Raw genomic sequence first — 268279 nt, 5'->3', positions numbered from 1 at the left:
CGTGTGGAGTACAGTTCGTGTCTCGAATACCTACCGATACGGTATTCCACGGTATATGTATGTATACATATATGTAATACCTACGTAGCCGGTGAAGAGAACTCAGCGAGTGCTTACCACCCGTTTCATTTCATAAAAGCGCACCGTTTCAGCCCTCCCTCTTAATCAGGCATCGTCGGTGCACCAACTCTAGCCAACCGATTATCGGCTATCATCTCATTCCATTTCGACTAATTGTTATTATAATAATTATGGCGCCTGGCGCAGAGGACGTCATCGCGTAGCGGAGTTCACCGCGAAGCGATAAATATCGGCGAAGAGTATCGCGATTCGAGTGAAAATGTGTAGCGTAGAAAATTTCGTAGATCCGCGGTAGGAATTACTTTGAGGTATTTTGATTGTTGAAGAAAATAACGCGCAATTGCTGGGTCGTTGCGCGGGTATTATTAAGTAAGTTGCGGTAAACGCGACCGCTGTTCAATGGTCCGTGGAAAACTGCTGCCGAACAATCCGACGTCCGTTACGATTGTCGCGACTCTGGGATTTGATTTGTCGCACGCTGTGCTGGCGTGGCGTTTGAGCCACGGTAATGGCTCTGGGCTTTTTCCGGGGAGAACGACCGTCCCTCTCTCCCTCGCCCTCCTTCCCTCTTCGCGTTTCTTCTCTCGCTCACCGCCGTCTCCAGGACCGGCCAGAGCGGTACGGGAATATTTGCACCCTCGAACACGGAGCTTTTCCTTATCCGGAAGTTGAACGCGGTAGAGCCTCGCTCGCCCATATAGGTATACGTCCAGGATAGAAATGTGGATATGAAATTTGCGTAAAAGTGTAGTTTTTCCTCACATCGATATAAGCGCGAATATAGCGTGGAATTGAGACGTTGCCCGCAAATGGTATTCGCGGGTGGATCCGGTTACGTATAGTTGCCGCATGTCAGAAGATAAGTAAAGTGTTCCGCTGGTCGATTAGGGAAAAAAAAATTAATTCATAAACTAGAAAGCGAGTGATCATTTATTCCCAAATCGAGGACTCTCGAGTTGATGATAATTGATCGTTACGTTGTTTCCTGTTTCACCGTGTAGCGGTGAACGCGGAAATAAATCTCTACGGATATACGACAATCGGTTACAATTCGGCTTCACTCGAGTAAATTCACAACACCGTCGAATATCACATCTGATTCCCCCTCTCTCACCCGAATTCCGATCCACTACATTCAATTCCGGAAATCCTGCCCGCACGCGGTGCGTGTGAACGAGTATAATCGCTGCAACGTTATTTTCACGCGTTATTTTCGAGGCTGTCGTTGACGATGTCAAAACAATTTTCCCAGATAAAGACGAGCGAATTTTTTAAGAGCGTACGCTCACCTGTGCGTCGAGAGGAGAACGGAGCAACAATTAGCAATGGCAGTTGTGCGTGACAGTTCGTCCGCGCTTCTGCAGCGGGGGGGAAGGTAGAAAAGTCGCTCGTTAGCGGTTGATGCCCGCTAAAGAAATAGCGAAGCCCGCCGGCCGGTGACGGAATTAAACAATTTCCTTTTGTTCGCCAGCTCGTCTATCCGACTGACAACAACTTCGAATCTTGGCGACACTAATCTACGCTTAGAAACTACTTGATATATTTCTCTCGAACAAAAATCACGTTTCGCTGGCTGCTCCACCGCTCGACGAATTTTCACGCCCAGGGGCCCCCGCCGCGTGTCACGGCAACCTCTGGTAATTTCGATACCCGAACGTGAGCGATGATCACATTTCATCCCGCTCGATTATCGATCAGTCCTGGAATTTTTTTCGAAATTCTGGTGAAAAAGAGAGAATCGATTTTCATCCGCCGTTTTAACAGCTCCGGGTATTCCGAGATTTTCTTCAATTTATCAATCACCGTGAAACGAATTACGTTGCATTACCCTGTCTGATGCGTGACTGGCGAGGTTGCACGTAATACAGCAGAGTCTGTTTACCTGACCACACGGTATATTATTATACTCTAATATCTACTTGCGTATGTAATCTCTCGGCATAATTTCATCTGTTGTGTGCCTCGATTTCTATAGTATAGTAAACCCTAGCCGTTGAACTACGGGCCGTTTCTCACATAGTCTTATTCCTATTTCTTCATATTATCTTACTCGGCTTCTTCCTTTTTCCAACCAACCTCCCCGTCCCATTCAACGTTGTTCATCCTGTTCGCGAACTTGGCCCTAGGGCTCTTTCGCACTTTTCTTTCTCCTTATCGCCGGTATAAATGCGAGAGACCTGAACACGTGACGTGCTTAAAAGCGATCGGAGTGGATCTTTCCATCTATAATTAGAGACGCCAGGGCTTACGAGGCGTGGATACGAGAATTACTCGAGCTGGCTGGAACAACTGGCTTACCTGATTATTATATTTCTCCAGTGCTTACATAGACGTGTTTTTTTCATAGCTCGTGCGAAGCGACACAGAAAACAGTCAAACTACCGTCGCGATGTGTGATCACGTTATATTTTTTGAAACATCGTCCGTATGATCAACGATCGGATATCGAATTCGACGTTCGCTCGTATCCGCGGAATACGATTATTACAACCGTTTCGACGACCTTTTTTTTTCTATCACCCGCCATTAGTTTTTTTTATCATTCATTTATTATTTTTTTTTTGGCTGTTCGTTTTTTTTTTGTTTTTTTTCTCGTTTTTGTTAAACTCACGGCCTTCCGGCTTCTATAAATTACTCGCAGTTATACACAGTTCGCTTTGATCTGTGGGAAATGTCTCTTGAATCCGTCTGGGAAGAAACGCCTTCTCGGGCGTTTTTACTCCACTTCCTTATTTGATATCTCTCCTTAATCGAGCGCACGAGCATTAGCCATTCACCAGGGCGATCTCGGTGGCATCATGGGACTTTGGCTACCTTGTAGTTCGTACGATCATTATTTATCTCAAAATAAATCACCGTTATTACATTTATGACGATCACCGTTCTGTATTATAATACAGGTGTACGCGTTACGGTTAAATTCGACTTGAATTTCTTGTCGCAAAAAAAACGTATCGTTGAGATTTCCTTCTTATAGAGATCCATTACTCGTTATGTGGATATCCGAAGTTCATCGTGCGATACAATAAGAATCTCATCGATTCGCGATTGGCCAATATTTTCAGCATTTCTCGCAAAGCTTTCTTCGACCATACGTGCGTTATTGATTTCTATATTTCATTCTCCACTTCCCGTATCTCCTGTTTTTTCATTTTTTTTTCTTGTTTTTATCGACTTTTGGAGCAGTCTCGAAGTGTAATTGTCAGAGTGTTTCATCTCGATCGTATGGATATGGAGTATAGACCGTATCCCCCGGACCTCTGCCGGGGAAATACCGTCGGGTATAATAAAAAATAAGATCCACGCGATTATTATAAGATAAACGTGTGTGCGGTTGAATTAAAATAATCGATAAGGAGCCGGCGTATAACGAGACCGAGCTGAAACTGCAGTCGTACTGGTATTATATAAAAAAAATGAAAATAAAAATAAAATAAAATAAAAAAAACATACACCGACTTGCGCCGCAGGGCTGAAGATTCGCAATCGCTCACCTGCACGTGCGTGCGATCGCTGACGCATGTCCACACGCACGTATTATACGTACCTGCGGATAATACTTTATGTGCGAATGATTATCGCCTCACGGACCAGATGATATTGTTGCCGCCATATTGAAAACGCTAGGCCGAAACCCTTTTTTGTCTCAACTACCGACTTTTCATCTTCGCAACATGATCGTCACGCGAAACGTTCCACGAACGTTGCGGCGAAGACTTCGGTGCTTTTAACTTTCCGGTCTATTAGCCGAAAAATTCTCTGGACATGCACGTGTGCCCGACTGCCCTTCGTATAATAAAACTGGGAATGATAATACGGTGGAAAAAAAAAATTTCACCTTTGTAATCTTCCGTAGCGTCATTACCGTATTAATCCAAAGTAAAAAGCGGTAAAAAGAGAGCAACCTTGTGAATTTCGCGGTTCGTTCGTATATTTTTATACGACTGTAAGCGCGTATAGAAATGAAATTGGGGGGGGGGGGGGCGGAACGGGGCAGGGACAGGGCGCAGGGCACGGCGAGGCTAACACTTATGAGTTCGCGCCTTGAACTGCATCGCGAGCGAGGAGACCGCATACCATATCTAATAGTAAAATAACTGAAATAATTCACCAGAAGTTATGTGAATACCTTATCGTTTTGACAGTTTGAATTGCCCCGCGTTGCAGCGGCCGCAGCGGCCGCAGCTACCACCGCACCCCTACTCCCGCCGCGACGCTTATTCTTAGAATGACGTATTTCTCTGTTTGATTTCGAAGATTGCGCACATCGGTGCTGACGGGATCGGGTTACAAAACTCCCTTCGTTCTCCGAGATTCCGTTAACAACGCCCCATTAAATCTCCGCCTTTTACCCGGCCGAGGGTAGAGTCTGGAGTGGACTTGGTTTTTTTATTTTTCTTTTTTTTCTTTATTTTTTTAATACACATTTTTTTCCAACTTTTCAACATACCGCGTATCGGTATATATAGCGATGAATAACGACGACGCGATGCTACATGAATTTTTTTCCGAGATTCTCGATCGGATTTCGAAAAAAAAAAAAAAACTATCAATATTCGCCGTCTAGAAATATGTCAGTCTTGATCACGGAGGGCTACTATCGGCGAATCGCAGTTCGTTTTCGAATTCTCGTTTCTTTAATGTCCATCATCTCGAGGGATAATCAGTGCGTACTGGTCTCGATGCTTTGGGGAAAGCGTCGCGACGTCGCGTAGCAGCGGCGGTTCCGCTTATGACAACTTGTGTACGTCATTCCTCGGGCCGGTGCAAGTGTTGACGATGGGCAACGGTAGTGGATATAGCCGCAGCAGCTGGAGCATGATCGTTGTTGGATTTGGTACGCCTGTTCCGCTGATGACTCGGATTCTTCCGCGATGTCTGCAACGAGATAACGAATACCGAGTTAACTTTATACGCTTAGGCAAGTCCTAACATTCGTCGTTTCTCAGTCGTCGGCGTTACCCACTTACAGCTTTCGCGTAATTACAAGTCGGCGCGAACAATGAGAGCTATAACTTTTATTTCGCTTATCCGCGACGTACATCTAAGTCCCTACCTCATCCCTCTGCCTATATATTCCCTTTTTTCCTATTAAAAAATAACAGAAACAAAAAGAAAAAAAAAAAAAAAAAACCAAACTAATCTTCTTCAAGTCACCTCACATACGTATAATTATTATTCACACTACTCGCGATTACCTCCTTTTCCTGCTCAAAGTGATCTACACCAACTGATTGCCTCTGCGAAATTAGGTTGCATTCAAAACCGGATCTTCGTCGTTAATTATCCGACACAATTACCGGACAAGTTCAAAGAGTAGAGCCCGTATACCTTTGTGCTCTTGAGAATTCGGGCGTGCGTCGAGTCTCGATTTTTTTTTCGCTCCGATATCGATCGAACACGTTTCTTCTACCGTAGAGCTGGAATGCGATTTTTCGAACGAAAGAAAAGTGGAGAAAAAGAAGAAGAAAAAGAAGAACGAGACACGTCGAAACAGCGAAATGAGAGGCGAAGAAAAATTAAAAAATCGTTTCATGATCGGTGGGCCGAGTCGACCCCCTCCCCCACCGGTATTCCTCGAAAGGAACGCGCTGGCTCGAGACGCCTCTAATCGTAATGATCGCCGAGCGTTATTGTTCCCGTTAACTTGACTGAGGTGTTTAACCTTGTTAACTAGCGTTCGTACCGAGGGAGTATTTTGGGGGGGCACGCATGCGTTGTAATTCCGTAGGAGGTAATCGGAAAGTGGCGGTGCCGCGGGTCCTGTCTAACGACGACGAGTCGTAGACTCGACCGTTCACGGAGACGATTTAACGTCGAGTTACCTCGCGAGTCCGACGAGTCACACCTGAAGGAGGAGGCGGCGGATCTTTGGCCCCCTGACCACGGTGGAAATTGCCACGTGTTTATTAACTTTTAACACGTCAGACCGGTGCTCTGAAATCGAATGGGTACCACGCTGCGTACCGCACGCACGGTACAGGGATATTTCGTGCATTGATAATGCGCGTGTATATATATATATATAAATAAGCGACCATTATCATACATTGATTTACAAAGGATGTTATCGTGTTGCGGAAGTCTCCGCGCACTTCGGAACCCCCTTCCTTAATTTAAATTCTATTACGCCCGATCTCTATTCCCTCTTTCCTATGAATATTCAAGCCGTCGGTAGATCCCACCCTACACCTTCTATCGGGTATCCTGCAAAGAATTAAATTAATATCTCGGTCGCAAAACAGCACCACCACCCCCCCGATCTCCGGCCGCTCGGCGTAGTAGACAACGGGCAAGTTTGCGCGTATACCGGAGAGCGACGCGGGGCGGAGCGGATCGCGCTTCGAGAAAAGAGGAGAGAGGAGAGAAGAGAAGAGGAGAACGTTGCAAAACCTTGTCTTGCTACCATTAGCGTTATTTTAATCAGGAAATATAACGATTATCCATGGTACGTTGTAGAGACTGTGTTGGGTACTGTGCAACGGGAAATGGGTAAAACAGGCCCTGCGTTTGTTACGCCCCGATAGCGAATTGTTTCCCCCGTATCTGCTAGTTCCACTGCGACACTACCTAGTAGTAGCTAGCTAGCTAGCTACTGCATGCGACGCAATACCTACTATATGTGTTACGTTTGTCTCTCCGGCAAAGTAGTAGCGAGTGCTCCGCGTTTGTGAACGTGAGCTCTTCCACCATCGTCTCTGTGTATAGATTCAGCTATCCTATTGGTACATATGCGCGAGCTGTAATACGCCGGCATTGGTACAGCCAGTATTGAAAATAATCAAAAACTATTTCCTCTCCCCGTATCCGGCGCACGACAGATGATGAATTTCAAAAAATCACTTGGATTCGCTTTCCTCTGAACGAAGCGTCGGTTTGGTCGGTAGAGAATCGGAAGCCGTATACGCCTTTCTGAAAATCTGACGGGATCGAAATTGGTTTTTTTATCTCTAATCGTCCGGTCCGGGAACTGCGAAAGTTCGAACGATGAGTTCGAGTTCGTGTAATGTAGTTTGAAAGCGAAAGAAGATTTTTTTATTTCGGGAAAAAAAAAAAAAAAAAAAACTACTCTGACCTACGCGGATGTAGTTTGATACGGTGAAATTAAGATTGTATGGAATATTATAATAAGGTAAAGTTGATTCATCTCGAAATGTTTGTACCGACTATCCTATTCGCGTGTATATAGTCGACGGGAGTAGATGGGTACATAGAATTCTATATACATCGTGTATCTATTTGCAGACACAGATGAACACAGATATATATATATATATATGTATAAACACAGATGGAACTCACACCGACATTGGCGACACAGCGAGTGTTCTTATAGTGGAACTTATTGATCCAACAAAACTCATTTCAAGATACAGTGCGAAGTCTCCAAGATACTGCTCCTACTTCTCTCTTCCCCCTCACGCCCTTTCCCGCTCGCTGTCTCTCTCTTTCTCTCTTTCTCTTCTCTCTTTCATTCTCTCTCCCGCTCACTCGAATCCCTCCGCCTCCTCCTCCCTGTCCTCCTCCTCCTCCTCCCTGTCCTCCTCCTCCTCCTCCCTGTCCTCCTCCTCCTCCTCCTCCTCCTCCTCCTCCCTGTCCTCCTCCTCCTCCTCCTCCTCCTCCTGTCTTCCGCCTCCCGCCACCCCTGAGCCCGCTGTAATTCTGGTATCGTATCCAAGAGTAGCTGCTCTGTCTGCTATAGGTATATGGGTATCCCGATACACTCGCACACACCCACGTGTCGCGAAATTACAGAGGTAAATACCTTCGTAAATCTATAGATACAGACAACATCCACTACCGACTATATTTTCCTGCAAGTATACCGCTCGCGCTTTACCAACTTAGCCGAGATCCCGGCGTCGTTTCACCCCGTGTAAACATAAAAACACCAAAGCAAAAGACCCGGCGATTCTCTCGGAGGGAAATGGCGATTCGAAGATCGAAGTAACCGAGGTCGAGAGGTCCAGATGGAAGCGACCGGTCGCGCTGGAACCTGAAAAGATCTCGTTGCTTTCCGCGTATGAGAGCTGAATTCAACTCTGCCGTAAAAACTCACATACGAAGGGGTTGAGTACGAAGGAAGAAAGTAGGTACCGGCGATGGAGGTGAAATGCGTTAATTAAAAGGTTTTGTCTTATTATTATGCGATGGGTATAATACGCTGGGAAATGTGTACAGCGAAGTTTGATATGTGTGTCAGAACGGACGTGATAAGGTATACTGCAGTCGTGCGAGACGGAAATATTATTCAAGAGACGCAACGTCTGATAAATTGAGAGAACCCGTGACCCCTATAGGTAGTGGGTGAAAACCGCGGCGCTAATAACAAAATATCATACAACGTCGGATGAAAAAGAGAACAGAGACGGTGGTGTAACCGGGAACGAAATGATTCGTAAATTTTTTTCCAAGAGTCTCGGAAACTGGAGGCGACTCGCCATCGGGATGTACGTACGCGGTGGCGATGGCAACGGAGGTAGAGAGAGCAAAAAAAAAAAAAAAAATCGTCAAAATGTTACATCGGAAGCGGGACGGTCGTGGGACTGACTTTTCGACCTCCCGTGCCCGTAATTGCGATTCGGAGGTAGCCGGGCGAAGGAAGCCGGCTCGTTTGCTCTCGAAGCAATTTCGCCGTAGCCACCCCCGAAACAAACGAAAGTGCGTAAAACTGTAAAGTGTCTGTGGTCCGTTTGGCGGTAAGAACGTTTCGCGGCAAAGGCCTACGCTACCTACCAGCTAGACTCTCCGTCCTCTCTCTCCGTCGCCGCGGCGATGCACGGAGGGTCGGATGGAGTGTAGCGGAGGCCGGAGCGCGGGACGCCGGGACGCCGGGGAGGAGGCGGTGCCGGGGAGAGGGGGTTACCGAAGGGAGGAAAAGAGGGAAAGAGGAAAGAGAGGAAAGGGGTGGCAGCGACGGCGGCGGCAAAGGCGGAGGAATCGGGGGCCAGGGGAGCCGGAGGAGATAGATGTATGTGAGAGGGCCGCTCGATACAGCTCCAGCAACCCCCACCGCCTTCTCGATGCCAAGCATCGCATCGCGAGGTTAAAGTGAGAAAAGTCAACCCAGTCACTCCGCGGTCCGAAGAGACGACCTTACCCTGCATCTATAGGCGAACGGCGTACACCTCGAACCGATTGAATGAGGAGACCGTGCCCAAAGACGCCGATAGACCGCGCGCCGACTAACTAACTACATCATTCGCCAAGTTCTTAATTGCGACTCCCAATTCCGAGCGTTCACTTTGTTAAGACCCACTCCGCATTCAAGAGGCAAACAATAAGCGACACTTGTCGTCGCGGAGGAACGAGAAGAAGAAGAAGAAGAAGAAGAAGAAGAAGAAGAAGAAGGAGCGAAAGGAGGACTCGAGTTTAGAAAAAAGGTGGAATCCGCACACCCGATTTCCCCTAAAATAACCTTCGTATATATATGTATATCCGCACCGCAAATTATTCGCCGTGGTACGGGGTAACGATAATGAGATAAGATTGAACGTCGGTAAAGGGGTGCGGGAACGAAGGTTACGTTGTTACGAGTCGCGAGCTAGTTTCTGGCCGCCCTTTGAACAATGAGATGTACGAGAATTCTGTCGCAGCAGCAGCAGCAGCAGCAGCAGCCCGCGGCACCGGTAGATCGGCGTTTGCATCAGAGTCCCTATCAACAGACTTTTAAGCCCACTTTCTCGAGTTGGCTGGCTTTCAAAATTTCTGCCCCACACGTATACGTTACTCGCCGACTTGTCACTTGGCTGGTTATCCGGGCACTTCTACCCCCCCGCGCGCCCGTTTCCCCTTTCCCCCCGACGCCCGGTGCATAAACATGCGAGCTGCATCCTAGCTAAAGAGAACCTTTATCTCCCAATCCCCCGACGACCCGGGCGAACGTATGTAGGGAACTCCTTTCTGTCTGCAGAGGATATTGTGATTTTAGCGTCTGTGTAATTATGGAAATTAGCGACATGGAAAGCCTAGGATAAAAGGGTTGATTATAATCCGAGCTCTAAAGCATGTAGGAGGACCAGTCGCGTTGCGCTCTGCAGCCATAGATTAAAACTAAAACGTACATTATATTCGCCCATGCTTACGCCGTATCATCACCTCCGAAACGATCGATCCTTCCGTCTTCTTTATTCGCTTCACTTACAATCTCTCACATGGCTCAAAAGTCAATCGCAAAAATGATTCCATTTCATAAATCAAATTCAAAAAATTTCACCTACGAAAATAATTATTCATGATTCTGTACAGTTTCCGGTTCTTTGGGAACTACATCTATAGCGTGTCTTTCGATTTCAAAGAACCTTAAGGGCGCGAGTCCATGCGATCTGGAGCCATCTGATCGCGAAGGTGTATCGACGCCCAGGTAAATCGTCGCCACGGTAGCTCGCCCAACTCGAGCTCGCTGCAAGGGTCGCGAAAGATTTCGCCGGAATACGACTCGACTGATACCAGCCTCCGCGATATCCGCGACACCGCCACTGGGCGGGTCCGCACCTGTTTCGCCTGCGTCGGAACGCCGGCCTTTCCTGTGTGTCGGATAGACCGACAACACACACAGTTTCGGCGGTTATCGCCCGATAGCCGATGGCGTATCGGAAAATGTTTCGTCGACGGCGAGCCGTACGTCCGTAGGCTATACGTCGAGGTCGTCGTTGCTCCGGGTGTGTGGTTGGCTGGGTGTACCCTCTCCTATCTTTTCTCCCTCTCCCTCTCCCTCCCCGGTGCACCCTCTTTTTCTCCCTCTTGCATCGAATCGTCCTCTGCCCTCTCTCGCGGGTGTCTCTCCACTTCGACTGGCCGTTTTTCCTATCTGGCTATTGGACTGGCGCGTTCGCGCCGCGCTCTTAACCTATCGTACGATCGGATATCGACTATCGGCTCGTGTTCCCATTGGCCGAGCCACCCGCTACGCTTTGCCACCGCGCACAGTCGCCCGCGCGCAGTTACGACTGATTTGTTCCGTAAAAACGTCGATAGCTTTCTATACCGCCGGGGCCCTCCTCTTTGCGGCCTCCGCCACCCCCGCCACCTTCCCGGCAATCTCACCCCCGCGACATCGACCTCCCACTCCCTCGAGCCTCGCTCTCCCTCTCCCTCTCCCTCTCGTCGTACCCTCGAACCTCCTCGTTTTTATTTTATTTTCTTTTCTTTTCCTTTCTTTTCTTTTCTTTTCTTTTTTTATTCCCGTACCTCTTTTTATCGCCGTCGCGCGCCGCTACCCTTGAGCTCCTGGACGTGGGCGAGTGTCACTTTGTGTCAAAGAAACGGTCGAGATACAGGACAATACCCGACCGTTTCCAAAGGACTCTGACGGAGGAGTGCGAAACGCTATGAGAAATAAAAAGTTTCGAAACTGGAGAAAATTTTTTTCAAAGACAATGCACATATTATTTTGGTATCGAAAATTTTCACCCGCGGCGTGCGACGGACGTATATTCCGACTATACGTTGGGAGAAATTTGTAACGGCTCGCCAGCACGCTAACCCTGATATTATACCATGACCGTGAAAGTTTCCTCGAATATGACGAAGCCAGCTGGTGGCGTATCGCAGTTTATCAAAATCCGGTTGCGGTCTCGCCCGAACTGCGCTGTATCGCGGGGGCAATGAATTCGTACGTGGCTCGTGTGCGCACACGATGCCCGTTTCAGCATTCTCAATATCGCCGTGACAAGGACGCAGATCGGGTGAGGGACGAAGAGGGAACACGGAGAGGATAACGTGGGAGAGGACACCTCCGAAGAGTACGAGAGAGGACAGGACGAAGAGAAAATCGCTCCGAAGCGCAGACTCAATACCTCCGAACCAAACCCTCCGATAGGCGGGCGTTCGACTCCGAGGGAGGGAATAGATTTTCAATCAGACGAGGGTGAACCCGATGCCAACCCTCTATACGCCCACAGTTCGGCTACCGAGCCACCGGTGGAAGAGGTGCAGACTGCGATGCTCTTCGCGCGGTGGTTGGTACTTGTAGGAAAGGTGTATACGTACGCTCACGTACGCCTATATACATATACACACTTGCAAGGTGTACGTTCCGGAAGAGTGGCAGACCGTGATATTGACCAGGCATCGATGCGCGCATCTGGGCGTAACCCGTGCGACCGTTCGTCCGGCAGTCGCTCCTCGCCGTTCGTCCTCCCGCTACTACTCTTTCATCCCCGACGTAGAAGGCGACGAAGACGACGACTGCGCGTGCGAATAGCAGTTGACAACGAATGCGACGACGACGCGACACGAGAAAAATCGAACTCAAATAAAGCGAAACCTTTCTCGCTTTTTACCATTTATTTTTCTTCGCCACTTCTCGTACTCCTTGGCCGCGCCGCGCCGCGGGACGAACCTCGACGAACGCCAAGAGTGTTGAAACTCGCGGCGGAGTTTCGTACCCCCGGCTCCTTCGACCTCAAAGAGGTCAGGGCCTTGCTGTTGGATATTTTTCCGCATTGTGCGGTCTCGTACTACGGAAGAACGTATAGTATCGCCGTTCATATCGCCGTTGTATACATGTATAATGTTTTTTCATTTTCACGAATCGTACGGTATAAAATACTCATCGATGTTATCGTTATCATTTCGATATTCCGAACATACATAGAGCGGCGCGTGTCTGAAACGGTCTTTGAAAATTCGCGAATTTCGGTGTAAAATTTCATCCCTCGTTATACACGGTTTGCTTGGTGGTAAATTTAGGGGTTGGAGTTTGCGATACGTACCACCTATACGTCGACTGAAAGAAAAAGCCATGGTATCCTTCTCGCGTAATAACTCACTAGTAATCTAATCCATAAGAGGATCCGCGCGGACGGCAAGCAGCGGGACTGTCAGCGATTTATAAAAGTGTTCGCGCAAAATACAACAGGGTGATGGTATAAAATGTCGTCGCCCGCGTCGTCGTCGTCGTCGTCGTCGTCGTCCGCACACAGCAGTAAACCGTCGCGACGCCGGGCCGGAACATCCCGAACATCCACGCCGCGGAGCAACATATAATCTCAGATAGCGAAGAGCCACCGTTCCCGTAGAACTGTAGCTGCTAACTTAGTTTGTGAAGTGCACAATCCTCGCGCCGCCACCCACCAAGGCACACGAATAATAATTCTTTGTTTCGCCGAGCTGAGACGTGTAAATACCGGTGGGGGTGCGGCGGCGGCATTGGGGTATCAGGACGGCGAAGAGTCGGAGGGCGGTGGGGAGGAGGGAGGAGGGGAGGAGGGGAGGAGGACGGAGGAAAACGGCACTCCTGCCATACTCGGGCCCCGCGTCCCCCTTGTTTCGGTGTCGCCGCTCTCGGCATCGCGACGCAATGCCTAAATCGCCCTAACAATTCATCCGCTGAAAGTTGGGACACCCGTGAGATCTACGAGCGCGTCGCGTCTTCCGAAATGCTACCGAAACGAAGCGCGCTCTCTTCGAAGCCTCGCATCTCTTCTTTGTTTCTTTTCCCTTAGGAGTCGACGAGTACTCGCCGCAAAACAAACGCTTCGATTCGATAGGTGAAATTTTCTCATCGGAAAAGATCCACAAAATTTGAATGAAGAATAGAATCGCCGGCACTCGCTCGGAAGGGACAAAAGAAAAACGAAATCAAAGGCTGTCTTCGTTCGATTCTTTGTATATTAATTTTCAAACTGTTGTAACACTGATGTGATTGCTGAACGAGGCGCGCGATATTTCGGACGCCCCTCTCCCCTGCCCTTCAGATATCCTCTATTTTTCAGACGAAGCGAAGTAAATTGAGCAGCTCCGGTTGGCGACTCGGAGTAGTCCGGATCTGTGGAGAGCCACCTCGCCACCCATTCTTGCCACCTTACCGCCTCCACCTCCTCGCCACCTTCGTTTCGCTATACCGGTCGAGGGGTGGCGATGGGGCGAGGTGAAGGTATTGATCTCAACTCTTGCTTTTTTCAACTTTTTATACGACCGTAGAACCCCCACCCCCACCCCCACCCCTACCACCTCCACCATCCACCACCTTCGCGGTAGTAGTTTGCTTCAATTCCTCATTCCTGCGCCAGTTCTTCGGTTGAACTTATGACCAAGTCAGCCGCGCTCTCCGTTCTCGAATTCCCTGAATTCCGTACCGTCGGTGTTTTCATAATGCAGATCGTACTTTTCCGGACGATATTTGGCTCCCGTTTCATTTCATTCCACACACGGACCGCCCCCCGCCCCCGGAAAATCAATTTTTCATTTATGTTCGCGTTTGAGTCGATCTCAAGGACGTCGAACTAGGGTCAAAGTAGGGGTTTGCGCGGAGCGGAGGGGTGGGGTGAAAGCAACCCCTCCCTCTTCTCCCTTCGCCCCCGTATGGAAGTTCACGAGGCAAGTATTAAAATTTAGCTTCACTGAGTACCAACCGCAACGGACTCATTTCCCATCTGGAGAGATATCGCGTATTTATTTGTCTGCATCCTCTACCCCCCCCATTCCCCTCCCATTCCCCTCTCCATCTCCGCCCCTTCCGTTACCTCTTTTGGATACAGAAGCTGGCGGTCTAGCTTCCTATCTACCTTTCCACCGTTTTCGTGAAATTAATATTTCTCTCATATACTTTGCATATTATTGCAATATTCCGTAGCTATTACTTGCCTCACGTTACCTCTCCCGCTCTTCCGCGCTCTTACTCTCCTCTCTTTTTCTCCGTCTCTCCGTCTCTTTCGCTTCCCCGCGTCTCCTCGTATTTTCTCTCCGCGCCTCGACCTTCTTTCTCGCACTCTTTAGCGCCCTTCCGCACCGGAAGCTACTCTTCTCCGGTTCAAAGTAGCATCGAGATATCTGAGAAATTAAAACGATTACGACGCGGACCTCGCTGTCTGGCCGGAGTATCCGAAAGCGAGATACGGTGTGCGGATATATCTGCCGCAGTCGTAATTAGGGTCAACTTCGGTGGTTCGCAAAAAAACCACGATATGATTCCACGATCCGCGAGCTACTCATCAAATTCGAAGACGTTACGTACCGGGGAAAAAAAACGTCATTCACCGTTCGACCGATCAATTGTCGCTATGCACTTCGGCGAACAATACAGAAGAACCTCGATGTGTTCGCAATCGAGGTTCGGAGTTCAATTGATTAATGGTGGACGGATAAAAAACTGAAAGAAAAAAAAAAGGAAAAGCAATCGATGGCGACAATTCGTAATGCTTCTCGTAATTCAGGCATTAAAATGCGCGAGGGCCGCTATTACTCTATTAGCTGGTACCGTAGGGGGCGTACGGCGAGTAGTGACGCCATCCGACGCAATTATGTTTTATGCCTCCTGCCGCGTTTGTCGTCGTGAGCTGTACATGTTCGCTCATACACGTACATATATCGTACATGTATACGTGTATACAAACAGGTCGGGTTTGGTTGGGTTACTATAGATTTATAACTACTTAAACTTTCGCGATTTATTCCCGCTTATCGCGCACACCGCTGCGGATATCTACGGCTTTACTTATCACTTAGCGAATGCAAATCCAAGTCTTAGGACTTAAATTAGACTAGCATTGATTTGTCACCCTCCGAATTGTATTTATTTATTTCACTTTCCCCTCCCCCCTACAGCTTCTCTCACGTCTCTTTCAATAAGTCGTTACGTTCGTCTTCGCCGTGGTAATAAGGTGGTGCAAATTAGAGTCGCCCGAAGTGAGGGGTAACTTTTGGACGGACAATTTTGGGGAATCAACCGTCAATCAGCCGTTTGTCGTTAACCGATATACTTGACGCGCAGTCTCCAGAATTCAACCCCCGCAATCTACAACCGAATTATTGCTTCGGTGTCGAAAAACTTCGATCGGTCGGTCTCGCGCTTGTATCCCGAAGGATCGCTAAATATAGCGAAGACTTTGTTCGGTCACGTTTATCGCCAAAACCGCATCACGACTGTACGGGCATTAAGAACTTCCGGTGCGGGGTGGGCGGCCCTCGACTCCCACATCTCCTACTCAAAGATGAGAGTCTCATCGGGGCGTGAGGGATCGAGCTGGATCTTGAACTTGTTAAATATAGAAACGTTGGGGAGACGATGACGCGTCCCGATGTTCGATGTTCGACGCCGGTTCCTCCGGCGATGAAGCACCCCCCGACAGCGACGCGGTGCCAAACTAAGTTCAAAGGGCCAATGGGCATCCGTGACCGGTGCCCCCCCCGTCTCGGTCCTCGGTTGATTCGCACCGTGATCTACGGGGGCATTTGTTTAATTAACTGGTAGGTACCAGAGAGACGGGTAATAGGCTCCGCCGCCGACTCGAAATGGCTTTCGAGATTTATGCTAACACGCCACGTTTGTTCGTCGATGGTTAAGTTTGTACTCTTATACCGAACGACAGACGGACCCGTCGCACCGCTGAGGCTCGGTGTCGCGCTTACATAGTTGTACACATCGGATAGGTACACTCGCTCTTTTCTGTAGCCCCGTCTCTTTTCAATCTACCATTTACTGCCCCGTACCGAATCTTTATTCTACCACGTCTGGAGATCTACCGTGCAGCTCTAATTATTGCCCGCCCCGCCCACTTCGTCTGTGCATCGTAGGCAGCAGACCTGCGAAGCTGTTGCTCCTGTTTCTAGCTTATTCTATACATCGACGACGTTGCGTTAACTCAGACGCGAACGATTTGCTACCGGGCGTAATCGCTCGACGCTGTATTTGACGTCGCTATTACACGGTGTAGGTATATATGTATATATAAAGTACAAATACGCTGGTCGAACGTCGCCTCTCCAACTAAATCATGGAAGAAAATGACGGAATTTTGAATAACGCCAACGGAGCGAAACACTTTGATCTTTGTACTAGAGACAACTTCTAAAACAACGAGTAGACCGTGCAGTTTGGTACTCGCACCGCGCGTCTTATTCTGCGCTTCGAAAACCCCGCACGGTTGAATTCGGAGTTGATTTTTGTTTTTCTTTCGCACGTTTCATCATTTGTGTACGAAAAAATTTATCCGGACGTCGGGGTTTTTCCAAACGTATGAAATTCGTCCCGATAGATGTGTGACGCGTGTACGTATGTACATAGGTATATCATTGTGTACCGTATAATGCAGGTATATACCTACCCATGATTATACTTTCGCCGGTACACACGAGAGAGAATCTGATTTTTCCAGCGCAACGACGTGAAACGATCATTTGAAATATCACATGCGTCCGAACACCGGGGTTACAAAAGACCGGACGAGGGATATTTTATAAATATGACACGGGTTTCGTTTGTGCGGGGGGGCGGGGGGCGAGGGGGGGGGGGGGGGGCCGAAGGCGGGGGAGGAAGGTGCGAAAGGCCGGAGAAGAGATTAATTTACGGCAGAAGATAACGAAGAACACCCCAACCCTTCCTATAGTCCGCTGTCACGGTTTGATTGTGTCTCGTCGCGGTAATAAATGTATTTCTACTCCTCACACCGTCGCGCTTACACCCCCCCCCCCCCCCCCCCCCGCGGCCTCCGCCCTCAGACGTCCCCCGAGCACCCCGTCCCCGGTTGACCCATACGCCAGCGTCATCTCCTCTTCCGAGCGGTAAAATATATATATTGTTGTTTTTGTAATTAGTCATTCGACGGAGCGCGTCTCGTAAAGAACTAAAATATATGTTCCCGATCCACCGAAAGTGTTATTTCGGTCCCCGGGCGCATGTAGAAGGAGATATCTTCGAACAACTTCCCCCGCATTGACGTACAACGCGCTTTGAAACCCGCTAATTCGAAAGACAAGAGAGAAACGCGCGCTCTCTAGCCGCTGTCGCAATGAGACGACGTCGAGGCACCTCGCAACATCTGACTTTACGCTACAATTATACTTAAACGATTCGCGACACGCGTAACACCCATTGTCCCCGGAGTCGTTGCCCCCGTTTTTTTCGTATCATTTACGAAAACATCCGGCGATGCCACCGTCCGATCGATTTTTTTCCCGCTACACTCGTGCGAAATATACGATTTCACTTTCCCGCAAATTCGACGGAAAATTTCGCAGCCGCACGAACGTGTATTCGGGAAATCGTTCGTTATTTTCGGATCGGAATTATCGGGATTACCGCGTTCAGGCGGATCGGTGCGACGTGGCGTCGCGACGCTACTCGCAAAGCGGGTGGCCTCAATGCACTGCCAACGCCACAAGTAGCAACCAGACGTGGACAGGTGGTGGCTAACGGCTCAAGAGCGAATAATCGTTCCACCAGTACGTACGTACCCCCTACCTACCCACCTACCTACCTACCTACCCGCAATAGCGAAGTTAGCGCGTTCCTTTTGATCCCCACTATTCTAGCACCAATAATAAACCAACTTGAGGAGCGGCTCTCGCAAACCGAAATCGCCAGCCTAAAGCAGCCCACAGCTGTCAATCCAATTAACGCGATAGCGCAGCGGAAATTTTAAGCAGCCCTTTCCGCAATTGAAACTTGGAATACACCGATGTTGGAAAAAACGGATTTCGCAGCCTACGATTAATGCGTTTCGAACCGAGATCAGGAACATGTATCTTTGGACGGAGTCACGTTTCAACCAGCGAGAGGATTCTGGACGCTAATCGTAACTCAGTCGGTGGACAACGAAACCCGGAAGTTATTTAACCAAAAGATAGAACGGTGATCCATTATAATTCATCGTTAATGCCCTGAGCGCGCGGTTACAGCGATCTTAACGATTTCGCTTTTACACTGTTGTAACGCGCGGTGTAGCCCACTCTTTACACGCACCTTTAACTTTTGCCGCAGTATAAGCGCGTTTCAGATATACTGTAACACCCTGCGGAAACCGCGTGTACATTAGAATTATTTACGAGTGTGTATATAACACGAAACTGTCACGATGTTGCAATTACTAGTCGCGTACCGAGGATTCGTCAGTCATCTAATTATCACCCTGAAACTCTCCGAGCGGATACGCACACGCTGACTAAATACTGGCGTGTCTAGCGATGGCTAAGAACATTATCAAGGTTTGAATGAGGATGACGTTTCGGAATCGAAAACGAAAACGATCTGAAAATCAGAAGATCCTGGAAGATCCTACCGTGCTAAGGGAACGAATCGAACTGGCCGACGAGGTGAAGAAAAAAAGAAACTTCGACGAAAACGTGTCGAATCTACACGCCGCGGAACCATCCGATGGCTCAGCGGCGGATCCGTTCCGTATCGAGTTTGTGCGAAATTTCTATTCTTCGCTATATTTCTTGAGAGCGCAGGGGCATTCCAGGAATAGGTTGTCACAACCAGTGCCAATGCAGCCACTAACCTATAACTTATTTCACGTATCGTTTGATGTGATGTATTCGATCCAATAATATCTACCTACGTTCCAAGACGGTGGATACAAGATTCACGCGTGTGCTCGGAATCGTCTTACCCGGATCGGCCGCTCCAGGATGGATATAAACCGCGAAATGTTCCGGCCTATGTTTTTCTCCCCTCCCCCTCTTGCCTCGAGTTTTCTTTTTTTTTTTCTCTCGAGTATCCCGCTTATTATAAGCTTAACGCCCTCGGTTCAAAATCCAAGGTGGTATTCAATTCGAAGGCGGGTGCAGGTTAAACCGCGAATGGTATTTTGGCACGCGAATACGTCCCATATTTCTTACAGGGTATCTTCTGCATTCTAGTTTGCAGCAGCGCCTCTCGCGAATCGATCATCCGTCCCATAGCTCGTTTTATTCACCCAACGCCCCCGTCGTCGTTGTCGCTTGTCGTATTATGTCTACGACAACCCGTCGCGCCTACACCGTCTCAGCTCTTTGTCATGGATAACCATTCGTGCCAAGTGCATAAGATATCCGACTGCAACGAGCCTTGATCCAACGCTTACCATCCCCTCGCAAAAATGTTAACCGTCCTTCGCATTGTCCGTATATTTCATCGCATTCCGCGACGCTGTACATCTGCGTTGAAAGTTGCTCTTTACGACGGGGAATAACCCGGACGGGGTGGGCTCGGATCCTATCGAGATATCGAGATGCGACGACTCGCCGATATCGTACCGATAAAGTTCACGGCGCGCGCGCGCGCGCGACGCACGAGGTTCTTAAAAAGAATTCGAGAGACTCGCACGTTTTCCTACAGCACTCGGGAGGGCGAAACGCCGCCTGAGTCATCTTCAACTGTCACCAGTATCTACGGAACACAACACGGGGTGGGGGGGGGGGGAGGGGGAACTAGTTTCGAGTTGGAACACCGCCAAAACAATTGGTAATTTATTTTTCGGTCAATTTTCTCGGAATAATACCAACCGAGCGTATCGCGCGACATCCGAACCTGAACTATCAAAGTTTCGATGCTTCAATGGCCCTTGTTCGGGGAAGAAAAAAATAAATCGCGCAGACGCTGATCTCGGATCTAGGATAGACAATCTCTGGGATCGCCTGAGCGGACGAACGAGTTAACGAAGCGTGCGGTTCGAACCTTCGGCGAAAGAAGGGGTTTGTCGTCCGACCGATTGCGATGAGTAAAAAAAAAATGACGCGCAATTGTAAGATGATGGAAGTCGAGAGCGTTTTTAACGTGATCCGGGTCTCTCTGTTCGTGATTCTATATTTAGCCGTTGGAAGGCGATCGAAATAAGCTTAGAGGTTCGAGCGTAGCGGACACAAAGCCAGATCGCTTTGGCATAAGTCAAAACTTTTTGGTATGCACGCACATGGCGCACGTCGCCTCGCTTACCGTAGCGTCTCTTACACGCTATACGGTGCGGTTGCATCGCGTTCGGTTCACCCGCGCCCGTTAGCTGCCGTTTATTTCTGAGTCAATTAGGTTCCTCTATTTGCCCGGCAATCTTCACAAGTAATTACGCGTCTGTTAATAGTTAACGACACCTACTAGACAGGTGGCCGAGCGTGGATAGTGCCGACCGACGACGACTCGAAAGTATAATAGGAAACCCGCGCCCGGATGCGTTTCCGCACTTCATAACAAGACCAACTTCGAGTAGACTTCGAGTGCCGCAGCTCCGTACCGATGACTTTACTTTTTTTCTTCTTCTTCTTCTTTTTTTTTTCTTCTTGGTTTTCTCTCATCTTTCACGCCGTCTGCTGTTATAACCGCGTTACACTATCGTACCGCGTATACCTCGTAACACCGATTCCCCGTACACAGCCGTACCAGAATTTAGTTAAAATCTAATCGCAATTTTAGACCGCAGTGTCCCGGTATTGAAATTAAAACCCGCGGCGGAAGTTCACCGGTGTTGATAAATAATTCGCAAACAGAATTCATCCGTAACAAAGTGGATTCCGCGCATAGTGGCGTTAATCGCGAACGTTCCGTCACTGGCTACAGAAATGCGGCAGGGGTACGCGGATCGCTCATTCGACTTCCTCACCTTAGGATATCAAACCTACAATTGGGAGAGAGATGGTCGTCTTTCGATCGATGAGCGTCTGCGGTGATTTCCGGTTCGAGGAAAAAAGAAAATCATAAATAATATTTCCACTGCCGGAACGTCGCGAGTGGGCGGTGATAATTCTTAGGGCGTTAAAGAATCCCGCACGATAATTTTCACCGGGCGTGGAAATTCTCTACAGCGAAGTAAATTAATGGACGGCAGTAATTTTTGCGGTATAAACAGTCGACGGGTACCCCGCGCCCTCGATAGAATCCGTAGCTACAAAGAGTTCCCGTTTCGAGTCGTTCGATGTCAGCGACCGTATAAAAAATACTTTTCAACGACACAAACAAATGCTTCGATGAATAACCGAGTCATTTTATTTCTAGAACCGATCCATCTTTCTGCACCAGAAAATCTCGCGTGTATACGATATTTTTATTATCATCACGGATACGTTGGCACTGTATAGAACGCGCTACAGGGTGTGCGGTATAGTGCGGCAAACTACACTGAAAATAACTCGAAAATCTTTGGGCTTTTTGAGGAGACCGAGACCGAGGCAAAGACCCTCCCCTCCCCCCCCCCTCGACCCCCTCGACCCCCTCGACTCGTACCCTCTTTCGCTCCAGCTGGTTCGCTCCGCGAGAAGTAGGTACTAGAATGCGTCCAATTAATGCGCTTCTTTGATTTAGACGCGGACGATTGATAGAGGGAGATAGATTTCGGCGGCCATTTTTCAGATGCTCCACCATCCGAGGTATTTGAACGCATAATTTGAGACGGGACGAAAAAAGAACGCGACTTTTGGCAGAGCTTTGGATACCATTGAACTGTCGCTAGCTATACGGTGAACGGTGATTATATTTAAACTGCATTTACCCACCGCCGTATAGCATAAGATGTCGCCCTGGAGCGCGCGGCGTCCCTCCCTACGACGTTCGGCGCGGCTCGCATTGGTAGAAAAATAATCGAAATAAAACGGAATAAAAAACTTGGAGAAAAGGAGAAACTCGAACTCCGGAGAGCGGCGTTCGCTTGATGATTTTCTCGTTGCTATGAAAACCCGCGTTCGAGTAGCCGCTTCAATTCAAACGGGCCGTTGAAGTGATCGAAGCTTTGATAAACGCTGCGTGGGTATCAGTTGTTAGCCATTGGGGTGTAAGGCTATAGCCGCAACGTAGACGACGCGGCAATAACGCGTCCCACCGGCGTCTTTTCGGTCCTCTCGATCCGATAACCGGGCGCGGGTGAGTTGTCGTAAGTTTAGAACTGCTTACAGTAAAAAATTAAACATCAGAAACCTTCAGAAGCAAATATAAATGGTCGTTCTTCCAAGAGGGGAATAAATAGACGTTCCATCATATGGCAGCTGTCTACACCCGGGCACGCTAAATCAAAGAGATGGGTTAAAACTAATAAGTAACGCGCTACCAGCGGGTTGCCGTACCGGCACAGTTTCGCTCTTACACCGTCCACACGGATTATTTTCCTCGATATCCCCTACGAACGTCCACCGCGAAACACCGTGGAACGCGGAGCCTTTTCCGAGGAGTCTGATCGATACTTTGCCCCCGCTGTACAGGTGGACCGCCGAAAGATGAAATCGAGGGTAGGGATTGCCAAGGAGAGGAAAAAAATTTCCTCTCCCATTGTCCATCGGCGAGAGATACTGACGGAACAGCTGGCGTTGCAACGCCTCTGCGGCGCGTCCCCGCTGGTGTACGCACGTGTCACCGAGTGACGTGTACTCGGACAGAGAAAACCCTGGCAGCAGTCCCCGTTTTGGCACCATGACCATCGATTTTTACCAACGGCGCAGCTGAACTCCGAAGCATCAAAATGACTGATCGCTGAGATGAGGAGCGCATAGCGCCGCCGGTCACACCCACCTCATCTACCTCCACTGCGGCGTAAGTATCACCCGCGTTTACTAAATATACACCATTGTAAATATAGAAATAAGTATCCACAAATGTTACCGCGGAGGTATTCGCCTCTAATGTCTGACTAATTGCCTTTGCGAACGTCGGTCGTAAACGGGACATGTCCGAGGCACCCGAATCGCCGCGAAATTTTCGTTGCCACCGCAATATGCGTGGGAGCGATGGTGAGAAAAAAAATCGGCGCTTCCCCCGGTTTCCAAATACGCTGGAACCGCCACGTATCTCCGTGTCTCTGTTTACGTTCACCTGAGTTACAAGACGCGGCGGCGTCGGGGCAAAGTTGATCGCGGGAAATATTTCATTTCTTACACGTCCCCGTTGAAAGCCTCCGGGAAACCGAAGTTTATAAGCAAATCTTAGCGGGAAATATGCCGACTTTACTCGCCCGCGGTGTAACGACGCGCGCCGCGGATGTTTTGCTGATGATATTTCCCGTACCGCGCGGATATCCGATGCGAAATATTCCGAACGATTATACGTCGAACGAGTTCGGAATAGGCCCCGAGCTCGTTTTACGAACCGGTCTAATCGCTCGCGCCGAGGTTCGGGTGACCGAGGGGTGGGAAGTGATCATCCGTTGTGTCACCGACTCCTCGGATTCCGGAAGAGTCGAGGAGTGCCAGAATTTTTCGCGCGACACAGAAAATAGGAAATAGAGCGCGGTAAAAGTGGGTAGAACCGAACGACTCGTATAGAGTGTACAACATCGAAGGTCGCAACGATAGATATTTCGAATCGACAGAGTGATTCAGCGGGTCGTAAACCTATTTTAAGATGAGGCTACGGAATACCGATTTCCCGGAATCGTCTTTTGATCTGGTAAAACAAATCGAATCGCACCGCGTTGCCGTACGGTCGGTGTGTCTCTTGCTACTCGTGTCGCTCCGCGACGTCCGACGATATACTTTCTTAACGTAGGGCGCGTCCGGGAGTTTAACCCGCCCGTGAAATGCCCACATATGATAGTCCGCTAATTGAATGTCCTCTTCTCCGAATGTATGCAGCACATGACAGCGGCGAAGCAGTATGTAGTACGTGTAGCTATAGGGACATGCATTCGGTACAAGCCGCTCGGAGTTAAGTACAAAGGGCTCCTCGCACATCACTCGTCGCGAAAGTCTCTTTGTCCGTTCGTTATTTTTTTTTTTTTTTCTCTTTTTTTTTTTTTTTCAATTTATCTCGATTGCTCCAACTTTCTTTCCGTTGACATATTAAATACCCCGACGTTCGCTACAACCGCGCGACCTTAAGACTCTACGTCGGTCTCGTAAAACGTTGGAAGCTCCACCGACGTCGAGGTTCGACGGTGTTAGATCCGCCATTGGCGGTAGTAGTTGTACGGTATCCGCGCTGGAAGTCTACAACGTAAATGCAGAAATGTACTCCCTCGCGTTATTGGCGCCTTCCAGGGTTTCGAATTGCATCCGCGACTCGGGTCGCCCCCCCCCCCCCCCGCACCGGTGTCTTACTCGAGTCCAAATATAGCCGGGCGGCAAGTGAATAATCGGAAATTTGTTTGTCAGTGGACCGACATTAATCTGGACTTATACCGCACGCCGTGGAAATACTGGCCGCTGCAACGCCTGACCAAGAGGGCCTCTAAATTAACTTAATGCGATTCATTTGATTAGATCGCGTCTTCGCCCGGTGCTCGCGTAGCCTTCGTGCGTGGTGAAGTACCCTCTCTCGCTTTCCCTCCTTTCTCTCTCTCTTTTACTCTCCTCCCTCCCCTCCCTCCCTCTCCTCCCCCCCCCCCCCCCCTCCCTTCATATTTCCATCCTGGTACACCCGCGCCGCTAGAGAGGCTGCGGCACTCGTTTCACGGAATTGATTAGATTCAGTTATTAATATTCCTCTATCCCAAACTTCATTTCCGCCCCGATTAATTCAACGCCGCGAGCATGACGAGTGTGCCGCGATCGGTGTGTGCGAGAAACATGAGAGCGCCGGAGTATTCCGCCGCTCCCGGGCGAGAGATGAGCCTGGACCATAGCGGAAAGATCAGTTCCATTCCAGCCAGAAGCGTAACTCGTACCCTTACACTTTGCTAAAATACGTAATATTACGTAAAGTTGACGTATATCGTTAAGCCTATAGGTGAGTTGAGCGCGCGTGGCTTACGGAAGGACAACGGGATGTTTCGAGGCGATGAAAAAAATTCAGGCCGCGATTTAGGCGCGTCATCGATTTTTTACGATGTAACGCGAATCCTACGAAATGATGAGAGGAGTCGACGATTTTTTTTTTTTTTTTTTTTTTTTCAACGCGCTATTCACAGCTCTGATTCACGGTTCCTGATCGCCGATTTACCGCCGTCATCGTTCGCGACATGTAACGTCGAGCTGATTATCAAAGAAGCGTGAGTAATAATTGGTAATCGGTCCAGTGACGCCGTCACATCCTGCACTCGTAATTCAATTCCGTCGGGTCTCGCGACTCGTCTCTCGGGCATCTCTGCGCGTGCTTTTGTTACCCGCGCGGACGACGATCGCTACGATGACGAAGATGACGATCGCGCGTTAAATTAATCGATGACAGTGCTTCGTAGGACAAAAATCCGGTGGAGCCGCGAAGCTCCGAACAAAAGCTTAAAATTTTGCCCAACAGAAGCACGCGTCGTGGAAACTCGCGGACCGCTATGTATACCGCGTGTTCCAAAAGTGTTTGGCTCGCGACGACACGGAGGGATCGAGTGCAGACTGACAAAAAATAGAGGACTACCGGTGTGTATCGTATAAATGCGAAAGAATATGTGCGCAGCATATGCTGTGTGTCTGCCGCATCCCATCGACACGTTGATCTTTTATAACACATGCGTGGGGTATGGGGCTATAAGGAACCGAATCTCTTCTTCTGTTTCTCCGCCGACCGTTGGGGGCCGACGCAACGATTCAATTTACTGCCGATTGTATAAATAAACGTACTTTTTATTCGATCTCAGAAGAGGCGTACACGGACACGTTAAGGAATCAGATATACGGGGTAGTCCGTTTCAACATTCCAGAAAAAATATTTCGCGAAACCGGAACAATTTTTGTTGCACGCTGTCGAGGCGGACCAATGAAAGCCCGAATCACTGTTGCGCACGAGTCAGCAATTTCGGAAATTTCACTAAAAAAATGGCTGAAGTCAGACGAATGGAAGTGAAGATCAACTTTTGGAAAAAGGGGACTTTGTGTCCCCCGATAGCGTGCACAACTTTTGTTCCAACATTTTTCACTTGGGTTATTACGTCGAGTATGTTTTACTTGATAGTTCAAAACGAGTCACCCTGTATAAGTAAATGTATACGAATATACATGGGTTATCAACATCTCGCACGTGTTCCTAATCGTCGCGCCGCGCGGTCCGGTCGATTCAGACCCGATTCGAATAATCTAATAACTCGAGTCGATTTTTTTTTTGTGTTTTTTTTGTGTTTTTTGTTTTCGTTTTCCTGGGATCCCGACTCGTCGGAAAGACGGAGATCGAGATCTTAAAGTTCTCCTTGGATCCGAGCCGACGGAATGAAACTCCGTGTTCTATCCTACGTGGATAAATTCTTGAAGGAAAGTATATAAACGTCACCTCGTTTTCCGTGGCTATAATAGCTTGCCTTTGGTTAAACCGCGTAATACACAAAGCAAACTTCTTCAACTTTCTACAAGTTAACTTATAACGTTTATCTCATTATGAAATAACGCCGTGTACACCGCGGCGTGTACAAAGTTCTATTGGTTACACGATAATTCCGTCGAGTCCGAGCTTCTCGCTAGCGCTGAAAAATTTTTTTGCCAATTTCTCAGGTCTTCGAAAAATCAACCGAAATCCACGGCCCGCCAACGGACTCGCTCCGTTTCCCCAGCGATCGCACGTATCTTCGAACCATCGAAGGGATTGTTTCGGGGTTTGCGGAACACGAGGGGAGGCTCGATCCCGCTGGTCCGTTCGTCGTTTCGTTGCCTCTCGTACGTACGTACGTTCGTTCGTTCGTTCATGGGGTATTTATAGTTTAATTTGTGGCTTAGGGCCTCGTTGAGGGTCGCGGGTATATTTACTTGGCGCTTCGAGTTTGAGAGGACCACCGATGCTATTTCTCTTCCGACGTGACGATGCCCCGGGATTGCTCGGGTTCGGAAATTTTACGAGCGTTACACGGGGCACCCCGAAACGCAGATACAACACGCCGTTTCCACGTTATTATGTTATCTTAATTGGCCCACCGTCATAATCGCTTCGCGATATTTCATCCGTTCGTTTATTCGTCCATCAACGGTTACAGGTAACCCCCGCGTACGCCTGCGGTATCGAAAAATTTTTTCAACGCTCGTGAAACGGGAGACGTTATACGAGCCGGTGGAAAATCTACATCCGAAGATGAAACTGCCGCGGTCAAAACAAAACCCAGCGTCCTAGTCGCTCGGATGTGAATGTGTAAATTCCTACACGAACTCGAGTGTCCCGCGCGATACCAGAAATACGTGTACGTACAAGAAACCTTTTCCACCAGTGTATAAATCAGGAGTTTACGGTCCGAGTGACGGCAACGGGGATCAGAAGATCTTCTCAGCTGTCACACATTTTACCCAAATTGGTGTCTCCCCTCCACGTTTCGTTTCTCTCAGTCTTAACGCGACGTCTGACGAAGAAACCTTACAACCCAACCGCCCAGGACATGCGGAAAATTTTACAAGTTGTCCCACAACTAACGCTTAAAATTAATCTTCGAACGGAGTGACGTCCGTCCGTTCGTTTGATTTATAAGGGATGGCGGTAATTGTATCGGAGGAACCGCAGCGCGTGACCGGAGATCGGCCGGCCGATGATTTCTCGCGGTAGAAAATGTCCTTCCGCAGAGTTATGTACCGGATTTATCGGTAGAAATTTTAACGGCGGGTTCATGCGGTACAACGTAATTGAAAATTCGAAAATTCTACGATCGGTGCGAGAGCGAGTAGGAAGGGCGATTGATGAATTCGCCATTCTTCACGGCGGCACGCGATACTGCCGCGGGTCCGGCGTCGGAGGTAGGTACGAGCGACAGAATTTATCGGCTTCTCGCTAGACTGCCGCTAGACGATGGAAAGTAGCACGTCTGTTATTAATTCCGGCGAACGCGGGAGAGCCAATAAGAGACGGTCGGGCGCCCGACTCCGTCTACTTTTCTTCTTTCCACCGCTTCTTTCTCCTTGCCCCTCTCTTCATCCACGTATTCTCATTCCTTTACTCTTTTCCTCGCCGCTTGCCGCGAAACCCCCTGCAGTCGTGCAACGTTTTTAAGAAGTTATACGAGACACATTAAGCACGCCATCTTGCGATAGGCGTAAAACAAAAGACCCTTCCCCCGTGCAGCTGTGGCGCCTATATACACCTTTTTCTCCCCTGCCCTAGGAGTCGAAGAGATCGTTCCCCGAAAAATAGGAACAACCACCGAACGATCGTCGATATATTGATAGAATGCCGGGTTCGAATGTTGGCGAAAAAAAGCTCGATTCCACCCGAACATGTGGGCAACGAAAGAGCTCGGGAAGAGGAATTAGGGTAAATGGGAATGGGAATGAGTCGTTAACAAATTATAACAATAAGCTAGATCCTGCCGTGTTGCCAGATATTTTTATTGTTATTACAATGCGATGTGCTTTAACGGCGGTATACGTAGGGCTATCGAGGCGACGACGTCGAGGAAAAGGTACTACGGTGTGCGTGCGTGTGTGTGTGAGTTTCTTGTGCGGCGGGTGTATAACACAGCTAACACCCGGTCTACGTCTCTTGCCTTAGTTTCACGTGGGGCGAACTCTACTAGGACTAACTACTTGCTAAGTCCTCGAGGTTTGCTCACGGGGTGTAAGAGGGCGGGTAGGGTGGGGGGAGAGATTACGACCTTGTTGATTGCTGTAGTTTGCCGGCGCGGTGACGATCGAGTATTCCATCGAGAACGATCGTTCCGACCGAAGCCAAAAAAAAAAAAAAAAGAATCGCCGCTCGATCGGGTAATCGGGAGAGCAATTACGGAACAACGAGCGGCCGATTAGAATGCGGAATCCGCGCTAACGATACGACGACGTTCGGGGAATAAGGTGGCGAAATTGAAAGAACGGCTTTCGATGTCCGAATAATATAGCTCGTTCGCGAGCTTTTCGAGGGGGAAAATGTTGCCGATGACGTCAGCCGTCGAGTGGATTGTGCCGACGATCCTTCTCTAGCTGGGGGCCCCTGGAGCGGAGAGCGTCGAAGCGGGAACTTCTTTATTGCGATATTTAATTTCTGAGGGACGTGTTTCCATTACAAAATATTTCTGTATTTGTCTGCAAAGTTTCATAAGAGTTTATGAGCAGACTCCGACAACTCCGACAACTCTTACCGTTGGCGCTGGTTACCGCCGCGTTGCATTGGTCGCAACCCTCTTTCAGCTAAGAGCTTCGACGGTAGCTGCTGCGGCAACCGGCACCAGGAGACGGCGTCTGTATGAGCGAGCGACATAAGCAACAGCCACGATACTTCGAGTCGGAATGTTGGTTGGTAGGTGAACGTGTTGAGGTGTTTTAGGTGGAACGTATACATACTCGACTCACCGGCTACCCACCCAACACTTCCTTCCATTCCATTCCCCGTGTCGTACGCTCGGAGTCAGCCAACGCAGTCGCAAAGATGCCGCGTCGTCGTCGTCGTCGTCGTCGTCGTCGTTTCACCGTAGTAACAGCCTCCGCGTACTCCACGCTCGACGAAAACTTACATAATACATTTTAATTTATAGTAATATTAATTTACAACTCGACGCCGCTACACCGCGTTCTTCGGGGTGCACAAATCTGTCGCCGCGCTATTCCGTTGCAGCTACGATGACGTGAATTACGCTTAATTGTAATTTCTAATTCGAGTTCACTCACCTCCCCAACCGACTAACCACCTCGTGCCTCACCTTTCATTACGAATTTTATACGCCACTGGCATTCTCGCCACGTGCGAGTCCGACGCGCTTTTCAGCGAAATTATCGCCTTTTCCCGGCCAGACGACGCGATCGCCGTTTCCCCATCTTCGCTGCTGAGAATTATTCCCGATGATCGCGACGCGAACAAATATTTTGTATCGTCCGTATCGAGGCGGGGAGTAGGTTGAAATAGGTCGAACCTCCCTCGCACTTTAATCTTATTGCTCATTGTCGCCTGGGATTCTGGCATCGGGGCACGCAGTGAAAATGGTAACTGGCTACCTAGCCAAACGTTGGCTTAGCTCCAATAGACATCTTCGGTATAATCTAACGGATATCTGATCCTTCCCTCCGTTACCTATATCTCTCGTAAGTCACACGCCTGATATTTCTCCCTTGGTCCAAGTCCTGCACGAGCGGCGAAATTTCCTCGAGCCCCTTCTGATTTCAACTTGGTACCAACGTCCTCGCGTCGCATGTTAAAATGTGAAGAAACTCCCGTAAAGTAATCAGATCTTATCTTTGCTACTGAAATTCCGTTTCCATCCGACGTCACGTTGTACGCCCAACGAGAGTCAACCTCCGCACAAACTGACTCCGAGAATGAAAAGACGACGTAGTTTCAAAGATCAAAAGTTCCTCAAAGTCAACGGTTCACAACGCGTCCAAATATCGTCTCCCTGATTTCTTCCTCTCCCAAAGGTTCTACGTAACATCTATAGAATCTGCTCGAACTATCGCCACTCGTTTCTTCAAATTTACGTAGCGAGCGTATTTTGAGTCACAGAAATTATCGATCAGTCGATGTAGGATCACAGATTTTTTTTCAACTCAACAATCCACATCTATCGAAGAGTTGACGGGCTATGAAACATTCTGAGAAGAAAAATATTTCCAATGTAGCAAAAACCTAGATTATTCGTTTCATTTTTTTTTTTTTGTTCATCTTTTTGCTTCTGAATATAACTTTGAAATTTCCCCAGAAGTATACCCGGAATGATATTATAAGGATGAAAAAAAAAAAAAAAAAAACACCCAACGTATCTCGGTAAAAAAAAAAATGAATATCTCCGTTAATACGAAACGTAGTCGCCTGTATACATATGTGGGTCGTACGAGGAACGTTCGTGCCTCGGTATGTCGAAAAGTAAAATTGTAAAAATTGTAAAATTAAAAAGTAAAAAGGAACAAAAAACGAATACGCCGTTTCCGGCCTACACGCCCGTATTTTAGCAATATGTGAACAGACATACGGATGCAACGAACGTTCGTACGAATGAAAGTAGGTAGGTATGTTGTAATTAAACGGTAGATAAAGGAGCAGAGTTTTAGCGACGCGAGCTTGCCGCGCGGACGGGGGAACGGGGAAGAAAGGGGGAATAATTTAGGCCTCGGCGGACGAGAGATCCGAGAACGACTCGGGGGCGCTGTGGATTTCACGCGTATGAGTGCGCGGACACGGAGCACCGGCGTACCACCTACCTACACATAAACCTCCCTCACCGTACGCACTTGACCCATCCCGGAGCGTGTAAAGACCCACGCATCGTGGCACTCTTAAAATGTTATGACGTGGAACTTGTGATTTCATGCAACATTTAATCACCATATTGGTAAATAGCCGAGACAGGGGTGCTCACCGCTGTTCGGAATCCCCCCACCCCCTGCCCAGAAGCTTCCCCGACGCTCACCGATAACCCCCCTGTCTTCATTTGGACGTCTGGAGGGGTTTGCATTTTTTGCCGTAGAAAATTATCCAGATTATCCAATTTGTTGTTGAAAAACCACGTGCAGGGGGAACGAGAAACAGTTTTTTTTTTCGACGTACGATCGACTGCCATTGCAGGTTCGGATCGACCGAGGGGCAAAAAAAGGGTGAATCGCGTAAGAAGGTGAAATTGGAGTGTTCGCGTGAGGATTAAATTTGAGAACCGTCCGGAAGAGCGGGTGTGCCTAGGGGTGGGAAATAGTAAAGCCAGGATAGCTGGCAGCGGCCAAATAGATATACAGTCGACTGTATGCAGAGGGCATACTAATTATGCAGACAACTAGTGCGCGGGTTCTCATTAAACGACGCCAACAAATTCGATTACTCCCGGTTCCAAATTGTGCCTCGCGGTGAACCCGCCGCGTTGAGCCGCCTCGCCTACTCCCTTCGTCCCTCCCCCTCCCCCCCCCGGCGTTTTCCTCCCCGTCGAACCGTCGAGCCCGCAGGGACTCCGGGAAGACCATTTTCCGCCATGGACGGGGCGCGAGGGGGAGGGGGTGTGGGGGAGGGCCGAACTCGGGACTTGGCGAATTTATTTTACGACTAAACAGAAAATTAGTGAACGTTTGGGTTTGCGGTATTTAGGCTCGTACGGACATCGCGCCCGTCTTACGGCTGCGCGATTGCGATGTACCGGCACCTCTGCAAAGGTACTCTTGCCGATCCCGGGATTAATTGGGTCGAAACGGTTACGTACTACGATTAATGAAAAATTAGGTACACGCCGGAAACCGAGCGACCGCTTTAAGTCCGAAACGATCCCGTAGCGGGAACCGCAGGGAGCTCAAACTCCCCAAGAAACACGACAGGGCCCCACGGAAAATTATCCACCAATTAATTATACCCTTTACCGCGAATATATACAACGAAATCGTCGCGACACCGCCCTCCGCCGTGTTGCACGGTATCCCATTCGCGTATCCGCAAGTTCGTTTCACGTCGAATCGGAATCACGATGAATCGCGATCGTCGAAATTTATTTTCTTCGAGAGTTTATCTCGATTCGCAGGTGATGTTATACCGCTTCGTCCGTCCTCTCCGCCGTGCTCCGTGCTCTCCGAGGGTCCTGCACTTTACCGCGCATGAATTCATGCCAGATGCCGGAGCGCAGTACCTACCCTACAGGCTGGAAACGAATTCCCGAAGGAGCGTAAGTAGTTCTATACGGGCGTACCTTGTACCTTGCAACGGCCGAGTACGTACACCTAGACGCAGCTTTTAATAAATGTGTGTACCTTGTATCGCGTAGGTACGCGCGTGTGCCTATAATACACGGGAACCGTACACGGAACGAACGAATATTATCTGTACGGAGTGACGGGAAACTTTGCTTTGCCGTACAATTTATAATTTAATTTTCTAGACGAGTAATTTTTACCTCCATTAACGTGGCACGGCTCGTGGCTACGTGGCCAAAATGCCCCGCGTCCACGTACGTATGCACGTTCGCCGTCCACACGGACAGAAGTTCGTACCTGCGATCACACGAAATCCTCGACAATGTATTGTGTGTCCGTACACGTAACCATTCGCGTACACGTCGTACCACGTGTGTACGCACACGTAGGCAGATCCGCACGAATACTCGAACGCCTACCTATGGTATAGTTAGACTCGGTTGCAAACCTCACGCCGGCTATACTAACGGTTATGCCTGTCATTATTGCTCCGTTGTACAAGTCTCTGCTTTTGTAACGTGCGTTATAGTTTTCGGTTTTCTCCGTATAAAATAACAATTAAATTTCGACAGCGTAATGTATTTAATTGGCACGGTGAATGTCTCGAGTCTACGGGTACGTACGTACGTATGTACGCAAGTAGGACAAAGTATCCGGATGGAAAAATAACCCGATGGAGAAATAAAACAATTTCATTTCGTTCGGGAAAGGATCGGCACGAAGAGCAACGACCGATTGAGGATTTTGCTTTTTATTTTCCCCCGTTGAAAAAAGCGACAATTATCGAGCCTGGAAACCTGTAGCGCTTTTCCTTTATCCCGAAACGTGAAGCGTGTGAAGTGCGGGAGGTGGATGGTATCGCGGGCTCCATATGCAGGGAATTCCGTGCCAACATTGCAATGGGTAGGTACTGCAATTACAGCGGTGCCAACTAACCCTTTCCCCTTTCCCCTTTTCCCCCCTTTTCCCCCCTTTTCCGCCATCCCCCACTTCCCGTAAACGACACATAAATAAATCGATTCAATTTAGTTTCGACGAGGCGTTTCTCCACCCTTCTATAAAAATTTATCGTCTGGGAAATTGTTTCGTGTGCCACCGGTCCAACAGCGCGTAGGAGGAACGCGTGCATCGGTGCGTTTATATCTACGGCACGCGTGTATATTTCCCCGCCCCCGCGTGAACGCGAAACGATAGCCGTTGCCCCGTTGGAAGGTAAGCCCGAACAACTGACCGTACGAGCTTTGTGACCGTGGTGGAGGCGGCGTTAAGCCTGTTCAGGGCGTTAATTAACAAAAAGTCATTAAACTTTCTACGACACAGTACTGGATGCGAGGATTTACCTGAACGCTAACTTTCCACGTTCTGTCCTCTACAGATCTCTATAAAGGCGTCTCGCGCACGTGTTCCAATTTTTTTCGTCGACTTATACCTGCGCTGCTCTCGTAAACAAAGAAAAAAAATAAATAAATGAATAAATAAAAACGAAGAACCGGCGAAACGAAATAGCGGAGAAGTAGCCCGATTCAAGTACGTAGACACGGAAGGATAATTTTTTTCATTTTCACACTCGCCTGTACGGTCGGAGCTTTTTTCGGATGAAAATTTCCGTATCCTTAGCGTTCGGGGAGGGGTGGGAGGGGTGGATATAATTTTCGAATAAGTTACGCCTATAGGAGGTGAAATTAATGTGATTTTCTTCGGGAGCATACGGTTTATCAAAAAATCAATTACAATAAATTCCCGAGACGGACAAAGAGACAGACTAACATCGCGATGTTACTGTTCCTCGACACGAGAAGCATTAATCCTCCCGCGGATGTCAGAGTTGGATGGTGATAATGAAACGTTCTACTTTATCGGCCCCTGAGGTATAACAACCCGCCTAAAGTTCAATCCGTGTCTGATACAAAAGATCACCAAAGACCCCCCTTCCGCCCCCCCCGCCGCCCTCTCGTTCCTCTTTTACTCCCTTTTCGCCGATCCCGCGGCTCTGACAAACCCCTACGAATGCGGTCTCTAACATTACCACCCTCCGCCCCGGCCCGCTTCGGGGATCGCTCTGACATTTGAGAGTTGCGTCGTTCGTTTATGCCATTGGGAAAATTAATTTAGATTACGTGAAATATCGTCCGCATGAAAATTTCTCCAATGTTTTTAATCATACGTGTCAAGTTACGAACCGTACGAAAAGTTCAACCGGTTGGACAATATAAATGACGTACCGAAGACGGATGACTTCTCCCGCGATACACACTCCCGTCGATGCGTCTCTGTGTACGGTGAGGTGTGTACGTGATACCTGCGATCCCGTGGTGTACGCGGTGCACGCAGATATCACGGTGGCTAACCATGTACTCTCCTCGTGGGTACATAACGGCGTTTATCCGTGAAATAAAAAGGTAATAATTGCTAATTATACAGCGTGCGTATTGTTCGAGTTCGTAGAACTTAATGAGATACAGCACCTAATGGAGAAAAACAGTTTTCTTTCATGGGGAACGGGATTTTCTGGTTTTATTTCCCTCGCGTTCGTATTCTACACGTATATTATACATTCATTCGTACCCGATCGGCTTCGCGAGAAAATACATTCTCGATTCGTTCGTTGATTTTCTTCGTTTTTTTATTCACATTTCATTTCAACGCGAAACGGAGTCCAGAAATCGAGCGGATGCGATCGAAACGTACAAGTTTTCGTCCAAACTTGTTACTTATAATTTTTTTCCCCCACTTTTCCGAGCGGCCACTTTGCAGCAGCGTCGAATTCCATCCGAGAATCCATCCCTCGTGTTGGTTTTGTACTCGAAAAATTTTTCTCTTTTCTTTTAATGGGAAATAGGCAAGTTTCTCTTGTCTCGAAAGAGATGTCTGACTATTGTTCGTGCCTCAGATCCGCAGCCTGAAGCGTCTCACATACTCCAAAACTGTGCAGTGCACGTGTAGTGCAGTAGCTGGCAGGGCAACGCGAGAACAGGGGGTAGGAAGGTAGCGACGCTCAAGAATTGTAGATACCTACCAGGAGATCTTCTTCTTACACTGCACCAGGTACTTTACTTATACTCCTCTTGTTTGCTGCACCGAGTCTCATCTTCCGAGGGACCAATTAGCTGCATTTCCCTAAAGCCAGCCTATCATTTGTTATGCCCTTTGACGTACACGACGAAAATCTGATATCTCCCGTTGCGAGGGAGTTCCCCGCATCTTCCGGCAAAATCGCCAATTTCCATTCCCTTTATCGCGATGTTATTTCGGCGTTTCGCCGATAACGGATCGAAGCGATATTCGCTCTCGTACATATGCTGGCGACTCCGACGATGGCGGCATCGCGAGACCCCGTGTAGCGTCGGTGAAAAACGGTCAAGATCTGGATGGAGTAAAAATCGTTACGGCGGCGATTACGCATTCCTTCAGAATTAAGGTAACATCCCACATGTGTCGTTGAACGTTGAGAGACGACCGTGAGTCGTAGTTGGAGATCTCCGTGAGATTCCCCGTCCCAATTTGTAGACGTATAAACGGTGACTCTGTTTTTGTTTTGTTTTTTTTTTTCAAATTTTCTTTATATTCTCCTCGCGTACAGTGGTCAGGTAGTTTGGCATAGGTAGCGCGCGAGTAAACGTACTACGTTTATGAAAACAAAGCGAACTTTACGGCTATTTCTTAATTGCAATGGTATCGCTTTTGTGCTTTTCCGCCTTTGTATAATAACCCTCTTTCTCTCGGGGGGGGGGGGGGGGGGGGGGGGGGGGGGGAGGTAGCTAATGGTTGGCGACATGGGTGGTGCCGTCGCCGTTCCACCGGTGGCAAACGAACACCGGCACGCGTCTTTTCCTTATTTTTTTCCTCTCCTCTACTCCCTTCTCTTTCTCTCTCTTATCTCTATATCCATGCCATTTTCAACGCAGCATCTCCTCGCTACCGTGAGCCAGGTGCATCGCTATGCTCTTTTAGAGTGAGGAGCACTAGGTATAGAGCCATAGCGTTAGAGGGATTGCAGCACGAGGGCAAACACCGTCTGATTGTTTTCCCGGTGAACGTTTGTTTTTTTTTCAATTTTATTTCATTCCTTTTTTTTTTCTCTCGCTATTTTCGTTGTTATTTTTTTTTCATTTTTTTTCAAACCGACTAATGAGGAGCAAATCTCAAGATAACTGCGAGAGCACGTGCCGTTACGCTTCCCTGAATCCGGCTAAAGAAAAATGCAGTAATCATCTACGGAAACGATGCAAATATTATTCAACTAGCTACGATATAGAAAGACTACGCAAATATCTGCGTAACGAATTGTGAACTTTTCGGACGGTAAGCGCAGTCAGGTATATTCATTAAGTCTTAATCCTCCTGAAAATGCGTTCGTCTAGCCCGTTCCACGTCTGGAATCGTTCGAAATTCAACGCAAATTTTTTCTTACCACGGACGTTGACGCGACGTTGATTCCTCGTTCGAAAATACAACAATCGAAGGGGATGCGGCGTGGTATGGAGAAGCGCAATCGCTCGACGTTGATTGGGGTAGGAAGAGAGAAAGAAAGGCGTATGGGTGCGAAGTCGAGTGTGTGTGGAGGGAATTTTTTCTTCTGATATTGAAGAACCTCATTAGCAAGTGTTTTTCTTATTGTTCATAGAACAGGTCGGTGGCGTTTGTTAGTGTATAACACTGCAGTGGCATCAGCGGCATCGCCGTAGCGAGTAGTACTACTCGGGCGGTACGGAGGTAAGAGAGTCCCCCGAGGTGTCGGCGAGGAGAGACCGAAGTACAAGGAGGAAGACGAGCACCCGACACACCGCCGAATGATCCCGCTGATTCTCTCACCTCATCTCTTCCCGGCCGTATCAACCGCGCTATGCTGCGCAGCCACCACTGCAGTCCGCGGGCGCGACACTTGTCCTCATTTTTGGTTTCCTTTTAAGCATGCCCCCGCACAATACGTGGAAAGCTTGTTAAACAGAAGCACACTTCCACTGATACAAGGCGCGAGACAATACTGACAGTCGAGGACACTCGGAATAACTTGGCGAGTCATGGTATAAAGACACGCGATTGTTAGTAGCCCGCGACATCGCGACAAATGCAACCAACCCCGACCCAACTGCAACCCCATTGAAGCTAATGCAGTTCAACGACTAGATACACATCCGGATACCACCTCTGCCCCGAGCGATACTCCACTCGGCGCCTCGTCGAACGGATCCCTATGAAAATTCGCGGAATCGTCACCCTCCGGGGCCTCTCGTCGTTCGCTCGATTTCTTTGACGCGAGTAATCCGTCCCTGCGATCGATTAACGGTTTCTTACGCCATCGGCTCGTCGGCGACATTAAGTGGCCGGAGGTAAGGGCAGGGGTGCAACGGGGGGGGGGGGGGGGGGTAGCGTAGGGTATAGGGGGTGGTTGCGTTGAGTGGCGGTACTCACCCGTTGCAGCCGTGCAACTAATGAGACATCGCTAAAGGGCACAGCGGGTAGAGAGGAGACACACGAGCGTCGGGGATACACTTCACCTGAGACGGGCTGCAGACTGCATAGAGGCGATGGAGTGCAGGCAGCCAGGCACAATTAAAACTGACGCTACTAATGGCAAGTCAAACGCCAACAACCTCGAGATATATATTCTCTTGGCCTTGCCTCGATCCCCTTTTCGAGCCAAACGATCTCTCTCCTTGTATTTTTTATCATCTTTCGACCCTTCCCATATTCCAGAAGTTTCTTTCATCGGACGGCTCCTCCGGCGGTGGAGAGAGGCAAGAACGGACCTCGACGTATCAAACGCGGTACATTTCTATTTTCGAAATCGAGAAAAAAAAAAATCAGAGTCCTCGACGATACGAATAATTTTCGAACACCCGAAGCTTCAGATACGGAAAACAACATCTCGAACAATGGCCGTTCCAATCTGCGCCGGAAACGCGGTGGAAATCGACTATCGAAAAGCTGCGAGGGCCGGCTATGCGAGAAGGGCGTACGGCGTGAGCCAAACGAACGGGGGAAAAGGCCAACGCGACGCACCGTTACAGTTGAAATTCTTTCTATCCCGTGGCTCCGATAATACGGGAAACGGGTACGGAAGAGACGTACGACCCGGCGAACGAAAGCTAGATGTAGGGTTCGGTCGGGGTTACCGTCGTATACGCCGCGGCGTATTATACGATATGGTATGGTAGCTCGAGGCGGAGCGTGATTATTTTCTGTCGGCTCGTTCATTCAGGTAGAGAGTAGCGCGTGGCTCGTGGCTCGTGACTACGGTGGCTCGGAGGCTGTACCTACGCCGCTCTTGGCCCGGCGGGTTCAATTGGAAACAGCAATCACTGCTCGCTTGTATTTTGTTCTCATAGTACCGGGGCGGTGAACTCCGATAATAAGCTTTCTGTGATATTGCCTCTTCACCTCCGGCCCAGTCAATCCATTCCCGTGGAGCTTTACCCGCCTTTAGCGTCTTTCCCGAGCCCCTCCTCGCGCCGCCGCGCCGCGGCCCTCATTGTACGTTAAACATTCGCCGCAGCTTCCGCATGTATCGTCTCCCGGTCGCAGCTTTTACGGATGTGCGTGTAACTCGTTACACCGTAACTATGCGTTCCGGAGTTCGAAAACTTTTTTTCCCTCCTCCTTCGTGCAGCGTGGGATGTTCAATCGCGAGCTAATTATCCGCTGGATATTAGTGCGATGAAAAGCAGATCAATGTGTCTCCTTAACAACCTCCCAACATATATATATATGTATTTCTCAGGAAGTTCCAACTTCGGGGTAACAAAAAAAAAAAACAAAGTAAAGGAGAAAGAAAATCTTGAAAGAAAACAACCCTCGCGGCTGCCCGAAGGCGTAATTTTAGTGGCGCCTAGTAAAACTACATAAATCGTAGAGTGCAATGAGAACGTGTGTTAGTTACGTTCCGAGTGTATTTCGGATCTTGTTCCCGCGTCGGCGGGGGCAAAACGGAAGGGCTTCGAGCTCGAAGACACCGCGTGGAATCTCTCGCAGGCAGCCTTTCATCTGGATTATACTTTGCCTTACCTTCGGGAAATGCGGCGTAGATGTTCGAAAAATTGAGAAGACGCACGGCTCTCGCGTGCCGACGATGAGAGATATCTCTCGTCCCTCGAAGGTCGAGGGATTCGATCGAGGTAACGAGACGCGAGCGAATCGGAAACATTTCGTTGCGTTACTGCAGGTACGACTGTGAGATGAAAATAATTCGAGGATCCAGCAGCCGCGAAGTTATCCGAATCGCCTAGTCACCGTATAGGTATATAGGTACAGGTAACCAAAGATCGAGCGGAGCGCAGTCATTTCGAAGATTGAGCTACAATAGATCCGTGGAACATCGTCAACTGCAGCTGTGCACAGTGTTTATGTAGGTATAGGTCTATAGATATATTCTCGCGAAGCGAAGAGCTGACGCGTGATGCACGGAATAATCTCGTCCGTGCTTATCTGGAGGCACCGATCTGACAACCGGAATTTAAACCGGAGGGATTAACGGGAAAATAAGGGAGGAAAGGTACAGGTAAGTGGGAGTGAGCGGAGCAGACGTTGTTATACCTTGACTATAAAATTACATAAATTACTCCCAATCGACCGTACGGGGAACACGAATTTCTCGGGAATTCCAATCGAGCGAGATGTGAATAACGATTTGTGTAAATGATTCCGAGTAGCTGCCGTAGATGTTGATGCGATTGAACGGGAGCCGTCGTAACTCTGCCGTGTAGTGACAACAAATTCGTATATTACAGTGGCCCGCTAACGAAGTTCCGAACGAATAATCAAACAATCATTCGACTCGTAACGTTCGACTCGAGTCGTTCAAAATTCTAGTAAATATTTAGGCTCGGAAAATAACCATCCGAAACACACTCTACATCCGATGATCCCTCCGAGAGTAACAAAGTTTTAATTTAGTGGCGATGTATTTTTTAAACAATCGTCCGAAATTAACGTTTGTAAATCTCAGGCGGGGGTCTCGGGTCAGATTGGTTGAAATCCTCACGACTATGTCGATACTGACGATGAGCGAGCGTCTTGTAACGTCGAAAACGGACAGCGAGTCCAACGAAATTCTGCCCGAAGTAGCCGCCTATTTATTGCCACTTTTAAGAGCCGAAGATTTTACGTGCGCTCACCGGTATTTATGGTTGAGGAAAAACAGACCGGCCTCAGTCCGGGACACTACCCGCAACGAGACAAAGGTCTATTCTCGTTGCCTATTCCGAACAAGTTGATCAATTTTACGACTCCGAATATAACAAGTTTACGGGGGCAGACCTCGTGCGGCCGCAGGTAATAATGAGGGGATTCTCTTCGAATAGTCAGTTTTATACCTACCTGTTCTTCTGACGAATAATCAACGCCGTAATATAAAATTATAGCTTCATTTTATGGACACGTGTGAGTATACATGTATGTATGTATTTAAAAATTGCGGAGATAAGGGAAAGTCGATTGGTTGCGGGGGGGGGGGGGGGGGGGGTGGTGTGTTTTTTTCTATCGGTGTATCGCCGCGTTGCGAGTTCAACCCTTGAATCGGCGGTGGAATCGAGGTCACGGATGAAGACCTCCGTTGAATCGGAACGAAACACCTGCGCCGTATGCCCGTTATTCGCCCTAATCAATAAACAAAGCGGATATTCAACGTGATATAAAATTGATTAATGGGCGGTTAAGTAAGCGTGGAGGCGTTTAGTCAAAGTTCCGTAAGGTTCCCGTATTATGGCTGAGCTCTAGACCAACGTTAGCTGTTCTCTCCGCGATTTCGCCAAGGTTTGGTGTGTGCGGAGCGATCATCGAACTTCCTCTCGCCAACAATGAGGCCCTATTAGCTCCCTTTATGCGGAACAGAGCCCGATACACCGCCGCTTTTGTGCATTGTTAAGTCTATCCACCTTCAGCGACCCCGGGGAAACTTAGTCTTCGTGATAAATTGCGTTGATTCGTTTCACGGATCTCAAGGTTATAACACCCCAAGCCCCGGTTAACCGACGTCGCTCGCTTCTCCGCGGTACCAGCGCGGTGGCCGATGATGAGCCGAATTTCTAACGATCGAGTCCGCGTTTCTTTCGCGTCACTCGACCCGGGTGCCCCGAACGCGCGTCGCGTCGCGCGCTATTGCGTAGGAAAGGGTGTTGCGCAATCTTCGAGCCGTTAAACGCGAGCGTTAAGTTCGCGGAGTAAAGTTGGCGAAATAAGAATTCCGCTGCAGGTACAGAACCAGGAACCGAGAGGGAGAATCGGGACTTAATTAACCGCGTGACTTCTTCGTCTTCTTTATTTATTTGAAAACACGAGACGGCGGAGCGAAGTACTATTATCGTAGAAAGTATTAAAATGCAATCACGACTTCGAGCCGGGCCATAGCGCCACGGTTGCGGGGCCCCACCGTTCCATCTTTCTCTTTTTTCACTCGCTCTCCTTGTCTCTACTCTATAGTGCAGCTGGCGTAGACGCAAATTAAATATTGCTAAATTCAGGGCAATTACGAATAAATGCACAATTTCGTATTTAATTACGACTCTGGCAAAACAACACTGGCGTTAATGACAGTAATACACCCGCAGAGAAGCAATAATAAAATGTAAACGGTGGTTGGAGTATGACGTCAGCGTTTAGTTCGTGCACTATAACGCTCCCTGTTGTGCAAGCGGACCCCGGTACAACTCTGTTAGTTCTTCATTATATTTCGCGATTTTATTACACCTGCTTCATAGACGGCTATCGTGAGCAAACTTCGTTCGCGACCGTATTCGAAACCCTACGTTTGTCAAACGAAAAATAATTAATTCGCCGCAAAAAAATGACGCCTTCATTCAGCTCGCACCGAAATCGCACTTTTTCATTCGTTCCAATCGTCATTAAATTTCAAAAGGACTACCGATTACTCATTCTCCGAACGATGAGTTGCGTTCCTTTTTTCACTGACTTTTGCATAGCCTACGTGCAGTAAGTTAAAAATTTTCCCGAGGATTCAGACGTCTTCCATTTTTAAACTTGCAAGATAATTCAATTCTAAAAAACTTAGGGAATTCCAGATACAGGGCTTTTTTAGATTTTCAAATATTTTCTGCAACGCATTTGGAAATGAACATTCTTCAGGAGTGTAAATGTATCGATACTTCGTCTACGAGACGGCGCATCTGGTATTCTGCTGATCGAGAATTTTTTCGTATATCTCTTTCGTTTCGGCTAGGGCATGTATCATACCTGAGAAAAATACGAGTGTTGCAGCATTCGAGGTGTTTGCGGCGAGAGGAATAAGCTCGCTTGTCACAACCGACAACGAAAGGGACTAAAGTAAGACAAGCGCTGCAGGATGAAATTCTTTCTTTCCCAGGTTGGAGCTTGCGCTAGAAAATTAGCATCGATAAATTTTCCACTTCGGTGTTGGTGCAGCGCCCGGTATACCTCGGCGTGTATACGGTAGGCGGGTGAAATGACACAATGATGTATACGCGACTGTTTTAAGAATTATTTATTATTTATTGCGACGAAGGCTGAGCCGAGCGCTCAACGCGAAGATCTTCTCCGCCCGAAGTAGGGGATGAAGAAAAAATAAGAAGCCCTCGTTCCAAGTCTCCCCGCGGCCCGCCGTGCATTATATCTTCTTCCTTCGCGGTTCTCAACGTCTTTATCAAGGCGAACGAAAAATTCCGCACAAAAAGTTATCTGTGTATGATTTTTTTTTTGTTTTTTTCTTCCCGTTTTACCGTATTGTGTTATTATTTTTGCTTCGTTTTTATTTTTTCGGTTCCACCTCCCGCACCGCACCGGGCTCGTGGGTACGCGTCAACCGGCGACATCTGTTCCCGCGTGTTCTTGACGTGCCTATTAATCTGGATAATTTTCTCAGACATCGTTTTTTTGTTTTTTTTTCTTTTCTTTCTCGTTTCATACCTATATACCTGCCTACGTACGCGGAACTGACACAATGACGGATGTCACTTGTTTGTTTCGCAAATTTATTTCCCACGCTGCTGCAATCAACGTTTCAGTTATACCTACCTTATACCCTGGGCTCCTTCTGCCGTGCCATTCCGCCGGACTCGGATTGCACTCCGTTAAGTGTTGGCAGTAGTTTAACACCTAGAAAAACGGTACCCTGAAATGACCTACTCTCCCGTTCGGTTGTCGCACGCCTGCTTAAATACCAAATAAGAGAAGCAATTATCTATCATTGCTCGGTTGAAAACCTACCACACCGCGCGGACCCTGGAGCTCCACGCGACATTTTTGTCGTTGTTATCATTATCGTCGTTGCTGTTGTCATTGTTATTATTTATTATTATTTTTATTACGGCGATTATTCCGACGGCGACAATTATCGCCTAACTCGTGATTCTAATCTGCAGCAACCGTCTGGATGCTGTCTGCATTTCTCAACAATTTGTCTACCGCCAGCTCTTGGCAAACGTTCCGGATATACATGTACGTGCTGCCTGCTGCAGTCGCACCGTAGACTTGAAACCGTATAAATTGTGCAGCCCAGAAGGAGAGGAACAATGTTCTATACAAGGTACTTGGAAAACTGTCAAAAATTACACATACGACACCCACAAATCTTGAAATGACATATTTATATGTAGGTATTATAGGTACATACGTCCGACCGCTTCAACAAAATACTCGTCTCGTATGAGATTTCGTTGCTTAGAGAAACTTTCGTTGTTTGCTGAAAAGTATGAGCCGAGAAATAGTCGGTTATACATACTTTTACCTGGAAACGGTTGAATCAACCGAAAAAAAAAAAACGTGCTTCAGAGATTATCAAAATGATTGGATGCTGCGAAACTCTACGGTGCAGAGTTCATTATTTGCAATGTATATATATATATATAAGGTAGCGCATTCGAGTCTTTGCAAAACGTGACGAAGACGGCTTATTTTCATTATTTTTTTCCTTACGCCACCCCGTACGTACGTACAACGAGTAGCAAAAGTATTCCCGCAAATATTTATACGTAAATGTACATATTTACGCGCGTGTGTGTGTGTGTGTGTGTGCGCGAGTATCGCGTGATGTGAAGTGCGCGGATGTAGCGTGGAATACGGGATTAATTCGCAAGGTTTGGCAGCATGAGCCAAAACAAAAAGCAAATGAGAAACAAAAGAGGGCTCAAAGATAAGACGGGCGACAATGCGAACGTGGAAAAGCTCGCGGGGAAGGGCGGAACGGAGGCGACGCGGGCGACGCGGGCGTTTCAACGCACGAATATACGACTATACGAAAGAATGCATCCGTGTGCAGACTAATGCCGAAGTACACGGGGGTACCCGTAGAACCAACACTGCAGACAGAAGCGAACGAGTGGGTGGACCGGAGGTGTGTGCTGGGGAGCTGTTCAAAAATAATAAAAGAAAAATTTCAATCAGCAAAATGCATTACATATTCATATCCCCCGCTGAACGAGGCCATAAATAAGCAAAAATATAATGTACAAATTGTAGATATCTTCTACCTCCAGGTTTTAAGTTTGCTTTTATTTTAACCAGACAACACCCACGTACACAATGAGAGGTACCCAGCTTCTCTATTCCGTATTATTTGGCTTTTTTTCTCATTCAAATACGCGATTATCGTTCTCCCATGATTCGTCAAGTCGCGAGGCCGATGAGAATGACGGTTCCATGTCGAGCGGGGTGCACCGATGAAAAAATAATTAACACCCTTGGAGGATTGTTTCGAATACGTACGTAACGTACCGCGTCTCTTTGAAACTGACGGACGATCGTTCGTATTTCGCATCGACCGAACGATAAAAAAGAGAGTCGAAGAAGCAAAGATGAAAAATGAATTGAAATTTATTGCCACGATTAGCGTCGGATAACAAGCGATTAAAAACTTTCACCGATCGTAAAAGGACTTTTGGTTCTGCCGTTGGCGCTGCTTGGTATTTGCTATATAATTAGAAGCGAAACATCGGCAGTCACCTGGAAATACTTTAACGTTTTAGCTTCCCTCCTTCGACTCGTATTACGGATACGCACATACCTATATACTTGTACTTCAGTACACATACAGGTATGTATGTGGAGAGAGGCAGAAGCTGCGGCGTGCGGACTACAAAACGGTCTTTGGGAAGGGGGAACTGCTTCGCGGGGGGGCGGGGGAGGGGAGGGGGGGAGGAGGAACAAAAGGGGACTGGATACGGAGAACGCAACTCTTTGGCCCATAGATCAATGGCTGGCAATTATCGTAAGTTCATTAGAACCGGGCTCCCTCTCCTCTCGAGCGGAAGATGCCGGTGTCGCCCGTTCGCCCGTAGCCCTACGGCCTGCCCAACCCGACCTACGACCTCCCCCATTCCGCCACCCTAACTGTCGCGGGCGCGAGCTAGAATTGCGACATTCCACGTGGAACGCCGAAACTATTCGACTCTGTAATTTGTGATTGTAGTTTATTGCGTAAATCGCCGACATGCACGGCGGACCGCGGTCGTTGCCACATTCGGTTATCTGCAGTCGGGTATGGAATCGTTGTCAGGTGGACCCCGTTTCCCCCTCCCCCCCCCCTCAACCACCCCGAAAACAAAAGTGGATGTTACGCGTTAATCCGGACGTAATAAACTACCGATTAGGTTCAACATCGGCCGTAAGTTTTCCAAGGGGTGCAAAAACCTTGCGAAACGCGGAATTTTCCACGAGTTCATCGACTCTCTCCGAATTATGGGTTTACACCTCTAGCCAACAACAAGTATTCCTGATTACTCTACGCAATGTTCATTTCGAACAGAAGGGGCACCTAAGTATATTGGGCATGCCCTCACGGCTAACACCACCCCGCAAGCAATTCTCACTATCACAAAAACAATTAAGGCTCGTTAAAAGAAATCCCTGATTTACGGTTACTCGGGGTTCCACCGAGATAAGGGTTGCTCGGTCTGTTCGGTCGCCCGGTTCACCCCCGCCGCTGCTTCGTGCCCTCCGATGGAACTGCGCTATACCCACGTGTACCCCGAACCTGAGCTAAGTTTTCCGGCGAACTATCGCCGCGACCCACTACACGGTATGTATACAATAAGTAAACACGAGCGCACGTGTTTGTGTACACGTACACGTAGAGCGCGACCTTCGAGCGCGTTGCCGCAGCTTTGCTAGCCCATTTAATTGAGGAAAGATTTTCCTTTACAGTTTCCATTTTAATCGCAGAGACAGTGGGATACTATATCTCCACATATATATAAAGGGTGGCTTTATTCTAATACAAACTACCGTACGACTAATGGTAACAAATGCTTTACCGCCTCGCACACCCATTAACGGGTAATTAGAAACAGATGCTGAGCGAATCTTTTAACATAAAGCATAACCTTAATTTATAAAGTAGTGCGATTACTCAGAACATGAGAAAAGAGAGAGAGAGAGAGAGAGAGCGGCAGAAAGAGGGGGAGGGGGGTGGGGTAGCTCGGACCATGCGTCAAAACTTCCCTACCCGCTAAAAGTTTTAATTATTTATTAGGTGCGATGCCGGAAGTGGACCGTCCCGCCCCATGAGTTCGGATGACGGACCGATGTTGCCATTTTAAAAAATTAGTTGCCGAGGAGTTTTCGAGTTTCATTCCCGTGTATATGTATATGTATATATTCGCTCGTCTTCGGCGCGATAAGATCGTCGAATGAATTCCGGACCGGAAACCGACCGACTCGCCGTTGTGCGGGGCTCCTCGAAATTTTCGAGATACTCGGCCCACGCCTTCGGATATTCGCTCGCGGGTCGCGGTAATTCGCTCAAATATCTCGAGAGTATAGAGGGAAAAAAGAGAACAGGTAACGATAATAACGACGAGATTAATAGAAATAAATAAAAGAATGAAACGTATCGCCTGGAACTAATTGTGATCGTTAATTAGCGGGGTCTGGCGGAATCGCGCCAAAATATACATTATTGATGGGAACCTGTCCGATCCATCTAGGCGAGCGATCGTAAAACGCAGCCGACCACGAATTCTTTACCCGTTTCCTCAACCGGTGCTCCGGAAATTTGGTAACGCACCACTGTATTCGACTCCTCTGCTTTAAATCCGCGGCGCGTCCATACCACTCATGGAATTACGACGAAATCTGTTTATTGTTACACATGTACGCTTATCCAACCGAAGTTAACGCGGTTCCTCGTACGAGCGAACTCCGTTACTTCCAAATCGAAGAAAGAATCACAAAGAAACTTCGACTGGAAATATTTCTCAGAGTCCCGTCTGAGAATTGGGGAAATCTCGAGTCCTCGCTTATAATCCAATACGTTTTTCGGGGCTCGACGAAGACGAGATTCTTCGCGACTCGAAACTCGAAGTTTTTTCGACAGCCAACGAGTATCAACCGTGTAGGTTTGCGATCCGGTGCGAGCGGTGGGATGTATAGGTGCTGAAATTTTGCGAAGGTTTTTTTTGCGCGGGACGTATACGTATACGGGTGGGCGCAGACACATTACTTTCAATCAATCCTTCGAAAATTCCGTGCGACCGGGTCACAGTTCCGCGGTGTCTCCTAGCGTATTAATATGAGAAAATCGAGATTGATGCAGTCGGCCGAGCAGCGGGCCCCGCGGGTCAAAACTCTCGTCAGAGAACGAGCGAAATCTAACTTGAATAGTAAATTTCAATTTACGATCCCGATGGTACCCCGAGCTACACACCGGCGCGACCCGCCCCGCGTCGCTGACGATTTCCTTTTCATTTTCAAATTACCTATCCACCCCCGGGTCCTTCCGGTCGAAAATTCGTGTAAATTTGAATCTCGTCTATTATTCAGAAGCGCTGCGGCGACGCCCCGTTAAGAATGTTGCACAACACGTGCACGTGCAACGACGCCGCGCGTACGTACGCGGTGTACGGTTCTAGGGTTTCGAATGTTTAGAGGAACGCGAGCGAAGGGGATAAAGGGGTAAGTAAGCCAGAGCTCTTACGGCCACATAAACATAAATTATCAGCTGGTAATTACGAGATACAGCCTCTGGCGTAGTTTCGCCCGGAATAAGGCGCGTATAAGGAAAAGCCTAAGAGGGTGTATAAGAGAGCGGCGAGAAAGGGGGGGGGGCTGGGGGGGTTGGGGACTTCGGTCGGCGGGGTGACGGGGGGACGGGAGGGGCACCGGGATGAGATCGCGAACGGAACAGAACGACTCTTAATTGTTATATACATTCCATTAGGCTAATTGCTGAATTAAGACTTCTGCTAAGAGTAGTCTCGCGCGTGGCTACCTACCCGGATAATTATGGCGTTATGAATTATGATTAGCGATAGGTTGGTAAGCCGCGCGTTTTGACTTCGCGCGTAACAATATAATACCTTTCGTTACGTTGCGAGATATATACATATACACGACGCGGGGACGCTCAAGGTTCGTTGAATGCTCTCGATAATTCCGATCACGGACGCCGGGAGGTAAGTTACGCCGCGAGGAATCCGAGAGGGAAAATAAGAAAACCCTCTCGTTGTCATACGGAATCGCTCCGGCGGTCGACTCACGTGCGACCGATACGATTGTGTGGGATAACGCGGAGCCGCGGAAAAACTTCATATAATATAGTGCGTAAGTGAAATTTATGCTCGTGTGTTTTACTGCGTTCGTTTTCTTACGCGTACGATAGCTCAACGAAGTTCGTGTATGCGTGTGAGTAATTAAAGAGAGCGACTGTCACATCCGGTGGCCCACGCAAAGAGGGTGCGGCCCTGTCCGCCCTGCTGGGCTGCCCCGCGCCACGTCACTGTCTGCTTCGCTTTTCGATCCACGATATTTCATCTCCATGTTTTTCTTCGCTCGTTTTCTTACGTTCTCCCGCTATTTTCACCGCTCATCCTTCCGATCGTACGCTACACCGGCGTACATCCCGCAACAGATTTTCTCACTCCTTGAAATCGTTTCATTCGTATCTGATTACCATACATTTCAATTTATTTGTTCGTTAATTTACTTATTTTGAACATTTCATTGTTTATAATTTACCACTTAATATATGTGAATTACATTATTGCACAGACCATTAGCCCAGAGTATCTTCGTACCTTCGTACCGAGGAATATGCGTGTAATAATGTAGTTTCACCTGTGTTATGTACCTTCTTTCTTACGGTCAGAATTAACGAGCGGACGGAATAATGTATGTACTCTCGTACACGTTAACGAACTTCCGTTTTCGATTAACCGCTCAATTGGAGGTAATCAATAACTTCGTACCTGTCTAAAATTCAAATTATCTTTCCGTGAATATTTTAATGCAGACATCAATGCCCTCCTCCGTACCATCGGAATTATAAAAATTTGAGAATAAAAAAAAATAAAAAAAAAAAAAACACACACGCAGGGAGCACCGTCAGCTGCTCGTAGCGCAGATGAGGCCCGAAACGGCGGCGCCACGGGAAGTCCGGAAAATATGACAGAGCTATTGGTTCGGTGGTTTCGAAAGTAAAACTTTTTCCATCGACGACATTGGTTCGATCTGCGGAGATTGGAAGATTGACAATAAATCGTCCGAGATTTTCGAATCGAAGAACATCGTTTATGTATTTTTTTTTTATTTAATTCTTCGTAAGTTTCCCATCGAATGTGAACGAAGCGTCCCGCGGTGCGGAGGACGTAACGTTGCGAGCGATTTAATTAAAAGCTTATTGAAATTGAATTGGAAAAGAGGGGATTAGAAAACCGGAAACGCTTCACCCCCTGAAAACCATTTTAATACAGTCGTCATTGGAATCGTGTCGTGCGTGGATGTTTCAAGTGTCAGTCAGAGATGTCTGTTGCCCCGAATATATATATACATATATAGATGGGTACGTACGTACATACGTACGGGGATATAGGTGGATGGGATGGATATGTGCGTATTGTAAGCGATGGGTATACGATATATAACGTGGGCGCTGGACTGTCCCGCATTGTGTTCGTTCACCCTTGACTTCTGGCTTCAGTAACAGAGCACATAACAGTGTTCGTGTGGTTTGCCGGTATGTTGTTGCAGTAACTAAAGGAAACAGAGAAGCACAAACGACGGCATCGGGGACCAAGGAAACAGGTATACAACCGAGGTAGTTATACGTGTGTATATACGCGTCGAAAGCAACGCAACGCAACGCAACACGGCAAAGCGATCCGGAGGCACAGATGTTGGTGAAATTCGGTTTGAAAACTCACTCAACCGACGCCTGACGCATAAGTGGACAAGGCAAGCCACTCGAGGCGTCTTCCTCTATTATCGGACTCGCTTTATCCCTACGAATTCGTATCACATAACTTATACTGTTTCTCTTTGTACGCATCACCTGCGGTCGTCCGCCGCCTCTAATTGTCGGTATCACGACCGAACTGGTCTTTATAAAGTACCCGCTATAGCCGGTACCGTCAAACCTACATTTTCACAGCGATCCTAACTCGTTTCGTTTTATTCGAAAAGTTGCAGGCCACCGTTTTCTCATGTCACGTCGCGGTCGACATCGATCCTCGAAGTCGTTGACGACACGCCACGCGATATTTCGCGGCGTCGTTCCTGCAACGCGATCGCTCATGAGTAGAGAGAATCTACTCGCACCTTACATCGAACGAACGCACCCGATAATTCCCCACCCTATCAAGACGAGGAGGATAATCGACATGTTGGGTAAAAATCGCCAATCAGACCAGTTCGAAATGAAAGATCCTCGTTCAGCGAGGTAGGAAATTTTTCCACCGTTAAAACGTTGAATATCCTTATCCGTAAAGTAGGTACACCCAGTGCGGTTATTCCACGTTGTATCATCTACGGGTATATTCAACAACGTGGGTATACTTCGTTGCATAATTTAAAGGCGATCAGCGATTAGTATCGAACAGGAACACATGTGGCACACCTGACGTTTCCCCTTCCATCTCAGGGCCATATATAGGTATAGCCGTACAGCTACGCGTACTCTGCACCAGTCTCCCCTCTTTCGGATATATGGGGTTCGTGGATGTCTATAACGTTCGCTTTTTAATGACTGTTATTGAAATTTTACAACCTTTTAATTGGAAATTAATAGTAGGTTCCGACGTATCACTTGTCGAGTATCCGTGGGCAGCGTTAGTTATCGATATAAATATTAAATACTCGTTCGCAATGGCGGGTCCCGCAGATTCATTTGTAATAAATAAAGCACACACAGCCGACCGAAGATCTGGGCGACCGTCACTCGAAATTTATTACCCCACCGAAAATTGCGCAGCGAACTCAAAAATCAGAATAATCAAGTATCCCAAAAAGCATTCTGGAGAGTACAAATTCACCTTTATCTCGCTTCTTTGGAAATATTTCGACGATTTTTTCTAGAGACGCCGAATGTCAACCCCAAAGCTAAGGGAAAATCTTCTTCTCTTTTTTTTCTGTTTGCAAATCACCAAAGAACGGCTACTCTCAAAAATATGTACCGTGGTCAAAAAAAATCGTAGAAATATTTCCAAAGAAGCGAGATGAAGGTGAATTTTTCCTCCCCGGAATGTTTTCTGGGAAATTGGATCATCTTCATTTTTAAGTCCACCGTCCAACTTTTAATGCAGCAAGAAATTAAGGTACATAACACGCATGAAACACATGGAGCGTTCACCACACGAGTTTATTGGCTCGGGTTTCTTAATTAAAATTTTTTTTCCAACCGAATTCTATATGTCACCTCATTTTTATACCACATCATACCTACCTACGCCTATATAACGAAGCGGCACGATTATATACTCGCGCTCCGACATTTCTTATGTTAATTAGAGACGATATAAGTTTTTACAAATTATTATAAGCACATTCGGAATAATGTGTTGCTAATGTTTGAGAACGGCAATCGATAACATTAGACTAGTCTATAAATTTGTGAAATTTTATTATGATCTGCGATGATGTTGCGTGTTTTTCACGCTAAAATCAGACGGCCGGCTGTGGCTCCGACAATTTTATAGTGTTCTCAATTTTCATTTACGTCATAATTCTCAGGGCAAAAACGACGAAACCAGTTGATTTTTTATTCATCTTTTTCATCATGAATTATCTGAGCTATCTCAAAAACATCCGTCTTTCGGCGTAACGAATCACGCGTGATATTTGATGTATATCCGCGCATGAGTCGCTGTCGCAGAGTGGGATATTCGGAGCGACGTATAACACCGCAAAATTTCTTACTTCGCAATCAAAGACCAAGCGATATTAAGTGGTGTGTCGCTGGCGTGACGTTAGACGGGTTGTAGGTGGCGTATAACGAAACCGCGAGAAAACGCGAGGATCGTAAAACCGGTGGAAAAACTCGCGGTAATATCATTTTCGTTCGGCTTGGAAATTTTTAAGTGGTAACAGAATCACGTGGTCACACCGCAGCATTACGAAGGTAGCTTAATATTGAATGAATTAGAATTGAATATTATGTCGGACTAAGCAAACACCCGTCGCGAGAGAGAAAGAAATAGGAGAGAGAGAGAGAATGAGAGAGAGTGAGAGTGAGAGAGGGTAGGAATGAGAGATGAAGAAGACGGAGAAAAACAGAGAAAGAGAGAGAGAGCGAGATGGAGGGGGCGGGGGAGGGGGGAGGAGAGTCGGTATACCTCGTTACATCCACCGCTGGGCACTGGCCACTTGCTCGGAATTGTAATTATAACATTGGTAAGTAAATTATAATACAATACAGGGGCGCGTGTTTGGTATTCATAAGATAAACAGCGGTCCCAACCTCCAGCTTTCCTAACTGGGAGAACTCACTTCTCGACTATAATATCACGTCCTGCGCTTTGGTTACGTTTTGCACCCACATACATTCGGCGCAAGCCAAGGAATACGGACGGGGCAAAGGAGTCAACTCAACCTCTGACCTCTCGGCGTACCCTTCGTTCTCTGATTCCACCGACCGATACACCGCCCCGAACGGAGCCGCGGGGCAGGCTACGCTCCGGCTCGGGGAAAGAGAGTCCAAAAATTGGGTTTCCACCCCTAAAACGAAGCTAAAACAAAAAAGAAAAAAAAAAACACCCCATTCCGCGGACGTACCCCCTGCGCCGCCCAGTCGCTCCGCTCCTTCGCACTGCCGTATAAACTCGTAGCTGCAAATTACCACCTGCTGCTCTCTCTCCTCCGTCTCATCGTTTTTTTTTTTTTTGTTTTTTCCAATTATCGATAAGACGGAGACTGCGCGCATACTACGGGGCAAAGGCGTGCAGCCGATGCCCTTCTGACTTTTATCCCACTTTTTCTTTCACTCTCCCTCCCTCCCTCTCTCTCTCTCCCTCTCTCAGATTTACGCAGCGTCTCGCTCCCACGCCCGCGATAATATTGCCACGGTCTCGGTGCACGCTTCGCTGAGCTCGAGTCCAGAGCGGCGGAGGTTGCTGCTGCGAGCTCCGGATTCGAAATGATTGGCTGACCCGAGCCAGTCGGCGGCGCGCATTGGTTCCATTAGTTCCATCGGTTCTATTGGTTCCATCGGATTCATTGGTTTCATTGGTTTCATTGGTTTCTCGGGGCCGCGCTATCGCGAACACACGTGGCAGCCCGTCAATCGCTGCAGATCGTGACCGACAACGACCACTCACGGTCACCACGTACAGAAGTGTACGAGGGGGAGCAGCTGCGGCGTACGATGCATGGCTCGCGTATACCTGTGTATTATACACACCATCCACCTCGTACACGCTACACCCGAGCGAGACGATATTATAATATGCAACGCGAAGTTGTACCACGACCAAGACGCGACGCTGAAACCGATTCGCGAAAGGAGAATTGACCGGGGATCCGCGCGCCACCGAGAGCGGACCGCGCCGAACCCGCTACAGCGTCGGAACAAATTGCGTAGGTGCGAAAGATTGATGGTGAAAGGTTGGCGCGACTCGCGATAAAAATTCACCGAGTTCAAGTAAACGCCGAGTATCTCTCGGAGTACAGGAGACGTTCGATTCTCACTCGGTGCGAAATGCGAAAGGTTTCAATCCCTTAAGAATCGATGCTCGTTAAAAATGACGAAGATGAAGATGCAGAGGTCTCAGTGGCCAATCAAAGATCATCGGATGATGTATTTCTACTAATTTCTATTTATTTCGGCGTCTCGAACGAAGGAGTTGCGCGGAACGAAAGGGAAACTCCGAAGGGGTTGGTCTTGTTCGTGACAAATAACGACGCACGCCTCTTTCTATCCTTCGCTATTCGCGGACTCGGAGTTATTCAGCAGCTCGATTATGCGGATAGCGTTGGCGGAGTTGATGCTTGATTGTCGAGCGCCATGTTTGATTGCCGTTCGTCGTTCGCGGAGCGTTATCATGACTTATTGCTGAACTTCTTATTGTTAGAAGATAGCGTTGTGCAATCAAGAGCCATTTATAAATTATATCCAGTTGAATATATCGTTTCCATTGACCGGGCTCAATACACGGCGGAATTACACTTCGCACGAGCGGAAGGCGCGCGTCTACTCCTTGAAAAAAAAAAAGATATTCGCTTCCACGGGAAATAGAAATATATCAGCCCGAAATATACCGGATAAACAGCTAATTATTAAGCTGCTGAAAATTTCATGCGCACGCGTACTTCCGCACGTGTATTCACAGCTTCTGGTGAATTATTGATGATAAAACCCTGCAAAGAAAACTAGGTGTACATCAGCTATAACCGAAGACGACGCGGAACGAACCCTGTACTGGCAAGCCGGTCGCTTTCGACTCCTTGGTGCGCGCTCGGGAGCGATGTTTAATAATGGAATAAATTTGCGGACCTCAGACGAGATGAGAACCACTGGGAATAGTATAAGAGCTGCGGGGGAAGTCAACACTCCGCACGATTCACTGCTAGGCTGCTGCAGACGCCACGGTATGACGAGCACACGTCACACGGAACTTCCTTTTGCTCTTCTATTGTACCTCCGTATTGTTGGCCTGCCGATACAGGTATACGCGTTGTATTGTTTCCTGCACTCTTGGCGTATCTGTTTCCTCCATTTTTATTTACCTAGTTTTTATCTACGTTCGAATTACAGACGACCCGACCGTACGCGCATCCGCATTCTCCGACTGACAATGAGCCTCCCTTCGACGGCATTCGAACGTTACCGAAAAAATTAGGGAAAAACAGAAAATTCAAGGTCGTCGAATGATCCGAAACGCAGCTCGCGCGCGCACACGTGTTCCTCGGGAGGTTCCTCGTGGGTCCTCGGACTCTACATAATACATACAAGCGGTCACCCTCTCCTGACGTGGTCCAGACTCCAGACCGAATGCATGGGATGACAATGGGTAGAAAAAAAAACCGAGACCGGAGTTCAGCCTTATTTATTTGGGGTTTTGTTCTGGATCTATTTTTTAACATTTTCACTGTGCCCTAATACGAGTTTTCCAATCCATTATACGGCCCCCCATAAATTACGGGGTTTCTTCTACTGCTCCGAAAGACACCAGTTCGTAATAACCATGAGATGAACTTTACACAGAACCAACGAGGATGAGGAAACCGGGATAAAAGAACTTACCTTTCGGAATTAGGTGCGGAGAATAATAATTATCGCCATTCGTGCATAAATTATCCATCTCCCGTGTTATAGAAAAAAGAAAAAAGGAAAAAAAGACGAAGGAACGAATAAATTAATGATACCGACGAGTTAAGCAGGGTGATGAGGCCGAACAACAGGCCCTTAGTCAAGGTATTACCGAGGTACATGACCCGATGGCAAATTAATTGCATTATATTGGCCAATTACCGTATATGAAGCGTGGAGATACGGATCGCGGCTCGAGAATATTTTCAAGGAAGTACGAGGAGCGATCTGTCGGTGAAGTTTTTCACGTTAATGCACACCTACCTATATGCACAACACGTATCGGCGAGAAGAACAAAGTCCTCGCTCCATTTCGAATATATACATTTATTTAAATGAAACAATGTTCCCTCGACACTTTTCGTGCCAAATTCGATTCTATTTCCGTTCCATCTCTTAACTTCTGTTGCGTTTGGCACCGGAGGTATCTGCATCCGAGCGAGCCGATGCGCTAGATCATTATTGTACCGTACACGTCGCCGGTGGGGACATAATTTTGGAAATCGTCACGCTCGAGCGACGAATATCCGCCGTTACCGCGTTCGAGTTGATTATTGCGACTGAATTTTTGCAGCCGACATTCGAAGTCCTGAGGACGGAGTCCCGCGCGGGTTCGGCGGACGCGCGGGACGGACTAATGAAATAATAAGGTGCATTGTATATCCGTGGTCGGGATTAAAATACCTATAGATACCCGCGGTAGCCAGGGAATGCCGTAATGACAGGAAAGCGCAGAGATACTCGAGTGGATGTATATTGTATCGCATCAGCGATCCTCTTTATACGAGCTGCCAGTTTCGAGTGCGCGCGTGGGGTATAGGTATACCCGTCTTCCCCTTTGTGTACGAACGTCGTACATCAACCGGAGCTTCTACGATTTCATCTCGTCTGTATGCACCCGACAAACCCCCCCAAGATTTCCTACGAGATCGGCGCGGCCTAAGATCGAATGTGGCCGTAAATAATCGCGAAGACTTTTGCATCCACCTCTTCGATCCCTCGAACCCCCGAAACCAAAACTTGACCTTTGCATCCCCCGGTTCGCCGATCGACGCTCGTTTTCTCTAATTTAATTTTTCCATCCTCGCGGATATCGTCGAAACAAATTAGTTCCACCACTGGAAACACGCCCGCAAGGTTTCGGTCGTACCGTCACGTCGTGTTTCGCAGTATCGTGTGGTGGTAGGGCGTCGAATCGTACGTACACGCGTTTACGTTGGGTTCTCGTGGTGCGTGTACCTCGGGTATCGTACGGCGAACCGTCGTGTGCACTGCGACAACGACTCGCCATTCGAAACGGTTGGTCGGTGCGGAACTATGACGGAAACGCACTTCGTTAAGCGCCGGTATGCAGAACCAGCTAATTCGTTTACGGACCTTCTTCGTCCGCATATTTCGCACTCGCCAACCCCTCCGCGAACCGAGCTCGACTATTTTCGAAGGAAGTATAAATATGGCCGTACGACGTTGGACCGTTTCGCTATACGCGCTGCACGGTTTGTACCTAAGGATTTCGAATCGTGACGTTTTTTGTAGTTGTACAATTTTTAGCACCGCTAATTCCGACGATACGCTCTTGAGATATGTCTTCCCACAATATGGCCATCAATCCGCCGAATGAAATTTCGATGGCCCACGGAAATGAGGATCTCGAACGAACGTGGGTTACGTGTACTTGTAATTTTAACCTTTTCGTACGTATGTGTACGCACGAATTAAAACTATGAATAATTTTTATATCAACTAAAACACTAACCAGTGACATAACTATATAATACTGGAATTAGAGCCATGTGAATTCGAGGCATGACCGCCATCGGCATATATATGTATAGCTATGTAGACTCACTTCACGATTTGATGGCTATATATGTACATGTATAATACTAGTTTACTCTGATCCCGGAACTCGCCTTCTCGCGGACAAAAATATAAACGGGAATAATTTTACGAGGGGATCCGTAAGAAGTTAAGAACCTACCTCCTCACCTCGTGAGAAGTCTTCAGCGATAATTGAACGTGCTCAGAATGTCTATTATACATTCTCAAAGTACATTATACGTATTAACAAAAAAAAAAACAAAAAAAATCATAACGATAAAAAGTAAAAAACGTGAAGGAGAATATAATCAGAACTGGAACTATCAAACTATAAGGCCTAAGAATTCAGCCTCCGTCCTGGTGAAAACGTTATACTCGGATTTGCTATACAATACCGATGGCCCGAAATTATTTACAGTAACGAAATAATGGGGCCCATTCATATCTCCGTGGGTCGGTATAACGTATAGGTCTCATAGTTATACGTGCTATGACAATGGGAGAAATTTTATGAATTGACATTAACCGGGCAGCCTGTTTTTATCTCGGGGTTCGAAAAGGGCTGACTGTATAACGGAATTATTTGATTGATTCACAAGCCGTGTAATATAATAATAGGAGAGACGTAAGTTTCGGTTTCTCATTTTCTATTACAATGCTCGCATTAATTATCTTTCCTTATTATTTTATTTTATTTTTTTTTTGTTTCTAATTTATTTGATATTTTTATTCGGTTCTTCATTTTTTTTATTGCCATTGGTTCCGTCTTTTAGCCACATACGAGGTGGTCATGTTCCTGATACTGTTACACATGAAAACAATGGGATATAAAAATCCTCGTTTAATTGCTCAGTCGACTTAACACGACCGCTTCTAGATTCATTGCCTCGTAGGTACGTACCTACGTCCGTACATACCTTGTATACGAACAAGGGAATAGCAGCAGCAGCAGCAGCTATATACGCGCGTACACAATCGGCGTAAATTAAAATCGTATGAACTCATACGTGCCATAAAGGAAGTAAAATTATCACAAATAAGTAATTCCCCGAGCGCAGTGGGCATGAAGTAAACGTGTAAGATGGGATATCGTCCCCACCTTTCCGTACGGAGTTGCTTCTCTCTCTCCGATTACATCCACGCTAACGTCTGTACGTTCAGATCCCGCATTTAACGTACGTACGTACGTACATTCCAAATCCAACTTCCTCGTGACTTATTTTCATCCCTTGTTATCCACGGCGTCGTATTCTTTAATACATCGGCGAATAAATTCCGTCGCTCGATCCGTGGCAAGCTGCAGCTCATCTTCGCTGATGAAAGCCGGTAGGTGGTGTACCGGGCGTTACAGGGGTTGGATTTCAAAGTGCACAACTCGAACGGAACAAAACACTATTTACCGTACACATCCCACCTATACATATGTATACATATACCTACGTACGTATGCGTTCTTATACATTTATATACACGGGAATAAATCATCCGTGTATATTTCGCGGACTCGAGTGATTACGAATGCAAAATGCGAACGAAACGCGAGCGAAACGCCGAGGGAATCGCGGCCACTACATCCATCGCTACCTGCTACGAGGCATAGGTATAGGTGGTTACGTACCGCTACACACTACCGCGGCGTACAGTTCGCATATCTTCTGTAATTCAGCCATACCGACTCACGCGCTCATAGTTGTGTACACAAGAAATAAGTAAATGGATATACCCAGATACGCGGCTATACGTACGTATTGTATATAGTTGTAATACATTTCTAAATAAACACACTCATCGTTTATCCGTATATAAAAATTAATTCATCCGTGTATGAATATGGAGTAGACTCGGGGAAGAATAGAGAAAACTCGAAGTAAACTTGGAGTAAATTCAAGTTAAGTCACGAGGTAAAGTAATCCTGGAGTCAAGTTGCACCAGACACTCCTGATAAACTTGAACGAACTTGGAATAAACCAAGATCAGTCTTACGCTATGATAAACTTGAAGCGAACTTATCGCTAGATCGTAGAGTAGGTTCGCCGATTATCGGAGACAACTGGAAATAGATTCCGATCGGATCCGTAGCGAATTTGGAGCGTAGTACTTGGAGAAAGCTCAAAGTAAGCTTACTCGGGGTGAATTGAAGTAACCCGGTCCAACGGACTGAAAATTGACTCGAAGTGAACTTGAAGTGATCTTACATTGAATCGGAATCACCAACGATCGGATCGACTCACGAGCAGTTGATGAGAGTAATATTGCATTCGGATAACTCCGGGTAATCGTATATGTATATATACAAATACTGTGAAAAATGTATCCAAACATTCACATACTTACGATCCAAATACATATCTACTATATGGGTAAAGAGTACGTGGAGCTATAGACAGTCATATCCGGCGGGCAACGGCAATTAATATCTCGGGAGGGCTATTAATGCTATTGTTCAGAGACGCGTGACGAAGGTACACACGCACAGTCTCACAATATAACGCACGCACTCTCGCGGGAACTGCGTGTGCACCACACAGCTGAGTTTCTTTTAACGGACAGGTGCTATCCCCCCCGTCTTTCTACGCGACGCCGTCCAAGACATTCGTTTGGAACCTCGTGTTCGTTTCGCCGATTGAAAAAATTGAAAAATTACAGCCAATATCAAACATCGAGACGATCGCACCGAACATCGTCGAAATTGTGTGATTTTTTATTTTCGATTTTTCTCACGTACGTAAAATCGGTTTTCCTCAACGACGATTTGTTTCTCCGTTCAGGGTGAAAAGTTTGCCTCGCAGGAGACGCAAGGGGGAGGGGTGAGGTTACTACAAAGGAGCACTTGACCGGTGGTGGTCACCGAGTCGTGGAACATGGTTATTACATTGCACAATATTATGCGCAAACCGTACAACGTACGTACGTACGTAGGTACGTATGCCGCTCTACGTGGTACACATTCGGTGCGGAGTAGGAGGGAAGGTATAAGGTAGACACGACTAGGGGCGTGCGTCGGTCATCCATATGGCTATCAGAACGTCGGCCCGACGCGATCTATCAACCGGCGGAGAGCGTGGTAAAAATTCAAACGACCCCAGTCCAATAGGAGGCGATTAGAATCAGCGCGGGAATAATACAAACGTAATGAGGAGGGGGCGCGAGAGCCACCAGATCTATTCCACGGTGACTAGTCTGATATCATTATTATACCTGGCCACCTTCGCGCCGCAGTGGTTCCCAATTCGATTTTTTCTTCATCAACGCCGTCGGACGATTATTCGAGTATTTTTCGCGGTGACGCGGTGAATTTTTACGACGTGAATTAGAAACCTGAGATAGTTAATTTTTGAAATTTCAAACTTTCGAGGCTGCTGTAGCTTTCGACACCCTCCCTGTTCGACGTGCGATATCGCGCACGTACCCGTGTAACTTTTGTAATTCCTGTCCTCCTCGCGTGTTCGTGCTCTCGGAGTAACGCGGTGAATTCTGGAAGCGACACGCGTGTCGCTAATCGAGGTGTTCTCGGACGTTTCCCTGTTCCCCCCGGTCTTCAAAGCGGTACCGGGTTGACGCGTTATTTCGAACGTATTAATCTTCGCTTCGACAATCCGACGTCGGGAGTAACTGAAAGACTCGATTCTCGGGGCACCTGCGCGAACGGCGCACACCGTTTGTCTCGAACTCCGAGAACTCGCGGCCCGGAAAATCGCAACGTAGGTGCGTACCGTAAGCCACCGTTATACGCGTTTTCCAGGAATTTCATCCGTTCCTATTTATGGTTAAAGTTTCCGCAATTTTACCGTAGAAACCATTCGAAGCGTGAGATCGAATTTCGAATATCTCGAATCGCATTCATAATTCATAGAACCGCTGTGTGAGAAGTGTTCCCGAAAAATTTCCGCAATGCTAATCCGTCTCATCAATCTACCGCGAACTATGGATATGCAGATACGGACGGGCGATTTTACCACCCCTTTCGAATCATCGAAGATGACATGACGAGTTTCCATGGTTCTCCTTGAACCGCCGTACTACAACGCCGCGTACATTCACCTGGTCCGACAAAAGATTTCAACCCCCTCCTCCGACCTTCGTCCTTTCGTTTGCATGTGTCATTCGATCTACTTGCAGGTAGCATCGGAACTTCCGAGTGTACGAACCCGCGCGCTTACCTACGTGTACGCCGCTTACAATACAATCGAAAGGACCCCGTCCGTACGGTAGAAACTGGCGGGGTGTTATAGACCATCGATGTATCCAGACGCGTAACCCAGAAAAAAAACCCCCCCCCTCGAAATTTCCGCCTTCGGGCCTCTGTGGCATCGGGATACCATTTCTTTGCTCTTCACATGCATCGGCACGTTTCCTCGCTACCGGGATGCGAATATATCTACGGAGGATCGTCGCGCGTATGTAAATCAGTCGGATTTCACCGGTATCGTTGCGGGTTCGATGGGCATGACGTAAATACGTAGCGTAGGCTATACGGGGTATATTATACCGAACGTTATGGGAATGGGGGATGAGAAATACAGACTGCTGGTGGTGCTTAAGCGCCTTACTAGCCCCACGTACGTTTCAGTCAGTGGAGCCAGATTTATTGGCTCCTTCGTCAGATCAGAAGCAGTGTGAACGGAAGCCACGGATTTTACGATCTTGATTCAAAACTCTCGAGAGTTCTGGCCGACTATTAATCTCACCGTGATCCATAGTACGTGTAAGAAACTAACACGTACGCGTAACTAGTTACACGCTAACGGGGGGGACTCGCTCGATCCTCCTCGTCCATCCTGTCTGTCCCGCGTTCTACGGGCGGCCAGACGTGCTCTGTCAAGCGAGGCCTTTATAGGGTCTTAGAAGCCCCGGCGAAGACTGGACGCCTCGCTTTTTCGAACGGCCTGCCCACCGCCCCCTTTCAATCCTCTCGAATATGAATCTCGCAAAAAGTTGATTCGAATGCTCCTGCTCACCGTTCGAGGAGATATCGTCGCAGCTGCCCGGCGATTCGTACTCGGTAGACGCTATTTTTTCGATCAAGGTCAAGGGTTTGACGAGGCTTCGGCAGAAAAAAAAATAAAAGAAACAACGAGATCGTTTGAAGAAAAAAAATTTGGAGAAACAAAACGATCGGAGTTCGGTGCAACCGTGGGGATAAAATGTGGGTCAGGTTGATCAGACAAAGAGGTTGCAACACCTCGCGTCTATTGACGCGGATCAATAGGTCCTTGGAACGGGGAAAAGTCGTTGCAGGTAGGCTTTTCATCTTTTGTGTGAAACGGCGGTACGTAAGGAAAAAAAAAGCAATGAAAATAAAGATAAAAAATAAAGAAAAAACCTTCGGTGTGTGAAGGTGGAAAGCGATATATATCGGGATAGACCGAAGAGGCGAATACCTCTCGAAAACGTCATAGAATTCGAAACACGATACGTATATTATATACGAAATATGGTATGAAATATAACAATAAATGACAGGTAGCAACACTCCGTGAATCCCGCAGAGATCGAAAAAGGTTCTTCAGTTCGTTTCGTGGCTGCAGCGATTCTTGTACACACTCGCGTGGATGGATATACCTATACGCGGGACGTAAACAGCACGGCGCATACTGATTTTCGTATACGATTAGAAGATGTATCTGCTGTGAGAACGAACACCCTCTTCCCAAATGATTTAACGTGTATAATGTATTCATCCCCTATTCCATTTATGAAATCCTATATATATGTTTTAATTCATCTACCGCAGGGACATTTTTAGCGTAAAAATTGGTGAAATTATTCGGGACTGAACGAGGAAGCGGCTTAATTTCTGTCGAAGATCTCCGTTCTTTTTTTTGTCATGGGAGAATCGGAGGCTGTAAACGGCCGATGGTGGGTATATTGTAGAAATCGGTGAGGCTTGCGGTGCCGCGAACCTTCGAGGAAGAAGGAGATCACGTAACCCGAGGTATTCGATCGGTTGTATACGAAGGAAGGAAGTAGCTCTTTCACTCATTAGGTATTCACGATGGATCCTGGGAACACTCGACGCTATCTGTCATATCCGATTGGAATTGAAAAAGATTCGGATTAATGGGTTGCATCCTGTGATCAGAAATCACCCTCCCCAGAACCCGGACGGGAGCGGAGTACAATGGGTCCGATACAATGCAGAGGAAATATCCAAGATATGCAAATGACACATTCCGATCATCTTCGCCGTGCAGGGGGAACAACGACGACGCCGACGTAGCGGCGATGGAACCGAGAAAGGGGAAGTAGGAAAGGAGGAAAAGGGCGAGGAGCACGGAAAAGGAGAAAGGGGCGGCGAGGGGAGAGGGGGAGAAGGGGAGAAGGGGAGAAGGAACGACGACCGGTGGGGTAAGACGAACACATGTCCTACGCATTTGCATATATCGCGAGGATTTGCATACGAAGAAATTTGCATCGTCTCCAAGCATTGACGCAAAGACCGAACGTGTTACGAGGGTAGGCACATGTATGTATAGTTTAAGGAAGAAGGGGTGCGTCTGTATCTATTGAAAGGGTATAGGAATTAAAGGGGTGAGGCGCACCGAGTTTATGCCATCGCCGGGCCGGGCGAGGCGAGGTGAGGTTAGCCGAGGGTGCTCCAAAAGGAATAATATATTAGGTTGAAAATGCTACTAATGCTTTTACTCTAAGCTATGCGGAATATAATGCCATTTTTTACCATTGTCGGTATATGGTGTCTAATATATTTTTTTAGGATTATTTCCCTCAACCATAGCCTTATACGGCCGCATCTCGAGTGGCGGCTGTCGATGTTTGCACAGACCAGCTATAATTTTCGTTTGTTTTTTCTATTTTATCTTTCAAAGAAATACGAACAGAAAACATATTGAAACGACTCGGATGCCATACGTTTCTGGAGAATAAGAAGAAAAATAAAAAATGCTTCAGCTATCGATGACCGAGCGGAGCTGTATAGCTGCTTCTGGGATGTCTCAAAAGGCCCTTCCAATCCTGAAGAACCCCGAAAAATTCGGTTCGAGTGCGGAGCGGGCGAGTGGCCCGGAGCCGCAGGTCTCGGATTTTTCGAAAAATTGAAGACCTTGGAAAACTATCGAAAAGAAATAAACGAATATGTTACCAACGTCCGTCTCCACTCAGCCGGTGTCTTTCCAAAGTCGAACTTGGAAAAAGCTACAGGTTTTTCTGTTGCGTTCTGATACACTTTGATCCCAGTGATCCGAATTCAAAAGCCAAATCGATCCGTGTCACTAAAATTGCTCGAGTTATCGCAAAACTATATCGACCCAAAAAGCTAGAAACGAGGCCGAACGGGTCGTTTCTCGCGCCGGTTAATTTCACCGTTACATAATCTCTAGGTGATGATTTATTAATCCCATAAGCCCGAACACCTACACCGGTTTATCGTGTACGTGAAGTTATACAACAGTATACACGCATACGCGTACAAATTGTAACGGGGTATCCGCATCGATAACGCTTACGAAGATGAAAGTGGGATACGCGGGGTATGGATTGCTTCGTAGAAGATCATCGCCTATCAGCTGGACGTGAGAAAAAAATTTCACGAACGCTACACCCCGTGAGAGGCGGCAACGTGGATAGCCGACGTAATAAGTTGCGAACGAGGATCAACCGCCGTCACCTTGAGGAACCGGGCAGATCCGAGCCTAGCCCTGCATCGGGGATGTGCACGGTGCGAGCGTGTACACGCGGTGGTATACATATGCCGAGGAGTGCAACCGGTACGATCGGTTATTTAGCATATCAAAATTGCGAAATAATCGAGAGCATATCGAGCGAGTGTACTTATATTCCAGCGGGGCTATTGTCTGAAACCAGTTGGCGAGAATACCTATACGTATAAATATCTCCTTTGCATACCGGTCCCTTGCCAAATAATAATTATTAGTCCCGCATTGATTATTAAACGGTTCATTATTATGTGAAGGTTAAAATATATTTCTGGGGTTCGCCGTGCTTTGCATATATGCGGACCGAGAAACCCGTCTGAAGAAGGAAGAAAAAAAAGAAAATGAACCAATAAAAATACGCACGCGGTGTCAGATGCTGCGGCAGGTCCGCGTCAATCCAACTCTCCTCTCAAACGATGACCCCTCCGAGTCGCTAATTTCTGCTCTGTGTATAATTAATGCAACGGCTGGTAAAATTATTAAACACGTATCGGTTGTTAGTTTGAGACGTGCAAACGATACATCCAAGTTTTGCATATCCTTCCATTAGGGTGAGACTCCGGGTGACCCTTCTTTGCTAATTTTTCTACTCGCGTTGTTATACCCTCGTATAATTTATGCAAGAGAATCGAGTGCATCGGAATAAAAATTTCCGATTATCGGTCCTCTGCATAAATTTTTAATTGTTACAAGGTATATCACCGTCTGAGAAACAACTCGGTATGAAATAAGGGTAACTCTTAGAAACCCGCCACTGACCCTTGCTCCCTACTTTTCTTCTAATCTAGTCTAATATATACGGACAATATACATTAATAAACATTTATCGATTGTCGGTGCGTCTTATTCACACGGGTTGAATATTATTCGCGACATGCGCGCAGACGATTGCTTTGCGACCGGCATCACTAAAATTTTCTTAGCCTAATTTCCGGTTTAATATATGCAACGTACAGTCAAGGATCGGGGGGAGAAACGAAATTGATTATTAATCGTCCGTCGATTGTTATTTTAAAATTCGCGCAGCTGAGGTACAAAAATCTGGGCTTGGTACCGAAGCTCATGCCGCGGAACCGGCGATATTTTAATTAAATTTTCAAACCCCGAACACATGTACCCCGACGAGGAGTAACGATTCTCACAGATATTATTCATGCGATATTATTCAACGAAACTGTACGCTAGGGCGTATTTTAATTGTATCGATACATCGACAGAGTCCGGCGATCGATCGTCGCGTATTGAAACGGTGAAAAAAAGACAAAGATAAAATCTCCAATTATATCGCTGGAAACTATTAGAATGAAAGTCGGGATGCCAGACCCACATTCCATCTGAGATTAATTCGCAGTAAAGCGGAATTTAGCACCTATCTCACCAACCGTCACTATACAACCAGCGGCAGTAGTATATAGCAGTGGCAGCAAAAGGAGGAGGACGACGGGAGAAGTAGAAGTAGAAGTAGAAACAGAAATGGTCCGCGCACCAGTATAGGCTATTCGTTTCAAAGCAATTATTTCTGCAGTATTGCAAAACAATCGTCAGGCGACGGGAACTCGGCTACCGTAATGGGTAGATGGACCGACTGCGCGTCGACTGGATGACTGCGAGCAACGTTGAATTAAAGAAAATGTCTGCCGTATAGACGGATAACCGAGGAAAGTCGGAGTTCGGAGCATACCTACGTGCGAGCGGACGATGGAATTCAACCGATACGCCGCGTCGGTATCGAATAATTGAAAAGCATATTCGATGCGAATTCCGAAATAATTATTTAATAGCACTTGGCGACGTTGCTCACGCGGCCGTTCGCGTATTGACGGAAATGAAATCGCAAACGCAGCGGTATCGCTCGATCGAATTTTTTTTAAACTTGATTTTTGCATGTGCGCACAATTTACGTTTCCCGTGTTGCGAATGCGCGAGACGGCCGAACCCAACGGAGAAACGCACGTGCAGGCTTCGAATCGAGAATTAGAAACGTGTTGTATACACGGAGATCGAGTTCGTTTGGCATTTACCGATCGTCGCGGGTATGGAATTCGGATGGAAAAAATTGTTGCATCCGCGTATCACGTAATAGTCACTATAGGTGAGTAGGAATCGCGGCCAAGCATAATCCTCCGCATCGCCTCGAATTCCGGGAATGTCCGTCGCTATCGCGCTTAATCGCCTATTCTTTCTATGAGTAGAACCGCACGGTGTTGGATGTCGCTCGTGTGGCGAAATACGAGCGTCTGAACATCCTGGCCTACATGGTACGGAGACATTAGACCGTATAGCTGTCGTAGATCATCAGTTATAAATCGCTTATGCGATACGTAAAGACGACACTGGTCCTCCTTATACGCAGCCAGAAAGAAATTAAATCGCATGGAGAATTTGAAAAAAAATTATCACAACTACGCCACTCGCGAAGCAGTTCGTCGCGATCGCGGATCGGCTTAATTATACAAGGTGTCCTACGGTACAGTTCGTCGTTACCTTTCGCAACTTCGATAATTAAATGTATACGCTGTAGATGGTAACACAAAATGAAATATCATACAACACACAACATGTGCGACGATTCCAAGTAAACGCAAAAGTATAATTTCCTTATTTGTTTATTTGCATATATATGTTTCCGATTCAGTCATTACACAACATATGTTTTCGAACAATACGATACTTGGTGCGAAAATAAGTCATCGGTCATTGAAAAATATCCAAAAATATCCCGCGATATTTCGTCGATAATCTTTCCTCGGCCTCGGTTTTGAAAAACAACATCTGCACCGGGTTATCCTAGTCCATACGAATCCCGCGATAGATGCGCGTAGCGCGGTACTTCTACGGTTGAGTAAGGAACACGAACGTTAAGTACAAAATATTCCGTTCGTTATACACGGAGAATATACATGAACGTGAGCCGCCCGCGCCGTAGTTGTTGCAGCAGCATCAGAGGTCCAGAAAGCAAGCTTTCGAATGTTGCGGCATGAGTGAAGTTTAGTTTCGAAAAACGCAAAGTTATGCGCCCGTTCGGCACGAGACCGAGAACGCGAGGGGTGGGGGGTTATCCTTGAGGGGGGGTGGGGGCGGCTCCTGCGCCTGCGAACACCCCCGCCGAGCGCATGTCCACTACCCCTCTCCGGTTACCCGACGATCCGCGTCTCCTGCACCCCGCCGCGCCAACCCCGTCCTCGTGCTTATACCTACCGCGTTCCTGACGTGCATCGTATGGAGAAATGCAGCCACTAGTTATGCTACGTATATGTATACATACGCATGTATATACCTATAGCATACATAAGACGAGGCGAAAGCTATTTGTATTCCGAGAGAATCAAATTCAGATGCCTACGATATTTCTTCAGTTTTTTTTTCTTCCCTTTTTCCCTTCGGGTTTTGTTCAGGTGAGCCGAAGTACGAGTGTTTCAGTCGGGACTTGATCTTCTTCAGACTCTGAGGAAGTTGATTTTTGGATGCGATTGCTGGAAGTTCGATAACATTCAGACGTGGGAACGAAAATCTATCGTTCCGCTTTCCTGATCGCAAATTCGCGTTAACTGAAGATTCGTCGAAGATGAAAATTTCCGAAAAACCATCGAATGCGATCTACTCGCCGTTGAAGGGAGAATAAAAAATGTCAATTACAACCATCCAAAAGAGAAAACGAACTCAATTTCCGAAGGGTAAAAAAAGTGCTCGGTTTGATCTCGAACGAATTTTTGTTGAGTCTTTTTTTATTAAAAACTTGACAAAAGACAGGATCATTCGCTTTGTACAAAAAATGAAACAAAAAAATTTGGAAATAAAAATTGTAAAATTTTGCTTCAGATGAACGGGCTCTTTAAAGAAGTATAAGCTAAGCACCATAAGATCCAACAACAAGGCTCTCGAACCCCTTCCCCTAATTCCCCTTTACAATATCAGCGTTCTCCTCCCCTCCGTCGATCCCGAGCCAAACCCTCAACACGAGTGAAATCGCCCCTTCTTATTTTCGATCACCCGTTGAAGTCACCGATACTTCCAATATCTTGTTCAGCATCCCTACCGCCGTACACGGTCTCGCTCTCCGCCCTCCGCCGTATTCCCAACGTTCCGAAGAGAGATAGCCTCGTCCGTACGTTCGTTGGTTGGTGGGGGTAGCCACCCCCGCGATGAACTACGTCTGTTGACTCCCCCAACCGAGTGGAGGCGCCACTGAACAGAGGCCTTCCTACCGTCCCTTGTACCTGGCTGAAAATATTATGTCCAACTTCGTCCAACGGATTGGTACTTTCACATAATTATATCGACGATATCGTCGTACAATCGTCGGCGAACTTCGCGCCTCTCGTCGAAGTTCGGATAAACTAATCCCTTCGATGAATCGCCAACTCGTATCGTTCGGCTGATAGAAAGGAAGAGGCGGTTATCGGAGAGACAATTATTTTTCCTAGAGGCAAATGCGTATCGGAGGGATGACAGAGAGGGCTGCAGAAGTGTGCGGCTCAGTTTAGTCTTGGCCAGAACACAGGCCTAGCCGCATCACCGTACTATGAATTGGTACGTGCTGCGCCGTTTTACGTGTAAATCGAATTCGCATAGATAAATTACCGTGTGAATTTAAAAAAGTAAGAGAAAGAAAAAAAAAACCGACGAAAAAAAAATTAACAACAAAAGCAAAGAAAGAAAGAAAGAAAGAAAGAAGAGAAATAGACAAAAAACTTAACCAACGACAACAATAATAGTAATTATTGAATAATTGTAAAAATTAATTGAAATTTTTTTTTTGCTCTTCACGACGAGTTCATCGCGTAACGTTTCGCGTACTCCGCTCAATCGGTATATCGTAGATATCAACTTGTGCGCGACTTCGTTGACGCTCCTCCTGCTCCTTCCGCTTTTGCTGTTGTTGCACCTATTTGCACGCACATACGCAGGCACATGATATTCAACCAGTGAATATACAGGTGATTGTTAAAACAACAGCCCTACGTATTGTGATTGTGTTTGTGATTATACGTGTTGCTTCATTTTTATATGGGGGAAAAAATATCCATACCGCCTACCCCCTCGAGATGTCATGCGTATGGTTTTACAAATATCGTGAGCTTTAAATTCAATTGAATGAAAAAAAAAAAAAAAAAAATTCAATTTGTGACTTAGTTTCTACAGATATTCTATTGTACGACAAAAGTGCGCTAGGCGATTGACAGAAAAGGTTCGTCGAATTAATTTTGAAGTTCGAAAAATGATTAAAAAAAAAAAAAAGAGAATTTCTCCGACACCGGGGAGGAAGAACGAAAAAAAAAAAATACTTTTACATCTTCTCCGTTCAATATTTTAGATCCGTTCGAACGATAATTATCGAAGCAAAAATTAGGGGGTGATGTAAAATAAATTTAGAAAAACGAAACGAAGACAAAAAAAAAAACTGAGAAAAGAGAAGAACTCGTACAAGTTGATTGATAGGACCATTCGTTTCGATCAACGATTATATGTAATTATGCGAATTATTATTCGTTAGTTTGTCGAACGTACGGTATAATGTGAAATTGATTACGTTTTTTACTTTTCATCTCTTTTTCTTTTTCGTTTTTTTTTTTTCAATTTTTTTCGCTTTTTTTCTAATATTTGTTTCTGATGCGGCGGCGGAAGTTCCAAAGTTCGAATAATTATTAATCGATGAGAGAACGAACGAACGTTGGCGATGAGGCGCTGTAATTACAATATCAGCTAATACCTAAATTTACGAATTTCGCACACGTGTGTCGAATCATGGCTATTTGAAAGTTAAAACGCACTCTGATAAAAACGTGACATATAGACGGGAATCTCGCGTTAGCTCCTTACATGCAGTACGTATACGAGTTATCTTATACCAGTAGGTCATCAAACTTATATATATATATATATGCAAGTTGAATACGAGTGCACGGCATCTGCATATAAGCTGATACTTTATATTATTATATAAACTTCTTAGCTGTCTTCCCAGCGGTGCGGTGCGGCAGCTTCGATGAGATCTTCTCACAGAACATGAGAATTATTTCGATATCACAAAACCCGCGAACTGCACCGCAACCGCCGCGATGCAATGAACCGACTAGGAATTATATTTCAATGATTAATAAAATCGTGCGTGTGCGTTCACCGAAAAAGAACAAATTGTTTTTGGTTTCAATTTTGCGTGTGTGTGCGTGTGTGTCTGTTTGTTTTGTTTTTTTTCTTCAATTTTTATTTCGTCACAATTAGTTTTGATCTTTCGCGCATCAATTATGAGTGTATTGTACATCCGCGACGAACGATGGGGGTGTCGGAGGATAAATTTCATTGAATTTTGGCGAATACACCGCAGGTTAAATAGATCTATATTTTATAGATAATACATGTAATTGACGCGTCTAGACGTTGAGTAAAATAATTATATTAGCTGTAGGTTCGTCATCGTGGATAATGTAAATAATTTAGTGAGTGTATATCTGACGTGTAATGTGCCCCGCTTATCCCGACCAGGCGAAGATTAATTAACGTAATCGCGATGTTTATTAAAATTGGTCATATTTCCTAGAAATTCGCGAATGTATTACATAAATATTAATGGCACGCGTATATCGTGTGCGTACGTTACACGTCCGTACATATTCGTAATTGTTAAAAACTGAAACTGACAATTACTCCTCCGAACTTAATCGCTACGATCGGATCGCGTTATTGTAAATTAACCGAATAAATAAATTACACCGACAGTCGGAGCCTCCGGGGCGTTCTACAGCTGCAACGGGCTTCGAATATTGACGGACGTATATTTCGCGTTATAAATATTTCGAGTCGCAAGTTTGTGATATCGAACATTCGCCAATATCCACCTTACATCACGCGTGATTCGCCGATCCGAACGGTCCGCGGTTCCATTTTATTCTGAGAAACTTTTTTTTCGTCTCTTTTTTCGGAAAGAAAACCACGCCGGACTTTCGTGCGCTCCACATCGCGACGTCCATGTACATTACCTGCGATTGTATTTGCGATAAAAGATATCCGGTGTAAAAATTCGCTTACGACAAAGTACAGCGACTCGAGTCGCGCGAGCTCATGGCTCATGGCTCATCTCGAATCCCGATGGCCATGGGAGAGGCTCGTGAACTTCGCGTCCGTGTGTCCGTCCGTTCGTCCGTCCGTCCGTCCGTTCGTCCATCCTCCGTTTGTCCGTCTTTCTGCAGTCCGTCTCTTTGCCCGACAGTCCGTTCATCCGCTGGTTGGTTATATTCTTCTCTTTTACCTACGTACATCCAGCCCTCCCTCGAGTCGCGATATATGTCTACACGCGGTTACAATAGCATGCGAACGCTGGCCTCATAGAACGTAAGGCTGCTAGTCGCGATCTTATCACGATACGATATTGAGCATCGTGAGATGCGTCAGATATGAATAAATTTTGCGAAATTCTCGAAAAATTGGCTCCAAAGAGACGACAGACGTTTTCGTCCACATGAGCTTTCATTCGGAGATTCATTCACATTCACTTTTTTTATTTTTACTGCTATACCCGTGCGGATAAATTTTGTGAAGATTGATACAGTGATCGCCTGAGTTATATCGCTAGATTGGCCGGACATAAGTTTTGGGCAAACACTTCCCGTTGAAGTGCACACAACGATATACGCATACATGTATGACGTCTATTCAGAATTCGGTACATGAATGAAACTGCGAGACTAAGAAATCGCCAATGGCTGACTCGAAATGAAGTGTAGCCGAGCCGGAATATTGACCATTTTTAGAATTAGAAATCACAAGTAGAAAACGTGATTCAAAAAAGCGCAAATTGCATAAAAAAAAAATAAGTAGCAATCTCAAAAACGTGACCCTAGACAAGAAATTCAAAAATATGTAATACTGTAGACGGGAACGGAGACGTTGAACTTGAGATCGAGTTGAATTAGAAATAATAGTAATTAATCGCTGATAAAACTATAGACGAATAAATTCCAATAATACGAAAAAACTAAGAAATTAGACGCATGTTCTGACGTCATTAAAGTTAGCTGTATACATAGATATGTCGAGTCGGAAAAAAAATAAGAAGCTCCCGTATAATAAGGATTGAAGCTGTATACATATGTATATTTCGGAAGTCGTTACAGAAGTACCCAAACAGTTCAGCTGTCCAATCGCCGTCGTCTCCGCAGTACGTCTCGAAGGGTTCTTATACACAACCGTAAGAAAGTCAAAATAATTTGAAAAAAAATTTTAAATACCGATCGTAAGTTAAAACGAAAGTCAGCCGTGGACACTCCCTCGGAACATTTTCATAATTTTACTGTCCCGTAAATTGAAGAAATGACCAAACACGTTGAGTGGTCGAACGACTTCATACACACGCGGTATACGTACACGGTATACAAATATTTATACGTACATCACACGCACACATCTCGAAAATTACCCGCGGCAGCATTATTTTTCACCTATAAATATCGTCGTTTGCCAATTATTCGCAATAATTTTGCGAATCTGTAAAACTGATCGAACTCTCCCCGTACAACGGCTACGGGTCATTGGGTACCCATCGGAAATTTCGAAGGATCCGATTTTCGACTTACGTCATTCGTGAGGACGGTTTCGAACGTTACCTCGGTGGCTGATCACAACGGCAGGTGACAGCTCGTGTTTGTGGTCATTGATAAGATCGTGTACAGTACAGTGCCAACTGCCTACATGTTTGCCGCTGCTGCATCGAAATAAAGTGACAGAATTATTTTCGGTATGCGTATAACACGTACGCGTGTAATGGAATATAAATATCGAGAGATAATATAAATTCGGCGTATCAAGATCTTATCGACGTGTGCATAATACATGAGTTAGGTACATAGCATCCTTCGTTCGACGATCAAACGAACGTATTCCAGAGGAAATAATGAAATGAGAAAAAATAAAAGTTTTAAATTAAGAAAAGAATGATAACTCTTCGCGTAATCGCAAACCGGCCGTGGCGAACGTATGTGTATGTACGTTTCTCAAATACATGCAGGCGCGATTAATTAGAACAGATAGTAAACCCGCAGCCGGGAGTTTTTCCCAAATTTATATAGAAAGGACACAAATTTCGACGAATATGAAATTCGTTTGTTCAAGATTTCTTGTATTTCACTATCGTTATGAAAATTTTATTTTTTTCGTTTCCTCTTCTTTAATTGTACCGCACGTATATCGATATCAGAACTCAGACTGCATATCGCGCAAAAATGCGAGGCGAGCAGAAGAGAATAAAAATAATATTTTTCGTGTAAACTTCTCTGCAAAGTTACATCAAGTTCAGCCCACCCCTGACGCGAGTATGTGCAGGGGAGTGTTTACGCAACTCGAAAGTACCGCTCTGTTATTCAAATCGCGGGTATAGTAACGCCAGCCGTTGACCATAAGTGTTAAGTGCAAGTTACAATAGTTAGTATCAGCAAGGAGTCACAGAAACACCAGTTGAGGAAACTTTCCTCACGTAATTTCAACCTTTTCTGTCAATTGACCTGCCCCGTCATCAGCTGCACGCACGTTTGTCGTCACTTTTTTCCCCCATTTTTCACAAAAATCATATCACCTGCGATTTCAAATCATTTTTTAATTTTTCTCTTGTCACGATGTGAAAAATTGAAAAGTATCGAAGTTCTGGTTTTTTCACACCTGAATCCAACCAAGTTTGGATCGTAACAGACGCGACAGTTGCCTCCGTGGGGGATGATCGTAAAATTTCTGGGCAAAAATGTAAAATAAAAACTCGTGTATCGTGCAGTCGAGTATACAAGACTGATTAAATTAGGAGACAAGTGTCGCGTCTCTGTTCAAAGGCACACATGTACATGTAGATAAACGATCGTTCGTCCGATGCTTCCTGCGTTACGTTCTCAATCATTTAACACCCTTGAATGGTCGAGAGATCGAAGGAGGAAGGATCGGCGGTCGTCTGACACCCGGTGATCGGGACGATCGGGGTTTGTTTCGGAGTACGGTGGGGTGGCAAAGGGTGAACAAGGGCGGTCGGGATCGGAAAATATGAGAAATCTGCCGCGGGACCACCTAGCCAGCCTCTCGTTCCTTCCTGACCCCCCACTTATCGGCGCGTCTCCCCACTCCTCGGCGTAGCCGCGGTAAGAGGCGTTTCCCACCCCTAGTGGGGATGAATGGGCGCCTCGTATTGGCCGTTCGAGGGGCTGGCTAACCCCCACCATACCGAATAAGCCCCGCCCATCCCCACTTCGCTCGCCGTCACTCCTCCAAGCCTCACATCGGATTTTCAGTAGCTCTTAGTTTCAGGTTAGGAGCCTGCTAGGACGGGTCTCTCTTGAAATCCGCTCGAACGTTCGTGAGACGCAGCAAACGTAACTGCATGACCAATAAATATATTGGCAAGTGACAACCGTCGTATTGAATAATATCAAACAAACGATAAGAAAACAAACAAAAAAAAAAAACTATAACGAATGCAAAGGACTATATGTATATATCTATATGTGTGGACACGTCCTATGATATGTTCAATGTGTGTGTGTGCAACGACCGATAATAACGATCAACCGATATCCGATATCAATATTATGCCGGAACCGTGATTGAAGGACACCCGACACATACTCAAAAAAATTCTGGAACGTCGGTCGATTCCGAAACGATCTACGTGGAATAATCATTGTGAAAACTTGTAAGAATTCTACACTTGCAATCAATTTAATCAAAACAAACGATTTTTGGTATCGCACCGATACCGCGTAATTACATTAATCAGTGCAGCGATTTAATTGGATATTGGTACCTACCAGTGCAGGATTAAAATTCAACACCGAGTTTTCGTTTCATTTTTTCTTTTTCTATTATTCGAAGAATTTTTGGGATTGAAAACTCGAACTGAATAATTTTCCATTCACCACCGCATCCGAGAAGAGAACGAAATTGATCGAAATAAAAGTGTTGAAAAGTGTCGATCGCGGTATTTTTGACCCGATCCTCTTCGAGCACAGTGACATAAATGGTACCGGGACTTTTCTATATTCGAAAAGTTTGTTCCGGTAAAACAATCCGTTCATCGAGCGTCAGCTGCTGGATGGATTGATTCTGATAATAGTGACACACAAGTACCTGTCAAACCGATCCCGAGAGTGATCACGATGTCTTAGCCGACAATCATCATCGAGTATCTAGTGCGCCAAACTTGGAAATAAGCATAAAAAATCATTATCAAAAAAAATTGATAAGAAAGAAAAGTAAATGATAAAATTCAAAAAATTACAAAAGACTTTACTTTTGGTGAAAGTGTAATGACCGATAATATAATCAACGTGATAACATTGGCATAGCCAAATAAATATCGTGCAGGTGTATCGATGATAAGAAATCGTCCGAGGATCCCACGAGAGTGTGAGAAACGCAATAATAATTGTGGTGCAACGGATTTAGTTGATAAACGGATAGATCGTGATGTCCTCACGTCGTCGGGAGTTTATCTGCATTAGCGTTACACGTGAACTGTGACCTCGATGCCGAGGTGACCTGTGTAGCTAGCCGTAGTAGTTTGAGGCGAAAAATTGTAAAAAACAAAACCAAGATAGAATAAAATTGACTTTTCAAAGTGGACTTTGACCGTGCGAATTGAAGGGATGGTGGTGAAATTGTCGCGTAAAAAGTGTAGTTTACGGTATACCGATTACATCGACGTCTCGCGGCTTTTGAAAGCCGGTGATTTCAGCTGAGTATACGGCAATCGTGAGAAAAGAAAGATCGAAAATTGAAAAAACGGCTACCGTGGTTCACTGCGGCCGGAGGTGGATATCGAGGTATCACGGAGCCGCTGAACAGCGGCAAATTGATCGCTGTTGACAGACAAATCGAAGGTGAACGGGAACGACGAGGTATTTTGGGCCCTGACGATAAGCTGCAATCCGTCAAAGTGGCTTCGTCGTTGGGCCTCCAGGGGCCTTCTGCGCCAATCGGGGCCCAATTGTTGGCTTCTGCAGGGGCTGAAGATGCCGCGCCAGCGACTGTCTATCACGCCAACCTCGTAGCTGGCAGCAATTCATCGGTAGCAGCAGCACTTCAGCAACCCCTCAACTCCGCGGCAATTGTCAACATGCAGGCCTCCGCGGAGGCCAATTCACTCGACCTACAGGCCATGCAGTCCATGGACTGGCTATTCAAGAAGGAAAAAATTTACCTTCTCGCACAGTTCTGGCAGCAGGTAAGGATTTTTTTTCTTTGCGAACGCACATTCGTCCCTTACTCGTGAACCGAGAGACTTCAATTCGCTTCGATCGCCGATACAAGCGAACCGAGGTGCGCGCTGCGGACCACGTGACGAACTCGCCTTCATTAATTTCCGCCCCGTACGGAACAAAATGGCGCAGTTTTTTTTTTTTTTTGCTCATTTCGTTGATATAACGCACAAGACGCGATCGAAGCGATGAAATTACGAGTCGAGATTCAGCACGTTGCTGCATCTGCGTCGCAACGTAGTGCACATGGGTACTTTACGCCGGTTAAAATACGAAATGGTGATAAAGCTGCGTTGATGCTTACTTCGCCGAGACTACGCAAAGTTGAACACCTAATTGACAGCTAAGTTATTACTGCGGTAATTACGACGTTGATTTCTCACACATTTTGGATCGGTGTATAGCGCTTTAACTCCCGAGTATGTGGGTGGCGTACGTACGTACGTACGTACGGTATATTGGAAATACTTCCCAACAGTCGTGCGGTTATGGCAAAGTGATTGATGTAATTTTCATGAAATATTATCAGCTCGGTCCGACAGCCCACCACCTTACCCGACAGATTTTGCCAAAGATTCCGTAACCGCAAACGCAAACTGCAGCGTGGCACGGGTTGTGCCGCTATCTGCCCGTAGACTTCCTGTCAAATTTTCCTGCTATACTTCGGCAACGGTTTGAGCTAATCAAATGTTGGAGGAAAATCTCACAGCGCATTCCGGTAAAGTCGCGCAACCTGCGGCACGTGCTCGTTCGACACTACTTAATAAGGAGAGGAGAAAATAAAAAAACATGTACAAAATAGCGTTGTCTAGTTGGTACTTAGCAATTCGATAATGAGGTGCATAAAGGTTTACGGTATAAGCGATATAGAGTCGTTTACGTATTATTATGTACTCGAATGATTAACTCGAGACACGCGGCGAACATGTAGTTATAGGTAATAATAACACCGAGAGCATGTGTTTGCCGGCGTTTAGTTATGGTCACTTAATGATATTATCACCCAAGTGTTGCCCGCGCGCGCTCAACGTTGCACTATATAACCGCCGTATGTATACATATATATATTCTGCACAACTATCGTCGGCTGGTGCAGCATAACGCACTCGAATCGCCGCTACACTCCAACCAATTGTAAGAGACAAACGCGAGTCTTTCTTTTTCCGATTGAAGTAAAATAAAAATTGACGAAACGAGGAAACTTGCGCAGCCGGTGAAATTCAGCTGTTTTGCGTGGTTCGGGGAGTGAGCGTTGCGCGAGACGTCGTCTCCGCCGAATCTCAACCTGTAGAAACGGTAGCTGGCTGGTGCAGCGGGAGCGATCGTAGCGTGTACAAGCGAACGTGCGTCTGGTCTGGTTCGTCGTTCGGCAAACTGTCATCAAACAGTAAACGTTTCCCCTTTAACAAAGTAGTCCAATTAGTTTCTGGAATTAATTTATTCAACTCGCCCGGGTAACTCCCGAACAACTGGATGGAAGCTCTCGTAGCGAGCGAATTGTCGCCGTAGATATCGCTATGCGGTCCTCCTTCTCTTCTTCTTCTTCGTCCCGTTCTCCTGGACCTCCTCCACTTTCCTTTCACTTCTCATAGGCATCGGTACCGTATCGTGTAGTATATAGGCCCTTTGATGGTACCGCCGCGTTTCGACGTTGACGACGACGACGAGATTCTTTTATCGTAAACCGACATCTGCATATCCCCGACGAACCGCCCCCGCTCCCGTCGTTGTCGCCCGCTGCACCGTTTCGGTTCGTTTTACTTCTTCAACGACTTATAATACATATTGAACGAATCACGACTGTACTCGCGTCGAGTTCACCTCATGTGCGGAGCCACGGAAAAAAAAAAAAAACGAGGTACGGGTGTACGAGAGTTTATAAATATTGTGACACGGGGCCGAACGACGTATGCGAGATTCTTGGAAACGTTGAGATAAATAAAATACATCGGGGGAGAAAACGGAAAAATTGAAAAAAAAAAAAAAAAAACGAATCATCGCGACGAAAAGTCACGAGAGAACTAATTTACTATCTTTCTTAATTTTTGATTCTCTTTTTTTTTCTTTTCACATATTTTTGGCAGCGCATATATTTCTGCATACTCGAGTAACGTAGCGATGATGTGCACGCGCCGCGCGAAAGTGCAATGCTCTTTGTATCCCCTGACTAAAGCTCACGCGCATCTCGCTTATGTACTTTGGTATATTTATGTATGTGTATCCTGTATAAAATACCGTATATTATACCCGGCTCGATTCGTCAGTGAGAAAAACATCATAAGTCTGTCTGGGCTTTCGTTGCGACTTTTGCTTATCTACGCATTGATTTAAAGCCTCCCCTACCTCCCGCCCATTGTAAGATATCGTGATTTGTCAAAGCGAGGACATACGTCAGTACAACAATTACTCTGATAACCTACTTATATAATAATTCTACAATCGGTTTCGCTTGTGATTCTTACACAACTTTCATTAATCGTCGGCGGACCTGAAATTCCGAACTCTGACTCGGTTTTCCAACGTTGTTCGACGTGGCATCTTCGATACCACCTATGCGGTTCGGTTTATTTTTACGCTCGAAAATTAGCGAGCAATAACGTACGCGAGAAAGAAGATATCCCGTAAACAATTTCGAATGGACAAAACTTTCGCCACCCCGAAACGGGGGCGGGGGCGGGAACGGTTCCCGAAATTCCCGTACGGCGGCAGCATCGTCCACAAACCAAACTCTGACTCACGCGTCCCGCACGCAGCTAGAGCGCGCGCCGACTCTCGAAGCATTCACAAACTCCGAAACTCTCGTGCCCACGGATTTTCGTGATCATCCTAAGAATATCAACTATGCGGACAACCGTCTCCTAGGATCTCCCTCTCTCTCTTTCTCTTTCTCTGGCTTTTTCTCTCTTTGGCTTCCCGCTTTTTCTGCTAAATGAGCTTCATACGGGTCTCATCGGCGATCGGAGATATCCGAGCGCATCGATGTATCCCGTAGATATACGCGGTGGTTAGGCATGTTACAGTGGTCAGGAATAGCACGGGAGCTTATTTCAGTCGAACGTTTGATTTGGTTAGTCTAGCCCAGCCCGGTCTAGTCTATCTCTAGTCTGGTGGCGAGGTATGCCTGCGATGAGCTCAGCCTTTTCACGCGTACCTAAACAACGATTATGATTGTCGGGCGGGGGTGTTAGCGGAGATTTCGGTGCGTGAGTGCGACCGTGTGACCTTTGGGCCGCGTACGACTCTACTCGGAGGTCCTCGAGCGCTCTGAACTTTATCCGGGAGCAGCAGGAGCAGCAGCAGCGGCAGAAGCGGCAGAAGCGGCGGGCCAAGACTCGCAGGCAGACGATGATCGGATCGTGCTGCGGGCATCGGAGTCGCGACGTGTCCGACGGATGACTCGCCTCGTACTTCGTGGACCGCAGGTCTTTAGTTCTCCCGGTGCATCGGAGGATCCTCCTTCCTTTCTCTTTCTCTCGCCCAGATCTTTCCCTTTCTCGATCCATCCTTTCCCCGACTTCCTCCGCCCTTCTCTTCCTCCTTTCCATCGCCCCCCACCCTCCCCCCCGCCCTCTCTCTTTCGCTCAGCGCGGCGATTTGATTTACTGCTTTCCATTTTTTTTACGATCCTCATCCGCAACGGAGCTAGCTGCAGTTTACCCATATATCTATATACCTATATACCTATACGACCAGCTGCACATACCCGAGATATACGGACAGATGCTCGTCGCTTCTTCTGCGCAGAGTCTGTAAGCGCACGAGGTGGTTTTCAGGAATTTTTTTCGACAAACTTTCCTTCCTCGGTCTCCCTTTCGTTTGATTAGAATCCTGTGTGTTTACCTACGTATGTATAACCTTCTAATTTCAATACGTTATAAAAACCCCTATTAAGATTAGGCGAAAACGATCATCCGCCAGGATTAACGAACAAACTGGTATAACGTCCATTAATTTCCCCGCGCGTTATTTCTGAAGTAAGTGATTTGGCTGGTCGAACGACTCGCGACCTGCCGGTGCGGCTGCCGGGGCCAAACAGTGATTCACCCACACTCTAAAAATACCCTCTGTATAACTATATATACACCGCATACGTCGTTGTGACTGCCTAACGGACTCACGCGGTTACGAGTCACTCCATAGAATAAAGTATCGAAATCGACCGACCCTCCCTCGCACACACCCAAACGTGTAGCGTACCACCGCACGAGACTCGGTAATCGAAGCTACGGAATCGCATCTACGATTTCGAAAAGATCCGACCTTCGCTTCTCAAATCCCTGCCGTCGTTCGAATTCCTTTTCGACTCTCGTTGCTTTCCTTAACTTTTTTTGTTTGTTTTCCAACGCCTAAAGAAAAACGTCGCCGTCGCGGCGAAGCGCGGTCTCGTCGTTAAAGTCGTCGCGGTCGGATCTCGAGCAACAGATGCGTCAGGCACGCGAAGCACGCTTGGCCCGGTAGGCTGCCGCGGGTCATGACCCTCGACCCCCCCGAACCTGCCCTCTGGCACCGCTCGGGGATGCCTCCGATCTACTAATGACGATTTGCAGCGAAGCTCAACGGGCCGTAGGCTTATTTTGCACCGACGTCGCGTCCAACGTCGCTGCAGTACGGGATGTGTGCGTACCGGCTCTTGTATCCTTGTACGTCGCGTATCTTTTGATACGCGATAATTGCGCGCGACGTGAAAAACGCAACGCGTCAATTGATCGTTCCCATTCGACGACGACGCGTTGGGAGGCGACGTTTCCGCGGCCCCGTGGCCTGCGCATAATTCCCTAGCACCTCGAGCGAGTCACATCGATGCCTCTGCAATAAACGACGGAGTAGTTGAAAATGGGCTGTTAACCGTAGTTAAATAAACTTTTGGTTAACGTCGGGGAACACTATAGAGTTGTTTCGGAGCTCGCGAGTCGAAGATTTACGGGTACCGATCACTCTACCAGCGGCAAGAGCGCGTCCGTCCAACCGACTTACTGTACGAGGTTCAAGTGGCGCACGGGCCGATGGCAATACGCACACGTAGTAACGCGTACGGTGGTTTACGGTCACGTCGATTTATTCGCTCCGTACACCTCTAATAATAAACGACACTTTTATGACAAGTAGCCAGAAATCCGTTGGGTCGCTTTATTAGAAACTTGAAATATTTTTTCTCCTTTATATTTCTCGTATTTTTTTTTTTTCTTTCTTTCATTTCTTTCTTCAATAAACGCGTTTATAAATTATCTACGTCCTGCTCCACGGGGGAAAGTCTATAAGAGGGAATCGCGGTTTTGAGAACTTTGTATATACGTACGAGCGAGACACACTTCGAAACTCTGCAGTGTTTCTGATATCGCGCGTACAAGAGATAAATGAACAATATAATTATGTACTCGCGTGTACGGAAAAACGTACTGCACGGTGTGTAGAAGTGACGTTGCGGTACATATACAAAATCGTTTATATAGATCAATTCGAAGTCGTTGGTTAGCGAGTGGCGACGCAAGTGCTAATTCAAAATACCGGTATAGCTTACAGATACAACTACGCACCGCGTGTATATATATATATATATATGTAATGGTAGTAACATTTTATAAAATGCGGTAAATCTTTCGTTAGAATTAATGCAGAAGCGATTATACATATTGTTTTGTAGTTGAATGCCGTTAGCTCGTTAACCGCAATTAAAATCCGAAAACCGAAGAGGCCGCCGCAACGATTGATAAGTACAGGAAGTATACTGCCGCCATGAACACCCAGTCTCCTCTGATAATAGATTTCCTCGGCAATATATAGATGACTATATACGCACATTAACATGCGTGGTACACACATAAAATCATAGTGTACTCCGTAATCGAGTGTCTGACTTCGAATATGCCTGGCTGCAGCTTTATGAAATTTAATTATTCGAAGGACAGTCTCGACGGAAATTTTTACGTCAGAGGCGCCCGAAGTTTCTCTCGCGATTCGCCACATTCGATAAATGATTTTCCGCCAATAATGATTTCGATTCGACTTCTACGCGTCCGGCGTGTACGAATCAATTGATCGGCCGTGCGTACGGGCGTGTATACGTCTGCGCGTTAAAATTTGACGATCGTGTAATAGCACGACGACCGCTGTACACCGCGAGCGGTGGTGAGATTCGACGGAAAATTATGGGCGATTCCATAATTCATCCAGACGTCGGAATCAAGAGCGAATGCGTGACGCTCTTCGCTGCACCGCCGTCCCGGCGACGCTGATCACTTTAATGGTCAACGCTGCTATTCGCCGCAGGTTGTACGAGCGAACGCCGCCGCTTCAATCCCCGTGTAAATCTAACCGGACGTGACGTCATTCGCGCCATTTGAACGATCCCGCTGTGCTGCCGTTTATGCGGCGGCACAGCTGCGTTATAGCCGAGCGATACCGGGGTAGCTGGTATATCGGAGGATGGCCCGACGAGCGATGTGGGTGAAACCGATTCCAGGGTTTATTCCGAATTTTTTCAACCACCGGCGATCGGTCGTGAGGTACGAAGCGCGTCGCGTCGCGCCGATACGATATCGGCCGGAGATCTGTAATTGTGCGTTTTTCGAGTCCGCGCAGGAGATAAACGTAAGACAACAGCTGAGTGTGTTATTCCTGCGGAGGCGTACCGGTACGTAGATTTTTAAATTGTATTTATTGGCTCCCAACGATTGAAAGTAATTGAATGAAGCGGTGGCTTATTTACGAACAGTTAGCCGTCGTCCCATCTATCCATTCATTCGTTTGTTCCTTCATTCATTCATCATTCACGAACGCAGCGGATAGCTTCTGGACGTATGGTAGTATAGTAGTAGTAAAAGGTCCATTCAATTGATCAGTGATTGTCTAAATTATAAGATTGCCATACAATGGCTCTCATCTCGGTCTATTGGGGTCCCTTCCACGGTTGCGTCATCACTTAAAACCTGAATTAAACCCTGAATTCATCTACCGCATAACTCCAGAACTCTGATTCTTACACGAACACCTCAAAACAAATCCCGACACCGACCCCCCCCCCCCCCTCCCCCTCTCTCCGCCACCCTTCCGCGTCCTCGACCGAATCCAATTCCGACCGGTAACTCGTAATATCATAATCCTCGTCACGCGGGAAAACAACTCCGAACAGCAAAACAGGTGGAGAGCTGTCCACCGCACATTAGAACGAAACTCGGTATACGTAACGCGGAGATGGGTGTACCGTAGATTTCGGGGCCTCGCGCCGGTCTAACGTAAGCTGCAAATGGTCCGGCAGAAACTGTGCGTTTGTAAAACCGGATTAGCTAATTACTGCACTTCCGAAATGGGATAACGGGGTCGAGGTATAGGGGCGTCTCGTGTCCGGGCTAACTAGTTCGACAATCGTCCTGTCGTCGGTGCACGGGGATCGCATAATCCCTCTGCCCACGTTGTTGCGACGTGGGTGGAATTTTCGCGGGAGGGGACGGGAGGGATGGATGCGACGGGTGAAGAGAGACACCGAATTAGTCGACGAGGTGCGAAAAGTTATTTTCCCCGTAACCGAATCAGCAGCAGTTCGTTTACAAACTCGCCTAATCTATTCAACCCACCCCGTATACGTGTACGTACGTAATAGTTTCTCTGTCCTCTATTATACGTATAACTACGCTGCACGCGAACGCGAATCGTCAGGTTTGTGAGCGCGAGTCGTACTCGCACACGACGCGATATACACACACACACACACACACACAGGCGGATCAACACCCATGCCCACCGACACTCGCGTCCCCGTCCCTTCAAAGCCTACTTCCGTTTAAGCTAATCGTAAGCCCGTCTAGAACACCGGACTTCTACATAGTTCACGCGTGTACGTGGAGGTATATACACGCGTATATGTATATGTATGTGTATACCTATACGCGTAAAGCTGCTGAACTAGGAAGCAACGACTAACTCGTCGACTCTACCCCCGACGTCAGCGACTCGTACCCCTGAACCAACGTGGTTGAAACGGAATCGGGAAATGACCCCTCGCTTATCGTCGAGAAATTGTCGAAATTTTTTTTTTTTTTCATTCTCTCATCTGACGAAATCTCGAGGGCGTCGGTTTTCCGTGAGTTCTTTCGACGTTACTCGCAACCGTAGTTTAACATCGAGAGACAATAGCGTGCGCCGTTGGACGCTCCGGGGGTATGGAGAGGAACACGACTGTACGACCAACCTTACCCGAGTAACGCACGGAGCCCATTGTAGATGAAAGCACGTGTCCGGGCACAGGTGCCTCATTGTTTTCTGACCCGTAACAGCCGTTGATCTTCCGCATTTACTGCAAATACAGCCTCGCCATTCATCGCCCCGGATAACGCGACGAGCCACCGCTGCCCTCCATACACACCGCACCGTGCCTCGACGGTTGTACACGTACACAGGTATGTACGTACGTACGTACGTACGTATCTATCCGCGGACTACTTTTCCTGGCATTTTTAGACAACGAAAATCGAACATATAAGTTTCGGAGGTCGGATCTCGCGACCGCTACGTACGCGGCGTATCTATAGAGCAATGGGTTTCGGTCGGTTCACACGCGTAGAGAAACGTGCTATGCATATGCTCGGAAGGCAAGTACAAAGGCTGATCCATAAAACATAAAACGCAAAAAATAAAGGAACCGATATATCAAGGCATGTGTGCGTCGCCGGGAAGGCATTCAGACTCGAAACCAGTTTACTCCGTATGTGGGGAGCGCGATTCCTTTTTCAATGGTACTGTGCCTGCCATCCAGTAACGCCGCTCGCTACGCTCTGTCATTTGCATAGATTTCAGTTTGTCGGTGTTGTGTTGATCTGCATATCGGGTGTCGTTAATATTAGCCGCCTATACCCGCATCTATATATCACACGCACACGTACGTATACCTGTATCTACCCTCGCCCTAAAACCCCCCCTCCTCTCTCTCTCTCCTCGTTTTCTTGCCCATATCCGTCCTCTTTGTAATAATATCCGCATAACCCAGCGTTTCGTATAACTATATCCACATCTACTTTCGATTGATCGAACTCCGATGGGTTCCTCGTTGGCGTTGACGTACACATTCGGCTGAAAATTCATCGTTCGCCACGTCGTTAATTCGTTAAATAAACTCCGCCTGGCTAGCTACGACTTTTTATTTCCATTTCCCATTTTCTTTGGGCTTACGCGATAATTGAGGGCTTCTTCGTTCGCGCTTCCGGTTTCCAGGATATCCGTCAAGATCCTCGCGTCAACCCCGCGAGCCTATGTAGGCAATCGCCTCGCCTTCCGTACACCACCAACGCGACGTCGATAGAAGTTGGAAGCTCGCGTGGTGCGTTGGTCGTGGTCCTTTGGACTTTTATGCGTTTCGGAAGTAGAAAAACAGAAGACCCGCGATCAGCCGTCGTTAAGATAACAGGGCGCATGCGTGAGGGGTGTTGTGAGGTCACCGACCGGAAGTAGGAAGTGGGGAGCGTACGTAAGTCCTTCGCGAGTCATTAAGGGCTTCTGCGTGTACCGCCGACTTTGATATATATGTACTGGTTCGAATTTTAAAAGTCAAGCATTTTTTCTGTAATCGTTGGAAAACAAATATCGAATCGCGCAATTCTTGGATTCTTTTCTTCTCGCGCTCGTTACACACGCGCGCTCATTGGTAGCGAATTAATAGGCGCGACGGTGAAAAGAAAAAAAAGAAAATAAATAAATAAAAATAAAAAGAAACTGAGCGTCGACCGACGAGTGCTGAATACGACGACGACGCGTCCGTACGCAGGGAGGGGGTGATGTGTGAACGGCGTTACTTAAGGTTCAACAACAGATATGGTATACAGTATTGAGGAAAGACAACGCGAGTGGGTGTACGGTAAGCGGAGCATACATAATTCGTCGATTCTAATTACGAAGAATTACAATTAGAAAGTGTCTTAATTGAAAGTATTTCACAAGGTTGCGAAACTGCTGCAGCACTAGAGCACTGGCTCATGGCTTGATTTAACGTAACAACTGGATTGTACTATATAGTTTTACTATAATTCGTCCTTTATGTAATTTAGATTCGCCACGTATACGTCTAGCCCGCAATGAGACCAGCCCGGAAAATCTTAAACTCGAGGTACACATCACTCGCGATCTTTGACAATTGAATATTTAATTGAATCGAGAGGAGAAGAATAATAATCTGTTATAAAATTCACATTTTTGAGTCATCTACGGTTGATCGGTCCTTCGAACAGCCCCCGCGCACCAGTTGCAACTCTATTTTTCACGGGTGTAATAAGGTGAGAAGAAGGGAAGACTATATCCGATGACTCGAATAAATTCTCTCCGTTCGGCATCCCTTCTTCAAACAGAGGTGGAATACCCAAGTGAATATCCCGCGCGTATACTTTGGACGGTTCTCCGTGTGTATCCAGTTCGTGTCGAGGTCTATAGAGCTTGGGCAAAGACGACACGATTTTTCGCAATTTTTACCCTCTCCGATTTGTTCGGTTGAACGCGCCCGGTTGAGGGGGACCGACCGTTTCCTTACCAATTCGAGGGTGAATATTGATGGAGTTTGGGGTAGTAAGTCTATGTAAAACCGATAATCCCGAAGCGTCTTTATGGTGTTAAATTGATACTACGAATCCACCCACTTAAATAAGCCGTCGTACACCTAACGCGTTACACGGATACGTACAGACGTAATACCTGCGGTGCGAATTATGATCGGCGGGTTTTTTTTGTTTTTTTTTTTTTTTTTTTTCACACCGATCGACCGCACTCGCTCCAAAACCGGTACAAAGATCCATTTTTCATGGGAATATCACACCTCACGCGGTGGACATTTCCTTTCTCTCTCCTCTCTTTTTCAATGTTTGTGTTTTTTTTGGTTCGGTACTCGAGCGAATTAAATAACAACCTCCGAACGCCGATATATCGAAGCCGTTAATTAAAAGCCGCCGACGTCTATTATTCTTTTCGCCCTACCCCGGAAATATATTAACGACCAATATCTGTCAAACTCTCTCATTTATAGATCGCTGTGCGTTGTTATACCTACGCGGATAGCCTGCGCCTCTCTTACGTACGACGTTTCCCAATCGCTCTCCGTGTTTACAAGAACCACTGAAATAATACAAGCGCACTATGATACGTCCGCTGCGGACCTTCTCGTCGCCGATACGCGACGCGCTTTTATTTTCTCTCGGATATATCGGCGCGGGCTGCGGCGAGACGTTTTTATGTATAGAGGACGCGCGGTGTGATCTAGAATTATAGTGTCAGAGAATACGTATATAGAGCCGCGAGTCTAAAAAGTTCGTTTTCCCCCTAATCCCTGGGAGATTAACGTCGGAGAAGCTGTACCGCGGCCGACGATCCACGTCTGTGTCGCGTACGCAGCCCTTAGCGGAATCGCGCACTTCCCCCGAGTGTTTCCATGACCTTCGGTGTGCAGCGGCGGTGACGTCGCACCCGACAAATTAGCGTTTCGACGCGAAACTTTCCCTACGTAATAATTACCCGTCTTGCGCGTGCGGATATACACAGATGCGATGTATACAGGCACTACTGTAGGTAGGAGGTACACGTGGCAAAGGTGCAGCGCACGATAATCAACACCTGTTCCCGGCACAAAATCTGAACTCGGGTGAAACAAACTTTGGAATCGGGAGGTGCGCGGGAAACCGATCGAAACAAACGGAATTGTTATCGAACAAATAATTCTATTGGCGAATCGATAATAGTCGGGCGATAACGAAGTTCCCGCACCGCTGTTACCAGATTATATTACGATGCGGCCTGAATAGAATTTGGCTAATTGTTGCAAAGCTCCGTATTGCATTGATCCAACTTCACGCGGTACTTGACCCTCCCCATCGCGCGGCCGTAATTACTCGATACTCTAACGGATTTGTTTGAGAACGAATTTCGATTTCTGAATATTTCGATGACGTTTACATGAACGTTGGATATCGCAGATACGAATTCCCTGCATCTAATCATATCGTTCGACGATGCGACACGTTTCAAGCCCTTTTACTGAAGCCGTATCCCTACGCGTACAGCTATAATTGCGAGAATCACGTGTTTACCTTCGACAAAAGTAGAGCAGAAGCGAGCCCTTGGGGGGGTTTGTTTACGACCCCGCGCAATGCGCAACACGCTCTACAGTGCATGCGTAGGTTAAACTGCACACACGACGTACTCACGCACACGTACGTACTTTACGCATGACACCGGCTCATACGCGTCGTTACACCTATATACTCATCCCTATACATATCAAGCACGCATGTGTATACATATACGATGGCTGTGTACTTATACCTATGTATATTCGCTTGTTGGCCCTGGCCCTGGAGTCACGCGTGAAAAAACAAAAAAGTTCACTCTTTGAGCACGCAGGTTTTTTTTTTCTGCCCCGAAAGAAATCGGTTCTCAGATACGTAACCGTCGGGGTCACCGGCGGGTTGATTTGGCACGGAATGACCCGTACCACGCGCTTACGTACACGCAGTTCGTATCAAGCTGGCATGCCGCTTATTGTTAAACATATGAAATTAAATTGCATTCCTCTGTTGCAACGAGAGTATAACGAGTACAGCGTAGTACGCACCAAGAGAGCGAGATGGAAACGGCGTGCACCACCACGTGGCGCTACATCCGCCGCCCTCCCGCCCTCATTCCATCCTAGCGAATATCTCGTTCCCCGTCACGCTCTGCACCCTTCCGAGGATTTCACTTGAGCTTTTACTCTCCCAGGGCTTACGCATACGGCGCGGCGCGGCGCGGCGGACCTACCGAGCTACCGAACTCTGCCGCTCGTTCATTTGTTTGTTACTTCTTTCTTTTTTTTTTTTCTATTTTTCTAATCCCCAGCTATCGGGAGATGATCCTACAGAGATTTTTAACTGCAGTGGGAATCGAGATGAAACGGAAATAGATGATAAATTTATTCGGAATACTCTTTGACTCTTCGAGAAAAAATCGCCGGTGAAAAATTGAGCATCACTTTATTAGGCGTCGCTCTGTCATCCCGTATTCCCTGGTACCCATGGGAACATGTGCGTCATTCGATCATCTCCGCGCCATTGACAAATCTCCGAATCGTTTCTTTTTCGTTTTTGAGTTTCACTACGTGTGCCTTGTATACACCCGAACGAGAAGGATGTGTAACCATTGCGAAAGGAGCTTCGCCGGGCCGGTTAGTCGGGAATATAATGAATGCCCGCCGAAGAAACACGAGCACCCCAATTACAGGACTACAACGCGCGTCGCAGCTATTTAAGCGCCCTGTCGCGTCGTCGGCTTACGGGGTGCATGCGACGTGTATACCTGTGCGTAAAACTCGCATACGTTGTAACGTTGCCTTTAACGCTAAGGAACGTGTACCTACGCCAAAGTCCGCCATTGACGTCGAAACTCTATTGGAAAATACAAAATGGCCGTATTTACAAGCGAGTCCTCGGCGTTCGCGAGTATTATTACATATTCACGAGTGTGCGAGATTGCATTTCGTTATAATTTATGGACAGCATTCGTTCATCGATCACATTCGTCGGCGTTCCACACTCGACTGTTGTCCACGCGCATTATCACCTACGTCTACCTACCGGTCCAAGTATTCACCGATCTCTGCTTAATATAGTATACACACCGTAATACGACGCGTTTTTATATACCGCATATTTCTACTACTCGTATATATGCGTGGGTACACTACAGCGTTATTCAATTCCCGCGCCATATATACGTGATTAATTTGAATTTAATCGTTTCTCACCTCGTTCTTAACTTCCGGTCTACGTGAACCGCTCCGCTGCAGCGGCTCACATACACATATATCATAGATGAACTCCACCTCGCACGTCGCTCTTGTATACCCTGCCGCGTGTAATTATACAACCTCAGTTTTACACCCATCGCGCGCCCATGTAGCGTCGAACGAAAAAAAAAAACTTTTTCGATCGCTAGGAAATATACCGATTTCAACGCACGTTTCACCATTTTTTTTTTTTCTTTTCATTTCATAAGTATATAACGCCGCTACCTATCGCGTATAATATACCTGCGTCCAGTGCGCTCACGCGTGAATCCTCCTCCGACCTCCGGTCAGTACGGTACACAAGTAGATTATACCTACGGGCTGTTCATGACTTACCTTCTCTTTTCTTCGACTGTTACAACTACGTATGGGTATTTTAATCACGCTTCGACTCTGCAGCAGCCGACTTATAAGGTATTCGCACCAACGGAGTACCTGTAATATGCAGATGTGCGTTACACGTACCGCGTAAAATACTCGCGTATACGTTTGTGCGTACGTTAAATGAGAGTAAAATTGTGTCGGCGGGTGTTGGCTGCTGGAATATCTTAGCGAGTTATTAAATATTTATCTACATGTACCCTAGCTAAACTCGAGGTTTTAACGCGTCCTCTGTAATACACTACGAGGTATAATATAACCCTGTGGTCGTTCCTGCATCGTCCGTCCGTCAGTCCGTCCGTCCGTCCGTCCGTTTGTCTTTCTTTCGATCTGTCTGTCTGTCCGTCGCGCGTCGTTTGGTTGGTCCGCTTGAGTCTGGTTGATGTCGTTTTAAACGGTCTTCCAAACTACGTCTTCAAGGTTGTCGGCGTCGTTTTCAAGGAGCTCTATACGTGAACCCTAGGTATATAGGTATACAGCCTATGCACCAATCATCTCATGTGACCACATGTATGTACGTTATATACACGTATCATACGCCGACCCACTCGGTGGTATGTATACGCGTACGTATATATGTATATATATTTAAATACATATCGCTGTCCGGTTATAGTATATCCATCCATCTATTTATATATACACGTATTATATGTATAGTATACCGCGAGAGATGCAGGAGACTGACTTGCAGCGGTGCGGCACATCTGCGTTTAATTTGCATTTTCCAATTTATCTCAATTTATTCTCTTTATGCTTATTCTCACCCGGGACAAATGAAACTCGATTCTTGTCTCTCAACGACCGAGATGGTATTCGTTGGTTGACTCGCGATAGTTCGCGCTATACGGTGTAGAGCTGAGAAGGTGCACTCCCATCTTGACTTGCATCGCGTATAATGCACTGTGGTACATACATATATGTACGTACATAATACGTTCGCTGATATTGCACTTCCATACTTCCATGTATACGTATGGTTCTCAACGTCACGAGCAAACGTTGAGCCTGTGTCGTGCATTTTTATTCAATTATACATTTTCCGAAATTTGAAAGAAAAAAAAACTAACTTTGGTACATCAAATTTTGAGTATTGAGTCATAGTTTGGTACTATAGGTGAGTTTTCGTGTATTACAGGTATTTGATAATCGTTCATTTTACGCAACGATGTTACAAGGCATATATCTATACGTTCTTTTACTTATGCAGTAGATGAAATAATGATTAATGCGGTTATAGTATATCGTGTGATCGGTGTGAAATTAGTATGTATGTACCGTACATGCAATGTAAGTATATTTTTTAAGGTATACGAACAATTGACAATTACACGTCTCTCGTACCGCGCATCAGCGGTCACGATACAAAGCTGTACGACACGGATTTTACGTAATTTTATTAAACAGCTTTTCCGGCAATTTGGACTTTTTTTTTTCTCTCTTTCTCTCTCTCTCTTCTTTCGGTATATTACAAATCGTGACTATCAAATCTATGGGAATACACATGCACAGTGTTCACAGTCCTTTGTATACTCATTAAACATACCCAGGTGACCGAAAATTTCATTCTTAATTCGAATGAAAATTGACTGCAGAATTAAGTTGTCTCGTAAAATATATTGATGACAATTTGTGGCGGGGCAAACCTCGCGATGCGAAATCTAATGAACATTAGGCGGTACACCGCACGCGAGAAAGGTTCGCGCTACGCGATGTACCAATAGATGGCACGTTCGAATCTCAACCGAACAATGAATAAAGTTCGCGATACAGTTGTAGCGATTTTTCATAAAACGAGAGCACGGCGAGGTGAAACGAATCGCGATAATTATATGTGCACTGGGTATGTATATATATTCGTACGGCGAGTAAAACGCGTACCATCACCCTGAATAAAAATCACACGCAATCTGTTCTTATAATTAGCATATTTGTTACATATGTACGTAATATCGTATTCACTTATACACGCCGGCGTACACTCGCATTATCGGCATCGTGTGGAACCGAACGATAGACACGCACACTCTTACGCTCGCGGAATAAAAAAAGAGAGAGATGGTCGCGGGTACGACGTACCGCAAATATAGACGAACGTACGTACGTTACATACCTACATTCGTACGTATATCTCCGCTATATCCTAAGGTACATAACGTATACATAGGCGACGAGGAGTGGGCGTGGTCCAAAAAAGGGGGCGGGGCTTCGCGATAGTTATCCCCTCCCCCTTTGAGATCGCGCGAGCATCGAACTCAGGACCCCCGGAGTACGTACGAGAGCGAGGGAGCCAACAAACCTCACGTCGGAGTCGAGTCCTTTTCTTACCGCACCGCTACACTTGTACCGTGCAACGTATCTTTATTATATATATATATATATATATACACAACCTCGTATTGCTCTTCGTACGATAAACCGAGATGAAACTACCTACCGTTCTTTGTTGGTTTTCTCGTACACGACGCCGCTGCACCAGCACCACCAACGACTCGAGGTACTGAACCCGAAGCTGGCGTGCACGTATATCTCGGGGATTTTCGTTATCCCCCGTTCATTTTTTGATAGTCTCACGCGGCTTCGTGTGTTGGCGCGATTATACATCGTATACATATTTCCGTGTGGACGTTCGACGTGCGGCTTATATACATCACGTATCGCACATTTACGTTCACTTGTATATATATACCTACACCTCGCTATTGGTACGAATACCGCAGCCAACCGAGTTGGACGATGGGTAGAGACCTCGCGAGCCACCTACGATTACGTTCGTATCGGTGAGGGAACTCGCGACACGGGGTGGGGGTAAGAAGGTGACCAATCATATCCTCGGATTTTATCTCGACAAGTCGTCGTCTATGTATACTCAACGCTCTTTTATCCTTATATTCTCTGACTCGAGGTATAACACCGATGGTGAAACCGATGCAGACATTCCTACGCCCTCTCTGCACATGTTCTCTTTTCAATTGCGAACGATTGTTGCATCCACACGTACGTACGCACGATATGAATGAGCGACGCTGGTCATTTCAATTGTTGCGCACCGTGGTGGGTGAAATAAAGTTGAGAGAGATGGAAGATTGTTCCATGCGTACACGTCGTATGTATGTACACACCCACCAGTTATGGTATTAGGTGTGCGATCTTAGGATCGCGTTATTTGAGGCACGAGTGAGGAGCAGATGTGTAATAGGCACATTAATCGAGACGAAGCAAACGTGTTCCGATTCATTTGCTTTCTTATTTTCCATTTTCCATTTTTTTTTTTTTTTTTTTTTATTATTCTATAACCTGTCGCCACTGCACGCGATATCCATGTACACACTTCTTTGTATTCGCGTAGAGCGTATCTGCTCTCGACGCCGCAGATGCCGTCGACGGTTCTCCTCCGTTGCGCCGCTCTGAAAACGCTCTTAATTGCAGAGTTCCAATCGTAAAATATAGCCCCATACCGGTGCAATGATCGACTCTCATAGCCATGCGGTGATACAACAGCAACGGTCCCTTGTTCGACGCACGTTCCGCGTACACCGTCGACAATGACCTAAGTCGTGCAAGTTTTTCATTGCTCATATCCCACCATCACAGATCTACGTCTGTTCCAAAACGAAGATAAAACGTATGCGAGACTTTACGAAGACGAGTTGATACCGAAGGATAAATATAGATTAACGGTTGATTCAAATTTCACGCGATCAGTCGGAACAATACGGAGAAAGTCACCCTGAAAATTTATATACGTGCACACCGTCTTCATAGAGAGACACGTACGCGTCTAAGAGACATAGAGAGACGCTAGGTATATGTAGCGGCGTCGGCAGCAGCAGCGGCAGCAGCAGCAGCATCGTGTCCCGGATGAGACATCTGTTTGACATCCCTGTTTGCCAAGGCGTGACTCGGCACTTGCGTCCCTCGGGGGCTCATGGACCGCGCGCGGGTCCTCGTAATAATATACAAAAGCGATCAGAGGTTACGAAGAGCTCGTACTACACAGCGAAGAGAAAGACGTACGAGTTACACGTCATCGTGTAAAGCGGCAATAGCCGAACGATCGGCAGACGCAGAGCCGACTGTACACGCCAACGACAATCGAAATGATCGATCTTTGAACTTTCGGCTATAACGGACCATGCTGCAGGACGACGGGTGTATACGTACCCTATAACCATTGGTGATCAATTACGCGTGAAAATCGGAAACAAAACATGTAAACACACCGGCGAGTCCATCGCCGAGTTATTGTACTCTCCTTGTTGTTTTGTTACCGATCGGTCGTTGATCGTTGGATCGGAAACGGCATGGGAGAAGAATATCGGCAGAAAGGTTTTCGAGTGCGACGTGTGCGCGTCGTTGCCGTGGCTGCGGAGACAGATGCCGAATCCGAAACTTATAAGATCTCGAACTCAGAGGGTAAAAAAAAATTTTTTTTCACATTTTAACTGCCGCCGATTCTTCTAGTCAGATATACAATCGTTTCATTTTGTATCTTTTCAACGTTCTTCTTTGTCCATTCATTTTTTTTTATCGACGCCATTTTCTCGAACGGTACGTTCTCCATACCGAATTCGGGAGAAATAAGCAGACTGCACCTACGCGTCCTTGGAAATGAATTCGAAAATAGATATCTATACACGAATTCGGTGTGAAATGGAAAGAGAAATTTCCTCCGAGCGATCGTTTATCTTCGTCATCCCCGAATCTCAGCTAAGCCGTGCGACGGAGGTCCTGTGCAACGTACATTCCGGATGCAATCCGGAGTAGATATAAGTGAAACGTGCGCGGTACCTTTGAGGCCCGGATAAGAGTCTGGAAATACTTGCGAGTATCGTACGCGGGACGTATAGATCGAAGATCACGGAAACTACGCGTATGCCTTGTATCCCCGTTACATATATACGTCGCCATCGAGCTAGGAGGGTGAAAGTATTCGAGTCGTCGAACACGTGGTCCCAATCTTTGACGCGATGATAAATAAAATGAGGAATAAGAAAAGAAAAAAAAAAAAAAAACACCCAAAGAAATAAAACGAAAACGGTGGAAAAAGGAACGAATTTCACCCCGAAGATTGAATTCTCGGATTTTTCGGATTCGTGGGACTGCGCGTAGACCGACCGGCTTCTTCGACTGATGTATCGGTTGCACGTGGGCGCACATGAACGAATATACCCGCTTACGCGGTTTACACGTACACGTACGTTACATACGTAAGCGTATATTCGGTTTGCTCCGTTCTTCGATCTCCCAAGTATTTCCTCTCGTTTCCTTTCCGCCCTCCCTCGACATTTTTTCTCATCCCTTTTTTTGCCCGTTGTTGTTCCTTTTTTCCCTTTTGCTTCTTACGCGCGCGTAAATATATATATATCTGAATAGGCATATAAATATATATATATATATTGGTGTTTTTTTTTTTTTTCTCCTTTTTCAAAGTTTTAACTTCTTCTGTTTTTTCGTCTACACATTTTTTTACCACCACCCGAAACGTCGAAGTGTTCGGATCTAAAAATATTTTTATGACTCCCCCGCTGCGATCCTACCGAACGTGCGGCGGCTCATCTTCAACTTCTGTTTTGACTGTTTCGATTCCATCCACATAGCGTATTTATCCATACGTACGTACGTATAACGTATAAATACGTAACCCGCACCTACGCACAAAGCTATCCACACACTCGTACGCTACTCCGAAATCATAGTCTAAACTTTATACGGTATAAAGTACCCGGGCGTAGCGGTGTACGAGTTATTATACGTTACGTTACAACGAATCTCTTAGCGAGAACTGATAGACCGGTTATCATCCCACGCGACTTTGATACCTCTATGAGAACGCAACTACAGATTACACATCTATTACACCGCTACACCCGTCAAGCGTATAATAACAATAATGTCAATGATACGCATCCGCGAACCGTACGGAAATCCGATCACTTTAAAAACTAGCAACGCTCAGGAATTTCGCTACCGAGGCTCTGCGTTCGAACCGAAAATATTACCAACGCCTAGCGTCGAGCGATTTTCATGAAAGTGTAAAAAAAAGAGCAGCTGCACGCGTATCGCTCGGAGGTGAAATCTGTGGGAGGATGCAATACGCGGATACAAATTTTTTTATCGCTCTCGTACGATGCCCGTGTGAATGAATTTCTAGTGGGCCATATTCACCCTTCCGTAAACCGTAAAATTGCACGACGTTATCAACAGCTCATTAGCACTATTACGGTATATGTATATATATATATATATAATATTTGTGCCCATGTAACCGCGTACGCTTTTACCAATAGGATATCATCCGCGTTTCGTTGTTTGTCACGAACGCACGTTACCGCGCCGTCAACGTTTGACGGGGTTGTCAGTGGGCGCATCGGGCAGTTCGTTATTAGCGTTTCACGATCGCTTCGCCCCCGTGCCATCCGTTTACACGGACGCTCGCCATGCTCACCTACGAATGGGAGCCCACACTCGCTCACGTACACCTACACCTACGCCGCTCGTATACGTGCGCGTTCACGTACGCAACGTGGGGTGCAACACCGTTGCGTCGCGCCACCGCCAAAGGGGTGCCTGGATTAAACGAGCAACGTGTGGCCAGGTGTGCACCTGACGTTCCCTGTCAATGGTTCCAACTATATATATTTCGGATATATAACTACGTGTGCACTCCCGCAACCCCCCCACCCCCCCACACTTCTCACCCTCCGCGTGCATCGTTCGATGTGCGTGTGAATGCAGTCGTACGTATATACATATACGAAGCGGCGTTTATTCGTGATTTTTGTCTATTGGTTTTTAACGCTCTTTCGAATGTTTTTACACGACGAAAGAAATTTTATTGCAGAGGATGAGTTTACGATTCGTTGATCAATCTTTTGGGCTCTTCGACATTTCTTCGAATTTTTCACAGAGATCATTGCGAATCGCTGTCGCAGAAACGGGGTGTTAAATCGGATACGGAACGCGAGATGAGATCCGTAGATGAAATCGGGGATGAAAATGTATGCGGATGCAGCCGATACCGGTGGAGGGTCCGCAGGGTGTACGGTGGCGGTTTTTCGGTGTGTAGACGCGCATCGTGCATATACGCACGCTGCATTAGGGTAAACGTTTGTTTTAGATCGAAGACAGTTGGCACAGCTCACTCGCTCCACTCGACCCCGGTAAGCTCTCACAAGGATCGTTTTTCATTGACGCGACACTCCGAGATACTATTCCCTCCTTACTCCCCTCACCCCCCTCCTCGACGTCGTTCTTACTTCGCTCCTCTCTTTCCCCGCTTGTTGTAGACCCGCCATTCAACCTTCGAATCTCCGCATACCGTTGCCGCTGCACGTGAAAATAAGAAGAAAAAACGATGGAGGATAATTGAAAAAAAATTGATAAATGAATAAACGAGAAAAAAAAAAAAGAAGAAAGAAAAAAAACCAGAACAGAACCGTAGGGCAATACTTGTGAAAATATGTTTATAATAAGATTGCCCGATGCGGACTCGTTGTTTAATGTTCCTTTCGAGATGTTTTGGTGTCACGGTGTCCGAGATAAAGGTTCGCCCGCCACCCAGGAAGGTCTACGACCTACTCAAGCCTCCGAGGAGTCACTCGTACACGTCGATGTATAAATATAAACGACCACGAGAGATGCCCGCAAAGTTCGTAGGAGCGCGAGACCACGGTGTAGGTTGCACACGGTTGTGCGCTACTGTGTGTGCATCGGTCGCATTCCACCACATTCGTGTTTACGTATACCTACAACGACGGAGGATACGTGTGGGCGGGATTCGAGATTACGCGCGAATGATGTACCGGAGACACCTTGGCGGAAAATTTGATCGACGCACGCACTCGCCTCCTTATTTTATTCCACGCGAGTAGATGAAATTTTCACAATCGAGCGGTAGCGTAATTATACAAATTTACGTACGTACGTACGTACGTGTGTCGTGCGCTCTTAGCCGCAGCATCGTGTCGTCTCCCGCGAAAGTAAATTTATCGAATAACTGCACCGCACCCGAAGACGTTGAACCTCCTCTCCGCATATGTACAATACAGCTCTACAGCTCTCCAAGAGTACGTGTAATAATCGCGAGTGTGATTTTTGCTAGCGATGCAGCATGCGGTAATTTGCCGCACATATCATCAGCGTTTGTACGTACCACCGATTCGCGGTGTATAGTATATGTATAATACGACGACGTTCGTAACGCAAGACGTTATAATAAATTCCCATACGTAAGCCGCCCGTTCGTACACACCTATACGCGGGTGGTACACGTTAGGGATAAAGGAACGCTGAACGGTTATAATATAAATAAAATGAATAAAAGAGAAAAAGAAAATATTTTTAATTATATTACGGCGTGCCTTCGGCTCCGGTGTGTTTTGTCTTCCTGCTGGACCGCGGTATCGTATCGCATTAGCTTATCAACTTCGATACCGCGCGTTCAGCGCGGTATCGACTCGAAACGCACGGTCCTCGATGTGTCGACGTGTCAAGCCCGCCGCATTACCACCTCTGTACGTTACGTGCAATAAGTAACTACATACACGTACCTACCACCTATGCCGTACCTACGTTGCACGTTACACACACACCACACCCACCTACGTACAACGCTGAAGCTCGAAAGCTCGCGCGTGTACCGGTATAAGCCGACGAATGTACATTATTGAAAGTTACACTCGTTGATAAATTCGTTTAACGAGCTGCACCGCCGCAAGCTCGTTTCCCGTTAATTTTCACCCTCGCGTGCGCTCGCATAGGTAAGTCGGAAGTTTGGTCCGCCCGGTGGGTCGACGTGTGACGCTTGTGTACAAATATTGCTAAAAATCGACTCGATAATAATTCCGCGTAAATATCGTCGATCGCGGGATAACCCGTTAGGTCGTTGTTGTTATATACGGCGGTACGTATATATATATATGTAATATTCGGCGAAATACGTGTAACGACGAACGTAGGTGGTGTTGCGTCATTTACGTTGTACGTAGAGATCATTATGCGTACGGTCTGCCTGTACCTTAATGCCTAGATCACATGTATACGACGAGCGCGTGTAATCGTGTCAACTTTGAAAATATTGAATTCCCTTCGCGTTTCGTACAATGAGTTCGGTGGAACGGTGGCCCATAGAACCGTCACTCAAGTTTCTGGTACTCCGCTCTACCCGGGATGGGGAGAATAATGCCAATTCATTGTTCTAATTTGTGCATACGATTAACACCGTGCCGCTGGCCGCTGCATTCGTTGCGTCGTTGTCCCGCGGTCTCTGTTTCGGATTGGATGGCAAACGGGGGCTATCCAGCTCTCTCGAGTCCCAAAACTAGAGGGAGACGGGGCGATGGGAGGAGAGGGAGGAGCGGCGCAACCACCCGGTACATAAGGTACCTTTACCAGCTTCTATGGGGTCCCCGAAATTTCAACTCCCACACATCGTCTCGCCGCGGAACACAAAGCGTGTCAAACCGAAACAATGACCGTCATCTGACGCTCAATTACCGAGTTAATCCCTCTCCTTGATAATTAAACAAATACACGTGGAAGTTTTGGTGGATTTGTTTTTTTTTTTTGTTTTTTTCTTCATTTTTTTTTCATCTCCACAACCCCTTGGTACTACCTCCTCCCCCGTCTACCCGCGTTCTCTGTTTCCTCGCTCTTACCTATAACCTTCATTATTTATTATTATTATTGTTGTTGTTGTTGTTGTTGGTTTTTTCATCTTCCTCTATTTTCATCGTTTCTTTATTCTCTATTTGTACGTGAATTTGTTTTTCTTTTCCTTTCCTTTTTTTTTTCTTTGCTCTCTCTCCTCCCTCTCATTGGCGCGAGCGAGCGACTAGCGCGCAGTGTTTTAACGATGATTGGTCGCGATGGTCCGATGTATCGCGCGCGTACATATGTGTTATAAAACTTATAAGCTGTATACGTCGCGTACGTGTACATATTAGTATACGAGTGTGTACATATCGCGCGTATTATAACTTATATATGTGCAATGAACGAGCGACGCATTGTACCCGCGACTGATTATTATGTTATGCGACCGGAAACGGATGTGTGAAACTAATATACTCTCGATGGTAATGAGCGCGCGCGCGTGTGTGTTTGCGTGTGTGTGCGTGTGTGCGTGCGTGCTCGCACGTTTGTCGCTGATGCTGGTAAATGAGATGTGATTTAAGATGGAAAGGAAATCATTCGTCCGGTCGTATTCCTCTACCTACACGTACACTCGACGAACCTCCGCGGTATTGGCGAGTATTCGCACAATTTACAGAACAATAGGAGAACGCAATGAAAACCGTTCACCCAAATTATCAATCTGTTTCCATCGCCGTCCTATATATTGGCATATTTTTCTTCCACCGTGATTTTATACACGCGTATTGATACATCGTGTGAAATTTTCCCCCGCATCGACGTATACTCATCCGACTGAAACACGTCAAGTTATATTTAAGGGATGTGACGGAATGATATTAAAAGCCCGTCCCTCGTTCCTCCGACCTCATTTTCTCCCCCTCTAATTTAGCCCCCCTTCGACAGAGACCGGCTCCTTCGTCGATTACACCTGCGGAACGTTGCAGGAAGACCCTCGCCGCGACGGTCGCGTCTCGACCGGTTGACCCGTCTCCACGCGAATACGTATGACAGGTGTAGATACGTGGGTGTGCTGCTCCGCGTAGCATCGCCGCAGATATATTATAAAGTCGCCGCTGCTACGACACAGTGGCAATAATTGATACGGCGTTATTATAAATATCAAACACGAGCCCTCCCAGTTCCGCCTTTCCATATTAAATTGAATTCAGTATCGGCAGGCCCGGCGCCGTTACCACTCGATATTATTCCACCCGGCGCTTCCCCGTTTACATGTATATATGTATGTATGTATATATATATATTTATTATATTATATAGTACGTATAATACGCCACTTCCCATAGAATTCCGTAGCCAATCCAATTCCAATTGCGAAAGAGAAATTTATTAATAAATTATTCAACTGACGGAGCTCTTCATCTTGCTTCGATGGATAAATGTAAACATACGTGTATGTGTGCGTACGTGTGGGAATTAATATGTATACAATTATCCGTCGGGGTGTACATTCGACAAAACCCACCCACGAACCAAAGTCCATCGACTATGGCAGATAGAGAGAAATCGTTACGCGGAACGCCCGCAAAATAATTGAACTCCATTCGGGATGTTTGTTCGCGAAACTTGTTCGGATGTAAGGACGTTACACGACGATCGAGTTGATCAGTTTTCGGAATAAAGGAGGCAGGAAATTAGAAATTAGAAACCTCGAGGGGGTCGGGGGGGGGAGGGTGGGGAGATAATAATTATAGACCGTCATTAAAAGAGTAAAGGTTTAGCCTGCATCTCTCATAACGCAAGGACGGTCAAAAGAGGACGTAGAGGAAAATGAAGGCTGAAGGCTGCGAAGGTAGAAGAGGGGGGTGGTAGAGAGAAGGGGGTGCGCGTGGGTTGGAGCTGCCTCGAAAAGGTGAGCGAAGAAAAACACAGACTTGATCAAAGTAAAAGGGGCTCGAATCCGCATTGCCAACCATGTGGGTAATTATCCTGGACTTTACATTAGCCCTTCTTCATCACCACCTTGACCACCCCTTTGCGCCCACCCCTCCCCCCCCTACCACCCGCGTACGAACACGAAACAAAACGAAAGAGCTCTCACCTTCCTCCGAACCTTCAATTCCGCAACGGTCTTCCTTCGCGAGTTCGTTTTTCACAGCGCACACGTATTATATATATGTATATTATATGCATGACGTATACCTACCCTGCTGCGGATACACGTGTATACTGTATGTATGTATATGTACCTACTTTATCGCAGAATCGAATCCCATTCGAAATTCTCGACACTCTGTAAAATAATTTAATTAATCTGATTGAGAATGTTAATGCTGCGCCGGCAAAATAATATCCAAATGAATTAATATCAGTAGCGAAAAGAAAAAGAGACGAGAAATGAGAAATTTTCGTCGGCACTACGACGGCGGTAGTAGGCGGCCCTAATTAGCTAAGTAAAGCTCGAGTATTATCGTTTATATTTTCAACCCCTTGCATAGCCTCCGCATTAACAAGGTTTCGTGTCTCCGGAGTTCGCATCTTTCACATTTACCTATAATACCTACAACGGTTATAAACAGGTGAATGTATTATATTTCATCTACCCATTGTGAAAAACCAAAACGTTTTCCATGCCGATCCGCGCAGATAAAACCGTCGCCCAAGAGCGACATTTTTTTATTTCATTATTTTCAACGATGCGGCCGAATCGCAAACCGTGTACGTTGATCACCAGTTTTTTCTTTTCCTTCGACCTTGCGACACAACGTGATAAAATGAAAAACATTCCATACGAGATAATTAACTCCTCGCCATCCTGCGCGAGAGAAAAAAAAAAAAAAAAAGATCGCCGATCGAATCGTGGGGTAAAAATAAATTGGAAAAATACAAAATAATGAAGGGTTAAAAATACTGAAAAAAAAAAAAATTTTCTTTTTTTTTTTTTTTCTCTTTTTTCAAATTGAATTTTGGTAAAGTTCCGGGTGAGACTTACGGCCGCGCTGGGGGGTGCTTTCGCATAAAGGGTTTCCTGACATTAACCCCAGGGCGATCCTCGAAGCGATTTAAAGCTTCAAGTAAAATGATAAAATCATTGAAGTCTTTGATGAATGGATTTCTAATGATTGATAAGGTAATTAACCGAGTTCACCTCACCCCATCCTCGCAGCCCTTTGATTCGAGCGGCCCCACCTTCGTTACCGCCACCATCACCGCCACCCCCGTTCTCCCTATCAGCTACCCCGTTCGCCTGCTTTGAAAACCCCTTCCGAAGCGATTTTCGCGCAGCCTTCGTTTCACTCGTATTTCCGTCTCTGCCGATCGTGTCCGTTCGAACGTTCATTTCTTCCCATATTTCGATCCGTGCAGACGTAAATATCATACCCGCACCCTCTACTTATCCTCCCCCTCCTCCTCCTCCTCCTCCTCCTCCATTGTAAATTCGATGTAATGTAACGCACGATACTCGTTACCGTCATATTTTTTAATGAATATTATAGTCATGTTTCAGGCGTTTGTCTACGTTCATTTATAGACCGGTCGTCGCGGTACGTGAACTTCCGTTCGAGTATACCTAGACACATACGTACGATATTCTATACATACGTGTACCGCGATACACGATACACGCACAGATTATAGATAGTTGCAGCGACTAGGATTTCATTTTTCTATAATAACGGAATCGATCATTCGATGCATCTGATTAATTCCTTTGTAAAATTACCGACGATATAATCGGATATCATTTCTTGGATTATACGTTCACGGGTGGGCGTACAGATGTGTGTACATGTCGAATGAAAGTAGAGAAATTAATAACACAATTAAACGAACCAACTCAGACGCTGGCGTAGAAACGTGCGGGAGGAGTAGGGGGAGGGATTCTAGCAATCGGAATTTTCATTATCGGGATTATTAGCCATTTTAACCCCGTGCTAACTGCCGCTGCGATTTCTGCACGTGATGGCGCAACCATAATCATTCGAATCCGCAGACTCGGCAGCCCTCAGAAATCCTAGATATTATCTAATTAAGACAACCGATGCCGCGAACTGCTCAATCGATACGGGATTATATCAAAACGATGCGAAGTGAATACCGTATGATTAAAAATAAAACTTATTTCTTGAAAATTCATGACCGCGTGATCGTGAGTCCTTGTACAGTCGTACGAATAATACACTCACGCAAAGTTTTTTTTTTTTTTTTCTTCTCATCTTTGACGATATACCGTTTTAATTGTGACTAAACGAATAGGAAAGAAAAAAAAAAAAAGAAAAAAAAAGAAAAAAAAAACGAACGAACAGAGAGAAAAATTGTCATCGTTTGCATTTCTTTATCGATACCGGATTTCGTATTAAATAAATATGTATGCTTTGAAAAGCGAGCCGTCCTCTGGAGCGTTGTACGATAATTACGTCATTTCTATATTCCATATAAGTGGTTCGGTTCGCCGATGATATTTATTAATTTTAATTTCTTCTTTTTTTTTTTCCTCCGAGTTATATCCTTATTAGATATCTTATATAAATATACAGCTGCGGCGTATCGAGTGTAATTATTGTTAAACCGCTTGTCGGCCGAACTCAACGCTCGTTCAACCGACGGAAAACCGCGTAAATCTGCCAACTAGCGAGTGGAGACATACATCACGTGTTTACATTGGAGCTTTACTCATCTATGTACAAACATTGGCTACCTTACCATTATCACCGACGTCGCAACAATCAGCCGAGTAAGTTGAAATAAAAGTTTTGAGATAAAATTCCTCGGTATTTTACTGCACGTAGAACGTCCTCCCCCCCCCCCCCCCCCCCTCACCCCTGCGATTCGTCGCATTCAATCATTGAACACGCGCGTGAATTTTGGAAAACTGTTGAACGCGATACGCGTACCCACGTACGCAAAGTGTGTATAATATGTAACGCACGTTTGACCGTGTGTCACCACCTATCGTTACGAATCTCGTCGATACGGACGTATTGAGTGTACGTGTATAAGAGTGCTCCAAGAACACGTTCGCGAAGTTCGGAACAAAGGCGTATTAATTTCACACGCAATGTATCTGGTAACTGAATCAATGAGTCACACTCCACTCGTCCGATTATTACATATGCAGTCGAACGGCGGGCCAACCGCTACGCGGGAGGGAAAGGGGGATGGAAGGACGACGAGGAGGTGACGGAAGAGGCGGAGGGGTGGATCAAAATTACAGCTTCGAAACCGATAGAACGGAGAGAGAGAGAGAGAGAGAGAGAGATAACATTACATATAGCGTAGCTCCGGCATTGCTCGTGTCATGTCCATTCCATTCAGAGGCGCGATAGGTGCTCGATGCTTGCCCGCTCTCGCGTGTACCGCCGCGTATACATATATACATATACATATACATATACATATACATACATATACATATATGCAGCGTAGACCGACACGAGTGTCCACTACGGGGGTCGCGTGTATCGATTTTATTCGCGTTTTAAATTATTACTCATTCCTCGCGATGCGTCCCTCTAGGCGTTGGTGCGACTCGATCCTCGACGAGCGACGAGAGTAAGTAAGTTGAATCGTGGAGATCACGCTCGCGACTCCCACGTCCGTAGGTTGGAACGGCTTCGGGTGAAAGAGAGAAAGGAAAGATTCCGACCCGATTAATCCGCTCATCGGATTCATTCCACACGTGACGCGGACTTTGAGAAGTCGGTAAGAAATTTCTACAGATGTTAGAAAGATTCGATGATCCTCCAAGCCACCGACGACGCGCCGGCGGCGGCGGCGGTCGCGCATTTTTGTTTCATTTTCTTAACTCGCCCCCGCTTACACGCGTGAGAAGCGGATAGCATCGCGCGCGGCGCAGGTCGTATATTTAGCGATCCTGACGTCCTCGTCTACGTCTCCGTCTACCGAAGCCAACCCCCTGCGAATATCACAACTTCCGATTAGGCGTAGAATTAATGATTCGAAAATCAATACCGACCTTCCCCGGAGTATTAAGACAGTAGGGGGATGCTATCTAAAGAGAGGAGGCTGCCCCCCCCCCCCTCCCCCGCCCTCCGGGGGTGGAAGTCGGAGTCGGGGTTGGGCTGGTGGGGCTGTATCGCAGGGGAGACTCGGTTCTACTATTTTGTCACCAAACCCTTCTTCACCCTTTGATAACTAATTAGTGTTTTACCCCTACCGACTCCCCCCCTTACATAGTATCCCCGCCACGGGCGCTTTTATCGCCCCCGATCGGGGATGCATGGTGGAAGGAACCCTTTCAGAAGGCATCGATGTTTTCAACCCCCCCGAAAAGACCGAGACTTTGAGATTCAAAGGATTTTCAAAGCGAAGCATCAAAAGTGCGGAGAAGCTACTATAGGCCCACGGTATATGCAGTACGCCGATACCCACCCCCTACCCCCACCTCTCTGCCATAGACACCAACTTTTCAGCCCTCCCACCTCGGAGATCTATACCTAGTCCGGTCTATCTTCTCCAGATTACGCGGACCAAAGTGCCAAAGTACCCACGCCGTTTTTCATTCGCTACGGGAGCACTGCAGTCACACACACGCGGGATCTCAACCCCCGGCGAGATTGAGAAGCGGCGAGATCCGCTCGTACTTTCGTTTTTTTCTTTTCAATTTTTTCCGCGAGTCATTGATAACGCGGAATATTAATGACGTGGATTTGTGAAACGATCGTATCTAACTCGCGTACAACGAGGGGGGCAAACGGCGACGGGAAGTAAGTAAGTTCATGCGAGAGTACGTAACGACGACTAAGATTCATAATTAGCTCTCAATCGAACCGACTAATGAGATCGTTCGGCATTTTTTTTTCTCAATATTTTGAGGGCACTTCGGGCCGCGGTTTTCCTACCGCTCTTGCCGCCCGTTCGTTCTCCCGGTATTTCGATGCTTCGTGAGTTTTCAAGTTCAGTAAACCAGAAGAGTCACTTGCCAAAATAATAACCCGATACATTTGCATACTCATCCTCTGCCTCGCTACCGTCCCTTCTCTTCCTCCTATTCACAAATTTCCTTCCCTCCCTCCCTCTCTCTGTACACGGATATATATCTTCATCAACTCTACCCCGGATCTACCGAAACGCACCCCTGTCTGTATTTTTCGGCAATGTTTTTCCACCTTCCTCCTACTCATCGCAGAATATCCCGCAACGGTAAACGCGCTCCAACGCACACGGCAGACAAGTTGATTCAACGAACTTTAACCCGCGTGTATGCGTACATACGGTGTGCATATGCGTGCACCGAATATTGAGGAAAAATTCGGCCACCTATGTAAGAATTATACTCTTGTCGTACACGCGTAACGCCGCGTCGCATTGACATAATCTTGCGGTTGATGACGCTGCGGGGTTCCGACGAAAAAACAAAAAAAAAAAATATATATCCAGAACATCTGCGAAGTTAAAATTAAGCGGTTGCTTTTGTTTCCCCTGCACTACCGACGGTGGGTGTTCTTTTTTTTTTTTTTTGTTTTTTTCTCCATGCACCCGTATTTTCCCCTCTCATTTTCCATCGGTATAACAAGGAGATGGCTGATATATTATTTCGCTGTACAGTTTCGGATGTATAAAACGTGCGCGATGCGCCTTAGCTGTTTCAGGAAGTCCTATCAGAATTTTTGCCGCACACGTATACACGTATACGGAGTCGTGTATCCATAACGGGGATAAAGGCGGTCGATATCTTAATAATAAATACAAGAGGGTGGTTCACCCTGATGGCTGGTTGGTGTTAGATTGAAGAAGGGGGAGGCGGATGAGAGAAGAACATCATTCGCACCTCGGCGTGTAATGAGAAAATTTGAAATATCGCACCCCCGCTCTTAAAAAAAAAAAATAAAAAATAAAGAAGATAAAAATAAATAAAAATAATACCCCCCCAGTCGTAACCAGGCCGCATTATTCCCCATGCTCTCTTACGGATACGTATATAACTATACAACGACCCCGAACCGTCACTATAGGAGATTGAGAACGCGCTGTTTCTTATTGTTAGACCCCCGCCAAAAGCTTAGCATTATATGCACCTATATTCCATACGTATATATAACCGCGTCGCATTTACACTCCCCCCTTGTAATATAAGAGAATCGACGACGATCTTCCATCTTTGCAGCATCGTTCAAACGAAACGCGAAACTATCGCCTCGATTTTCCGACTCCGACCAAAAGTTTCCGGGCACATTCACGCTGTGCATTTCGCCTTCTCGTTTTTCAATAAAGAGACGGCACCCGCGCAATATTTAAGAAATGTCAATACATCGAGGGCGGAGAAGGGTTCGAAAAGAAACGAAGCGGTGACAATCGCCGCGCGCCCTACTCTCGCAGAAACCAGTGCGACGCCGACGGTACCACTACCACCACCATCATCACCACCACCGGCACATCATCGGCGCGCATCAGCAGCGACTCTTTTACGCCGAGTACAGCCCGAAGGCATCGACTAAAAAATGAAGACAGGCCTTTGATGTGCTGCGCTCTCCTAATGAAAAATTAAAGCCCGTTCTTAAACATCATTAGACATAAGCACGCTCTTCAGTTCGGATCCTGATTTGTTTTCTTCATCCCTCATTCTCATAACCGCTGTACGCTGTAATGTAAAACGAAAAAGAATGAAAAAAAAAAAAGAAGAAGAAGAAGCACCTCCGGGCGGAGTTTTTCGTCGACCTGTATCAACTCGGGCATTTTCAATTCACGAACTTCGTTCAGACCCCCCCCCCCCCCCACCCCACCCCTGTACATCAATTATTGCATATAAATGATGTAAAATGAATACGAGACCTGCGATATTTACACATATAATGTAGACGGAAAAATTGAGACAACCCCCCGATGGATGACGTTGATACTTTCGTTGTTTCGAAAAAAATGTATCTTCTGATAACAACAATGACTATAAGTTAAAAGAAAAAGAAAAAAAAAAAATGAAGATATTTTTATATTTGCCGAACAGCGGGACTCACAATTTTTGTGCGTGTGGACAGGTTATTTACCTTATAACACCGACGGGGGTGGGGGGGGGGGGGGTGGTGCACAAAAACGGTGCGCGTGGTTCGGTTGTTGCACGGATACGCCATAAATATGAAAACATTCTTATATTTTCATCACAACCATCATTAAAATTTATGTTACGATCAAAAGTGCGCATACATCAGCTCTTGCGAACGAACGAACGAACGAACGAACGAACGAACGAACGAACGAATGAATGGATGGATGGATGAATGAATGAACGAACGTTGTACACGCGGTGTTCGCAGACGAGTTCGTCGCGGGATATACATACGTCGCTGTTATAACATGGTAATCTATATGGGAAAGGCTGAGGGGAACGAGAAGCACAGATTGGATGAAAAAGTGGCTTCGACAGTAGCGCAATTTTTCCCGCACGTGGAAATTTTGCTTTTCGTTTATTTCTATATTTATTCTTCTCCGTACCGATAACGATAAACTTCCTTTTTTCACTCCTCGTCATTTCGCGTCTTCGCGATTACTATTCCTCTCGATCGACGGAATTTTCGATTTTGAAGAGAAAAAAAACCTGAAAATCCGGACTTTTCACGATTGCCTGACCAAAATCAGTCTCGCGTTTCGACGAAGTTACCCCGAGAGTCAAAGGACCGATTGATTCGTACGCACGGTGGGTGATGCGAACACGTCGTTGGTTGTTCGCTGGACCAAAACAAAATCGGAATTGTTGTGATCCGGGGTAACCAGATTGTCATAGTCGGTCGTATTTCGTTCTCCTCCCTCTTCGCCACTCCCGCGCATCGTGAAAACAATCGCCGGTTCTATTTGCAGTGATCGATTCGTTGGTAAATTTCAACAATTGCCTGGGTTATTTTGAATCCGCTATTGTCCGATCATAAAGCACAACAATTTCATGTTTCATGTGATTTCGAGTGCCCGCCATTCATCGTTCTCTATAATCGTTCGCGCGCTTCGTTTCGCCGAAAATCTGATGCCCTTCGACGCTTATCCCTCCGGTTCGTTTCCCTTCGATTGTTCTCCACTTTATCCTCGCATTCGAATTTTGACGTAATTTTTTTTATTTCCATCTTTTTCACTCCAGTTTTACTCAAAATCAGAAAAAAAACACATTTTCGTAACCGTTGCGTCCGTTCGACCGCCAGCTTTGGGACAAAAAAAAAAAAATAGAAGAAAAATTCTTCCAATCGCGACGCAGATTAGGTGGCCCAGCTAAACTCAACGGAGTCGCACACTCCTCCCCTATCTGCGCTAATAAATCATCGTAGATAAGAAAAAAATCCTGCAGTTGAATATCCCCCGTACCCGTACCGACGATGAGATAGATCTCACGTTCTGATAATATCAGTTTACCGATGCTGCTGCTGATGCTTCTTCTAATTTTTCTTAGAAATTAAGGCTACAGCTGCGCGTAGTTTCTGACTAACCAGACGAAGATCTTCAGTCAATAAGAAACAGGTGAGGCGTATATCGTGCGCCGGGGAAGACGTATGCGGTGAGTCGAAATCTCCGGTGAAAATACATATTTCGGATCGGTGGACAGGAGGGATAAAAAGTGTCTGAAGAAGACAATCAGTGATCGACTCCGCTGATACGAAGGCGTGCGGTACACGAGCGAGCTGAAAATGTCCGTTCGTAATATATTTATAATAACACGACGTGATTATTTGGCCTTCGACGTTGTAAGCATAGCGTGGTCCGCAAATCGCGTTGTTACCAACATTTTAATGTTATTCGTCACGACAGAGCCTATTTTTCCTTCGACATTTCGCTTCGTTTCTTACGTACGCTTTATTATTACGTTTAGCAACCATTCGCCGTATTTCTTCGATCGCGCGTGACTCTTGATCACTTGCCTTTTTTTAAATTTATACGTAAACAGAAAAAATAGTATTAATAGTTCGGCGGAGGTAGAAAATGAGAACTTTGAAAAATGAACAACATATTATTTATTATTGTACCCGCGGTGCTTCGACGCCGATCGCGCTGGATGATTATTCGTGCGCTTCCAAAAATATTCCGATTCGTAATTTCGCGATCCTTCGAATCCCTCACCCCCCCCCCCCCCCCCCCATTGATAATTATCCCTATCGCATACGTGTACAAGTGTGTCGTGGGCGAATAAATTTTCTAGAAAGTTCATACCGGTACAGGTTACGCATAACGACGGCTAGCACGACGTATGATACATCGAATGCGTGCGTAACTATATATACATAAATTTGGTCTGATTGATTGTTGTAAAACATCGAGACATTGTGCAGCGAAAGTGATAGACAGTTGCGCTCTTTGAAATTAATTGAGTTAATAAACATTCGTATTACCGGTAATATTTAACTGCCGAATTTGTAATTACTTTAATTAGCTCCAGATGCTAATTAATGACCTAAACATATGCCATGTGTATATAGATCATTCCGATATAGCGTTATTACTATACAGAAACGTACGGTGGCGGGTTACGGAGTTGGACCCGGAGTTGGAAGGGCTGTACATGCACATCCGTATGCTACATGGATATACCATACCATACTATACGTCATAAATGTACGTAACGTATATATATCCGTGCACACGTCGCACGTACACGTGGTGTAGGTAGTTAGCTGTATATACGTATACAAGGTACATACGGACGTACACACACATACGCACACATCTACGAATCTATATTCACGAACGCGTAACGCCAGTGTCGGGAGGAGGCATGTGTTTGTCATTACGGACTGATGACGTATCGTCTTTCAAGAGATTGATAATTGAAGTTGATTAATGTTACCCGCACCACTAGCGGGCTTAGCTCGCCTTCGGCATCTTGCGACGTTAACCTTAACACACCTCGGATACACGTGGAGACGTACGCGTTCGTAAAAACGATCGCGCACAAACGTCTAATAAATGAAATCAATATATAGAAAATTTAGTCTTACATCGCGTGCGTGCCGAATACGGGTATGAGGTACCCCCGGGTGAAAGAAGAGGATAAAGAGGAGGAGTGGGCTGATGGATCATTTGAGTTTTGATTTCTTTCTCTTTATTTTATTTATTTTTATTTTTTTTTTGTTCACGTTATGGAAACTCGGGATGTGACTCGAAGCCTACGTCGTACCGATGAAGGATGTGTAGTTATTCTTTCCTTACATCGTTTAGTATAATTATCGACGATTTTCATTTCAATCGAAAAACAAAATTATTTTCCTTCTCTTCGAGTTCTCATATTTCGTTGGAAATAATGGATCGTTACCGTGTAGACGGGGCGCGGAAAAATGAATATATTTATATTCACATAGTATATGCGAAAGTGAACTCTTTCCGCGCGGGTTTCCGCCTCCTCGGTTGTTGCCGATCGTAGCTACCCGTACGTTATATCTCAATGATTCATAGTGTCTAGTTGTCGGTTCGTCAAATCGATGGATAATATCCATACATCCATAGATATTCCACGGGGGGTGGGCCACCACCCTATCTGTGCGAAACGTCTACCAGTAACAGTGTAAGCGCGGTTAAAGTTTCCCTCCGCGAAATGACGATATGTACGCCGATATGTATATTTCATATCTGTACTACGTATCGGCCAATTCGACAATTAGATATCGGAAAAACTTATGTATTACATGGTGGGTACAAGTTTTACATAAATAAACGTATATTCTCCGAGGTTCAACTTTGACGTACCTACTTATGCTATATATACGATTCATTTTTCTATGTCATATCGGTTTTAGTTTTCATCGGAGACCCCGCACGTCGTACACCTGTGACATACGAAAGAAAATAGCGGAGAAAGAAAATTATATACCCGACTTATTTACGTGTACACATATATACTTTTACACGTACACTCGCTTTTTCGTATGTACTACTTAACCTGCGGTGCGCGAGTCGTTTCATCTCCGCGAGGAGAGGTCTTTTTTTTTTTTTTTTTTTTTTTTTTTTTTTCTCTCTTTTGTAAATATAAAATATCGACTGTGTTATATCCACTGGATTTTTTTTTTGTTTTTTTTTTTTATTTCCCCTCCATTCTTCATTCCTCGTTACCACCTTCTCTCCGCGTAGCCTATCTCCGCTCGTTTCTTCTTTTCTTTATCGCGTCTATATACAACAGCCATATATATTCGCCACGGACGCTCTGGTTTGGATAGACGTTATACAACCACCATCAAGGGCAGGGGATTACCTTTTTAAACTTTCCCCATAAAATATCTAATAAATATCGCGCACTGCCGTTGTTCCACCGTCCGGATATTAATTATAGACGCTTTTATATTCAAAGTAGCCCCTAGCAATAGCTACCGATACCGCCGCTGCACCGGCCACCTTTCCCCCGTACCGTTCGGCGTGTTACACAATGATACACCTATACGCGCGCGCGTATCCGTGTAAAGTTTCGCACACACCGACACCGGGTCATTTCGTTCTCTTTGCTCGATGTGTGATACACACGTGTACGTACGTGTGTAAAGGTATAAGCTGGACGTACGGAGAATATACGTAAAGGTACGCGTACGTGTACGTGTAATAAAGCACGTGACGTGCGGTCATACGGAGAGCACAATAGCACCTTGTCGCGTTGCTGTACCTACCGACCCAACGCCCGATATCGATCACTTTGGTCAGATCAAACGGGTTACAGACTGACGATAAGTCACCTACCTACTCCACGTATAATACGTATAGTTGCGGTATGAACTGCTGCAGCGTCGTCGTTCACCCACCGGCGAACACCTGCAGTCCGCCAAACACCGCGCATTGTCAACCGTTGCAAACGCACAACGTTGTACCTATGGCTAGATGACGTCTCTTCTCCGTTATCGGAGGTCCCGATTCCTTCCATTTGACACGAGAATCGCGCGAATCGATTATCTTGTATATGCATCGGAGGAATTCTTGATTTATTTTCGATTTTTTTCTCTTTTATTTTTCAATCAGAAGGAAGGCGTGATGATTTATCCGAAGAAAAGAGACGTTGTCGGTCTCGATTGGCGGCGATACGGACGTTGGATGAAAAATTTGTCAGGGTTGCAAGTCGAGTGATTTAGCACGAAATGCCCGGTGTACATTATATCGTTTTATCGCATGGGAGCGTTAAATTTCCGATTAAACACATCTAGGTATATACGACTTTTGTCTAGAAAAAATTTAGTGACTTTCGGAAAACGACATTTCGCGCGGTAAATTCGCATGCAATTTATACAGCTGATGCAGTTATATGTCGCATTTATATTCCGGATTTCGTTGACCTCGGTTTATGGCCGGTGCTGCAACGCCATGCTATTTCTGCCCACCAATTGGTTCCGTCGCATATTGGCGCCAGATCGACGATAAACCGTTGCGTACACTCGTTATATGGTAAAGTTTCACGCAATGTAGGTACAATTTGCAAGAAAAGAGGAAAAAAGAAAAAAAAAAAAAAAACCACACATCGAATCTTTGTAAAAGCCGTATGAAAATATAACGATGATAATGTTGGTACGCGGTAATCGCGTTACTTGTTGTTAGCGAAGCGATTTCTTTTCGTCCTTGAAAATTTATCCCTTACCTCAGCGGTATACGTATACATGTATAAGCGGTGGTACGTTGCGTAATTCGTCTCATTAACGATTTCGATGACTTTTTTTGTCATTGCAGAGAGCGACTTTGGCGGAAAGAGAAGTCACTGCGTTGAAGGAACAGCTCGCAGCGGCGGGCGACGGAACGACAAAGACTGAGGGGCTGCAAACGCCCCAGAACCTACACCATGGGGACCAGGCCCACGACCTCAACAATCCCAGGCGGACTCCGAACGCGAACTTCGAACAGGAGTTGCACACCAAAGACAAAGAGGTGAGTTTTACCGATCGCTACGCACCCGATCGGGTACAATTCTCGCATTCAACCGGTACCTGTCTGAAAATCGACGATCTGGATGCGATTTTACGATACGAAAACGATCCACGAATCGCGCGGTTAGCACGAATTTTTCGTATCGTTGGTACGCCACCGGTCCGAATCGTCGATTCGACACACTTCGCTAATTCGATTGCCGTCGACGAATCACTCCTCATCGTAATACACGTGTTTTACAATATTCGACGGTACAGCAGCATCAACGAAAACCGTCTCATTTGAGCGAGCGGAAAAAATGTTGAAGAAATCAGAGAGAAAAAAAAAAAAAGTCATCGACGTTAGCAACAGCTTTGGGAAGGATCGCTTTGCGTTAAATCGGAGCTTAGAACCGCACGCGTACGTACATTATCTTATCGAATATCGAAAGAGTGCTCCAGAAGCTCCGCCCACGCGGTCTCGTCGTGTATCTCATCTACGAACATGTTTAATAATACAGTCCGGGGATGCGCGACGCTCACCGCCTCCGATATATTCGTGGACACTATGCTTCGGTGTCTATTTTCGATGGTCGAATTCGCGGAGTGCAACCTCATCGGCTGCGTACGCTTGTACACCTATACCTATAAGCGTCGTGCAAACGCACTCGAAAACGGGCGGTGCAGTTTGACGTTGCGTAGGTATATTCACACGTACGTAATTACGTGCTATACGATTCGGTAGATGCCGCGGTTATTTACCACCAGCTGAACGTGGGCAATGCGAGCGAAATATACGTGGAAAAGTCCGGCGAATCACCGCGGGCCGATCGACGCTCCGCAGGGTCGAGATCATCCGCATTCCGATGTTTTAATGGTCCGGACGACCCGAAATCGGGAATACCTATGCGCCGTCCGAATATCCGTCGCCCGATTCCTCGTTCGCTTCGCACTCTTCCTCCTTTTTAACCCCCCCTTTCTGACTGTTGCCAATATTTTTTCAATTACGCGCGATCGGATCGCGATGCGTGACCAGAGGGATACGCGATACCGAAATCGCACGCGTTTGCGGTATATGAAAATTTCAAGCCGATGATCGATTAACGAAATTGAACGATTGACACCTGTTGCCCGTACATAGTCGGTATCCTGTACGCGCACACCCGCGAGTGCAGCGCGATTCATCCGCACTACGCACGATCAGCTCACGTCCTCCACGATCTTACCTGAAGAGAAATAGCCGCGTGGATGTTTTATCGGAATTGCGCGATACGGTGGAATCGAGTTTCCGCTGGTCTTATTGTTACAGTCGAAGGGTCTGAGGTGCGATGGTCGAGTCTTGTAAATAAAGCTGAAAACACTCGGGAGTTGAGAGAGCGGAAAGCGTGGTAAAAAGGAGTGATATAAAAAGGACGGTAAAAGTTCAATGAGTATCTTCTCGGAGCCAATATAACTGATGTTCTCCTTTTACCGTTCTCCGTTTCCCCTTCCAGCATCCATCTATCGGATCTCACCCTCTGGCGGCACGCGGTACTCGAGAATCTACCGGTAGCAGCTGTATTACAGCCGCACCCCGGAATCTTGAACGTTAAAGATTCCTCTCATCCCCCCCCCCCCCCCCCCCTCCCCCCCGTCCAGATTTCTCTCTTCCTTCGGCTTCTTCGCGTATACGTGTATATAGGTATAATACACGTGCACCGAAGAACGTCGTTTGCTTAACGCTCAGCCGTTGTAATCCGAGAACCAATAATCTCAAAGCCACCCCCCCACCCCCCCACCCGTTCTCGGAGTATTTTATAAGGTAACTACCGAAAGATGTTCGATGCCATGTTTACGGGATAAGAATTTTCACCTCGATGCTTTATAATGTGTTTATTGAAAAGCCATTATCGGACCATTTGACAATTTCGATTAAAGGAAATCCCTCCTACGTTGTCCGCGACGAGTATCGACGTTCTATCTGTCCATGTTTTTCTCAACCACGATTATAATCGTAGCACATTTTTCCGAAATCTTTGACGGCGTCATCCATCAAATCTGCTCTCGCATTCTCTGATTGCATTCACAATCGTTACTCCGATACCTTAGGTAGATCGGTTGGCGTTATTTCGAAATCGAACGAGTGTGATTCTCAGTTACGAAAATGTTATCCACCTGGATGGTGTCACGTGTGAATATCGGTTGTGTTGTATTTTTTTCTAGTTCACTCGTGGAATCGAGGACTCGAAAAATCGTTCGTCTCGTCTGAGCGGCCGCATCAGCGTGCAGGACCCTCCGCCATATTACGATCGCTTACGCAAAAGGGGGTAATATTTCCATATTTGCGCTGATACGATAATAAGATGATATACCTTCGCTCGGTGCGAGGAGGGATTTACTGATAATAATAAGAAGTGATAAGAATATATAAGCAATCGACTGCGCAATATGGGCGATAAATACGACAAACATAAAACGCTCTTAACGATATATAATTTCAGGCGTTGCTGCTATTAGAGCCACGCTATTCAAACAGGTTGGAAGTCATAGGCATAGGGTGGTATGGAAAGGTTGATACGGTCGTACGGTATGTGAAATAACGACGTAACCGTGCTGGTAGTTCGATGCTGCTATCCGAACGCTAGGTGCGCGCGTACACGTTTCGAATGACGCACCTACGTACATATACACCTCGAGATGCGATGCCTAGGCGCCGTGTGTGTCATAAAACCGATTAGGCCCGATATTAATTAAACAATAAATGTAGGTCTGTCTACACTCAGATAATAGATAGATATATCAGTACTTTATACTTTATAAGTGTGACGATCAGATTCCGTTCGCCGCTCACCACGTGATCATCTCCTACGCGCGCAACGGCCTCACCTGACGCAGGTGATCGAAGAATCCGCCCTTACCGTATTTCGAGCTTCGTCTTCTCTCTTCTTCTCCTAATCAAATCTACACGTACATTAGCGTAACGACGATTCAGCGTTTGCTCTATTTCAAGTGATATCCCACGTCGGGATACGCTGCTATAATATCCATATATCCATACAACTCGCGGTTTACGCGCCTCTCCGAATCGGTGCAAGCGGCGGTGCGTCGCGACGCCCGCAAATGACGGCAAACGCATCCGAGAAGATCTCTCTCACTCCTCTTATTCTTACGCTTATCGTCGTACCGACGACGACGCATCCGAACTGTTTCACGACGTACCGAATAACGAGTTCGTGTGCGTCACGTTGAAGGGGTGTGTACGAGTGAACCAAATCCACGCACGCATCGCTCGTCCGCCGGAGCCGCAGCTGCCGCACGGTACAGCGCAGTTGTGAGAAGAAAACCTCTGAGAAGTGTATTATAATGGTATGAGTGTAAGAAGTCGTTGGGTTCGGACCGTAGTAAGTGAGTATTTCTTGATCTCGCCCGCCGGTTGCCCCGGTACATTAGCCAACGTGTTTTGAAACACTCGCACCGCGTGTTTGTCTTGGCATTCTGTTCCCGGTCTCTCTTTCATCTCTTCGCGTTTATATACGTATGTACGGATTTCGAGCGAACGCGCCTTCGCGCTTACGTCCCTTTTCGGAACGGAGGTCGCGGGGACCTGATGCCGCCGCTCGCGCGCTACACCTATAGGTATATCGAGTACACGAATTCCGCTCCTTACCGAAAGTTTAGGAGCTCTGCGGGCGGGCGGGCGGACGGTTTCGTTCTCCTTCTATATTACTTATTTCTATACGTACAGAAACACCAAACGACGCAATTAGCTCGTCAAAGTACATCGAGTCAACTTGCGAGCTAGTGTTTATTCTTGCGGCCTTTGAAATTTGAGCGATAAAATTTATTCCTCCGCCTCGGGATTATCGGTGGCCTCCGCTCGCCCGTAACATGTGATTCGAAATCGTTCTCATCTAGTTACGATTCATTCGATAAACTTACGTATTGACGTATTTTTTTCGTACGGTTCACCGAAAAGAAAAGCCTACAGTATAGGACGAACCCTTATCTCTGCCTCATCCGCTTCGGTTCGAACGCCCGTATCTTTCGTTTTTGCGCCCTCGCTATTATCGCGCTTGGGTTTACTTCGCTCGATGGAAGACGGTCCGAATTCTTGGACGGATGGTCAGTAGCATCCCCATGGTACTTTTCAATTTTGTTGCTCTTATTTATTTATTTATTTTTTTTTTTTTTTTCAAATCGTGCAGATGGATACAGACAGAGGCACTTGCACTTGAGTTACAATGACGCAGATTGCGTAGGATATGTGGTAGATATATATATACATATATGTATGTAAAAGTGGTCGGTGGTCGGGATATACGAAGCGCGATTCGACGCGATGAGGTCGGTACTTATATGCGCCCGGTGTGGGACGTGCAACGAAGGGAGGGGTGAGGGGGGGCGAGTATAGTCGGGCGCACATAGGATGCCGGAAAAACCAATATCGTTAGATATTCATTTCGTAAGTTTGAAGTAGAGAACAAAATATAGAAACTCGCTGGAGAACTCCCTTTGCTCTCTCTCTCTCTCTCTCTGTAGCGTTTTTTTTTGTTTGTTTTTTGTCTTTTTTTCCCTCCGTTTCGACGAATGCAACGGCATCTCCATCCGCCAACGGAGCTGCACCGTACGTAACTCCGCGCTACTCTTCATACACCCCGGCGCACGTTTTTCGGCTGCGTCGCTCTATTCACAAAATTGCTCCCGCACAGCACCACGCGATGCTAATATTCCAACGACGACGACGACGACGACGACGACGATCATCGCCGCTGCAGGAGTCGAATCTGCGTGGGTTTCGAAGCTACGAAGGTAGCGATATTACCGGAAGAAGCGTTAAAACGTGTATCGATACTCCGCGGCGTTTCGTAGCGCGGTGATATTTTCTATATTACAACATATCGCGACTTCGAGCGGATACGAGTAGGAGAAGGGTGGTTGAAAATTCGTCGATTTCTTTAAGACTGAAATTCGCTGAGTAGGAGGTTGGTAAAAACAGGAGGGGGAGGGGTGGGGTGTGTTTTACGCGTAGTGGTATGCGAGTGTAGTAATAATATCTCGTGTATGTGTACAAAGCTATTGTTCTCCACATTGGTAGGTATTAAAAAAAGAGTTTCATAGTCGTTAAAGATCGATCGATCGCGACCTCTCCACCACCTGAAGATGCGTATCTGGTCACGGCGCCCGCAGATTATATCGTAATTACAGTTTTAAATATATTTCATCGGGCACGCGACGCTCAGACGTAATTCGCTGGATGCCCCTCTCCGCCGCGGGTGTAGGTATACCTCGGATAGTCCACACCGCGCTATTAATATAAAAAGGGAAACAGAGGGGGGGAGGGTCGGCAGGGGGAGTGCAATTCATCGGGAGGCAATCTTTTCTTATCGGGTCGCCGAAGATTTATTATACGCGTATACTATACGTGTATATCGCATGAACGCGCGATCGCTAATTGTCATGACTTCACTTGCCCACGACTCGAAACTACCTCCGATACGCTACATGAAAATTGTCCTCCTTATCACCCCCGTGAATCCGTCCGCACGATATTTCACCCTCCGATGATTCTTTCCCCGCAGATCTTCGGATCGCCGAATCGAAAAAAAAAAAGTAGAAATATCTGCGACGACGGGAAGACGAAATTTGTACGTTAACAGGTCGGGAAACGCGTCGTCCGCACCCGCGCAAAGACGGATATCGGGCATCGAGGTATAGCTCGGTCGTGAAAATTACCGACACGTACGTGAAATTATATACGGTACATCGCAGATATACGGTTGCACGGTACGTACGTCTTCCATGAAACCTCCGTATGTGCTCTCGCGTATTATTCGAGTGTCCGGTGGGGGGGGGGGGGGGGTTGGGGAGAAGCGGCGAGATCCGTACGATGGTATAGTCGGAATTTTTAACTAGCCAGAGCCCTTTTACCCGTGAAGCTCCGCGAGCCAGGAGCGGAAAAGTTATGAATCTAATTTCCACCATATTTGTATCCACCTCCCTCCGCCTTCTTTTTTCCCTCCCTCGCCCTCTCCGCATCTCCCTCTCCGGCTCTTTCCACCTCTGAGCTTCGCCGGAATAAAGCATAAAGCTTCGTTAGGTTTCCATCTCTGAAAAATTAATTTCGAGATATCATATACGTAAGGGTCTGCTGTACGAGCAGTTTGCCATATTATATAATATATATATACACCTATATATCGTATCTGTATACCCACCTTATATATCTATGAATATATACGCATACAGACGTATACGTGTATGCGTAATGTACGCGCTGTGCACAATTAAGGCGGCTATACATGCGCCAATTGAATATATACTTATTTACGTGACGTGGGCATAAATTTCATATGCATATTCATGATTAATTATGAAATTTTGTACTACGTAGAATTTTTTCGCGCTCCACATCTGTAATAAGGGGACGATGATAATTTTCACGTTGCGCGGTCTACACGTGTATCGAAATACGTAGTACGTAACGGAATATTTCTAGTCTTTCGATTTCTCGTATAATTTACACCACGCGTATAGGTATATCTCAGATATGCCTGAAACGAATATTCGAACGAGACTAAAAATTTTGGCACATTTCTCTGCTGCAATTAACGAAATCGTATTATCGTACAAAGAATCTAACTCGGAAGATCCACCGATGAGAAATGTATCGACAAGTTTTGTCTTTTGATTTCCGTGACGAAAGCGTTGCAGTGTCGCTGATCGAGCAAGATTTCGCTCATTTAATTTCAGAACGTAGGAAATTGAGCTCGTTGAATATTACGAAATAGAGCTACCCACCTCCCTACCATTGACCAACCATCCCCACGGGAATCCTCCGTTCACTCAAAAGTATATGATATTTAAAATTAATCCTTCCTTTGTGCCAGCTCTCTGTCTGTCTTTTTATCGTGCCGATATGGAGTCGTATAAATTTTCCTCTATATTTTACTCGTCGTTCTCTACCGTGTCTGGGGGGTTGGCGGTCTGGGGGGCTGGGGAGGGGGTGGTACGGAGGAAGGAGCAAAAAGGGTGTACGGGCTTTGCTCTCCGCTCCTCGCTCTGTACGTCCCTTTTTTTTTTTTTTTCTGTTGTGTTCCTCCTTTTTTTGTCTTTGTTTTACTTCACAAGGCTTTCGTTTCAAATCTTCAATCACCGGGGTGATCAATCATAATTGAACCGAAGTCAAACCGGATGAAAATCAAATCGATGCGATGCCGTCGCCGCTGCCGCCGCCGCCGCCGGAGGTAGCATAGGAGGTAAAGGAGTCCTAGGAGTCTTTTGTTCCAAGAAATGCTGCGCTGGAGATGAATAATTTCTGTTTAACTTTCAATCGATTATTATTATCGCGTAACGTGCACAGAATGGACGATTGTGATGATTCGAATAAATGTATTTATACACGTGTAACTCGTCGTCGCTCGGATTCATATTCAAATTGTATAACAATTGCACTACGAGATATCTACGAACGCTTCAGATGCAGTATTCCGACATCGATTTTATATATATGTATATCTATATGTTTCGAATGCACGGGAGGCGACGTAACAACGTGATCGGTTCCCATTATATCTCCGTCCCATCCGCGTACACCGTGCAATCGTCGGTAGAAAATTTTAACGGTGCAACGCCTGCACCTTACATAAACTCGATCGATTTCCGTACGTAAACACCGCACTAACGAATTCCTCTTATATTTATTCTGTTTCAGGTGAGTCGGATAACGTCCCGCGCCCGATGAATCGGAATTATTATCCCGCGCGCGGATCAAAACCGCCGATTGAAACGTTCAGAGGTAACCCCCCACCCACCTCCTCCCCCACCCCTCCCCCACCCCTCCCTCTACTCCGACGTATAAATCTGCACGGGAGATAACCCGGTTGAATTTTTTCGCATCGAGTAGTAAGGTCGGTTAGAAGTCAGACGATGGTCGGGAGCAGACTGTAAGGGTATGGCGAGCGAGGGGGAAGTGCGGCGGAGGTTTCGGATGGGTTGGAGTCAGCTTTTGATGCTTCCCTTGGAAACCGGCCCCTCCTCCGCACCGTGGCTGAAGGATAATGCACAAACCAAAGGATAATTCCCGATACGGGGACGAAATCCGGAGACCGAGGGCAAAAAACTCTTATTTAAAAATGTATTTACCGTCTGCGACCAAGAACTGAGAGGCGCAGGGGGGTGGTGGAGGTGGGGAGGGGGAGGGGCGGGAGGATAGGGAAAGGGGTGATCGTTGACGGTCTAAAAGTTGGTCCGCAATGTTTCATACAGAGACGTATAGGTATATACGCGGGTGGTTATATTACTTGTGCTTATACCGACTCCGAGTGTATTTATATGCATACGTAGGTACGTGTACGGGTATATACAGTTCCACCTACGGGTAGCGTGCATGTGTTTCGTTTATATACGCGATGCGGATATCTCTACGTTCTGATGCTGCAGCAGAATAGGCAGCTATATGCGCAGCTCATACGACATCACATCCGTTCTCTATTTAAGCAATTCGTCGTCAAAAGCTTTTCAAATCGTACCTTCGTGTGGACGACTGTCGTATACCTATACGGGTGGTAGGTATACGTAGGTACGTCACGTCACGTGAGTTTGGCTGCTTCTTCTAGACGACGGATAGACCGCACGTGAAATAAAACTGTTGGGCGGTGAGGCAGAGGCGTTGTTCGATATCTACGTCGGTAAGACATCGAATATATCGTTAACAATTGAGGCGATTAAATTTTCTTCGAATAACCATCGCTGCGATCATCGCTCGATGCGGCGACGGACGTGATTCACGACGCGCATTTTTTTTTATCACCCGTCCAGCGTCGGAGGAAAACGGGTACGATGCATCATCTCCGTGGAGTGGATCATTTTTTCAAAGCTTCGCGGACCCGAGAAACGGGTGAGATATTCGAGACCGCGGTTACTTCGATCGAGATTATTTCGTGTCATTTTCCAGTCGCGTAGGAGAAGAAAAAATTTCCAACCCGTAGACAGTCGGTGTTGCGAGGTGACAGTCGATTGCTGTTTGTAATCCAAAGCCGAAGGGAGGCCAGGAATTGTGGATAAAAGGTGGATAACGATCAAAGTTGGCGATTCGAATTGCGTGCCGGTACCGTTCGTGTCCTATAAGTGCAACTCTTCTAGCACCGAACTCCGCGCATCCGTACGTTATATACTTGAGCGTATAATTTGTATACCTGTATGCGTTCATATATAATTAATTTAATTAAACACGAGCAACGGTAGAAATCGTCGTATTAGTTTTGCAACTGTATGTCGGGGTTCGAGCTCTCCGTGTAAAACCTTTTATTTGTTTGCTTGTGAAAACGGGAGGAAATCAGGAAGGATGAATAATTTAATCTCCGAATGAGCGTTATATCGCCGGTCATTCAATCCACCCCCCGCTAACCCGCCCCGAGCTCATCGCCGACGTACCAACTCCGAACAACCAGCGATTTTCCGACTTGGAACAAAAAAAAAAAATAAAATGAAAAATAAAAAACGAGAAACTCAAATCGTTCCGCGTATAGGTATATGTCTATACGTATCTCGCCCCACGCTTATGAATGAAACAAAGGAAGAATATAATGTAACGTACTCAGAAAACACTCGACATCAAACTCTGTTGTATTACTTATTCAATTTCTCAATTTTGACAAAATTCGCACACCTAATCGACTCGGTTATCTCCACTCGCGGATAACGGCTATACTTGCAACTCTCTATACGCGTGATCTGTACGTAGTTGCTCTCTCTCTCTCACTCTGTCTCTCTCCCTCTCCCCCCCTACATACATACAGCCGTTATAGTTCGGGTTCTTGTACATATATACACAGATGTATGTAGATATAACCGACGTAGGGCTATCTGTGCAGCTTCCGCAAAGTTTAGATAATTAGTCGATGAGCGATATCGCGTCTACACAGATCCATACACGATGTCCTCACTGCGTTCTACCGATGGTCAAACTGCGGAAGTATTGCCGACGTTCGCTCGGATAAATTCAGTGTCTCTCATCTATTTTCCACCTTCCAAGTCTCGATTGTATCGAACTCTTGACATTCCGCACCTCAGTCGCATACCTTCGTACCTCTTACACGATTGACGTGAGCCCTTCCGTTTCCTTATTGTTTTTTCTTTCCATTACATTTTCTCAAAATAATATCGAAACCCTCCTGTAAAAAATCTTCGAACGCGTGCGTGAGTCGCGTCCATCGATTCGACTTTTTTTCGTCAGAAATTTTTCTCAAAAATTCAGAACTCGTCGAAGAACCGCTGGCTACCCAAGAATATAATAGATAGGGTTTCAGTTGATTTCCGTCACACTCGACCGCCGTGCCGCGGCGGTGATAATGTAAGGAAGCGTCTATAGGTATAGATATTTACATACGTATGTACGCAGAGCGCCGTTGGAGGGATGCGGTATCATTGACTAACTGACGAAGGATACACCCTTCGAAAGGCTCGGAACGTCCGCGACGCGACGGAGGATGAGAGCGCAAACGTCGAGACGGTCGAAGGGACTTCGTACAGAGAGGGGTGGGAAACGCACGGATTGCGGCTAGCCGAGGAAACATCGCCCGCGCGCTTTCTCAAAACTTCGCACCCCGCGCCGCGGCAGATATCCGCTCCCTATATCTTGTCATTCGCTCGTAGACGCGTAGGACACGATCGGCCCTACGATGTACCGCGATATCGTGGAATATTCGCGCGTGTCAAGAACGATGTAACATCGTGTGGAAAATATTTTTTCAACCTATCGTCGAATTTTGCCAAAATCTACACGGGCCTCTTACGAACGAAAGATTAAACGGATATGTATGATATTTGCAAACGTGTCACTAGAAATATGGTATACGTGTGACGCGTGGTATGCGATACAAATATATACATATGTACTGTGATCGCGGTATTATGTATCTGTTATTAGAAATCGTTACGTTAAGGTTCGATAACTTCTTCGATAAGTTTTTTCCTACGTCTTTTTCTCATTTCTTCGTTTCTTCTTCTTTTTTTCTCTTCTCGTTATCCGTCATCAGAAAACGATGCGATCGCGGAGCTTCCAGGGACAGATATACGTACACGATAGCTGCCCTAGGTTTATTATAGTTTCTGGTTAATTTTTTTTTTTCCTTTCGTTTTTATTTTCATTTTTTTTTATTCTTTCATTTTATTTAAACTTTTTTAATAAACCAATATGAAATGAACGTCACGCAGTGGTCTTTATCAATGAGGAACGATAATCGACCACCCGTTAACGATCTTCGTGTGTTTGTGTGATTTCAATGGGGTCGATTAATGACCTTATGTATTATACGTTATGTACGATCCTCCGTATTCATTGGCAGCAGACCATCCGATTAGTATAATATTATTTTTTTTTCCCGATAGGTGACGAATCGTCGTCGAAACAAGTCGAATCTTTTTGACTCTTTTTTTTTTCTCCCTTCTCGGCGAAGGTTTCTTCGTTTTTTTTTTTTTTTGTAAAGCGTCCGTTTCCTCGAGGTGTTACGGAGCGACGTTAAGATCCGTCGGTCGGAATGATGAAGAACCGTCGAGATCGATTCTGGGAGGCGATCGAATTCGGAAGACAGAGGGAAAGATCTTAGGCCGTTTCTCTTTTTTCGATAAGGAAGGTCGACGCCGTTGGACGGCATTGAGTTGTTGCGGGAAGCTGGGGTTATCTATTACTAAATAAATAACTTCATATATTTCGGCACTAATCATCGGGCTTCTATGTTCGATTTTATGAAATAACTTACTGTGTTCGGAGGTCAATAAGAAAAATAAAGCAACCGATATATGTAGGCCTCCAAAGTTTCTCTACATTCATTCTTGAGATATCCGTATTCGAGCGACGAGTAGCGCTTACCGTAGTCTTCCGATAGATACGTATATCGATGTACAATTTTCTCGATGAATTTCCTCAATTCTCTGTGCGGCGTTCGCCGAGTTTCCGATAGCGGAAAAATGTCCAAAACTTCTCGCGTGTGAAATCGATCTCTGTTTACCTCGTGGTACGGCGTTTGTTCCTCTGGTTTTTCTTCGACGGTGTACAATAAGACGGAGGTGGCGAGGTGTTCGGATGTTCTCAAAGAACGGGAAATACATGGAAAGAAAAAAAATAAAATAAAAATAATCGAAAGGAAGAACTTTTAATCTTTGGATCCGCGGCGATTTGAATCGGTAGCAATCAGCTCGGTTGGGATATTATACGACTCCCCGCGGAGATCGGGTAAGTTGGCCATTTTAATTACGGCAATTAGAACTAACCCCCTTTAGCCCCCTTCGTCGTTCGCTGCCCCTCCAATCAATCGCAATCCGTTCTCCGCGCTGTTTCCACATCTCCCTCGCTTTCTCATTCTCATCCTTATTCTCTTTCGCTTCACCTCAAGCAATTCGCCGCAGATGTCTCGAGCGAACTGTCGGAGATTGACAGCAAAACTTTTCAATCACCCTCCGGCTCTTTAGCCGAGGTACCCTGGAATTAGCGGAGTCTTCTCGAGTGCGCCGTTCAATGGTAGAAATCTATAGCGTGTAATCCCTATATCAATGTCTTCGCGAACATGATTCAGAAAATTTTGTAACGCAACAATATATTTCCAGGGGGAACATCGACGGAAACCGCGCTCTCCAGTACCGCGTGTACCGCGATTTCAATCGCTCGTTAGTCGAGAAAATAATCGATTTCCTTTCAATTTAAAATTCGTGCCGCTCGTAAGGTGTTCGAGCCACAGATTATAGTCCGTACACTCATTCGATCGTCGGGTAAAAAAGAATCCTACACAAATAGGTAGAAAAAAGAAAATGGTGTCGGTCAAAGTTAGCTGGGAAAACGTTGCTAACGATTGTCGATTAGGAGAGTTTCATAGTTTCGGAATTTCGGAATTTCGGCGTATTCGGAGGAGGATATGGGATGCGCGCCGATCCGGGCAAACTCGAACTGCAATTATCCGAAGTTTTAAACGGTCAGTCCGTCCGAAATAGCGCGGACGAGTAGATAGCACCTTGATTGATAGGCGGTTAGAGTTGCAGAGATTTCTTGAGAAATTGTTTCGGGCGGAGGTACCACTACTACTACATCCGACATCGGCCGTGTAGTTTCAAGATACGGTAACAACGTATACAACGTCTCATTGTCTGCCGCTGCTTACGGAGCATGTCTATGCAGCCTCTCATTAAACCGCCATGAATATTCTATGCCAAAGATCAGAATTCAGGGCTTGAATTATTGAATGTCGGATAGGGATCAATATAAGGACAATATACACTACAGAACCGCGCGCCATTTCTCCCCGTACACATCGTGCATTTATACAATATATCGTATGTGTATACGCGAATTACGTACAACGTGTATTTAGTCGAGACCCAGAATTACACTTTTTGGGTCCGCCAGAAGGAAGCGGCTCGCGAGCGTGAAGCGACGTTCGTCTCTTCGTTCGGAGTCCTTGGCATCAATTTTTTGGGATGCGTTATTTCGCTTCTTCGTATACGGCCGCCGTTGCAACGTTTGATATACACGAATCGTTCCGCGCATTCGTAAGCCACGGCGCTGCGTACACGTTGTAGAGACATCGTTCTCCCTCTCAGCCGCAATAACTTGTAATTCGCCGTAATTTTGGCTCCAGTCAGGATTTATTAACGCTCGACCCCCGCGGGTGGTGGCGGACATCGGTAGCGGGCCACCTCCACCTCCACCTCCACCTCCACTTCCACTTCCACTTCCACTTCCACTTCCACTTCCACTTGCGCCCCACGGTCATCCCCTGCTTCAAAAATATCCCCATAGGTGTATACCTATAGAAGTGTAGCCAGAGCCACGGTTAAAACCACCTCAACGTATCCCGCGAAAGGACCGCGCAATTCGCTACGCTCCGTTCGAATTCTGTAATATATTTTATCCCGCGAGAGGGTTTTGTCCTTTCGACATTAATCGGTGTCGAAGATATACACCTCGCCGCCCCGTGCACAACGCTGTCGCGGTGCAACCGCGTTTTTGCTCAGTTATACGGAAGTACGAGAGAGGACCCTTTTGATCGGGTCTTCTTTTTCTTTTTCTTTTTCTCTTTTTTCGGGTAATTTTTTCATCTCTTTCATACGCGTATTATAAAAACAATTCTTTTTTCTTTGGGAAGGGAGGGGATGTTACGTTTTGCACGAATCTTAGCGTTTCCGTTGCGTCGTCGCGCTCTTTTGGTCGAACGCGTTCGAGATTAATACAGTGCGGTATACCTGTGCTATACGCGTATTGTAGATCTTTCACACGAACAAAGTAGTGGGCAAGATATTCATTTCGTTTCTTTATTTTCGCACAATATCTTTAACGCGATCGTCGTTTGTGTACGAATCGCACGTCAATGCTAATATCGTTGTGTATAAAAAGCGAAATTGAGGTCAAAAGATTGATGCGCCAAATATAAGACGAGACGCTGATAGGTGAAGATTAGCCGAAGTCGTACGGGTGCCCCGGTATTGCTCTCGTCTCATCGTACCGCGCGATGAAGATACGAAGACACATTATTTTACGTACGCACATAGTACATAGATATATATATATATATCGCGCGTACGTACGCGTACACCCAAACGAGCGTGTATGTATTCCATACACGCGGTGTATGTTGTATATCTATAATACGAAGCGCTCGCGCCTGAGATATACACGCGGCGTTGCAGGCGATCGAAAAAAAAAAGTAGAGGGGGAAGGAAGGGGCACCCGTGTCTAACTGGGTAATTCCCACACGGACAAAAAGCCTAATTTGACACGCAACGCTCAAAATCAATTTACTTTTCCGCGCTCCAAGTTTCTTTAGGTGATTAAAGACGTATTATACGAAGCATCCTTCTGACTCGGTTACGGGGGGGGGGGGGACGGGGGGAGACGAAAGAAACTATTTCAGTGAATAATATTTGAAAAAATTTATGTATAATACGCGCTCCGCTGTATATATACGTAATTGATTTTATGACATTATATATATATACATATATATACATATACATATATAACAGATAACGCATCCGTTGAGCCCGATTGTATTATATTTATGGTACGTTATGTACGCGATTGTTTAATACAAATACTTATCATAATGTACATAAATATATATTCAGCTGTATTACGTGTACGTATAACCGTTGAAGCGCACGCTTCTGTAAAATCGTAGATATAGAAATGTGTTGATTTCCACACACTATCGGCCCCACCGCACGTACGAAGCTGACGATCGAGCGAGCGAGCGAGCAGCACGCTGAATTGACGCGGGTGCCAGCATGATATTGTACCTACTATACCTTCCTATACCGTGAGGACAATACGTATCACACACAGGTTACACGTGGATACATGTACGCAAAGTTTCTAACGATGGTTTATAGATTTTTCCCTTTCGTATGACGTGGCGATTTCCTATGTCCCATGCACGTTTATTCGATTGTTCGATATGTGTATTGAGTTATGCGTGCAGGTATATCGTGCGTCCCTTCGTCTTATAGATTATCTGGATTACTCGACTGGCGGAGAAGGTGTACATAATCGTCATTCCCAATTTATCCTTCGCCCTCCGATAATTCGAGTTGTACGTATACATATATATATCTATATATAATAGGGCGTAAACGGAAAACGAACTACGTACACATAGGCAATGCAATCTTCCTAAGATCGACGCCTCTTCTTCCGTTCCGCGCTATGCGGCAACCCCAAACCACCCCCTCTCCCCTCACCAATACACCTCGGAGAGAATTCCCAATCTCGCGAGCAACGAATTAATTCCTCTCCTAATGTATCCCACCCCGATTACCGAGCGTAGCGTTTCGAATCAGCTATAGGGGTGGTTTACAAAACTAGTTAGGCAAGTAGATACTTCGGGGGAGCGATTCAAAGCGGTGTTGTTCTATAAGGTCTAGTTGGTCGGATTACACATTTGGAAGGCTGTATTCTTATTCTTTCTTTTATTTTCCTCTCTCTCCTACTGTCTTTTTTCGGGGGGGGAGGGCGGAGGGAGGAATCGGCGGGGGTTAGTTTCGGAGGATCCGTTGGAAATTAAATCTTTGAAATTATTGGGTCCAGATGGGCGTGTTGTAACGAGCCGAAATCGAGGTCGTAAGAAAATTACAATTCTCTTCATTACGATCGGCTGGTCTCGAGAGTGCAGTTCCGTTAACCGGTCTTACTCCACGTTCTCGAGAGTCGAATTTAGCCGCGGACTTGCGTCGACGTGATGTCACGTGACGAAATCGGAAAGGATGAAGCAAAAATTGACGATCGAAGAAAGAGAACGCGAAAGCCTGCACCCTCGTTAGAATGATATTCCTTTCTCTTTCACGTGATTCATCGCACTCCGCGTATAGTCTGTTTCTCCAAAACTCTTCAACGGAGTTTCTCGCGAAATTAGAGTCATCGGGAATTCGTTTTTTTTTTTTTTTTTCGACGCCTCCCGCACCCCGCCACTGGGTGGGAGTAATACGGCGGAAAATGAATCGAAGATGGCGTCCGGGGATGGGTGTGGGTATATAGTCGCGAGGTGCGGGCGGGTGATGGACGATTTTCGTGTAATTTTATAGGAATCTAAGAATAATTCAATTAGGATCCCGGGATCACTCGCGGAGATATGCTAATTTCGCGAGACCGGTGAACGTCGACGATGGTGTCGAGATCGGTAGCGTCGTTGGCCTCCAATTTAAAAATCTAATCTTCAATAACCGTTTGCAGTGCCCGCGCCTCCGCTACGCCGTATAAATCCCATTCCCTTACGGCGTTTGCCTCATTTTCATTCGGTTTGATTAAATTCATTAGTTTAATAGCCGGGTATCAATATTAGCGAGGCGAGTGATTTTTTTTCCCTTCTTTTTTCTCCGTTCCCTTCTTTTTTTTTTCTTTCTTTCTATCTTTTTTTTTTTTTTTTTTTTTTTATTATTCACTTTTTCAACCCCTCATCCCCTAGTTCGTTTCCTTCTCCATCGTACGTGGTTGTCAGCGTCCTCCTCTCTCTGCACCCTCGCGATCCCTCAAGACTTTCTATTTCTTCCCTCTATTTTCTTTTTTCGCTTTTCCCCATCGAAAGTAAGAGGTAAGACCGAGGGGAGGGAGATCCTCGCAATAAAATTGGAAAGAATTACTTATTTAACCCTCGCCAATTGGGATCTCGTTGCGCGGCCAGCCTTGAGCTTATTTTATTATAAATGCACGGCTGCACGATTTTAACTGTAGGCTTCGTTTCGAAACCGAGCGGTAAAAAGAAGCCTCGATAAAGGAGGGCAAAGAGATCCCCGTGGCTTGCGGGTTGGAGGCGGAGGGGTCGAGGGTGCACGACGGAGGGAAGAGTACAGGTAAACATTGGTTAGCGGGATTAAGCTGAGATACTTTAACGGTCTGGCAGTAGGCCCTGGGGTGCCGTGACCGCGGATCGGAGTTTCTATCTTATACCGGAAAAAAAACTAATGCTTTGCTTATCAAACTGCAGAGCTAAATAAAATTTCATTCGAAAGATGATATAGGGTTTTTAATCATTCTTTTTTTTCTCCCTCTCCCTCTCCCCCTCCCTCTCGTCCTCCTTTTCTCTTTTTTACTCCATTTACGTGGATGTTTTATCAAGTAAAGTACGGCACCTACAAACATCGATATTATCCGGCAAACCGAAATAACTTTTATGTATTTCCTGACTCGGTGTAGAAATCGTGCATGCATGTAACAGATATTTGGAACGAAGATTGCTGAAATCGTGCGATAAATTGTATCTTTATTTAAGGATTAACAGTTCTTCTCGACGTCTTCTTTTTTTCTCTCTCTCTTTTTCTTTTTTTTTTTTATTTTTCAATTTAATACACATTTCGGTACTTAGATGTCGTCAAGTTTGAAGCGTACGTGTATGAGCTGGTTTCGTTGTGTGTCATTTGACATTTGACTCGTAATTTATAACATCATTTGAATGATTAGTGAATCGGAGAGTCGGGGAAGATAGCGTATGCGACATCGCTAAAACGAGGAATAATTGCTCGCCATGCAACATTGTTCATTTTTTTTCTCTCGATATCTTTGTCATGCGATCGTCAGTTTAGCCGGTCCACGCAGCGATTCGAACGATCTTGAGATATAAGCGCTTCGGGAGGGGAGGACACTGACTTCTTCGGGGCAAAAAATGTCACCACATTCTTCGAATGACACTAATCGCCTTGGTTTATCTTCCCACGGTTCGGACCGCGTAAAAAGAGTTCGGACCGAACAGCCGGCCGCAGTCAGTCAGTCAGTCAGTCAGTCAGTCAGTCAGTCAGTCAGCAACGGACGAGCAATTCAATAATTATTTCTACATTTTTCTAATAATCCATTATCCTCGTCGTTTAATCGCCACGTACACCATATCGGTTGCTTCGAATCAACGAAATTCAACGCGCGTGTACGCTTCATCCGCCTCTGTCCATTTCTCTTCGTTATCCTACTACCATTTATTTGACCTCCGAAGCAGCGTGAAGCGGAGAGAAACTAACGAGAATAAAAATTTCACGATTCCGTTGAATCTAAGCAACACGTGGTGATTGGTAGAGCTTTTATCAGTGACCGTTGCCGAAAACTTTGCGATATTTACAACGCGACTCGACGATACCCGGCTACCGTTATTCAGATAATTGAATTAGCATTACGCACACTATCTACGGATTCGTAATTTCCAGTACGACGTCGTACAACGACGATACGGTCGAAAGTCGACCGCGGATACGGTTATCTTTTCAGATTCCCCGCGCGTTTCGATATCGGCCAAGTCCGACTCGTTCGTAGCGAAAAAATTCAGCTTTCATCCTCGGCGATACGCACCGAGGTCCTCGTTCGGTGATCGATGACGCGAAGCGGGTAGCGTACGCGTGTCGTTCGCCGTTTGACACAATGCTCCCATTCGACGTCCGATAGAAATCGATGCGGGATCGTTACCCTTGCGACTTACAAGAGTCACCCTATCTCCTCCGACACTCGATGAAAACCCCGTGCGATACGCGCGTACGATAGCCGCTCGGTTCTTCGTTCTTCGTTCGATGCGAAATTAACTCTAAAACAACCGTATTCGTTCTTCGGCTTCGCGTTGATCGAAGTTACGCCGCTGGTTCGGCGTCTGAATAAATAACCCACCTAAATTCGTCGACGTCGTCCGGACTCCTCGTCCCTTCAGGACGCCGGACGTCCCGTACGATTAGACGAATTCTAATCGCTTACGAGCGGGTATCGATGTCCTTCGCTTCGTATATCGCGGTAATCGGTAGACGCGTTATAATTAATACTATCGAATCATCGAGGCATGGAACGAAAAATGGAACAGAAACCCTCGTATCCGTGGAATATCTAAACTCTGCGTAGAGCGCGTCCCCGCGCGGTCCCACCTCATATATTCCCACAGGAATCACTTTCATTTCGTCGAGCCGTTATACGTTCCTAGCTAATGAAATTTTAATACATAGGTTATCGATGCCGGTGGGTGAAACTACGTCCATAGGTACGTACGTACGTACGGTGGATATAAGCCAACGACCACCATCCCCACGCGTACACGTGTTTCTCACGTTTAACGCCTTTATACAAAAATACATGCACACGGTACATGGAAAATAGGCGCTTTCCGAACGACGGCGATCGTTTGAAAATCGGTAAATAAAGCGAACGATGATAATTGGTGTAAATTGTTCTTTGTTCGTTTTTTCGTAACGATATTTTATGTAAATAACATTGTACATAGTACAGTGCAGATTTCTATTGTACATTACACGTGTCTCTGCTGGTTCGAATCCGTGTATATTGTACACGTATGTCGCTTTACGTGCGAACATATAAATGTGCGTGTATACGTACACACGTGCACGGGCGTACGTACATATAATCCCATAAAGAAATTTGATAACAAATAGAGCGCAACTTTTTATCAGTTGGGTCGGAACGCACACGACGAGACCGTATTGCTTGAATTTATAATACCCACCTACCCAAAAGTCGTAAAACAACGGCGCAGCGACGCTAACGCGGTTCTTTGTTGGTTCGCCGTATCCGTTACCGGAGCTCCACTACCTTACCTGTGAGCGCGTCGTATACCTATACCTGTCTACCTACTACGTTACACCACGTAATACAAGTGAACGTACGTGTAAGAAGCCACCGCCACCCACACGAACTAAACCGTTTTCCCCATCCCTTATCCTCGAAGTTATGCGAAATAGTTTATCCACGCGACGAATGCATTCGAGTATAGGTGCAACGAAAACTTCGTTTTTTCCATCTCGCACCGATACTTCGAATCTCCTTCGAAAAAATATCCCGATCACTCGGAGCTTTTGGAAAATGAAGACGAGCTGTGAGCCGAATGATATTTCTGCTGTTTTTTAATTCACTTTCTTTTTCATTTTTTTCTTGCCAATTTTTGCCCGAACTCAAGTAGTCGCAACGTATATCGTCTATGACGTACTAATCAACCCTCCCGTTCGGTACCTATCCCACATCCGCACTATACGTATAGAGTCGAAGGCGCGGGCTGCTGCAGGGGTTTCGGTTATAATCGAAGACTGCGCGCGGAGGTTCGAGATGTGGGTTGGGGTGGTGTAGTAGTAGTTGGGCAGGAGAAACGTGGCGCGAGGGGGGGGGGGGGGGGGGGAGTGGGGTGGCATTGGTGTAGCATAGTAAAATGTAAATTTCGCATCTGTACGGGTGTACCCACACGATAGGGGAAATCAAATCGATAGCAGACTATAAGGTATATCAGTCTAATTGTCAGTACAGAAAGACCGAGAGAGAAGGTTGTACGTACAAGGGGCGTAGGTCCGAGGGAGAGGGTGAGATATGCCAGCCATATAGCTTAATCACTCCCCCCCCCGCCGCCGCCTGAACCCCCGGACTTCTCTTCCTCCTTCTTCTCCTTCCCGGCTAACCACCCCCGACGAAGCGTGGTAACCACCCCCTACCTCCGGCCCCCGAATCCCCCTTCCTCTTTGCCTCTAGAGTAGCCTTCCGTCGTCCAATAATCAATAATTATACTCAAATAAAGAGAGAACGAGACGGATGGATTGCCGTTAAAGGGTTAAGAGCGAGGGAGGTATAGCTATTGGTAAGATACTGAGCGAGACCAATTCTGACGGTACCAACAAGGGGGACGGTTATCCGGGGGATGGACGTGGAGGTAGGTAGGTACCTATAGGCTGAGGCTCCGATGCGAGATTCGAGCTCGCGATGTTCTCACCGAGTGAGCGATCAGGGCCGTACTTTTCCGACGAGACAAAATCATCGAGCCTCGCCGAAACTTCGCGCGATATCATCCGCAGCCCCGACGTCGTAACGAAAACAAAAGTGGATCGCGATAGCCCCGGAAATCGAGGGGATGGATTGTAGAAAGAGGATCGGCATCGGAGACGTAACGATCCCGCGAATGCCTCCGATCAATTGAGGAAAGAGAAAATTTAACGAAAAAACAAAAACGAGACGTAGCTCGAAGGCGAAGTTTTTGGCCGTTAGACGGTTTTTGAGGGTGCGCTCTCGTAGCAGATGGTAAGGCGGGAGTTACGGTAGGTGCGGTCCTGGGAACGAGCGAGGAGTGCGGCAGAGGCCCGAAGGATCGGAGGAGGAGGAGAAAGAGACGGAAGTAGGGTGGTAGGGGCGAAGGTGGAGGACACTGCTCCTGAAATTCTCTACCACCGTCCTACTCGCTCTCCCTTTCGTGCGGCTAGGCCCGCCACACGCTCCCCGTACCTCCGGCGATACGCCGCCCCGCGTCCCCCCACATCCCCCTCATCAACTCCCTCATTTGAATCTGACCAATGCCTTCATCTCGACCGGAGTCCAAACGACAACGTCCGGGCAACCCCTGGAAATCCAGACTCATCGCCAACAACCCCTAGGCTCGTTCGTCACCCTTTTGCTCCGACCATTTTCTCGTTCCTACCGGTCGCATCGACGATGCACCAAAGCGAGGCCCGCCGTTGATTTGTTTACTTCGCAGTGAACGCGATACGCGCTAACCCCACGTCCGTCGCGTCTTAGCGGACTCGACCTCTCCGAGGTGTCTTCAATAATGTATGTTTGTTTCGAACGTGTAGACCGACCGTCGTCGAAAGTGTTCCGAAGGGGGTCCGAAGTGTTTTGTTTGACGTATCGTTTTGTCTCTGGAAGTAAACAAGGCCGGTGTACGCGGTAGGTGTGTGTGTGTATAGGTGGTCGCACAAAGAGCGCGTCTATGAGGTCGAGATCGAAGTTTAGGGGGGGGGAGGCCAAAGGGACGGTCGTCGGGTGTTTCTCCACTTGGGAAACTCTCCCAAAGTCGCGCGGGGAAACTCCCTTCCGCTTAAAGCGGGTCAGAAACTTCTTTGCGTCTGGGGCTACCCGCAGGGACCGAGGAGTTGTCTCAGGTTAGGGTCATGCTTACGTCGGTCTACGGGGCGATTCCGGCAAACTTCCTCGTTTCGCATCGCTTATATATATATATATATATATATATATACACGCTCGCTACCAGAGTCAAGGTCACTCGGTAGATCCACCCCGCGCGATTCGTCCTTCTCCCTCGGAAAGTCTTCCCGATTCCTCTTCCCGATTCCTTTTCATTCGCGCGACGAATTTTTTTTAGCCGCGCGGACCCAACATGGAAATATTTCATATCCGTCCTACGTATAATCCACTTGAGTTTATTTATTTATTTATTTATTTTTGTTTTTTTTTTTTCCTTCATTTTTGCACGAACCGCACGAACGCCGAGCGCGTCGTCGTCGATTCACCGTCTATAGTAGTTCGCCTATATCGTCGGACGATCGTGACTTACATCTTTAATGGCGGTATATTGATCTTAAATAATCAGAATACTGTAGCATTATTTATGAAGGTATAAACTCCGCCGCGAATGATGTACTGCCTAGACCACACGTGTCTGAAACGGCATTATTGATATAATAGTACGCGTTCTATCTTAGAAGCGAGTAACAAATTTTAATACAACATATACCCGCAAACTTCGAAACTGATTTATCGTATGCGCTGCAATTCTCGTCGAAGGACACGAAGAAAAGAACCCTATATTTATGGATCGAGACCGATCTGGATTTCTCGATTTTTTTCCACCCCCCGCGCTCGCAGCCGGGCCCTCCGTTATCTCAGACGGTCATCTCAGGACACGACGGTCGATTTTCAAACGTCAGACGTTCGACGGGGTATGAAACGTAGACGCTGCTGAAATCGACGACACGATCGTTTGAACCGCATGTGTCGGCTTAACCTTTGAAGGTTTTTTAAATCCATTAATGCCTCTACCCCTGCTTTGGAATAAAATCTCGACGATGCGCTTTGATCGTAGCTACGGGAGTTAGTTGAATCGGAAATATGAAGACACGATCGGTAGTACTCGCGAACGTGGAGTGCGGTACGCGCAGACACGTGCATAAAATTTACCACCGCTCCGACGTTCGTTGATGCGCGGGGCCGGGGCTACACGTACACTTCGTTCGTACGCAATTCAGCGATTAATCGATGCACGGATTTCCATTGGTAGGGTTTCAATTGGAAAACCTTTTACCGCACGTATGAGAATTCCGTTAACGGCTAGTCGATGCGATTCCTCTACGCCACATGCATCCAATTTCGCGGTATATAGGTACAGGTACCTCGTTCTCTCCCTTACGTCGGGGGGTTAATTATTACGCGAATTGATAACGACCACGCTCATTGCACTTTCGTGAGAATTATCATCTTTCCACTCGTGTAATCCGCACATTCGTCAATTTTAATTATTATCATCCATCGATCACCACTCGTGTTAATAAAGTCAAGGATCGATTCGCACGCGCGTACGCGTATATACTTATATATACATATATATTCCGCGACATGTAAATAGCCTTTATTGTAATATACACACATATATATATGTATATCTCAAGTTTCGTTAACGTATACACGGGGAAAAGGGTTGTTCTCGCGGAGGACGTTCACGTTCGTTCGGTTCCGGCATAATATTTCGCGGGAAAAGGAGGGTAGAGAGAGAGAGAGCAAGAGCGAGAGCGAGAGAGAGAGAGAGGAGATGGAGAAAGAGAGCGACGGTATAGAAAGGGGTGATTCGCGGACCGATCCGTGAGGGGTGAGTGTTGCGATAAGGGGCTCTGGCTACCCCGGAGGAGTCGGCGGTACGGCGGGTTGATGGGTTGATGGGTGGGAGTCGGGAGTTGGGAGTTGGGCAGATCAATGAAAGGGTTGCAGGAAGGATTGATCGCCGATAGGGAAATTTCGTTAGTTTCAGTCATAAAGGGTGGCGCGGTGGAGGTACTCGGAGAGGCCTAACTAACCACCTCCCTCGCCCGACCGTCACCCTTGAAATTTCACCCCTTCTGAGAGTGCGAATCGACGGAGAAGAGGGTGGCGGCAGGGGATTTCGCGGGGCGGAGGGGGGGGGGGGGGGGGGGGGAGGTTGGCGAGGCACGGAGGCACACATCGGAGTATTAACGAAATTTTAACCAATCAATGAGAAGTTCATTAGCCCGTACGATACCCCTTCCACGTCCTTTCTGCTACTCTCCCTCCTGCCTATAATTTCTCCCCCCCCCCCCCCCCCCTTTCGGAGCCGAACCACTCTTGGGGGAGATCGCACGTCGAAGATAAAATTCAAACGACCTTTGTTCTATAACCTAGCGCGATGCCTTCACACGCGTCGCCCAGCCTTCTCGCCGTACACCCGCTATTATTATATATGTGTACTTTGAAATGGTACAGGAACCAATACGCTTCCTACGTACGTACGTACGTACGTGTATACCTTACGTACTCGTGCCAAACTTGTTACGCGCCTCGTTCAAGTATCATCGACCGGCGAGCGCGAACTCGTGCAATTTTTATCGCGGTTCGTATCGCGGGACGAAAATTAATCGATGACTTTTTAAAACTCCCACCCCCTCCTCCCCCCCTCGACACCCCGAGGCTGGATCCAAAAAATTGCGAAACTCGCTCCGTACGACGCGACGGTGTAAATGAACGCAACGATCAGACGGTGTCTCGTCGTAGGCAATTTCGTAGGTAGCGCGTTTAATCATCGATGAAAATAGCCGCGGTTTCCAAGGACCGTTGAATTAGTATTCCCGGTTACTCCGCGAAGGGTGGTTCGCACGTATGCATTTTTTGTATCGTCATTTGTCTCCAATATCTCCCCGGTAGGAGCGTAAACCCGTCCCACGCTATACGCGGCACGCACACAGTTTTCCCCATCCCGTTCCCCATCCCCGTTCCCCCTTCCCGTTCCCGTTCCCGTTCCCGTTCCTTTCCCGTATTATACGTTCCTTCCGACGCCCTCGCGGCACCACCACCCTCTCGCCACCACCCTCGCCACCGCACCCCGGTACAATATATCGAATAAGCCACAATGACAAAAAGAGTCAGCGCGGCGGCAGCAGCAACCGAAGGCGGAGGAGAAAGGTGCGGCAGGGATACCGCGAAGCGGACGAACGGACGAGGGAGGGAGAGGAAGATACGCGAGATCCGCGATTCCGAACGAGAGGGAGGTATTTAAAACCCAGACTCAGGAAAAAGAGATTTGCATTACGAAGCGAGAGACGTAGTCGGGGTTCGAGGGGGCGGCGACGACGAACCGACCGACCGACCGACCGACCGACCGAACGACCGAGGTGGGAAGGGAGGGTGGCGATATGTATCATAGGTAGCCCTGCGGATGGGAGTAAAAGAGAAACGCGAGAAAGGAAAAAGAAGCCGATATTATAGAGAGAAACGGGGAACACCGCGCGCGCGGGTATCCTGCACAGGCGAACGACGTCGATATGATATAAGTTTTCACGAGTAAGGTTCTCCGCCACTGCGGTTGTGGAAACAAGCAATTAAAGCACTGCGGAAATAGGGAAATATCCGCAGTGCTCAACGACACTGGACGATCGAATGATATTTTTGCGTCCCGTTAATCGCGATTATAATCATTATCTGCGTAACGATACGCGCACCGCTTTCCACCCGATAGGTCACTCCGTCGAGCGGCCTATCCTCGAGGGTCGTTGGAAAAAGTCTTACGGTGCGCTGTGTTTCTTGCTCAAAATCCAACAAAAAAAATGTTGAGAACAAGTTTGTTTTTTTTGTTTTTTTTTTTGTCAATTCCAATGATCGTTATCGCTCGCGTATACTTCGGTCGAGATCGTCGCGAGCGTAAGCGTATACGTATAGGATAGATATACATTGCGCACAACTTTCTCATTAGGCGTGGAAACAATACCGTTCGTTTCGCTTATAGGCGAAGCACGTGTACGGTAGGTATATAGGTACGCGCGGCACAGCTGTAACGTACCTCTACCTCCACCGTATCCGACAGAGTATAATAACGCGCGGAAAATCGTCACGATGTTCCTGTTCCTGCAAATAGATATAAACTACCACCGATATACGTTATAGGGACGAGGTACGCCGCGATCGTCAAGTGCATCGTACATAAGGTAAACATGTGTGCAGCAGCCGGAGGTACACCCAAAGCTCCCGATGGTTGGTGGTTGGCGGCTACCGATGACGGAGAACGACGCACACACTGTCTCGCAAAGACCGCGCGCATAAACGTCAGAGATTAGCGGGCTGAGTTTCGTATCGAGCATTTCTGTCAATACGCGCTTCGAACAATGGCAACAATTGGAAAGCTGCTGATTATGAAATAAATGCCCGAACTCAGTCGCATATAACTTCATAGCCGAGCCACCTGCGGTCCCCCCCCCCCCTTCCCCCCCCGACGTCCCTCGTCGATGATGCCGCCCGCCTATGCCTGGCTGGTCGCCCGAAACTAACAAACGCTCCAACGCGCGTACTTCGGCCAAACGATACCGTACGTGTACGTACGTCGAAACAGAGATTCGAAATCGCGTACCGCACACATCGGCGGCTATAGCTGCGTCGGTGTTTCAACGCGTACGTAGGGGAATGTGGAGTAACGTATAATATTTTTCGTTGTACGTGTATCATGAATATATTTTATCTGCCAATACCACATCCTCTTCCTGCGTAATTCAAGCTATACATTCTTCTCAGGAATTAAATAACCGAAATTGCGGTGAATTTTTTTTTATTTCTTTTTCCTCCAACTCTTTGTGTTTTCTTCGTTTTGTTTCAAGTATACATACATATATAATGTATGTATGTATATAATATCCCCGGACATGCGAAACGTGACGTACGATGAAAATGTTGTGGCCCCGCATCGGAAGAGCGAAGCGAACAGCGATTTCGCGAATCGATTGGAATTAAGCTTTTCGGGGGATGAAAGAAGAAAAGAGAAAAAAACAGTTCGAAATTTCAACGAAACGGAATGACGAATGTATAAAAATATAATGACAATAAAAAAATCGTTTCACCGCATCGAAAACACGGGCAACAAGTAGCCGCCACAAATTGCCTCACACCGATTAAACCGTCCACCCGCGGCTCCCGGCATTTCGACGCTTCAACAGACTGCTAGCTACTCCTGCGTACGCTTACATTATACCTGTATCTACGTGTATACGATGTACGGTACACGAATTGTAACGCGTACCTTTACAACGCGCAACGCACCTGAAACATACGACGTCTCGTTTTCGTCGCGAACGAGAAGAAGGAGAAATACGGACGGTGGAATTAGATTTTATTACCATTAGTACCGCACGTCGAAATGGGTGAAGGTTTCGCGCGTTTCGCAATACTTCATTTCCATTAGTTTTATCGATCGTGGAGAAAAATCTTCGTTGCGAGAAAATTCGATTAAAGGAGCAGAAATTACGAAATGATTTTAAACTCGCGATTATATGGAAATTGTGCGAGACTATACGCGTGTGCGGTGGTTTTCCCCCCGTTCCCCCTCCCCCCACCCCTCGGCGCACATACGAGATGTTGCTGGTATACCTATATACGTATATATACGTACACCGAAATTGAGAACATCTGAATTTCGCACTCACGAGTTTGGCTCAGCCGAGTCTCATCCCTTTCGCATCCCTTCGCTCACCCTCGTCCACTCTCCCCTTAAAGTCAACCCAACCCCACTTTAAACCTTTCGGCCGCGTCGCTCTCTCGCAACTTTTCCTCCGCGATTTCCAATATTGTAATTTTAGGACGGTCGCTAACCATTAATTTTAACCCTCCCCTCCCTTCCACCGAAGGAAGCTTTTGTTTTTTACTCACGTACATGTATACGTACATACATGTGGGTACCTAATATTTCGTTCCTCTACGGGGTGTACCAGTGCGCGGATGCGTGCTCGAAAATTAATGTACATACGGGACGGTGGCGCGATCGGCTTCGAGGGATGAAATTATTGTCCAGATATAATAATATATGAAAATTTTCACGATATGCGGTCATTTTTTCAGACGTTGAATGCGACTGCAAGCTTCACGTACGCGTTATACGAATAGACGGCAACTGGGAAACTTGATAATAAAATCCGGAGGATCGGAATCCTCGAGTCGGAAGGGCCGGGGTTGGGGGGGGAGGGGGGGGGAGGAGGTTGGGGAGACGAACGTGGCAAGGGGTTAGCACGGGTTATGGAGAAGCAGAGCTACTGGGAAGATACAAAGTGTGATTCGGAGAGGGATGGAAAATAGAGAAGCTAGAATGTATGATATTTTATTTTAGAGTTCTTCTGGCTGCCACTAGATAAGCTCTTCGAGGATTTATGCTTATTACAGCCCGTAGATGGCCACTGGAGCAAGAGGGGGATAAAAATAGAGAGGAAAAGGGATGAGAGAGATTTCCAGCTTCGCTTGATACGCCCCTGCCACCGGCAACGCTGCACTCCCCGGTTCGCGTAACAATGCCCTGCACCGACCGGGCGGTCGGTCACCTGATATCACTTTTCACCGACAAATTCTCCACCTTTCCATCCTCTCGTCTCTTGTACATATATTTCGAATCGTCTCCGAGGACGATCTACTTTTCATCCGTCCTTCACTCGCGTACGAGAGCATTACATTCGTCGACGCGCGACTTCTTCGCGGTGACGATCGCGAAAATATTAAAGAAGTGGAGAATTTTTTTTTACCCGAACGAAAATACATCCGATACGTTCGATTGGTGCAACAAGGGTACGTAGCCTCGGAGGGACGAAGACAATCGTTGCTTCCCTTTCGGTACATCCAACTATACGTGTACACAGAAGATGGTTGGAGACGTATGTACGAGTGAAAGGGTTGTTGCGAAGCTCCGACGAAAGAGCGAGAGAGATTGAAGGTTGAAGGTGTATAGATGTATACGGGGGGTGGCATACAGGGAAGCGTCGGTCTAAAGAGGGTGAGGTATCGGCGGCGGGGGGGGTGAAGGGTGAAGGGCGAAAGGCGAAGGGAGACGTTAGCCGAAGGTAGGACGCGTAATGAGCCGAGATACATTCGACTGCGGCTTCGTGGAGTCGCGGCGAAGCCGGTGGTCGCAGTAGTGGCAACGGAGGGGGGAACGAGAAGCGGAAAAGGGGGTTGGAAAGGGTTCGAGCTCGAAGCCCGATCAGTCATTAGACAAGTGGGTATTCACATATATCGAGTTGTAAAATCGATACCGCTGTCCGCTGCCCGTGTATCCTGTAAGGAAGGCTGGAGGGGATGAGATGCTCACCCACCCACCCACCCTCGCCCTCGCCCTCGCCCTCGCCCACCCACCCATCCAGCCGTGGGTGTATAAGGTGGGTGCCAGGGTTGGGTGTCGAGGTACCGTACCTCTCTCCATTCCTACCCCCCCCCCCCCCTCCGTGCGCCGTTTCTCTCTTCCTATATTTCCTCCCCTGCCGCCTTGCCACCCCCAACGGCCACCCCCCCACCCCCCTTCCTCTTGTGTTGCTTCGCTTCCCCTTACCGCGGCACGTATCCAGTCCTTGCATATTAATCCTACCCATAATTCCCACTTCCAGTTTCGGCAACCCTCTGTGTTCCGCTGCTAACCACCCCCCTCGGTGTTCGCCCCCCTTTACTCCGCTCGCAGAGGGCGCCTCCTATAGTCCTATCGATTGAACTTTCTTTTGGGGCCTGGCTTTTAATTGGCATTCTCTCGTCGTGGTTCCGAACGTGAGCCTACCGACGACCATCTCCGGAAAGGGTTAACCCCCGTACGCACACGTGTATATATATACACATGATTATACTTTACGCAACGTGTACAAAGGCCGCGACGCCAAATTTCATCTTTAAAGAAATTTTATCGTACACGCGAAATATATCGCTAAAACGCTACCCACGACTCCCAAGACTCGCGGGGTAGGTAGGTATTTATCCCATCGTCGGGATTAACTCTCTCCTCGGAATCACGGAACCGGAAAAACCTGATCCTTTATTCCGAACGCACCCCGTTTCGCTCGTACGTACCACCCATCGCACACCTCGTATTCTTGTTTTTCGGCAGACTGCCGGATTGACCGGTTTCTCAGATAATCGGGTGAACCAGACCCCCTTCACCAACCCCATTTCGCATGTCTCGGGAACGTAAATTTTTGCCCCCGTTTGCGTCCGTCCGCGTGCATCTCGTCCGATTAGGCGTCTTATTTAAACACGTGAGAAATTATATTTTAATTTCAATACGTCGAGTCGAGTGAATAGCGATGATTTTCACAGCGCGACGATTAATTTCGAAAGCTCGTGTGCGTCGCGCGTCGACGCGGCGCGAGGGAGAGATACGCGTTACACCCGTGTCCGCGGGGGAAGGGAAAAGGAACGGGTGCACGGCGTCGCGACGCTCTCGACTCGACGGATACCGGAGGATGTCGCGTACGCGGAACCGCATCTCTTTCCATCGCACGTGGACATCAGAGCACGCGTCGTAAAATTAATACCAACCTACGGCCATCTTGTTGCGGGTGGTGTGGACGACGGCTACGGGGGGGGTCTAACCTGGGCCGGCATTTGCACTTTCTTTCTCGCTCGTTCCCCATTTCTCTTTCTCTTTCTCTTTCGCTCGCCTCCTCTTACTCCCCTTACAAATATATATCTGTATACATACATGTATAATACGTATTATAGCTTCATGCTCTCGGTGTGTACGTGAAGATTGATTATACCGCGGGAGAAAATGTGATCAATAGGGACGCAAACAAAAGCTCTACACCCATAATGCAAATAGCAAAAATCATGGAGGATTAAGGCTTTCCGACGCTCCGTGTATAGATGCTCGTTCCATAGTTATACACCCCGTGCCCGTAACATTGCGCAGAAATAATAACAAAATATCCTCCTTCGACGTCTCTATTTAGAGAAAAAAAAAAAAAAACAACAACAACCTACGAACCACCACATCTAAAAATCTTCATCTCCGGAATGAAAATCTGAAATTATCGTCCTGCGCAAATGACACAGGTGTACACGCATCGTACGTACGACGACACGACGAGAAAGCAGGATTCAGAGTCGGACCAGGACTTTCCACTTCGAGTTGTCCGTCCACCTCGTCTCCCTCTTTGTCTTTGTCTTTTGCTGTCCAAACCTTCCGACTAACCCGACTCACCACTACAACCATCGATCACGGGTTCTCAGTTGTTTTTGGTCCTCGGAGGGGGTGGTGGTGGTCGAAAAAGGGAATAGATATAGCAGAGGAAAGGGTAGAGAGAAAAGAGGTGGTCACTTCCCTGATACTAATGAAATTTCGCCCCATCTGGCCGTAACCCGATACGCTCTGTTGATATGAATTTATGATGTATATTTTTAGAGAAGTGAAAAAAGAAGAAAAAAGAATTGATACGAAAAATCATTTTACGACGTACTCGATGCCTATGGGGTTCCGGTTTCCGCGACGTATTAGCGTAATTTTCGCCAATTCCACGTTAGAGGCAAACGTTGAGGTTTGGCTGAACGGGAACCACCGCACCGGTAATAAGTGTAATTACACCAAAAGGTTCGGATCTACCGGTTATACCGGACGATTGAGACCTTCGCGGGTTTTGCGGTTTTTACCGACGGCCAAAGACATTTAATTTGAACAGCGAAACCCAACCTCGGAATTTCACAATACATACGTACGTGTATACGTTGAACCTTTTTCTCGCAAATTGCGAATAAAATCCTCAGAATCCCGCGTCGAATTTGGATCCGAAGAAAAATCGAAACTTCTTCTCGATCTCCCCCTGCCTTGGTTCCTCATCTTTTACCTCGAAGTCGAAGTCAAGTTGCCCGATTATCGGTGATCAAGAAGAGAAAAAGAAGAAAAACATCAGAACATACCCTTAATTTCTCATACATGCCATGGTCACACGCGTGCATGAGCTGGAAAACATTGCGATTCAAAGTTCCTTCGTTAATTAACTGTTCGAGCACTTGAAATTAATGTACAGGTATATAAGGTATACGTATGTCATATACTCGAACTGACAATGAGCGCACCGTATGATGCGGGACAATATTACCCACGCGTGTAACCTGAAATACACATGTACGCGACTTCGATAAGGACGGATACGCACAAGTGCTTTTCTTTGTAAACTAACGTTTGTTAACCGAAGTACTGGAAAAGGGGTAGAAAAGGGGGGGTGGGAATTCGCACGGAGTGTATCGCGGAAAGAATAAAAAAAAAAAAAAAAAGAAAAAAAAAAAGAAAAAAAACGATCGTTGAACGGTGTCTATAAAGCAGGGAACCGGTTAAAAGTAAAATACGGCTGATTTGATCGTTTTTGACGCGCTGCGCGAGCTCTCTCTCTCGACGCGGTGTACGCGTACATACGTACGTACGTACGTACGGTACGTTGCATAGTCGATGCACTCACGCCACCCCTTCCGATTCCATATCCTCGCGCGGGGATGGCGCGATGAGAACGACGGCCTATCGTGATTCATCGTGTTCACGTATACACCGACCGCCACCCGCCACAAACAACAAGAACAAGAACAACAACAACAACAACTACTAAAGCGGCAACAATCGCATCGACAACAGGTACATAACGGCAACTTACGTGTCCCGGTCTGGCACAAAAGAGTCATTAAAATCCCTGGAGAATCATCAATTCACTCTCGTCATTAATAAACCTACTTGAATAAACAACAACCCTGTCATCAAAGAAACATCAATATAGGGTATGAATAAACGAGTAAGCAATTAAGATGGAAACCCAATAAATAATTAAGAATGAAATAATACCTTCGGAAGTCTGTATATACGTATAATACGTATACATCGGAGCCGATCGGATATTATTGTTTTATTCAATCCCCCCAATAATTACGGTCGGTCGGTCGGTCGGTCGGCCGGCCGGGGAATTAAAAATAAGGAGGAAGGGGCGAGTACCCCGGCTTCGATACAGCCTTCGAATATTATCAATAAAATTGATAAAGGACCTCAACTATTCCAGCTTTATACGACGTCTCGGCGCGATATCGCTTCGTTTAACGGTGATAAATAATTGGCGGAGATCATTTTCGATTTCACGTCGGAACGTTGATTTATGAGGTTATTTGAAAAAAAAAAAAAAAACCGCGTATTCACGATGCATTTTATCGTTGTTACAGATCAGTCAGCTGAGCGAAGAAGTAACGAGACTACAGCAGAGCATCCAGCGGCTCCAAGAGAGCAGCGCGCAGGCTACGGCTCGCCTGGAAGAGGAACTCGAACTCCGTAGACAACACATAAACAGATTGGAAGCCAGACTCGAGAGACAAAGAGACTATGAGGACTTGAAGCGAGAAATCAGCGTGTTGAGGTCCGTGGATTTTTCCCAGATCGCGACCGGGGAACCTGGCAAGAGCCTCGAACTTCTTCTCCTCGAACGGACGAAGGCTCTTCAGCAAACGGAGATCCTTAAGCCACCGACAACGCCGGACGCACTCGGTGAGTTGGATTCACTTTTGTCGATGAATTGTCGCGCGGTGAGTCGGGGGACACGCGAAGGATATCGGAAATGATTATTTCCCACGTGTGGGCATGTTTCCGAATCGAAGGGAAACGAGAAAAAAAGAAAAAAAAAAACAAGAAACACGTGACAGCGAGCGAGCGAGCGAGCAGTCGAGCGAACCCTGTCCCTTAGAAATTAGGTCCAGTAGTTCTTTGTTTCGGAAGTAATGAGAGAGGAGAAAGTCTCGTCAAGTTTTGCGTAACTTTGGTCAGCTCGATCGAAAGCAGTCTTGTGTCGCGTGAAATTGGAAAAAAAAACAACGATTGAACTAATTCCTAATTGTCACATACATGTTGTAACCGTTCGACGATCAGTTGCGAAATGAAAACGCGACGTTATTCGATAATCGCGTTGTCACGATTTTGCACCGCGTATACGCGCGTTATTCCTATTAAATTGACGGATAAATCTAACGCGGAATGTTACATACGATATGTATCCACACGTGAATAAATATTCATCTATATTTCCAACCGACGTCATATTTGAAATGGTAGCGCGTCAGGCTATCTACTCCATGCACAATTAAACGGGATAATGGCAGAGTATTACCAAATGTCGACTCATCCAGAGCGAAGTTTCCATTATAATGTATCACGAGAAATTCACTATTCGTTACGTTTGAGTTGTGATTGGGGCAACAGGTTGCGTACGTGTGCGTTTCACATACCCAGTCCTTCTTATTTTAGAGCGAGGAAAGAGGCGCGTCACCCACCTTGTCTTATCTGTCTACCTGCCTGCGGAAACCGCGTCTCGAACCTACCCATTAAATGAAGGGTTATTATTTTCGAATGGCATCTGTTCGATCGGTTCCATCGACGAACGTTCGCCCTACGTACAGGGAGACGATTATATCCATCGACGAAGACGCCTTCGATCGCAGCTTGAGTCACGCGTGAAATCAATCAAATCAACGAAGTTACATGTACACGATATTGTCCTCTATTTTTATATTATGTGTTTATACAAAGTGAGCATAAAAACATCTTATACATATCATAAATACTTATACCTATATTACATACATAAAATACGCTGGCCACCCCTTAATTGCATCGGTCACTGCTACTAATGCTAATTGCTGCTGCTCTCATCTTCAGGCCTGATTCTCTAAGCTCGGTCGACGAACTGAAACCTTGAGGCTAGAAATACTATAAAAATTCAAAAGAAAAAATCGACCTATCTCGACAAGCTTTCAGAATAATCCTGCTTGTGTTGTGTACTGACTTTCCTCTGTCTCTCTCTCTCTCTATCATCTTCTGTCTCACGTACCCTCTGTCTATACCCGTACCCTTCCGTCTTTCTGTCTTTCCGTTTTTCCATCTCTCGCCCAATCATGTCCAACCCTTGTCTTTTTCCCCCCTTCGCTCTGACTCTCTGACCGTTTTTTTTTTTTCTTTCTTTTACTTCGCTCTCCGTCACTCTCTGTTTCTCCCTCTTTTTTTTTTCATTGTGATTCTTTCATGCTTCGGCTGCACTCTTAAAATCCTCGGGCAGCTGATGATGTGAGTCGGACGCCTGCCATGTATAATCTATACTAACGTAACGAATTTGAAACTTTAAAACGTAAATTGTGGACGCAATATTTGCCCGTGGGGCATTGTTTCGAAACCGAGTTTATTATGAATCGATCCAGGACGCGAAGAGAGACAGAGGCAGAGATACTGCAACGTCAACCCTTCTGATTCAAACTACCCCCCGTCTCCGTACCCCACACCCCACACCCCACACCCCGCACTCCACGCCCACCAGATCCTCCTCCTGCTCCTCGTCCCCGTCCCTCTGGACCCTTCCGAGTCACCGCACCCCACGGTTAAAACCCCGAAACGTCGAAGCCACACACCAGCACGTGCTACCAACGCCGGAATCCTACCATGCGCGAATATTTCCTATCCGCTGTTGTCAACGTTAGCTCCGAGTCAATTCGAAACTAGTATGCTGCGGTTCTCTATGTGTAATAACGTCAAAGCACAACTCTTGTATAATTTTCCGACACATACAACGTACCTTTATACATATGCTCGTTTGGTCGTATCATTTCTATTGGTCGTCTTACCTATGCACATCCGATTGAATATCGTCTCTTTCTTCAAGAATCTGTCGCGCGTCCGGGTGATGTGAAAGATATTTCATGATTTTTTCGCCGAGTGGATTGTGCAGTACGTGAACCGTATCAAAACTGTCGATATGTAAAAAATGTACATCACCAACGGGAAAAAGATATAAAAACTAACGACGAAGTAGAATATTTTTCGTTGAAAAGAAAAGAATGTAGCCCTAATGTGTTAGATTTGTTCGATATGGTGATGAGCTGACAATGAGCTAGTCGATTGGCTGACCCATATGGGGCCCCCTTTTTGGTGCTTGCAGGTGGCCTTGCTTCCCCCTTGCAGCGAGCCGCGAACGCCTCGCCTCACGGTGGCAACGCGCTACCCTCAGCATCCCAACCGCCGCAACCCCCTCCACCTCCTCCGCCTCCACCACCCCTGCCGGCCTCCACTCGATCGACCCCTACTCCTTCTTCGGCGACTTCTTCGTCCTCCTTACTATTCCATCCACCTCTCCAAAACGTGGAGACGTTCGGCTCATTCCTCGGTGAGGAGATCGTCGCCAACTGGAGGCGGTCCCTGGAGAGGTCTATCATGAGTCAGCAGCATCCCCAAGTCTCGCAAAACCAGCATCAGTTGTTGCACGGGCCCTCGTTAAACCATCTTCCGTCACCGACAGATTCGACGAACACCGTACCGGCAAAGTCGAGTACACCGCTCGGCGCGGGTTTGGATGCTTTGGAAAAATCAACCACACCGATTCCTGGTCAGGAAACACCCGCCGCTCCACCGACGCCTTCGACGAGAGCGAGTCTCACGTCACCCCCCAGCCTTCAACCGCCTACCCCCACGGTCGTTGAACAACAACAACAACAGCAACAGCAACAGCAACAACAACAACAGCAGCAGCAGCAACAGCAGCAGCAGCAGCAACAACAGCAACAGCAACAACAGCAACAACAACAACAACAACAACAACAGCAACAGCAACAACCCGTACCGTCCATGAACGGGATTCCGCCAAAGAGTCCGGTGGAGGAGTCCTGCCACAACAATAACAACTCGCATCATCTAACCAACAATAATATCGGTGGTGGTCTCAGCGTACTCGACACCCTGAAGAGTCCGTTTCGCTTTGACGATCATCGGGCACACTTCCGGTTTGCGGACGAACTCGGTGCTGCCGGTATGGCAGGTCGCCTTGGGGAGTCTTTGATCCCCAAGGGCGATCCGATGGAAGCCAGACTCCAGGAAATGTTACGTTACAACATGGATAAGTACGCCTCGCAGAACCTCGACACACTGCACATCGCGAGGAGAGTTAGGGAACTTTTATCGATACACAATATCGGGCAGAGACTTTTCGCTAAATACGTACTCGGACTGAGTCAGGGAACGGTTAGCGAATTACTCAGCAAACCGAAACCGTGGGACAAGCTGACCGAGAAGGGGAGAGACAGCTACAGAAAGATGCACGGTTGGGCTTGCGACGACAACGCTGTCATGCTGCTCAAATCTCTCATCCCAAAGAAAGGTGAGTTCTCTTATCCAATTTCCAACTTTACGAGCGCGTGGTCCATGGTGAGGAGACGAGGGGAAGAGAAGAACAAAAAGAGAGAGAGAAAGAGAGAGAGAGAGATAAAAAGAGAGAGAGAGATAAAGAGATAAAGAGATAAAGAGAGAGATGAAAAGAAATAATTCACTACGGGTTTAGCGATGACAGGTGATGGCTCGTATCAGGTAATTTGCCAAAGTTATACATTAGAGTCATTACAGGTGTAGGGTGCACACGTATCTCACGGGTCCAATAGACTTCATGCTTTTACCATCGACCACGCCATCGTACAAGTTTCTTCTATCTGCACTGCTCTAATTTTACTTCAACGTACTAACCATGAATGTAGTAACCGCCGCTCACTAATCTATTAAAAATCAAATGAATGAAAAAGAAATACACCCACGAACCGACATATACGCGCATTACAGATTATGTCAGGGGAAATATGATATATTTCTCTACGAAGGTGTTAGCTAAAAGCCGATTCGCGGTATCGCCGAAGAAAAGTGTCACGTGCGAGGACTCGGCAAATTTTTTCGAATTAAGCCCGCGGACGAATAGACTTACGCCAAAAGTACATGTAATGAAAAGCGCTTTTTTTCTCGCTCAATAATTGGGCCGTTCTAAATTAGAAATCCAACGTTCTCCCATGAATAATATTAATTATCTTAATTAAATTACGCAGCCAGCGGTACCTATCTGGTATCGATTGTTTGCTGCGTTTGGCAGCCATATTGTTTAGACTAATAGCTCCTGAGAATAGCGTCGGTATAGGGGGAGGGGGAGGGGGAGGAGGAGGCAGAAGGGAAAAGGGGGTAGGGAAGGGAAACCCAAGAGATTCAGAGATGCCGGTCTGTATTTACCAAAGGTAATTTACACTTTTGGTTGATTGCATTGAATCGCGAAATTATTAGTTTCGCCCGGAAGCTGTCACGATGCGCCGTCATTCCCGATTCCACACTTCTCCTTTCGAAATCTTTTTTTTTTTTGTTTTCGTTCGTCTCTTTCTTCGCAGTCGTTCGAAGATGACCTCTTCTTTTTTCAAACCACGTTCGACGCACGAACGATTCGATACGGTAATTGCAACAATTTCACCGGACGTGCTTCCATTTTTCGCATCTCTTTGTCGAAGTTTCGATCGTTGGAAAAAATAAAGAATTCCCTTAGATTTTTTTTGTTTATCGCGTGTCGCGACAAAGTCCGATTGCAACTGCGGTTCAAAAGCGTTATAAGTTCGTAGGAACGGGATTCCATTTGTTTTTCAAACACCTGCAAGTAACTGCTCATTGTAGCGTATAAACGCGAGCTTAGCAGCAAAGTACAAGCAAAGAAGATATAGACGAAGGAGAAGAGGGTGAAAAGGCTGCACATCTCCCCTCCTTGTTTTGATCGCTAATTATTGAAGGTTTTGTGCTTCACGGCTGTTTATAAATACAATGAGGCGAGACTCAATGGGATAAATATACTCGAAAGCTTTGTTTGAAACTTCCATAATCAGTTGTGATTTATGGGCAAAAATCAACGCCTTTATTCCGCATGAAAGGCAACGTACCGTGCAACACACTACCGCGCTCGAGATGAAGGAAGGTCGACGACGATGTAAAACGATAAAAAGATAACTTGATCCTCCCCGTTAAATATCTTTCCTAACGACTTGTTACGGTAGGTAGGCACAAGCATCTACTGTGCGAGTGTGAAATACACGGCGTACGTATTTAACACCACCACCTTACTTGGTTCGTTTATGAACGAGCATATGAGCGGCGCATACGTCAGTCTCTATATCTATATACATCACGCTCTCTCACAGCGATCGCACTTCAAACGGCAAACTCGTAGCCGCTACTCGACGTCGAAGAAATCACCCCGTTGTTGTGCGTACGTACGTACGCGTGTATCGTGATAATGCTCACTCGAAATTTTGGCGATGCGATATTTTAAGCGATGAATTATAAGTAGACGAAAGAGCCGTAGGTATACGGTACGGTGACGATCTGCCGAGGTAGGCGCGATGATGATTATACGTGCGATGAAACTGGCGGCACGCTTTTCAAACACTAGGTAAATCGAATGAGGAGGAGAAGGGTTAGGAAAGTAATCGGTGATGAGGAGAACAATGGATGTGGAGTAAGAAAAACAATTTCTTGATAAATTGTAAAATAAAAACGCAACAGACAAACGAAGTGAAATAATAAAAAAAAAAAAAAAGAAATAAGAACCGAGGCGACAATAAGAAGGGAAATAACATTTCGCGCCAATTACATCTCTACGTGAAATTACTATGTGAAGACGCAATAGCGTTTCATCCTTGCAGTAGAGTTGCCGAAGAGTGCAAAAACCCGCAACAGACACCCTCGACAATTGTAGCAATGATTTATATGCCCAGATGTACAGGTACGGCTAGACCGCGGCCGCGAGAGATCCGTGGACGACCACGTCAAGCGTCGGAGTTTGAACAATACGGGTATTGCGAAAGTTGCCATAATTTCATGGGAATGCGACCACGAACTTAAGAAATATACCAATTGTTTCGGTGGCGTGAGTCCTAACTTGCAATATAATTATTGCCAACGGTTCGCTCGGAAAACAGAAGAACCTAGGCGATGTAAATCGATAAGATCAGAACGTCTACGTGCGCTCGGTATACATATATGGCTCGTTACGAACGCACCGTCGATTCATCTTTCATCTCATTTATTTTTTTCTCCGTACTTCGATTATAGTTCCCGAATCGACGAAAAAAAATAATCATGTCCAGGCGGTAGAAAACCTCGGTGAACGGAGACGCGTTTCCTATAACGTGGCAAAAACTCGCGATCGTCGCAGGAGCAATAGCGAAGCTTGCGGGCGGGCGAGGGTATTCGGTGTAAAATTGGCAGGGTGACGTATTATTTTACGAGCGTTTAATTCGAGGCGGATTTCGATAATTTCTCTAACCCCGTAAACCGCAAGCGCGCCTTGCGGCCGGTAGTCGCGCGCTTTAAGGGGCGTCGCAACGTCCCGACGCCAGGACGCGTCGGGGCGTCGAGTCGGTAAATCAGATCGGCGCGCAAAGGGTCGCGGAAGGAAGCGTCGTAATGGAAGTGACCCTTGATCGCCAACCACTGACCTCCGACCCTATTCAACGGCGAATTGACCCCTTCCAACGTACCCCGCGCACCTACGCGTATCTTATACACCCGCTACCTTATTTCGAGCAAAAAGTACGTCGCGAGAGTACCACAGACGGTAGGTAGGAAGGGCGGCCAATTTTATGCACCGAGTAGCACGTCGAAGCGAACGCCCGATTTTTTTTCGACGCGTTTATATCGGTCTGCTCGGAAATTAATTTTTACGTTCAGGAAAGAGTTTCTCACGTTTCTTGCTCGGAAGTTGAATTAGGTACTTATATTGTTAAATATTTTGTATTCCAGCTCGTGTGATAGTGTGCGGCGAACAAAGCTATGCCCCGGTCTACCTACGTATCAAGCATATAATAACGTCGTTCACGAAACCGTTTCCAGGCATTTTTTAGAAACACGTAGGTCTACGATGTATGTATCTAGCCAACTTACGTACCGTCCATTTATCGGCTCCGCAGGCGAACTGTCATTATCATCGAAATATACATATTAGCTGTCTCCGATAAAGAGGAAACCAAAAAAAAAAAAAAATCAAAAAAACAGATAAGTAAGAAACCCAGGGAAAACAAAAAATTGGAGTGGAAAAAAGTAGGCCGTACAGTTTCGTTCACGCGGACGTTCAAACGAGTCCGTGTATCGTCTCGTATATAACTCACCTCACGCATAATTTTCGTCTAAATTTATGCACACGTATGATTTTTACCGCAGCCCTATCGGCAGCTGCTTAATTCGCTCGGTTCACCGTAACGTACGGCTCAGCTACTGAAATTAAATGAGTTTAAAACAAAAATTTTCCCCCCCCGTCACTGACCAAACTAATTATGCGCACGCAATAATTTTAAGGGCCGCCGGCGCCGGAGATACGCCGCGATTTGTTTCGCCACGTGCGACGAATCGCGTTTATGTACACGTTGTACCTGTATATATATATGTATGTATATATTTGCAAAGTACGCGTACTCGAAACAACTTTCACGTGTAAATAATATTCCGCGGGTAATATCGTAAACGAATTAAAACGAACCTCGCCATAATTGAAGATCCGATATGATTCGTGCGATGCGAGAAGGTTTTGTATAAACGGAAAAGATGAAAGAAAAAAAAAAGAAAAATTTGATAAAAGTTGACATATTTCTCTGGGCGATGATGTTATTCGAACCTTAGAACGTAATCGACAGCTGATTCCATCCGAATCTTGGTGTCTGATTGGTCAATTAGAGCAAAAACACGTAGTGCGAGACTCTCGGCTCGCGCGCCTCGACTTGGGGAGACCGCAGTTTCGGCGGAGAGATGAGAAGGGCGCCTAGAAGAGGATATTTTAATTATCATGGGTGCTTCACCGGATCCTCGTGTACTTTATTGATTTTACTTTCGCGTATTAATTGCTTCGCGGTTCGATCACGAAGTTGAAGAGGATCGTGGTATAAAATAACCGCATCGATACGCTTCAATTTCATCCCTGTACAGAGCTGTAATATAAATTCATTAAATATGATGTATCGCGGCAGAATCGGAAGCCGAAGAAAATAGTCTGAATCGAAATTAACGAACTTTCGCATGGCTTGTATGCGACCGCCGTAATGCGACGTTGGGACTCAACCGGGTTGAAAAATATTATGCATCCCGTGTATATCTATACGACGGGCTCGCGTTCACATATCGCGCTGGGTACACGTATAGGATGCGGTAGCATTGTCGCAACGCTTGAAACCGTGCCAGAAGACTTGGACTGCGGTGCCAGCGATTCTCTGTTTCGAATGGCGCCGATCACTATAACCCACACACGAATCAGCTGCTTGATACCCTCGCGAAACCACCTCTAATTTCATGCAACGTAACATGCACGGGGGTGGCGTTATTATTAGCTATCCGCTATACTGCCGATGCAAAGTCACGTCGTTCAATGGAAAGAGGACGAAAAAAAACTATCCGCATCTCACCCAATATAAGCCCTATATACGTACACCTACTGTGTGTGTACCTATTTGGGAGGAACGCCGAATTCACCGTTAAAAGATTTAGACCTGTACGATCCGCGGCCGTATAATAATTTGAACAATGACCAAGAGCGGCGTACTATAATACTATAACAAACATGATCCGGCCGCAAACCACTTTGCGGGACCGGACCCCGTGTTGTTAACATTTTTGTCTTGCGTGTCGAGATGATGCCGCCATTGCCGGTTGCACGCGATGTAATTTTTTTACTACCTTTAATACAATGTGCCGCTTATTTTCTTACTCTAAAATTCGTATATAACCCTCCAGCAGCCTGATGTACGTTCGTCCGTATATCACGTCGTAGCTGTCGGTCATGCTTCTAATCCAGCCACCGTATATACCTCATACATACCCATTCTATAACTATTCTAACATCACCCCTATAATTCCTTTTTTTGCACCTTCCATGGGTTTCCAGGAAACTAGCTGAGTTTCATTCCATACCCATCTCAACCCGAGTAATAATTTCGGCTGGTCTCTTGCCTTCCGACGCGCTGATCGTTGTTTAAATGCTTCGAAAAGGCGTTGTTGTTACCGGGTTCATCGTTTTTATTCTTATTTTCACGCATCCGTATACATTCGTATGTATAATTTTTATATACATCCATTTTTTTTCCCCCATTTGAAAGAACTCTGTGAATTGGTACATGGCTTATTACCGTTCCGAAGAAAGGAACGACGTGATTCACCGACTTACTCACATACATGTATGTAAGCCAACGCATAGAAATTAGACGTAGAAAAACACTAGCATCTCGCTACTACCGTCCCGAATATGTACACACGCGCACCGATGTACATGTAGAGTGTTTTTACAATGCAATACGTAGGATATATATAGATAATTATGTGTATATATGAAGCGAAAAACGAAGAAGCCTTTAAGAACACATCGCAAGTCGTGTCTTACCCGTAGAGTGTGTTCCAGGTAAGGAGCAGGGTATGCCGACGTTTGCCAGAGGTCCTCAGGACGGTGGTCCCCAGGACATAAGCGACGAACGTTTGGCCCATATGCTATCGGAATCCGGACACCTGCAGCTGCGTAGCGAACACGACACCTCGAACGATGCCGACAGTAAAAGTCCGCATCGCGTCGGTTGTCCGAGTCCATTCAGCAAGGACAGAATGGACAGCCAAAACAGGAGACTGAAGAAGTACGAGAACGACGACATTCCCCAGGAAAAAGTTGTGAGGATCTACCAGGAAGAACTCGCGAAACTTATGGGACGCAGAGTCGACGATCTTCGCGGACCCAGGGACTTTCCTCCGAGGTAAGTTTTCACGATCCGATCGATTGTTTTATCGTGGAATTATTTCACTAAGAATTTTATATTCGACGATACCTCGAGCGTGTAACCTGACTACGTACACCTATGCTTTTGTGATTAAAATTCGCTGAATTTCGCGGTTATTACCGCACCACGCAAATATAATTTTGTGTTAATATTTACTCAATGAATTCGCTCCGATATATAATCCATCCCCGCGCTCGCACCGTATCGGGGTTCTTATTACCATTATTATCACGGTTACATCGTCAAGAGTAATTTTTTCCACGCCTGATATTCTATCTGCGAAATTGAAAAATCCTCCGTAATCCCCCATTGATTAAAATTCAATTTGCCCGATTTCTGGCCAATCGACCGGTTTCCGTTGGCAAATTAATTGCCTCGTGCGAACTGGTTTCGTTCGCTCCGTCGATGATACCAAATTGACCGTCAATGAGGACAGCACTTAATCTCGATTAATCGTAGCGCGATGTTTCCACCCTTTTTCAGCGGGGCGCAGGGTATGCAGGGGATGGATCGCACGCAGGACGACATTCGCCTCGCCCTTGACGCGTATCATCGCGAGCTGCAAAAACTGAATTCCGGCGCCGGACAAAATCCAGCTCTCGCCGGACTTCCCGGTCTTCCGGGACTTCCGGGACTCCTCGCTCTCCAGCAGCAAGCTCTTCAGCAGCATCACCTAGCGACGAACGGCGGCGGAGTCCAGGACCTCAGCCTGGTCAAGGTCGATCCGAGAAACAAGATGATGAACGGTGTGTCGGAGGAAGAGAAGGAAAAGATGGAGGAAGCCATGAGACACGCGGGAAGCGCGTTCTCCCTGGTACGACCCAAGCAAGAACAACCCATCGGGCCACAGTCAACCCCCGGTGGTTCCAGTGCGAGTTCCCCGCTGGGTAACTCGATTTTACCACCGGCAATGACGCCGAGCGAAGAATTTGCCGGCGCCGCGGCAGCGAGCCCCTTGCAAAGAATGGCGTCCATCACTAATAGCTTAATCAGCCAACCGTCCACTCCAACTCACCATTCGCCGAATCAAAGACCGTTGAAAGCGGTTTTACCACCGATCACGCAACAACAGTTCGACATGTACAACAATTTGAATACAGAAGATATCGTCAAAAGGGTAAGTCAGGATTTCATAGATTTTTATTAAGTCTACGCGATAGTTTTCGCGTTGGGGCTTTCATTCCTATTCTGGAGACTGAATTGTCAAGATTTCCGTACAGGTGAAGGAGCAGCTCTCCCAGTATTCGATTTCTCAACGTTTGTTCGGCGAATCCGTATTGGGACTCTCCCAAGGCTCGGTGTCCGATCTTCTGGCTCGACCCAAGCCATGGCATATGCTCACGCAGAAGGGACGCGAACCGTTCATCAGGATGAAGATGTTCCTCGAGGACGATAACGCCGTCCACAAACTCGTCGCGAGCCAGTACAAAATCGCTCCGGAGAAGCTCATGAGGACCGGCGGCTACGGCGGCCTGCCTCGTAAGTTCAACTCAGGTCAATATAGATGTTTTGTTACTTTATTCCACCAATCATAGCTCAAGAGCCCTACGAAGGTCACCGCGTTGCCGGTGTAAAATCTTATCGATATTTTTTATCGCGAAACAAACGAAGGGCACGAGGTAAACAATTCGATATCTTACAGCCAAAACAAAAACTGAGCGGCAAAAAATCCCATGGAAATGAACTTCGGTCAGAGATTTCGTGTAGGAAGTGCCGGACTTACAATTGCGTCTTTACTGGTCATGTACAATATTACTTTCGCTTCAATTCGCCGTGGAGGCTTGCCCGAAAGAGGAAACGCCCTCTGCGCAGCCATTCTTTTCACGGACTACGACTCTCTCGATATTGTATACAGATATTTGATAGTTGTTTCTATAAATCACGGGTTTTCCTATGTCACCGTTATAATGTACTACCCATTGATTGTTAAAATCGACTGCCAAATACCTTAACTGAAAGCACGTGATGTCGAGAAATAGATTATGAGAGCTTTTGGGCTATGACCAGACCGTTCGTCGTTTTATCCAGGACCCGAGGGAATAAATTACTTTTTTCAATCAACAGCATGCGGAACCCCGATGAAGCCGATGCCACCGACAAAACTTGTCCAAGAGCAACTCCAGAACGCCGCCAAAGCTCAGGCTGCCGCACAAGCCGCGGCTCAAGCGGCGGCACAGCACCAACAGGAAAGTCAGATGCAGCTCGGTCCTCCTCAGCAAAGTCCACAGCATCCGCAACACCCCCAACCACCGCCGCCGATGATGCTGACCCCGACCGGCCCTCACCATCCGCACGCCCAACTTAGCATGCAGGAACTGCAGAAGAAACAGCAGCAGATGAGCCTTCATTCTCCACATCATCAGATGACGCCTTCGCCACTCCGAGGACTTCATCCCCACATTTCACCGAGTGTTTACGAAATGGCGGCGCTTACCCAGGATCTCGATACCCAAACGATCACGACAAAGATCAAGGAAGCTCTCTTAGCGAACAATATCGGTCAGAAGATATTCGGTGAAGCAGTGTTGGGTTTGTCTCAGGGTTCCGTCAGCGAGCTATTGAGCAAACCGAAGCCATGGCACATGCTCAGTATAAAGGGACGCGAGCCTTTCATAAGAATGCAACTCTGGCTCTCCGACGCCCACAACGTCGATCGGCTTCAAGCTCTGAAGAATGAAAGACGAGAGGCGAACAAGAGGCGGCGAAACAGCGGTCCCGGTCACGACAACAGTTCGGACACATCGAGCAACGACACGGCCGAGTTTTATCACGCTGCGTCCCCCGGTCCAGGTCCGGCATCGGCGAAAAAACAACGCGTCCTGTTCTCCGAAGAACAAAAAGAGGCTCTGAGGCTCGCTTTTACCCTCGACCCCTACCCGAACGTGGCGACGATAGAGTTCCTCGCCGGTGAGCTTGCCCTATCCTCGCGAACGATAACGAACTGGTTCCACAACCACAGGATGCGTCTGAAGCAGCAATCCCCTCACGGTCCCCAAGAGGTCCAATCCCCGAGGGAACCGGGGCAACCTTTCGATTCGGTACAGTTCCGACTACTCCTCAACCAAAGACTACTGGAGATCCAGAAGGAGAGGATGGGCCTCGGTAACGTCCCAATTCCGTACCCTCCTTACTTCAACACAAACCTTGTCGCCCTGGTGGGTAGCGCCCTGAAAGAACAGTGCTCGGGTCTCGACCTATCGATGGGTGCGTTGAAACGAGAACCCAACCAGGAATTCGAGGACGACGACGGTGACGACGCGATGAGCAATCTCGGTAGCGAAGACTCCGATGGTTCGGGGGGTAGCATAAAACGTGAGCCAACGGAAACTCCTGCTCCGTCAGCGACGGTCCGATCCAACAGAAGAAAGCCGGCCGCTCCGCAATGGGTGAATCCCGAATGGCAAGAACCAGCCAGAACCGGTGACGAGGTGATAATAAACGGGGTTTGCGTCATGCAGACGGACGACTATGGAGTGAAAAGGGAAACGGAGGAAACTGTTCGCGTCGAACCGACGCCGGTACAAGACAGATACGAAGAGGACGCAGGTAGTGATTCTTCGTCAGCGTCGGGAGCGGGTCAAGGGTTACAGGACAGAGACAGCCCGATGCCGAGTCCTAAGTCCGGTCAGCACAGTCCTGTAACGTCGCCACGGCCGCCTTCGGAGCAGCCTATGAGTATGCAACAACAGCAACAGTCTGTCGAAGATAATGCGAAGGACGTTGTTAAGCACGAACCCGAGGAGGTGTGGGATTACTAGTGTCGTATTTCAATGAGTTTCCGTGACTGATCGTTCGGTGATAAATTATCGAAAAATTTTACAGTGAGATAAAGAGGAATAAAACGTAGTGGGACGAAAAAGAGGGACACGTCCCTCGTTTACACGTATTCCCATCTCTTGCGCGAAGTGCGGTATTTGAACAAATGAAAAAACAGTGTGAAGTGAATATTATTGCACGCGCGATTTGCCAAAATGACGCTTTTCGAAAGTGATCTTAGTAAAAAAAAAAAAAAAAAGGTAAAAAAAAAAAAACATTATAATATACAAAAATTAATGAAGGGAGAAAAATAAACCAAAAAAGAAAGGAAAATTTTCAAAACGATAAATGTAACCGTAATTGAAGAAAAAAAAAAAATTAAAACATAATTATTAATAAATATAAAAACGCAAAACTACATAGTTTAGATGAATCTAAAAGAAGCCAACGATAGGATCAGCTAGGGCCGATTCCTGCCTAAAATAAGGGCATTACCATGTATACATATACCGGCGCAGATTGTACCGAATAACTGACAAAATAATAAAGAAAATAAATAAAAATTATTTAAGAGGGCGATTACCAGTTAGTTTGAATAAATAACTATTAAACAAGAAGACAAGAGATAAAATTAAATCAAATAGAAAAGAAACAAACGGGCCAGCGAATCACACCGGTTTCAGAGAGCAGAATCAAAAACTATTTAGCACAGTGAACGGAGCGAGGGCAGTGAGTGTTGTAATTTGGTTCGTGCAGGGTGCAGGGGACCGTGTAGGAAGAGTACGAGGAGGTTTGAGACTTAAATTATATCTACATCTCCTCAAAACGTTCCACATATCGCTGCAAAGCGCACGAAGATACTCTAGATTTATCGATCATACATTCGCGTTGCACTATTGGCAATCTGCTGTACGAATAACACACGCGTATGTATTATGATATAGAGTACCAATCCTTTTTTTCAGATATGAAATAAGAATAATAAATAAAATTAAGTAATAATATCCGAACTTTGTCCGAAACAGTTTGGACACCACAGTGCAATCTCCCGTAACGTTATTAGATCAAATTATTATGATTTTTATTATTATCATTATTATTATACTAATGATTTTTAACTAAGTTGAAACTAAATCATTGCATAATTGTGATTCATGTTATTGATTATATTATCTCATAGGATAAGCTGTTAACGTTATATTTCTTCTGTTTTCGGTTGAATATTACTTTTCATCTACGAGTTTTCCTTTCTTTCTTACTGTCTGTCTTTCTTCATTATAAATATTTTTTGTCTACCGAGCCTCTATTTATAAAAACGCATGGAAAATAATGAAAAATTCACTTACGCCCGTTACCAATGTTATATTATTGTAATTATTATTATTATTATTATTATCATTATAATTATTGTCATCATTACTGTTATGATCATTATAATTATTATTATTAATATTATTATCATTATTGTTATTATTATTAAAACATTATCATCATCACAATGAATATGTATGATGTAGCCAAAAAGTAAACGATCGTGGAAGAGACTATTTCTTCGGTTTTTTTTTTCGTTTTTTTTCTATCTCTAGAGATGATAGCTATAATTGCGTTGTAATTACTGTAGTAGTAATTGATAATTAAAACATTAATTATTATTGTGAAAACGAACGGCTTATGAAGCCAATGTGATATAGCTTACATGCTTACAAGCGAGCCAGGGGTTCTCAACCTCGAGATGTGACGTAATGAAATGTACACGTGAAATGGTAGTGTGGTTTCTTGACTTACATGTGTAAATAATTGTACAAAATTAAATTGAACGCGAGAAAGAGAAGACAAAAACCCTGTACATTACTATACTATATAATAATTATTAAACTCTATACAGTATATACCGAAACGTTAGGACTCCTACAACGACGAACAAAAATTCAAACTTAATGTATAAGATTATAATGCCTGATATAAAGTGATTAAAAGAATGAGAGAAGAACAAAATATCCCCCGACTTTATGAATCAAACTAGTATTTAACGGATTAGGCTATGTTTAATCTATGATTAAATTCTAGTCCCTAATTAGAACCGATTTTAATGATAAAACTGAGACGAACGTTAAAGGGCATTGCAAAAGAAAGACCAGTGATCGACATTTTTCCTTTGTTAAGATTTAAGTTTCTTACAAGTTAGTAAAATATCGTAATGTATATATTTAAACGTAAAAATCACAACTTAGTTAGATAGTTATCCAGTTAGTTGGTTAGTTAGTTAGTATACTAACTCAACTGATAACGAAAATCTATTATACTAGAGGCCGACAGCTGAATAAGAACAATTGATCGATAGTTCATTCATTGATTCGCACTTATCCTGCATTTTATCAGTCAATCATATATTCTTCAGCTGTCAAATGTTTTAAACTAGCGGCAAAAGTACACGATCTCAAACACTAATACCAAACTAAATTATTTAAATTCAATTAGCTTAATACGTTTTAAATTCCCATGGTCAATATTATTCGAGTTCTATACTATATTAAACAACTGTCAAATGTCTATTGAAAATTATTTGCAAGAAAAAAGAAAAGAAAAAAGAATAATAATAGTAATAATAATTATGATAATTATAATAATTATAAGATTAATAATAATAATAATTAAAATAATAATAACAATAATAATTATAATAATTATAATAATAATTATAATAATAATTATAATAGTAATAATAGTAATAATAGTAATAATAACAACTGGGCGATGATCTGCTGCAGGAATTCTGAAAATCCCTCGACTTCCGTTTGATTTTATTAAAACTCGTTCTCGGATATAAAATCGCGAGCTCAACTCAATTATACAGCAATTGGTCCTCTTATTCTCTGATAGTTTGTTTTTTTTTATAATCGCGCTGCGAATTTGACGTTTATTTATTTTATTTCTTTTTCTCGTCATTTCGCTGTACATGAATTAATTCAGTTGTCCTGGCGACACTTTGTTAGCATTTTTTATATCAATAAGTAATACTATAAATGGTGACGAACTGCATTGTATCCGCAGTAACGATTTTCATTGATCGGATTTCGAAGCAATACAAACGTACGTGCACTACCAATCAATCGGGCAGCCGTTCGCTAATTAATATTGTATACGTTAATTGTCGCCGAGAGTATTCGACCAGTGGCTGTTCAAAGGCCTACTATATCTATTATTTCATCTTCATTCATCAGCATATCTAGGTTTTTATAGATAATCGATAGAACGTAGATAATAGCTTTAATTATTTAAACAGTACAGCTTTTAATTAAGAAACATGATTCATAAAGATGTAATATAAAATTCGTATATTATGAATATGCCTAGAATTCGTTATGATATAGAAAACATGAAAAATCATATCGTAAACTTAATGAATATTTTACAAAATAAAATTGTAGATAGACCTTCAGAAAAATATAAATACCCTTCACGAAGATATACACGGATATACGATCAAGAAAAAAAAATGAAAACGCAAAAGAAGAAAAAAAGAAATCATGAAAAGGAAAGAACTGTCACTGTCATCCAGTAGTGAAAATATGTATTAAAAATACTAATTAGTTTTATGATTTTTATTTCATTTGAAATTGTACTATAGCCTAATTAAATGATATCCTGTACATTACATAAACACACGAGCACTATTGTTTTAAATTGTACTATTATGATTATTATACAAGAAAAAAAGAAATAAATAAGGTATACAAAATATTAAAAACATACGAGAGATTTTATTGATACTAGTTTCAGGTATTACGATGTAAGTGAGATTTCCTCGAGTGCAACGCGATTTACACCCATATAACACACATTATACATACATATATCCATATCTTCCAAAAGTTATTAATAATCAAGCAATAATTTCATCATTATACTAAATTGTTCGCGAGGCATTGAGAATTTATGTGTATTGTACACTTGAAATATTGCCAAATTGTGCAAGTATTGAGCTAGCATACAGGGCAGCCGGAAGCTGAAGGTGATTTTCTGGCCAAAAAAATTAGCCTTCGTTCGTCAAAATAGAAATCAAACGCGTGTGTAATGACAATTTAATTGCTCGTTCTCGGTTAATTACAATACATTCATGTTTATTATTACGATTATTAAAATATTAGTTGCAATAACCGCGATAACGCGGTTATTCAATTCGGTTTCTCTTTTAAATAATCCAGGGAGTAAGGTGAAACCCGCAAATGATTCATTTGCGATGGGTGTTCGTCGGAACAAGTTATTTTTTGGTCCCCGGCTATTCGATAATTCTGATTTTGGGGCACAATTTTCTTCGGATTGATAAATAAATTACGAAACATCACTCGATGTCTTGATTTTGTAAAATATTAGCGAATATGTTAGCCATTTTTTAGTAGATTTTATTCAAATTTTTATTGATCACCGATCAGTAATTAGTATAGAGTGATTAGTAAAAGCTTTTACTCGATAACATACATGTACATGACGTGCACACGACAAATTACTCGTACACGTAGGAAAGAATGGAAGAAGAAATGGAGATAAATGAATAAATATATAAAACGAACGTAACACCTGACACAAAAGTAAAAAGTAGCAAAACTTTTCTTCATTGTATATATACCTATATATTATTATATTATTCATATCACTGTCTCCTTCTAAGAATTTCTAAATTAAAAAGCCTGTATTAAAACGATTCGTACATCATTAAATATCTTACCCCAATATCCTCACCAGATAATAAACAAAATAATTCAAAATTTGCCACATTTCCATCGTTCAATTCGAACAGCCTCGATCCAACAGATACTACACTCTGAAAGGTTATTGGAAAAATCTCCAGTACGAAGAATGCATTGCTAGAAAAAGTAATAAAGAAATTCCCGTAATTTTTTCATAATCCATCCATCTTCGTGTGTGTACATTTATGAAAGTACATTATGAGTATATCATGTCTGTATACTCTGTGTATCAACACTCTCGCTGCGCATCTAACGTAAATCTATTTTGCCTGTAGAGGGAACTCAGCCAGCCGAACTCGATAAGAGAACGATTTAGTGATAATAATCAGTCGTGTCAGAGAAGTGGCAGGAATAGGATGGAAGCCCGCTGCAGAATTCGGGCCGTTCCGCACCACCTTCGGATATAGAGGTAAGTACCGTAGTAGGTTTGACCCAGCAATCTTTTGAAAAAATATGATGAAACTGTGATAGGATTGCGAACGGTCGGATCGCATTAAGTTAGCATTTCACCAGAATATTGTATCTGACTGGCAAATACTTGAGAATACTGTGAAATAAAAAATTGCATTTTTAAAGCGAAATTTGCTCAAAGCCCTATGACTTTTTTCGACTTTTGACCGCAAATTGAATTATCGGTATGAGTGTATTCTGATGTATTTTGATATGAGTAATCCAAATCTCCTAATTAAATCGATCCATTCATCGGAATGATCGAGTTGACGCCAATCTTTCGCTGTTTGGAGTGGAAGAATTGAGATATAGCGATTGATTGTGATCGTAGCTTAATTGAATCAACAGATTCGTATTTCTGAGATCGTAATACGCAGGAATACGTAAAAATACTGGGACAAAAATTGTTGAGTCTTGATCCACAAATCGATGAAATCCTAAGGGTAAAAAATATCAACATTTTTTTAAATTGGGTTTTCTATGGTATTCTGATGTCTTTTTTCGTTCGGAAATCCGAATCTAGCTATATAGTTCAAGCAAGCTAAACTGAACTATTCATGGAAATGATCGAGTTATCGCCGATTTTTCGCGCTGTGTAGCGAAAAACTTGAGGTATTTTGATCGGCTTATGCGTGGCTGGCGAGTATTGTTGACACCCAGGCTAGAAAAAGGTAAACATGTTTTGCCAAACATACATTACGTTCTTCTAGTGTGACAACTTCTTCTTCGATGCAAACATCTACACGTTGCATCCATATTCGTTATTTTCGAATTTCCTAAGACGTCGCTACCCCCTCAACTACCGAATATTTAATTCTAGGTTTCGCAAGAGAGAATAACTGCAGTAACGTGTAGAGGTGAAGAAAGGCGTAATTGATCTCGTAGATAAACGACGGAGTATTATATTCTCTATTGATCTAATTTTGCAATTTAGCCGATCGTTTATCCGTCAAGCCTCATACCTCTCTGATGGCTAGTGGGATCTTTTCAACTACAATAAATAGATATACTTTTTGCAGCTTGTTTGAGTTCAGATTTACTTATGTGTCGGTTGAAATATCAGGAATACAGAGTTTAGTTTAGTCCTCCCTATACTTTAAATGTTATTACACAACCTGCATTTCTCGCCAGCTCATATTTCGTTGCAAATTTACAAAGAGCCTTCAGCTATTCGACAAGTATGACAATAATGAATCCTTATAAAAGTGACTTACATCAAATTAGCGCAACGCATTTCGAGATCAGTCAGGAAAATAACAAAGATCTATGTATATTCCACATTTTTCGAGTATGGGATATGAACAAATAATGTACAGAATCAAGTATCGAATATAATTTGAATGATTGCATCAGTAGAATAACAGGTGAAAATGATAAGCCGTTAAAATTCAGATTTAAAATTTAATTGACAATATTAATATATAGTTGGACAAGTTGCTTCAATTTCAACCTAAGTTTGTAGTAGAACCGCAAGTCGGGGATGGGGAAAGGGGTAGGAAGAGGTTGGGTTCGAAATGGACAGGGAAAGGAAAAATTGGGCCACCACGATGACGAAGAACGGGTACAACGCGAGTTTGATAGCGTATGTACCAGTGCACTTATGATTAATTGAACTAATAATTATAGTTATTATTATTCTAACTAGCGTTCGTTATTTTGGCAACTTACGGTTCGGCAAAAATTCGTATTAGGTATGTACTCATGTCATTGCAATCATACCTGATATCATCATTAATAATACGATAGTATAATATAAATGTAATTCACATTGTGTATTTTCACTGGCTTACGTCAACGATTCTTGCTTCTTTTGACTTTACAAAAATTTATTTATATACGAAAGTAAGAAAATACGAAACGACGCTAAGGAATATTGTTGAGTGATAAACGTAAACATATTTTAAATTACAGGGCGCTGGGCAGGGAGGCAAAGGGCGGAGGGCAGCGGGGGTTAAGTTTACAATAACTATTAATATTAGGGTATTATTGGTACAGATGATTTCTATTATGTATAATTGTAAATTAGTTTTAGTTTATTATGTAAAAGGTGAGCTGTGTGGTTTTTATGTATTTTCCTCATGTTGATGGATGGTAGGTTGGTGATCCGGCGTCTCAACACAGCTCTGCGAAATGCGAGGTGTCTCGGCCAGGTATCTTTAATCCGTGTTCAGTGGCACCGTTTATCCACTAGCTGCATGCTTCGCTTGTTTTTATGCCCTACAGTGCGTAGTTTCCCTGTGAATTTTTTCACATACATTGATAACTATTGTTTCTTTGCCACATATTCCCCCCTCTTATGCCAACTAACAATGCAAAACGTATTCGAGGATTTCATCCAATGTGCGATAACGCCCATCTATATAGGCCGAAACGGAACTAACGTGCAGAGCCGAGCGGTCCAAGCAGTGTCTCCAGCAATTTCGTGAGTCACACTTAATTCCCTGCTACCGATCGATATATCTCAACTACAATAAAATTATGATCGTTATCAGCTATCTCTATAGTTTGGAGAAACTTCTGGGATGCAGAGTAACCGGATATTGAGTGAACTGTTGAGTTGTGTATTATTACAAGTTAAAACAGCAACGATAAACGGCAGTGCACAAGATTTTTATGATCATCCCATCATCTTGGATTGATCACTTACTGCTCAGGTAAGATCAGACTTGAGACTTGCATTGCGGGTTTTATCTGCAATGACAATATGGCCGGTAAATGTTTACAAAGGGAACGTAGAAGTAATCATATCACTTCTGAACTGGTGCTAGATAAACCATCGTTACTGGTTGCCTTCGCAATTACTTTTTGAAATCTGAAATTCCTGACTCTCGTTCTAACGCCAATAAGTCCTACTTCAAAATAAACTAGACTTTTGCATATTGCTTGGGTGATCAATTAAGGAACGATCCTCACATATTCGATACAATGTGAAACAAAAGTACAAAAACATAAAAAAATGAACCAAAACCGACGCAATTCGATCATACATTACAAGTCTGTTCAAGTACATTATTCCAGAAAGTTATACAACGTACCAGAATTAAATAAGTCTTTCCGTCTGAATATTCGTTCTTCCCCTACAAACACTCTTCTTGGCTTTTTCGAACGCACCTTGCCACCTTTCGCTTGAACTCCGTATAACTTTCCCTCCACTCTTTCTGAAATGCGAATGAATTAATTAGTCAAATATCTGGGAAGGGTACATGGATGCAACACGCGAAAATCTATCTGTCCATGATTTTCTTTGTTCAAATACACGTCATCAAAGTGAGTAGAACTCTGGTATTACGTTGGCAAATGGCGGCTTTCAAGTTTTTCATAATTTTACAATCATCAATAAGCATGAGATCTTTTGTTAAAAAATTCGATTCGTTCGTGCAAAGTATAGGAATATTAGAAATTCGTTTAAATGAGGATAGTTGAAATTCACGATGCATGTATATTACTAGACACAAGCCTGCATCCTTTCATGAGATACTATAAAAAAATACTCACGGCGGCATCAACATTGGCGGGACTCTCGTCATTCGGATCAGCAAGCATGCTGATAACGCTTATGAGAATTGTTTCAACCGTGTGAACGGGTAGCCATCGTTCTGACGCTTTTTCGTAGCCCCACTTATCATCTCCTGGCTCATGCAGGATCGATATGCACACGTCACCATTCTTTTCAACTGTTCGGACACCAAATTCAAATTATGTGGTAACAAAAAATACAATATCATGAATGAAAAGTTCTGCATATTATTAGGAAAACTCACTGTTTGGGTGCCATATTTCTGTTATGAATTTCATTCTTGGCGGCCTGAGTGGATACTCTTTGGGGAATTGCAAATGCGCTTTGAAGAAACCACCCTCACTGAAAGATGTATGGATTTAAACACCAAATACTTTGAGTGACATAAAAATCAAAATTTTTAATCTATTTTTACCCCATCATCTTGGCAATATCATTTTTTTCAAACCAGAGTATCAAGTACGTAGTGTGCTACAATTGAAGCGTAATTGATTTTACCATGTCAGACAGTTCGTGTTTCTAACTTTTCAAAGTTCACATTAAGTAAAGATAAGAAAAACGTTAAATACGTTAAAATGATAAAAATCTATACAATGAATATAATTTTACTGGAAGGGCTGGCTTAAAAAAGACCATAGATCCGCAATAGTGTACAATACACGCTCGACACTAAACTTGTATCTAAACCAAGAGAATTTCTGTTTATGAATCCTTACTACAATGTATCCGGAGGTCCAATAATGAGCACTTCCCATCGATATATGTCATTGTCATCTATGAGGCCTGCTGAAAACCCTTCTACCGGGTTTTTATTTAATTCTGAAAAGGAACAGTTTATTGTTAGAAAGCTTCACAATAGGTACGATAAGTAACTTCATTTCAAATAACTGGGATAATTCACAGTGCACAGCACTAAAGTACTTCAAAGAGGTCAAGATGATTGAAATCATTTGGAAGAAACATAATTGTTGGAATCAACAAATACAAGCACATGGTAGTTGGTAATATGAAATAATGGTCAACTTGGATATGTTTAGTTGAAGATTGAGCTTAATGATATTGAGTAATGGTTCATCATCTGTGAAACTGTTAGATTAAACACCAGAACAGTAAGTGCAAAAGCAAGATATTTTCATATCAAAGATAGGAATCTGATTTGCTAGAGAGATCTAGCATGAAATCAATGAATCAATAGAAGAAGATTATATCAGATTTAATTTCCTGAGATCAGAAGACTGGCTATTGTGAATTCAAAAATTAGAACAAATAATTAGAAACCAAGGGGATTAGTGATGTTTACATTCAAAGATAATGGGTTTCAATTTGTATACAAATGACTACTGATTGCCAAAGTAAATAATTGTAAACAGTTCAAGAAAATTAATTTTCAGTTATAATCGCAAATTAATGAGCTGGAATCTACCGAATTTCCAAATAAAGAATTATAGGATCCTCAAGATAACAAAGACCGTCTGAGTAATCATTTTTATTTTGTCAATACTCACAGTATCAGCCATGATAAATATACACACATGCATAGATACAAGATGTATAAGTTTCAAAAAACAAAATGAACATTGAAAAAGAAAGTGTAAAACCTGCTGTGCAGGCTAATAATACCCAGAGGCCTTCTCATCGAGATTGCGAGCTAACCTTGTGAGTTGGTTAAACTTTTGACAAGGTAGTCTGCTAATAGGGGTAAGGGAGAACAGGGAAAATAAATTTGTAATATCCAGAAATTAATATTACATGATTTTTTTGAACAAAGAAGGTCAGGTCGTAATACGTAGAGCACGCAAAAGCTATAAATAAACAGACGGTAAATTTCGTGACGCATTTCACGTCAAGGCGCATGGCCTAGCGGTTCTCTCGTACAAAACGAAATGCTAGGTTAGCATTATTCACGGGGGCACACGGGTGTAACTGTATTGATTTTTGCGTACAAATTGAAGGCTTGAGTTCGTCGTATATGCGGTAAATGTTTATGGAAACGTTAACCTTTCCGGTTATATTTCAATTGAATATATTTTTAGGCAAAGGCAGAAGTGACAAAGAAATGTGAATCGACCGTACTAGCGAGGTCGACCCGTGTTTCATTGCTAGAAATGACCAGGCATTCTTACGAACAATTCACCATTTATGCCCCACACATATAAATGTTTATTATTTTTAGGGTACCTGCTAACTGTTTTCTTAGTAGAAGCGCGGACTGTGGCTCTGACATTAATAAAAATTATGTTAAATAAGACTAATCTTGAAAAACACTTTTGCTTGACTGGAAAGATGGTACGTCGGAAGCGGTACTGCTCAGGGGTGCCAAATACCGGATGAACCAGGAGTCGGATCACTGGTGATTGATACTGTGGAGCAGGGTCGCCACAATGATCAAACAAATTGCACTATGCGAGACCGGGTTTCTCATATCAGCGTTGACTGATGATTGGTACTTGCTACTTGCTACCAATCATCAGTCGACGATATCAGTGAACTAAAAGTCGGTAAACATTTCAGTCCGTCTTTTATTTTTATCGCAAACAGTATTTTCACCAAGGCTAAGTAACTAGAACCAAATTTGTGACCGATACACAAAAAAGAATTCACCATCTATCGGATTTCTTATCTAATTTAAGTGACCTCTGGTCGATAATTGTAAGCTTGGGTCACTTTTGATCCACAGAGCTTTGCAAGCTCGATGATTTGATCAGAAAACAATAGACCTGTTGATTGCAATGATTGACAGATGGCGGTACCGTAGCATATTTATACGATTGCTCCGCTACACCTGTAGACGCTCTCGTCGCGGGCTTTTGATATTTAAAGAATGGTAGGGGGTAGTAAAGATAGAGGTAAAGATATCAGTTGAACACATCGAGGAGTTCGTTTCTTTATCTAATTACGAAAAGCCACTAATTCATGATTTTAATCATGATATTCGGTCAAATTCGGGCCAGGTTCTTGCAGAGCCAACTTTCCTTGCCAGAGTTGCAAGCTTCACCTATGATTGCGGCATCGATAATATCAAGAAATCTATCATTACGAAAGAACTTCAATCGTAGTCTAGATGTATTTGATACAGATACAGAGTTATCACATTCATCATCACAGATAATTGAAACAATTCATTGTATTCTATTAAAAACTCGTCCTGTTGTTCGCACTACGCAGCGTGCGTATTTGATATTCACGAAAACGAGACCGCAAATCTTTGACCATTGGAGATTCCTAATAAAATGTTATGAATGTTTGTCGCATCGTTTTCAAATTTTTCAAAGAGGATTGGTCTTCTTGTTTTCTTGTAACAAGTACAAAGCGTGTAAGAAAGCTCTATAGTCAAACTCCAAACGCCCGCCACGTTCGATGCCGAAGCATTTTTGTATAGTCTGCAGTTCAACGCCACTTATGAGATGAAGCATGTTCCTTCCAGACAAAGCTTTCGTTAGGCAGTCTCCGGAGACGGAGCCAATTCTATCCTTATCAAAGTCCTACGAACAAATCCAGGATTATTGTAAAGATGCCAATGAATCGCTGGTGTAGAATATTGAACGTCGATGCAATACGCATACGGCGTTCTGCTTACCGCAAATATGTCTTCCATGTTGATATTTTTTCGGACACATAACTTGTCCATGGCTTGTGCTAAAACGTGCCGCTCTTCGAAGTTGAGGAACGTTCTTGTACAGGCCGTCGATGGCAAATGCTGTACAGGGACTAGAAGAGGAGCGCGCTCAAGAGATCCCATGGCTACAGACTCTTCAACAGCTTCTGCGAATCTTGCGTACTCAACAAAATTAGGTCTGTGAATAATAGACGTAAACTTTTAAATTAGTCTCAACACCATACTTTTTCCATTGACTTCCGAGGATCAAATCGTCGGAATTTTATGTAGAAATTGAATCGTGCGATGCAAGTTCGATTCGGATAAATGAGATATCGTATAACTACACCCAGTCAATTATCCGGTCTGTTGAACATCCTTTTGTAAATAAAAATAACACGCAAGCAATTTTTCAATCCCTGAGCAACTCTCTTCCGATTATCCTATCAATATTATATACTGGTTCAAAGTATACCTCAAAGGTGCTTTATAGACTTCCATAATTGTCTCAATCTCCCGACAGGTAAGATTGCAACGAAGCTGATCCAGGCCTCGTATAAAATCTGCTCTCCGAATAATTAGTTCTCTTCGCGGATCGAATGGTTTTAAAAATTCGCTGACCTATTTGTGAAGGAAAAAAAATGAATACGAGAAAATCCGAAAGTGCACGAAATTGTCAAGCGTGCCAAGTTATTTTGTTTCATTCGAGAAGTATGTAAACGCTTGTTATCTTATAATTTTTATGACAGATATTTGCAAAACTTTAAAAGCTGCATCGCGTGCCAACATCGTTTAAATATCCTCATTACGCTGTTTGTGTATATCATACGACGTGCCAAAAATCATGTATGCATATACCTAGAAACCGATTACCACTACACAGCTGCGATCGGGACGTCGAATGACTTGGATTAGCAGACAGTTATAATTGGCAGTCGCACCAAAAACTAGAAAGTATCATTGGCGACCTACCCTGATCCGTTCGCGAACTACTTTAGCCTTGATTTTTGCGAGTATCAGCAGTATATTGCTTTCATCGCTAGTAGCCTTCGGCATGGGTTTCTCGGCGTTTAATAATTTCTTTTCCTCCAGCATCGAATTATACAACGGTACTTCCGGCTTGCGCGCTTCCATCTCCTCGATGAACCAGGCATAGTTGAAACCCAGTTCATCATTGTAACGTTGTTCCAAAGCGTACGTTTCCTCTCGCGACAGGAGAATGCAAGCGGTAGTCATAGTCTGCCGAAGTTGGCTTCTCGTCACATGGCCATGATTGTGCCTGAAAAAAAGATCGGAAATTCATCTTCAAAGCTACACGCATCTCTAAAATTTATACTTGTCGTATGCCTTGAAGAAGGGCTTAAGATGAATTCCCCGTTCCTCAGTTCGCCGTCGAACACGGTGTAAAGCCGTTTCGCACAATTCTCTTACAGGCGGTTTTTCGCATTGCCAATCCTTCTGACCTTTTCGACATAATTCGGCTATCTCTTTCGGGGGTGGATCGATACGCAGTGTTGGTAGCTTGTCAAGTTCCTTCACAGTGAATACTGTGCACAGTATAGGTATTACACACGCACATACAGGTCCGTAAAATATATACCATCCAAAAATTATCCATTGAATCGAAGCTATATGCAGGGAGATTTTACCTTGGTCCAAGTCGTCTTCGAAGGTCCTCCAATTAATCCTATCTGGATCATTGCAGTCTTTGTACAAGGCGATGATACCATCGATTTCGGGTTCTGCCAAGTACAAACGTGACATAGCTGATACCTGCATTCCATCAAGAGCTCTTCGAAATTGCGACGATGTTACTCGTCCAGAATTCAGCGGATCAAAATCCTATAGATTTAGTCGAGGATTTCGTGGGATAGTAAGCAACGTTCGGTTTTGATAATTATTCATCTTTATAAATAGTGGGTTTCCATACCCTGAAAAACTCATTTATACGAATACGGTGTTCCAAAACGTGCCGTTGTATTCTTTGCAGAACCTCGATCAGTGGCATCAACTCTTTACGTTTTTCCATTACTGGATGAAAGACAGATTGTCGTCCAAATACTTCCCCCGGTAGCACCCGGCCTATTTCTGGTCTCGGTAATTTAGGCAATTCCGCAGTAATAATTCTTCCAGGAAATTGATCCAATAAATCCTGTAGACCGTAATGAAGGTAGGTTAAAATGAAGCACCCTCAAGGCTAAAGTGGAACGGGTTATTTGTGTAACTTGGATATAATAAAAAAAAAAGTGAAAACGTACGCCCCCCAAGCCCAACATCCCATGCTGGTCCATGTAGTTTTGAGCGTCATCGACAGCTTTTACGAAGGCTACATAATTAACGGTGTAGCTGTCTTTAACGAACCGCTTGATCAGCAAATTAAATTCATCAGCGGCTAACACTATGCCGAGGAAGTTCAATACCCTGGCAAAGTGGGCAAGGGTTACAGTTCCGGCATTTTTTGCTACCTGACAAAAGAGATACATGAATGAAAAATTATGTGTCATCATACACGCAATGATTTGCGTATTAATTAAAAAAATACGGCCTTTCACAAAGTGCGATAATAACATGAAAGAAGGTAATTACCTATATACATATATGTATGTATATATGTATAACTTACCAACTCGTAGTCCTGGAAGTACGGGCGAAGGACCAATTTCCGTTTGTTAATCAGGACAGCGATTTGCGTGATGATCAGAGACAACCTTCTGTGCTCGGTACCGCTGAGCCGGTTCACGTGTAAAGGATCTTCCCATTCCAAACCGGTCACTAGTGGCTTGTTATTACCAAACTCGGGAACTGTAATGGTCAGCTGATGTGATTCACATAAAAATTATAGTACGGAACATACGCTTTGCGGTGTGCACTCCCATGCCAAGTGAGCGTATGTGTATGTTTGCATTATATCTCCAACGGCACACGCACATTGGTAAATATTATACGAAAGGTCAGTCTATGATAGGCATGTATGTAGTGTGATAATGTATTCAACTTAATTACTTCAGGAATTGCTCCACCTCGGAGAAAATAATTAGACCGCGATGAAGAAAAGAAAAAAAAAAAAAACAGAGTGCAACTGATTCGGAAACAAGTAGCAAAAAGAATTCTCATTGACAAAGTAGAGCACCGTGATCTGAAAAAAAAGTATGAGAAGTAAAGTTGTTACACTCCGATGGAGTAAAGATTGTGATTCTACGCGTTCATCAATCAGTCAAAGTATTTTAACGCTGATTAATTCGTCGCTACTTCATTGTGAATTGAACTTGTACTGCTATCCGGTGCCATTCACAGATCTGTTCCAACCAATACTGCATTTATGAATCAGTTATTTTACAACACTATGTGCGACATGAATAATACTTTCTGTCGACAATTTCAAAACGTCAGCTGGCGAACAATAGTCTTTATATTGCGGCAGCAGATGTCTGCCTTAATGATGAAAGTGCGCTACATAATTTTGAACTTTGGCTAAAAGATCGGTCACTTATTATGGATGGAATACTTTTTTTAATGTTGAAAGAATCGTGTCGAACTTGTACGTACTACATATGGTATAAATATACTAACCACTGTCATGAATAACTTCACAGAATTGACTGTACAAAATTCTCCCATCTTGAATCCGGAAATAATCAGCTAAGTCGCCAATTTCTTGATCTGAGAGACCGATCGGTCCTCGAAGTGGTCCGGCCAAGACCGATACGAACTTTGATTCTATGTAATAATAAATATTACAAAAGAGTTAAAAGAATATACATACAGGTATGTTTGGACTGAGCATGCTGAGATTGCGTATAGTTCAATCTCCTGTATGGGATGATATATGCGTACAATTATTTGATCGACTTATATCATCATAATTGTAATATTAATCGCAGTGGAAGCGCTTTTATATCGCGTATGAAATAACGCGTTTTCTAAGTATTACAGGAATAGATACATACATGAACAATCTAACTTGACGATACCTTTAGTAGTGTGATTTGATATACGCATGTATGATAGGGTTCTACAATGATATCAATGGACATAAGGAGAATCAGTCGAATCAGGGATGTCAGATGCATGTATACATATATGTATACATTCGTAAAGGTATGATAACTACTTGGCCATATTCTCATTGTGGATTATCAGGTAAACCGTCTGTTTCATCACGGTATATCTCCTCGGATATAAATGTAGTAATCCCAATGATCGATGCTTCGATTTAGAGTGGAAGTGCTTTGCGTTACTGAGAGTTGCTACGAAGTTGCTATAATGAGTCTACTCTATATTTGCACGAATGGATTTCATGAATTTTCCTAAAATATCGCCGAAAGAACATTAGCAAGTGGCAGGACTTTTGAATCGGAAATACATGCCAAAATATGCTATTTCGTGAGGGTGGTCGTAGGAAACAAATCACAAGGGTTGGGATTTTCCGACACCCCGTCGCCAACACAGGGAACCAGTATTATACCTGAGATGAGGCCATTATTGTTAGGGTCCAAGGGTTTGTAGTAGTCCCAAAGGTTGGTCCCTACCCGGAATATTGCCGCCCTGATTTTGTTGCATGTTCGCCAAACATCTCGTAGTTTCAGGTTCTATAATTACAAACATTGTACAATTCCTAATCCTACGGGGTGACATTTCTTTGAAATACCCTACTTTCTTTCCTTCTGGCATATTGATATTCTCAATTTGGATTTAGCCAGAATTTTTCATAATTAGTGCGTGGATATTAAAAATTTGACATTTCCAATGCAGGTAAAAAAAAATCAGCCATAGTAAAACACGTGGAAAATAATTTGAGAGAAAAAATTACGCATCGGATTTTCCATCTCGTAACCACGTTCATAGTGTGTTTGAAACGCGACTCGATGAAGCACGATTCTGCTGTCCTCATCCATGATCTAAAATTGTTTTTCTTTCGGTGGGAAAGGGAATGGTAAACAGGGGTAAACACGGACTCAATCTTGATTTTTTTATTTTCACATTGGTTCTCAATGGGTCAATGCTAAAGTGCGTGGTCTCAAACCCTATCGAGTCAGTTAGCTGTTGATTGCATTAAATTCCTCCGTCACAAAATCCAGTGATGTAATACAAGTTATCGATGTAGTACGTAACTATTCATCAACGCTGACGCAACCTGTAAGGCATTTCGAATTTCAGAGCTGCATGGGGAAAGAAATAATCGTGCGAACGATACTGAAAGACATCTCCGATACAAGTTCTTTCTGAAATATCATTCTAGCCATGCATCTGCATTCTCTCGACGATGGACCTTAAAAAAGCCGGCTTGTTGCCGGACGCTGAACCTTCAGACGTGCGGGAACGGAAATGGATATGTGTGATCCGAATCTTTCTTGTTTCAAAGATCAAAATGCAAGGCGTGAGTGTTACGTCGGATGCCAAAGATAATAGTGTGAATCGGTAAGTTTCCTAAAGTGTTATCTCCGCTCGTCTCGATAAGAGGATGCGAACAATAAGTAAAAAACATTCATCGCGCGGGAGATGCCCATGCGGTATTGATTTCCCGCTCGGTATTCTGTAGTCAGCGTGCGCCGGCTGCTAGCGTGCGCGGGAATCTTGGGAAATGACGATACCACTTTATCCTGCGCGGGAGCAATCCGATTGGTAATCACCCCTCAGTTTTTCCCCACTTCGTGGCGTTATCCCCCTTCATCGGCGAGTATCGACCACTTATCCCGCGACCGGGTTCTAAAGAAGCTGAATTATTGGCTGTTGCTCTGCCAACATTACCCAGAATACCCTGCGCGCGTCGCATGACGCACTACCTCCATTTCCCTGACCCCTTAAATCTGTCTTCTCCATTCGGCAGCCAAGCGGTTCGGACGTGAAGTGGTGTTAGCTCGTGTAGTTCATAAGTCGATATTTTCGAATTAAATATCTAATAATAAATAAAATACGATGGCCGATCAGGAGAACAAGGACTTCAGCGAAGACATCGCCGATCAGAGCTTTGAACAGAACGGTGACACCGAAAACGGCGGTGGTGACGCCACAGAAAATGGCCAGGAATCTCAGGAGGACAGGTAAATTTGACCAAACTACAGTACACAACAACACGGTACAGATAAACACTTCATGTTATTTTTCTTGCAAACGTAAATCTGTGCTGCAGCTGTAGAAGACTTACTATTTTTTTTACCGTCGTTAAGTGCAGACCTCTCAATTATTTCGTTCTTATTCCCTCGGTTGATCGTTGATATAAAAAGCAATATGGAGGGGAGTTCCAGGCTGCACAACGCTGTTAAAAAATATCCGGTTCCATCTACATTATATGAGCATTTCCCTTCGAAATTGTGTACACCCTTTGAGAGTATAATATTTTCAGAATGTTTTTGGGTGTATATTTTTAAACGCTTACGAACAAATATACCTTAATTATGTAAATGATCAGAGGAAAAAAAAATGGAGTCGCCGGCTAAAGCCGCGGACGCGCCCGCACACTTAAAATGGCGGGTAGTTGGCTTGGGTTTCCTTTGTTGCGGATTACTATACGTCAATTTTTGTGACAAACTCGCAGTGGATAGCCTAGTTGATTGTTCACATGGATGTAACACGCAATGAATCTCTTTGTTAAATTAGTTTGTAAGCATTCATGTCCATTTGCGGCGTAACTTTTACATTTTCAGCGTAACGAGACCTTGAACAGGATGATTTCCAGCACTTAGCAGTAAAATAATTGCGCGCGATGCTCTGTAAATAGATTGTGTTTTTTTCTATCATTTTTGAAGGTGATTTATTGAGCCTTAGGCCCAATATATTTCTCACATCCCCTAATTCCCTACAGCTTTGGTTTCATAAATAAAGTTAAAGTTCGGGGCACGTTAGTAAGATGGGTAAGCATCCTATAATCTTATCTTTTGATCGTTCATGTACAGGTTAAGAAGTTGTAGCCCTTATGTGACAAACTAGCTAATAGAATAAACCAAGTGTTGCAATTGAATTTATTTTTCATGTGATCAGAAACTTATGGGAGATGCACTTACTTTTAGAAATTTGTTATGTGTTTTTCGATTCAGATTGCTGTTAAAGTTTAGTTGATTTTCGGAATACATTTTTGCTGTATGAATGAAAGTATGTCATATTGTCAGGATCAACCAGAGCATTTATTGGTGTGCTGTTCTTTTTTAATTTTGTTTAAATTAACGACGAAAAACGAGAATTTTTAATCAAGCCAATTGCTGTTGGGTTACAATTTCTTACCTGTAAATTTGCAAAGTACAAACGGTGTACGTCAGTGGGTCGCGAGTAAAGTACTAAATGCAGCAAAAAAAGGCTGACAGCCGGCGCTCCAATATTCTATTGTGTAGAAATTTTGAAAAAATTAAAACTAGCCAAATAAATCAAGGTAACTATGAAATATCATGATACTGAATATTGATAACTTATTAGTTGGTAATTGTGGTTTTACGAGGTTTACTATTGTATGAAAAATTGTAACTGTGTAAATTCTATTTTCCTCTACTGTTAATGAACTGTACTTAATTATAATTAATAAGGAACTGTAAATTGTTTGTTACTAAATTTGTACATTGGTATTAATTATAATATTTCTTTATAGTAGATATATAACTTTGTTTTGATTCCACTTTTGGCCAGCCAAGAATCTACTTGAATTTTTCACAGCGCTTATCAGATTGGGGTCAATTATTAATAATTGACCAGTATCTTTACCTGGGATCAGTGAACGAAGCCTTAAGAATTGAATTCTATCATAATTGCAAGAAGTCAACGTGTCAAGTTCAAGTCCATCAGCACAAGCACTGGAAGTCGAGTTGTGTCGAGTCGAGTCAAATTGAATCAGAGTCACACACACTTGTCTGCTGGGTCACGCGTAGAGTCAATTCTGATCTGATCTGATGTCAATTTCAACGAGTCCGATGTCAATTCCAAATACAGTTTGGGCGTGACCAAAGCACAGAGTCACTAGGGAAAATGTGAACATCTTCGATAGGTCGAAATGCCATTAACCCAGTTTATCTGGCTTGGTCTGCAGGTGGCAATCGACTGAGTGCAATTATGGCGGGCGGCTCGCAACTGGCTAACCGTGACCCGACCAACAACTGAATACCGGCGAGTGACTGGTGCCCACGGTATTTATCACCAGCCCTAGATGATATAAACAAAAAATATCTCAATACAGATAATCAACACACAGAGAGAGATATCGATATAAAATATCACAACTTGATTTAACTAAAGAGAGAGAATATATATCATGACTTAAAAATAACAAATGATTAAAATAATAAACGATTTTTTTAGCTTTTCAATCGAGTTGCAGTACCTATCTACCAATTACCAATTATTTGGGCTAATCAGCGATCATAGTCCACCTTGGAAAAGTTGAATCTTGTTTCCTTTAGGCGCAGCTGTATGTCAACTGGAGTTGTAACTATTGCTCGGGTTTCACTAATTGTGAAAATTTCGCTCAGCGCACTATTTTCCATGTGTTTTTTTTTTTCCAAGTTTTTCGTCATTGCTCAGCACTTTTTAGATGTTTCATGAATTGGCACATGCACATGTGAAAATTTGAATTGCGTCTAGAACAGCATTCTTGTACATTTGATATTTTCATTTTTTACAACAAATGATTACAACTTGTTTCTTACATGCGAGGATCGTACTTTGTTAGTCTTACGAACCATTGGAATATTTTTTCTCTTTTTTTTCTCTTCCAAACACTTTTTCAAAATTAAGGTGTAGAGTTACATAGGCTGCCTGTATACTAACATCGAAATAATTTAAACATATACATACATATATGTATGTATAATTTTTCCATATGATATATATCTAATAAATTTTCTATTTCATAGTAATGTTTTGAAAGTTGCCCATATTACCCCGTTTCCGATATTAGCCCTATGCAAATTTATATATTGTGTAATTAGTACTTCGTAAAACTATAAAAATAAAGTATTTGACGTTTTTACAGTTATTCTAGATACTTCCAGGGGTTAAATCAAAGCATTTCTTTTCTTGTCAAGTCATGTTTTAATCTGAGAAATTAAAATACAATTAAAATTAATCGCAATTGATTTTAGTATCTAGTGTATAATCTGAAATTCCTTTAGTAAAATAAAAACATTGAATTACTTTGCAGGTCAGGTGGAGCTAACCAGGAGTCTCTCAATGATAGGTACATAGAAACTTTATTATCGTTAATCCATTCACAAATTTGATTTTGGAGAAAAAGTAATAATTGTCCCAAAGAAATAATACACAATGCCAAAAACAAGAGAATTTACTATTTTGTTCAAAAAGTACGATAGTAGCCACAGAAAAATGATGTATTTTGGGTTAAAAGTTTAATTTATACAAAAAGCACGTGTGTTTCTGTTTCCTTTTTCTTTTTTATCAATCGCCTAAGTTTTTTGAAAGAACAAATTATAAATACTGCCTTGCTAGGTACCTTTCATTATTTCTATTGCAGATTTTTTTTCTGCACAGTATGCGGAGATACATTTGCTTTGCTGACATCAAAATATCACAAGCTTAAGAAAAATCATTTTGTAAACTATTTATTGTACAATTTTTCTGGGCGATTTCCCAGCTTAGAAATTAGACCCTGTTTGCATATGAATTACAATTAATCTAACATCTTTTGTCTTTCTCTCATCCGCAGAAAATTATTCGTTGGTGGGCTCAGTTGGGAAACTACTGACAGTGAGTATACTTCATTTTGGCTTTTGATTCATTAAATAAAAATGCATATTCAAACTGAAGTAACACGACAAAGATAAATTCTGAAGTTTATGGTACGGCTCGTAGAAAGTAACAAAATATTGTAAAATGTTGTATAAATTGAGAAGTCGTCTGCAGTGATGTTTTATTCCTTAGGACACCTTCGGATAACAGAATGGCACTGTTATGTGAGATCATTGTGGAAAATTCTGAGCATATTTTAAATTCCAAACAACAATGACCAAAATTTGTGAATTCCGGTCCTTAGTTTTCAACGTATGTTTCTTGTTTCATTTGCAGAGGAGCTCAGGGATCATTTTGGTTCATACGGTGACATTGAAAGCATCAATGTCAAGACAGATCCAAACACCGGACGTTCTCGAGGATTTGCATTCATAGTATTTGCCCGAGCTGAATCCCTAGACAGGGTAATTAATCTATTTACCCTGGATATCATTTGACAGTAGTTCAATGTAATTTTTCCGTGCCAATTCTCTTTGAGCCGTATTAATGAATAATTATCGTGATGATATCAAATAGTCAGTTCTGCTACTGAGTGCAAGTGACGAAAACCTTGACAACTGAGGATTACTCAGAAATCATAATCTGCATTTTTGCGCAATTTATATCTTTCCTAACAAAATTTTGTACATTTTGTCATAGATCATGGCTGCTGGGGAACATGTGATAAACAACAAAAAAGTAGATCCCAAAAAAGCTAAAGCTCGACATGGCAAAATCTTTGTTGGAGGTCTTTCCACAGAACTGACTGATGATGACATCAAGAATTTCTTCTCCCAATTTGGTTCGGTAAGTATGATTAAAACCTTCATTCATCTAAAGAATAGTTGAAGATCAACCAAGAACTTAACTTGTGACGTTATCTTGGGTTTGATTAGATTGTAGGTTGGTAAAAGTGCTGATAGTAAAAAATACATTTTCGTTTGGGGATACTTCCAAAAGCGTGAACAAACATGGTATGATGAAACCAAATTTTAGTCAGTTCTGCTACTGAGAAAAAGTGACGATTACTTGATCTGATAATATATTTCATTCTTGAAACTCGTGCTAGTTTACACCTATACCAGATTATATTTACAGAATTTTTTCTTTCGTTGCAGATCGTTGAAGTAGAGATGCCATTTGACAAAACAAAGAATCAAAGGAAAGGGTTCTGTTTCATCACATTTGAATCTGAACAAGTAGTCAATGAGCTGCTGAAGACACCCAAACAAACGATAAATGGAAAAGAGGTATGCATTATCCTAATTCTGTCTCGTACAAACTGCGAAGTTCTTTTTAGACAAAATGATCGGATCATGATCAAACTGAATTAGATATGGTATCTTTCTTTTAATCCTTGAATCTCCTGATGTGCATTATTACGTACACATGCAATCATGTTTATCCAAAAATGTTAACACGAACGTTGTAAGCAATGATGTAGTTATCTTAGGACACCTTCGGATGGCAGAATGACACTGTCATGTGAGATTATTTAATAAGATGCTGAGCTTACTCATTTAGAAATAATTGTAGACACTCACAAGCAATAATAATGAACCAAAGATTTGGCATTGAATAAGGGTTTCTTGGAAACAAACGCAGTAGATTTCTAAATCCTCCTGAGTCAACTTGAACTAGCGCTCCTCTAGAATTAGATTTCGACGTACGATAGAAATTCTTTCGATTCTCGACTCTTACGAGTGGTTTTTTCATTTAGGTTGACGTGAAGAAAGCTACTCCCAAACCTGACGGAATGGGTGGTATGCGTGGCAGCGGTGCCGGCGGTCGCGGAGGACGTGGAGGTCGCGGAGGCAGAGGGCGAGGATTTGGTGGTCAGGGCGGATGGGGTCAGGGTGGTTATGGAGGTGGTTATGGCGGCGGCTATGGCCAGGGAGGATATGGAGGTGGCTATGATGGTTACGGAGGTGGATACGACTATTATGGCGGTGGTTATGGCGGTTATGGTGGCTACGACTACAGCGGATACGGTAATATTGACTATTAAATTATTAATAAATTTACATGGTTCCTTGTCGACAAACTTATTTATTTATTTATTTATTCATTGACTTTGCTTTCACTACTGACAGGCCATTAATTGAAGCACTAAATACGCGGCAGACGCTATAGTTGGTCGATTTATATGACGAAGAAAATTTGTATATCGAGACGATTTTGAACAGGATAATTCTATGTATCCAGATAGAAATATGGCGATTGTGAAAGGTTATTTAATGTTATTTGATTTTTTTTTTCTTTGTCTCTTTCGTATCACGGATATAGTTATGACAGATTGTTCCTATCCGCTGTAGTTACGTTACGATTTACTGTATCGATCACTTACATGGAAAAACTTTCTGTTGGACTCTTGAAATGGTGGTGGAACAACATGGCTGATGCGCGTCTGCTCTGTATATAGTGCTCTTTCAGAGAGGCAAATGATTTTGGGTTCAGCAGACTATATCTTAACGAATATACAACACAATATTTATATTAATACGTGAACAAAGCCTCATCAGGCTTTGATCCCACTATCCAAATAGGTTTTAAATTCTCTTCAAATATCGCTGAACCTTGTTATATCTATGTACCTAACTTATGATCGAGTCGGTACACATTTCAGCATGTAGCCTCATGATTAGCTGTGAAAAGAGATCAGATAATCACGATAAACTTATTGACATGGTGCTGAATTATGCTCACATTTTTTTTAGAATACCTTCAGACACTTTTTGTTGATGTGTTTATTTATTGATTTTGTTTCCTCTTTTCATGATTTTAAATCGATGTGAATTCTTTTTCTTTTTTTTTTATTTCTTTATACATCAACAGAAGATGTATGTATATATGTATTTAATTTACCTAAAGAGATTGGAGTAGAGAACATAACAAACAATTTGTTGTACTACTCTTTTGGCATCAGCCATCGTGTTACACTGTGACCAACTAACTTAAATGCGTTATATCGTTATATTCTTTGATGCCTTGTTATGATATATTTACTTGATATGCTATAAAATGAATGAATATATAACTCATTAACAATATCCTATAGGAAAATATAATATGTAACAGTGAAAGTGTGAAGACAGATGAGCTCTGACTATTTTCTGATTAATTCAATCCAACGGCGCGTTCAACGCATTGAGCTATACTTTGTGCGACTATATTTGATTAGTGCATATATTTCGCCACCCCAATCTGATGAATTTCTTATTCCTTTTCCTTGGACTATCGAAATTTTAAATGACATTAGATTGATACGTTTATTATTAACTTCATGAATATTCAACACTCGTGATAATATTTTTTGTTATTAATTTTTTGTTCTCAATTTTCTATCTTTCATACGTTCACTGATTGATGTCAGTGAATAGGTGGAATTTATTGTTTGTAATATCTTTTTTCCAAAATTCTGCAGACTCACTGACTTCAAATCCACGCAATCACTGTAACATAATTATATAGAAACCAAATATACGGTAAATATAAAAAGAAAGTGTACAGGATAATACCAAGTACAACATGCAATATCCTCTCGTTCCCGCATTTCAGTCCTGTCATTATCCAATAATGCATGTCTGTTTGCAACTCGTCATCACATCTCATTTTTCATGAAATGGTTAGCCGAATACATGCTTTCTGTTTAGGGGTTATTGGAAATTTGTTAACCGCTTTAAAAACGCGTTGGCCACTCTCTGCCAAATAATCACATGTATCGTTTCTAGAGAAGTTCATTCAAAACGAAAGTGTAGCTTTCACGAAACTAAGTATCATCATTTTGAAGCGGTCAGAGCATCTTTAATGCCCCCGTAAAATATAAACGTTTTAACAGTACTTTTGATTTACAATTCTCTGTTGGTACATAAGCCAAGTATGTATTTTGATTGTTTTAAACTTGTCCCAACAAGCCAGACGTATCGTAAATGATTTAGTAAAACCAATCAAAATCTAATTCAATAGAATTCAGAACCATTAGCCACAATTTGAAATTCGAAACATTGTCATCCAGCCTTTTAACATAAACTGAACTTGATACATGAAATTTGACCTGGTTGAATACATTGACGATAGACCAGCACACCACACTGCACTAAAGCAATATGAAACATTTTCGTTTATTTTGAATTTTCTGAACATTCAAAGTTCAAATTCACTTGTAAAAATTACTGAAATACCAATCAGAGTGTATTCATCAACAAATAGACCTTACAGTAACTTGAAAAAATGAACAGTTACATTTGTATATGATAATATTCCTATCTGTAGTTGTTCAAATGTGAGCATCTAATCAAAGATTCTAGTTTTTGTCTTGCAAAATATCAATGGCACAATGTTGCATGTCATATCTTTCACTTTAGCACCATAGATGTAGAGTATACCGATTGAAAAGTAAATACATCACAAGTATCTTCAATGATGTTTCTATATTTGAAAACGATTGCGTAATGAAAGATTGGTAAGGTTTTCTGGGGAAAAATGAATTTTGGTAATTACTAGTCACATGTATCACAACTACGCTGTGAACGTGTATACTGTGAGGAAAGAAAATCGTCTTTATATTCTATTCATAAACTTTTATAGGTACTGAAGATCATTGTAAAAATTTAATCAACAACAAAATGAGATTGTGTTAACAAATTTTGGGGGATAATCACAATTTAGCAGCGTGTGTTTTTATCAACAGAACGTATTTAATTCATCGATTCCAAATTAGTAGAGATAACATATCGTTTTTTTTATTGTTAAAAAAGAAAAATTATGCACAGTTCCTATATGACTTCAATCATGACATAAAAAATCTATAGTTACGTAATCGTTATCTATGAAAGCATTACTCCAGAAGTAATTTTGAAACGGTACAGTGATGCTGACTGGATTACTTATACCATGTGTTCCATGAAAAGCAGACGGCTATGGCTATGGCGGTGGTAGTTACGATGGTGGCTACAGTGGTGGGCGAGGTGGTGCACGCGGGAAAGGTACGCAATAGCGTTCCTTTTTTGTTGATTGTGTTGAATTCCTTTATTCCATTCAGACATTCATTGATTTCCTCGCTCCGTTTTTGTGCTTGCTAAGATTGACAATTAGTAGACTTTCAAAACTCTGGTTTCCAGTCTGGAAAATCAAGATACGACATGTACTTCAGTTCTTGAAGAATTTAAGATTTCTTACGATGCAATTAACACCATAGTTAGTGGTTCCAATGTTCCAAGACTATATTTTAAAACCTTAATCAAAGTGTGAAATTTATCTTTACCTGAGTTGATAAATGATTTGCGATATCGTTGAGGTGTACTTCTTGTGTTAGACGACACATTTAGAAATTGACGACTATATACTGCAAACAAACGACAACCGATTATGATTCATACCTCATCAACACCTATTTAAAAAATAGGTATCCACTCGTAGTGGTTCCAAAAAGTTTGGACCTAGAGTGATCGTGTCTTCTGGATGTCAATGATCATAATTACAGTGCTTGTTGTGGTTGAATATAGTCTCTGAATACTGTCCACAGCTACGAAAAAGCAGCCCATGCAAATTGTTAGTGGTATTTCATATGGTACCTATACCATACTTGAATAGAAACTAAAAAATCATTTAAGGACCTAACTAAATTTGGATTGCTCTTGGTTGTTCTAAAACGCCACGACTTTTGTGATGCATTTACACTGATATACTCGTATATTTTGAATTTATAAATAACACTTCCAATAATTGTGTGTACTATGTTGGAATTCTTATTGCAATATGTTAGACACACTCGACAGAAAACTTCATCCTCATGACAACCATTACTGTGTGCATTTACCATGGGTTTATTGTAAAAATCTTATATATATTTTTTTTCACAGAAAACCTGTTCAATAATCATTTGTAGTGTTCATTCAATCATTCAATAATGATCTTCAGCTACACTGAAATGTTACAAGTTTAAACAATGAGTTCGATGATAAATGCTTGGAATGAACACAGATGCACAAGACTGCATGCATTGTCATCATTGTCAATTGCAGAATTCTTTTTTAAATTGAAGTTTGATTTTTGAAGTATTTGAGTGTTTTTGAGTTCGGTTCAGTTGATTTTTAGAATTGTTTTCTGCAGTTTGATTTAAAAATCATTAGATCCATTTTTTGGGACTACTGAACAGTTGAGTTCAAAGTTTGTACAAACAGATGGGTATGTTCACCAGTTCTGCAAGATTATAAGTCTGGAATACAAATGTACTCAATGCACTTAAGAGATACTTATATAACAATTGACAAAGTTGTCAAATTATTGTTCTATGGCTCCGTTCATCCTCTTTAGCTGTGTTCCAATTTAATCTGAGTCTCCAATAAGTTGACCAAACATGAGTAACCGGCAACAATTAATGATAATCATCTCTATTCAGGTTTGATTTAGCATTTTCTAGTGTCTTCATCATCAGCGGACTCATTGGTATTTGAAAATCTGTAGGCTTGGGATCATCCTCTGTTCTATCATCAATGGGGAAATATATGAAAACTGTAAGGTGATTGATATTTCAGTGAGCAGATCGGAATTCCAAATGGGACGTCGTATGATGTCATGTTGCAAATTATTTTTTACTGCACTTGTATTTGCAACACATGACCCATATCAATAATTGCCATTGAATTCCGATTTGTGATACGAAATTGAAATTTATTTAAGTTGATCGATTTAGGCCAGAAATGTACAAAGTGGGAGAACATTCTCACTTAAATAGGAACACAGCCGAAAGCTTACTACCTTAGCCTGTAGCCTCTATGTAGTATTTCTATTGCCTTTGTTATCGTGCTAGTCTCTTTCATAAGATTATTATTTTAGTTTATCTGGTTGTCACTGTGTGCGTGTGGTAGAGTTAACCAGATTCTTGTTGAATAGATTTTTTTTCAAATATCTGAGATCGGTGGAAGGATTGTTGTGAGGTTTCGATCACGTGGGCTAACAGTGTGCCGTGCGTGTGTTTCAGGAGGCTCAGGCTACGGCGGCAAGCAGAGGGGTGGCGGTCGCCAGAACCAAAGGCACCAACCTTACTAAGGAAATCTTAAGTTGCAACCACAGTACAGAAATTGTATTGTAACCGCTGGTGAGTGTTATTTATATTTTTTGGTTTGACGGCTCCGTGTCCAATCTCTTAATTTGAGGCAAGTTTCCCCTGGGCACTCTTTCAACGAGATGATCACAACCAAATTGCTGTTCAGTAAGTCAGCCGAAATCAGGAATGGGAGTACTTCAGGGATCCTTCCTTATGTTAGGCACTGTACAGAACACCTGTCTTCTAGTTAGTCAACAGGCGAAATTTATTAAAGAAACATCAAAATCGACATTCATTGTCCGAAGAAAACCAAACAAGTCGACAAATTTCAAATGTTATTTTATTTGTTTCAGATTTCCCGCCCCATAACAAATCTCACAACTCGACGAATCATCATTCCATTAAACCCCGCCAACAGCAGCGCAAACAACCCATCAAAAATGGTCAACAGCAATAGTTTTTCATTTGCGTTCACCCATATTAACATAATATACAGCAGTGCATAAAACCATCAAAGTAACAAAAAATAGCCCAACTCTTGTGTATAAATTTGTATTTCACTTAATAATAATGATAATAATAGTAATAATAATAATAATCTTCATAGTAATAATAACATTATTTAATAACTAGTTGACAAGACGAAGATAAAAATAGGATGAAAGCGACGCGCGAACAAACCGCCCGAACGGTGCAGTCAATTTCTTTCACGTGTTAAGTATTATAGTAAATATATAGAGTTGTGTGCTATCGCTGATTTCGCATATCCTCAAAACGCGATTATCTCCTTTTTTTCTTTTCTCTTTTTTTTACGTGAGTCTTGCAAGGTAATACAATGGTATTAATTGTACCTTCATTGTTTTCATAAGCTAGAAGTGCAGTTTGGCCGTTGTATGTGACAAATTGGAACTGCAAATCAAACGGAAATAGGTATCTCAAACAGAAGATATTTACAACAGAGGCTTGGGCCGTAATCAGCTAGCTGTTGGATGGGTTTTACGTGCTTTATTGAGCAAGCCCATTTGACAGCAGATCAAAGTTATATTTCAAGAGGACTGCTCAATTACCTACAACCTTGATAGCAATCTGCAGATGATTGTCTCAGGTGTTGATTTCGATACCAAACAATTTTTTGTGTGTGTGCACAATCAGCAAATAGACACACTGATATAACACTGGTTTAATTATGGGAATTGATGATGAAATGATCGATAAAACGAGCCAATGAAGACTGTGAAATGAACTGCATTTTGTACAAAAAAGAAGAAAAAATGATTTAAAACAAAAAATATAGGTTGGCTCGAGCCACGGAGAGCACCGTCGACATGTTCCGATCAACCATGTCCAACAATTTTAACAATAAGATTATTTTAATTTTGTCTATAACTAAACTTAAAAGTTACGATAGCAAGGTTAAGCAGGCAATGTACTTTTTACACCAAAATACTGTTACTATGGTACGTAAAAATAGTGGTAAAAAGATGATTGCTTCCTTATTACTAAAACAAAATAGGATTAAATAAAAACTCATTTTGTGTACATAAATAGTCTGTGTTTTGATTTTAAACCCTGCTTCTCCAATTTCAATGTTATTTTGAGCTCTGGTTAGAAATCTGATATGGACGGAAGGGCAAGTGTAGAAAAAACGTTCTCATCAAAGTTATCTCTTGATAAGGTCACAATAGAGTTTGAATTCGTTAATCACGTTATATTTGAAATGTGCTGTTCCTGCTGAAAAACTTGTACATGATAATGGTGGTGCGAAATTGCCAAAGTAATTGAGCGTGCTGGTCAAAGTTATACCAATAAATCAACACTTTTATCTTCAGATGACCACTCTGCAATGAACGTATTTTTATGCTTGTGGTTCAACATTTTAAAATGAACGTCTTCGTTAACTGAAGATTGGTGATGTTTGCAGACCTTTAAGACATTTTTGGTATGATTCTCAAAATCTTATCTATACCTATACTATGTCAATCATGAAAGGATAGTAATGAAAAAGCATCGCTAGAGACGTGGACCACTCCTTGCTCTTTTGCCGGGTTATTGCAGAGCAGCAGTCGATCACAGGGTCATATTTGTATGCGAGTTTCGCAGCCATATTTATTGTCGAGCCAATCATACCATTCGATCCTCCCGGGCTGCGATAAACGGGGTTCACTTTACTGAGAACAAAGTTAGTCTCGAAGCCGATACCAAAATTGTGAGTGCCTTCTGTCTCATCCGTGGATCGCGCGTGCGTATGCAGTGCATGTGCTGACACCACCGTACTCTGAGGGCCCCACACTGAACTGTTTTTATAATTAACATTATTGTGAACTGTTATTATTCATACTAAACCTTGTTTCTCGAAAGTTTTTCCAGTTAACACTACTGTATAACTTAAGTGTAACTCGACGCGCATGCATCTTTAAAGGTGAGCATTTAACAAGTCTAGTAATCTAGGTATATTTCTGATAGAACCTCCCGGAATCTTGAGACCTTGCACAGAGTCATTTTCGGCGTGGTTTCGCATGCCATAGCCACACATGCCGGCTTTGTTAAGTTTGAACCAGCTTCAGCGTTGCGATTTACGGTTAACCTTACATGCTCAGTTTTTAGTCTTGGACGAAATTCGGACAAAGAGCACGTGCTTATTTCTTCCAGTATTCTGGACTTTTCTAAAGGTCCGTCGATTAATTCGCCATGCCCTCCCGTAGAACACAGTTCTTACGACGACGACGACGCTGCTTTTGTTCTTCCGCTCAGTAAAGTTGTTTGCCAATTATTTCTGCCAGGTTGAAGGCCCACTGTCCACCTAATTTGAACGGGCAATTTTGACTTTACCCAAAATTTCAACTGAGCTCAATGAAATTAGTATATTTCTCATAAGCACTACCCAAAGTGGCCTAGTTCTTGATATTTATTTGATTTGATTAATTTAAAAAAAATCCAATCCTCTGTGTTGGGTTGTTTCAAAATTAATTATTCTGAGTTACAAATAATTGTGGCCTTGAGGTCAACCTATCGAACAATCGAACCCGCCAAATGTAATTTGGCGGTGCGATAGTCTTGGACTATTGGTTACAAGAAAGGTTTCCACTACTCGGGTCATAGTTTCGCTATCCAACTGTTACTGATTATGCCTTTTATAAAAACCGTGCTACATTACTCTATTTTTGCGCATCACACATCTCTAATTTAGTCGATCAAGCTTCGGAACTTGTATAAAATTTATTTTTTTGACATAGTCCTGAGGATATTTTTTAATGATTGCTAAATTACAAATTCAGCTGATATGAAATCAAATGTCAATCTGAATCTAAATTTCAAGTATCATGAAACTTGAATAACTCTAATCACAAGACTTGAAATTGAAATTGTTTGGTATTGCTAATTATAACTTAATGCACGATAGTGACAGTGCTGCTGCACTGCAAGTTACATCTTGCTCCAAAAATGATACGTTCAATTAGTTTTTTTTATATTTATGATTAATTCGCAAATACATTATTTGATGTGTGTACACATTTAAATGAAAGTAGCTGTTCACAGCTACATATTGTTGATTGCAATTACCAATTGTACAAATATTCCAACTCTGCGTGTTGATTATTTTCTGGAAAATATATTAGAGAATACAGATTACATACTGATTTTGCAAGCACTGTTAATTGCTCTGAATGTATTGCAGCGAGTCACTGATTTTAGGAAAGGAAACTATTTTGTTTGTAAATGCTGCTATTATGCTACCATTTTTCATTTTCAAAGTTTCTTACATTCATATAGGAATTTCTGATCATGCCAAACCACAAGCGTATGTTCTGGGAACTGATTTTGAACTGCTATTTATGTTTCAGAAAACTGCCTTAATATTTATAAGACATTTCAATCATTGCTAAAGTCACGTAAGCCGAACAAGCTACTGCCTTTGTAACCTTGATCGACGCTTCATCATTACATCAAACTAAATAAATAGCGGTTTAAAAACGGAAGATACCTTCAAGGAGTGGGACAGGAAATGGTCATGGAGGCATCCCCCTCGCCCCAGTCTGTCGGCCGCGAGTTTGTCCGACAATACTATACCTTGCTCAACAAGGCACCTTCCCATTTGCATAGGTACTACCATTTTTTCCGATTATCTTGTGTACTTCTACAACATAATATGGTGTGTTCTTAGTGGACACATTTTGCTTCATTGAGGTACTACTTGATTGAATGCTATTTACAAATTTTATTGTATTTTTTTGTTTGGTAATCAGGTTTTACAATAATCACTCGTCATTTGTCCACGGTGGATTGGATGCTCCAAACAGAGAAACAAATCCAGCAATTGGCCAGAAGCAAATTCATCAAAAAATACAACAATTGAACTTTCGCGACTGTCATGCCAAGATCAGTCAAGTCGACTCACAGGCAACGCTTGGCAATGGTGTTGTTGTGCAGGTAAAGAATATAAAGCTCTTTCCACTTCAGAATTGCTTTGATAATCAATAGAATGATAAACTACAATAAACAGAATGTGTGATGTACGTATTTACATATAATCTCTGTATGTATTGTTTTATAACAGGTGACGGGAGAATTGTCCAATGCAGGTCAGCCGATGCGACGCTTCACACAGACGTTTGTTTTGGCAGCGCAAGCACCGAAGAAATACTATGTTCATAACGATATTTTCCGCTATCAAGACCTTGGCTTTCCCGATGAAGAAGAAGGAGATGTCGAGGGAGGTGATGGAGGTATAGGTGAAGGTGTCTGTGAGCGAGAACCTGAAGAAGGAGTGCGTTCGGAACCAGAGGAAGATGAGCAATCCAATCAAGGTCATCAATTATCTTCTGCAACTGCGCCTCCAGAGCAACAAATACCACCTTCTCTCATTCCAAGTCAACAGCCACAACTACAACAGCAACAACATGTCTATTATGCGCCACAGCCCCAACAACCAGTGAGTTATATTTGACAAAAAATTTGAGCATGTATGAAAAATCAAATTCCTGCTAGTGCTGTGAATGAAAGACTCCCAGTTTGATAGATTGGAAAGCAAACAAATTTCGTATTCATAGTATTACCACATGAAAGACAAAATTGTAGATATTGAATTTCGTATTAGTTTCGTCATTGGATATTTTTTCATTATTCATTGTAAAAATAAAACGAATTTGTTCAATAATGCTTAGGGGCATCCGGTCATGCAACCAGTGGCAATTAATGGTTCTGTTCATGATGAAACTCCACTGATCAATCAACAACATGTCCACACGTACATTTCTGAACCCACCACTCAGGAACAATTTGTTCAGGAACCAGAACCAGAAGTGGTTCCTGAACAACAACAGCAACAACAACAGCAACAACAACAGCAGCAGCAGCAGCAGCAGCAACAACAGCAACAACAGCAACCGCAGCAGCAGCAGCAACAACAGGTGGAAGAGGAAATTCAAATTCCAAATGAGGAAGCTCAAGAACAGCCGGAGGTAGAACTGGAACAGCATTCTATTTCGGAGTCACAACCAGAAGTTTCAGTGCCGATTACAAGCACCAATAACAGTGGTCCTAAAACCTATGCGACTTCGGTAAAATCTTTTGCTACTGCAACCGGATCAACCAGCCCCCAAGCACCAAAGCCTTCTATTTCACCTGTAAGTCATTGCATTATGAGAAAACATTGACTGTTAACTGTGTCGCAACCGTTGCAGGGATTCTTAATCTGTGCTAATAATATACTTTAAGTATCCAATATCTTGTTTCAGCCACCTATCACGCATCAACGTCTCGAAGCACGTGTACCTGTAACAGCAACAAATTCTGGACCTATTCTCTCCACTCCTTCGACCGTTGGTTCTACACAGCAACAGGTACACAGAGGAATAGGAGGAAACCAGCAACAACAGCAACGAGCACCGCGAGGAGGGCCAGTTCAACGAGGTATGGGCAGGGGACCCCCCCGCTCTCCCTTCCCTTCCGATGACAATGGCTGGGGTGATTAAACATACAAATTATAGTTCAGAGTTATTGGAAGCTTGGCAAACACCGCACTGAGAAATTAAAAATCTATTACCTTGATATTCGAAACAGACTAGATCTAATGAACAATGTTTCTTTATCAGATGGTGATCGTCGTGGTGGTCGTCAAGTTCAATACAGTGATTCACTCCAATTATTTTTGGGTAATTTGCCATTGGATGCATCAGAAGATCAACTGCGACAGCTATTTGAACAATACGGTCCAGTTGCTGATCTACGTGTTCACAGTAAACAAAATGAAAGAGGAAAGGCACCTCACGGAGCATCCAATGCCAACAGAGTACCTAACTATGGATTTATCACATTTGAGGATCATCAATCCGTTGCAAACGTCCTCCACAGCTTGGTGAGATGCATCTCGGTTTTATTTCATACCTGCTTTGTTCTGTAAATAGTTACTTCAGAAAATCATATTAAGAATTTCAAATTAATGTGGTAAATCTCAATCTACTGCTATTTATCTTTCATTATTCTGTTATTTTACACATTTTGTTGACTTAAAAATTTACGTATCACAAAACAATTGGAACGGGGGTGTAACTAAGAATCTACACGGTGTCGCATGGTAGAAGGAGCGATTGAGAAAAGTACAGAAAACGCGTTACGTGGTTTATGGATATTCCCCAACATAGATACGTATTTTATAGCCAATCCACTTCCCCGATGAAAATCGTACGAAGTTAAACATTGAAGAGAAGAAAGTCAGACCACGAATGTCAATGGAAGGAGGTGGGGGTAGGACATCAACTGGAGACGGTTCAGTACGTCCTATGGGAGGTCAACAGCAACGTGGGTCAGGTAATTATTGCTTGATTTATATTTTGAGGTATATTCATCACTCAAGCTCACTCCGAAATTAGTAGATACAATCAATGCTATATCAAAAATGTGAACCCTGTACAAAATCGTGTACAAAAATATGGTATGCAATGTTGCACAGGAGGTCCGGGTGGCGTGATGAGAGGTAGCGGACAACCAGGTACACGAGGTGGACGTGGAAGTTTCACACGTGGAGGAGACGGTGGCCGAGGGGGTGGCATGCGGCAGCCAGGCAATCACAACTATCAGAATCGTCGTTAATTGTTCGAATGCTGTAAGTGCACCCAGACAAACTTCGGCGTTATACTGAACACAATATCACAGTATGTTTTGTAGGTCGTGCGATACATAAGGATATTTATTATTATAAGATGTAAATCAAATTGATGATAGGCCTTGACTTCAAATCATAACTAGATCCAAATCATTTGAATAAATTTTTCTTTACTGTTCATGTTGAATATTATATACGTGTAGTGAACAGGATGGCGTATTCAAATTATTGAAAATTTTTCCCAAATTTCTGTCTGAGGTTATTATCCAACAGCCAGTCCAACACTCTTATGAAATGAAGATTTTGGATATACATTCAACTTCTAATTTCAGTAATTCAAAATACTAGTCTTACATAAGTTTTATTATGATATTGCCTTGAAATCGAATATTCGTAATACTTTATTCAATTTTCCTGTGATTGCACGAGTTCCAAGACATCCTGTCCCATAGTAAATGACACTTTCACACAGATAACGGGAGACCGAAATTTTGATATCTCTTGTCAAATGCTGAAAACTTATTTCTAGTATATGAATTCAGTATCTAGAAAATGAGTCATATCAGTCGTGAGAATTGTAATTATACAATATTTATTATTTATACTGTAGCATGGTTTCGTCTCCTGTTGGATTAACACTCTTTATTTTTATCAACTACACCCTGTGCGAATGTCACTCGTGTATTTGATCAAATAACCCAACCCTATTAACAATGATTAATGAGGCAACGTGAGAAACTCTTGCAGACACTTGAACATATATTTTTATTGCACAATATGCACAAAATATTTGTTCGATTATTCTTGAATAAATCGTTGCCTTGATTTTGTAAGTTATCATTAGAAATAACAAATATCACTTCGAATAACAAGATATCCCGTTACAGTCAGTATCTAAAGTTTATAATCCCTGGTATTAATTAAATGAACGACTTTTATTGTGTAATTTCTTAGCACTTGGTGATACTATCGCCAATTTTTCTAATGAATTGTCCTTGGTTATTTCCTTTGCAAGGGCCCCCTTTATTTCTGATATATGGTATCTGTGTACCATTCCAATTGCCTATATTATAACAAAAACATGGAATAGTACTCCATATATGATGTTCTTATTTACCACCACCCATATGTCAATTTATAGTACGGATATGAAGGTAGGGAATAACTATCTTAATAGGTAACATTGGACTTCCAAAATCAGCAGTTCAACAGCCACACAGTTCTGTGTTGTGATTACAAATTTGAATGTCACGTTATGCAAAACTATGCGATCAATTGTGATTATGAAAAACTTATTCACCAGAAATAGCTCATAAAAATACAGTTATTTGTGAAATAGATAGGGGAAGAACGACATTTTAGTCTGACATAAATTGTGCGAATGTTGCAAAAATAGTGTATAAGAGAATGTTATGAAGTAACGTATTATTATCATTATGCAAAGCAAAGATGCGGCCAAAATAATTTGAAACTCCATCATCTTTGCCCTTTAGGTTAAAGAATTATATCTAACTTAGCACATACTGTGTGAAAGTCCATGCATCAGAACTCTTCAATTCGGTGCACACCATGATAATGCTTGGAAATATATTTTTTCCTATGGCCTTATTTATTTGATTTCTTACCTAAATTTCATGGCATGCCTCACGTTTGATGCTAATTAAAAGTTCGTGGACCTGATTAGGGGGGATTTGTTGTGGACAACTTGGGGTTTTACATACGTGTAATATATGTATGAGATATTGTTATCACATCACAGTTCCATGTGAAAATCGTCTTCGCGAGACAAAGCCTCTAGATATTCTATTCTTCAGAGAGATATTTATCTTACATCTACATCTATTACAGACCGGCATAAATTAATCCCCTGAAAGAGTTGGGTTCCTGATCATTTTCACGAACTTATAGTCGATAAGTGTTGGTAGGTATTATGAATAATATTCAACGATCATTGAAGTAATTTTGTTATTACTGATACTGAATACCTGTAAATTGGAATTAGTCTAGCTCGTGGTATAAAAATTAGTAATTAACTAATGGGTGGCTCTAATTTTGATTTACAATTTCAAGCGTGTAGATATTCGATAATTGGTCGTTTAGATTTATATTGTACATGGATCATTCTTAACATTTAGAATTGATTTTATGTCAGGGACTGTTGTCTACAAAGAGGGATCTGGCGTGGACATGGATTGACAGCTGATTAACTGGAGACTGTTGGAAACCACTAAACAAAAAAAAGAAACAAAATTATAATGATAACAAGTTGCTGCAATTTTAAGGCTGAGAGTGAATAAAGGAAACAGTTCTGCGTTCTTACTGAAAAATTAGGTCCTAATGGACCGATTTTATTATTATCGTCATTACCATTATTAGAGATATCATTGACTTGCGTATAACTGTAATGAAATGACACGATACAGAGAATGATTAGGCACACACATTGATAATAATTGAACATACAAACATTCAGTGAGTATCGTACTAAATTGTGAATAATTCCACACTAAGAATTGGAAATATTTTTTACCGTACATATTTCTACGAGATCAATATGAAATTAGGTCTTTAATGAATTCATGACTTCGTGAAAGTATACTTTATTTGCTTTGCCATTTAGGTGAACATACATATACATACACATACATACCCGAATAACTAATACATTACAACACCATCGCTAACCAAAGGCATCTCACCTAAAGTGAAGATGAACCGTATATTTGCATCATGAACCAGTTGCATCAATACTCGATTAAGATCAATCGTTGAATGAGAAAAATACCGAATAAAAAAATTATTATTTTTAATCACAAATTACGGTCTAACCGACGTTATCTATCAGACGCCTAAAATATAAATGGCAAAAGGTATTCTTCTCAGTAGCAGGGGCTGAAAAATGAGCATCGAATTATTAAAGGCTGTATTCATCGGTATTTTCTTTCCAATGATTTTTCCAATAATTGTCATATTACTGTTGATCCGTGCGAAGTGTATACACATACGTGTTGTGCTCTAATATTGTACTGATAAAACAGTTTCACGTGTCTCAGAAGCGCTCGTAAGTCTGTTAATTCCGTTTGGGGCTCAAAGCATTTTCTTAATTAATTTTTTAGCACATTTGAATAGCGAAAGTATGCTCATTAAGGTAGTACAGTCTTGAGTTTGTGCCAAACGTTAAAAAACATTCTCTAGTCACGTGAAACTGTCTCATACTGCGGCACAATGAAATGTATAAGTTTAACAATTCTTTTCTGTTTGATTATATATATACAAGCATATTATACATACAATATACCTATAGTCAAATTTGACGTAACTGTAGTTACTTCATATACAACAATTGTAAACCGATTTGTACATTACGCTAAACAGTCTTACATAAAAAAAAGCTAAACGAATAATCGCGTTCTATTCTATTCTGGTAAGTGAAATGTTTTTGATAATAGAGATGAAAAGTCAAATTTAACGTAACTGTAGTTATTTCATATACAATAATTGTAAACCGACTTGTACATTACGCTAGACCGTCTTACATAAAAAAAATAGCTAAAACAATAATCGCGTTTTATTCTATACTGGTAAGTGGAATGTTTTTGATAATAGGAATGAAAGAAACTAGAATATTTTCTGTATATTAACAGAACGATACAAATGCAAAGTATGTCCATTATCGGACAGTCTTGGGTTGGTGATTTTTTTTTTCTTTCCTAATCACGGTTGAACCGTGGGTGAGCTTATTTACCACAAAGGACAAACCAGGGGTGTGGTTTATAACAATGTCTAGATTTGATCACCATGAGAAGCAGTCTTATATCGATGTTCTTAAATTGCAACACTGTGACATAAAAGCACTTGTATGTATTTCACCTACATTTGCAAATTTTTGGTGTGAATGCTTTTGAAACAAATTAATGATTTGAATACACATATAATTATAAATATAGAGGATGGCGTAATTAAGTTGTGAAGTTTTTTTTTCTGATTTTTTTCTCCGCCCCAAGATTTAACGTACATTCTTATTTTCGGCATCTAGGGCCGGTTTCTATATGTATACAAACCCGTAGGCATGTCGTCTCAACGTGTTGAAAAAAAAACAAACAAGTAAGAAAGAGGATTAGTAATGTTAAAAAATAAACGTAAAATTGATTATAATATTTTGCATTTAGTATAACATACCTTGCTATCAACTTACAATAGTTTTATTTGTATATTGTTGCTAATTAAGGAAGATTAATGGGGGAGACAAGATAATTGACAAAATTGACAAAATCCATTAAATGTTATTGAGTTGTCCGATAGCTGTTTTCAGTTTTCATATATGTAACTCAATTATACTTGAAAGAAAGTTTTTTACGTATGTCTCTTTCAATAATCTACCGCACATACATACTACGTATGCATAGATAAAGTAAGTAACATTAAAATTTTCATCGCTAGCGCAAAATCACTGCCGTGATAACAATATCTAGACTTGGTACTCTTTCTGATGTTCAGTTGGACACTAAGCCTTAATAATTGATACGAGAAGTATTCTGCATGATTTTCACACGTGTATAATAATTGTAATATGGAAACACGATGCAGAGTTATAGGTCTGTAATCTTTTTAAGGCTATTTATACACCTAGATCGTTGTCGTTTTTCACGGAGATGAAATTATATGAATTGTAATCGGTAAATATATATGTATAGTAATAGCGTGAAAACACTATAGAAATTATGAGCAGTTTACTCTCGTAGTACATACGTATGATTACATTATTATTAGTAATGATATTAACAATATTTTTATTTCTACTTTCATTTCTATCAATATTATTATTATTATTATCATTATGTTCATCATTAGATAGTGTCAGATGCTGATGAATGAGAAGAAATTATTTAATCAATTGATTACAATTCCGTTGGTATTACGAAGCCTCCTACTCACTGTGTGATATTATTTAACTACAATAATGGAATAAATAATAATTGATACAACCATTTCAATCACATTCATCGTGTTATATGCGTTTGCTTGCCCCAAAAACACGATGTTACTGTACCCTGTGCGTAAAGTAGATCCACCTCATGGTTAAAAATAAGTAGAAAAAATGTTGTTCGTTGCAATGTGATCAAATTTTGTTTTAAATTTTTTGCCAGAGATTCTCGATCATAGTCTTTTTTATACCTGACAACTTGATGGGCAAAGGCAGATCAAAAGAAATCCTTGACAGCTTTGGGGCGTTTTGCTCGTAATTGCTGCACACTTATTGCGATTATATTTATCTAATTTTTGTTCGTCAAGTGCTTTGCTTTGTATCGGAAGTTTTTTTTTTTTTGTAAAAGTACGTCTAGATAAAAAAACCTTTGGCTTTTTGAACAAAAGTTAATACAGGATTAGGAGACTGATATCACGCCTCGCAAACTAATTTGATCTTTGTGGCTTTTTATTTCCTACTTCTTTTACGCAATGTGCAATCGCCCATAGCGAAAAAAAATAGCCTTGCGTACATGGATAATGGGATCAAACCAGAGTGTATTGCAGAAGGCGGGATGAAATCATCTCAGATTACTACAGTGCTCGAGGTTCAAACGAGGCGTCAGTCGACGTTGGTCCAGCAAGCGGAAAGGACAACTTCTCTGAAAACACTTATCCCGATCAAGGTACGCCCTACTCCCACGCTCTTGTTTACACAGCGAGAATTAAATGACATACGTACTCATAACATGATAGTAATTATAGAATTTTACCAAACGCATAATAATATACAGGTATGCGCGCACTCGACGTACCGATTAAATCTTCTGGCGCATTTTCAATTTGATTTTTTTTGCATATTCACAATTGATATTGTATTAATTTTTATATTTTTCAACACCACCGAGAACGCAGCCAAATTCTCATTTGTGGAACATACAAATTAAACTTTACATCGGGGATTTTTTATACTCCAGTATGAACGAAATTCACACTACAAAATCGGTCGCGAAATCCTGCATACTCGGTACAGCCAGTTCAATTGCAAAAACACATCTTCTTTCTATGAATTTTTGACTCATTTCCTTTTAATAAGTGTCTTGACAAGTATTTTTATGCGTATGCAATCGCACTGAAGTCTTTCTTCGGTTGATTCTTCTATTAGCCAGGCTCGCGAAATTCAAAAATCAGCAACAATCCACTATACTGTGTTTGATCTTTGCCCACCTACCAATGGAGTTATATGCACTTCCGTCATAAAAAGGCAGGCATGATATACTCAAATCAAATTCGGTAGTTCCATCTACAAAATGCATTTTGAAATATAGTAATCATTCCCCATTGGATGTGTGTGGGATTTAATTAGGAAATAGGCAAAAAATTGTCTAGGATTAGGAATATGTTACACGATTAATGTATAGACCTAGAATTGAATTTATGAGATATTTGAAACCGTAATTATTTCTTTGACAGTTATTTTGGAAAATAGCAATTTATTAGTGATGCGGGAATAGGTAATTAACGAATAGTACGAGAATGACTCACGATGATTCTGGACGTTCTCGCATTTTTCGTATATTACAATACAGCTTATAATAAGTACATGTAATCCGTTTGCCCCTGTTATTAAATAGTTCGTCGGCCGCATTGTCTCTGCAGTTAGAGACAAGTAGTAGGTCACTTCCTTCGGAAATGAAACAGATCTACGGCCACGTATCTGCCGCACAGGCTCTCCGTGCATGGTTATCGATATTTGCTTATCATCTACATACATATACGTTTCCAACTGCACTTTACGTCGGCAGCTGCAGCTCGTAGCTCACCCTGACTATAAAAATTTTTCATTCATCGTTAGTCAAAACTTTCAAAACGAACTCGCGAAACATCCTTGTTTCTTGCAATAGCAGAAATTTGGATATCACATTCATTTTATTAGCAATCAATAGATTGTCAAGATCTTCTAATTTGTTCTGGTATATGATCGAACGAAATGTGTTTCAAAAAACTTATGGTAATCTACACATAAGTATAGGCTGCAAAAGGACTAGGATGATGTATCGTGCGATTAACCGATTCAATTATATATGACATGTATTCGCAAATTGGGGTTTGCTGTGCATTGCGAAAAATTAAACATTGCCTTCTCTGCATGAATCCAATTTCCTAAATAAAATATTCATCCATAATTCCCCGCGCATCGGCGATTCAACTTTGCTGCAATTGGAGTCGCTCCTGCAATCTATATTACAACGCGTGCGACATTAACAATTAAAGTCCGCCCTTAATTGCTTGAACAAGTTTCTTCGAGGCGCGGCGGCGTCTTCCTCTGCTATTCGTGTTTGTGCCACGTCGTGCTTTTCTACAAGGAAATAGCAATTGAATTGCATAATGAATATTGCGACTGATTCGGAACATCATTCTTGTATCACTACGCCATCACTCGCTCGTTTTATATCCGCAGAAGCGAGTTCTCCATAGACCGTTCTGAGTTAGTGAATGCGACTTCGTCTCAGACTCCAACTCAGCTTGTATTCATACGCGCCTCAATGTTTGCCTCGTTATGTAAACTCTTGGAAACAGGGAGAAACAAGTCCCTTGTTTTTTCTGATTCTTCAGTCCCCTTCCAACTTCCACTTTACGCGCTTCTTTTTTCATCTCACATGAACCCCTTGAAAGGACATCTGTTTTAAGCATCACATCTGTACACGTGGTGCAATCCTCATGCATTAGTTTTTCAGATTCGGTAGTTCAATGTGATCGTCGTTCAACAAAAATTATTGCACAATTTCTTTGCGACTATCGAGCGTTTTGTTTTTTCTATGCATTCATAAGATCTGCAGATGAATTGATGATCACCATGGATTTTGAAACGCACCTCGTCGCTGGGGGACCAAAAGCATGTTTATATTACAACTAAGTAAAACGCGTTGGCGCAGTCCTAAAATTGGGTTATCGTAGCAAGACTGAATATAATAAGTTGATATGCTAAACGATCGGACTCCACACTGACCCGAGATGGCACATATATGATAGTGCGAGGCACGTCGTATTTATTCATACTTAATAAATACAAATTTATTGTAAGCGCAATTCACGCGAAGATTAATGTATACACCGATGTGTAGATACTTCTTTAATTTTGTCTCCTACCAGTTGTAAGAGATGAAAATGATCATGGCCAGAACTAGATGTATCACTGCAATATTTATTACAATCATGATATATGGATGTATCAATAATTCTGATAGATGAAAATCGTACGAGGCGCGATTGTATACCAGCGAAATTTGCCAGCTTCCATAATCAGGTTCTACGCTACAACTATTCAACACGATGAAATATAGATCGATATACTTTTATTCATTCCTGTTATTGATAATTATCTGCAATCAGGTGTCTGTATTGTATGCATAGGGTGGTCCATGAATTTGAAATGTTTCGGGAACCAGGATATAATAGAATGCCTACGCAGGAAGAAGTATTGATATATTAGAGAGAATACATGATAGCCAAATCACTTTTTTCACAAAGCTTCCTCGGAAAGTTTCGAAACGCTATGCAAATTTCTGCGCAAAGTAATGTAAAAAAAAAGAAGATGAAGAAGGAGGTAACGGTAGGAGCATTCAAGTCACGGTTCCTGTTGAACTCGTATTCATCTTATTGTTAGCGCGCGAGATGTGTGATCATTGAAATGACACAGTTTACAAATTGATAAAATAAATGTACGCTATCGCCCCATCATTTATTCGCATAAAACTTACGAATCAGACAATTTAAATTCGTTATCTGCAGCTATATCTCTTTACGATTCGCGAAATTTCGAACACATATTCGGATCGTGATGAAATGTAGCAAGTTTTTTTTTTCTTTTTTTATTTTGTTACTATAGGCCTCTAGTACGAATGATGCAATCGCGAAAAATAGCGCTTACAGCTCGTCAAGATGTAATATTATATCATATCACTTCGTCATCAAATAACGCGCAAGTTCGATGGAATCGCCTTCGTTGCAGGAATATTCGTAAAGCTGATTCGAGCTGCGACAGTTAATCGCATGCTTATTATAAATCATCATTCATTTATTGAATATTAGGTAATAGAATTCCGTATCAAATTAACGTTACAGAGGTCAGGATGAGGGCGAGGACGCAGTTACTGCTGGTGACATTCTGCGTTGGTATACTTTTGGTTACGGATGTTTCCGGAGAGGTAATTATGATTCTTCATTCTGCGTTCGTTGTACCTGGGAATGTTCCTCGAAGAAGAAAAAATTACACATCATTAATCGTGGAACTTCAATTTCTACAGAGGAAAAAGAAGCGTCATCGTCACGGAGAAAATGCGCCGACGAAGACTGCGGTAGAAAACGATGAGGATCTTTCGAGCGCGGACGAAGAATCGAATCTGTCTGTTGAAGAGGAATATAAAGCTAATTTGCAAAAAATCAAGGAAGAATTCCAATACGACCCTTGCATGGACAAACATTGTGGTGCCGGGCGCGTTTGTCAGGTAATTTTAATACCTACAATCTAAGTCCATAATCAATATCCAGTAATAATTGGACGTATCGGAAAACAATATTAGTTAAATCGGCCTTATACTACAAGCTGAAATCAGGGGATTCGTTTAAGGGTCTAGTTTTTGTTTGTATTTTGAAATTGTTCGTTTTTATTGTTATTTCATTCAATCTTTTGTACATCTATAAGTAAAAACTAAATAAATTCATGTAAACTTGTGATTTGACACGCGATCAGCCCGACAAAGAAGGTGTTGCTCAGTGCGTCTGCATCGAAACTTGTGAAACGGAGCCGGATCCTCGTCGCAGGGTGTGCATAAATTTGAACGAGACATGGCCAAGTGACTGCGAAGTCCACCAGGCTCGGTGTTTCTGCAATTCAGGTGACTCCAGGTGCAAGGGACCCGAATATAAGCACGTACACGTCGAGTACTACGGAACATGTCGAGACATGCCGGTAATTATTAGCAGGAAACGAAGATGCAAAGTCGTCGATAGATCATGTTAATCATCATTCCTAATACCATAATTACACAGGAGTGTTCCGAGGAGGATATGTCCGATTTCCCGAGACGTATGCGAGACTGGCTGTTCAACATCATGCGCGACCTTGCTGACCGTAAAGAACTTCCGGCACACTATTTGAAGATGCAGAGAGCGGCGGAAACTAACTTGACCCTGCGTTGGACCAACGCAGCTATATGGAAATGGTGCGATCTCGACGGTAGTCCCCATGACAGAACCGTTTCGAGGCACGAACTTTTCCCTATCAGAGCTCCCCTCATGGCTCTGGAACACTGCATCGCTCCCTTCCTCGACTCTTGCGATAGGGATAATAACCATAAAATCACTCTGAACGAATGGGGAAAGTGTCTCGAACTGGACGAGGTGAGTTGTCGTATCGTGGGAAAAAAATGATTTTACCAGATAGTAAAATTGAATTTAGTACATCTCGAAAATTCACTAGCTAAGGCTCACCTTGGCAATAAGTATGGTACCTGATAAGTAACATCGGAGTAAAAGTCGCCATTATTATATATATCTGTTGTTAAGTGTGTGCTCAAAATCTTATGTGTTGTCAGTGTTTACCTACACCCTCAATTCTGAATTTGCTTACGAAATATTTTCCTTTTGTTTACCAGCAACTCTACATTATTGTTGGATTTCTATCTTCGGTTATGACGGAGTGCTCCGTTAAAACTGCGCTCTGCTGGTTTCAGCGGCAGCAACCCCCAAAGCGAGCTAATTGAAATATAATTTCGAAAATAACGCGAATTTAACTTACCAACAATTTCGAATGACTCGATAATTTTAATATCCGTAAAAATTTGATAGACGGCAAAAAAGAAATACCGTCGTCACCTGATAGTAGTGAATGTTTGAAACAAATTTAACCAATGGCTTTCTTTCTTTCTCGTACGAACAGATAATTTTTATTACGATTTGTTACATTTTATTCAACCGTCGTGCGTAATGCATGAAATTTCATAGTACAACATGATCTTATAATAAATCCTTTGTTTCCAGGCTGATATGGACGACAAGTGCGACCAGCTTGCTGAAATAGCTGCAGCGGGCCTGGAGGATGAGTAAATAATTAAGATCTAACATCTAAGACGACTCGGTGTAAGCTCGTATAATTGTGCGGAGCAAATAAGAAAAGGGATTCTTCAGATGGTGACTGCGAGGCCGCGGCTGTATGCAAGGGATAAAGTTCGAGCGCGGGAAAGACGGCATGACCTTCTATGGTTTGTGCCCTTATTATAATCGTCACGTATTGCGTCGCATATCGCGCGTCTTCCCGTTTATCCTCATCTCATCGGCCGTTCGTCTTTCAGTCTGTTTATACACCGAATTCGTCGATATTTCCCTGCTCCAAATTTACATCGAAGCCTATACCCATTAAATCTATATTCACACAAATCCACTGTATACATATGTTATATACAAGAAAGGAAAACAGAGAAAAATATACATGAAGATATTATTGCGATGACATACATTTTGAACCCTAACTCGATTATAAATCATCAATTATGATTTGCTGTTTCATATGGAATGTTTCATATGATTACGATAGATGAATAATTAAATCTATACTAAATTTTTAAACTATTTACTCAACGCCTATTATAATAATAGATAACATAAGCGATCGATGCCAAAAATAGAATACTTTATATTCTCACTTTGAATCAACTTGCAACTGCTTAAATTGTAATCAAGGATTTAAAGAGTAATATTGAAATGAAAATGAAATAAATCATTGCCTTGATTTCAACCATCTGTAGCTGGTTCACGCGGACTTGGCGCTAAAAACGTGCTTATTGTTAGCAGCGCTTCGTAAGTTTCGGAACCAAAAAACTAGTGAAAAAATTTCGACGCGAAATAACGCAAATGAAACTCGTGACACCCCCGTTTGGAAATTAATGACAAGAAATCATGAGCATTTGTTCAACGGGATATCCGGTAAATTTTTGAAAAGCAGAAAATTTCGGAGAATGGCCATGACGAAAAGAACATGATGCTTTTGAAGAAGAACTGAAATGAAGCTAAATCCATCCGAGTGATCTTGAAACAGTCAATTGCGAACGTGCGATTCGGTATTCGGCCATCGGAGCAGCTCGTACGTACGTACTTAGATCCTTCTTTTCCGAAGGATCGGCAGTAGGGCCGCAGCGGCCGAAGCGACGACATCGGGAGCGACGTCGATGGCAGCGGGCACGTCCTCGGAGGAGAGAAAGAAGAAGCTGAAGAGGTAAGAGAAAAAGATAGACACATAAAGGTAAATAAGGATTAGTACGCAGTTACTGCGACATAGTTCTCTGTTTATGTTTGAAGTTTCTCCGGTCGCGTTTCAAACGTACCAAAAAGAAGAATGAGTAATAACTCGGGAAATAGTTTTCAGTTAGTCTACATATTTTAAAAAGGTGCTCAACAATCAGTAGCTACTGAAAAACCTTTATCATTGGAAATTTCGTGAACTCCGTAACTCGGAAATTTTTCCATAAGCAGTGATAAGCGATGTTTAAGACCATCATGTTTTATTGCTCTCCCGATCTGGCCGCGGAACAGACAGTATAATCGGGATTTTAGTTTGAAATTATGCTTCGTTGCCATTTCATGGACGAATTTATCGATATATTTGAGGTACGGCTCCACAATTTCACTCGGTTTCCGCTAAATATTTTCGCAATTCACAATCAGATTTATACCTGACAGACGTCGGGGCTACCTAGTTCTTTGCGATACGGTTCAACTTTTGAATACCATGACTACGCCGTGCTGAAAAATTCGTACACAGGTAAGAAATTACCGTTATTGTGTAACGCCAAGCCGATAGCCCTTGGATATTTCTCAGAATCTTAAATCAGGCACGGGTTTTTTTTTAAGAGTTTTCCACGCTGTTATTGCGTATTTCGATCTCGGATACCGAATCTCCAAGCCAAATAATTCTATCTCTGCGATTAAACGAATTATTTGGAAGCAATTTGGGGTGAAAAACACCGTAGGCTAGAGTCTTGAATAATTTCCCGGGCGATTCTTCAGAATTTCAGGGTGAAAAAACATGAAAGACTATAGCCTTGGATGATTTGACCAGGGATTTTCGAGGGTTTTAGAATCAAAAAACACCAGAGACTTGGAAATTATTAATAATTGATTGATATAATTTTGATCCTTCTGAATTTACGTGTTCATTCATTAATTCATTTAGTTATTTATCCATTCATTAATTCATTGAATTCAGAATTTTTACCTGATGCTCATACATCTACGCTGAATGTTGAGCAATCGTCGCGTCTATTAATTATAATACTGATTAATCGGTATAATTTCGATCCTTCTAAATTCATGTTTTTATCCATTCATTCATTCATTCATTCATTCATTTATTCAGTCACTCATTGAATCGGAAACTTATACATGATGCTCATATATCTACGCTGAATGTTAAGCAATCGTCGCGTCCATGAATATTGATATCGATTAATTGGTATAATTTTGATCCTTCTAAATCCATGTTTTTATTTATTTTTTCATTTTTTCATTCATTCATTCATTCATTTATTCAGACACTAATTGAATCGGGAACTTATACATGATGCTCATATATCTACGCTGAATGTTAAGCAATCGTCGCGTCTTTGAATATTGATATCGATTAATCGGTATAATTTTGATCCTTCTAAATCCATGTTTTTATTCATTTTTTCATTCATTCATTCATTCATTCATTCTTTCATTCAGACACTCATTGAATCGGGAGTTTATACTTGATGCTTATACATCTACTCTGAATGATGAGCAATTATCGCGTCTGTTAATATTAATGTTGATCAATCGGTATAATTGCGATCATTCTAAATTCATGTTTTTATTCATTCGTTGATTCATTCATTCATTCATTCAGTGAATCGGGAATTCATACCTGATGCCTATACATCTACTCTGAATGTTGAGCAATCGTCGCGTCCATTAATAATTATATTGATTGATCGGTATAATTTCGATCCTACTCAAGTCATGTTTTTATTCACTCATTTATTCAGTTATTTATTTATCAATTGATTCATCGAATTGGGAATTCATACATGATACCTTCACATCTACTCCGAATGTTAAGCAATCTTCGCGTCTATCAATATTAATAATAATCAATCGGTAAACCTCCGATCCTTCTAAATTTATGTTCTCATTCATTTATTTATTCATTTATTCATTCATTCATTGAATTGGGGAATTGAACATGATGCCTATACATCTACTCTGAATGTCAAGCACTTCTTGCGTCTATGATTGCAGACTGTTTTAGTTATCTAACAAATAATTATCATGAATAGTATTTTGAACTGCTGATTAATTAATTAGTATTGCAAAAGCATATATCTATTTATCCATTCATTTACATATTCATCTTATCCTATTTTATAATAATCAATTAATCATTCAATTGAATATTCATCTAATTGGTATGATTTTTATACTTCTAAATTGGTTTTCATTCATCAGGCATTCAGTTATTTATATATTTTTGCATCTATCGAATTATAAACCGTATATGATCTCCGTATAATCTCACATATACAGCAATTCATAGTTCGATCGCTAAATTCCTTCGAGACATTTTAGATTTGGCACTTTTTAGGTTGACGAATCGGCGATAATTCGTTCAGTTTCAGAGATTGAATCATTTGGCTCACAGATCCGGATTCGGATTTTATCTCAGGTTCTGAACAAAATCTCAGGCTATAGGCTTACCGGTTTCTTGGGGTGGAAAAGATTATTCATGTATTCCAATCTCAGGAACCTGGTGTCCAAAGTCACTCGTACACAGAGTAGAGAAAGTTGGCGTCGTAACTTTGTACCAAGAATATCCTTTGTCCTTGAAATTTCGTACAATTAGGTATAATTAATAATAGATTCATGAACTCCTATATTATTACTATTATTCAGTGATAATATTCTCAACTGCAGGATAGTGGTAACCGTGTTTACACACTATAATACGTCTATGTATGGGATTTGGTAATTCATCATAGGTTTAGAAATAATCTCCACTGTTATCATTTGAACCAATTTATTCATATAATTTAGGTTATTTTTTACAATTTTACTTTATTATCAGTCAGTATGATATAAGATAGTGTATTATGAAAATATATTCAATTTAATATGTTCTAACATCACATTGGCAGTAATATATTAACATATAATATAATATAACATATCATTATTATGTTGACATAAAACATAATATTGGCAATAATTTATTCTTATATTACTTCATTATTAATGCACTTTTCGTATATTTCAGGAACCCGGAGATGCTGCCGCCGTAGCTGCCGTTTGCCCGGACTTCCCCTGTTCATCAGGGGGAGTCCACTGACCCGTCCCCTGGGACAGCGCGGCCTCCCACCGCCCCCGGGGTCCCAGGGGACCCAGTCCCCGAGGACATGTCTTCGGGGATGCGGTATCCCCGCTGGAGGGGATGCCATATCCCGAGGGACATGTCCTCGGGAACTGGTCTTCGGGGACACGTGTTCCCCCAGGGACACGTCCCCGGAGATGCGGTATCCCCGCTGGAGGGGATGCCGTGTCTTTGGGGGCGTGGCCTTGGGGGAATACGAGTCCTCGAAAAACCCGGGAAAAGGAGGTCCCAAGCGGTCACTCGTTTTCTTGATTTCTCTAGAGAAACGAAAAACAAAGTGTCCGCTTGGGACCTCCTTTTCCCGGGTTTTTCGAGGACTCGTATTCCCCCAAGGCCACGCCCCCAAAGACACGGCATCCCCTCCAGCGGGGATACCGCATCTCCGGGGACGTGTCCCTGGGGGAACACGTGTCCCCGAAGACCAGTTCCCGAGGACATGTCCCTCGGGATATGGCATCCCCTCCAGCGGGGATACCGCATCCCCGAAGACATGTCCTCGGGGACTGGGTCCCCTGGGACCCCGGGGGCGGTGGGAGGCCGCGCTGTCCCAGGGGACGGGTCAGTGGACTCCCCCTGATGAACAGGGGAAGTCCGGGCAATGATGTTGGAGGAACTGCGACCTGCAACATAAATAACAAATAAATAATTAGTTAACGCAATACATGACTTAATGTATGACCTATCATGTAACCTAATGTATAATGTATTTTATGCCTCAGTATGTATAAGTATATGAGACGCTTGAATTATAATAAATTGTACCAAGTTATGTGATAATAAATTATTGTCTTGCCTTATTGGCGTGTCTGATGAATTATGTTATCGGGGTGCTTGAATATAATAAGTACATTGGGTAATTTTGGCGATCTGAGTTTATGAAAAGGATTTTGAAAATCTTTTCTAAGGGGGTGCAATTCACATACTAAGACTCTATACGTTGGATCATACTAGGGACCCTCGAAAGAGATGAATTAAATGAAACATACCTCTGCAGAAAAGGAGTTGTATGTCTCATGTGTTGCAGATTCATCTCGACTGGGTGAAGACGAAGTGATGTATCTCATCGAGAAGACTCGGTGATGTCCTGATTTGGTTCCATCACGCAATGGTCATCTACCAGGAAAAAAAACACATATCATATGTAAAATTGAAGTCACGATGTAACAACCACTTATATTTATATTATATGTGTATCCACGAATAAGATCAATGAATCTTTCCGTATCTCATTGAGAACACAAATCGAGTGAATCATTGTAACATTATCCCGTAAATCCCAAGAAATTTTGTATAGATAGTTGTTTGAGAATAATAGCTACATCAAATTTGTATGAGTTAGATAGATTAATTAATTATTTCATAATTCGAAAACAAAATAAACCGCGTAATCCAATTGAAAGTCATCTATCAGAATTATAAAGGATTGTTGAGAACCCGGGCGACTATATTTATGACTGTTTTTAGTATAAATAGTCGGGAGCGCGTAATCTAAATACGTATAGAAACGTTCGCACAACCAATTTAAGCAATATTCAACTAACAATAAGTTTTGTAAAAAAGTTTGCTCACCGTTCTCTCTCTCCATCGTCGCTGAGAGAAACCTGCATTGATACTGATAGCGTTCCTGATGTTGCTGCTCCAATCGCTGAAGCCATACTGAAGTGGAACTGCCGTAGCACCCAAGACGGAAGACGTGAACGAATGATTCGTGATTGACTGCAATTTATGCGATTATTATACATATGTATACCGCTTTGTGTCTGAATTATTATGCTTGTTAATTAATCATCATCAATCGGAAATTCGGATGAGTCCAGGATGCTCACTCTACGTTGAAATGCGCAACGAACACGAAGACGTCGATTGAATTGAGCTACCAATGAATCCCATCGAGATATCTTTGATTTTTCACAATTCAGATCGATAAATTCGTGATAACTTGTTCAAAATCGGAGATACAGTTTTCTGCCTTGCAGCTTCGGATTCCTGAGATTAATATACGTGAGAATAGCGTGAAAAGCTTTTGAGGAAAATCCCAATTCTGGTCTAAGATTTTGAATGGTATCCAAGGGCTATAGGCGTGGTGTGTTCCCGAGGCAAAAGGTAATGTATTTGTTCTAATTATCCCAGGGCGCTTTTTCCACGTCAGAAGGCGTAACAATCACAGAGACGTCGTTCAAATTGAGCTAGTAATAAATTCAGTCAAGATATCCTTGAATTTTCACATCTTACAATTAGATCGACAAACTGGCGATAACTTGTTCAAGTTTTGAATAAGAATTACTCGGCTCATTCTTCACACCCCAAAATTGCGAGATATTAGCAAAGACTACAGTCTTTGGTAATTCCTGAATTCGAAATCCTGAATAACCGTACCACTAAATTGACGAAGACTATAGTCTATGATGTTTTTTAAACCTGAAATCCTCCTAAGATCGGCGGAAAAATTAGCAGAGACATGAGATTTCATATAAATCATGTAAAAATTATTATTTCAATGGATAAATGACTGACTCAACAAATAAAATCACGCGTAAATAGAAGGGGATCGAAATTATACCGATTAATTGATATTAATAATAACATAAACGACGATTGCTTAACATTCAGCGTAGATGCATAAGCAGTACGTATAAAATCCCGATTCAAAGAATGAATGAATAAACGCATGAATTTAGAAGGATTATAATTATACCGATTAGTCAATATTGGTATCAGTAGACGCGACGATTGCTTAAGATTCAGAGTAGATATATGAGCATCATGTATGAATTCTGAATTCAATGAATCAATGAATGGATAAAAGAATGAATGAATGAATGAATGAATGAATGAATGAATGAATGAATGAATGGATAAAAACATGAATTTAGAAGGATCGAAATTATACCGATTAATCAGTATTATAATTAATAGACGCGACGATTGCTCAACATTCAGCGTAGATGTATGAGCATCAGGTAAAAATTCTGAATTCAATGAATTAATGAATGGATAAATAACTAAATGAATTAATGAATGAACACGTAAATTCAGAAGGATCAAAATTATATCAATCAATTATTAATAATTTCCAAGTCTCTGGTGTTTTTTGATTCTAAAACCCTCGAAAATCCCTGGTCAAATCATCCAAGGCTATAGTCTTTCATGTTTTTTCACCCTGAAATTCTGAAGAATCGCCCGGGAAATTATTCAAGACTCTAGCCTACGGTGTTTTTCACCCCAAATTGCTTCCAAATAATTCGTTTAATCGCAGAGATAGAATTATTTGGCTTGGAGATTCGGTATCCGAGATCGAAATACGCAATAACAGCGTGGAAAACTCTTAAAAAAAAACCCGTGCCTGATTTAAGATTCTGAGAAATATCCAAGGGCTATCGGCTTGGCGTTACACAATAACGGTAATTTCTTACCTGTGTACGAATTTTTCAGCACGGCGTAGTCATGGTATTCAAAAGTTGAACCGTATCGCAAAGAACTAGGTAGCCCCGACGTCTGTCAGGTATAAATCTGATTGTGAATTGCGAAAATATTTAGCGGAAACCGAGTGAAATTGTGGAGCCGTACCTCAAATATATCGATAAATTCGTCCATGAAATGGCAACGAAGCATAATTTCAAACTAAAATCCCGATTATACTGTCTGTTCCGCGGCCAGATCGGGAGAGCAATAAAACATGATGGTCTTAAACATCGCTTATCACTGCTTATGGAAAAATTTCCGAGTTACGGAGTTCACGAAATTTCCAATGATAAAGGTTTTTCAGTAGCTACTGATTGTTGAGCACCTTTTTAAAATATGTAGACTAACTGAAAACTATTTCCCGAGTTATTACTCATTCTTCTTTTTGGTACGTTTGAAACGCGACCGGAGAAACTTCAAACATAAACAGAGAACTATGTCGCAGTAACTGCGTACTAATCCTTATTTACCTTTATGTGTCTATCTTTTTCTCTTACCTCTTCAGCTTCTTCTTTCTCTCCTCCGAGGACGTGCCCGCTGCCATCGACGTCGCTCCCGATGTCGTCGCTTCGGCCGCTGCGGCCCTACTGCCGATCCTTCGGAAAAGAAGGATCTAAGTACGTACGTACGAGCTGCTCCGATGGCCGAATACCGAATCGCACGTTCGCAATTGACTGTTTCAAGATCACTCGGATGGATTTAGCTTCATTTCAGTTCTTCTTCAAAAGCATCATGTTTTTTTCGATCTCGGTACGAATCTTTCAGTGTGGCCATTCTCCGAAATTTTTTACTTTTCAAAATGGGCAAGCAAGAAATCGGAAGTGCAAATTTTTTTTTCACAGTAATTCCAAGCGATCAATTGAGTAGAGTTTATCAAATTGCATTATTCAATTTTGTACAATATTTTATTGGATGTTTTTCCAGTGTTTCTTTTCACGTGGTATTTTAGATCTTTTTCCTGAGATCTAATGGATCATTTTCTTTTTAATAATTCACAAACCCAACCAGACAAATTGAATTGAATTGAGTTTTTTTTGCTTTCCTGTAATATTTATGGTCACTTGGAATGAGCAAAATACGTCCGCCTTGTTCTCCGTGGTGCATGGAAGTGAGGTGAACGTTAAACTCGAAGAGTTTGCATCGAAGAGGATCGCCGACCACCACGCTACAAATTCTTTGTAAACTTTTCACCCTTCCATTCCTCTATGCTAATCGAAATAAAAGAATCCGATTAAAAATTGAATTTTTTCGAATTCGATTAGCAGAAATATTCCACAGATATTATAAACGATAACTAGCGTGACTTGTCATCTTGCGAGACGTTTTTAAAACTTGACTGATTTTCTCTTAGGAATTTAAAGCGGAATAAAAACCCAAGTTCCGTCGCTGCAGCTCTTATGCGCGCAGACTTGGCGTTGAAAACATGCGTTGCAACGCTTTATACGTTTTGAACCCAGAAACCGAAAAATTGCTAGGAATCATCTATGCAAGTACAATCGCACCTTTTCGTGCGTGGTACTCCTCAACTTCCACGCGATTATTTCTGACCAACGAGTCAACGACGCGTTGTTTAATACATTGAAACGACTGATTAAACCACTTTCAGTAACGGTGGTATCGGTCACGTCATAGGACCAGTGTGTAATGGCTCTTTGCTCTACGTTTGCAATTTATGCAACGTTAGCAGCATATCGCAAGATATGGTGATGACACATGTATCAGAAATCATAATTTGCGAAGTACCTAAGTAAAAGTATTCTGTTGGGTTGTATTATAAATTTTTACGTTTTTTTTTTGTTCAGTAAGAATTTATTTCGCTATGATATCCTATTGCCTTTTCATAGTTATACAAGATTTCTATAAAATAGCAATAAAATCACGATTACTGTTATGATTCATGGTAGTGTAACATCATTACGTAATTTGTAAATGAATAACCGTTTGTCTATTGTATTACTTATAAATAAGTTTATCTTGATACAACATACTAAAAATTACTAAAAATATCTATCCTCATTGCCAAGAATTACAGGTTGTAAATTTTTTTGAGTTTTTTTTTTCATGTCAATCAATACAAATTAGGTATAAAAATAACGTTAGGATTGCAATACGAATTTGCAGTGAACCCAATTTACTATTTACCAGCAGCCGTATTACCAGAATATTACCTACTCTAGTGATTATGAAGGTTTTCAAGGCCTCTTCACGTACGAATTTTCAGCTTAATATTTTGTTCTATAGCACTGCAACGAGCATCATATAAAATGAATTGAATGGAAAAATCGCTTCCTCTCCCAAATTTGATTATTTGAACAATGAATAAAAAATATTTCGATAACCTGTGTATACAAATCAACTAATGTCAACAAATGACTTGAGATATTGCATGAGCTTTGATGATCACATATATTTTACCTTATCTTCTTGAAATTGGGTTGGTTTAGAGACGTGTCAACGGCCAATTTGCCAGTATCAAATGATCAATAAATTACCTAATTCCGATTCTGTGAATCAATCAGTTGATGAATAAATATCCCATTGAATTTTGGATACCTTGTAAAATATTGCTCACGTGTCAATGTTACTAAATACTCTTTGTCTATTAATTATTAGACATGTTTGGAAGTGCAACAGTGGAATTTTGATCTACAGAAACTAATCATACATACGTTTGTTTCATACGATGTGTTTACATTGAACATGAATGTCCTTTAACAACACCGGTATGAGTGAATCACAATAAAAATCACAATGTTTCAGACAGCTCAAAATGCAAACTATGCTCCATAGATTCTCATATGCAATCTGAATAGTTGTGCTGTTGTTGAATATGATTACATAAATTGTAACATATTTTATGTATTGTTCAGTACCTATAGAATGCTTCTGGTCAAACTTACATCTGTAATGATGAACTTTTATCTAGTACATATTTACGTAATAGATTTCCATTTTTTTGTTTCATTTTTTTGTATATTTCCGAGAAAAAGTCATCGCCTACCAATGAATACAAAATTTTGTGAATATTTCTGAAAATTGAATTGAGAAAAAAAGAAGAAATACTGATTCTTCGAGACCATCGTATTGTTTCCAACTGAAAAGTTGTAACGAGGTGATAGAAAATGAAAATTCAGTAAACTATTTGATGTTTCTAATAGCACACAAAAACTAAACAGTGAAGTTAATAATCGCATACATAAATATTAGTGATAGCGATGCAATGTTATTGAACAAAGCTATTGATATCATTAGATATCACGGATTATCAGGAAAATTTCTTACGTTAGTTTAGGACTAATTAACAAATTAATTATACCTAAGCACACTCCCTAAGCACATCTTTATTTATTCATTTCCCTAGTTTTAACAATAACAATGTATTTTGTATCACAGTATGACAGTAGTGGTATAAATTATCAATTGCCGTCACTTTGGACATAATGGCGAATATGAAATAACAGTAAAATTATACTAAAAAGTGTAAGCTTATATTCTTTGGGGCTAAATGCGTATCACAGTGAAAATTTCTTTCATCGTTATGGTTCATTTTTCATTGATTTTTTTTTGCATTTTTTTGAATATATGTTTCTTTTTTGTTTTTTTTCTGCTTGTCGGGAGTGTGCGAGTTTCTAGATCATTAAGCTATTATAATGACGTTATAAATAAATTACCGCGAACCCATGGTATGAAGCAGGATTAAACTAAAAACAAAATAAGTGTTCCTATGCAAAATGTATTTTTGAGTATCATTATTCCTGTGTTGCAGTATATCGTACCAGAAAATACTGCCACACTTAACGCCAGCTTTCTTACTCTTACTGTTAGTGCATAGGATCAATCTCATATAATGATTTTGTAAATTCCTGTAAAATGGGGAAAGCAGATGCACACTAATAAGATCACAGGAAAAGAAAAATATTAATGAAAGTAGTGCGGATTACTCCTAATTCTAATCACAAGAATCATTATCTGATAATGACATTAACTTATTGTTAAAAATTTATTATGCAAAACATTGGGTGATGGATTTGTTCTCATTTAGAGAGTGTTATTGTACGGATACCGTAAGTATTCTCAGAACTTATGGGCTGAGTCGATTCGTCATGGAAATTTCTTCGCATAATTTATTAGTAGAACGTCTAATTTTCAGACATTTAATCACCCCGCTAAAAACAGTCGTTATTATCAAAAAAAGAAACATAATATCATTTAGAAATGAGAAAAACAAACAAAGCCCCGACTTGCCGCTTTCTACACTCATACTTTGATTTTTCTGATACAGATCTGCATCTGATTACCGCAACAGAATGATTAAAAACGTTCAAGAAGCAAATCATACACTTACATGGCAAAAATCTTGACCGTGCGTCAAGTTATATCTTAAATAGTGCTGCCATATCGATTGTAGTAAAACATGTCATAGGTCTAGATTAACATCTTTGTAGAATCATGCGACTGAAGCTATGAATCGACAAATGGTTTGGAAGTTATCAAAAGATGTGTCTGTATGAATCGTCGTCACCCTACTTTAAAGAAAAGACATTTTAGGCAGTTATGTGTAGTTATTCCTCACTTTTATCGTTTGTCGTACCATACGATATTGATTTATTTGTTGATGTTCTTGCAAAACTCTTTCAGAGGTTCGAATTTTTACAGATAATATTCTGAATGTAAACAATGTTGTCGATCAACCTGAAGCTTTGTTCCTGTTGCAAGTTACCCTCTAGATGAGAAGAGTAAAGATTGAGTCCAAAGATATAAATATTCAATGTCTAACAGCTGCAACGTAACGTTACATCGGTGCGGTACGCGTGATTGCATAGCTCATAATTATATGCTTTTGCATTGTGGATAACTAATTATGTAAATGATACCTTCACACGATGGTCATCAATTTTCAAACACATAATAGATTTCCTCAGTTGATGGGAATAGATTTCCTTAGTTGTGGCTGTTAGCAGAAATTGATATCTTCATTATTTAAAAGAGAGATCTTGCAAAAGCTTCTATAATTTTCGGAACGTTCGCGTCAAACCCGCAAATGGTGAGAACGTTTTTGTCTTCATCAATCGGATTTCCTATTTGTGGAGTTGTCATCGCACAGGTCACTAGTCTGTAATAAAAGATCAGCAAGGATTAGTGATAAGAACCCAGTCACAAAATAGCTTTCACTTCCGTTGCAATAAGTTCATAAATCTCACTTTGCATTGTCTTGTGACATTTTGCTTCGATAATTTTTGATGGCTCGTCTGGGATTGTCAATTCTTGATCCATTCCCGAATCTTTTGTCAATAACATCTACGACATTGATGAAGACATCGTACTTCTTTTTTTCTTGAGCTGCCCATATGATAGGTTTCTCTAAATTAACCGGTCCGGTTGGCATTTGTTTCATCTTTTTGAAAATTTGCCCTAGAGATGCATTTGTGTACATTTTGTCTAGATTGACAATGTGAACTCCAGTATTTTTGAATGTTGCCACCGTGACATTTTTTTCACATCGGAGAAGACAGAGAGCGATCAAGCAACCCGCCTCTGCGGCATTGATATTACCACATTGCCAGACTCGACTCTCTTGCATAGCCTTGCTCATGTCTATCGTGATCATATATTGCAAACCAGTTGGCTTCAGGATCTGCAACTACAAGTTATGATAAGTAGACCGTTGAAATTCATCTGCTCTATTATCTTGTGAATGAAGAAATATGGGAATCCCGAAGAACATGAGAATGGAATAATGGCAACTTCCATATAGTTTTCTGTACAGTAGATACTTTTAAAAGACTCACATCAAATGAATAGCCAAGCGTCTTATACAGAGTTTCGATAATTTTTCGATTTGGTCTTATCGGTGGAGGTGATGGTTTCTTAGCAGCATCTTTAACTTTTTGCTTTTCATATGACAAAGGTCTAATGGAAAAAAAAGCATTATACCGAGTAAATATAACATGATAGATGGAATTACTCACTTTCCAGATTTTTCATAATTCTTTATCGTTATAAGCACGAGAGCAGGGTGTACATTTTCGCGGATCAGCCTCTCTTTATCCGTGATCACGTCAATTATTTTATCAGCTTCCACAGCGTAAGGTTTGAGTAATCCAATATTATGTATTCTTTGCAAGTTGTTCAACAGCATGGTTATACTCATTGTTGGTATCAATGAATTCCATACCTGGACAATATTCATCAATTAAAAATTTACATATATCTTTTAATCACTTGCTCATCATGAAAGTCACCTCTCTAGATTTCAATAAATGCCCAGGAACATGTTCTAATGATAGATTATGAATTTCCAGAAGCCTCCCAGCCACCACTTCATCTTCACAGTGCTTAAAATCTTCTACTTTTTGAATGTATTCAAGGACCTCAGCAGCATCCGGTTTATCGGAAAACTCTTGCTTCGCAACTTTCAAGCCGAACAATATATACTTCAGAACTGCCTGTTTTGCTATAATAATATGAAATCAGAATAAACAAATCATAATATTGGTGAACCTATACTTCAGAGTCTCAGAAGCAAAGAGGTATTTACTTATAAAACGAAGCAAGGAGGCGTAACGATTGCATTTTTCTGAGAAATTGTGAACAACATGATGAATGATTCAAATTACCAATATCAGTTGTTTTAGGGTGAGACAATTTGATAATGTCCTTGTGACTCCAGCCATATCTGCCTTTGTATCTTGTCACACACTTAGCTAATTCCATCGCATCCTTAGACAAATACCAGTCACTTGCAGCTTTACGCCAACCGCTACCCCAACCATGTTTCGGCTCTGGAGCACTTTTGGCCAATTCAGAAGCAAATTTTGTGAATAAAATGAAGTGCTGTGGTGTTGTACAAATCGTTTTTACTGCATCGTAGGCAGCATGGCGCAAACTTTCTTTTTTCTGCCTAGCACATAATGCTAGTGCAAACACAAGCGTTTCCGGATTCGGTACCATCCCACTATCGAAAGCCTGGCAAATGGAGAAGATGATTGACGGCAACAGTTACTATTTAACAATAGCTGTGGATATCAAGCGACGTACTTTCTTGATGAGTTCGATCGGTACCAATGGGTTATCTCGTTCAGCTAACTTGCCGATGGAAGTGACACGACTTTGCTCATAATATTTATGAACAAACCAACAGCCTGGCTGATAATTTGGGTATTCTTTACCAACAAAGAGATATTGGGTGAAGTGAACCTCAGGTTGTTCTGAATGATCACCTGACTGCATGGACTCTGCCATCTTTTTAAATCGCAAAGTAAATCTGTAAGATCCAAAACTTTATCCACAACATCCACATGGATGTCAAAGGTCTCTTGGCTTGCAACCTATGAAATTATTTTTGCAATGTACTTAGGGTGTACAATGAATTATAATAGGTGAATTCAATTTGGAGGGCCAACAAAATGAAATGTAAAAAGTATTGAGTCTCATATGATGTATGAACGAATTTTGTGGAGCTAATAGTTGCTTTGATATTCTCAGCTGTTTTCACACAACAATGTCAAACGAGGTTGATTATGGAGGCGAGATGTTCGAAGTGTTTGCAGTTACATTATAAGATTAAAAAAACACAGCTATGAGAATGATTACCTTCCAGGTTGATGGTTTCGCTAAATCAAGTAAGGAAATCAGTACATGAAGTGACATGATATGACATGATATGACCTGAAATTTGTGACAATGGCATGCAAAACTCAATCTTTGATTATCCATTATTATCTGATAAATTTGAATGCTAGCTTGGATTTTGAATGATCAAGTGAGCACGGATGAATCTGATTTCAACCAAGAAATTTCTGAGTTACCTGGTAATATTGGAAAATGTACTCCCCCAAATACGGCCATGCAATATTCCCTCTTCGTTTGCTTACGATTTATTCGTGACGTGATGTACACGATTAAAAATCCAGCGCGTCTCAGCGGCAAGGAGTGTGACGAAACTTCGGGCGAGGCGCAAAGAATGGTAAAAATGTGAACAATTTCGACTAGTTCGATAAAGAAGAGAGTTCAAGAGTCCATTATTATTTACAGTCGACTCTGATATCCTGCAACTGTAGGTACAATCAATGAGCTCTCTTACCTGCACTTTTGTTGCTTTTATAGTGCAATTTCGGCACTAATATGAAAATCTTTACACCGTACTATAATTTTCAATTTCCCAAAGACATGATTGCAATGCCTCAATTATTATTGCATATAATTTGCCATAATCATAGACAGGCAAGTGTCATTACATCGCGTAAAATGGATGAACATTAATGAATCACAACTTAGCTGAATTTAATTTTATATAGAAAGTGTTTGTTTTTTTTTATTATTTACAAGCTAATGGTAAACTTTACCTATATCTAATAAGTACGCACACATATACTAATATTATGTTAAGGATATGATGTAAGAATTATAATTTAAATTAATTGTAAGGCACATAATTTAAATAACTTATTTTCGCGAATTTCCTGAAATACATCTTTTTCTCTATTAAGGGTTGAAGGATTTGAAATATTTCTAAATTTTCACTCTACAGGTATATGCCTTGGTATATATAGAAATATTTGAACTGTAACGTAGTATCAAAATATACTAAATAACAACAGGATAAAATAAAGTCAAATAATTTCTATCGAATTAATAAGCTTTCTCTTCACTCTACAACTGCTGCAGCTGCACCCGCTGCACTCCGCAAGGAGAATCACATTTTTTCAAACAATCGTACTGCATAATACGTAACGTATCTTCATGTATATTCAAAAATCTCATTGAATTCGTCTTCTCTTGTTAGGGGCGACGATCTTCAACATACTGACTACCGGAGCTTCGAACGCCAGTGATATCGCAAATGACAACGAATAGGAAAGCGCGACTTGCCCGAGGAAAGTTATCATCTGTAAAAATAGATCACATGCATTAATATAACATTCTACCAGATTCTGCTCAAGATACACTAAATTGCAAATAGTTTTGAAAATTTAAGAAGGAATCGTGATATCTTCAACATACCACCGTATCTTTTCCTAGGTGGAACGGCGCGTCTAGATTCATGGCAGTTAATCGGATGACGATCGGATGGACGAGATAAGCACAATATGTGACTCTGCTGAACGGGTAAAGAACAGGAGCTGACAATATTGTGTTCACGAAACCTGAACGCGAAAAGAAAACATAACGGTAATTAAGAATCAGCGAAAACATGATGTGCGTGTACCAATCAAAGCGTAATTGGCCTCTAAATTCAGAAAAGCGAAAATAATTCCAAGGAAGAATTTTCAAAGATCTAATTGGATCTGTTTTTTAAAATCTCAATCCAATCAGTTCGGATCTCACCCACAACCATAATAACTTCAGAAAATTCACCTCCGTAACCGGTACTGCAGGCCACGACGATCCATGCCAATCCAAGTGCCCATGCACTGTGACTTAACGAAGAATATGCAGCTGCGGTTGCAGGACTCAACTCAGCCTCGTACAAGCCGTAGAGCAAACTGAGGAGACAAGCGGTGGACAAGAGCCAGCCAACTGTAACCGTCATCTGGAATCAAAAAGAGGCATTGTCGACGCTGTAATACAATTTTACAATAGCCATGATGTTGTCGAGAAATCGAGAAATACAGCCCAAAAATATTCATCAACTCGTGGTATTTTACCTTCGACATTGTTATTTTACAGTGCGTCTTGAAGAGTAAATATCCGACGGACATTCCGATCAGATAAGGACCCAGTCTCGTCCATGGCTTGTCATAAATTTTATCAAACAAAGCCAAGGGATCGTCCGAACTTGGCATATGATTGTTCGAGTAAGCGATGTACGCAGTTGTTGTCCAGGAACTTACGAGTAACACGCCGGTAGCGAAAGCGGCGATCTTTACATGACTCGTTGCTACAATTAATATAATTGCACCGACGATATAGAATTGGGTGTCATCAGCGACGTACCAACTCCACAACATACACTGTAATTTAAAATTATGAATTAAAAAAAAAAAAAAAATCATCATCATATAACCGAATTGGATGATTTCTTCGATACCAAAGACATCGAATGTACTGACCATTTCTTCAACCGGAAATAAAGTGTTGATGTAAAGTAAATTCCTCCACCAATAATTCGGACAGTTGAAGTGGTCGGCTGTGGGTGGTTCGAAAACTGAATTGGCATTAAACCATTTCATGGAAACTTCAACTACCCCGAGTACAAACATGTAAGGCGTGGTTAGCCGGCAAAATCTATAGGTAATGAAACCTCCAAACTGCAATAAGCCAGCGACAAATCCACGCGTTCCTTGAGTTAGCCTGGACAAATCGCCTTTGGCATTCGTTCTGAAGTAGAGGAACGATACTAGAAGACCTCCCATGAAGAAGAAGGTATCCACGCTGAAAGCACCGCTTGTTACCGTCTGAAAGAGAAATCTCTTCTCCACGACCTTACGGTACTCCATATTGTCGGAATACTTGAATACGACGATACACGTGTGGCCAAGAATTACCCAGGCCATGGATATCGCCCTAAGACCATGAAGAGTGCTGAGGGTATCTCTGCCAACCGTTTTATCGCAAATTGTTCTCAAATTTGCACGAACTGAGAAGGACAACAATAATTCCTCGCAGGTCGCTGGAAATTTTTACACATCATTGAGCAACAAATTTTTCATCAAACTCGAATAGCAGCTTCTCAACATTTTCGACGCGCTTTTCTCTCAATATACAATCAATGAGTCAGCATTTAATCATTCTAAAACGAATTACTTACTCAATTTTTCCGGTTCCATAGGTGGTGCAGGGCTGGCTTCGTGATCGTTATTATTATTAACGGGTGTTGTACCATTCACACCGTGATCGGACACTAAACATGGGAGGAGCACCTAATTAGCATGAAAACCTATGTACGGAACGGAACAATAAAATCGAGTCTCGGTGTCTGAACTGCGTTCGTCTATTCATGTCGTGTACTTTTAATATTTATTGAAAATTCGTCTGTTTCCTGCTGAAGTGGTTTTCAGTCATAACAATCATGTAAAAACATCGAGAGTATTTGTCGAGAAGCCGTACTAACGATCAAGTCAGGTAATCGAGGGGTGTTTAAATTGCGTTTCCTGCTCACTCGTTCCCACAAAGATAAAGAAAAGTGACTTAAAAATAAAGAATGACAAAATACGTCCTTGTTCAGCAAATATTGATCAGGTTATTGAAAAATTTGTACAATGTACCATTCGAGTCTTTTTCGCCTGAGATTTGTTCCAGCTTGGAATGTTTCTCCAGATCGTAATTGATCGCTGCACGTCTTGCTTTTTTCGTCAAATACAAATCGTAGCTAGTCCCAGCAGACATCAGTATGATAACTAATACGGTGGATCCGCTACAAACAGAAAGAAAAGTGATATGATATTCTCACGGCCCTGGAGAACTTTTTCACCGAGTCATTGTCACAAGCTGTGCTTCCCATCGAGTTTTCATCAAAATTCTGTCACTCGCTTTCGCTCGTTTTACGAGTAATTCTTTCTGCATGAACGCAATTACACTACTCTCTCCTTGGTATACATATACTATACAAATAATAAACTATATACCGTGCGCAAATGTTACGTGGTGCGTGCGATTCGACAGGAGAAAATAAGAAAATAATTCTACGATCTTCATTCTATGTAATGCCACAAGTAATGTGGAAGTGCATGGACCTATAATAATACTTACAACAAAGCCCAGAAGACCGAATCCCCGTATATATCGTAGGGGTTGTGTTGATCACGAACTTTCTCAATACTTGATTGTTTCGCTGCCGCTTTACTAGTCGCTAATCTCGCCACAATTGATACGTCCGAAGCTGAACAGGAAAATGGCAAACAAACTCCCAAATGAATCTGTCGCGACTATAAAATAGAGAAATTATAGGTAAACGAATATTCTATTAAGTATGTCAAGAATATTTTTTTTTCTCATGTAGGATATTACTAAAATTTATGAAAAAACTACCACAGGGCTGACGGATCCATTGATATTGATCTTCAGCATGTAAAATCCTATCTTAAACGGTGCCATATCGGATATGGTCGGAGACAGGAGACTGTCTCCGCTAAGTCCATGATTTTTTTTCTTCCTCGGTTCAGTTGTGAATTCACGTGTTTCAGCTGGGGCATTCGTGAACTGCGGATTATCCTTGTTGTAATCCATACCAATGAAATTACACTCGGTCGCAGAACCCGTAAAAAAAGAATTCCCCCAAAAGAAGCCGTTAGTGAATCGTCCAGAAGCATCTTCCACTAAAAATAACAATAAAAAAAAAGATAAAGTTGCATGGGTGCTGAAAATTCAACGCCGAAGTTTTCTTTGTCATGCACTTAAAACCTTTCAAATGCAGACCATGATTTCTCCGAAGGATTATACCGAAGTGTGTCAAGGTGTAACGCACAGAGGTTGCTTCGAACGCGAAAGGGTTTTTTTTTTCTCACAAAGATCAAAATTGTATTACAGGGACCGACGGGAACATTCGGTGCGGGAATCTCTTGATGAGATTCTGTACAACTTGTTTACTCGTGTTATTATTTGCTGATGCTACAACTCAGCCTGTAACGAATGTTTTATGTTGTTACAGCGAAATGAGGACTATATAGGAATATATAGGTACGTGATAATATAATGGAAAATTATTATAACAATCAGAAAGGGTAAGGAGAGACGCTGCTCCGTGAAGATGCTTGAATATAGTGTCGGGTTTGGTGCTCAGCGGTTAGATAACTTCTCTTACTTCCCGAATAGAAAGTCTTACCTCATCGCAGACGGCATCGAACTTCGGCCTCGGGTATCTCCCTCGCGCCGCTGGTGCAATAAGAAATTACGTGAAACAGAATCCGGTCTCTTGTGGCTCCCAGAAATTATGATCCAACCGGATAATATTTCACAAATCACAAATATCCTTTGCAAAGCTATTCGCGAGCAGACGGAAGAGCAAATTTTGCATAAGAGAACAAAGAAAAAATTGTACTACCTCTGAGACGAGTGACATTCAAATTCATTCGGATTAAAAACCGAGCGGAAGGGTTGAATCGGGAATGAATGAGTCAAAGTTGACGCAATAATTGATTTACTATTTTCGGATGGAGTTGAAAAAAAAATATTTAGCCAGAGGATGTTAAACTTTCGATAAATCCGTTAACTCCTCAAAAAGTAGGTCGTACTCATTGGGGGAGCATATACGTTACATAAAATCTCTAAAATTTCTCGCACTTGCAGACGTGCGAGTATTTTTTTTTTTTTTCTCTTACTGTGTTGATGCGAAGCGCGCGTCTGAGCGCACCTCGCGTCGTAGTAAAATTTTCTTTTACTAATTGTACTATGAGGAGGAGTAGCGATACATGGTTAGCGTATCCTCTCGCGTATCCTTCGTAATTTAACGCCAAGGTCATACGTCGTCGAAAGCGGACGTACCGCATCGAATAAGGTTGCAGCAGCAGCAGCAGCAGCAGCAGCACCGACAGGTGAAAGCGATGGGAATTCAACTCCGATCGATTCGACGTAGTTCCTCGATTTTTACCTCGGGTTGAGAACGCGGAATAAAAACATATCAAGGATACGAAGAAGGTGGGGAGTGAGATGTTGCATAATGTAACGATGATAATATCCAGGACATGCGTTACACTTGAAACCAGTCGGCCGAACTGATCCACGTACAGGTATTACGAGTACACCTATAGCCGAAAGGTCGCGTCGCATCTAAAATTATGGTAAAGATGTGTCTGTATAGTATGTCGCTATACGGTACAGTAACATTACATATTGGTCCAGATCAGATTTGACTCGGCTCAAGTTTGTATGCACATATTTTAGAATGGAATTATAATGACAATGAAATTTAGTAAGCGATGTGTCAACGTCGACTGAAATACCTATTCAAAGTCAAGTTCAATTCCACAACGGAACTGGTAGTGCTTCACATCTAGTTAATTATAATATTATAGGCTCTTCGAACTTCACGTTGCATGTCGATAAAATCAAACTTGTATAATAACTTTGTTGTAATGAAGTCAATGGAATTTTTTCACGATATCTAGGGCACGGTGCCGTGCAAAAAGGTTTAATCGAACGCGGAAACTCCGTATTTCTTTACTTAATTTCCCATATTATATAATATGTTTGTGTATATCTGTGGATTATATATTAACAACCGGTTTCTCATAATTTTGCAACGCTATCAACGCAATCCTTGTAGGTATAGTTAGCTAACTTATAATCATTATACTACATACACGTACAGGTATAGCGGTGACCCAGTGGCAATGCTGCTGCTGTGATCTAGCGTGTTTCTCTTGTGGCCATTGCCGAGGCTGAATCTCCGCGAAGTTCACAGACGGAATTCTAGCCAGTTTCCGGGATTTCGTATCCATAATTAAAAATCTAAACGTACTCGAATCCGTCGACCGGCCGAAACACCGAAGACTAGCTCGGATCGGACACGAGGGATGCGAAGACGCGGGGATTATTTTGCACCGCGTCGAGTGTCGGGGGAACGAAATTTCTCTCACCGGGCCAACGTTTCTTCTCTGCTGATTTTCTATCCCATCCGGTCACTCGAATTTCAGGTGCAATACTGAGAAATTCTACTTGCAAGAAAAAACTAGGAAATAATACGTAACGCTCCGCATTTTCTGAACGGTCATGCAGGCGACAACGTCCGAGAAAGTTTACTACAATTTAACTCTTGATATACGAAGCATGACAATAGCTGGTATATGAATGATCACCTCCGCATGGTCCAGAAACTCCATGGAATTCGGTAAACAAGATTTATTAACAAGCTGCAAAACAATTTTTGCCCCCATTTATTTTCTAGATTATTTTACTCCGTACGCGTTACACGGTTCTATTTGTGCCGTAATCGTGCCGAGTCCATGAGTTGTTTATGGTCAGGGAAAGTGATTTGGAAAGAGAACGGCTTTCTTGTTCGCTTCGTTGCGATATGTCAACGCGACCCGAGTCGTCGCTTACGTTTTTCAGCTACGCGAGTGACCATAAAATCCAACACCCCCGCACCTTAATTAGGATCATCTCGGACAATCGATAATCGTATACGTGTGCATCTCAATAATTCGTGCCATCACAATGCCTGGATTATCCGAACACGAGCACCACAGGTATATACGAAAAACCTTGGTATTGTTTGCGTTCGTTGCAGATAAAAGAGAAAAGGAAACAAAAACTGAAAATAATTAGAGCCAAGAAAGCAGTTAGACGTCTTGCCGCGTATGTGATGTATCATTATTAATATCACTTTCGTCCATTATAATTGTTATTTTTACGACAGGTGTTCTCCAGGGGTTTCGAGGCCATCGGACACAACTTCACAATTGAAATACTCGATACGTGTCTGCGGCTCATGTTGCGAGACAATCTGTCGGATTGACGAACAAATGTGATTCCCGATGAATTTACATTCAAAGCATATAAAAAAACTCCAGATCAAATTTTCATTCGTATCCAACAAACTGAAATTCATTGCCAAAGTTTTTTATTTATTTATCGATTCATTTCTTGTTTTTCTCTAAAAAATTTGTACGAGAGAAATTTGTAATAAAAATCCATGGGAACGAAGGGTATTCCGTTTCCGGGGACAATTAACAATTATTTCTGAGCGTCATATTCGTCGTGTACGATACGAGAGTTAGGAAACTAATGGTTATTTGGGTCAGAGTCATGCAGTATTTGGTACGATGGAGGCCTTAGCATACAGCGAATGGCTATCGTTCTGCTACAGGTTAACGTTTGCAGTCGCGGTTATAATTACTATTAGGTAATGAGCGTACCAGCGGGTGTGCGCTGCCGTATAAATTAGCCGCAAGCAATCGCGACAAGGCGAACGGTTTCGGACCGATGAATTTTTCGTAACCAAAACACACACGCTCTAGGCCAAGCGAAGCTGCCAGCGAAAGTAATTCTCTCCACTTCGACTATACATACATATGAAATCACCGAATACCTAAATACGCCTTTTACCCAAGTCGATTCATAGGAATTTCATTGACGCCACGCATCGTCATCGTCACACCCAATAAGGAAGTCATAAGTATTATAAGGGTCCGAAAAAAGGCTGGTGTTCTTTTGCATTGGTTTTCTTTTTTTCTAATTGGAAGTAATTCATTAATATTTAAGATACACCGGCCTTGATGAGATGTCTTGAAACTTTTACATTGTTTTCTCATTTTTTCTATTCGTAGTTTTGTCAAAGAATACAACGTCACGAAATGAAATTTTCGAGTTATTTTTTCTCACGATGGAAAATAATAATTCTGGGCAATCGGGATCATATGGATTCATCGTTTTCCGTTATGTCACCGTTTTACACAATGTCAAAAGCATACGATTAAATTTTTTTTCTTAATTGCAATTATTCATAGAACCGATAGGATTCCGGTGTTTCTCGATGGCGTAATAATTCGACCAACGAATTACTTTTTAATTTGCCTCGAGGAGTAGCCGAAGAAAGTGGTCATTCAATAAAACATCCGACAGGTTTTTAAAGCGCCTGCATGACGTTGCAAATATACGTATAAGTTACATCGCACCGATGTACAGGCTTCTCATCGTAGTTCGGTTACATTTACTTTTGAAACCTATTAAAATCTATAACGTTACAAAATACGGTAAGAGCTGTTCGAAATTTTTATATTATGATATAATACCAGGCATACGCAGGTATATATTACTCGTACGAAAAGTTAAGCTAAAGACAATTATTCAGATCTGAAGTGATCGGCGATACAGTTGCATAACCTGATAATAATGATAATGATAATAATACAGGTAATAATAACAATATCAACGAGATACTTTCTATTTTACCGCGAAGTCATTCGAAAATCACACACGAGAGATCGGAGTAATTCTACGTATGGGTGTATTTAGTAAACCCATAGATATACCTTTACTTATGGGGATTCTTTATAATTTTGCGCTTTTTTTTATTCTAATCAATATCAGCGGAATTTCACATGGGCCTACGTCTGATCGATCTTCATTTTATATTCTCAACGAACACGTGCAATGTTGGGACTAAAAAAAAAACCAAAACGAAGTCGAGTAACTTATCGGTATCATAAATCGGTTCCCTGCAAAACCTGGTTGAGTTCCCGGTGTACCGAAGTGCATGCTCGCCACTTGTTGCATAATTCATACATATATGTATATAGGATATCATGTTATACATGTCTATAAACCTGAATGTTGATAGACAAGACTGGAATCAGGAACTGCCCATATGGTACATGACTGGTGATTTCAAACTCGTATCCAGAAATTTTCAAACGTCCCAAGTTGGTAGAGATTACGAATATCTGCAGACCTCCGAGTTACAAAAAAGTGTGAGCATTTATCGAGGAGTCAGATTTTTTCTTGAGACCAACGAGAGACCTCGGAAATACATCCGTCACACGAAGTTATTGGAAGGCCTAGTTCATGACGAAATAACGGATTTTATTTTTATTCGAATTCCAAATACTTTCGACATACGATTAGCCGGTGATTAACCGATAATGTAATCGTCGAAGATCGGAACAATTTTATATTAACGATAAAATTAAAAATCCTGATATTTCAATCACATCGCGCGTATAGCGGAGAAGAATTCTCCGATCAATTTCTGGTTCGATTCCACTATAAATGCATCAGATCGATTTCTGCATTACCTTATTACACTCCGTGTCATTAGTTGATTACTTTCTTGCATTTTTCTATAATTATATTACTGATTCCAACGATGAATGTACGTACGTGAAGTTTAAACTTTTTTAATAAAAAAAGAACAAATGATCACATACAGATACAGCGTATTGCGCATTTTGGTTTCGTGACTCAGTTGTTACGTGAGAAAATTGTGTCATTATGTTACGTTTAATGTTTTACATGTTACATACGTTCTGTGCCTATACAGTTGTGTGTAAAATTAGACGAAAAAAAATAGATATGCCTATACAATACAGGCAATGTAAACGTAAGGAATTTAGAAAAGAGATACCTGAATGATATAATACATAAACGAGCTGTATAGAAGTGACTGTGTAAAAAACACCCTCCGGCAAATTTTCTGTATAGGTACCATCGGATGAAGAATCCTCCATTGAACGGACAGACGCGTTCAAGAATTTCATCGCTATTTTATTATTTTTTGATACGGCGTAGCGATTTGTTCACTTTAATCCGTTCAAATTGGTGTCGAAAATAAAAACCTATTCAAATTTCATCTAAGTGTAAATCAGAGAATGCTGACGGGGCCGTTTGAAAAAAATTTCAAAATTACATGAATAAAGACGTAAAAATTATAATGACAAGAACGTCCGTTTAAATTTCAAAGGGTCATGTACCGGCGCACGATGAATTTAAAAAAGAATAAAATCTGATCCAAGGACGTCGGAGAAAATTTTGGAATATGGTCAGGTGCTACACGTGTTGCACGTTCAGATTCAACCCAGATAATAATTATGCGAGATGATGTTAAAACCGCAGACTTTGAAAGACAAACTCTCTTCTACGTCCTTGAAAACGGAAGCCCTACATTCGGATACCTATCCGATGTTGAAAATTCGGTACAAATAACTCAGCAGCTTGAAGCTATTCCGAAGATTTAGCGTCGCGACGGTAAACGGAAATAGAAAGTTTTTCGTCATCAACCTAAAGCAAATCGTAAATGAATAACCAAATGACATAGAAATCGATATCATTCTGTTTCAATAAATTCCATGAAAAAAAAAAGAAAACAGAAAATTATTACCCACGTGAAAAATCTTATGCAGTTTGCTGGAATAAAATATCATTTTACGCTCCTTGTGCCATGGGAAATAGGTATACCGCAGGGCAAGACGTCTGCAGAGAGACTGACGCGCGCGAAGATTATATTACTTTCACTGGATCATTTCATACCAGGAAACTGCAATGAGGACTGTACAGACACACAGAATCTAGCTGCCCACGGTAGCACTCGTAATAAAGTTACGACAGAGACTAAAAGGTAGGTATGTGCTGAACATCCAACATCCACACAAGGAATGTCGACTCCCGGCACATCTGTTTTAATTCTGTCTTTTATAATAATTGTACGAACCGTCAGACAGAATGGATAATTATAAAGCCGGTTTATATATGTTCACATAAATTACGAGAAATCTAGATTGGAGAAAAAAAATGGAAAAAAAATATGTGAAGACCACGCGACGCTGCCAATTAAAATGATCTTGAAAGCGAGTCCGGAATTCCACAAACTTATTATCGTATTATTATAGCGTAAAGGTCGTCTTTATTAGAGATAATCCGACATTAAAAATCTTATTGTAATCTAGCCTGACATGGCGCGTGTGAAAAAGCCATGGCATTGACCCCAGAAAGTAAAACGGAATGAAAGTATAAAGAACGTGTCGATGCGCGAGGATGAGAATCTTCTCCACTTGTACTATTTTGATGATGGGAACTAGGAGATATTGTACCTCGTTGTTTTTCCTCGTTATATCTATACCTGCTTCATTATATTCACGTTCACCATTGTACGAGTGAAACTGCCTAATTCAACGAAAGTAGACAAATATTCTCGAAATTTTTACGAGAGTTCGAGAACAACAATTGTTATCCATAAAACTAAATAATTCAACAACGCATCGTTCTTACTTTTTCTTTTCAAGTTCTTTTTTATCGAAACTCAGATAGTCGTGTGAATCTTCTCACAATCTCTATTGAATCGTGTCTCGATTAATTTTTCCAAAATGTTCTGATCTTCTTTCATTTCGTGCATTTTTCGTTGTTCGGGCAAAAGTTTACAATTCAACTTTCGAATGTATGCATGCCATGTCGTGAGTAAAATATTGTGCAGTATCATCGATACCGATATTACGCAATAATCCTAATAACGTTAGAAATAAAGATTCCGGTTTTGAAATTCCTTGGGAATGATTGGGATATAACCAATTGAACTAACTCACAACTGATCCACAGAAGCCTGAACTTTCTATTGGTATAGATAATAAATTTAATATACATGTTTTCGCCTCGCTCACATTCTATTATGTATTCAACACCGAGCGAACAACTGCGTCCAATGAGCGATCGATAGCCATTTGCAATGATTATAAATAAACGTGGGCTTAATTTGTTTTCATCATTTTCCTTGGTTTTCAAGGAATTAATTTTCTTCTTTCACATCGATGAGAAAATAACAGTGAAATTGAATATTTTTCATCGTTGTGGAACGAGAAGACGAGAAAAAAATAATTAAACTGAAAAAAATAAGAGAATATTTGTGACCATAATTTCAGCGAAAGGTTGCGTAACGCGTATCCACACAGAGGATATACGGAGAAAAGGTAATCGATGGTGATTTGAATATATTAATAATCAGAAACCGATAAAATACTACTTACTTTTCCTGGCCCATAAGTCTTCACGTTTTAATCCATCGATGAATCGCGTTATGTCTTTTGAACATTCTTCCGTAACCGGATATTCTCCCTCGATCCAATTCTCGGCGAGCCATCGCGTGTTATAGACATCCAATATCTCGCTGAGCGTCGACCAATTTCCTTGTAAATGTTCTTCCGGTTGCGGAAGACTTCGAGTTCGATGCACGGAGGATTCAATGTCTTTCGCGTCTAACACCAACGCGGGTTCTAAACCCAACAAGGTACTCTGTGCTTCCGTTTCAACCGTTACAATCGCACAAATTACTATCGTCAGTACAATCATCATTTTGACACTTATTATCTTCAACATTTTTAACGACCAATATTTTACTTAGCTCACTAATTAAAACTATTCTATTACGCCAATTATTCAATATCGTTTCGCTATGTCATCATGTTGATTAAAATTAAACATCACAGGTTTTCGGGGCGTACGTACATTCCTGAAGTACGACGGTGATTATCCTTTTCTTTTTTTTTTTGCTTTTTTATTATTAGTTGACAAATTCTTTTGTAAAAAATTAAGACGAAATGATATTTATTGAATATTTAAATACCCATACAGATTCACGTGAGATTAATTAATTCACTGGACTTTAAAAATTTTTACCCTTTCAAATATAACTTAGTATTATAATTGATCGCGAAGGATTTACCACCGTAAACTTGTATCTCAATTAATGAAATCAGATGAATTCTGATCGAATGAAATCATCGATTTAGATCTTGAGATAGAAACTAAAAATTGACGTTTCTCGTTGAAATTATTTTTAATTGAAAGTTTTTTTTGCTTCAAATAAAATCTATGTATATATAGGTGTATGTAATTCGATTAGTTTTATTAATTTAATTTATAAATTAATTAATTTATTTATCAACTATTTTTTATCAGTCAAATTTTACGAGAAATAAAATCGATTTTCGATCAGTTACTTTTATTCAATTCGGTTCCTTTTCTCGGTATAAGGTTTGACGACAAACTGTACTGGCTAACTAAATGCGCGTGGAGAAATGCTTCGCTTTAGATGGTTTCAGCTGGCTTTGGTTTCGCGAAGAAAGGCAGCGGGCAGCTGTGCAGAGGCACGTCACCTTCGATGCATGGTGGGGATCGGTGAAAATTCAAAACCCACCGGACTAGCCACTTAGCGATTGACCGAAGTCACTCTCCTATGGTTATGAATATACATAGCCTTGGTTAACCCTAAGATTTCGAATAAATTACATGTATTTTCATCTTCTGTTCTTAAATTTATGTATTTTAAAATGATCGTTACGCGATCAACGCCTCTCCATCTCTGTACAGTTTGTCAATTCGTTCGATATTGAGAAATCGAAAGAAGTTCATCAAAAATCAGAACAGATCACAACTCCGAAGACACGTAGTCGGTACATTTCACACATATGCATGTCGGTATTCCAATGCCAAGCACGGTATAAATTAGGCGCATATATTTTTTTTAGGTCCGCCTGTCACGTGGGGTCTGCGTTATCGGATAGCGTAGTTTTTTTTATGACGACATTCATTACTCATCGAATCACCTTTGCATTTTTTATTTGGTTACGAGTGAAATTATTTTCCTGGCTATAAATTCAATTATTCCAGCTGTGATGATCTATTCCAACCCTTTCGCTGGTAATTCTCACGAATTTTATCCAGAATTATTGCTTGTACCTTATTAACACGGAGTAACGGAAAATCAGATTTTACCGTTACAAAATGAAAGGACAGCTTTTCAAATTTTGAAGTAACGCGCGCAAATTTGATCGGAGAACGACATCGCTGTTGCATAATATACAGGCATTCAACTCACTCTCGCTGTACCTACCGCGAGCTTTCGACGAACATTCTTCGGCTCTCTTATAGGTATACCTACGTTGTAACACGTATCTATATCCTGTTTAATTGTACCGATGTATAGCTCCGCTTATCCCAGAAAATTCATTGATTCGAACTTTTTTGGGAACTATCTTGAACTGTTTTTTTCGTAGACTACCGATACAGGGCATTATATGCTCAGAAGTAAATGATAATCGATACCGATTTTCAGTTTGTCCAGCGATTTCAGGACGGCTCGACCAATCTACTCGGAATTTGGGTTCAGAAGTACCACTGAGTATTTCAGAAATGCACCAAAAACCGGGACGCCGAGCGTCAACGTTTTTAGAAATCGTATAATCCGCAAAACTGAATCGACGCAAAAGATTACGGAAGTTGCGTGAGTTTGCGGAACGGTAACAGATATTATCAATAATTTTCGTTGAATCGCAAAAAAGGTGTAAATACGGATTACATCTGAAACGAAATTTGAGTTCGACGAGTTGAGTCATTTACAGAAAGTAATGGCCGGACGCGCTCGTGGTGATTATTTAATATTGTTGAGAATCGTGTTTCAACATGACAGCTAATCACGATGATGATGACAATGACGGTGATGCGTATCTGACGTCACTTTCCGGGGTCATCACATTTGAAATTTATAGGTTGCATAATTTTTCTTTGTGCGCGGTAAACACATATGTGGTACACGCGTATACTTCAATACTTATTCCGGGTCTATACGGACGTACCCGTGGCATATGGTGTGCTTTGTATAATGTAGGGTGTGTTTTACGATGCAATGAATTCGTAGCGAAGTCTCGAGTGATAAGTATGGCGCATGTATGCGTTACATACCTAATATCTTTGCGCATGCAACGTATGGGCATAAGTGCGTGCGTATAATACATTTTAAACTCGTCGTTAGAATTTATACTTCGGTCCATGTAGTCTCTCTGCACGTATATACGTAGCAAAGTATAACCTGAGGAAAGCATCGATGCAGCATAAAGTTACCTAATACTAATTTCCATTATGCTTCAATGACTCGGGGAGAAATGATAGCCTAGAATCACGACATGCATACGGTATATGCATACGTGTATACCGTACCTAGAATAATTTACAACGGTCATACGCAACTTGATTGAAAATTGAAATAAAAAAAAAACATTTACACGTGATAAATATGTACGGAGATAAAGCTGGAAAAGGTCCACGGCGAGTTACCGCTGCACAAATATACTTGACCTATATGTCTGCGTGGAGTTACTGTTTTTGAATATCTAAGATTTTTCGTACGGGCAATTGGATTTTTATTTCAACGTTCAAGTCGCTGTGAAAACTGGTCAATTTTCAGCTACGGCGAAAATGGAGGAAAGAAAAATAAAAAATAAAATGGACGCAATAGGAAGGCGTAGGAGAAAAGTGAATTGAAAGTCTGGAGATTTCTTTTTCAAAGCACGCGTCGATGATCTTGAAGATTATCGATGATAAGCTTTTATCGTAATTTTGTACGTGAAAATATGCTAGGAATTGGTGACCCGCCCGTCGTGCCGCTGGACACGGCGACCTATAGCCAAAAACTTTCTTTTCAAACCGGTATTAAAAGCAGGCCTGCCAGCTTCTCCCGCAAACTCCTTAAATTCTGATTTCTCTTTCTATATGGTTCTGCAAATCGTGAGATTTTCATTAAGAATAATAAAAGGTACGTGTATCTGGCGTTAGGTGACCTTGCCACGCTGTACAATACGTGCACAGGTCTTACCGCTATGCGCTCGTTATAATTTACGATCTGCACCACGAATTCCCATTCGCAGAAAAAAACATGAAAAAGGAAACAACCTCTGTACCTACTGGCACGAGTATTATATCTGTATCATTATGACAGAACGAGTAAATTATCATATCGTGAATTGACGCGAGAAGCAAAAAATGAACGAATCCTGCAAGATTTACGCGTGCACGAACGAAGAGTCTGCATCATGTTTGTAGGATACGTCGATTGTGTGATACGCCTGCCGTTTAACTATGAAATAGCATGAGAACGACATCAAAATAATGACTTTTTGGATTCGTGCTTAAATTAAGCTTATACGAAACGAGAGGTTGCGGTCAGGTGAACCGTTGCCGACCATACCGCGAATAACTCGAAGATGCAAATCCCAGTTTATCGCATTGCTTTCGTATTCATAAGTACCATCTCCGACATATTCGACTGTATGTACACGCTACACTCGTTCGTTACCGGTAAACGAAAGTGAAATTATAATCAAGGGACGCACCTACTTGAAATACGTATACCACGTTACATCGTATGTACACCTATATGTGTCTCGTTATGTATTTTATCCCACGTAACACCCGCGCGCGTTCAAAATATAAGTGTTTGCTTTTTGTCATCGTGTAATGCGACAGCGAAGAACACGTGATATTTACGTTGTGATTTCTGATTATTTTCTAGTTTTCATTCCATCGATTAATTTTCGAAAATTCTAATTTCCTTCGTCTGCAGTCCGCAGAATGGCAGATCTTTTGAGTGGAATTTTCAATAGTGTTGAACATTTTTAAGATTGCGTTGAATTTTTAAGACCGACTCTTCGGTAATTTTGTCCTCGTTACAGTTATCGTCGTAAAATCTCCATCGCACGATGTTAACGGATTGTAATTTTGAATTTGACGGATATGGAAGTTTTTCTCTTCTTAACGACGCAGTTATAACATAACGATGTGTATGGATCTTGTTACAAATTACATGATTCGTGCATTTACATAGGTATGTATGTACCTTCGACGTGCAAATAGTCTGCAAAAAGTGTAATGTACCGCGCGTAACTGGTACACCGTTAAATATTAAAAAATGCGAATTGATCGGATATAAAATGAAAAGTAAAACAACATTGACCACGCAGCGGAGAAATAATGCCCCGCGTGTAAAAGCATAGCGTGAAATATGGAGAGTCATGACTAATTGAATTGAATTTGAATTAACGACCTTTAACTTGCTTTGCGATACTTGTACCATAGATTTGATCAATACGCGGTTTGTAGCTATACTAGCTCAATTTGAACAACGGATTCGTGTTCCTGAGGTCAAAATACATTAGAAAAGTGTCACTTAATCAATTTTGGAGAATAAAAAATTTTGACAAAAATTTGAGAATTTTCCGAAGGGGTTTGAACCCTCGAAGTTTTTTTTTAATTTTTAGGTCAAAAATCAACATTTTTTTTAATTGGATTTTATATGCTATTCTACTAATGTATAAGATGAATTAGAGCGGATATCGAACACGATGCGTAATTGATGAGAGCTGCGTGTTTCACGCTTCGATTAAGGATTACACGGAATTCCACATTTACATCATCGTATGTTATATCTATACATTTACGTAAGGGTTACCGCTACAGAAATCATCAGACGCTGAAATAAAAAGTGCACGTCATACGTATCGACAAAATTCCACTTCATCGTGACGTAACGAGATAACTATACATAATATGTATTGATTTGACAAAACGGGTGAACATTGTGGAAATTTTCATTGACATTGAATTCCATTATATTATATTTGTTCATCGTAATTAAAAATATCGATCGATTATAGGTAAATCAATTTTTTGGTAGTCATAAGTATGATACAGTCGCGTTGTGCTCATAATGGCACACGATGTATTACGCGAGTCGGGAGAAAGACATTACGTCACATTTCCTCGAGTTCAAAATATTCTATATATTCTTTTATGCCTGTTTACGTAAAATTGGATAGCGAAAATTTTTACGTATTTTTATTTCTTTCTTTTCTTTCTTTTCCGTTCAATTAGCATTTTGGGTCAGGTGACCATCGGGTATACAGAAGTATCATAAGAGTCGAAAATATTTTTCGCACATCTAGCACATTTCGCGTTCACCGTGTACTTACATGTAATTTACGTGATGTAAATGAATAACTGTATAGCAAAAATATAGCCACGTGCGTAGGACAGGTGAGAAAAAAGAATTCCACATTGCATTTCACACGTATAAAATGTGTAATCTATGATATTCCGAGCCACATAAGGCGGCGGTTAATTAATTGAATTACGATGAAAAAAATGTTCGGCTAATTTCATTTCCTCAAAAGTGAAAACTTTATGAGCGAGTAGGCAAGGCGCGCAGAGATACCGAACTGCGATATACTAACACGTACAACGCATGTGTACGAATTCATTTGGTTCATGTAATTGAATTGCGATAATTATATCTGAACGATTGTAACGATCATATAATTATCGGTACAATTATACTGCACGAATGGCATGTTCGTTGAACTGATAAAAACGATGAATCTAGTTTGAATAGATGTCATTTGTGCAGATGGAACGAACACTAGGAGCTTTAGAATTATCTATTATTTCAGCAACTAGCTTGTTAGAAATGTATATGTATTCCTGATAGACAGAAATTGAGGTGCTAATTTCGAAATTGCCTCAGAAATTGCACTGCCACGACACATGTACCATGTACTTATGTCTATAATGTCTGCCAATGTTTCGAAAAAATTTCAAGGAAAACAACTACAACTTATTTGCTTTTTTTTTTTTTTACTCGTGAACTAGTTTGAAAATATATTTTTTTAATCATTTTAATACATAAATTTTTTTTATTTCATCCGCCGATAAATTATCATTTGGATCTAACGGTGTCAATTTCATGAAGTAATTTGATTTTGAATAATTATTTCAAAATAATACATTCATTTGTATTGATTGAGTTTGTCTAAATCCTTTTTATATGTAAAGTCAAATGCATAAAAGTCCCGTGAAATAACGAAACTGTTAGAAGGAGAAAAAAAAAAGCTAGATAAATAAATGAAACTAACAAAATGCAAGATTGTCCCAAGGCTAACGGGATGATATTGCGTTTGGAATTTCGGAAGTAGGTCATGAGATGCTGAATCATTGCAGCTCCTCGATCTTGTGAAGTCTACCGTTTCAAAGAATTAGTTAATTTTGAATCAACGTAATTGTTTTCTGTATAATGTTTTACGGTAACTCTCTAAATACAATCACTTTCAAAACGATCGTTAACACTTATGTATATTATAACATTACGACATTCGATTCTCCTGTAATTTTACAGAGAGCATAGAGAAAGACGAAATTAGCTGAAAATGATTCGACTGTGAGAAATTGCTGAGAAATTTTTGGTAACGATGATGAGTGTAGTATCGAGTTGCACCCGCCTCCAATTACAAATTCCCTTTCGAAAAGATTTTGAAACTTAGAATTAATTTGAACAAAAAGTTATTGTTCAATCGAATCAAACTAATCGATGCAAATTTATTCTACATCGCTAACGTTAGATCCGACTTGTAGGTACCAATTTCAAATGACATTAGAAATATGCATTGTTTAGGTGTCGTTCATTTTAGACTTTTAGTCTCTATAATTGGTGTTTCGTATATTCGAATCTTGTGTTTTTCATTTGATAGCTCTTTTTAATTATCGTATCCGAGCTTTGCCGGCAATTCTTTTGTCCCTGAAAAAATGTTGCAATTCTCACTCTATTTTACATGACGCCAACAAGTGAAGATCAAAAGAAAGCTCAATTAGGAAGAGGAAAAGCGGTGTACGCGAGCACCTACACGATGATACCCAGAAGAACACAGTAACTCTTCGTATTATCATGACGACGGAGAGCTGTGCTTTCACTGCACGTCTTACCCTTCAAGTAACTTGGCGGCATCTAACCGGGGGAAGTCACACCTTTCGCATACTTCTTCATGGGTCGAGCAAATGGTCGATATAATTATTTCGAAAATGATGGTCTCTAGTGACTCTTCACTAGTAGAATAATTAAATAATTTGTATCTATTTTGACGATACATTTGATCGCATAAATATTAACATACAATTGGACGATGAAACGGCATTTGATGATCAGAAATTTGATTAATCACCTGCGCCTTCAATACACACGATACGCATCTGTAACATGTAAAATTACGGGCGGTGATAAATCAGAAATTTAGTCGATGTCATGGACTAGCATTTATTATTAAATTTATTTAGTAGGTCGTTACTTGTATGAGGTAATTTTGCGGGTACGCCGGCAAAGAGAAAAAAAAATTTTTTAGAAATGCGAGGGGAAATACACGCCGTTCGTATAATTTCGTATCATAAATTTCTTTCAATTTCTTTAAACAAATAAAACGAAAGCGAAACTTTTCACATATCTACCGATACATCAACTTTTACTGTATACAGACTATTGAGTAATTATATATATACAAAAAAATGATTGCGCAAATCGTATTTGATATTCAGTGCTGTGCAGATGGTTGGGCTACTTTTTTTTTATCTTCGTTCTCGATTATTAATATACATGGGTGGGTATTACATTATTTAGGTTTTTGATAAATTTACATTCAGTGACCAATAATGTGAGCGATCCGTCATATGAATTTCATAATACTATATGCTCACTCAATCAAACCTTGTTTCTTTATTCAATTTAACGATATTTTCATTTCTTATTAAACAACTGAGAATTGTTAAAATCCATTTAATATAATAACTTGAATTGGAAAAAGCGAAAAAAATAGCGTTTGCAAACCCGTAGCGATCCGAAGAATACAAAAATAAAATTCTTTTTAATATTTTCTAGATTTTTACTAGAAAAAAGAGTGCAGTGAATCACTTAAAACTTTTAACGCGAATTCAGGCCGAAAATGAAATTTCACAAACGTCTTTCTACATAAAGAAATATCTCCACTGAATTTTTGATTAGAAAAAAAAAAGTATACTTTTCAAATAATTCAACAAATTTATAAACATTCCCTTGCAGATCTCTTTTGCTGATCATTGTATCAACTCACCTGTTTTATTTTCCTGGATGTTTTGACTGAAAAATTACGCACACCACCATTAGGAGCAGATAAAACAATTTGTAAAAAGTTTGAAGCAATTCCGAAAAGCTCAGGATTCTGCAAGGAACGAAGCGGAGCTATAAATTCCCACAATCGTTGGTTCACAAATAGGATTTATGGATGACGATACGGACGCTGTTATTCCGTCTATAGAATGAACAATGAATTAGTCATTGTCCACACGGATCAATTAGTTATGAATACTCGGTTCCTCGGCGTCACAACGTAAATCTACAGCACGTACCCTAAGCTTGTTGCAGGAATTTGCATGGGATGAAACATGATTGATAGATTATGATCGATGGATATTGAATCTACTACGTATAATCCATAATTATAATCCGTATGGCCATCTGAAATTAATGAACTTTACAAACTGCAGTAACAATACTGTTGAGAATCATCGCAATCTATACCACCGAACAACGACAAATAGAGCCGCCTATACGTGTCTAATAAAGGGAGAAACTCCACCATTAAAAGAAGTGTGCTAATTGGAGTCATTTACATACCTACACACATTCAAAGTTCTACCTACAGTATAGGTATACGCGTGCAAATGTGAAATGTGTAACGCAACATCACCTGTACCTATACGTACACGTATTATGTACGTGCACAATTACCTATGCGGATATACCGAATTGTTACGTGATTGCGAGTCTGTTTTTAGGTGGGCAAGTTTCTTGGTAAAAGGTACTCGTAGAGCGGTGCAGGTCGATGTTTGCACAAGTACATTGAGTATTGTACTTATGTATGTACGTACGGGTATCTACAGAGTACGCAAGCTCGGTCATGGGCCGACCCATTACTGCAAGTTATAATACCTACGCACTCCAGCGCAAATCGCTTTCTCACTTTCTACAGGAAACATCTCGTTCCCGGGGCTCTTATTTTACAGATCAAATGGACACTACGAGAAAGGTGATTGTCGAAAATGGTACTCGAAGAAAATAAAAGCAAATCATGCTTGTAAGGATAAATTAATACTACTCTCGGATTGTTACCTTGAATCAGTGATCTCCTCCGAACCGAGGAACCACCGACACCTCGGTTCCGAGATTTCTATTTTTCAATAAAAAAATATGAACCTGTTCGAACTTTTCAGTACCGTCAAAAGGTTTACCTTTTATTATTTTCGGTAAACTCTTTTCTCATTGATCACGCGCATAAAGAAATAATGTTTATAGAAAGCGGGCTAATTTTTATTTCGAACTGGAATGTGGGAAAACGATCGAAAATCTTCCACTATTTACAACACAACAAACAACGGCATTAGTTAACGAATTTATTTAGAAGTTATACATCATAAAGGCAAAACAGTCCAAAACTCCTACGATCGGCATCACAGCGGACATTTGACGCTTTCAGTCTTGAATCTCAACGCACAGGGGGGTGCGTTTCGGCTTTATATTACTGCGGTTGATGGACGCTATACACCCAAGAAAGAGGGATCGAAAATGAACGTGAATGGTTTGCGCTTTTCCAAACACTTTCCTATATGATTTCCATGGTACCATTACCAATTCAGGGACTAATGCTTCAAAATCATATCCATCTAGAAATTTCAGTACAAGTTAGCAACAAAGATCGAGTACAAAGTACCCACGAAAACTTACTTGCACGAAAATGCCGTTGTACTCTTCGAATTATCCGTATATTTGTAGTTCTGATTTGATTGAAAATATCAATGCGTCGACTGGGTATATCGTCTATTAACGCCCGCACAAGCCATAAGCAGCGCTCTGCTTGTCTCTCAAACGTACACTTGATGTTATGAATGATAGTCTCTGAACTGTTAATTTTGGCATTGAGAATTAAAGCATCTAATTTAAGGGATGCGAAGTTAGTTAGTCTCTTCCGGAATACACTGAAAATACAAGTAACCAGACACGGCTATAAAAATACAAAGATAAAAAAAAAACCAAATGTATTTGAAGCCCAGTGAATATTCGAACATTGATTTTCGTTTGTCCCTTGATTTTGCGATCAGTATTGCAGAATAAATAGATACAATCAATCAATTCGTACTTACGTGAAAGATTTCTGACCCGATATCTTTGACAAGGCCGTCACGTACCGTATGTTCGTAGAATAATCTGGAGTCACTTCGAGCGTTCTAGGATTTATATTATAGCCTAGAAACGCCAGAGGTGTGTAAACATGTCTGTGGCCAGGTAAATTTGTCATGGTTTTCGTAATGTTGAAACGGCAACTATAATTCGGAAGGCCCTGCTTCACTATCTCCAGAAATCTGCAAAAACAATGACGAATTAAATCTCGTGCGAGATTACTTTCAACTGTCTCTTCACCGTTTCAATAATAGATAATAAAGCATACAGATGACATCAGAAAAATACATAAATAAATGGATGACAAACTAATGATGAACAATATTAATTTCTTTAATTTTTCATTAAGACTTGCCGTTCAGCCGATGCTTGATTTTCTGTCGCATATATAATATCATCTACATATCGATAAAGGGAACCTTCATTTTTGAACTGAGCCAATTCTGTTTCTTCCATATTGGCATAATATATGTCACACAATATAGGTGACAAAATAGCACCTTGGGCAATCCCTTTCTGGAGTAAATAATGTTGATTTTTTATCCGTACCTGCAGAATCAAGTACATTTTACCGTTCGATCTATCAAATTAAATTAAATAAATTAAATTAGCGTGTGTTTGGTAATATCGCGATCTCGATCACAGAAAGAACATAAAACAAAAATACGTTGCGGGTTGAAATTCGTAAGGTTCAAGAGAAGACAGTAGTGTTCTGATTAAATGCAGCGGAATGCACTTACTACTTGCTTAAGGATACGGGATTTTATCTCCTCAAGCAATGTCTTTTTGCTGATTGTTTGGACGCCCCTAGGGCAGGAAGCAAATATTGCACCAGGAGCTAGAGGCATCTCGAGTTCAGGAGGCAAAAAATATTGCTTTACTCTAGCATGGCCGTTTTTTACCGCATTAAGATTTCTTGAAATTTCGTAATGCGTGAGAAATAGTGTACTTTCAATAGATTCTGCAAGTGATTCCACAATTGCGACTAGTTTTCCTGCAAAAGCAAAGGTTCTAATGAACAGAATTGACAATCATTGGCTCATGACCTACACCCTTCTAGATCAGGTTACTCAGATGCAAAACAGCATTAATTTCAAAGGTCTGGAAACGTACTTTGGTCAATTGATCCATAGGCAGATTCGATATCGCAGCGCACTAGATAAATAGATTTGTTATTGTTGCGGAACCTATCAACCAAATCATTCCATTTATGAAAAAAAACTACTTTTCCTGTCGGTCCATATTTTTTACAATACAGTTGCTGGAGAAAGCACAGGGCCTTTGCAGCCTGTTGCTTAGACGTCCTGTAAGTTGATAACATGAAAATGTTGCTGAATAAATCTTTTCATTCTATTTGACGTATGCACTTGTTCATATTTCCGAAATGTCAGGCTTTCGATCTAAACATATAATACATAACAATTCTCACTTAATTGAGGATGTTATTGGTCTTATTCCTCTCTTCTTTGGGAAAAATATCCATCTACCGTCGTAATACTCTGTTGTATACATGCCATCGATCTTACCGATAATTTTTTGTCTACACATTTCCAGCACACAACCTTTCATCGAATTAATCCAATCAATTCGCCTGATATAAACTTTCCTTGTGCCGGTAGTTACTATTATATAGAACTGAGTGCGAAATATCTCCAGTATAAGCTTCTCATAAAGCCACTTGAACAGTTTACCAGCAATAATCAATCGTGTATCTGAATTTATTTTCTCATCCAGCCACTCGAGGTCTGATATCTGCAACAAATAATAACTACAAACACTTAACACTAGCACTTAAGAAGATAATGTGCTAATTGATAAAACAGTATAAACAAAGCATCAAATGAACATTTGACATCTTGTTGACTGTTCAACTATAAACATCAAGATGAATATGCTTACTTTCAACTTCAGGATGTAGGGCATCAGATTTATGGACTGGCGGTTTGGAGTTTCCAGCAAGTTACAGATACTTTTCACAAGAATATTTCGGTTCTTGTGGCTTCCCAACAATCCTGGTGGAATAATTCGACAGCAAATGTTTGTAAAATATTGCTTCAATAAGACAAGTGGCAGCTCTTGGCAAATAGCAGGCCATCTTCTCACTATTATATCAGATTCCATTTCCACAGCCATCAATTTAGCCAATTCGCTTTCATAGTTATATTTCATATTCAGTTTTCTCAATCTCTTCAGTATTGGTTCGAGTGCCGTGACATGTTCCTTGCATCCAACGGGTGAAACTTTTTCTACTTTTGTCTCAATGACCTGTGATGATATGGACACTTCAGAATTTTTATTCGCCAGTATATGGTCATCTGGGAATTTAGATGTTTGAGATATTCTAAGTATCATGTTATCTGTGCATATTTCTAGATGTTTGGCATTAAATAAGTGTTCCGGATCATTTGATGTTTTCTGCACATTATCATTGTTGGGTTTTGTAGATTTTTGGATGTCAGATGTATGCTCTGCAATGTTGAAAAGGAGTTGAATATAATTTATCAACGATAACATACAATTGATATAATTTATCAAACTTATAGATTTTCATGTTGTACAGGATCTATACTTGCAATAAGATTCTAGAATTGACTTTCCAATACCTTTGCTACAGTTAAATGAAACAAAAAAAAGCCCATGCAATTCGTTATAGGGAAAAGATCGTATTTTTCCATGCAACTCCGTCAAGCATGAAACCATGTAAGCCCCTGTCCTTGTTCTTTTGGCAAATACACAGTCCTGTAAGCAAAATCTGTGAACACAAGAATGAAAGGGAGATATTCACATACAGTTTACAAGAATAAATAACTAAGTAAATTTTTTAGAAAAATCATCTTTAGTAAGAAACAAATCGCAGTAATATTAAATCAAATGTTAATTAGATACGAATCATGCGCAACAAAAATTTTTCGGAAAAACAAATCTGAGAATGAAATGAATGTTTAAGTAGACATGCACGGGCAACAAACCTTAATAGTTCTATTCCTAAATGATCCACCAATAGTTCCCATCCTTGGTTATTAAGAAGTTTGGAAAACTCGTTTCTAGATGAGAAAAAAGTTTGGAGATGTTGTAATCCGAGGGTACGATCAGACTCAGTACACGTGCCCGGAGGCAAGCTTTGCGGAGGAATTTTATTTCTCGGAACATAAATAAACACATCCTGAAAATACTTTGAAATAGTAGTTGGGCACTGGCCCGTCACTTCATTAATAAATATTATGAACTCCTTGAAATTGCCTGCCATTGTTATTTCTATTTAACTGCACCACTTTGATTTGTTGTTCGCAAGTAAAGAATTCGTTGTCGCAAGTGTTGTCAAGAAATAACTGCCACTTGCAATTAATAACGAAGACAAAGAACACGACTGGACGTAGCAGAACGGCTGAGAAACGCCGACTGGAAGATTTGCATTAGCCAACCCAATCCTGCCCAATCCTCTTTGAGTCAACCAATCATCAGTCTACGGTTGATCGTTGACTGAAGATTGGTACGTTGATTGAAGATTAGTCAACGATTGGTAGGTCAACGTGCGAATAGTGGTGCGAAACAAAATTCAAAAGTCGTCTATCCTCCCGCTGTATACAGCGCCCGCAGAGCGTCAGCGTCAGTCAGCGTTGACCGTTGACTGGTACTGATTAGTATGTACACGTAGCGCAGAGCAGCGCAGAGTGCCGTAGAGCCACGATCAGGGCCATAGACATAGAAGAGGCCATAAGCACGCAACGTCGAATTACAAGTTGTGTTTATTGGTTAGGTTTGGGTATCCCACACCAGTTCAAAAGATCTAATATTCACCTTGTAATAAATAACCCTGCGTAAAATGGACATTATCATCGACACTACAGGCCAAACCGATCTTTTAGTTAAAGACAGGCTTGTTGAAAGCGATGATGACGATCCTGACACTGGAGAGATTGGTAAGTTTTGTGGACATTCCAAAGCATTATTTTTGGAAGAATACCTCTTGAGCTAATACCTATGTTACAGATTTCGATCTTTCACAAATAGCAACATTCAAGGATAAAAATGAGTCTGTAAAGTCAAAACGAATATCGAAGAATGACGTTGATCTTGATGATTTTGAGCTTGAAATGGGATGGAAACATATTAATAAAAAGCTACCACAGAACTCTAGCAATGTGGTAGAAATAACCAAGGAGTTGACACCACTCGACAAAATATTGGCAAAGTCAGTTGTTAAACCAGGCTTTGAACAGCTAGAATCTGTTCCAGCATATAACGAAAGTGAAAAGCGATTGCGAAAGCTGAGGTCTAGAGAAAGAGAAAAGACCAAGGGCAAGAAGTGGTTCAATCTACCTGCTCCAGAGATAACCGACGAAATCAGACATGACCTGGAAGTTATTCAGATGCGATCAGTCCTAGATCCAAAACACTTTTATAAAAAGAATGATCTCAAAGTCCTACCAAAATACTTTCACATTGGTAAAGTTATGGATTCACCCCTAGATTATTATAACAACCGTCTCACAAATAAAGAAAGAAAGCGTACTATTGTTGATGAGCTTATGGCTGATGCTGAATTCTCCAAGTTTAATAAACGTAAATACAAAGAAATCATTGATGAAAAACGAAAGACACACTTCAAATCCCATAGACATGCAAGGAAGCTCAAGGGAAAGAAAAAGTGAATCAGACCCAATATTGTTTTGTTTATTGATATCAAAAAATATATTGTGGTTTGTAGTAAATATTAGTGTATCGCATTCTTTTTTCGACCCCAAATACCATGATTAGATACATTTCTTATGCCGGACTAAAAGAATCCACCTGTCACGTCTATGGAAGCACCATTCACGAAGGAACTTTTATTCGAACACAAAAATGCTACGACTTCTGCGATTTCATCAGGGGTTCCCATTCTTCCTGCGGCTGTTTTAGCTATAAGAATCGTTTTTATATGTTCCGGAACAATGTCTGTCATCTGGGTTCTAATAAAACCTGGTAATACTGCATTGATTCTGACTCCGAATCTAGAAAATTCAAGAATATGAGTTTTCTTGCAAGCCACATTCAAAATTTGCCAAGATTCTTACTTTGCCAAGTCTATGCAAGCACCCCTTGTAAACCCTTCAACGCCAGCTTTCGATGCGCAGTAGTTACTTTGGCCAAGATTGCCAAGTTTTCCAACAATTGATGCCAGATTTACTACCGAACCTCCATTGGACACTTCAGCATTTATCATAGCCTTCACAGCTATTTGCGTAACAAGGAATGTACCTTTCAGATTTACATCGAGAACTTGATCATAATCGGTTTCCGATAATTTCAAAAAATAATTATCTCTAGTTATTCCTGCCGAATTTACTACCAGTGTAGGAGGCTTTGGATAATGTTGAAGCACAGATACAAACGCCTCATTTATACTATTGGGAGATACAACGTCGACAGCCAGAGAAAGGTGATCTGAACCTGGAAAGTCAAAACAAAATCTTTTCAAAGAAATTCAATACTACGGAAAACAGTTTGTGTAATCTTAATATATGGTAAAAAACAATTATACCTTCTAGAAGAGCTACCGTTTCAGAAGCCCTCTTTGCATTCAAGTCAGCTGCAACAACTGTCGCTCCTTCTTTTGCCAGTTTCTGACACACAGCCCTGCCTATACCACTGCCAGCTCCTGAAATTCAACATGGCATAAATAGACGAAAAAAGTAATTAGATATAGTAGTTCACCTATAGTTCACCTGTGACAAAAGCAAGTTTTCCGGCTACAATACCCGACATGATTATCAAGTAGTCGTGTGAGTACAATGAATCCGGTTGTTAACTGATTGTGAATCAATTATATTTCCAAATCGACGCGCTTATCATCAACGACTTGATAATCAGCCATTGGCGTATCTTCAAGTGAAGTAGGATCATAGATTAAAGAACCTGAACAACCGACATTGGTTCAGAAGTAGACACCTGCCATGTTTATTGAAATGTGTCTTCTGCTAGGATGATGATAGGCGATAAAAAGTTGAGAAAGGTCAGCCGCAAGTCGCCACTATCAGCGTTGACTGAATCTTTAGTCAACGCAATCAGCAGAGCTTTGGGTCTTGCGCCAATCACACTATATTACGCCTGCGCCCTGAACGCTATACCACGGTGAAAATACCGCGCGATTCGTTCGAATTGCGTACTTCAGATCGTGTGTCGCTGAACTATGTGGCCAATCGTTTATCGTCGGTATTTTTGTGATTGCTGAAAATCAACCCATTGTCTTGATAGGCAGACTTGCTAACAAGTATTATCAGTATCCTGTACAGTAAAATCATAATATAAACTTGTTGAACTGCCTGTTACTCGAATTACGAAACATAGGGAATATTACAAGTTTCCCATAATTAGGCGTTTAGAGAAAATACTACAAGACACCCCCATTTCACCTCGATGTATCTTGCACCCTAGTTAAAAATTTTAAACAAGACAAAATCCTGATTACTATTGCGAATATCTTTCGATTTTATATAATTCGTTGACTGAAAATTAATCAGTCAACGTGTAATCGATGCTGATCCCATCATCTGCGTTTGTTTTATGGGCTACACCGTGTAACTGTAATGCTGTAACTCAACAGCAATGGCAAACTCATGGCAAACTGTAAATTTGGCTCGGAAATTTCCGTGGGAGTTCGCTGGGGCTCGTATTCTGCGCAAGAGTTTAGAGTAGGCAGCGAAAGCAGCCGTCGTTGACACTGGCCTATTGTTGAGTTTTAGGAGTGGAATATCGTTCGAATTCGTGAAGTATATTGTTTAAACGAACGTGTAAGAGTGTTTAAATGAAGCGGTTGCATTCGGTGAAGTGATACAAGTGCGGGTGGATCGATATTAGTTAAATAAAGGGGGTTAAATCTGCAAGGCCATTTAGCTAAACATGATGTCGCCATCAACGTTCAATGCCAGCAAAACAAAACAACCTGCGTCAGGTGGGTCTCGGTAGAAAATGGCAGTGATTAGGGAAGTAAGATTTATCCATGGTAGATTACCAACGTTTTCGTACAGAATACCAGCCCGTGGGAATGACCATAACAACACCATGTCACAGGGATACTCAGGCAACAATGCTGCCGATTTGGGCGATTTGAGCGATTCAGAGGATGGTTATCTCGAAACAGATCCTCTTCGATATGAGCTAAAAAATATTCAAAGCGTCATTCACGTCACCAGGCAAAATATCGACGCATTGAATAATAAATTTGCCGGATTTCAACATCCACCTTCAATCTACCTCACCGAGTACCAAGAGCTCACAAGCAAGTTGCATGAACTCGAGTCTAAGGAACAAAAATTAAACGAACTACTCAACACGGTCAGCATCAGTGTCGATTACGAAGTTCAGACACCTTCTCGACAACCTGATCCAAGAACGCCACTCAAATCCTTGCTAAGAGCTCACCTGCCAAATCAGCAACGCACCAGTGTTCAAGTCAGAGAAGGACTCTCTTTGAGGGACGCACTTGCTAAGGCAATGAAGCTTCGCAATCTCACCCCAGAGATGTGCATTGTTTATGTAATCGGACACAGCGATAATAAGATTCCTATCCCATGGGATACGGACATTTCCTCGCTAGAAGAAATATCAGTTGAGATTCTAGATAAATTTCCAATAACAACTTCGATATCACACAATTTTGTTCGAAAAACATTTTTCTCTTTAGCTTTCTGCGAATGTTGTAGAAAACTTTTGTTTCAAGGCTTTTACTGCCGAACTTGTAACTATAGATTTCATCAACGTTGCGCAGGTGGCGTTCCGGCGCTCTGCCACCAAGTTCGAATGCAGGACGCTTACTACCAAGCCTTGCTAGCTCATAATCCTGAAACCACTGCCGGAATAATTCAACTTCCATCTGAGTATGGTCTTAGTCGAAGCATGTCTCCATCGTTGGCTCCTGTCAGAGGTCACAGGCATCCGAGAACTCTAGGACAACAAGACCGCTCTAGTTCAGCCCCCAATGTATGTTTCAACATGGTAAAACCAGGAAGCGATCCAACATCTCTGGAGGACTATACTAGATCTCAGAGCTTAGGGAGACCTGTTGGGAATATTCAGAGCCCAGTTTCGCCAGGGAGTAGCCCTACCAAGCATAGTCAATCGACTCAGGCAAGTCCCACGAGTACATTGAGGCCAAAACGACCGAGAGCCAGATCGGCAGATGAGTCATCCAAGAATTTGTTGGCTCCAAGGGAGTCTATCGAAGACTGGGAAATTCCAGCTGATGAAATATTGGTAGGACCAAGAATCGGTTCTGGGTCCTTTGGAACTGTATACAAGGCGCATTGGCATGGACCAGTTGCAGTAAAAACATTGAATGTCAAGATTCCAACAGTGGCACAACTTCAGGCTTTTAAAAATGAAGTTGCAGTGCTCAGAAAAACGCGTCATGTTAATATACTACTGTTTATGGGGTGCGTCAGCAAACCTCAGCTAGCCATAGTTACCCAATGGTGCGAGGGATCCTCTTTGTACAAACATCTTCATGTGTTTGAATCAAAGTTCGAACTCTTGACGCTCATTGAGATTGGTAGGCAGACTGCGCAGGGCATGGATTACTTACATGCCAAGAATATTATTCATCGAGACTTGAAGAGTAACAATATATTTCTACACGATGATCTGACGGTAAAAATTGGTGATTTTGGACTAGCCACGGCAAAGACTAGGTGGTCAGGATCTCAGCAGTTCCATCAACCAACAGGATCAATTCTGTGGATGGCACCGGAAGTAATTAGAATGCAGGAGGAGAATCCCTACAGCTATCAGTCGGATGTATATGCATTTGGAGTAGTACTTTTTGAATTGTTGACTGGACAGTTACCATATTGTAACATAAACAACAAAGATCAAATTCTCTTCATGGTTGGAAGGGGCTTTTTGCGACCTGATTTGAACAAACTCAGATCAGATACCCCGAAAGCCTTGAAACGGTTGACGGAAGACTGTATCAAATTTTCTAGAGACGATAGACCGATATTTCGACAAATTCTCGCTAGTTTGGAAGGTTTGCTTCAAGGCTTGCCTAAAATTACTAGATCAATTTCCGAGCCAAATTTGAATCCAACTCAGCTTCAATCGGATGACTTTCTTTACGCATGTGCGTCGCCCAAGACACCGGTGAATTATCAATTTGGAGCATTCCCTTTCTATCCATCAGGTGGGAACATATAATGGACATTACTTGGAACGCCATCACGCTCTGCACATAAAAATATTATAGAATGAACTGAAAATACTAAACTACGAACAATCTAAATAATACTTTTTGTTATTAATATAGAGCGTGAAAAAATATTACCAATGATCGACCTGACAAATATGAAAATGCTGCGCTCTGATATATCGACTCTTAATAGTAATGAGATGGAAATAATCCATCACTGTATGATTAGACATTAATGAATTTACAACTGTGTATGGTATTCTAGGAGGCATGGTATCTGTGTGTTATTCAATATCTGCTCTCGTATTTATTTTCTACAAAGATATTTCACTTCCAAATGGTAATAGTAATTTTACTAATTTTTTCAAATCCTTCAAAAGGATGTAAATATTTCTTAACGTAGTAAAACAAACTAAAGCGACTTTATTTCATCCTAATTTATGTAAAATTAATTCTCTCTACTCGTATAATAACAATAACAATAACAATAAGAATAATAATGATAAGAGTAGCAGTAATGATAACAAAAATAATAAATACGATAAGAATAATAGTAATTATATTAACATTCAATATCGTTTTATTAATTTAACAGATACTTGTATATCGTTTCGTAACAATGAGAGCAGGGAAAGAATATATCAGGAATGTACAGTTGAGTCAGTCCTACGTTAAAATATGATGATTATGAGATAAGTAACAGAAACATAATAACGAAATTACGTAATTTATAATTATACTACTGTAAATAATAGTAACTTAATTGTCTGTTTCAAGGTGAATTTAACGAAGTTTGCTTTTAGTTTAATCAATTATACATATAATATAAATATATCTCTACTCTGCAGTATTCTGTATACATTCATGCTGCTGTGAATATGAGACTATCAATTATTTTGATAGATTTCATTCAGTACGTCTACTTTATCATTTTTGTCAAAAGCAAAATTACCGATATATTACCTACGTATACGGCTATTTTCAACTTTGGCACACATTACATATATATTTATGAAAGAAGCAAAATAATAATAAAAGAAAAAAAGTAATACGAAAACACAAAAACGAATAACGCGATTAATACGCTTTGATCTCATAAACAACACACGAGTGTTCCATTTGCATTATATAATTTATTATATTATATATTTATATATTTTCAAATGAAGATTTTGAAACACAGAAAGTATTATACCAGCGGACAGTAGACCAGTACAGAACGATATAATGACACTGTCTCGACACATTTTATCTCCTTACTGCCCTGATTTCCCCTGTATAGGATATAATAATCCATATGTACGCAAATAAAACTTATTGGCTGAAATTTTGACTCACAACAATTATGACTTGGTACAACATTTTTCACCTATTGTCAAGTATAGGTTTCCTTACAGGTATATAAACATACATATATCTATTTTCTTTTTTTTTTTAATGGATACGATGACAGCAATAATTAGTTTTTACTCGTCTATTGCCCGCCAGAATTTCCTATACACATAATAGGCTACATATAAATTATACAAATATATGTTTTCGAAAGTCGCGTGTGTGTGCTGCAGATTTAAAACAAGTTTGCTGGATGCCTGCCGATGGATGCGCTATAGAATTACAGTCGCACGCAACGTTACATTATACCTATATTCTTACAGCAAATATTAATTGGATTGATTGTTTTACCATGGAGCGTATACATATAATACAGACAGGTCACAGGAAGATCTTAATGACCCGAATTCACACCTTGCTCGACGTTTAGTATTACACGTACCTCATATAATGAAAAAAGCAAAGTAAAAAGAAAAAGATGAAGAATCGAATAAATTCAAATTGATGACGAAGAAAAGAAGAGAAACAAATCATCATAATTATAAGATTAATAATAATTCAAATTATGTCTCTAATAATTGTAAAATAAAGGAGAGAAAAGAAAATGACGAAACAAACATAATGTCAAATTTTGCCTAATTTAAATGATGCACACTTGGTGCGTGTATGGGGGGGAAAAGTGTTTTTAATAAAAAGTCTACCACAGAACAAAAGAACGAAGAGATACGAACGTAAATTTAATTTAACATACGCTGCTGGCCAAAAGTTTAGGTATACCTGTAGAAATTTCTCGCCGCACCACAAGTTAGATAGCGAACTCAGAATTGAATAAAATCAAATTTCCAGAAAAGCGTTTTCAAGGCGACGAAATCAACTTCATTTTACTTTTTTTTTGGAATTTCCTACACCTTTACGGCCCAGGTGTGTATTTGTACACATGGCCGTCTTTTGGCTATTTTTTAGCCACCAAAAATCAACTTCAGTTCAAGAAAAATTTTTATCTCGGTTTGTTTCTGCAGTAAACTTTAAGTGGTCATCAAAACTTTACGTTTTGTTCTTTTGATTAAGTTTCGTAGGATTCTTTATCGCCCCAGTACTATATTTTCAGAAAAAAAAATTATTTTTTATTGAATTTTCAAATGTTGAAATTAAATAATTTCCTTTTGATATTCTGATGTAAAACATGTCTTTGCTAGAAGTTCAATACCGAAGCGAAAAAAATCGTAGGAAACTTTTCAAAAATCGAATATATAGATTTTGATATCCTCTTCAAGTGTACCACAGAAAAAACCGAGGGAAAAGGTTTCCCTAAGCTGTAGTAGGGTTGATTTTTAGCGGCTAAAGAATACCAAGAACTTCAAAAACACGTGCCGGGGCCAAAAAGAATGTTCTAAAAAAAAAGCAAAATAAAGATGAATCTGTCCTCTTCAAAGCGCTTTCCTGAAAATTTGATTGTCTTTATTTTTGAGTCCGCCATATAACTTTTGGTGCGGCAAGAAATTTTGACTGCCCAATCCAAACCGAAACTTTTCGACAGCAGTGTCCCGACATGTATATAGATATGTGTAATGTATAGTTTGAGGTCACACTATTTCGATCGCTAATTATGATCCTGGCCAAACTTATTCTAACCCCATGACTGACTATTGGGGTGAGATAGGTGCCCGGCGCACCTAGTCGTAAAGTTTAAGAAAAATTATAATTAGGGCCCTACAACCGTACCACCGACTAAGGTCCTCAAACCATACGTTAAACACTTCGAAATATTTCTATATATAATACCTTGATTATACATGATGCATTGTATTGTCTAGACAATATGAACGTTATCGTATATAACAGAGATGCGCGCGATTTGGCGAAAATAATAATGCACTTTCCATTATTCGATTAACATTATAGGTACGTCCCGTTTTTTGTGATGTGTTCTCATTCTTGAACAGTGTGATCATCTTTAAAATAATCTTCGAAAATTAATAAAAGAAGGAAAGCGAGTAAAAAAAACAGATTCAAACAAAACGAAAGAACAAATTTATATATTGATGATAAATCGATGCTTTCGATATGGCGAAGGCGATAAGATGCGACTTTGGGTCAATTCAGTTTATCTCCTATAATTGTTGAACTATGTAATAATGCGTGACTGAGGTAAACATATATATATGCTTTAAATATGTGACAAATGAAAACCAAAAGAAATAGAACATATTAACAAATTTTTTTGTTCGTTTTTCTTTTTTCATCTTCACCTAAACGAAAATCATGTATGTAATTCGATTTCTCCGTACATATAGCCGAAGTACACAGTGGTTATGCAGCGTTAAGAATATCCTCGATATGTATTCATATGAATTCAATTTTTGATCGCGATTACTTATACATAACCGTAATGTTATGTTATACATAATTAATACACCCTATACTTAGGTCAGTCACACATCATTTGTTATTAATAGGTAATGTATATTTGTCGTCATAATCAATGATGTTTGCGTATATAACATAGCTATTGTAACACCGGAAGAATAGAAAAAAAAGAAAAATTGAAACGAAAAGTTTGAAAAAAAAAATGTAAAAACGGTAAATAAAAACAAGATAAGAAAAATGAAAATCCATCGTATAACCAGAGAAACCGTAATGTATGTACATAAAAAAAGCGGCTGATCGATACTTTGATTTATTTATTTATGTATTAGGAAATTACGACAGATGTAAGATTACGGGATTAAATCTCCTTGGTCACCATGGGTAAATTTTACCCATACCTATTTTTTGACAAGTTGACCTATTTACGATTCTTTTCTTTTACTATGTTGTCATTCAAATTTTGAGATACCGACTTCTGACACATGTTCGAGAATGTTCAAAGTATTTTCTAGTAATTTTTGAATCGCGACCCGACTGATAGTTTGCACACAGCAACCATTTGAACTTGGCTGGGTGAATTTTACCCGGTGTGACGACGGAGGGTTAACATAACCGATCGTTTGCAAAAAAGGTAATAAAAAAAAAACAACAAAGGAGCGAAATATGATTGAAAGTACAGTAAACTTAAAGCGGGGTGAAGAACATTACGAGGAAAGTTTGGAGAACAAAAAATAATACACATAAAACAAACAGACGTAGAACGTAAAACTAAAACGAATAGATGAAAATCAGACATGTTGAAGAAGAATTAAAAATGAACGCTCACTATATTACGACAGTTTCTCAACTTACCAGAGAAACAGTAAACCATGAAACATATAATTGTACAATAAAGTGTTGAAAATAGAAAGAAAAATAATGAATAAAAAGATTAAATAAAGCGGACGTTGTAAAAAATACTTGAGAAAGACAGGAGAAAAGGAGGAGGGGCAGGGAGTCAAAAAACATGTAGGAACAGAAAAGATATTAAAAACGAGGTGTGACAAAAACAGAGAACGAAACTCTCAAAAAGAATACTTATACTTATATACCTATGTCAAAAGAATTCACAAGTTGAAAATTAATAATACGAAGCAAAAGAATTCTTCGCTCTCTCTTTTACTTTTTGGTTTGAATTTTTCTTTCACCTCGGTTTTTCTTTGTTTCATTTCTTTTTAAAACACTTAGTCAATTGACATACTTAATTAACTACAATTCATTATACGGTAATTACAAACGGTTCCTTTTTAGGTAATCATCATTCTCCACTGAACGTATGTGTACGTATGTATATGTACCAATATGTATACGTTAAAATGAAATTTTAACAATACATGCGTACGCACACTAGATTATTCTTTAGGGAAAACTAAAAAAAAAAGAAAATTTAATAAATAAATGAATACATTCCCGAATAATTAGCTTCATATATCATTGCAGCTGTTTGCATTTTAATAGCGGGGGTGAATAAGTGAATAAAATAATAAACAAACAAACAAAACTATAACAATACGCAACATTGAAAGATTAAAAAAAAAAAAAAAAAAAAAAAAACAGCAGCAACGAGACAAAAAATGTACATGAGAACGAGAAGAAAAATAAATAAATAAATAAGTAAAGTAAGAAATGAATAAATAAATGAATCAACAACACCTTGAGATTAATTTGCTCACGTTATAACTAAAGTTTCGACGTGCCTTCGTACGTATATAATAATTGTTATTGAAACTTTAGCGATAATATATATATATATTTATATATATACATATATATAGGTATATGCATATAACGTAGTCAAATTATTATGCCAAAATATCAAGCTGAAAAAAAGAACCCTGCGCATGTATAATAATAATATACTATACATATTATATATTCTTGAGGAAAATTTCAGAATCCTGGAGTTACTTAAGTCGTTTAATTACGTCAAACAATTTATTATTATACTGTACCCAAAAAAAAATGGAGAAAAAAGGGGAAGCAAAAAACCATGAAAATAAAATTAACTCAATCTCGAGTATGTTGTATGCATTGTGTTATTGTCATGATAAATAATTCACGTTTTCCCATCCATGCGTTTGTAGTAAATTTTGTCATTCTTAAATACCTCACGTTAATATCTCGTTTTTTTTTTCTTTTATCTTTTGCGTCTTTGGAAATTCGTATCCGAACAACCATGTCTCGCCAATAGCTTAATAAAGAAATCATATAGTTTACGTTTGAATATTTATCGTAGATCGTTATTAAACTGTTTGAAATGAGCCTCCGAGCGTCATTTATTTGCACGAGTAATTATATGCAAATCCACATATCATGGTACGCATGTAGTGCATCACATACATTATATCTGTGTATGGTACGTGGGTACGTACATAAATAATTGAGTAAACTTTGTCGGCACAACGTGCAATAAATTTTTCAACAACCAGATTACTGCATGCTGCAGGTTTACCGCCGTCCAAATAAGTTGAGGTTTGTGTGCCTCGATAAAAAACAAAAAAATTACATCTTCGAATCGATGAATCGGACTTGCACAGCTCGTGAATACATGTTGCATTTTCTGCAACGAATAATTATTCGGAAAATGAATCGCATCAGTTTTAGATGTCCTTCGGTTACCTTCTCTGCGGTTTTCAACTTGTCGAAATAAATAACGAGATTACGGTCGTTACCCTTTTTGTTACAAGATAAACTCGAGATCAGCAATTGTTAAAACGATTGCGGAGATGGCTCCTCGAGTCTCCGGCAGGAAAATTTTAACAACCTTTTAAATTCTGACATGAAAACATGTATCTGCATTTTTTTTTAAATACGTAATCATCAGTCAAGTTCGCTAGTACGCTATATGGGAAGTCGCCGAATTCGAAAAAGACTCGTTGTTTTTAGGTGTGATATAGTATTGTACTCCACAGTTATCCATGCGCATGACGTTTCCCGGTCATTTTATTACTTCAATAACAAGTTCGATGTTCTAAAAGTACGAACGAAAAATAATTTTACATATGTAAACGTTTTATGTCGTGTATTTAGAATATAAATAATTTACGCTGTAAACAAATGCAGCACCATCACAGTCGAAACTTGGGAGAAAGAGAACGTGGCATAATTGTGGTGTAGATCGAGCGCAAAGTATCTGTTTTTCTTTTTAAAATAGATTCGTTGCAAATCGATACACATTCTCGTGTGAAATAGTAAAATTCTACCTCCATAATATAGGCTTCTAATAAGGTAGAAAAATAAATCCGCTCTCATGGTAGATCCTTGGCAAGAATTTTCTGTGCATTTTGTTACATACGCTCATAAAAACTCGAATGGCAAGATTAAAAATTCGTGCATCGGCACTGACAGAAGACAAGAATCATTCTAGTAAATTGCAGAAGACATTCCACGATTTAATAAGTATACGTATAACGTACGATGGATCGATCGTGAGGACCTACGTCATTAGAATAATAGTTGAGCCCCAATAAGCGTTTGCTTGTTCGTTTGATTGGATCGTATCTAAACAAAACGTTGAGCCTTTACCTAATTGATTGACGTAGCGTGCAGCAGGCGAGACAATAATAAATTGCACGGTATAGATGGTGTACTATAGGTATGAAATAGATGTTGCGCAGATTTTCACACACGTGAAATTTTGATTGAACGTTCGTTTGTCCCAAAGTTTTTCATTTTCTTTTTTTTTTTTTTTTTGTGTACAATTATTTTTCAGAGTTCAGTTTTGGTTTGTTTTAATAATTCACAAATTTCATGACTAATAAATCGCACCATAAGCATACCATACCTCAAATTTATACATAACTATTAGCGGAATCATAGTCTAGAAATAAACTCGCATACCTCTATAACTTTACTTAATAAATCGAATATGCGGCATCTATAAATACACCCGAGCTTCGTGTCGTTCACGGCTCAAAATAACGATAAATTATACGTATATTATTATGCGCCGAGGTGTTAACGAAACGAACGTTAATTATGAGAAAAGAATAATTTCATTTAAGACACGTGCTCGATGAATCCGATTCAACATTTATGCAGATACGTATTTATGCATCTTTTGTTTTCCAGCTCCTGAAGGTTTGCGTTTTGTTTGATTAATTATCGGCATTATACGCTGCTCTGTAGAATGAATAACGAATGTTAATAAACCTATAACTTCTTTTCCTGTTTTCTAACTTTAACATAATCTGCCCATGACCGCTACGTTGCCTCCATTTCGCAAAAACATATTCTATAACTCGGTGCAAAGATCACTCACAGTTCGTCTAATTTGTTAATAAACATTACGCGATACTTGCAAACAATCGTTAGAAAATACCGACAACCGAATACTGAAGTTGCAGATTCTTACTGGTACGACTGTAAATTTCGTGAAACATGACGAAATTCTTTTTCTCCATATGTTTATCCTAGTAAGTATTCCTAAAACTCGGATTTGAAGATAAAACTTCAAACGAAAAAGAGGATTCACATACTTATACGTTAGATACGTTCAAAACGTATTGTGTTTATAGACTGGTTAAGAATATATAGTAACATATACTTATATATGCCAATCCTTCCAATGCCTCTTTATTTTCCG

At 42.7% G+C, this 268279-nt stretch overlaps 12 protein-coding genes and 2 long non-coding RNA genes across 36 annotated transcripts; 7 read left to right on the top strand and 7 right to left on the bottom strand.

Moving 5' to 3' along the window:
• Nucleotides 1-70633: 70633 nt before the first annotated feature.
• On the top strand, nt 70634-168033 carry LOC105684859 (homeobox protein cut). Of its 10 annotated transcripts, none has more exons than XM_020851664.2 (9): nt 70634-70873; nt 76432-78352; nt 116782-116976; nt 150367-150685; nt 153120-154331; nt 160395-160749; nt 161233-161890; nt 161982-162267; nt 162838-168033. In XM_020851664.2, the coding sequence occupies exons 2-9, from the start codon at nt 78245-78247 to the stop codon at nt 164529-164531; spliced, it is 4827 nt and encodes a 1608-aa protein (XP_020707323.2). In that variant the 5' UTR covers nt 70634-70873; nt 76432-78244; the 3' UTR covers nt 164532-168033. The 10 variants fall into 10 exon arrangements, with proteins under 10 accessions (XP_020707323.2, XP_048506385.1, XP_020707328.2 ...); XM_048650428.1 differs by having other exon boundaries at nt 70634-71096; nt 76438-78352; nt 153477-154331; XM_020851669.2 differs by having other exon boundaries at nt 70634-71096; nt 76438-78352; nt 160407-160749.
• A 3081-nt stretch (nt 168034-171114) lies between these two features.
• Nucleotides 171115-175588, bottom strand: LOC105684878 (ubiquitin-conjugating enzyme E2 G1). 2 transcript variants are annotated; one of them, XM_048650434.1, is made up of 6 exons: nt 175423-175588; nt 173961-174063; nt 173489-173586; nt 173223-173401; nt 172763-172885; nt 171115-172192 (listed from the first exon to the last, which is right to left on the bottom strand). In XM_048650434.1, exons 1-5 carry the CDS (start codon nt 175466-175468, stop codon nt 172805-172807), a joined length of 507 nt encoding a protein of 168 aa, XP_048506391.1. In that variant the 5' UTR covers nt 175469-175588; the 3' UTR covers nt 171115-172192; nt 172763-172804. The 2 variants fall into 2 exon arrangements, with proteins under 2 accessions (XP_048506391.1, XP_012253999.1); XM_012398576.3 differs by having other exon boundaries at nt 171115-171962; nt 175423-175582.
• A 151-nt stretch (nt 175589-175739) lies between these two features.
• Nucleotides 175740-182490, bottom strand: LOC105684778. Its single transcript, XM_012398407.2, has 12 exons — nt 181493-182490; nt 181305-181428; nt 180410-180556; nt 179463-179641; nt 179098-179304; nt 178770-178991; nt 178489-178681; nt 178176-178386; nt 177812-178118; nt 177315-177460; nt 176822-177038; nt 175740-176726 (listed from the first exon to the last, which is right to left on the bottom strand). The coding sequence occupies exons 1-12, from the start codon at nt 181508-181510 to the stop codon at nt 176511-176513; spliced, it is 2187 nt and encodes a 728-aa protein (XP_012253830.2). The 5' UTR covers nt 181511-182490; the 3' UTR covers nt 175740-176510.
• Nucleotides 182491-182639: 149 nt separating this feature from the next.
• LOC105684836 (RNA-binding protein squid) lies at nt 182640-195137 on the top strand. 6 transcript variants are annotated; one of them, XM_012398495.3, is made up of 10 exons: nt 182640-182880; nt 185961-185996; nt 186483-186523; nt 186842-186969; nt 187205-187351; nt 187663-187794; nt 188265-188535; nt 191458-191529; nt 193527-193643; nt 193946-195137. In XM_012398495.3, the coding sequence occupies exons 1-9, from the start codon at nt 182756-182758 to the stop codon at nt 193592-193594; spliced, it is 1020 nt and encodes a 339-aa protein (XP_012253918.1). In that variant the 5' UTR covers nt 182640-182755; the 3' UTR covers nt 193595-193643; nt 193946-195137. The 6 variants fall into 6 exon arrangements, with proteins under 6 accessions (XP_012253918.1, XP_048506388.1, XP_012253919.1 ...); XM_048650431.1 differs by having other exon boundaries at nt 191455-191529; XM_012398496.3 differs by lacking the exon at nt 191458-191529.
• A 702-nt stretch (nt 195138-195839) lies between these two features.
• Nucleotides 195840-205693, top strand: LOC105684846 (ras GTPase-activating protein-binding protein 2). Of its 4 annotated transcripts, none has more exons than XM_048650430.1 (10): nt 195840-196011; nt 197435-197693; nt 197837-198020; nt 198148-198522; nt 198863-199216; nt 199328-199556; nt 199685-199947; nt 200249-200399; nt 200542-200694; nt 202847-205693. In XM_048650430.1, the coding sequence occupies exons 2-9, from the start codon at nt 197596-197598 to the stop codon at nt 200679-200681; spliced, it is 1794 nt and encodes a 597-aa protein (XP_048506387.1). In that variant the 5' UTR covers nt 195840-196011; nt 197435-197595; the 3' UTR covers nt 200682-200694; nt 202847-205693. The 4 variants fall into 4 exon arrangements, with proteins under 4 accessions (XP_048506387.1, XP_012253943.2, XP_012253940.2 ...); XM_012398520.3 differs by having other exon boundaries at nt 198755-199216; nt 199328-199502; XM_012398517.3 differs by having other exon boundaries at nt 198755-199216.
• A 507-nt stretch (nt 205694-206200) lies between these two features.
• Nucleotides 206201-212162, top strand: LOC105684759 (SPARC). Its single transcript, XM_012398382.3, has 6 exons — nt 206201-206345; nt 209785-209867; nt 209967-210167; nt 210413-210631; nt 210712-211062; nt 211702-212162. The coding sequence occupies exons 2-6, from the start codon at nt 209793-209795 to the stop codon at nt 211765-211767; spliced, it is 912 nt and encodes a 303-aa protein (XP_012253805.2). The 5' UTR covers nt 206201-206345; nt 209785-209792; the 3' UTR covers nt 211768-212162.
• Nucleotides 212163-216644: 4482 nt separating this feature from the next.
• LOC125499784 lies at nt 216645-220361 on the bottom strand. Of its 3 annotated transcripts, none has more exons than XR_007276769.1 (4): nt 220063-220361; nt 217673-217819; nt 217090-217216; nt 216645-216723 (listed from the first exon to the last, which is right to left on the bottom strand). It is a non-coding gene; the product is annotated as an uncharacterized LOC125499784 (long non-coding RNA). The 3 variants fall into 3 exon arrangements; XR_007276770.1 differs by lacking the exon at nt 220063-220361 and adding an exon at nt 219671-219692; XR_007276768.1 differs by having other exon boundaries at nt 216646-216723; nt 220036-220342.
• Nucleotides 220362-221351: 990 nt separating this feature from the next.
• On the bottom strand, nt 221352-227507 carry LOC105684860 (RNA-binding protein RO60-like). Of its 3 annotated transcripts, none has more exons than XM_012398545.3 (8): nt 227374-227507; nt 226604-226893; nt 226183-226531; nt 225808-226019; nt 225535-225740; nt 225355-225475; nt 224767-225206; nt 221352-224678 (listed from the first exon to the last, which is right to left on the bottom strand). In XM_012398545.3, the coding sequence occupies exons 2-8, from the start codon at nt 226805-226807 to the stop codon at nt 224546-224548; spliced, it is 1665 nt and encodes a 554-aa protein (XP_012253968.2). In that variant the 5' UTR covers nt 226808-226893; nt 227374-227507; the 3' UTR covers nt 221352-224545. The 3 variants fall into 3 exon arrangements, with proteins under 3 accessions (XP_012253968.2, XP_048505238.1, XP_012253969.2); XM_048649281.1 differs by having other exon boundaries at nt 224767-225200; XM_012398546.3 differs by having other exon boundaries at nt 226604-226829.
• A 228-nt stretch (nt 227508-227735) lies between these two features.
• Nucleotides 227736-240304, bottom strand: LOC105684750 (nose resistant to fluoxetine protein 6). The gene is made up of 10 exons (XM_012398374.4): nt 239956-240304; nt 231536-231822; nt 231257-231432; nt 230773-230921; nt 230316-230408; nt 229618-230177; nt 229213-229518; nt 228923-229097; nt 228569-228711; nt 227736-228453 (listed from the first exon to the last, which is right to left on the bottom strand). The coding sequence occupies exons 1-10, from the start codon at nt 240302-240304 to the stop codon at nt 228325-228327; spliced, it is 2367 nt and encodes a 788-aa protein (XP_012253797.3). The 3' UTR covers nt 227736-228324.
• On the top strand, nt 232506-238306 carry LOC125499982. Its single transcript, XR_007277145.1, has 3 exons — nt 232506-234332; nt 234390-234690; nt 234861-238306. It is a non-coding gene; the product is annotated as an uncharacterized LOC125499982 (long non-coding RNA).
• A 9688-nt stretch (nt 240305-249992) lies between the features above and the next one.
• On the bottom strand, nt 249993-254242 carry LOC105684795 (telomerase reverse transcriptase-like). Its single transcript, XM_012398431.3, has 10 exons — nt 253760-254242; nt 253394-253542; nt 252690-253258; nt 252220-252542; nt 251904-252094; nt 251531-251784; nt 251146-251339; nt 250754-250972; nt 250338-250588; nt 249993-250276 (listed from the first exon to the last, which is right to left on the bottom strand). Exons 1-10 carry the CDS (start codon nt 254035-254037, stop codon nt 250086-250088), a joined length of 2619 nt encoding a protein of 872 aa, XP_012253854.2. The 5' UTR covers nt 254038-254242; the 3' UTR covers nt 249993-250085.
• Nucleotides 254243-254452: 210 nt separating this feature from the next.
• Nucleotides 254453-255502, top strand: LOC105684800 (deoxynucleotidyltransferase terminal-interacting protein 2). The gene is made up of 2 exons (XM_012398441.3): nt 254453-254710; nt 254781-255502. Exons 1-2 carry the CDS (start codon nt 254614-254616, stop codon nt 255440-255442), a joined length of 759 nt encoding a protein of 252 aa, XP_012253864.2. The 5' UTR covers nt 254453-254613; the 3' UTR covers nt 255443-255502.
• On the bottom strand, nt 255449-256726 carry LOC105684801 (estradiol 17-beta-dehydrogenase 8). The gene is made up of 4 exons (XM_012398442.3): nt 256499-256726; nt 256315-256431; nt 255848-256223; nt 255449-255784 (listed from the first exon to the last, which is right to left on the bottom strand). The coding sequence occupies exons 1-4, from the start codon at nt 256536-256538 to the stop codon at nt 255568-255570; spliced, it is 750 nt and encodes a 249-aa protein (XP_012253865.2). The 5' UTR covers nt 256539-256726; the 3' UTR covers nt 255449-255567.
• A 248-nt stretch (nt 256727-256974) lies between these two features.
• LOC105684796 (raf homolog serine/threonine-protein kinase Raf) lies at nt 256975-265711 on the top strand. Its single transcript, XM_012398432.3, has one exon. The coding sequence runs from the start codon at nt 257742-257744 to the stop codon at nt 259962-259964; it is 2223 nt and encodes a 740-aa protein (XP_012253855.1). The 5' UTR covers nt 256975-257741; the 3' UTR covers nt 259965-265711.
• Nucleotides 265712-268279: the final 2568 nt, after the last annotated feature.

This window comes from Athalia rosae, chromosome 2, assembly GCF_917208135.1.
Source record: "Athalia rosae chromosome 2, iyAthRosa1.1, whole genome shotgun sequence".
Classification (NCBI taxonomy): domain Eukaryota; kingdom Metazoa; phylum Arthropoda; class Insecta; order Hymenoptera; family Athaliidae; genus Athalia; species Athalia rosae.
Note: the sequence above shows the minus strand (reverse complement) of the source record. Positions and strands in the feature narration are given on the sequence as shown.

Coding starts and splice junctions, on each gene's coding strand:
- LOC105684778 (XM_012398407.2), bottom strand. Junction 180,557..181,304: donor CAATAATGGCCTCATCTCAG/GTATAATACTGG, acceptor ATTATTACATAG/AATCAAAGTTCGTATCGGTC. Junction 179,305..179,462: donor ACTTCCAGGACTACGAGTTG/GTAAGTTATACA, acceptor CTCTTTTGTCAG/GTAGCAAAAAATGCCGGAAC.
- LOC105684800 (XM_012398441.3), top strand. CDS start 254,614: ATGGACATTATCATCGACACTACAGGCCAAACCGATCTTTTAGTTAAA. Junction 254,711..254,780: donor TCCTGACACTGGAGAGATTG/GTAAGTTTTGTG, acceptor CCTATGTTACAG/ATTTCGATCTTTCACAAATA.
- LOC105684801 (XM_012398442.3), bottom strand. CDS start 256,538: ATGTCGGGTATTGTAGCCGGAAAACTTGCTTTTGTCACAG. Junction 256,224..256,314: donor AACGGTAGCTCTTCTAGAAG/GTATAATTGTTT, acceptor TTGACTTTCCAG/GTTCAGATCACCTTTCTCTG. Junction 255,785..255,847: donor GCTTGCATAGACTTGGCAAA/GTAAGAATCTTG, acceptor TGAATTTTCTAG/ATTCGGAGTCAGAATCAATG.
- LOC105684836 (XM_048650431.1), top strand. CDS start 182,756: ATGGCCGATCAGGAGAACAAGGACTTCAGCGAAGACATCGCCGATCAG. Junction 188,536..191,454: donor CTACGACTACAGCGGATACG/GTAATATTGACT, acceptor TTCCATGAAAAG/CAGACGGCTATGGCTATGGC. Junction 191,530..193,526: donor AGGTGGTGCACGCGGGAAAG/GTACGCAATAGC, acceptor CGTGTGTTTCAG/GAGGCTCAGGCTACGGCGGC.
- LOC105684796 (XM_012398432.3), top strand. CDS start 257,742: ATGGCAGTGATTAGGGAAGTAAGATTTATCCATGGTAGATTACCAACG.
- LOC105684846 (XM_012398517.3), top strand. CDS start 197,596: ATGGTCATGGAGGCATCCCCCTCGCCCCAGTCTGTCGGCCGCGAGTTT. Junction 198,523..198,754: donor CGCCACAGCCCCAACAACCA/GTGAGTTATATT, acceptor AATAATGCTTAG/GGGCATCCGGTCATGCAACC. Junction 199,217..199,327: donor CAAAGCCTTCTATTTCACCT/GTAAGTCATTGC, acceptor ATCTTGTTTCAG/CCACCTATCACGCATCAACG.
- LOC105684750 (XM_012398374.4), bottom strand. CDS start 240,304: ATGTTGAAGATAATAAGTGTCAAAATGATGATTGTACTGACGATAGTA. Junction 231,433..231,535: donor ATGGATCCGTCAGCCCTGTG/GTAGTTTTTTCA, acceptor TCTATTTTATAG/TCGCGACAGATTCATTTGGG. Junction 230,922..231,256: donor TCGGTCTTCTGGGCTTTGTT/GTAAGTATTATT, acceptor TTCTGTTTGTAG/CGGATCCACCGTATTAGTTA.
- LOC105684795 (XM_012398431.3), bottom strand. CDS start 254,037: ATGGCAGGCAATTTCAAGGAGTTCATAATATTTATTAATGAAGTGACG. Junction 253,543..253,759: donor TTAGGAATAGAACTATTAAG/GTTTGTTGCCCG, acceptor TTGTGTTCACAG/ATTTTGCTTACAGGACTGTG. Junction 250,277..250,337: donor ACAACGGCATTTTCGTGCAA/GTAAGTTTTCGT, acceptor TGAAATTTCTAG/ATGGATATGATTTTGAAGCA.
- LOC105684860 (XM_012398545.3), bottom strand. CDS start 226,807: ATGGCAGAGTCCATGCAGTCAGGTGATCATTCAGAACAACCTGAGGTT. Junction 226,020..226,182: donor CCCTAAAACAACTGATATTG/GTAATTTGAATC, acceptor ATATTATTATAG/CAAAACAGGCAGTTCTGAAG. Junction 224,679..224,766: donor ATGTCACAAGACAATGCAAA/GTGAGATTTATG, acceptor CTTTTATTACAG/ACTAGTGACCTGTGCGATGA.
- LOC105684859 (XM_020851664.2), top strand. CDS start 78,245: ATGCAGGCCTCCGCGGAGGCCAATTCACTCGACCTACAGGCCATGCAG. Junction 116,977..150,366: donor TGCACACCAAAGACAAAGAG/GTGAGTTTTACC, acceptor TCGTTGTTACAG/ATCAGTCAGCTGAGCGAAGA. Junction 160,750..161,232: donor CCCAGGGACTTTCCTCCGAG/GTAAGTTTTCAC, acceptor GATTAATCGTAG/CGCGATGTTTCCACCCTTTT.
- LOC105684759 (XM_012398382.3), top strand. CDS start 209,793: ATGAGGGCGAGGACGCAGTTACTGCTGGTGACATTCTGCGTTGGTATA. Junction 210,632..210,711: donor GAACATGTCGAGACATGCCG/GTAATTATTAGC, acceptor ATAATTACACAG/GAGTGTTCCGAGGAGGATAT. Junction 211,063..211,701: donor AGTGTCTCGAACTGGACGAG/GTGAGTTGTCGT, acceptor CTTTGTTTCCAG/GCTGATATGGACGACAAGTG.
- LOC105684878 (XM_048650434.1), bottom strand. CDS start 175,468: ATGTCAGAGCCACAGTCCGCGCTTCTACTAAGAAAACAGTTAGCAG. Junction 173,587..173,960: donor GGACCTCCGGATACATTGTA/GTAAGGATTCAT, acceptor TACATCTTTCAG/TGAGGGTGGTTTCTTCAAAG. Junction 172,886..173,222: donor CCGCCAATGTTGATGCCGCC/GTGAGTATTTTT, acceptor TTCGCATTTCAG/AAAGAGTGGAGGGAAAGTTA.